Genomic DNA, 241,709 nt, shown 5'->3' with positions numbered 1-241,709 from the left:
ATGTATTGGGGCCCACATTTTGCGGGCCGCAATACGGCAACGGACCGCACACGCCAGTGTGAAAGAGGCCAAAGGGTTAACAAAGTTTGTAAAATCAGTTTTGAATACCTTGAGGGGTGTAGTTTCTAAAATTGTTTTTTTTTTTTTTTGGTGGTTTCTATTATGTAAGCCACACAAAGTGACTTCAGACCTGAACTGGTCCTTTAAAAAGTGGGTTTTGGAAATTTTCAAAAAAATTTCAAGATTTACTTCTAAGCCTTCTAACGTCCCCAAAAAATAAAATACATTCACAAAATGATCCAAACATGAAGTAGACATATGGAGAATGTAAACTAATAACCATTTTTGGAGTTATTACTATCTATTATAAAAGTTTAGAAATAGAAATTTGCTAATTTTTCCAAATTTTTGGTAAATTTTTTTATTTTTTTTTGTAAATAAAAATGAAATATTTTGACTCCATTTTACCACTGTCATGAAGTACAATATGTGACGAGAAAACTGTCTCAGAATGGCCTGGATAAGTAAAAGCGTTATAAAGTTATTACCACATAAAGTGGCACATGTCAGATTTGCAAAAAATGGCCTGGGCAGGAAGGTGAAAACTGGCCCGGGGTTGACAGGGTTAATCTGGTTTTGGCTAAACAAAACATTGACTGCAACAGTGTTTTGATAGACAGTATGTATCAGAGTAACATCCATATGAATTGCTAGGCCAAAAAGTTTCCTAACAGAAAATTGCATCACACTGCTTTCGCCGGCTTATGAGCATCTTCTTCATAGTGCATCTTGGGGCTATTTCTTCTCCCGCCATCTATAGCAGTGTTCAAAATAGCAGTAAGTAAAGAAAAAAAAAAGGCAAATAAAGCGCAAAATCATTTTAATAAGTTCTATTTTCATAGACGCAAATGCACTGGAAATACTACACATTCAATTCCAAATCAAAACTATAACAAAATCTATTGTTTGTTAATTCTTTTACAGATAGTAAATAGAATGTAATATTAGGCTGTTCAAAACAATAGCAGTGCCGCAATTTTTCTATTAAAACAAAAAAATGTCATGTGAACTAATATTTAGTGGCTAATATTTAGTGAACTGTTTGACATCTGTGTTGCATGGAGTCGACCGTAACTTCTGGTATCTCCGAACAGGTGGTCCAGGAGGACTGAACTACAGTACACAGTTCTGCATTTTAGGGTTTTGCCTCTCAAACCACATTTTTGATGTCACCCCACAAGTTCTCGGTAGGATTGATATCAGGGGATTGGGTTGGTCACTTAACTCAATCCTGTTTGTCTGTATCCAAGATGTTGTTTGCTTACTGGGGTGTTTTGGGTCATTGTCGTGTTGAAAAACCCATTTAAAAGGCATTACTTCGGCATAGGGCAACATGATATCCTCAAATATTTTGATATATTCAAACTGACCCGTGATCCCTTGTATGCGATAAATGGGCCCAACACCATGGTATGAAAATATCCCCATATCATGATTTTTGCATCACCATGCTTTATTGTCTTCACAGTGTACTGTGTCTGACATACTGTCGGCCGCCACTAGACCTAAAAAGACAGGACTTTATGGGGAGTTCTTGCTAGTACCAATGTGTACTGCTACAATCAGAAGACGATTAAGTGAAGCTAAGTTGACTTCAGATCTTCTTTGATCTTTCTGGAGGTGATCATTGGCTGAGCCTTTGCTATTATTCAATCCATTCAAACAGTAGTTCCCCGTTTCTGCCTTTTAGGTTTGGTTGCCACTTAAAGGCTTTTCAGATAATTTTAGCTGCGCATCCTATAATTTGCTGCACTTCTCTGTATGTTTTCCCTCTCCAATCAACTTTTTAATCAAAGTATGTTTTTAATCGGACTAATGTTTTTAACAAACCATTTTCCCCAGTATTTCAGAAGGAAATGCACTATAGCCAACATATGCAACATTTGCCATACTCCTACCCTAAATAAGTGACAAAATTGACACCTGTTATTCCATAGAATGAATGACTTCACTGCTATTATTTTGAGCATTCCCTTTTCAATTAATGATTCAAATACTCAGAATGAGCAGCATGCATGTCCTAATTTTTGGATCTATTATTTTTCTATTACTCAACTAAACTGTTTGCTATGTAGAAATGCATTTCTACCAAAAACAGTGATTTGTCAGGTTAATGATGCTGGACTGCTCTTTTTTTTTTTTTTTTAACTACTGTACATGATGGAAATTGTGATTCAGTAGACCAGTTCACCTTCTTTCACTACTCTATGGTCATCGGTCACATTGCCTAGTTGTAGCTCAGTTTCATTCAAGTGAATGCGCCGGAGCTGCAATACCAAACACAGCCACTATCCAGTGCACGTTTCTGTAATTGGTTAGCTGTGAGGAGGCTGCAGCTCTAAATATACAGTGGGATGCGAAAGTTCGGCAACCTTGTTAATCGTCATGATTTTCCTGTATAAATCGTTGGTTGTTACGATACAAAATGTCAGTTAAATATATCATATAGGAGACACACACAGTGATATTTGAGAAGTGAAATGAAGTTTATTGGATTTACAGAAAGTGTGCTATAATTGTTTAAACAAAATTAGGCAGGTGCATACATTTGGGCACTGTTGTCATTTTATTGATTCCAAAACCTTTAGAACTAATTATTGGAACTCAAATTGGCTTGGTAAGCTCAGTGACCCCTGACCTACATACACAGGTGACTCCAATTATGAGAGAGTATTTAAGGGGGTCAATTGTAAGTTTCCCTCCTCTTAATTTTCTCTGAAGAGTAGCAACATGGGGGTCTCAAAACAACTCTCAAATGACCTGAAGACAAAGATTGTTCACCATCATGGTTTAGGGGAAGGATACAGAAAGCTGTCTCAGAGATTTCAGCTGTCTGTTTCCACAGTTAGGAACATATTGAGGAAATGGAAGACCACAGGCTCAGTTCAAGTTAAGGTTCGAAGTGGCAGACCAAGAAAAATCTCGGATAGACAGAAGCGACGAATGGTGAGAACAGTCAGAGTCAACCCACAGACCAGCACCAAAGACCTACAACATCATCTTGCTGCAGATGGAGTTACTGTGCATTGTTCAACCATTCGGCGCACTTTACACAAGGAGATGCTGTATGCGAGAGTGATGCAGAGGAAGCCTTTTCTCCGCCCACAGCACAAAAAGTGCCGCTTGAGGTGGGCTAAAGCACATTTGGACAAGCCAGCTTCATTTTGGAATAAGGTGCTGTGGACTGATGAAACTAAAATTGAGTTATTTGGCCATAACAAGGGGCATTATGCATGGAGGAAAAAGAACACAGCATTCCAAGAAAAACACCTGCTACCTACAGTAAAATATGGTGGTGGTTCCATCATGCTGTGGGGCTGTGTGGCCAGTGCAGGGACTGGGAATCTTTTCAAAGTTGAGGGACGCATGGATTCCACTCAGTATCAGCAGATTCTGGAGACCAATGTCCAGGAATCAGTGACAAAGCTGAAGCTGCGCCGGGGCTGGATCTTTCAACAAGACAACGACCCTAAACACTGCTCAAAATCCACTAAGGCATTTATGCAGAGGAACAAGTACAACGTTCTGGAATGGCCATCTCAGTCCCCAGACCTGAATATAATTGAAAATCTGTGGTGTGACTTAAAGAGAGCTGTCCATGCTCGGAAGCCATCAAACCTGAATGAACTAAAGATGTTTTGTAAAGAGGAATGGTCCAAAATACCTTCAACCAGAATCCAGACTCTCATTGGAACCTACAGGAAGCGTTTAGAGGCTGTAATTTCTGCAAAAGGAGGATCTACTAAATATTGATTTCATTTCTTTTTTGTGGTGCCCAAATTTATGCACCTGCCTAATTTTGTTAAAACAATTATAGCACACTTTCTGTAAATCCAATAAACTTCATTTCACTTCTCAAATATCACTGTGTGTGTCTCCTATATGATATATTTAACTGACATTTTTTTATCGTAACAACCAACGATTTATACAGGAAAATCATGACGATTAACAAGGTTGCCCAAACTTTCGCATCCCACTGTACTTCTAATTTTTCCAGTTGTATAGTTTATTGTTAATCGATTAAATGATTTTCCTTTTTGTACACTGAACATTTATAGTTGACAGATTCTAGAGGTTTTTTTTTTATCTTGCGATCTATGCAAAGAGATAATTACTCAGATTGTCAATGCTAAGAGCTTTTGTTTTTTATTCACACCTCCAAGTGTTCTGAACGCTTGTAATAATCACAGTGAGTGTATAGCTGTATGGGATTAAGGGAGTTGTGCACATGCTGCTATATGGAGTTTGCTGCAATTCCTAATGGAAATCGGTGTTTACTTCCAGCTCTAAAACTATGCTTGTGTATCCTGTCTGTCAGGAAAATGATAGGGGATGCTAATTGCTGCATACTCCTGGGGATGAGAACACAAAATAATCCTAGCACAGTGCTTGTGTACCAGTCACGAGTATAAAACCGAAGTCCCATCCCAGTGAGTAATGGTGCAAATATGGACAACAGATACAGTCAGTCAGGTCTATAAATATTGGGACATCGACACAATAGTAACATTTTTGGCTCTATACACCACCACAATGGATTTGAAATGAAACAAACAAGATGTGCTTTAACTGCAGACTGTCAGCTTTATTTTGAGGGTATTTACATCCAAATCAGGTGAACGGTGTAGGAATTACAACAGTTTGCATATGTGCCTCCTACTTGTTAAGGGACCAAAAGTAATAGGGCAATTGACTTCTCAGCTGTTCCATGGCCAGGTGTGTGTTATTCCCTTGTTATCACAATGAGCAGATAAACGGTCCAGAGTTTATTTCAAGTGTGCTATTTGCATTTGGAACCTGTTGCTGATAACTCAGAGATCCAAAGAGCTGTCACTATCAGTAAAGCAAGCCATCATTAGACTGAAAAAACAAAACAAACCCATCAGAGAGATAGCAAAAACATTAGGCATGGCCAAAACCACTGTTTGGAACATTCTTAAAAAGAAGGAACGCATCGGTGAGCTCAGCAACACCAAAAGACCCGGAAGACCACGGAAAACAACTGTGGTGGATGACCGAAAAATTCTTTCCCTGGTGAAGAAAACACCCTTCACAACAGTTGGCCAGATCAAGAACACTCTCCAGGAGGTAGGTGTATGTGTGTCAAAGTCAACAATCAAAAGAAGACTTCACCAGAGTGAATACAGAGGGTTCACCACAAGATGTAAACCATTGGTGGTGAGCCTCAAAAACAGGAAGGCCAGATTAGAGTTTGCCAAACTACATCTAAAAAAGCCTTCACATTTCTGAAACAACATCCTATGGACAAATGAGACCAAGATCAACTTGTACCAGAGTGATGGGAAGAGAAGAGTATGGAGAAGGAAAGGAACTGCTCATGATCCTAAGCATACCACCTCATCAGTGAAGCATGGTGGTGGTGATGTCATTGCATGGTCATGTATGGCTGCCAATGGAACTGGTTCTTTTGTATTTATTGATGATGCGACTGCTGACAAAAGCAGCAGGATGAATTCTAAAGTGTTTCAGGCAATATTATCTGCTCATATTCAGCCAAATGCTTCAGAACTCATTGTACGGCGCTTCACAGTGCAGATGGACAATGACCCAAAGCATACTGCAAAAGCAACCGAAGAGTTTTTTAAGGGAAAGAAGTGGAATGTTATGCAGTGGCCAAGTCAATCACCTGACCTGAATCCGATTGAGCATGCATTTCACTTGCTGAAGACAAAACTGAAGGGAAAATGCCCCAAGAACAAGCAGGAACTGAAGACAGTTGCCGTAGAGGCCTGGCAGAGCATCACCAGGGATGAAACCCAGAGTCTGGTGATGTCTATGTGGTCCAGACTTCAGGCTGTAATTGACTGCAAAGGATTTGCAACCAAGTATTAAAAAGAGAAAGTTTGACTTATGATTATTATTCTGTCCCATTACTTTTGGTCCCTTAACAAGTGGGAGGCACATATGCAAACTGTTGTAATTCTTACACCAATCACCTGATTTGGATGTAAATACCCTCAAAATAAAGCTGACAGTCTGCAGTTAAAGCACATCTTGTCTGTTTAATTTCAAATCCATTGTGGTGTATAGAGCCAAAAATGTTAGAATTGTGTCTATGTCCCAATATTTATGGACCTGACTGTAAAGATATAGGACATTTGACTTCAATAAAAAAAAATGTAATCTTAATGAATAAGACCATTTTTTAACTGTCACAGTCACCATATGTCACGTGTCACATTATGAATCCATTGACTATCATTAAATGTGACTTTACCATGTTCATGTGGTGTGGTTCGTGTAGTCCCAACTTTAAAGGGGTTGTCCCATCTTTTTCAAAGGCAATCTGTAGATGATCCAGATTTATGAGTCATCTCAGAGGCTTATGTCCTTCACCTCATCACAGATGTATGCTGATCTGGGGCGCTCCAGTAATTTATGATTTATTTATCTCTATATATGGCATCCAATTACCATACTGATATTTTTGGTCCCCTGATGAACCTTTAAATATCTAGAAGAGGAAAAGCGTTGGGACATTGTATGTTGTCAGAAAGTGATAGGGCATCTCTGGGCTGAGCAGTATTTGTAAGGGCATGAACAGGGACAGACATATATCTTGATTCTCTGTTCCAGATCTATTTTATTGTCCTCATTTTTTGCTAACAATCCATTGTATTTTACAGCTTTTTGTACTATACGGTACTTATCATGGTCCAGTTTGGACCACATTTATCTTTTGTATTTTAATTGTTTGTAGATTAAAGGTTAAGTTTTAGGAAGTTGCCCTCGGTGATTTATATAGTTGTCCCATCTTGGCCTTTCATGGAGAGAGAATCCACAGTAAGTGCCAACCCGGTGAGGTGGAGTTACTCCACCGAACCAGGACGGCGCTTGCTGTGGTCTACTCCAATTTCGACCTTGGAAGGCAGAGATGGGACAGCCCCTTTAAACTTTTTCAAAGGCAATCTGTAGATGATCCAGATTTATTAGCCATTGTGATTATTCTGGCGGCGTTTAAAGACTCCCTGTCTACATTTCCACCCTGCCTAAATAATGATGAATTTGAGCCAATGTTCTCTGAACTGCTTTATGGTTACTTTTCAGCAGGTTAGTGCAGCCTAATCTAAGGAAGATCTCCAAGTGACAGACAGATCAAGGCTAAATCAAGAGGACCAAATAGTTATGTTTGCCTCAATTTTTATAATGTTCCTATTTTGTATTCTCATTGCCCTTATTTTCAAGTCAGACCTGCTGTGATATTGAAGCTCGTGGCTACTGGTGTCCCAAAATATATATATATATATATATATATATATATATATATATATTATTTTTCTAACTCTAAAGTCTGTCTAGGTAATTCAATCTATGGCTTCTTGATAATTATTCTATAGGTTTTTTTTTAAATAAACTTTTAAGTTCATTTTATATATTGCAGCTAGATTGTCGTTAATAGCAGTAGCCCATAGCAGCTCTGCTCACTGACTCAGTCACTACTGGGCTCTAGTGTCATGGTCCAGCTTCTTCCCAGTATGCCCCACCACTAAAGTCAGCCTGTAGCCTGCTTCTTGCTGGCTAGACCCCTCTCCCTCTCTGCTCATAGGGAGCCCTCACACTATTCCTTCCTAACCTGGGGTACTAAGGACACCTTCCCCTAGGGAAAAGTGCCGGAGCAATAGGTTCTAGCTTCCTAGTGTCCTTGTAAGGTGTGATGTTCTATGTTCATCTGCCTGTTTCTTGGATGTTAACCCTTCGATGCCTGATCGCTGTTCTGACCTTGAGCTGTGTGCCGTAACCTCAGACTGTTTACTGGACTATATATTTTCTGCTAAACTTTTTCTTATATTGCTGTGTTTGTCTTGAAGCATGCTTAGGCATTAATAGGTTTTATCATAGGGGGAATTTCTTTTATTGGGCTGACAAAATGTAAAACATGAAAACTCTAAAGGCCTTATAAAGGCCTTTTATGGAAATGACGATAAATTTTGTAGAAGTAAGAGCCAAAAGTGAAAATGGTTCATATCCTTTTTATATGACAGTACATAATAGTGGCCAGGTTCTCTGTTCACTGACTATATGGTAGCAAGCAACAAACTTCTGAAATGGACAACTGTTGAGTCTAATTTATAAGACGTAATCCTGGAAAGTATCTGTTTTGGACCAAACAATGCTGTGAGTCAAACCCCCCCCCCCCCCTCTATACTTGCAATTCTAAATATGTAACCGCACTGTAGTTATGCATGACATCAACTTTAATATGCATTAGTCACTACATTGCACATAAAGACGATGAGCCATATACACAATACATTTCTGATCTTTAAACAAAATGCGCCAAGTTGGCTCAGTGACTCAGTGCTTGCACAGTAGATCTGGTTCCCAAGCTCAGGAAGGAGCATCTGATCCACTGTGCAAGTGCAAGTCAGCACTGGTGTGTGAACAAAGTGCTAGACGAGATGTGTAGCCCTGTCAGTTAAAGGGGAGGAGATAGTACAGAGAGCACATGGTGTTGCGCTAGTGCAGGGATGGCCAACCTGCAGCTCTCCAGCTGTTGTAAAACTACAATTCCCACCATTCCCTGCTGTAGGCTGATAGCTGTAGGCAGTCTAGGCATGCTGGGAGTTGTAGTTTTGCAACAGCTGGAGAGCAGCAGGTTGGCCACCCTTGCACTAGTGGGTCTCCTAGCACTATGGCCAGCCCCTTGGTGCTCGAAATAGGTGATCTGCATAAATATAAAAACATAGAAACATAGAATGTGTCGGCAGATAAGAACCATTTGGCCCATCTAGTCTACCCAATATATCTGAATCCTATGAATAGTCCCTGGCCCTATCTTATATGAAGGATAGCCTTATGCCTATCCCATGCATGCTTAAACTCCTTCACTGTATTTGCAGCTACCACTTCTGCAGGAAGGCTATTCCATGCATCCACTACTCTCTCAGTAAAGTAATACTTCCTTATATTACTTTTAAACCTTTGCCCCTCTAATTTAAAACTGTGTCCTCTTGTGGTAGTTTTTCTTCTTTTAAATATGCTCTCCTCCTTTACCGAGTTGATTCCCTTTATGTATTTAAAAGTTTCTATCATATCCCCTCTATCTCGTCTTTCTTCCAAGCTATACATATTAAGGTCCTTTAACCTTTCCTGGTAAGTTTTATCCTGCAATCCATGTACTAGTTTAGTAGCTCTTCTCTGAACTCTCTCTAGAGTATCTATATCCTTCTGGAGATATGGCCTCCAGTACTGCGCACAATACTCCAAGTGAGGTCTCACCAGTGTTCTGTACAGCGGCATAAGCACTTCACTCTTTCTACTGCTTATACCTCTCCCTATACATCCAAGCATTCTGCTGGCATTTCGTGCTGCTCTATTACATTGTCTTCCCACCTTTAAGTCTTCTGAAATAATTACTCCTAAATCCCTTTCCTCAGATACTGAGGTCAGGACTGTGTCAAATATTCTATATTCTGCCCTTGGGTTTTTACGCCCCAGGTGCATTATCTTGCACTTATCCACATTAAATTTCAGTTGCCAGAGTTCTGACCATTCTTCTAGTTTTCCTAAATCCTTTTCCATTTGGCGTTTCCCTCCAGGAACATCAACCCTGTTACATATCTTTGTGTCATCAGCAAAAAGACAAACCTTACCATCGAGGCCTTTTGCAATATCACTTATGAAGATATTAAACAACATTGGTCCCAGTACAGATCCCTGTGGAACCCCACTGGTAGCATGACCTTGTTTTGAATGTTCTCCATTGACTACAACCCTCTGTTGTCTGTCACTCAGCCACTGCCTAATCCACTCAACAATATGGGAGTCCATGCTCAATGACTGCAGTTTATTGATAAGTCTTCTGTGTGGGACAGTGTCAAAAGCCTTACTAAAATCTAGATATGCGATGTCTACTGCACCTCCACCGTCTATTATTTTAGTCACCCAGTCAAAAAAATCTATAAGTTGTTTGACATGATCTCCCTGAAGTAAACCCATGTTGTTTTTCATCTTGCAATCCATGGGATTTTAGATGTTCCACAATCCTATCCTTTAATAGGGTTTCCATTAATTTGCCTACTATTAATGTCAGACTCACTGGTCTATAGTTGCTCGATTCCTCCCTACTACCTTTCTTGTGAATGGGCACGACATTTGCCAATTTCCAATCTTCCGGGACGACTCCTGTTACTAATGATTGGTTAAGTAAATCTGTCAACGGTTTTGCCAGCTCACCTCAAAAAGGATGATACATCTGGAAATATTAACCTTAGGGACAAAAGATAGATAGAATTTGAGTCAGCACGATGAATCCTACCAGGACATATGCCTAGTTTATTAAGGTTGATCATGCTGACATATGCTATTAAAAGGTACTAAGGCTACTTTCACATCAGCAATTTTGCTGTATGGTTTTGAGATCCGGAATGGGATCTGAAAACCACAGCAAAACTCTTGCGTTGTAATAATAGGAGCGGTTGCATCTGTTCAGAACAGATCCAGTTGTATTATAGCAAAAATGAATAAACAGTTTTTTCATGTCTGAAAAAAACTGATTTGGCACATTGACTTACATGGCTACATGTTCAGTTTCCCATGCCCCAAGCGAAAAAGCTGCTTGCAACGATCTTGTTTCTGGTATGGGAACACAACAAACCGGAACGGAATGCATTCTGGTGCACTGCGTTCCAGTTAGAGACAATGAATGGGGACAAAACCAAAGTGTTGTGGAGCAGTTTTGAGACCCTGTGCCGGATCTTAAAACCAGACCGCACAAAGCAGATGTGAAAGTAGCCTAAGTTATCCAACACATATAAACAATACTTTTATCCATGTACTAAAACTTCAGTATTTTTCATCCCTAAAAGAATGTTAGCCCAATGATAGAGCTTTAGGCCTCATGCATATGGCATATACATGTACGTGGAATAGTTATATATTACAAAATCATATAAACTCGGAGGTTGTCTAAAATCGCAATATTGCTGGCCTACACTACAAGACTAGAAGCACAGACTGGACTAGAACTGTAACTGTAAGAACACAGTTAAGCAAGAGTAAAAAGACTATAAAAGGAGTACTAAGGAAGATCTTCAAGTGACAGACAGATCAAGGCTAAATCAAGAGGACCAAATAGTTATGTTTGCCTCAATTTTTATAATGTTCCTATTTTTTTATTCTCATTGCCCTTATTTTCAAGTCAGACCTGCTGTGATATTGAAGCTCGTGGCTACTGGTGTCCCAATATATCTATATATATATATATATATATATATATATTTCTAACTCTAAAGTCTGTCTAGGTAATTAAATCTATGGCTTCTTGATAATTATTCTATTTTTTTTTAAAATAAACTTTTAAGTTCATTTTATATATTGCAGCTAGATTGTCGTTAATAGCAGTAGCCCATAGCAGCTCTGCTCACTGACTCAGTCACTACTGGGCTCTAGTGTCATGGTCCAGCTTCTTCCCAGTATGCCCCACCGCTAAAGTCAGCCTGTAGCCTGCTTCTTGCTGGCTAGACCCCTCTCCCTCTCTGCTCATAGGGAGCCCTCACACTATTCCTTCCTAACCTGGGGTACTAAGGACACCTTCCCCTACAAGACTAGAAGCACAGACTGGACTAGAACTGTAACTGTAAGAACACAGTTAAGCAAGAGTAAAAAGACTATAAAAGGAGTACTGGATTTAAACACAGATAGTTTACCCTATAACCTGCTGCCGAAGCCAGGAAATATTTAAAGAAAAGGCTAACAAGTTAGGAACTCCTCTCCAAAGAAGCCTCAGCTGTAGCTCAGATGATCCATACTACATCTACCATGAAAAAAAAAAAAGTGTAACAAGCATTGGCCCATCATTCCACAACCAAGGCTAGATGCAGGGGCGGGCTGGGAACTTAAATTGGCCCAGGAAAAAAATTCTAAAAGCCACCTCGTGTATTGGGGTCCAAATTGACAGAAAGAGGGGCAACGCAAGTAGAATTGGTCAGCAATACCATAGTGCAAAATATCGTCCCAGCAGTACCATGTACCGCAGTGCACCACAATATATTGACCCAAAAGCTGTCCCTTTGTGGTTGCCATAAATAGATACCATTTTCTGTCCTCCTCCTCCACTTGTCTCTGATTAAGATATTGATTAGGGGGCTTAGGAGGTGAGATGTGGGCCACAGCAATTGAATTCAGGAGGGCATGTGCAGTCTCTGTTTGGGTACATGAGTACCTGGTTCCCACAGTATTAATTTCCACTGACAGCTCATTATGTAGGTATAAGAGAAAAAATGTAGAGGGTTAATCACGAGACTTACTTGGAACCAAATCCAAGAAGTCTGTATAATTAGTTGCAGGGCGCCAGATAAGGTAAGAATAGGAGTAAGTAGGACAAAGACTAGGGTCAAGTGCTTGATAGGCAGCCAGATGTGGTCGGTAGTGTGAACTAGTTTAACACATACATGGAGTAAAGAAGGAAAAAAATAGGGTGAAAGACCACAATGCCAGTCAAGGTAGGGGGCTCCTGATGAAGGGGACTCATTCTGTGCCCCGAAACGCGTAGAGCTCTTTTTTCCTGCTGTTTTGAAAATAAAGGAATTTGCAAGAAGTATCGAGTTTGGAACTGCCGGCTCTTCCTAAGACCTTTGAAGCGATCCAGGATTGGGAGGAAACTTTTTTGGGTGTCTTGAGCTTTATCCCTCAAAATTTCCTCTCTGTGAAGTGAGTGGAGACCATTATTATTCATTAGATTTTATAAATTATATGCTTTTATATCCATTTATATGCATAGGCCCTGTACGGGTCCGAAACCTGTTAGTACCAGTGTGTATTTTTACTACTATTTGATTTCTGTGCAAGACACCCACTCAGGATCTGAATGTTAGGGGTTTTATCCCGCCTTCTACCCCTTTTACTGTTATCACCGTGATTCAGCAACAAAGAATTGGTCCTAATCTTTTATACTTCTAGTGCGACTATCAGTATTGATCCGCACGGGTTGAATATACATACCTTACAGATATTGCTATTGTCATTTTTCCCTACCTTGACTGGTGCCTCACATTGTGGTCTTTCACCCTATATTTTTCCTTCTTTAGCTCATTATGTACCCAGCCAGCGGCAGAGAGGAGGGCTTGGGGGGCCTTGTGGGCATTGGCTCTCCTCTGGTTTATTAGCAACTATTGCAGTGCAGAATAGTTTACAAAGCTCCCATGCACTGCAATGCCAGCCTGCTCCCTGTTTCCTGGCCACCTAGTGGTCAGCACGCAGTCTTATGTCACCTCAGTAACGGCCAGTTGGGACAACCCCTTCAATTTAGTCTCTTATTCAGGTGACATGCTGCAGTCTTACAGGGGTGCACCTAGCTTTTCTGCTGCCTGAGGCGAAAACTGACCCCTTCCCTTCAGCCCATGGCCCTTCCCCTGCCCCTCTATTTGGTGCTGCCTGAGGCGATCGCCTCACCTGGCTTCATTGATGGTGCATCCCTCGGTTCTTATATACAGTAAGAGCAACAATTAACTATTGGCTAATATTAGCCCAAAACATCGGCCAGTCTGGAATGCTGTCCAGTGTATTGACCTTTGTTACGGAGGGCATTACTGCCTAGTATCCCTGAGCGATCCTCTTCTATATTGGCAGATACTAGTGTTGAGCAAAATGAGCTTCAGATGCTTCATCTGATGTTGCTTCGTTCAAAACTTTGGAATAATACTGTACGGCAGGGGTACTCAACTGGCGGACAGCCAGCTGACCGGACCCCTGCCATCCCTGCCGTAGGAAGCAGCACTTTAGGCTGCTCCCTAATCTGACAGTGCGCCGGAAAGAGCTGGGGCCCAAGCTCCTTCCCATGCAGGCACGGGATGGAAGGGGATGAGCGTGCTGAAAGAGACAGCTCCCTTCACATGCACCGGGACTTGTCTCTCTCAGCACTTTCATCCGGCACCTGCACGTGGAGGAAGCTGTCTCTCTCAGCGGCTGCAACGGCACGTAGGGGAGCTTCAACCTCCAAAGGGCACTTACGTTCTGCCACCAATGATATAAAGTCCACGGGGGGGGGCGCAGCGGGAAAGGACTCCACAGTGTCAGTGGCGTGTTCCCATCTTGCCTGTGCCTCTCACTGTAATGGTGAAATAAAGATAAGGTTCCATTCACAGAATGGTATTTTTGCTCCATATCCAATCGCCGTTATTGGTGGATTGAATGCGGACCCCTTAATTTCAAAGGGGCCGCAAAGGATGCAGAGAGCACACTATGTACTGTCTGCATCTTTAGTGACCACATTGAAATGAAGGGATTAGATCTGGAACAAATATACACATGTCTGTTCTGCGGCTAGGGTTGCCACCCGGCCAGTAGCTCACCGGCAAGGTCAGTATTTTAGTGGCCCTGCCAGTGGCGGTAATTTTTTTCCTACCAGCAAAATTAATTGCCGGTATTTTCCTGTACGGACTGTCACTAATGAGCTCTTCCATTGCAGAGCGCTCATTAGTGCAGCCTTTACCTCCACCACCACTTGTGTTAATAAATTTTTTTTAAAACTTCCTCCGTTTGATTGCGCTGGAACTCTCACTGCTGACTGGAAGCTCAGGACAGGACCTTTGGGAGACGCCATCACACTGGAGCGCAGGTCCTGTCCTGTACTTCCAGTCAGCAGTCTCCAGAGTGTTCACTGCGGCGCGAGCAAATGGAGAAGGCAAGTTCTTTTTTGGGGGCATTAGGATACTTTCATACTTGCGGCAGAGGATTCCGGACGCAAACTGATGCATTTGTGAGACGGATCCTGATGCGGATCCGTCTCACAAATGCATTGCAATACCGAATCCGTCTTTCCGGTTGTCATCGGGAAAAACGGATCCGGTATTTATTTTTTCCTCATTTTTAAAGGGCTATGCATGTCAAGGACCTTTGGTGACGTCAGATCACATGGTCCATCACAGCAAGTGTTCAGGATTTTTGGCCTGAGAGAAAACTGCAGTAGTTGATTGCGGATGCTTGCGATTTTCACGCAGCCTCATTCACTTCTATGGGGCCTGTCTTGCGGGAAAAACGCAGAATATAGAACATGCTGCGATTTTCACGCAACGCACAAGTGATGCGTGAAAATCACCGCTCATGTGCACAGCCACATTGGAGTGAATGGGTCCGGATTCAGTGCGTGTGCAATGCGTTCCCCTCACGCATTGCACCCGCACGGAATTCTCGCCTGTGTGAAAGGGGCCTAACTCCTTCTTTAAATAAGCTAACTGACACCAAAATAAATTATTAAAGCTACTTTCACAATTGAGTTGTTGTTTTCCAGTATTGAGATCCGGTAGAGGATCTCAATACCGGAAAAAAATGTTTTTGTTTAGTCCTCATGCATTCTGAATGGAAAGATTTCTGCTCAGGATGCATCAGGATGTCTTCTGTTCCGTCACCATTTAGTTTTGTGACCGGACACAAAACAACTGAAAGCTGCGGTTTTGTGTTCGGTCATAAAAACGAAAACAAAAAAAAACAGATCCATCACTGGAAGCAATGTAAGTCAATGGTGACGGATCCGTTTTTTGAGAAGCCTAAAAAAGCGGATAGGTCATCCTTTGACTTTCAATGTATTTAGTGACTGATCTATTGTTTTCCGTTTTTTGATTTCACACAAGCGCATCCTAACGGAACGGATGCATCCTAATGTGCAATCAAAACGTCTCTGCCGGATCTCAATACCAGAATTAACGCAAGTGTGAAAGTAGCTTAAGATGAATTCCCTATTTTGTGTAGGTAGTTTTGATATATAGTCTGTATAGTTTCACATGAATGGGGGAGATATTGGCGTTGGTTTTGGTTAGCCTTGGTGTTATTCGTAAAAATGTTTTTCTTTTATATGTTTGCCTATTTTTTAAATATACAGACGTGGACAAAATTGTTGGTACCCTTTGGTCAATGAAAGAAAAAGTCACAATGGTCACAGAAATAACTTTAATCTGACAAAAGTAATAATAAATTAAAATTCTATAAATGTTAACCAATGAAAGTCAGACATTGTTTTTCAACCATGCTTCAACAGAATTATGTAAAAAAATAAACTCATGAAACAGGCATGGACAAAAATGATGGTACCCCTAACTTAATATTTTGTTGCGCAACCTTTTGAGGCAATCACTGCAATCAAACGCTTCCTGTAACTGTCAATGAGACATCTGCACCTCTCAGCAGGTATTTTGGCCCACTCCTCATGAGCAAACTGCTCCAGTTGTGTCCGGTTTGAAGGGTGCCTTTTCCAGACTGCATGTTTCAGCTCCTTCCAAAGATGCTCAATAGGATTGAGGTCAGGGCTCATAGAAGGCCACTTTAGAATAGTCCAATTTTTTCCTCTTAGCCATTCTTGGGTGTTTTTAGCGGTGTGTTTTGGGTCATTGTCCTGTTGCAAGACCCATGACCTGCGACTGAGACCAAGCTTTCTGACACTGGCTAGTACATTTCTCTCTAGAATTCCTTGATAGTCTTGAGATTTCATTGTACCCTGCACAGATTCAAGACACCCTGTGCCAGACGCAGCAAAGCAGCCCCAGAACATAACAGAGCCTCCTCCATGTTTCACAGTAGGGACAGTGTTCTTTTCTTGATATGCTTCATTTTTTCGTCTGTGAACATACAGCTGATGTGCCTTGGCAAAAACTTCGATTTTTGTCTCATCTGTCCACAGGACATTCTCCCAGAAGCTTTGTGGCTTGTCAACATGTAGTTTGGCATATTCCAGTCTTGCTTTTTTATGATTCGTTTTCAACAATGGTGTCCTCCTTGGTCGTCTCCCATGTAGTCCACTTTGGCTCAAACAACGACGGATGGTGCGATCTGACACTGATGTTCCTTGAGCATGAAGTTCACCTTGAATCTCTTTAGAAGTCTTTCTAGGCTCTTTTGTTACCATTCGGATTATCCGTCTCTTAGATTTGTCATCAATTTTCCTCCTGCGGCCACGTCCAGGGAGGTTGGCTACAGTCCCATGGATCTTAAACTTATGAATAATATGTGCAACTGTACTCACAGGAACATCTAGTTGCTTGGAGATGGTCTTATAGCCTTTACCTTTAACATGCTTGTCTATAATTTTCTTTCTGATCTCTTGAGACAGCTCTTTCCTTTGCTTCCTCTGGTCCATGTCGAGTGTGGTACACACCATATCACCAAACAACACAGTGATTACCTGGAGCCATATATATAGGCCCAATGGCTGATTACAAGGTTGTAGACACCTGTGATGCTAATTAGTGGACACACCTTGAATTAACATGTCCCTTTGGTCACATTATGTTCTGTGTTTTCTAGGGGTACCATCATTTTTGTCCATGCCTGTTTCATGAGTTTATTTTTTTACATAATTCTGTTGAAGCATGGTTGAAAAACAATGTCTGACTTTCATTGGTTAACATTTATAGAATTTTAATTTATTATTACTTTTGTCAGATTAAAGTTATTTCTGTGACCATTGTGACTTTTTCTTTCATTGACCAAAGGGTACCAACAATTTTGTCCACGTCTGTATATTTGACACATTCTATGTCCCTTCAGGAGGTCGTTAAAAGAACTTTGGAAAACACTGAAAATTTTGGGGGGTATTTTGCACATTTTCCACTGTAACCGCATTACAGAGGTAGTGCTCTTGCCTTGGACTACTAGAGCATACGTTGCTCATATAGCAAGTGGAGTCCAGGTTGTGTCACATCCCACTCGTCTACGGGCATTCACGTGTATGTAATGATAAGAATTCATGCTCCTCTAGGAATAGGATCACAGCACAATTAGCTTAATGAATGTAAAGATATTAAATTACAGCTTCAGAGTCCCTGGGGAATTCAGTAGCAGCTTTGTTGGTTGTCAAGTGACAGTCCCATAAACTGTCATTACATCATTTTCATTGCTGATTTGGGCATTAATGTTATTCAATTTAGGTGTTTTTAAGAAAAATAAGTGAACATGGTGTATGACATATATACGATGAACCCTAGACCTATGTATGGACGTACATTGAAACAAACTCTTCCCCTAGACTACAGGTCCATGACACACACATTAGGAAGTTTCCATACAAAACTGTTATTTTCAGGCCCTTTACATTTCATAGATGTCTAGACAAATAAATAGGAGCTGAAAATGTTGTATATGAACAACCAAGATTATATCCTTTTATGCGTTAGTGCACAGAAATTCATGTTGACACCTCAAGTTTAGATAGGAAATCCATAAAATAGCTTTAGGCACCGTCCTAACATGCAGTCTAGTTCACTTCTGTTATTTGTTCACATCAATGAGGTTATATCTTGATGATCCCCTAAAATCCCTTTCCATCTCTCTAGTGTGAATTTATGTTTTTGTGCAGTTTTTCAAATTCTCTGTTACCTATATGTCATAAAATGGCTCCAGATATCAAACAGAAGCATCTGATTTATGTCACGTGAAGCACATTTTGGAAGCAGCTAATGCAAGATACTAAAGTATAAAGGTGAAATTTACAGAAAATGGTGCACTACAATGGTAAATTCAAATGACACTGTATGGCTTAACCCTCACACTGATATTAAAATGAGACTTTCACCAATATATTCTTATATCAAGAATATACCGGAGCCCACGCACCCCGTCAAGGTCTCTCAAAGTGCCACGGGACCTAACAATAACCTACCTATGCCGTATGGGCAATTACAAATAGGGGCATAAAGTCCGACACACAGCGAACAGCTCCCAGTTGCCTCCAGCGTAAAATCACACATACAATGGGAGGAGGCTGAGTCCCACCTATCACTGACTCATGTGACGCAGGCCGCACAGGTGCCCATACACACACGTCAGTCTTGATTGGTCCTGCGCTGCCCGAGGAGGTATTTTATTTATGACAAGGCATCATAAATGAAATGTCTCCTGCAGCAGTCTGTGCAGCTTGTAGCTGCTGTAGACTTCAGCCTGGCATACATAATGGTAAATGTGGCGGTGCCAGGTGATTATGGTGGCATACAACTTACCACATAGCGAGAATTGCAAGGAGCGGGCCACTTACAAGGCAGGGATGGCTGTTTGGGAGAAATAATGGTGGCTATGTATCTTCCAACGAGGCTGAGCGCACGCCATTAGCTCCCTAAAGACATCTGAATCCACCAAGTGATCCACAGCAGTGACTGCACTGCCAGCAACTTGGCCAGGTGGGAGTTAAGCTTGCACACCAACTGTAGAGTTGTTTCTTGGCCACACGTTCCGTTATCGATGGCTGACTCCTGAGTAGGAGGAGGAGTTTGAGCGTGAAAAGCAGTAAGTGATGATGGCCTTGACAAGAACATTGTACTACATGTGGATGTGGCCTGGCAGTTGTAAAGGAGACAGAGAAAAGGAGGACTCTCTTGCTGTGCTAGCTGAAGGCCACTTCCATTTTCCCACTGGATCGGGTGATGCCGCTGCATGTGCTGCAATAGAGTCGTGGTATCTATATTTGGTTTGAATGCCCATGGCTTATTTTAATCCTGCAGATCTTGCACACGGCAATGTTTTTGTCTTCCAGTACTGTGGGAAAAACTGCCACATAGGAGATACTCACAGACTCCCTACAGAGCTAGTGGCAGCCGAGCTTGGCTTAGGTTTGCAACGTTTTGAGCATGTCAGTGGCATCACCAGTTCCCAAGCTGACCGTTACAGAAGCAGAATGAACTATTAAAGGGGGGCAGGAACTAAGTAAAACATCACTTTTAATCGATATAAGGGTAAAAAGGCCCCTACAGACAGACAAACATGTAAGAAATGGTGATATAGAAACCTGTGTGGTCATGGATTTAAAGACCATATTGGGCTTCAATAGGACCATCAGGTGGGGGAAGTAACCATACAGTGCGTAGCGCAGAATAGAGCGCTCAGCTAGATGCCTGGAAAAGGAATTACAGGATACCAGGAAAATGCTGAAAATATCACCGTGGGCACTAGTAATGGACTAGCAAATGATGAGTGCCAAGCCAGGGAATGGTGGAGGGTGATATTATGGTGTGTACACTGCCCCTAATAGAACCCTACTTGGCCTAGTCCACCCTACAAATGCATCCTTGGAACAGGGTCCAAAAACCCCGCAAGGAGTGGCCCTGGCTGGAACTCTGGTCCTGCGCTGGATGCCCTGTTGAGGCCCTAAACAGCGATTGAAAGAACCGTATACCAATAAAAGGGGATACAAATTAGGGCTAAAAAACTTAATTAGGCTTGTAGGTAAAAATTAAAAGTGTCCCAAAAGCCGAATTAGGCTTGTAGGTAAGAATGAAAGGTGTCCCTGCTCAGGAAGGCCTTAACTGCCTATCCTGTTTGACCTCCTTTACTGCCATAACAGAAGCAGATCTGGCCGGCATTTTTTTTTTTTGGAAGGTTTTGGTCATATGTTACCTCTGCTCTTTATTGCTGCCACTGCTGAGGTAGTTGGGGTGGCCGTGATGTTAAAGAGGTTGTCTCACTTCAGCAAATGGCATTTATCATTTAGACATATCATGTAAAGTTTATACAAGGCACTTATAATGTATTGTGATTGTCCATATTGTCTCCTTTGCTGGCTTGATTCATTTTTCCATCACATTATACACTTCTTGTATCCAGGGCTTACAACCAACCTGCAATCCAGTAGCGGTAGCTGTGCTTGCACACTATAGGAAAAGGTCATGGATTACAGGATGGTCGAGCAGTGTATAATGCGATGGAAAAATGAATCAAGCCAGCAAAGGAAGCAATATGGAATTTCACAGTACATTAGTAAGTGCCCACAATACGCTAGTCCATCTCTTCATTCACCTCTATGGGATTTCTGAAAATAGCTGAGCCAGTGTTTGGCTATTTTCGGGACTCCCCCAGCAGTGAATGGAGGGTGGCTGCACATGCGCGATCCACTCTCCTTCACTTTGTGGGACTACAGTCGTGGCCAAAAGTTTTGAGAATGACACAAATATTAGTTTTCGCAAAGTTTGCTGCTAAACTGCTTTTAGATCTTTGTTTCAGTTGTTTCTGTGATGTAGTGAAATATAATTACACGCACTTCATACGTTTCAAAGGCTTTTATCGACAATTACATGACATTTATGCAAAGAGTCAGTATTTGCAGTGTTGGCCCTTCTTATACAGGAGAAAAATATTGTAAACTGGGATTCAATAAAACGTAACCTTTACTAGGTCATTTAAAATAATGTATCACACTGGGTGAGAGACGACATTGACAACACTAATCTCCTCCACTGTATCAATTCATATATTATTAATAAAAATGAAATGAAAAAAAGGGTGGATCTCACCTCGTCTGGGCGGGGTCCACGACCATGGAGGACAGTCCTGGCGGTGATGTTACCTTTGACCGCTGTGACCGGATGCTGATGTGGTAATTGGCACGGTATTAACTCCTGGCACCCCCTATTATGGCTTTCCTGCCTGTCTAGGGGTCAAGGGGCTGTTCTTATAGCCTGCCTACCACAATGGAGCACCCGCCCCGACAGGGGCGACCCCACACCGAACCTTTCCCTCAGTATGGGTCTAAAGTTCTATCAAGCCCTAACTACAACGCCCTACATGCCATGTTTCTGTCTTTTCCAGACATCATCAGGGGACTTCACATGTATATTCCAGGGCAATGGAGATCAAGGTGATTTTAGCCTCGTATCCTTGGACAAGATGATAGGTAACTCTTGTCCTCACTGTTACAGGGGAAGTGTCCCATGTCTCACCACAAATAACAGTGATTTGGGCTCACCATAGCCATAATAGGGGGTGCCAGGAGTTAATACCGTGCCAATTACCACATCAGCATCCGGTCACAGCGGTCAAAGGTAACATCACCGCCAGGACCGTCCTCCATGGTCGTGGACCCCGCCCAGACGAGGTGAGATCCACCCTTTTTTCATTTCATTTTTATTAATAATATATGAATTGATACAGTGGAGGAGATTATTGTTGTTAGTGTTGTCAATGTCGTCTCTCACCCAGTATGATACATTATTTTAAATGACCTAGTAAAGGTTACGTTTTATTGAATCCCAGTTTACAATATTTTTCTGCTGTATTTGGGTGTAATTACATACCACGAACACAAACCTGTAGAGGTGGTATATCTAATTAATTTTCCCTTTTTATACAGGACCTCTGCAATTCGACTGGGCATGCTCTCAATCAACTTCTGGGCCAATTCCTGACTGATAGCAACCCATTCTTTCATAATCACTTCTTGGAGTTTGTCAGAATTAGTGGGTTTTTGTTTGTCCACCCGCCTCTTGAGGATTGACCACAAGTTCTCAATGGGATTAAGATCTGGGGAGTTTCCAGGCCATGGACCCAAAATGTCAACGTTTTGGTCCCCGAGCCACTTAGTTATCACTTTTGCCTTATGGCATGGTGCTCCATCGTGGAACACAGGACTGATGGTAGCGCTCACCTTTTCTTCTCCAGACAAGCCTTTTTGCTGATACCCCAAACAATCACAAAGAGGCTTCATCGGAGAATTTGACTTTGCCCCAGTCCTCAGCAGTTCATTCACCATATTTTTTGCAGAAGATCAATCTGTCCCTGATGTTTTTTTTGGAGAGAAGTGGCTTCTTTGCTGCCCTTCTTGACACCAGGCCATCTTCCAAAAGTCTTCGCCTCACTGTGCGTGCCGATGCACTCACGCCTGCCTGCAAGCTCTGCACTGGTGACACACTCCGATCCCGCAGCTACATCCTCTTTAGGAGACGATCCTGGCGCTTGCTTGACTTTCTTGGACGCCCTGAAGCTATCTTAACAAGAATTGAACCTCTTTCCTTGAAGTTCTTGATGATCCTATAAATTGTTGATTGAGGTGCAGTCTTAGTAGCCACAATATCCTTGCCTGTGAAGCTATTTTTATGCAACGCAATGATGGCTGCACGCGTTTCTTTGCAGGTCACCATGGTTAACAATGGAAGAACAATGATTTCAAGCATCACCCTCCTTAACCGGTCAAGTCTGCCATTTTAACCAAATCAGCCTGACATAATGATCTCCAGCCTTGTGCTCGTCAACATTCTCACCTGAGTTAACAAGACGATTACTGAAATTATCTCAGCAGGTCCTTTAATGATAACAATGAAATGCAGTGGAAAGGTTTTTGGGGGATTAAGTAAATTTTCATGGCAAAGAAGGACTATGCAATTCATCTGATCACTCTTCATAACATTCTGGAGTATATGCAAATTGCTATTATAAAAACTTAAGCAGCAACTTTTCCAATATTTATGTAATTCTCAAAACTTTTGGCCACGACTGTAGTTCTAGAGATAAGAGTGGGTACCAGAGATGAAACCAGCACTTACTTGACATTGGTGGTATATCCTAGCGATATGCCATCAATGCCTGGGATGAGACATCCCATTTAAACATTTTCCTTCACTGGAACGAAGGGGCATATGTCAACCCCTGAAAAACAACCCCATAGCATTATCCCTCCTACACCAAACTTTACAGTTGGTACAATGCCATCAGACAGGAAAGGTCTCCTGGTATTCGTCAAACCCAGACTCATCCATCAGACTGTCAGATAAGTGTGGTTCATCACTTCACAGAACATGTTTCCACTGCTCCAGAGTCCAGTGGTGGTGTGCCTTACACTACTCCATCACCTGGTGATGTAAGGCTTACAAGCAGATGCTCGGCCATGGAAACCCATCTCATGAAGTTGTTGGCACACAGTTTTTGTGCTGATGTTGATGCCAGAGGAGGTTGTAAACTCTGCAGTTATTGTGTCAGCAGAGTGTTAGTGACTTTTATATTTGAGGTCCATGCCTTAGCACACTCTGCTCTGTAACGTTACATGTTCTGCCACTTCATGGCTGAGTTGCTGTGGTCCCAAAATACTTCCACTTTGTAGTATTACTATTCACAGTTGATCATGGAATATCTAGGAGGGAAGAAACTGATTTGACACTACGGTGACACTCACCCACACTTGAATTCATTGAGCTCCTTAGAACGAACTACTCACAAATGTTTGTAAAGGCAGACTGCATGTGCAGCAACTAGGTGGGTTGGAGTGAGTGTGTAGGGAGAGGATGGGAGCGGTGTTGGTTGTACTCATGGTGGCGGCTGTCCAATACCCTGTGCCAGACACAGTGAAAAGAGGTGCAGTAGTTGTTGTTATGAAGTTTTCCAAGCTGATGAAATGTGGCATTCCATTGATGGTGAGGTGAGAAAAGGACAGGCAGGAGACCAGTGTTGTTGAAGAAACAAGGTTAAGTGAAAATGGAGGAGGCTCAAATCTTTGACTGCAACTCCTTCTCGCTGAACCTTGGGTTATTCCCGAGGTTTCCGCACTTTTATATATAACAATACTAAACGTCCCGATCGATTCAAAGAGTACAATTCCTCCCAAAGGCCTACAATTCCCACTGCACGGTATAGACTTTCAAAAGCAGCTCTTGCAAACTGCCACAAATATATAATTGCAGGAAGAAAGCCATTAGACCCATACAAGGCCCGTGAAGTCTAATAGCCTGTCCATGTTTCATTCATGACCATGTCCGTGAAGAATCCGTGTTTGGTCTTTTTTTTTTTTTTTGCCCTCCTTGTGTCATCAGTATTCCAAGCTGCTGGCACTAGTATTTATTGGGGGTATTCTGGAACTATTTATGTAGGACACTATTAGCACTATTATCTAGTGGAGGGCAGACTGCTGGCACTAGTATGTGTATTGGGGGGGTATCCTGGCACTATTGCATAAATGGGGCAGGCTGCTGGCACTGTTTATGTAGGACACTGCTGTCACTAGCACATATTGGGAGTACTGTGGCACTATTTATTTAGGACACTGATGGTACTAGTATATATTGGGGATATTCTGGCACTATTTATATGGGACACTTGTCACGCCCGTGTGTGGGAGGGAGACACTACACCGGACGAAGAAGGAGAAGGAACATGAAATAAGGCCTGAAAGCAAGGGAAGAAAGAAAGACACCTCCTAGTCAAATGTCTAGTCACAGTCCTGACTGACTATCAGTATGAACAGACCCCAAAGGTAGGTGCGTTCATACGCAGGAGTACCTAGAGTCCTAACTCACCCTATAAGACCCTGGCGATAGTGAAAGGACTGGGACTACTTGTTCCTCCACAAAGGAAGGACGACCAGGAGTCTCCCTCAGGCCTACAACAAAGGGCAGGGAAAATAGCAACACACAGATAAACCAAAACAAAATACAAAAGGCAAAGGAAACACTTAACTTTTCAGTAGCAATAGCAGCAACAGGAACTCAGCCAAGAACCAAACACCAGCAGACCACAGATGACCACAATAGCAATACCTGGAGGTTAGAGGTGTGGCCAGTATCAGAAACAACACAGACATCTATTGATCCACAGGGAAACCTGTCAGATCAAAGCACATGTTGCCAGTCTCACAGATCTTCTGTCACCCACTGTCGAGGGGGCGTCTGTATGTTTCAGTACGTCCCTGACAACACTGCTGGCAGTAGTATTATTAGGGGTATCCTCGCACTAGTGTATATTGGGGGTTTCATCGCACAAGTGTATATTGGGGGTACTCTGGCACAAGTGTATATTGGGGGTACTCTGGCACTAGTGTATATTGGGGATCCTGTGGCACTATTTGGGATGCAGACCAGTGCAGCGTGGTGACTCCTATGTCAGAACTCCCCCCTGTCCTCGGCTTATCCCACGCTGAGGAGCACCTCTGTGACACCCTATCACCCCCTTGCCCGTCTAGAGCTGGGCGCCCCAGTGGCACCGTGCCTAGGTGAAGCCTCCTCGGCCCCCATTGTTTGGCGCTGGCACCGCCGCTTCTTTGTCTGGGAGGGACAGCACCGCCCAGTGGAGCACGCAAGCAGTGACAGCCGCTCCGGAGCTCTCCCCTCCCCGGGCCGCGTTCACACACCTCGCCCCACGTGTGCACGGCGGGCCCGCCCGCTCCGTTGCTGCTGACACCCGTGCGAGCATTGAGCCCGAGCAAGAGCAGCAGCATGGCGGGGCTGCTTCTCCCTCACCGGGGCAGCCGCTGCTGCAGCGCGACAGCCGTCAATATTCTGCTGGGGCTGCTCCACGTCTTGCTGCCCTGCTTTCGACAAGGAGGGGGACAAGGTGAGCGGCGGGGAATGGATGCATATTCCCAGTGTGGGGGCCCTGCTGCTGGGGTGAAGGAGGAGGCCCGGGCTGTGGAGCGGAGGACGTGGGCCTGTGTGGCAGAGAGCAGGGCTGCTTGTGTGCTGCACGCTCCCACTACTTCTGCTTTGTTCCTGGGAGAGCGTGCACGGTGCCAGCGTATTCCATAGGAGAGGATCTGGGGCTCACAAGCAGAGGTCCCATAGCTTCCCAACTTCTATAGTAACCATGTGTAGCCAGCATCGCTTCCTTGGCACATGTTCTGCATGGGTCCTCTAGGCTGGCATACATGTCTGTCAGTCTTCTGATATGTGCCTTACATTTACCCATCTGCTGGGGATGGAAATTATTGTCCTGAGAAGACCCTAGTATTCTGCAACCAAAGCGGGCACGTGCCTTCTTGCTTTGGCATTGTGTTGATGCCACTGTCTGTGAGGGTCTCAGGGGGACATCAAAACTGGTGTAAAGTAGAACTGGCTTAGTTGCCCATAGCAACCAGTTGGAGACCACCTTTCATTTTCTGAAGGAGCTCTGAAAAAATGTAAGGTGGAATCTGATTGGTTGCTATGGGCAATTACGCCAGTTCTACTTTACACCAGTTTTGGTGAATCTCCCCCTTTGTCTCCTTGTCCTCACGTGTCTGGCCAGCCTGTCTCTATGATGAGGTGCCTGCTGGCATGGCGTGCACAGGCCTTGTATTATTTCTCTTTTGTTCTGATGCCACCACTAATAAAGGTTCTTTTGTGCCACCTCTAGTGATCGAGCCTGTCCCCAGCATGGTGGAGCTATGGCAAGCGGAAGACACTGAGCTTTTGCTACCCACTCAGGTGAGATAAAGGATTGACCATCATGTATTCCAGGAGCCTTGGCTTTCGCGCTCAGCGGTCGGTGGAGACCCTTTCCTTTAGTGATGTGTCTGACAGCTGCAGCGTTCTGGCGGTCATTGCTCCAGTGTATGTCCATCGGATGAAACCATGAACTTTCAGGATGCTGCCGCTGTAAACAAATGAGGGCCGGCCCTCGGACAACAATGAGGTGTACGTGTGCAGCAGCCTCTTGTCGGGGAATGCCCTTCTGACACTTGGGATCACCCCCAGAGCTTCACATTGTGTTTAGGTGACATTTGCCATCTGCCTTGTGTGCCCAGGTTCTAATGCATTAGCACTGGCAGACTTCATTATGGCACAGTTAGATAAAACTGGAATTTGGCATCTGAGATGCTGAAGAATACGGTAGCCTATATTATGTATCTTGTAGCAGACAGTCTTCTGCTTGTCATTATTAACATGTGCATCTTCACGATACTAGGAAATATATAATGCATGCATGCTAGAATCCTATTTTATATATGATATATATTAATATTATATATAGTGCTGTAGCCCTATTAGACATGGTTTTAGACATGCTATTCGGACTGTAGTCTGATTGTTGAGGGTCCTGGGCTGGGCGACCTCCAAGCGGTTATCTTGGGAAAAGAGTCAGACTATCCCTTATATCACTCATAAATGGCAGTTATTACGTAAGAGTAGAATTTATCATGAGGATAAGGGCTCATGCTGGCCGTTCTGTGCATTGGGGACCGCAGTTTGCAGTCCCCAATGCACGGGCAACATCCGTGCAGTTTGTAGTCCCCAATGCACGGGCAACATCCGTGCAGTTTGCAGTCCCCAGTGCACGGGCAACATCCGTGCAGTTTGCAGTCCCCAGTGCACGGGCAACATCCGTGCAGTTTGTAGTCCCCAATGCACGGGCAACATCCGTGCAGTTTGTAGTCCCCAATGCACGGGCAACATCCGTGCAGTTTGCAGTCCCCAATGCACGGGCAACATCCGTGCAGTTTGCAGTCCCCAATGCACGGGCAACATCCGTGCAGTTTGCAGTCCCCAATGCACGGGCAACATCCGTGCAGTTTGCAGTCCCCAATGCACGGGCAACATCCGTGCAGTTTGCAGTCCCCAATGCACGGGCAACATCCGTGCAGTTTGCAGTCCCCAATGCACGGGCAACATCCGTGCAGTTTGCAGTCCCCAATGCACGGGCAACATCCGTGCAGTTTGCAGTCCCCAATGCACGGGCAACATCCGTGCAGTTTGCAGTCCCCAATGCACGGGCAACATCCGTGCAGTTTGCAGTCCCCAATGCACGGGCAACATCCGCGCAGTTTGCAGTCCCCAATGCACGGGCAACATCCGCGCAGTTTGCAGTCCCCAATGCACGGGCAACATCCGCGCAGTTTGCAGTCCCCAATGCACGGGCAACATCCGCGCAGTTTGCAGTCCCCAATGCACGGGCAACATCCGCGCAGTTTGCAGTCCCCAATGCACGGGCAACATCCGCGCAGTTTGCAGTCCCCAATGCACGGGCAACATCCGCGCAGTTTGCAGTCCCCAATGCACGGGCAACATCCGCGCAGTTTGCAGTCCCCAATGCACGGGCAACATCCGCGCAGTTTGCAGTCCCCAATGCACGGGCAACATCCGCGCAGTTTGCAGTCCCCAATGCACGGGCAACATCCGCGCAGTTTGCAGTCCCCAATGCACGGGCAACATCCGCGCAGTTTGCAGTCCCCAATGCACGGGCAACATCCGCGCAGTTTGCAGTCCCCAATGCACGGGCAAGTTTGCGCAGACAGATGCAGACCCATTCCACTTGTCCTATTTTTTATTTATTTTTTGCGATGCGTGGGCTTTTCCGTGCCTCCGTTCCGCAGTGGACCTTACAGATTGCAGAGTATTTCAAGTGATGTGGTGCACGAACGGCTGGGACCCGTATATTGCGGGCCACAATACGGGCCCAGCCAGCATACGTTCATGTGCATGAGCCCTAATAGTTGAAGTCCGTTTTCCTTGAGTCTGCCTTTGAGTACTTTGCACCATATGTCTCACGTCTTTAAAGGGGTTGGCCAAGTTTTTCTGTGGCTCACTGTATGACGGTCACTGCTGCTGATGTACTAAGCAACTTCCATCCATACTCCATCCAGCTCTTTTCTTCCATGCTGCTGCTCCTGCAGTGGCTGTGGTGTGTTTTGCAGCCCTTACATCTGATGTCATTGTATGGCTGTATTGCTTTCTCCATCCGGCACCGCACCCTACGTGCTTTCTTTGACTGCGCAGGTAGCGCAACATGCGTTCAGGGCCTGGATGAAAGAGGACTTGCATGGTGCTTATGCCCTGGACGCTTCACTTGTCAGCTGCGCAGGAGAACATAGGACGGGACACTGGAGGCAGAGAAGAATGTTTACACTGCGCAGGCGCTGAGCACTCGTTGTAAAGCTTGCACAGTAGAAGAAAGGATGGAAGTTGCTTAACACATCAGCAGCCATCACACAGTAAGTTACAGAAAAAGTTTGCAAGGTGGCCAATCCCTTTAAAGCTAACATTTTGTCTAGAAGTGTTACTCCAGGTTTCCTTCACCACTCCTATACTGGAGTGAGTTTAGCGTTTTTGCGTCTCAGTGATAAATCTGAATAAAAACTCAATAACATAGCTAATAATCACACCCACTTTCCCACCCATGTTTCAAAACTGTAGTGAGTGGTGTAAAGGCCCCATTACACAGGCTGAGAATCTGCCAGATAATCGCTAATGAGTATTCATAGGAACGCTTGTTGGCAATTATCTGGCGGTGTAATGGTGCTGCCGATGACCAATTGAAACCCTTGTTCGTTGGGTAATATGCTTGTTTGTGCAGGCACCTGAATCATAGTTTGGCGGCAGCAGTAGATCGTTCTGTCTATACAGCCTCTGCTGCTGACAAACATCGAGTCTGTATGGGGACGAGTGATGGATTTAGTGATTCCTACTCCCCGTACTGTGGAGGAGATCGATGCATGTATATGCAGTGGTCTCCTTCACTGACGTGCAGGCGAGAATCGCCTGCTGAATTGTCCCCTGTAAGGGAACCTTAAAAATGTAAAGTTGCATAGTTATTGAACAAGTGACCTCAAAAAGTGTCAAAGCCCAAATTTGGCTCTGATTTAAAGGCAGAATTCTCCCCATGGGATCTATAGAAACCTGGTAGGACTTTTATGAAGTGTGCCATAAGTCTATTTAGGGACATCACAAAACTTTTTTTTATGGTGGCACTTTTGTAGGTTGCAGCTGCTTAGGAGTAGTTTGTTGATTTCGTCAGTAGAAGACCCGTAACCAGGTTCTCCAGTTATTTGCAGTGGTAGTCTCACTGCAGTTGACCCCAAAAAAGCTAATTTTCCCAGCCGGAAGCACTCGCACTGCGGAATTCCAATGACTCTGTACTATGAAGCAGCGAGGACTCTGTGAAATATACAGTGGTCCAGCGTGGCTCCATAGAAATCTATAGGTACCAGGTAGCAGAGCCTAGTTGTATGGATACATAATCTGGCTGTGTGCATGAGTCTTTGTCTAGTTTGCAAATGTGGTTGGAGACCAGATCACCCAGAGGAAAGTCCACCCGCTCAAAGCCCACGTGGATCTTACTTTGATTGTACTTATCCGCCGCCTATGGAAATACGTATAGCCAGAGTCTGGGTATAGAGGAGTGCCGTTTTTGTGGTTTCATTTTTATCAGTCAGATGGTAAGTAGTGCTGCTTTGTTGTGTGCAGTTGTGGTGACTTTGGCCTTCTCGTGCTGCTTTATTGAGTATGCTCAGTTTTGTTACACTGTGATAATAATCCTGTTTCATAGAACTGAAAACATAAAATATTTAGCAGCCTTCTTTATTACAGTAATACATTGTTATATTAACCACATTGATTTGGGCAAAACTTGGAGGCTAGATGCCAACCATAGAATGTAAGTCCCCTGTAGAAGTGTTGGCAGTAACTAATGTAACACTACACTTTCACCATACGTTTGCTAACAGCTATTACGAGTGAAGTTCCACTTTTGTGCGACTTCAGACATTGAATGCCTTACTCGTGTGTGTGTGTGTGTGTGTGTGTGTGTGTGTGTGTATACACACACGCACGCACGCCTAGCAGGAAAGATAAGTTCTGTTTATTCTTTTGACTATGGCATAGGATGTCTGAAGGCATGTGGGTGGGACTGATGGCACTCGGGGCCGATTGCACTTGGGAGGGATAGCAAGGGGGCTGTTGGCACTGGGTACGGATGGCATGGGGGGAACTGATGGCACTCGGGAGGGATGGCATTGGGGGGCTGTTGGCACTGGGGACGGATGGCATGGGGGCGGGAGACTGATGGCAGGGGGTCTGATGATAGCATGGGGGACTGATTTGCGGCTGATTGACTTGGGGTCGTCTTCTTATCAGAGTACTCTATTAATCGGTAGAATACTTGATTACTAAAATAATTGATAATCGATAGCTGCAGCCCTAGAAACAACTATCTTTATCCAAGCGGACCAGAATAGGATCAAAGACTTGCATTTTACTCCGACATTTGATAAACCCTGCGCTATTAGAGGATGCGCCAAATTTATAACGAGGTGCACAACTGCATAAATTAGGCGCATCCTCCGGCAGTCTGTGTGCCTAGATGGTAAACTACTCCGGTCGTCATTTATGCCTGTTTCCAAGTGTAAACATTAGTGAATTTGCCTTGGCAGATAGCACAGGCGTTTATAAAGTTCCGAAACAGGGTCTCCTGACTTTTTTTTTTTTACCCCCAAAAACTAGTGTAGCATTTTTAATAAATGACCCCCGACATTTGCAGAATGGACATACGGATGCGGACTGCACACAGATGACATCCATGTGCTGTCATTTTTTGCAGACCTATAGAAATGAATGGGTGTTTGTGCTGCCCGCAGCAAGTGCAGAACGGACTTGGATGCTGAATACGGTCGTGTGCATGAGGCCTAAAGGTAGAGCTCCTACACTGTCTCCAGGCACAGGTGAGGCCTGCGTTCTGCTAAGGGCGACTTAGTGAATTTTCTCAGGCTTTAGTAGTAGATGCTGCCGACTGTGCTGTTCTTTATGGACCTTTGGTATACATGTAGATGGTCCGCTCATTTCTAATTCTAACAGTAAACCCCTGTAGGCAGGAAATGTGAACCAACAGGAACGGCTCACTAGGTCTGCATTTTTTACAGGCATGTACACATTTTTAGAGAGTATTAAGAATAATGATTTATTGCCACTTTATCGTGTGCACGGAACAGGCCCCATGGCAAATGCATGTTACCTGAGCTGTGAGTGGATCCGTGTGAGGGCAGCCCTGCCCGTCTGTAGCGGCCTCGCTGTGTCAGATAAGATTATGGCAGGGTGGAGTGGGACCAGCTTAAGTCACTGCTGGTTGTCTAGTACATGCATTTGAGGCATTGGCTTATGTAATGTGTGTGTCATTTCCATTGGCTTTGTGCTGACTAGTGCTTTTCGGTAGTAGTCCCTGGCAGTGTTTTTGGGTGGCAGAGCTCTGGACTGGCTGCTTTTTTACTAGAGCAGATGTCCTTTTGTGCACTTGTATTGTGTACAGCCGCATTCAGCGTGCGCGTGGTTAAAGAAAGAACTCGCTCTCTTGCAGTGGCACTGAAAGCGGTTTCCTTGCTGCGTTTTTTTTAATTTTTTTTTATTCCTTGGTGACTTTTGTCTAATGCGAGCTAGGAGGAGCTGTGTAACCTAATCGACGCTTTCCAGGCTATGGAGGTTTTGTCGCTGCTTTGTGAAAGGTGTCTGACGTAATATCGGATCACAGTCTCGCTATGCGGGAGAGAATAAACTTCATGTGATACGGGTACCCTGAGGTACACGAGCTTCAGAAGCTTGGCCTCCACAGCTCGTAGGGTTCATGGCTATTAATCCTAGATTTACTAATACACTTTCAATTGCTGTAAGCTGAAATAATGCCCTTTCTTGGTACATGGTGTCCCTGGAAACCAGAGGAGGTAGCAGTCCATAGACCCTGAAGTCATGCTGAAGACTTATCTGATGGCGGCTCCTTTGTCCCTTCTGAAGTCCCTGGCCGTCTCTATCGTTGACCATTTCAGTACCACAAGCAGTCATGTAGGTTTCTGATTGGGGTTTTAATAGGCGATAACGTTTTTGTGCCCTCGAGTGACAATGGTGCGTGCACGGTGGCTTCTAACCCCATCATCATTAGTGTGCCCATGTCATTGTGCGCGAGCTGTCGCACAAAGGGAGAAGCACGCTTGTTGTATTCTCCTTCCCATTGAAACTGGAGGGAGGAGCAGATGCAAAGTCCCTGATGGACTCCCTAAATACCAGCACAAGGAGTTAAGCCTGCGTTCATTGTCATTCTGCATGGCTGCCAGAGAGGGTGAACAAAAGGGCTTGGAGCCGCTCTTCTCGGTGTTAGACCTGCAGTCTTCTTTCTGATGCTAGCTTGCTTTCTATAGTCGCTCTTGGTGTAGTTTAGGAGCGGGGAGCGATTCGACAAGTTCCTTTTGTTTGGAGGTGATTGATTCCCATTGTTGCATCGCCTCTCGGTTTCTATGATAATTAGCAAGCAGATAGTATACATTTTGTCGCCTGTTATGTGTCTTATTAATCTTGTTAAATGTGATTATTTTATTTGGTGATGTTACTGCAGTATCATTTCCTTATTGCAGAAACTAGGGAAATGTAGTTAGCAGTCATTTAACCTACCATTCATTCATAACCGGATTGTATGGGGAACTCTAAAAACGGATGGAATGGATGGTGTTTTTTGTGTTTGTCTATCTAGGGTAAGATTCTGGCAGCCATAATGCAGTCCAATATCAGAACTTCCCCTGGTTCTAATTAACTGAACTAATCACAGTTGACCCCTATGGAGATCTTTAGAATCAAGGGATCTGTGGAAACAGACATGACTTTGGTGTATTACATGTTTTGGAGGTATGCATAATTCAGACTAGTATCATTCCACTATACCTCCAGCCATTTCTTGTTATAATGATTTATTTCTTTGTCACTATTGCACCAACCTATACCGCAGCACTTTATACTGATTGTCACCACACTGAAGGTCCATTCAGACGTTCGTAGTTCAGGGTCCACATCCGTTCCACCATTTTTCGGAATGGGTGCGGACCCATTCATTTCAATGGAGCTGCCAAAGATGCGGACAGCGCACTGCGTACTGTCCGCATCCATAGTTCCTTTCCACAGCCCCCCCCCCCCCAAAAAAAAAGACTGCATGCACATAAAATGAGATCATTCTCCTTAGGGTCCGTTCACACGTCTGTAGTTCTGGGTCCGCATCCATTCTGCAATTTTGTGGAATGGGTGCGGACCTATTCATTTCAATGGGGCCGCAAAAGATACGTAGTTCCATTCTGCAGCCCCGCAATTGCAGGCAAGAATAGGCATGTGCGGACCGCAAAACACTTGTGGACGTCTGAATGGACTCTAATTAGTACTTGTCCTATATCTATACATTATTTTTTGATGTCATGATAGCTTGAGTTGGTGCTTAAAGGGGAAGTCCAGACTTATTAAAGAGTACCTACAGTTTGAAAAAACTTTTGATATGTCATAGTGACATATCAAAAATTTTGCTTGGTGGGGACTGAGCTTTGAGAACCCCACTGATGGCTAAAATGAGGACTTAGAGGCGTTCAGCTGAGCGCTGTCTCCTGCTGCTGAAGAGTGCCTCACTAGGAAGTCTTTGAGGCCGTTTTCAGTTCCCTCTTCAGCAGAGAGGGGAGACACAGTGCTCAGGTGAGTGCCTCTACCATGGATCCGCAAAAGACAGATACCGACTGTGTGAGTCCTGCACTTTGGCATCCCGCCCTGTTGTAAAATATTCCTGTTTTTGTTTGCAAAATGGACAGGAATAGGAGATATATATATATATATATATTTATATTATATATGTTTTTTTTGGGGGGGGGGGGCGCACAGATGGTTGAAATCCATGTGCTGTCAGCATAGAAATAAATGGTCTGTGTGCATTTCGGAAACAAATGCTGGTCGGAAATGGACCGAAAATATGGTCGTGTGCATGAGATCATAAAGATAGTCCTCACCAAAGCACATGGCCTGCATCCTATGCATGGCACTCTAGTAGGTGGGTTACTCTTCTTATCTTACAGTTTCCAGGTTTTCTCTGGCAGATGACCCTGTAGGTCACATAGTTCTATCACTTACCATAGGCTTCTATGTCTTATGTTAGTACTTAAAATAAGAAACCACTTCCTGTCACTGTAGGAACCCTTAGCATTGTTGGTTTCCTATTAACATTTTGTTGTTAAACTACTTCCCTTTTTTCCCCCAATGTGTACGTTATTGAATAGAATAGAAGCGCCATCGACAATGCCAGGAGACCAAGAAACATTCAGACAACTGAACTGGTTTGGAGAAGACCTTACAGTCCATTCTGCATATCATTACCAAGTGTTCAGTCACACCCAGAATACATTTCCACCACAGGTTTCTGTTACAGGCCTAGGCGGCCATGCCAGTAATCTGCATGCAGTATGTGACTGGTTTGGTGGTACACATGTCCAGCAGTGGTAGCAGAGATCTAAGGCCTCTTTCAGACAGGCGTTGCAGGAACATGCGCGTGACATTGTAATGCGTTTTGCACACGCGTGAACAAAATCGGCATGTTTGGTACCCGAACTTCTTCACAGAAGTTCGGGCTTTGGATCGGTGTTCTGTAGATTGTATTATTTTCCCTTATAACATGGTTATAAGGGAAAATAATAGCATTCTGAATACAGAGTGCATAGTAAAATAGCGCTGGAGGGGTTAAAAAAAAATATTAAAAATTAAATCACCTTAATCCACTTGATCGCACAGCCGGCATCTCTTCTGTCTGTCTTCTGTGCTGTGTGCAGGAACAGGACCTGTGGTGACGTCTCTCCGGCCATCACATGATCCATTACCATGGTAAAAGATCATATGATGACCGGAGTGACGTCACCACAGGTGATTAAGGTGAGTTTTTTTGAACCCCTCCAGCGCTATTTTACTATGCATTCTGTATTCAGAATGCTATTATTTTCCCTTATAACCATGTTATAAGGGAAAATAATAATGATCGGGTCTCCATCCCAATCGTCTCCTAGCGACCGTGCGTGAAAATCGCACCGCATCCGCACTTGCTTGCGGATGCTTGCGATTTTCACGCAACCCCATTCATTTCTATGGGGCCTGCGTTACGTGAAAAACGCACAAAAAAGAGCATGCTGCGATTTTCACACAACGCACAAGTGATGCGTGAAAATCACCGCTCATGTGAACAGCCCTATAGAAATGAATGGGTCGGTATTCAGTGCGGGTGCAATGCGTTCAACTCGCGCATCGCATCCGCGCAGAATACTCGCCCGTATGACAGGGGCCTAACAGTTACCGTATATTCTCCCCATCCGGTGGAGTAATACAGTACATTTGCCTGTGGTAATACTGGGTAAATGTGAAGAAAGAGGTCCTATGCCTACATTTGGACATAAATAAGTGTAAGCAGAAAAATATGTCCTGCACATACAAAAGTGGAAATACACATGCGGGTAATGATCACAGGAGCCCAGGAAGCTCCTATCTGTTTGGATTTTACATTAGCACGATTGCTATGATGTTAATGCATGTGTTTTTGTCTTTCTTTGCATGTCATGCGTTTTAAACCAAGACAGTATATAACCCTCTGCCACTTCCTGTACACATTGGTTGGCATATCTCATTCTTGTTTTTTTTCAAGAAGGGGCAAAAAAACAATAACTGTCTATGGATTAAAAATGCCAGCAATTGAGCCAAAAACAGCATAGCCTGCTGTGTCTACTCTCTCCAACCCCCCCTCCCCCCCCCGTGGAAAAATGCTGGTTAAAAAAAAAGGCCACAAAAGGTTGCAAAAAAACCCCTGTGTGAAACGGCCATAAATAAGTTGTTCTTTTTCAACTCTTTTGTCTTAGGGCTCTTTCACACCTGCGTTCTTGTCTTCCGGCATAGAGTTCCGTCGTCGGGGCTCTATGCCGGAAGAATCCTGATCAAGATTATCCTAATGCATTCTGAATGGAGTGAAATCCGTTCAGGATGTCTTCAGTTCCGGAACGAAACGTTTTTTGGCCGGAGAAAATACCGCAGCATGCTGCGCTTTTTGCTCCAGCCCAAAAAACTGAAGACTTGCCGCAAGGCCGGATCCGGAATTAATGCCCATTGAAAGGCATTGATCCGGATCCGGCCTTAAGCTAAACGTTGTTTCGGCGCATTGCCGGATACGACGTTTAGCTTTTTTTACAGTGGTTACCATGGCTGCCGGGACGCTAAAGTTCTGGCAGCCATGGTAAAGTGGAGCGGGGGAGCAGCATACTTACCATCCGTGCGGCTCCCGGGGCGCTCCAGAGTGACGTCAGGGCGCCCCAGGCGCATGGATGACGTGATCGCATGGCACGTCATCCATGCGCATGGGGCGCTCTGACGTCATTCTGGAGCGCCCCGGGAGCCGCACGGACTGTAAGTATACCGCTCCCCACTACTACTATGGCAACCAGGACTTTAATAGCATCCTGGGTGCCATAGTAACACTGAAAGCATTTTGAAGACGCATCCATCTTCAAATGCTTTCAGTACACTTGCGTTTTTCCGGATCCGGCGTGTAATTCCGGCAAGTGGAGTACATGCCGGATCCGGACAACGCAAGTGTGAAAGAGGCCTTATATTATAGTGGCTTAAGATTGCTAATTTGCTACTATAATTTCATTACCTACCTGGCCCTTATCTTCATACTGTATCCTTATGCCACCCATGACCATGCTCTTGTCCTTTGTTTTACTACACAACAGGCACCCACCGATCAAAACTTCTGACATGTAAAATTATTTTTAAAATGTTAGGTATCCTTTAAAAACATTTACAACTGTAAATCCCCTGCTGCTCCATTAGTGACAGGCCCAAGATCCCCACTGGTCTCTGTTTAGATTGCCGCAGTAATGATGCGCCATACCAAGAATGATTGGCCTCTGAATTAAAAGGGTTATCCCAACTAGACATTTGTGACGCATTCAAAAAAATATGCCATTAATGTCCAGTAGGTGTTGGTCCCACTTATAGAACCCACTCCTATCTCATGAATGGGGACTTGTCGTGCACCACCACAAATGGAAAGATGGCCGTGCATTTGCTCTCTCTCCGTTTACATCTGTAGGACTTCTGAAAATAACTGAATTGCTGCTTATTTTATTTTGTGCCATGTGCAGCTGCTTTTTAGCCTGTAAAACTGTTTGATCATTGCATAAATTAAAATTTTCACTATTTTTGAAAGACTTAAGGCCTTTTGTATGTGCCAATTCAAACGAATACTCTTTCCTGATGATTGGCAAATGTAAGGCCGCATTCGCATGTCCATGATGATATCTGGTCGTCAGAGGTTCATCTATGAAGAATCCGTGCTTGGTATGCGTCTCATTTCTTGCTCTCCATATTTCACGTAGTGATGTGGGAGGGAACACCACACCGACAACAGGAGTGAAGGGAAAAGAAACTAGGCCTCAAAGCTAGGCAAAGGGAAACGGACATCACCTATGGAAACCCTAATCCTAGCCCTGACTCCTATCTGTATGAACAGCACCTGAGACCCTGGAAACCCTGAATTTCCCTGGAGTAGTGTCTGGGCTTGAGATGTCCTGTTCCTTCCAATATGAAAGAACAAGCGTCTCCCTGAGGCCTAGTAACAAAAGACGGAGGGGAAACAACAAAATATAAAAGGGAAGTAACACTTAACTTCTGAAGTAAATGGACAAGCAGGAACTCAGAAGAGGACCACAAACCAGAACCTCCAATACCAAACTGAAGCTATGAACCGCATAGAATTATGGGTGAAGCCAGACTAAATTGGGGAGTTGGAATGACCACTAAGCTACACCTGAGACAAGAGGTGTGGTCATTACCAGCAACCACACTGAAACCAGTGAAACCAAAGAGGCTGTCAGATCACATCACGTGCAGCCAGTCTCTTAGATCTTCTGACACCTGTCACTTTAGAGACCGCGACACCATATTCCACAGACACCGCTGAGCTGAAAACCAATATTCAGAGCATCTCCTAGCAACGATCCGTGAAAACCACGGACCAAACATGGAAGGCATCGGTGTTTGGGATTTTCACGGACCCATAGAGATTCAGCTGAAGATCTATTCAGGAACATAATCCCTGACAAGTAGAGTAGAGAGGAGGGTGAGGCAGCCCTTTAGCTCAGTTTTGTACAGTAACATGTCCTGCTGTGTGATTAGGACAGGTTTTGCGTGTACTAATAGGACAGCAACCATTTTATTTCCCCTAATTGCTCCCTAGACAAAATGAGCCATTATACCTAATGAAAGGTATATAGAAACATATTTATAGTAAAGTAAAATTTAAGTATTTTCTTAATTCCCGGTAAACCCTTTTTAGGATTCTCTAAAGGGGAAAAGTGCCTCCACAACTTTTTCAGTTTTTTAGAGAAACATTGGAAAATGTACATAGTAAGCTGCCATGGAGCCCTATGCCGAGATCAGAATTGTCCAGTCTGTGGTATTTTCTGTGCATCTCCCTGGTTAGATGTGAAAGTTGTACAAGAACATAGCAGAAGAGGCCTGCGGTCAATATTCATTTGACTCGTGCAGCTTCATTATCCTTTCTGTCGCAACATAAAGGGGACCTGTCAGCTCGGTTCTGCTGATCTCTCTGAGGGCAGCATAAACATGCTGACAGCTACCTTTTAAGGTGACCACATATATTAGATTAATGTTTGCCGAACCCATCCGATTGTGAGGTGTCTGGCCAACTTAAGACATGAGAATAAGTGAGAATTCTAGGACAGAAGATTGTTTAGATGGTGTTGTACCTTAGAGACAAGTTTTCCCTCTTGAAAGCCAGATTGACTACTCTTATGTTTAGCTGCACTGCAAATGTACTGCATATGTTGAAATGTGAGTTTATGAACTTTTAGTTCATAAACTATTCACTTGAATAGGTCCACAAATCCGGAGATGCGGAACGGAAGCACGGAACAGAACCCTACGGAGTGCTTCTGTGGGGTTTCGTCCTGTACTTCCGTTCCGCAAAAAGATAGAACATGTCCTATCTTTTTGCAGAACGGCCAGATCGCGGACCTATTAAAGTGAATGGGTCCACGATCCGCTGCGGATGCCCCCCACGGTGGGTGTTCGTGCATTGCAGCCCGCATTTTGCGGGCCGGAGCACGACCACAGGTGCACACGTTCGTGTGCAAGAGGGCTAAACCGACTGTCTGAGAGGGTCATTAAATATGGTCTTTTCTACTCCCTTTACCTTTGACCACACAAGACAGCAGTAGTAGCATTATATAATGCTGATTATAATCTATATGTTAGTGGTGTGTTTAGTTCATTGTGATATTTATCGGTTCACTTCAGAATACATTTCTGTGAAATATTTTGGTTAATAGGGTTTTTAGTTTTACATTGCAAAAAAAAGTTAGATCAGCACCTCCAAACAATATGAACTAAAGTACAGGGGCACAATACCATGGTTGTAATGCAAAAGCTTATACTATATGCAGCAGCACACTACTCCATGCCCAGACACATGGATAAATCTAAACTGCATCACTACTATACCTGCTATATGGAAATGAAAAGTCCTTTGCACACGTTATTAATAAAAAATTTATCAGGCCCAAATACCAATGACAAGGTGGCTTCCAGCAAACTGGACCTGCCTCTCCTGGGCCTAACCCCAGAAATTCGGGAAAGTATAGAATCCAGCTATATTATACTCTGATTAAAAGCTTTGGGCAGTTGGACTGGCGTGCATGCTCCAAATGGAGGCAGTGCCTCCACCAAATGTACAGTACAAAAAACAAAGTTGGACCAGCACTTCCAAACAATATGAAATAAAGTACAGGTGCATGCTAATAGAGTAATAGTTTTTACTTCATGGTTTATGTTGAAATAGTATCTTATCTGACCTATATGACTCTTAAAGGTGTCGTGCAAAAATGTTGATTTGGGCGAGGAGTCGACAAAGCTTCCACTTGGCCGGTCCTGTAAAGATTACTTACCTGCTTCCCCACTGACTCCCCGTTACTTCTCTTCCAGGCCTGCAATGCTCTGCTGTGCTCCTTTAACATAAGCATCCGGTTTCACATCACTGCAGCCAGTTACTGGCCCCTGCAGAGACAGGATCCTCTTGTCATAATATCGCAATTTGTCATGCCGTTAGGGTTGCCGGTCACACCCAGTGATTGGCTGCAGCAATGGCAAACTGGATGTTTATGGCAAAGGAGCCCAGTGGAGCATCACAGACCTGGATGAGAAGGAGCTGGAAGTAGGTAAGTTATCTTTCCTTTACAGGTTCCGCAAAGTAAGGTGGTGGGGGGTTGCCAACTTCCCCCTTCCACATTCTTGTACAACCCCTTTAATGTATTGCCTAACCTATTTTTCATTTTCTTTTTATATTTTTTCTTTTCTTTACTAGACTGATTCAGATCAGCATACAGGGGAGCATTTAGAAGAACAGAAGTAAGTGATTTTATGTTTTTCTTGATTTATGAATTATGTCGCAGTCATTTTGGTTCTGTAAGTGGAGGGCAGGAAAAATGGAGGTCTGGTGGTCTTTCTTTCCTGTAAATATCCATTTTTGTAAGGATCACGTCTCGTGTCGGTCTCATCCTGGCAGTTGCACTGTGTGAATGGGATATTTCTGACCAATTACATACTACCATGTAAACAGTAGCACGTGCAGAAAAATTTGCAAGCACATCAGCCCATGTTCCTGACTGAGTAACCACAATATGGAAAAACTGGCTTATTAAAGGAAAAGTTAGAAAATGTCACTTAGCAGTCTGCAGAAAAGAGTAAGAGAGGGCACGCAACTGTTCTGCTAAGAACTACCAGATTTTCCATCAGTCTGATGCAATCCAAACGCATCCCGTCACATAGACATGACTTTGACATACAAGGTATAATAATCATTGAGCCTTGTTCTCGTCACATAGTAATCTCTTATAGAAGTTCCATTTCTGGAACTTTTTATTTTAATTTCGTGTTTTTGGTAATGGGATGACAAGTTACTGTGATATGCCATCACTTTATGATTTATTTCCTCTAGGACCCATACAAACCTGAGACTGAAGGTGACGCAGTGACTCTTGAAGTAAACAGGCCAGCTGCAGTTCCCTATACAGCAGAGAGGCCTGGAGCGCTGCTCTGCAGGGAAAATTTGGGACACAGTAGTAAATCAGTGCTGTAGCCACTTTATTTTCAGGTTTGGTGGGGATATCAGATCACTATATACAGAAAGTGATGGCATGTCCTAGCTTTACTCATCATCTATCTTCAGGATAGGTCATCACTATCCGGTGGAGTTCTGACACCTGGGAAGCCCGCTGGCTAGCTGTTTTCACAAGGTAGCAGCGCTCCTGTGAGTACCGCTGCCTTCTCACAGCTCACAAAGCACAGTTGTATAATGGCTGTGCTTGGTATTGCAGCTCGGTCCTATTCATTCTATGGGGATGAGCTGCTCCTAGGCCACGTGATCGATGAACGTGTGATCATTCGGCCTAGGAAAAGCAGAAAGAAGGCCGTGGCGCTGCTACCTTCTCAAACCTCTGGGGGTCCTGGGTGTTGGATAGGTCATCAGTATCAGAGAGGTGGGGCCTGACACCTGGGACCGGTGAGCACCGGGCCTCTTCCTAGGCCAGTAATGTTGTGTTCATTGATCACATGGCTTAGACACAGCTCTGTCCCATTCGAGTTAATGGGGCTGAGCTGCAATACCAAGCATGGCTGTTATCCATTGGATGGCACTGTGCTTAGTGAGCTAATTGGCAGAGGTGGTGGGTGTCGAACTCCCACTGATCTGATATTAATGACCTGTCCTGACGATAGGTCATCAATATCCGAATCTTAGAAAACCACAAATCTTAAGATCCGAGGTGCCTGGTATTGCTGGAGGGGCAGTGTCTACGGTCTTTGGACTTTCTATTGCTGTATAGTCCCTGTTCACATTTGTTGGATTTCAGATTGATTCTATGCAACATCTGTACCAGATCTAACAGCCCACATCCTATGCATGCAACGTAAAATTTAAGGGCAAATATAAGTAGCATGCCACTCATTTCAGTTGGAAACAGCAAGGATTGGCTTCATTGGATGACCATGTGGGTAATCTTCATGTGGAAATGCTGAGTATCTGCTGCACACCCTCAGCACCTGTGTAGCAGAAATCTGAGGGTCAGCTGTGGAAATACATGTCAGGTATGAAAAAGATGTGTGAACACAGTCTCAGGTGGCTGGGACTTTAGAGCATATCTGTCATTGCATTGCTACAGTTTAACACAGGCAGATAATCAGTCCGTTATCCGGGATGAACGTTCATATGAATGCTCGTTACCGATAATTGGCACGTGTAAACGCTTGGTGATCCGATTGGTTATGTGGTATAAAAAAATCTTTGTCTCTCAACAGCATATGTCCCTGATAAACAGCGATTATTTATTCCTATGCAGTAGTGATCATTGCTGCATATAAATACAGCTAATGAGTGGGCAATGATCTGGAATGAATGTACCCTGTGCCTATCGTTCTGGATCATTGTTCAGTGTATTGGCATGTATAAATGGGCCCTAAGTTGCAGTCTGGTGCTCTCCTTAAAGGGATTGTCCCATTACAACATATTGCTTGTCCACAGCTGTCCGATTGCTGGTACCTTCGCCGATCCTGACAATAGGGGCCTGTGTTCCCATGTTTAAATGGAAGGGCAGATACACATGCGCATTCATGGATATGGAGTACAAGCTCTCAGCTTTCTGTGATGGCCCCATAAAGCAGAATGGAGCGCCAGCCCACGTTTGTGTCCGCCACTCTATTTAAATTGTGAAGGCTGCGCCCCCATTCTCTTGATCAGCCCTTTAAAGACAGTGAATACACAATACAGAGGTCAGTAGTAGTTTCACTGTAGATGTACATTTTTAAAAAAAATTTTTTTTATATACCGGTATATATATCGCAATACAACATTCAAAGATGGCATGGCATATAACTTCCCCAAATATAAACCACAGGATAGGGGATAACAAGCTGATTACTAGGTGTCTGTCCCCTGAAATCCTCACTTATCACAAAAACAGGGGTCCCATTCCCCCATTGTTATGGAGAGGCAGGGCCGCTGCTCCTTCATTCATTGTCTATGGGGGCGCCGGAGTTGGCGTATTGCAGCGCTTGGCTGTCTCTGAGAATGAATGGAGAGGCAGTATGCAAACATGACCTGCCGTTCCGTCATAAAGGGGAAATGGGTCCCATCGGTCAGACCCCTAACGATCAGCTAGCTATCCCCTAGCCCTGTGATGGCTAACCTCCGGCACTCCAGCTGTGGTAAAACTACAACTCTCAAGATGCACACTTGTTTGGCTGTTCTCAGGACTCCACAGAAATGAATGGCGCATGCTGGGAATCGTAGTTTCACCACAGCTGGAGTGCCGGAGGTTCTCCATCACTGCCCTAGCCTGTTAATTGAGAACAATTTGGCACAATCTAGTTATGGTCCTGGCTGATTGGTTTATGTAAACTCAGCTTTGGGATCTATGGGTGGAAAACATCACACCAGTGACACTGAAACACTGTAAAATACGATAAAAGCACACACAATATTGCATACTGTATGTTCAGAAAAATCCTCTATATACGATTATCTAAGTAGTGGATTTATGTGCTCAATATGGGAAAACGAACTGCCCAAAACAGCACCAGTAATGTGCAGTTAATGCTTCAGTGCATGATATGAAGGAGTTGTTGAAGTTCTTCCACGGGGAACAGTTTGGAGAAGCTCCTCGTTCCTGGCTGCTGTCACCTGAAGACGTTTGGTTCTAAAAGCTTGTAAACCAGTCAAGTGTGTCTGCATGTCTGAGCAAGCCGGACTCACCCCATGCAGTCTGCTTTTTAAACCTGGTCAAGAACCCCAAAACTGGATTGTGCGGATAGTGTAGCGTTAAAGGGAGTTGCTTTGCCTTGACTACAGGGAATAAGCCCTACACAAAGCATTAGTCAAGTAATACATACATATTGCTCAGTCACAGTTGCGGTAACATTTTTTTAAAGAGGCCTGGGCGTATATGTAAAGTAAAACACTAGCCCATGTGCTGCCAATAGGCTCTTTGCCAGTTAACCTGTCAAACAAATATAGATGAATAGATAAATTAATTCTGCAGCACTACAGTTGCTATAACGAACACTGTAACCTTTATTCTAAGCTAGCTACCCATTTCTCACAGTATATGTAAGTTACACGCATTTGAAAGATAAGATCCCATTAGTGTAAAACAGCGTTGTCTGTGTTTATATGACATGTATGAATGGAATTCAGCATATGTCCAATGTTCCCTCTATGTCTTTGTAACTAGTGAGAGGAGCAGCTAAGGATCTGGGTGGTACTTACATTACAAATTGCAACTTTTCTCGTAAAAAACAAGCCCTCATAAGGCTATGTGAATGGAAAAATAAAACAGTTATGGCTCCTGGAAGGCATGAAGTAAAAAATGAAACTGCAAAAACCCAGACAGATTGTCTATGCCCCTGGTAATCTAGGGCAGTGCATGGGTTAATTTTGATATTCTTGGTGGTCTAGGGCAGTGAAAGGGTTCATTTCAGTATTCCCTGGTGGTCTAGGGTAGCAAAGAGTGTTCCTAAAATTTACATTTTTTTTTTTTTTTTCACATTTTCCATACGAAATAGACCACTACAGTTCAGGTTTCTATAGCGCTTTAGTATCTACACACGTATCACAGTGTGCTGGTGTATGGATTCCACTGGGGCCCCTGTGAGCAATGTATAGACAAGACTCCACATCTCTGCTACTGTCTGTGTCAGCTCTGCTAACACCAGTGAAGATGTTAATGTCTGTGGCACGGAGAGTATAAGTTATAGTATAACTGATGGTCCAGGGCAGTCAAATGCTTAAAGTATCCTGGAGGAGGACAATGGAATGGTTAATTCTGCATACCAGAGTCCAGTGGTTACTCACCTGCAGGCTTGCTCAAGCTCTAACAAGAGGCTGAACAATGATTGTTCAGCTTCCCGTTGGTGAGGTGAGTGCAGGAACGGTGGTGCAGTTGTAACTGTACAGCTGCTCAGTTCTCCCTATCATGGGGCAGAGCGATTCATAATTTTGGACGCAGTTGTTTAGGGGACAGTTCAGGAAGTCTGAGACGTGTCTGGATATGCAACACACACAGTAGCAGTTCTGTTTGAAGAAAACACTGGAAGTGACAGGATGGCAAGTGCAGTACGTTGCGGGTCTACAAAGAAAGTGAGGGATTTGGAGCCTTGTTCCATATTCAAATTCCTTACAAAGAAAGAAAAGAAGCTTAAAGAAAAATATGAAAGGATGATTGCTGTATATACACCTTCCTACAACCAAGTAAAGTTTTGGGTCAAGCAGTTTAAAGGGGTAGGGAATCAATTGAAGATGGCCCCTGTTCAGGACGTCCTGTCAAAGCATCTTCAGAGTAAATGCGCCGTAAAGTGAAGGCCATGATTTTGGAAGATCGTCGTGTCAAAATCAGTCTTAAAGCTCATGAATTAGGTATTTCAGCGTGCACAGTTTCCTGTATCATTCATGATATTTTGATGTCAAAGGTCAGATCCCGGTAGGTGCCACGAATGTTGATGCCTGAGCAAAAAACTTGTCACCAGGAATTTCACCAAGAGAATTTAGACATACAGAAAATCCAAGAGACTTCTATTCTCAAATTATTATGGGCGATGAAACATGGGTCCACTACCATGATCCTGAGAACAAACAAGAGTCCGTGCAATGGAAGCATAAGGGGTGACCAACTCCACAGACATTTTTGTGCAGCAGTCAGCTGGAAAGATTTATTTTTTTGGATACAGAAGGCGTTTTATTACTAGAATTCATGCCACACAACAGTTACTGGGAACACATATGCTTCAATAATAATGGCATTACTTAATCAAGGAGAAAAGCCACGGGAAGTTGTAGGCAGGTGTGTTGCTGCTTCATGACAATGCGCCAGCTCACATGTCTCAAGTCACAAGCTGCTATCAGTGAATTCGACTGGCTTGTTTTGTCTAGGGAGCAGTCATTAGGAGAAACAAAATGGCCTCCGTCCTATTAGTGCACACAATTCCTAGTCCGGGATTATGATCCCGAATATAGCTGATAAGATCTTCAGCTGAATCTCTGTAGGAATGGAGTTCATGAGGAGACATGAAGTACAGGGACATGTTGACTGCATACAAGTGCTGCTGCTCACCAGTCGCCTCCCTTTCACCCTCCTCTTTGTACTTCATGTCTTCTCATGAACTCCATTTCTGCAGAGTTTCAGCTGAAGATCATATTAAACTGTATTCAGGATCATAGAGGAGGATGAGGCAGCTCTTTAGCTCACTGCTCTGAAGTAATTTGGACTCCTGTGTGATTAGGACAGGTTATTGCTCCCTAGACAAACAAGCCATTATAGCTATTGAAAGGTATTTCGGAATATATTTATAATAAAGTAATATTTAAGTATTTACATTTTCTTAATTCCCGGAGAACCCTTTTAACCACGCTACAGTCCCGACCTGGCTCTCAGTGATTACTTTCTGTTTCGGAACCTGAAGAAATTTCTGTGTGGGCAACGATTTCCTGATGATAATTCAGTCAAAGAGGCAGTAACAGGGTTCCTCAGGAGCAAGAAGTCTCCTCCTATTCTGAGGGCATCCGATCACTGGATGCAAAGTGGAATAAGTGTGTTGAAGCCAAGGGGGATTACACTGAAAAGTAGTAAGTTCAGTTTTCTTAGAAAATGTTATTTTCAGATTAAAGTAGATACCTTATTGAACACCCTTGTTTAAATTACTAAGTTTACTCATCTTTTGAGACTTAAGAGTTGTGTTGAAACTGAGCTGCTTTTCTCAGCACTTGGGAGGATCTACCTGTTTGCCTGTTAATAACTCTGTAAATGAGGTGTACAAGATGTCTTGACTCATATACTCGCTGTGCTTGCTTTTGTACTGCAGTTACTTAACTGTTTAAAATGAATTTAAAGCACTGTCTGGTGGAAGCAGGGTATGGATTCTTCGCTCACACAGTTTGATGGTTGGCTTCTGTAACTCGAATGACAAGAAGATGGTGAGCAAGGGACTTAAATTGTTTGGTACACAATTGGGGGGCCATGACCAAGTATACCCAAGCTTTCCAGGCCTTTAATAACACCATAAACTAAACGCCTACAAATTTCTCTGTTTAAAATAATGAAAATGATCACCAACATTTCATAAAGACCTCTTTATTAACAAAATAGGCAGCTACCCAAAAACCCATAAAAGCACATTAAAACAAATGCAGGAAGGGCCGCTACACCTATAGTATACCTAAGAATAATACTTAGCATTAAATAATATATAAACTTTCACACAGGCCTTAGCTATAAAGTGCATGTGTCAAAACAGAAATAATAGTAGTCAGGCTAGATTAAAGCATTACAGGGTACCTGTCAACACCAAAATATGCCAGCATTACCTTACAGTTATTGACATCAGATGTCTAATGATGGTTTTTGTCTAAGATGTCCGAGGTGCGTGATTGCTGTAAAATAACTTTTATTCCCCCATAGGCTGTATGCAAATTAGGTTCTTGAAGTTGAGATCACACCGTCCCCTTCCTGCCCCTTCGCTTTTGATTGATGGACTTTTCGATGCTTTCAGGTGCGATTCCATTCTGAGATCTTGCGAACATCTCGTTTCTGCCGCCTGCATATTGATCCCCGCTATAGTATACTTGCCTTCCATGTGCGGCAAGGTTCTCTGGCGTTGACCTACTGAAGCTAAGTAAATTACAACAGGGATCAACGCGCAGGTGCCGGAAATAAGAGGATACAGCGCATACGCGAGATCTCAGGATGGAATTGCGCCTGAAAGAATCCAAAAGGCCATCAATCAGGACATGGCAAGCTTGACTTAAAGTGTGAAAGCCTCTGTTCCCTTGACTTCAAGAACCAGGGGAATAAAAGTTATTTTACAGTGATAATGCTCCTCGGACATCTTCGACAAGAACATCATTAGACACCTGATGTCAACAGCTGTAAGGTAATATTTGGCGGTTTATGATCCATTTTAGTTAGCTTTAATTAGTGCATCATATCTAAGTGTCTACCTTGTCTAAGTATAAATCATAGATATTATCTGGATTTCTTATAATATGTTATGAGGATGCAAGTCAAATCCCATCAACCTGGAATATACTGGTAATTTTAAATAATATAGTCTTCTTCATTATTTAAAGTGCTCGTGACTATAAATACAGATCAGATGGAGACATAATAATTAGTAGTGTTGGACTCCTAGACCTCTACACATTTCGCCAACCAGACTGCTTCATCGGAAGGAATTGCTCCCAAGAGTGGCTCCATAATTTAAGACGTTTTAGACCTGGCACAATCACATGCATATTCCCTGCTTGCAGTTCTGTTAGGCCTTCTTCACATGTCTGTGATTACATCTGTGACAAGATGGTCAGTGGTTCATCTGTGAAGATGTCCATGAAGGATTCACGTGTCCATTTTTCCCAGTGTGTCATATGTATTCCGTGGACACTGCTTGAACAAGGATCCGAGAAAGGTAGACCAAACATGGATGGCATCCATGTGGTTTTCATGGTCCTGTAAACTATGTGTGTGAGTGTTCTGTAATTGGGGTCAAAGATGGGGCGTGCTTCCGTGGTGTCTAGGGTTGAGAGAAGCGAGCTTTGTTTTGATTCCATACGGAGATCCGTTTCCGTACAGCATTCAAGTGTATGAGCTCTGGCGCAGTGAAATTCGTTATCTTATTATGAATAACTTCAGACTTTGATTTTTAAACTTGAATCCGAAGTCTACTTTATATATGCTGGTACCGAAGCAGACTTAGGAATCAAGTTTTAAAATGGTCTTTTGATGGCCGAAGTTATTCACTAAAGTCCTGCGAGACTTCGAAGATGAGGAATTTCACCTCGTTGGAGCCCACACATTTGAATTCTGTATGGAGACGGATCTCCGTATGGAATTCAAACTAAGTTTTGACCAAAGCAAGTTAACTTCAGATCTATGATTCACACATTACATTGAATACACACATTAAAGTCGATGGATATGTGATCTGTACATGGAGACCACGTGAAGATCACTGATAAGATAATTAGCTCACTCATGAAACCGTTGCAGTGGGGCCACCAGTGTTTAACAATGGGCCTGGAGAGGAGGACCAGGTATGTTCAGATTATTTGCAGAGAAAACCTTATTTGGATGAAACTGGAAATCTCTTACTATAAAACATGTGTTGATTTTGGCAGTGTAATCTTTACATGCATAAGTGAAAATGTTTTCTGACTTTTGACCATCTGGTCAGGTGGACTACATTGCTGGCTGGACTGAAGAGGGGAGGTGGAAATCATTGTGTTGTAATAGTATTTTCATCTTCTGTCTTATGAAATCTGTCATCTTGTTTGTGCTGGATATGTGGGCTTTATTGAAGTCCAGTGTTTAGGAAAGAGTCCGACTTTCCTTGTCTCTCAGACACATGTTTTTTCCATGGAGATTAAGGAAAAATAAAAAATAAAGGTTGAAGAGATGAGGTTTGTAGTCTCTGCATGTTTTTTCAGTTGTGAATTTCGTTCTTTCCATAAATGCAACTGCAGGAGAAACTAATTATCTTTTTAATCTTGTAGTATATATCTCTTTAACTTCCTATGAGCAGCTCATAAAATACTGTGTAGTCTGAAAACAGACAATGTGAGGGAAGATTCTGACATGGCGGAGGGGAGGGGGGAGTTTAACGCTTTTCTGCAAGGTGCACGTTTTGGTGCAAACATTTGAAACTTTTGGGGATTTTTTGCCACTAGTGGCATCTTTTCAAATGAGTGGGCAGGGCATACTGCTAGGGGTGGGGCATGATTGGGCTAATAAATGTATCGAAATGTATGTGGTGTAAATTATAGATGAACTCTACACCAGCTCATACCAGGCTTAGATTTCAGTTTGGGCACCTGGACAGCCCAACTTAAAGCGATTGTCCCACAAGAAATATTCTAGATTTCAAACCAGCACCTGGATCTGAATACTTTTGTAATTGCATGTAATAAAAATAATTGTATAGCCCATGAGTTATTCAATATAATGTATCTGTACAGCGCCACCTGCTGTTTGTTTTTTTCCTTATTTCTTTGACCTGCTCACTGACAAGGCCGCACAAAAATTCAAGCACTGATGTGAATGCAGCCTTACTTCAGCTGACTTTTGATTGTAGCATCGTGCACATCATCATATTTTTGGTTTGGATCCAATCCACATTTTTTTGTTGATTAAATGCGGACCCTTTCATTTCAAAGGGCCCGCAAAAGATGTGGACAGTGCCCCGTGCCCATCTGTATTTCCTTTTATGCGGCCCCGCCAAAAAAAGATTTGAATATATCCTTTTCTTGTCTGTTTTGCAGACAAAAATCGACATTTGAAATATACAGGTAAAGCTCGAAAAATTTGAATATCGTTCAAAAGTTAATTTATTTCTGTAATGCAACTTAAAATTAGAATATTGTGAAAAGGTTCAATGAAATTGTGAATTTGGGGTTTCATAAGCGGTAAGCCATAATCATCCAAATTCTAACAAATAAAGGCTTGAAATATCTTGCTTTGCATGTAATGAGTCTATCTCATATGTTAGTTTTACCTTTTTAGTTGCATTACTGAAATAAGTTAACTGCATGATATTCAAATTTTTCGAGTTTCACCTTTTATTGCTGGACCTGCAGTAGGGGAAGATGCGGTATACACATGTATATGTGTTGTTGTTTTTTTGGATCTGCAGAAATGGAAACTGTTGTTTGTATGAGGCCTAAGGCTACTTTCACACTAGCCTTTTTGCTGGCTCCGTCATGGTTTAGTAAAAACGCTTCCGTTACTAATAAATACAACAGTCTGCATCCGTTATGAATGGATCCGGTTGTATTATCTTTAACCTAGCAAAGACGGATCCGTCATGAACTCCATTGAAAGTCAATAGGGGACGGATCCGTTTTCTATTGTCTCAGAGAAAACTGATCCGTCCCCATTGACTTGCATTGTGGGTCATGAAGGATCCGTCTTGCTCCGCATCCCAGGATGGAAAGCAAACCGCAGCATGCTGCAGTTTACTCTCCGGTATGAGAACGGAACGGAATGCATTCTAGTGCACTCCGTTCTGTTCAGTTACGTTTTGTCCCCATTGACAATAAATGGGGACAAAATGGAAGCGTTTTTTTTCTGGTATTGAGACCCTATGACTGATCTCAATACCGGAAAATATTAGTGCTACTGTAAAAGTAGCCTTAGACTGGCATATAAAGGAACCAGTCTTAGTAAATCTCTCTCTGCATGTCTCGTAAGTGAATTGTATCTACGCCTGTGTTTTCACATACACGTTTTCGGTATGCTGTTTGAGCGCAGAGCTTTTCAGCCCAGCCTCCTTCTGCCCAGTATCAAAAACATGTTAAAATACTGTAATTGATTTAAATCATTGCTCACTATAGACATGTTCCATTTTTTTTCCGGAACATAGGGGCCGTCCTCCGGAAATGCGGATGCGGAGAGCACACTGTGTGCTCTCCTCATCCATTCCTACCCTATTGAGAATGAATAGGTCCACACCTGTTCCGGATATTGCGGAACGGATGCGGACCCATTCCACGGACGTGTAGATGGAGCCTTAAGCCTCACGCACATGACCGTTTTTCAGGTCCGCATCCGGGCCGCAGTTTTTGCGGCTCGGGTGCGGACCCATTCACTTTAATGGGGCCGCAAAAGATGCGGACAGCACTCCGTGTGCTGTCCGCATCCTTTGCTCCATTCCGTGGCACTTCCTATTCTTGTCCGTTTTGCGGACAAGAATAGGCATTTCGACTGCGGAAGGCGCATGGGCGGCTTACGTTTTTTTGCGGATCCTTGGTTTGTGGACCGCAAAAAACGGAACGGTCGTGTGCATGAGGCCTTATACACACATATTATTCATACAGTGATTCTGCTGTGTTTCTCCTGTTTGCTACCTTTTTAATTCCAAGGCTTTTTATATTTTTTGTTTCTTATTTTGAGTTTAATTTTGGGTATATTGCTGTCGTCTGAATCTGCTGCTCTATATAAGCATATTTCAGGGATAGCACTGCTCTCCTATTAGCCCAAATGGCACAAAAATGTTGGTGCCATTTGGCTAATATGAGCTACCAAAGAATGTGGCAGACTCGTAACTCTGTGTCACTGCTGTTTTGTAAGGGAAGGCATGTCAACACTTCTTTCATGAATACAACACATTTGTATAGCTGTGAGTCTTCTGTATTTGACTGATCCTATTTGCCAAACGGTAGAATTATTTTTTCCTTCTTACTACCGGTTATGTTTGGTTGAGCATGCACAATGAGATGCCATCTATTTTTCAGTGTATGGACTGCGCTGTAGATCTCGCTGTGTGGTGTGGGCTTTGGCATGCACATTGTAAGCTAAATTTGGAGCTTGTCTGAGCTCAGCATATCCTTAGATTAACACATTTTGCTGTGTTAATTTCTGGGTGCTGCTTCTTTGCCACTAGGGTTGCACCAAGTATCGAAATTTCAATACCCAATCAGCAGACTTGAGCATGCTAAACTGTTGACAGCACTATGTAGGCGGCCAGTTAGAGCAGTACAAACATATCTGATCAACAGTAGTAGTGTGAATATGAATGTTTAGGCTACATCACACCTGCACTAAAGCTGTCCAGCAGGCTGTTCCAGCGGAGGAACAGCCTGCCGAAGTTCTCAGTGTCCGGTTTAGCCAGATAGTTTTGTTTGCCGCCAGACCCCATTGACTATAATGGGATCCAGATGGTTTTTGGCATGAGCGCTGGGTTTCAGCCTGACAAAACTGGTTCACGCCCCAGTTTTTATCTGTCTGAAACCAATCCACGGCAGATCCCATTACAGTCAATGGGGTCTGGTGACGAATGGCAGTATCCTGCTAGGCTGGATACAGTAAACTGCAGGCTGCTCCTCTGCCAGATGGCTTTAGCGCAGGTGTGGAACTAGTCTTATTCTGCACCTACAAGTGCACTGGAGGCGGAGCTTTACTGAGTGCTCCCTGCATTGAGCTGCTTCACACCCCTCCTCTCTGCTCTAAGTGACAGCTGTAGCATCCAGCTAGGAGACTACTACAGCTGTCACACAGCAGAGGGAAGGGGCCGGATAAAAATACATATTCTCTCTACTCCTGATTAGTGTTGGAGCAAAATTGTGTTTTAAGTTCGGCGTACAAGGTTCGGGTTATCTAAGAATTCCGTTTTGGATTCCGCTACTACGGACCATAGCTTATGGTCCATGGTAGCGGAATCCATAATGGAATTCTTAGATAACCCGAACCTTGTACGTCGAACTTGAAACACAAGTTATCTCATCCATACTCCTGATTAATAAGCTTCACAAAATTTGATTGTACTGCTTTCCCACCCTACATAGTGCTGTCAGCAGTTTAGTATGGTCAAAACTACTGTCAGATTCCCATTTTTGTTTTTTTTTAAACAGTTGTAATGTGTTTTGCCTTGCAGGAGTTGCCCATTATTCACGGTCACGGTTAGTAGAAGTAATCAGAGGAAGAATAGATAGGACAACTGCTAGAAGAATGATTTGTCCGTGTTAGGGCTCATGCACACGGACGTATTTTCTTTCAGTGCCCGTTCCTTTTGTTTTGCGGACCGTATGCGGAACCATTCATTTCAATAGGTCTGCCAAAAAAACGGAAGGTACTCCGTGTGCTTTCCGTATTTCCGTTCCGCAAAAAAACAGAACATGTCCTATTATTGTCCGCATTACTGACAAGGATAGTACTGTTTTATTAGGCTAAATGCACACGATCAGGATTGCGTGCGGATTTTCCGCGTGTCATGTACATTTTATTCTATGAGAATTTGAAATTCTCAGTGCACACAATGCAGATTTTTTCCATGCGGATTTTGACCTGCGGTGCGGATTTTAAAATCTGCAGCATGTCAATTTATTTTATTTTTCCTGACCGGATTTTCTTCATTCACTTAGTAAAATCCGCACCAAATCCGCATGCAAATCTGCACTAATTGATGCGGATTGACCGCACAGATTTGCCTGCGGATTTCAGTGCGGATGCTCCACACATGAATCCTGAACGTGTGCATGTACCCTTAGGGGCCAGCTATTCCGTTCCGCAAAATACGGAATGCACACGGACGTCATCTGTTTTTTGCGGACCGCAAAATACATACGGTAGTGTGTATGAGCCCTTATGCTTTGTTTCTGTAGTTGGGAAGCCAAGATCTGTGAGTGATGGCACACAGTGCAGTTCTGACATGCATTCAGGATGCAGTTTTTTATTGTAGCTAGCTGAAATTGATGAAATCCTTCCCACTATGCAGAACACCAGGGTTAACAAGGCTGCTAAACTGGCTAAATGGATAACTGCATCCTGAAAGCATGTGAGAACTGCACTGTGTGCCAGCAGCCTTACCTGTGTATTTGCCACAGATTCCGCTGTGGGCTTGCCACGGATTTTGCTCATTGCATTGCAGTGTGAGAAATCTGCAGCGTAATTGATATGCTATGGAGGTAGCGCTTGAGAATTGTGAAATCTATCCACATTTCTGCGACTGTAGATGCTGCAGACTTTCTGCTTGCAGTTCTGTACCCCAAAGTCAATGGCAGCATGTCATATATTAGTGATGACTATAGTGTGCTGAGGACAGCTGCTCATGATCTGCTGGTGACATGTTTGTGTCGGTATAGCACATCATACACCTGCTGAATGTTCCTTCTATAGTACTTGTTCTTGTGTCGCTGCCAGTGTTGGGCCCCTTTCACACTAGCGAGTATTCCACGCGGGTGCAATGCGTGATGCAAACGCATGCACCCGCACTTATCCGGAACTAGGGCTGCAGTAAACAAATATTTTTGCAATCGAGTATTCTATCAATTATATTTCTCGATTCATTGAGTAATCTAATAAGAAAAAGCTACTTAAAATAACGTACGTAATTAGGTATGTATAAAGTTATTGGTTTGAAGGGGTTAATAACTTTATACATGCCTAATGCCAAGGTGCTTCCATTAACCCCTCCAAACCAATAACTTTATACATGCCCATTGGGTTTGGAGAGGTTAATGGAAGCACCTTGGCATTAGGCATGTATAAAGTTATTGGTTTGAAGAGGTTAATGAAAGCACCTTGGAGGTGCCTTCATTAACCCCTCTCTAAACCAATAACTTTATACATGCCAAGGTGGTGCTTGCAGCCTCCATTAACCACTCTCTCCATCTGCCTCCCCCCAGTCTCTGATCTGCTTGCCCCAGCCTCTGATCTGCCTCCCCCCCCAGCCTCTGATCTGCCTCCCCCCCCAGCCTCTGATCTGCCTCCCCCCCCAGCCTCTGATCTGCCTCCCCCCCCAGCCTCTGATCTGCCTCCCCCCTCTGATCTGCCTCCCCAGCCTCTGATCTGCCTCCCCCCCAGCCTCTGATCTGCCTCCCCCCCAGCCTCTGATCTGCCTCCCCCCCAGCCTCTGATCTGCCTCCCCCCCAGCCTCTGATCTGCCTCCCCCCCAGCCTCTGATCTGCCTCCCCCCCAGCCTCTGATCTGCCTCCCCCCCAGCCTCTGATCTGCCTCCCCCCCAGCCTCTGATCTGCCTCCCCCCCAGCCTCTGATCTGCCTCCCCCCCAGCCTCTGATCTGCCTCCCCCCAGCCTCTGATCTGCCTCCCCCCAGCCTCTGATCTGCCTCCCCCCCAGCCTCTGATCTGCCTCCCCCCCAGCCTCTGATCTGCCTCCCCCCCAGCCTCTGATCTGCCTCCCCCCCAGCCTCTGATCTGCCTCCCCCCCAGCCTCTGATCTGCCTCCCCCCCAGCCTCTGATCTGCCTCCCCCCCAGCCTCTGATCTGCCTCCCCCCCAGCCTCTGATCTGCCTCCCCCCCAGCCTCTGATCTGCCTCCCCCCCAGCCTCTGATCTGCCTCCCCCCCAGCCTCTGATCTGCCTCCCCCCCAGCCTCTGATCTGCCTCCCCCCCAGCCTCTGATCTGCCTCCCCCCCAGCCTCTGATCTGCCTCCCCCCCAGCCTCTGATCTGCCTCCCCCCCAGCCTCTGATCTGCCTCCCCCCAGCCTCTGATCTGCCTCCCCCCAGCCTCTGATCTGCCTCCCCCCCAGCCTCTGATCTGCCTCCCCCCCAGCCTCTGATCTGCCTCCCCCCCAGCCTCTGATCTGCCTCCCCCCCAGCCTCTGATCTGCCTCCCCCCCAGCCTCTGATCTGCCTCCCCCCCAGCCTCTGATCTGCCTCCCCCCCAGCCTCTGATCTGCCTCCCCCCCAGCCTCTGATCTGCCTCCCCCCCAGCCTCTGATCTGCCTCCCCCCCAGCCTCTGATCTGCCTCCCCCCCAGCCTCTGATCTGCCTCCCCCCCAGCCTCTGATCTGCCTCCCCCCCAGCCTCTGATCTGCCTCCCCCCCCAGCCTCTGATCTGCCTCCCCCCCCAGCCTCTGATCTGCCTCCCCCCCCAGCCTCTGATCTGCCTCCCCCCCCAGCCTCTGATCTGCCTCTCCCCAGCCTCTGATCTGCCTCCCCCCCTCCCCCCAGCCTCTGATCTGCCTGCCCCCCTCCCCCCAGTCTCTGATCTGCCTGCCCCCTCTGGTAACGCAACCCCTCCCTCCCCGGTCGCTCCTTCTTCTGTCTGTGCGGCGGATTGCTAATACTTACAGCATTAGCAATGCGCCGCACAGACCTATGAGAAGGAGCGACCGCCGGCCACAGCGCACGTGAGTATAATGCGCTGCTCTCTGCTCACTAACATACCATGGCAGCCAGGACTTCAGTAGCGTGACTCCTGGCTGCCATGGTAACCGATCGGAGCCCCAGCATTACACTGCTGGGGCTCCGATCGGAACTGACACTGCCACCAATGATGGGGGGGGAGGAGGGGGACCCTGTGGGATATGGCCGGCACAGTCATTGGTAGCGCAGTGGCCACAGTCCCTCCCCTCCCCTCCTCCTCCTCCGTCCCTCCCCTCCTCCTCCTACTTGGTCTTCAGCGGCAGCCGCGCACAGTGGGGAGGGAGAGACTCCCTCCTCCTCCCTCAGCTGTGCTGGCCGGCTCAGTCCTGCCTCTCTGGCCTCAGGAGGACACGGAAGCGGTGAGTGAGACGCTTAATTTCACTCCCGCTCCGTGATCACGTGATCTAAACGATTCCTCGATGCAGGGAAACTGCATCGATGAATTTTTTTGACTCGATTTAATCGAGTTATTAGAATAATCGTTTCAGCCCTATCCGGAACCATTCATTTTAATGGGGCTGTGTACATGTGTGTTGGTTTTCACGCATCACTTGTGTGTTGCGTGAAAATCGCAGCATGTCATTTGCAACGCTGGCCCCATAGAAGTCAATGGGGTTGCGTGAAAATTGCATCGCATTTTGCACCCACACGATAAAAACTGAGCGTGATCGCAGGCAAAACTGAATGAACTTGCTTGCGAAATCACACTTTTTTTTTTTTTTACTGAACGCATCCAGACCTATTCCCCCTCATGCTTGTCTGCAAGGGGCCTTAGAGCGGTGGGGGCGTGGAAGAAAGTGAAAAGGACTGTGCTAATTTCACAGTAATTGCCTTTTATTAAAAGGGTTCTGCATTTATTTTTATTTTTTTTACTGATTATGTATCCTCTGGATAAAACATCAGCATCTGATCGGTGGGGGTCTGACACCCAGGACCCCCGCCGATCAGCTGTTTAAGAAGGCAGCGGCGCTGACAGTAGTGCCGCTGCCTTCTCACTTTTTACCGCAGGCCCAGTGATGTCACGACTAGTATTACTGGCCTGGGAGCGGGGCTAAGCTCTGTTCACTTGAATGGATCTTAGCCGCGCCCAGGCGATTGATACTAGCGCCGCTGCCTTCTCAAACAGCTGATCAGCAGGGGTCCCGGGTGTCGTACTCCCGCCGATCAGATGCTGATGATCTATCCAGAGGATAGATCATCAGTTTAAAAAAAACGGCAGAACCCCTTTAACTCGGTGACAGACTTTACTTGATGGTAGCTGTGGCTGAAATTAATAGTAGTGGTAGGAACCTAATATATCCCATTTTATTTGTCTTTTGGCTAAAATAAGTCTTAATGGGGTTCTCCAAGGTTTTTATATTGATAACCTATCCATTGCACAGATCATCAGTGTCTAATCGGTGGGGGTCCGACACCTATTACCCCTGCTGGTCAGCTGTTTGAGAAGGCACTGGCCTTTGCAGTAGTGCTGTGGCCTTCATGCAGCTTTGCCTAGGGAATGTGACGCCACGTTTATCAGTCATGTGGCTTAGGCGCAGCTCAGCGTCATTGAAGTAAATAGGGCTGAGCTGCGATACCAAGCACATCCGCTATACAATATACGGTGATGTGCATGTTGAGCCAAGAGAAGGCCGCAGTGCTGAGTGCCTTCTCAAACGGCTGATTGGCGGGGTTCCGGGTGCCAGACCCCCCACCGATCAGATACTGAGACCTAAGTCCCCGAAAACCTCTTTAATTCTCATGTTTCTTCCTTGTTCTTTAGCTGACAATTTTGCTTATCAGTATTATTTTCCTGTAATTTCTAAACTGTAACTCGCATGTGACCTGCAGCTTGGTTAAAGCAATAAAATGACTCGCCAATTCCCTTTTAGAACGCAAAGTAAGATTATCAAATGGGGCAGATTAGTTGGTGTGTGTGTTAAAGGGGTTTCCTGGGACCTTTTCCCCTTACCTGTAGCAGCACTAACATAATTTATATCATACAATGTCCATGTAAAAAACAATACGTGGGAAGAACGAAAAAAACATTGAAAAAACGGATAGCAGAGCATATTAACAATATTAGGAAGGGATATGATAAACATTCATTATCAAGCCATTTTAAAACACATCATAACAAAGACCCAAGAGGCCTGTTCTTTGCAGCAATTGAGAAGATAGAGAAGAGTTGGAGGGGAGGTGATCACATTGCAAAGATGTCTCGTGTAGAATTCAGATTTATTTTCGAATTTGATACTCTTACCTAAAGGCTTGAACGCCGAACATGAACTATTCGGATTTCTGTAGATTATGGGATGGGTGCCCTGGGCCGACGAGAAATCTGAGTCGGGCTGTTCTACCAGCACTCCGATCTCCCCTTGGTCTGGGCCCCCGCCCACTTAGGTCTATCATATTATCATTAAATAGTCTCTATCAAAAAATGTCTTCCATCATCATAACCATACAGACATCCATATGAATAGATACATATCTATGCAGAAGAATCAGAAATATAGAATCAAAACCCCTTAAAGACTTATTAAAAATCTAATTGCATATAGTATCTAGAGAACTTCATATATGCTCCCATATAGCCACATTGACTCGTGTACAGACATTCCCAAAAAGAGATTGATTTTTGTTCCTCTTTCCACCTGTATTATCTATATATACATCAAGCTTACAATCCTCAGCTCTGACATATATTGATACAAATATAAATTTTGTGTACATATTTCCCTTTATATAACCTTTTTATATAATTTTTTACATCTTTTTATACATCTTTCTTATTTTTATTAATATATATTTTGGATTATCGTACAATAGAAACATATTGGGGTACTTTCACACTAGCGTTATTCTTTTCCGGCATTGAGTTCCGTCCTAAGGGCTAAATACGGAAAATAACTGATCAGTTTTATCCCTATGCATTCTGAATGGAGAGCAATCCGTTCAGGATGCATCAGGATGTCTTCAGTCTTTTTGCCTTTTCAGGACGGAGATGATACCGCAGCATGCTGCGGTTTTATCTCTGTCCAAAATTCTGGAACAAATGCCAGAACCGGCATTTTTTTCCCACTGAAATGCATTAATGCCGATCCGGCCCGAGTGTTCTGGCAAAACTGATCCGGCATTGCGGTCTGCGCAAGCTCAGACCACAAAAAATGTTAAAAATAAAATTCTGCATACGTTTTCCGGATGACATCGGAGAGACTGATCCGGCATTTCAATGCATTGGTCATACGGATCCGACTGACAAATGCCATCAGTTTGCATACGTTTTGACGGATCCGGCAGGCAGTTTCGGCGACGGAACTGCCTGCCGGAATCCTCTGTCACAAGTGTGAAAGTACCCTAACAGAGAATGTTTCTATTTTAATGATATGTAAAAAAAAAAGTATCTCTAACAAAACAATGAGTAGTAATTTTAACATGATTGGATCATTGAAATCAGACTCAAATGATTGAAGGACAGTTGCCCCTAAATTGAAGGAAGTGGATAAAAAGGGCATTATACGTAATAGTGGGTCACCACTGAGGAAGGAGTCAGTTTAGACCCTGAAACGTGTCTGGTGAAATACCCGCTTGTCCCCACCGTGAAGGGCACTATACATTAATAGGAAGGCCTTCCCCACAACTATGCTAGCCCCCATATCTACTACAGCCTTTCCCGATATGTGTAACCAGCGGACATAAACCACGTGGGACGCCGCACCTACCGCGCGCGCATCAGATGACATAGAGAGCAGTAAACTCGAACCGAACAGCTTACTGGAGAGGAGAGGCCACGCACAAAGAAGACATTTAAAGGTAACAGCAGGCAGTGTATTGCCTCCGTGTGGGACGCCACCGAAGCGACACAAACTATACCTGCCTGCTATAGGACTTTAACCATTGAAGGCGTTATAAAAGCCGCATCATTTATTTAATGTAAAGCCTGATATTTACAGGTGAAACATCTGATACACATCAGAGACATTTAGAATATTATTTCACTGTGGATATATAGAAATAACACCATTACAACTATATACCCAGTGGATCATTCCTGTCTGCACAGCCAAATAATAATTATACCTGCTGATCAGCTGACAATCTTAACATCTGCAGGCTAGAACGGCTGAGAACTAACCTAGGGGCAACTGCATTGCTCATGAACTGAGATTTTCAACCCCTATAGGATGAAACAGCTGAGAAACAGTGGCTGTGCCCTTGAAGGGACAATCTTGAATATTATATCACTGCCACATTACGGATATATAGTAATCATAACATTATACTGGTATATCCAACGGATGATATTTATTTGCACAGCTATTAACCTAATGGTGACCAGACAGCTGACTTGCTGATACCCTTATGCACATGGCTGTTGTTTTGGTCCGCATCCGAGCCACAGTTTTGGCGACTCTGATGCGGACCCATTCACTTAAATGGGGCCTCAAAAGATGCGGACAGCAGTCCGTATGCTGTCCGCATCTGTTGCTCCGTTCCGTGGGCCGCAAAAAAATATAAGCTGTCCTTCTCTTGTCTGTGCTTTGCGGACAAGAATAGGCAGTTATTTTAAAGGCTGTCCATGCCATTCCGCAAATTGCGGAATGCACACGGACGCCATCCGTGTTTTGCGGATCCGCGATTTGCGGACCGCAAAACACACAACGGCCCCCTGCTCACTTTAATGGGTCCGCAATCCGGGCGGCGTTCTATCTTTTAGCGGAACGGAAGTACGGGATTAAACCCCACGGAAGCACTCCGTAGTGCTTCCGTAGGGTTCTGTTCCGTGGTTCCGTTCCACACCATTCCGCATCTCCGGATTTGCGGACCCATTCAAGTGATGCAGAATGCCCACGGAACGGCACCCGTGTATTGCGGCTCCGCAAATGCGGTCAGCAATACTGCAACGGGAAGCACACGTTCGTGTGCAGGGGGCCTAAAGGGGTCTTCAGGCTACTTTCACATTGCATTTTTTTTTATCAGTATTTGTAAGACAAAACCAGCAGTGTTCACAGTAAACACTATAATGGATACATTTGCAAGTCTTCGGTTTTGGGCCCATGGTGGGGGGATCTGTGGATGACACTATTATGGGGTGGAGGATCTGTGGATGACACTGTTATGGGGGAGATCTGTGGATGACACTGCTATATATGTAGAAAGCGATGGCCACAGCAGCATATCCAACCAAATACTTCTTTATTTTTTTAAACTCCTTGGTACAGTGTACAAAATAGCAACGTTTCGGCTACAACTAGCCTTTGTCAAGCATATATTACAAATGATAATGCCCACATATAAATAGGTAAAATCATGCACACCCACAATATTGGTCATCCAATAATCACTTAGATCTATGAACACACTCTGGTTATAGCCAATGAAAATAGAATGTCACAGCGATATCTAATTAACCACTTTAACCCCGCTAGCTAAAACCCCCTTAATGACCAGGCCACTTTTTACACTTCTGCACTACACTACTTTCACCGTTTATTGCTCGGTCATGCAACTTACCACCCAAATGAATTTTACCTGGTGATCAGCTGATTGTTGTTTTTTTTTTTTAAGGCTGCAAAACAATTAACAGTTTTTAAAAATCATGTTGGCAAGATTTTTGGCCATGTCTTGGCTGACCGGGTTTCTGCTCTGTGGAAACGTACCTTTCTGACCCTGGGCGATTTAACTGTAATGGTCAGAAAAGCTCTGCTCAGCCATTCATTTTAATACATAGATGCCCAGTTCTGCCAGAGCAGGAGCCTCTCTGCCAACAGCAAAGTGCCCCATAGAGAGCCCGGTATGTCACCGGAACTCAGAAAAATGCCTTTGCCCTGCGCGATTTAGCGCAGGGCAAAGGAGAGCATCTGAGCATGAACTGCTCCGATGCTCATGTCAGGGGGGCTGCCGGGGTGAAAATGGAGGTATGTCCAGGTTCAGCTCTGAACCTGGACAACCCCTTTAACTTCCTGCTGATTCCTGGCTTTGAAATCAAGGAGCCGGTCCTATCAGTGATTGGCAGTCTTCCCTGACTGTGTATACAGAGAAAGCTGTCAATCACTGATATGACCGTCTTCTTGACTTAAAAGCCCAGAATAAGCAGGAATTTAAATGTATAGTTTACTGAATCTTTTCCCATAACACTATACATCAATCTACTCAACTCTTCTTGCTCTATAACACAGTGCCTGTAGCTTACATTGCATTTTCATGGTGACAGATTCCCTTAAAAGGGGTTGTCCGAGTTATGTAAAAAGGTTACTGTAAGGCCTCTTGCACACAGCCGTTGTTTTAGTCCGCATGCTAGCCGCAGTTTTGGCGGCTTGGATGCGGACAGCACTCCGTGTGCTGTCCGCATCCGTTGCTCCGTTCCGTGGTCCACAAAAAAATATAACCTGTCCTATTCTATTCTTGTCTGCGCTTTGCGGACAAGAATAGGCAGTTATATTAAAGGCTGTCCATGCCGTTCCACAAAATTGCGGAACGCACATGGACGCCATCCGTGTTTTGCGGACCGCAAAACACACAACGGTTGTGTGCATGAGGCCTATATCTGATGGTCAGCAATATATACATAAGCCAAGCAAGTTTTAGCCAGAAACAAATTATAATTACTCATTTTTCTAGTTGTGTCCGGGCCCCTTTGTTGACATGCAGTTGCAGATCTGTGGGGGCGTGTAACAACAATCTCTCTGTGAGGTTTTCCTCATGAATATTATGGGTGTCAACAAAGACTGCCTTTGCCCTCCCCCTGCTCTGTAAATAGAATGAATAACATTGCTGCCCTGTCTGCAGTCTGACTACTGGGATACTCGTGTAGTATGTGTGGGACTACAAGTCCCAGCTGTACAGTGCAATGACATTGCTGATGCACACAGGATCCCCCCCCCCCCCCCCCAACCTGTTCTTGTGCAATGCTTTGCAGACAGAAGAAGAGTACAGAGGCGAGAACTCCTGCAGTCTTTGTCAGCTCTGTGTTTGCACGGTGAGGAGGGATGCATGATCCTGTGCACAGCATTTGTCTCTTCAGTGCCTGGAGAAGAGGAAACCCTGCAGCTGCTTAGTACTTGAGGCAGACCCGGAGTCTGTGCTGCTGATGGTAGAAGGGGTTAAACTTTCCTGAAGAATCCAGTGGCAGGGGAGACACAGGGCAGACAGCTAAGCCAGCGGATCGGCAGTGCAGGGGGCATGGCTTGTTGCTCCAGCACAGCCTTCACAGTGACGTTTCATGCACAGAGGCAGACCTGCTCCTCAGGCTTGTGCACGGATGTCATCAGAGCAGGCAAAGAATCTGACTTCACAGGTCATGTGACACCTAGTAAAATATGAGAACAGGGCCACTGTAGATGAAAGAAGTGTAAATCTCTTAGATTTGCTTGGTTAGAAACATACAAAGAAAACAAAAGAAATAACTTGGACCATCCCTTTAACCCCTTCCTGACACCAGTTTTTCCCCTCTGACAGAGCCTATTTTTGTAAATCTGACATGTCACGTTATGTGGTAATACATTTGGAATGCTTTTACTTATCCAAGTGATTGTGAGAATGTTTTCTCATGACACATAATACTTCATGTTAAAATGAAAACATTTTTTTTTTTTTTTTTAAGGCCCAATTCAGCTTTAACGTGACTTTGAGAGGCTTACATAATAGAAACCACCCATTAGTATTTCAGAGTCCCTGGCATACCAGTACAGTGTAATTCCCCAAAAAGTTACCGCATTTTGGAAACTCTTCAAGGAATTAACCTAGGGGTATAGTGATTGGCATGAGCCCACAATCTCTTCATAGATTATTTTTTTTTTTTTTTTTTTTTAAAGATTGTGACATGAGATGGAAAATTAAATTTTATTTCAATGATATGTAGTTTTAGCCAAAAATGTTCCATTTTTATAGTGTTCATTTTGGTACATAATTTTTCCTGGGTATGACAATACCCTCATATGTGGTCGTAAGCTGCTGTTTGGGCACACTGCAGGGTCCAGAAGAGAAGGAGCACCATGTATATTCCAGGCCTAGCTTGGGGATATATACAGCACTGGTCGACAACTGTGAGGTGAAATAAAAAAAAAACACAAGAAGTGACCTTGTTTTAGAAACTACACACCTCACAGCATTTTAACCCCACATGTGTTTTGCTCAAATTAATTCACAGCGGATGGTGCAAAGTGAAAATTGCGATCTTTACACAGATATGCCGTTACACTTATTCCAGCTCACCTCCCTGGTCAGTAAATGCAGTCCCGGTTCCAGGAGCCTTGGGGTGTGTCCCCGCCGCAATCGGCACAAAATACAAAAGAACTAAGTCCTTAGTCGTAACTTAGCCTTAGGACTTAGTTCCGAAACACGTCAACTGAACCTGTATACTGGTGGATATGTCTGCTGTAAACACTATTTGTGAATAAAGAAGAAGTTTTTAGAGGACCGCTATACGAATCCGGAGCTGTTCTTTTGTATTTTATGCCGTTACAGTGCCTAATATGTTGTGCCCAGCGTATGCCAGTGTGAAAAGTAATCCTTACTATTATGCTAGGCTTCCTGCATGTCCCTAATCTTTTTCCTGACTGTTTAAGAGGGTTCAGAAGTATAAGGCTACATTTACATCTTTATTAAGGAGATCAGGCACACATCCCGGCTGTTGCGTGCATTCCCCATTTTGGAAACTCTGTCCCTCAGAGTCTTAAGGGGTGGAGTAAGCATTTTGATGCCTCAGGAATTTTACAGAAATAAATGTGCAAGTTTTCCACAGATATGGCATTTCAGTCCCCAAACTGCTGTGCCCAGCTTGTACCGTGTAAGACACACCACAGCCTTTAAATTATTAGGTGGATTATACTGGGTGCTGAAATGCCATAAATGTGGATGTGAACTGCTGTTTGGGTACGCTGCAGGGTTCAGAAGGGAAAGACCACCTTCTGGATTTTGCTGCACAGTTTTGGATTGGTTTACAGGCACCATGTTGCTTTCAGACAGCCACTGTGGTACCAGTACAGCCATTTTCTGACTAGCATACTCTATTTTTCTCTTGATGCAGCTGTGTTATTATTGTTTATTTTTTTGCGGGATGAGGTTGCACTATTATTGGTACTGTTTTTTTTTGTTTTTTTTTTTTTTTTTTTTATTGCAGCGTCTTTATTCTGCTGGAAAAAGATTCCAATTTTTATTTTAACATTTTCTACTTTTACATAATTAAAGCATTTTTGAAGAAAAGTTTTTTTTGTGAGGGCCTGTTTCGACAATTTTTATAGGTACCATTTTGGCATACATAACATTTTGAAAGTGTATATCCTTCCCGCAGTAGGGCTCGATCACTGCTCCATTGATCCTGGGAAGTTGTCAAGGTCCCTGTTTGCTGCCAGTGAATTGAAACCGTCTTGTTTTCTACCAGAGGCTGCAAACCTGTAAAGATCCTCTGTGAGCTGGACGGATTGTCCTGTGGATGTAGTGTCAGGCCAAATTTACACGTCGGTTATTCCGATCAGTGATTTTGAGCCAAAACCAGGAGTGCGTCACAAACACAGGACAGGTGCAGATCTTTCCATTACACCTGATCTCTGCGTAGGTTTTGGCTCACAATAACTGATGGAAATAACTGATCAAATAACTGAAGTGTGAACTTGGCCTTACTAATGTACCAGACTCTCAGCTTTAGGTTTGTATTGCTTTGTAGCTGCTGGATGTTAACAAGAATCCTAGTTATAGCAAGCAGAGTTCTTGAAATTGGAAGCAGTTGAAACATTTGTGAAGGAGCATTTCATTTTACTGGTGCCATAAAAAGGCAAAGTTTAACATCTGTTTTTCTACATTGCAAAAGACACCAGATATTCCAAATAGCCTTATCATGATAGATCATCTTTAGAAAAGAACTGTATGTGCATTTGATAACAAGTCTAATGTTAAATGTGCTCTTTAAAGAGCATTTCCGCCCTGGGATGCAATCACATGTGATTTATTAAGACCAGTGTTGTGTATGGCATGTGTGAAAGCTTCCTAGATTTAAAAGTTTCTCCTAAATCTTTATAGTTATTTAGTAATATTCCTACCCCCTATATTGCTGCACAACTAGGCATTGGGGCATATTTGCTAATCCTATAGATGCCATAAGCTAAGGGTTTTGGATTTAAGGCAAATTTTCCTGCAGGTTTTTCAGACAAAGCCAGAAATAAGGTATTATACTTCTCTTTCCTGCCAGTCCACTACTGTGCGTTTCCCTGCCAATGCATGGCAGTTTTAGAGGAGGGTATCACTAGTACCAGCCTCTAAAACCACCCAGAAACTACTGCTGGATACGTCTGAATAGTATTACACCACGTGAATTGCTTTCATTGCACCATTGTACTGGTGGACTTAAAAGGGAGATAAGGTTCAAGAAAATGCATCTTAAAGGCCCATGTGCTGGGCCCCTCACAGGTAATATACTTTTCCCGCTCCCCACGCCGCTCCTGCTCCCCGCACCGCCGCTGCTGCTTCTCCCTGTACATGGATGAAAACATCCGGTGTCGGAGGGGTGAGCAGCCAATGGCAGACGGTGACGAGCCTCTCTAGCATCGCGGGTGCCGCTAAGGAGGCGCATTTCTGTCCCCGCCTGCCATTGGCTGCTCCCCAAGCAGCAACCGCGGTGCGAGGACCAGGAGGGGAGCGGGGTAAGTATATTCCGTGTGAAGCCCCGGCACATGGGGGTGGGCTGTTTATGATACTGGATAACCCCTTTAAGGTACCTTTTACACAAGCTGATTATCATTAAATCGGGTGAAGCTGCACGAACATTGAGCAGTGTGAAACATTGAACGATAGAGCGACAACCTGTAGGTTTCACGATGGTTCGATAGTTTGTGTGGGCAGAAAAATCTGTGTTTGACGTTAACGAATTTTATATGTGTAAACACGAATCGTTCACTGCACGCACGATTACAATTTGTCCACAACACAGTGCAACATTCTGCTTTACAAACGAATATGCGGAATGTGCGATCGAAATTACGATTTTATGACACTAATCGGTGCAACTAAAGCAGGCATCCTCAAACTGCGGCCCTCCAGCTGTTGCAAAACTAAAACTCCCAGAATGCCCGAACAGCCTACAGCAGGGCATTGTGGGAGTTGTAATTTTACAACAGCTGGAGGACCGCAGTTTGAGGATGCCTGATCTAAAGGGTCTTGTGTAAAGGTACTCTTACTCATTGTCTGATTTAGTTTTATAAATTTCAATTTGTCATGATTTTCAGGAATCCTGCTTGCTGTCATTCAGGGGAACCTTTATTGTTTACTCCCAAGGGTCCTTATCAGACAGGCGTATTGCTTGTTTCAGTTAATTGTAGCAGGAGTGCAATTACATGCTAGCTATTTATATGAATGTATTCCACCACAGTAACAAGCCTTTTAACTCCTTAGCAAAGCACTTTAATCTCTGACCTGTTAAGAAAGGTACATGATAGTGTGTAGTGAAGGTAATTTTCATAATGGTGAACAGTGACTGTATTTGTGAGTTATAACCTCCCTTCTGTTTCTCAGCTGTGTCATGTGACCAACACTCTGCCTCTTCACCTGACACAGTACAGGAAGTCATTTATTTCTCTATTCATTCCTATGAGACTGACATTGATGCTTCCATAGGAATACATAGGGGAACTGGCTTCTTGTCCACACATAAGTGCTGTGTAAGGCTAGTTTCACACTAGCGTTCGGGAGATCCAGCAGGCTGCGCTGGCAGGGAACAGCCTACTGGTTCTCTCTGGATTTGGGATTGCCAGAAGCCATATGAATGCCGTCCGGCCCTATTAACTATAATGGGGACCGGCAGAGATCCGACAGCAAATATGCTGAGAATTGGCCAGACAAATACTGCTGCCGGATATCCTGAGAGCCAGTGTGAAACTTTGGAGAGTCAGGATGATGGTCACATGACACAGCTGAGGATCAGAAGGGAAGTTATAACTCACAAATACAGTCTCTGGTATGAAAATTACCTTCACTACAGTTTACATCATGTACCTTTCTAACAAGTCAGAGAATACATTTTTTGGGGGGAGTGCTTCGTTAATGTCATTTTTTTTCATGGTGATCTTGCGGGTGCAGTTAGTGCATCTGTGACGTCAGCAGCAGTCGTCCTGGTCCTGCCACAATTGCAGCTGCAGGGATGAGAGAATAACTCCAATCCCGGCAGTTTATCTTCTCAAATGCCACCGCAATAGAGACTGCAGGATACCAGGTGTTTGACAGAGGCAGGAAGCTCCTCAGTGACCCTTTACCACCCCGATGGGTTATCATGGCAGCAGGGGGCCTCTAGACCTGCCAACTGTCATTCCATAAAAAATTATTCTTATTTGGTACAAACACAATCATAGCAGCCTGTAGAAAAAAAAAGTTAACACATTGGTTATGACACAAGGAAAGAAAAGGTGGATTTGCTACCCCCCTTCCCTCTCAAATTAAAAGATAAAAATTAGTACATTATATGCTTGTTGCAAAAGTATTAAAATGGGAAAAAAAACACACATACATAAGGACAGGTTCCCATCAGTACCCTTTATTTCTGTGAGGATGGAAGAAATTGCTTGGTGTTAATGCCCACAATAGGCTGGTCCTTCAGGGGTTAAATCTTTTTGGCAGTGTGTAATGTTTGTCTTTTTTCCTGTGTTGAGCTGCTATGATGACTGCGCAGCAAGTGGGTGTTACTGTGCTGCGTATCCTAAGGCTGGCGTTATCTGTCCTTGTGTGCTTGTCGACACACCCATCGTCTGTGCGACACACCTTCAAAATATTGGCAGATGAAAGTGATGAAAGCACACCATAAATAGTAGTTTTCATAGAATAGTCAAAAAAGTGACGCTCAGTAGGTACTGTAGACGTGCGGAGCTGATATCGCATGCCATTCCTGAACATGTATGGATTTATTAACCCCTTGTTCCAATGCCAAGCACTGGGCTTGTGAGATAGTAAATGCTACAATTACATAGATTAGGAGATAACGTTACGACTCGCACAGATCACAATTCTCCATAGTAAAAAAAAAAATATATAGTTTTTTGCCCTTTGATGTGTAACCGTGTTGTTTTCCCTTTCAGTATTGGAAGGCCTGGTGGGAAGGCCTTACATCTCCAGCCATCTGTTCTGGATTTCGGAGCCCAGTGAGTATGCATGCTACAGGAAGTGCTTATCTGTAATATGCCTTGCATTTCTACTGAGCAGATGATAACTTCATACATGGTGGGAACTGAAGTTAAGGAAGAATTGGGGGGGGGGATCATGATTCCTTTTGTTTACTCCTTAGGCTACTTTCACACTCGCGTTGAATGGATCTCGCAAACGGAAAGCCAAAACGCCAATGTGAAAGTAGCCTAATAGTGTAATACTAGTTTTGATAGAACCAAAGAGAGGCTTTTTTTTTTTTTAGAAAATTCATCATAAACGTTTTTGATGAATACAGGACAAATTGTAATGGAGATAAAATACCTGTTACTTGGGTACATACTGCTGTAACCTAGTTTGTTCCCAGGGCAGGGCCTATTTGTCCTGATTGCCCAACTGTAAGGTTGGTAAGTATGCTTTAATGCCTCTGATGTGCTGTAGCTATATTGTTTAGGCCTCCTGCACACGACCCTGGATTTGAAAAATATAGATCCGGGCTGTGTGCATGCCACATTTTTTGCGGGCCCAATTAGTAGAAATGCCCAGTTTTGAGAAATGTTGTGACATTTTGTATTTTTACACCATTCTCTTCAGTTTTGAGAGTCACAAAAATTGTCGCAGTCTTACTCCAGTAAAGTGGTGAAAATGAAAAAACATCCCAAGAAAGAAGTGTTAGATGCACCAAGTCTATCAAACTATTAGATGAATTTGGTGAAAATTAGGGCAACACAAATATAGCTGCAAAACTGACTTTAAAAATGTCCCCGTGATAAACCTCCCCCTAGATTCCCCCCCCATTTAAAGCAAAAAAGCATGTTCCCTCAAGTAAGCATGACAATGTCCGTCTGCAGTCTCCATTTTTTCTTTCAGTTTCAGATCGCCTGGTTTACAGTTTATAGCCTGTTGCCAGTTTCAGACTTTTCTTGGGATGCTGTTGCCTTCACTAGCTCCTATGTAATGGCACCGCTTTATTCTTGTACCATTTCTAATACAGCACTAGGGTCACCTCTCCTCTGTGTAGATGAAGTATCTGTTCCATGCAGACCGTCTAGAGTATGGGAAGGGATTACACAGACTATACAGAAATAACATGGTTGGACATATTTAATGACTGGTATTTAAAAAAATTGAATTTTTTTTTTACATTCTTGAAGCAGATTAACAAGACAAACTGTCTTGGTCCCTTCTACTGAAGAGCCGGGCCTCTGCTTCTCAGATTTCAAGTGCAGGCAGAGAAGAAAACAACATTTCTAGTGTTTTGTAGGGGAATTCGAAGGGGGCCATAACTTGTGTCCTATAAAAGATTTGTCTTTGATATATATCTATGGCAGGAGGTGACGGGGATGAGCCTCCCTAGTGTCACCCGTGATGTTAGGGAGGTTTGTCCCCATGACCCCCTGCAATTGACTGAGCCCCCCGACACTGGATGTTTTCATCCGCGCATGGGGAGAAGCAGCGGGGACCAGGAGTGGCGCGGGGATCCAGTTGGTAGAATATCAGGGCTCATTCAGAAGGCTGTATGTTTTTTTGCAATCCGTAAGAATGCGGATCTGTTTTTTTTGCGGGCAGTCTGTTTGCAAAAAACTGAATGTGTTCCGTATGCGGATCCATAGAATTGAACGGCGCCACAGAGCTGAGTTTTAATGACAAACATAGGACATGCTCTATCTTTTTTGCGGCCCCACGGAACAACGGATGCGGAAAGCACGCGGTGTGCTGTCCGCATCTTTTGCGGTCTCATTGCAAATTAACGGGTCCACACCTGTTCCGCAAAAATGAGTAACAAAACATACCCCGTCACCTGAGGAACAAGTGTTTGCCCAGGACATATGCAACTGATTTAATTCTTCTATGCTGCTCTATTGTTGCTCTTAATGGAAGAAACTGATTATAGAAGTATACAATGCACCAGTGCTTCCCGCTGTTCTCTTCCTTGCTAATGACTTAGTGTTCTTATTGTCATATTGACTGCTAAAATGGTAACGCAACCAAAATAATTCTTCTGCCTTGTTTCACAGATCTGTGGGTCTCCCCAAAGTGCAGACGTTCTGTGCTTTCAACCCTAGCAGGGACACAGATATTGAAGTGAACTCCGTGTTTACAAGTGGTAGAAATTTCCATGTGTCTCCTGTACATAGCATGGTGAGTGCTGAGGTGCTTTTGGAAACTATGTGCTGGATGAGAGCCAAAACATTTAGCTTTTCTTGGCACATGTCCTTTGTGTATCAGCTCCTAGGACAACCCTTTTCCCCAACATAGGGTACTCTCACACTAGCGTTCTAGTTTTCTGGTGTTGAGTTCCGTCACAGGGGCTCAGTACCGGAAAAAAACTGATCAGTTTTATCCTAATGCATTCTGAATGGAGAGCATTCCGTTCAGGATGTCTTCAGTTCAGTCTCTTACGTTTTTTGGCTGGAGAAAATACCACAGCATGCTGCAGTTTTCTCTCCGGCCAAAAGTCCTGAGCACTTGCTGGAATGCCGACATTCATTTCCATTGAATGCATTAATGTCCCAAGTGTTCCGGCAAAATGGATCTGGTTTTGCGGTCTGAGCATGTGCAGACCATTAAAATGAGAAAAATTAAATACTGTGTCCGTTTTTCTGGATGACAACCGGAAAGACGGATCCGGTATTGCAATGCATTTGTGAGACTGATCAAGATGCATCTCACAAATGCATCCGTTTGAGTCCGGATTGCTGGATCCGGTAGGCAGTTCCGGCAACGGAACTGCCTGCCGGAATCCTCTGCCCCAAGTGTGAAAGTATACAGTTGCACTTTCTTCTGCTAGAGAGTGACTTGATGTTTTTTGGAAGATTGGAATCGAACAGGTGAGACAATCTGGATAAGGCCTCTTTCACACTACAGTATGTCCATTTCAGTGTTTTGCAGTCCGTTTTTCACGGATCCGTTGTTCCGTTTTTTGCTTCCGTTGTGGTTCCGTTTCCGTTCCGTTGTTCCGTTCCGTTTTTCCGTATGGTATATACAGTATACAGTAATTACATAGAAAAAATTGGGCTGGGCATAACATTTTCAATAGATGGTTCAGAAAAAAACGGAACGGAAACCGAAGACATACGGATGCATTTCCGTATGTGTTCCGTTTTTTTTGCGGACCCATTGACTTGAATGGAGCCACGGACCGTGATTTGCGGGCAATAATAGGACATGTTCTATCTTTCAACGGAACAGAAATACGGAAACGGAATGCATACGAAACACATTCCGTTTTTTTTTGCGGAACCATTGAAATGAATGGTTCCGTATACGGAACGCAAAAAACGGACCGCAAAACGGGAAAAAAAAAATGGTAGTGTGAAAGAGGCCTAAGGGTGCATTCACACGACCGTAAGTGTTTTGCGGTCCGCAAAACACTGATACCGGCAGTGTGTGTTCTGCATTTTGCGGACTGCACATGGCCGGCGCTATATAGAGAATGCCTATTCTTGTTCACAATCGCGGACAAGAATATGATGTGCTCCATACTTTTTAGCGGGGCCACGGAACGGAACAACGAATGCGGACAGCACACGGTGTGCTGTCCGCATCTTTTACAGCCTTATTAAAATGAATGGGTCCGCACCCGTTCCGCAAAATTGTGGAACTGAGGCGGATCCATTTATACAGTCGTGTGAATGCACCCTAAGGCCTCTTTCACATGGGCGTCGTGTTTTTTGCCCAGATAAGATGCAGTTGCGTTGCAGGAAAATGCGTGATTTTTCCGCGCGAGTGCAAAATATTGTAATGCGTTTTGCACGCGCGTGAGAAAAATCGGCATGTTTGGTACCCAAACCCGAACTACTTCACAGAAGTTTGGGTTAGGTGTTTCGGAGATTGTATTTATAAGGAAAAATAATAGCATTCTTAATACAGAATGAGTAGTACAATAGGGCTGGAGGGGTTAAAAAAAATAATAATAATTTAACTCCCCTTAATCCACTTGTTCGTGCAGTCCGGCTTCTCTTCTGCCTTCATTCTTCAGGACCTGGGTAAAGGACCTGTGGTGACGTCACTGCGTTCATCACATGGTCCATTACATGATCTTTTTACCATGGTGATGGATCATGTGACTGGCCATGTGATGAGCGCAGTGACATCATCACAGGTCCTGTACCCAGGCCCTGAAGAAATAAGACAGAAGAGATGCCAGGCTGCGCAAACAAGTGGATTAAGGTGAGTTAAATAATTTGTAATTTTTTTTAACCCCTCCAGCCCTATTCTATGCATTCTGTATTAAGAACCATGTTATAAGGGAAAATAATAAAGATTGGGTCCCCATCCCGATCGTCACCTAGCAACCGTGCGTGAAAAAAACGCACAAAATAGAGCATGCTGCGATTTTCATGCAACGCACAAGTGATGCGTGAAAATCACCGCTCCACAGCCCCATAGAAATGAATAGGTCCAGATTCAGTGCGGGTGCAATGTGTTCAACTCGCGCATTGCACCCGTGCGGAAAGCTCCCCCGTGTGAAAGAGGCCTAAGTGATAATTTTCTTGTGATTATCAGTCACATTTCTAAATGGATCCTGATAAAAGGCAGTACTTCTATGCCCGCAAAAGTGTTCACTGTGCAAGTCCTCTGACAGTATCTGAATAGCAGAGAGCCATAGTCACCATCATGGCTTACCCATAGATCTGCCAACATCGTGGGCTTCTTTGAGACAGATGAATAATTGGTTTTCTCAAACTTTTATGTTGCTTCCGATAAATAAAACACCTTCTTAAAGTTTTTGTCCACTGCTGCCTTCCGAACATGAGTTCTATGTCTTACTGTTGTTATGTTGTTGACTTAACCAGCTTGCAGTGACTTTCTACTTATTGTTGCAGCTAAGCTCACTTTAATGTTTTGTGAGGAAAGGTTGTCATTTAGAAGGCGGAGGGTAGAAAATAGTAATGGCCCCTCCCTCCCATCCTTTAATTACCAGTTCATAAGTCTATAAATTATATAGTGCGACTGTTAAAATTAGTGATTCCATTACTTTTTTTTTTTTAAAGCAAGGAATCTCAGCTGGTTCAACATGAAAACCCCTTTTAATAGGAAAAAAACCTCTAACCCTGGGTTCACACCTGAGCGTTCTGAAAGGAGCTCTCTGTATGCGTGATTGTACTGGCGTTTACAATCGCGCATACAGAGACAAGCGAACGCCCATTGTCACGCGTTCCCGAAAGTCTGTGTACGGGAACGCGCGACAAAACGCCCCAAAGAAGCTCAAGAACTTTTTTGAGCGTAGGGGCGTTTTTCAGCGTGTTCAAACGCGCTGTAAAATGCTCAAGTGTGAACCAGGGCCATAGGGAAGCATTGTTTTTAATGTGTTGAGCGTTTTACAGCGCGTTTGAATGCGCTGTAAAACGCTCAGGTGTGAACCCAGCGTCAAGCAGTTGGCTGATCACAGCTGCAGTGGCTTCTGAAAAATCCCTAGAATCAGCTGGTGTCACGACTGGCTTCACATTTTCTCATCAGAAGGAATTGTAGTCTTACCTAGCTGGGCCAAGTCAGCCAGATAGAAGTCACTTTTTTAGCACCTTTCCCCCTCTAGCTAATAGAATTGTGTAGGGGGACCTGTGTGACATCCATATACCCTTAATTCGAGTGTAGCTGTCTTCTCGGATGTCTTTTCAGAAAAATTGCCTTGTGTACATGAGCAGTAACACCATTTTTGGCCATTACTTGTAAGCCTGCTTTTATCACTAGGTTTGCCCTCTGTAGGCTCCAGAATGGTTGGAGACTAGCTGCTACGATGTCTCCTGTACACTACTCACACAGAAGATGAGATTGTTCTCTTTACAGAGACTGGTAGCTTATTCAGACCATACTCCGTGACCAGGTGACGCTCCATTGTCTGGAACATGGTATACAATGATAATGTCTTCCTGTTGAGTAATAGAGGTCTGCATCCTACATGTCTGAACTTTAAAGGAAAGGGCTTCACAGAGAGTCTGGTTGATTTTCCACTTAGATTCTCTCTGCTAACTGGGTGCTGGGTGAATATACATGTTAATGAAGGGATCCTTTAAAAGAAATGTCATTCAGCCCTCAGAACATCATGTCATGTTGGCTGCCACTAGTGTATATTATTTTGTCACCGCAGCAAAATTTTGGAATAGGTTATCTAGAGCCGCAAGTTGGAAAAGCAGCATTTTTTCAGGGACAGTGTCCAGGAAACCAGTTTCTCTCTTGATTCCTCTGAGAATGACTGAGACTTCCATATAGGAATGAGTAGAGAAACTGACTTCCTGTTTACATAGTTGTCAGCTGGAGAGTTAGAGTAACATGCCACAGCAGAGGATCAGAAGGCAGTGGATAATTCTAATGGGTCAGAGCATTCCCAGGCTGCAGGTGTTAGCCTAGCCCTTCAGCACATCGCTTTACCTCCTCCTATCCCTGTTGCCACTCCTCCTCCCCCCAACGAGTTTGACAGGGCCAGGCATCTCCATTGCCTTGACGCCTGGCCCTGAAATCTCATGCATGCGCAGGTGCAGTTAAGGGGTTGTCCCTGCATGCACTGATGGTACTGCTGGTAACTCTCGCGTGAGATTTCATGCTTCGGAGCATTGGGGATGGCAGGCCTTGTTAATCTCATCCTCCAATCAGCACTTTCCCTTCAAAAACTAGGAATTACAATGGGGCAGAGCAGCGGGCCCCTCTAGCTCACGGGCATAGAAGTGGCATAGCCTGTCTCTATTGGAGGTACACCACTGCCTATGTTAACCCTTTTAATGTCAGGTTTGTATGCATGTCAGATGTAGATAAAAAAAAAAAAACAGGTGATTTTGTTTTGGATTCTTTCAAATGGTATAAGAAAGGGAAAAGTTTCTAACAAATAACAGAATATTATTTTATAATGTCAACAGAAAAAGGAAAACCTGATCCTAGATTTCCAGGACTGCTTCTCTTTCATTATAGAAATGTATTAGTAGTGCTGTTGGCATCCCGAGTCCTTGTGCTAAGTGCCTAGCCTAGTATGTGAGGTCAGTTTTTGGCACGTATATGCCATGTGCCTGCCGTCCTCAGTCAGGACATTGCTCTCCTTGTTTTGCAGTCTCTAATGCACTGCAGATGTGGTTCTGAGACCAGGGGTTTGAGTACAAGACCTGTGCATATTTGTAAAGTAAGTCATTGCATAGCTGTCAGGATGTGTAGACGAGTAAGTGCCTGAACCCAGCACGGAGATGGAGCAGAGAAATGTGCACCGTTACAAAACCCAGCTCAGCTATACGGTAATATATAGTAGGGCACAGTTGCTGATTGGGGTGTAGTGTAGAGTTTCCCCAGCCCTCCGCTGCTGTCACTGCTCTACTTAGAGGCTGCTTTGTTTTTCTCCACATGCGCTGGAACTTTTCTTTTTTATCGTTTAAACCATATGTGTTTTTTTGTGTTGTTATTGTCTGATCTGCATTCTGTAACACAGCAGCCCTTTCTTTTTTCTGTTCTGCGGTGAATAGAAATGTAACCTGGCAATTTCATGAAATTCTGGAACGCGGAGTACAGGAATCTTGGAACGAGCAGTTATTGCTGAGTTACTTAATAGGGAGCCTCTGACTAGGGACAATGGCGTTCCTTTCCAAGACTGTTCATCTATTGTTCGCTGGGGTTACAAACTCCTTTATTCTAACTTTTTATAAAAGACTTTTATGGAAATGGGCCTTGGAAAGGCAACCCTTTTCTCCCCTAACCATTACCTTTTAGGGACTTGTTCAGGTTTTGTGGAGAAATTATATTGGGTTCAGTGTCTAAATCCTCATCAGATCCACTAACATTGCACATCCATTGCAAGTGGTTAGGCTGTTTTTCTATCCCATTCACATGCTGTAGAAAAATAAATTGTGTGGTGGATCCTCCGTTGGCCTGTGATTTCTTCCACAGATCTTCTTGTAAATATGCATTGGAATTTCCAAATCCTAAAGGAGTGAACATAGCCTTTATGGAAGGTTATATTCACGGATGAGCGAGTTCGGGTTGTGGTATAATTTGAATTGCGTTATGAATTCAGTTACCACGGACCATAACGGAATGCCTTTAGAGGCATTCCGTTATTCATTCCGTCATAACAGAAGTGTATGGCCTGCATAACGGATCCGTCCCGTTTCCGTTATGCAGGGGAGTCCTCTCCTGCATAACGGAAACCGGATGCATCCGTTATGCAGGCCATAGATTACTATTATGACAGAATGCCTCTAAAGGCATTCCGTTATGCATACCATCGTGGAATTGCGTTATGGTCGGTGGTAACTGAATTCAGATTATACCACAACCTGAACCCGAATTTCAAAATAGGAAATTCGCTCATCCCTAGTTATAGTCACATTTATTCCTTTTGGTCTGTGTTTTGACCACTGCAGAGCAGGTTTGGTTACCTTTTACTAAAATTGAAAGAAAAGTGTGGTGAGGATGAATATTTATTTTATGCACTTATATAGCGCTGCTATATTCCGCTGCGCGTTACAGACATCCTGATAATGGAATATTCTCATCAGTTTTTTATGGCCTTTACTGTGCAAGATAAAAAATTTTTTTTTTTTTCTGGTAGCGAAGGGTACAGTGATAACGAATATGTGGGGGATTTTTATTTTTTCAAATTTTTTCTATAGAAAACCTTTTTTTTTTTTTTCCCAGGAAACACGTTGTTTTGATTTTTATTTGGGGATTTTAAAAAATAAAACTAACTCTTTTACCACTTATTAGTCCCACAAAGAGATTTTGACATGCGATTGTTTAATCGCTTCCACAATACACCGTACTGCTTATGTAGTGCAATGTATTATGCTGCGAGTAGAAAACTGACTATTGCATGAGATACTAGGCATACACATTAGGCAAGCCTGGGAGCCCTCGTTAGACCCCCAGCTGCCATGTAAAGTCATCAGCCCCCTGTGATCGCACTCGCAGGGGGCCGATGACTGAGAGGAAGCTTCCTCTTTGAAATCACTTAGATGTCATGAGGTTTAGTGGCTGGAGTTTAAACTGTAAAATTGAAGGATTTTTTTTAAATATGGCATGGAAAACTTAAAAAATAAAAAATCCCAAAGAGACAGCAGGTGATTTTCTGATGGCACATTTACTTTAAAGTATGGGTAAGGCCCCATGCACACGGCCGTGTTTCATGGCCGTGTGCGGGCCGTGGAACCGCGGCCTGGATCCCTCCTGAGAGCAGGAGCGCACAGCGTCACTGGTTGCTATGACGCCGTGCGCTCCCTGCTGCCGGCACAGTACAGTAATACACTGGTATAGATCATACCAGTGTACTACTGTATTGCGGCGGCAGCAGGGAGCGCACGGCGTCATAGCAACCAGTGACGCCGTGCGCTCCTGCTCTCAGGAGGGATCCAGGCCGCGGTTCCACGGCCCGCACACGGCCGTGTGCATGGGGCCTAAGGGAAAGGAGTAACCAGTCTGGAAACAATTGAAAAGATGTGCACCTGCCTGGCATATTTGGGTTATGGGTGGTGGAAATTATCAGCGCTTCTGTCTAGTTCCTCGTTTGTCAACAGGGTAATTTGGTGCTGTACAATTTAATTATACCTGTATAATGGTCATGTTCTGGTTCCAGCATTAACTTATTATATAATTATTGTGTAATTAAATATGTATGTTGTCCTTCTGCTTCTTTATGTGTATAGGATCTCTTATGTGCAGTCAGATTTAATCGCCCATGTATACCAAGGCTATGAATCATTAATGGATGTTTATCTCCCTTTTATTTGGCTACTAGGTTATTCCAGCTAGAGGAAAATCTTCATTTACAGTTGTTTTCCTGCCGGATGAAGAAGGGAGCTTTGAAAGCTCTTTATTTCTAAACACTTCTTCACATGGTGTCATGTCCTATCAGGTAAGGAGGATTTATAAAGGTAGCATGTAAAACTAGTACTGAGAGAGCACACTCCCTCCTGCTGGGTCTCCCTTATATATTAACCGTTCTCCAAACCTATTTACAATAAATTCCCAAAACGGTGCAGAAAATATTCTGGAAAGTGATAGAACGACGTACTATACCGACTAATATTTACTTGCTGGTAGAATATCCTTTTTACATAGCTTTTAAACTGTTGATTGTATGAAATCATATTGTAATGGTGGACGGGTGAATGGGAACTTGTCGCCATGAAAATGCTGTCCGTCTGCCAAGTATCATGCTATATAGCAGAATGAGTTGAGCAGGTTGATTAGTTTTGTGTATAGTGTTTTGGAACCCCTGCCCAATCTGTGTCTGGCCTTTCCTGCTCGTGTCCCTGGATATAAACTTACTTTTTGATGTTGCCGAGGCTAGTCACTGGCCACAGCGGTGACCTGCTCCCCTTCCGTCAAGATAACTGGTCACATGACGAAAGGGGAGCAGATCATCACTGCGCCAAGAGATTGACTGCAGCGCTGTCAATCCAGAAGTTTGCATCCAGGGACCGAGTGGAGCGGCATAGGCTGAAGAGTGCAGGAGCCGGCCTCTGGCGAAGCAGGTAAGTATGCTTCCTTCTCACTACCACACACACGAAACATGCACAACCCCTTTAAAGAGTCTATTGGGTGATCCTGTTGTGTGATTAACACCGTACTTGTATGAGAGTGCATATAGAGATAGCTGTCAATCACTGAGTGGGACCGCCTACTGGACTCCTAACCACAGAATGAGCAGACACTGAAATGAATTTAGTTTAACAAAACTGTATATCAATCTGCTCGGCTCCTCCTGCTCAGTCACCTGCTGCTCATCTGCACATAGAATGTGACCGGTTCCCTTTAACATTTGCCTGGGGATTAGACATATCACAGCGATAGCTGTGGGGACACAGTAACAACACAAGACGTCTAAACAAAATGAAAGAGGTTTATTGTAGAGGCTTCCTATTATTGTGAGTAGCATCCCCGTGCAGTAACCGTGATGTGTTTTGTAGGTGTTTGGTCTGGGGACTTTTCCTGCGGCTTCTAAGAATTCCAGGAGCTCCTTTCAGAAAACGGATGTGTTGTTTCCTCGGATTGCAAATATCCATCTCTCACAAGCACAGGTATGGCTTGACAGATTGCTCAGTTATGTCTCACTTGCCATCCCACACACACTGATTCAAGGAGATTATGGATGACCGGCCACCTACACAAAGATGTTCATTATATGTATTAATTTTGTATCCATTTCTATTTTAGTTAATTGGTAAAAACAAAGGAAACCTGAGTCATAAAAAAAATTGTTAAACAGCTAAACAGTCAATTTTATTTTTTTGCTTTTCTAGGTGGCATGTAGTGTAATGTAGCTTTTTTTTTATTTATTTTTTTAAAGGAGAATTTTGTAACTTTTTTTTTTTTTAATATGTTGCTTATACACCTATGATTTAGGTAAATGTGCAACCCATGGTTGTGGTTTCCAGGGCCTTAAAGGGCATCTGTCGGCAGATTTATACCTATGAAACTGTCTGACCCGTTACATGTGTGCTTGGCTGCTGAAGGTATCTGTTTTGGTCCCATGTTTATATGTGCCCGCATTGCTGAGTAAAATGAAGTTGTAATATATGCAAATGAGCCTGTACAAGCAACAGGAGTGTTGCCATTACACCTAAAGGCTCAGCTTTCTCTGCAACTGTCACACCCTCTGCATTTTGATTGACAGGACCCGGCAATGAAAATGTCAACCCCCCCCCCCCCCACCCCCGCCTGGTCCTGTCATTCAAAGTGGAGAGGGTGCTGTAGTTGCAGAGAAAGCTGAGCCTTTAGGTGTAATGGCAACGCCCATGTTGCTCCTAGAGGCTCATTTGCATGTATAAAAACTTCATATGTGTCTGCATTGCTGAGAAAAAAAGAACATGGGACCAACACAGATGCCTTCTGCTGCCAAGCGCACATGTAACAGGTCAGCCAGTTTCATAGGTACAAATCTCATGACAGATGCCTTTTAAAATGAGCCCGTGGTGGAAGTTATAAAAAAAATTAACTGACAAAAATATAAATAGGTGACTACTGATGCATGATGCCTGTCTTTTACATTAAAGGATGCAGTCATTATTGTCACTGATTCACCCGAGTCACAGAATCTTGTCCATCAGTGACCCAGCATTTTAGGAATTTTTACTCGGGGACAGAATCTTTGTGCAGTATCTTGTCTAGTGAGGGCTCTCGTATAGGACAATTTGTTTCTGCCCCTTTGTAAGTTTGATATAGACCAGAATTCTAATGGCTTGTTAGCAATGCTGTAACTTATCCGAAACATTCCGGAACAGGTAAAAGAAATAAACATTAATAATACCACCTTTTTTTATGGTTTTGCATAAGACTTAGGCTGTGTTCCCACTAGTGTTATGGCTTTCATTCATAATACAAGCCAAGAAACTGTTGTGATTCAAGATTTCCATTGTTTTGATGGAAACTGCTTGCTGTGCTATTTTTGCTGTCAGTATTTGGTCTGAAAGATTTGCCATTTTTATCTAATTTTCAATGCACACCATATGGACAAAAGTATGGGGACACCTACAAATTACAACTACAGGAGCTTTTATGACATCCCATTCTAAATCTATAGATCTTAATACAGAAGTGGTACCCTCCTTTGCAGCTAGAACACCTTCCACTGTTATTGGATTTTGGAGGGAGCCTGGGAATTCATGCCCATTCACCCAGAAGAGCCGGTTTGTGAAGTCAAACACTAATGTTGGGTGAATGGGCCTGACTAACTATCTCTGCTGTAATTCTCAAAGGTGTTCGATGGAGTTGAGGGTCAGGGCTTGGTGCCGGTCAGCCAAGTTCTTCCACTCCAAACTCACCCTCTCCCATCCATGCCTTTATGGACCTTATTGGGGGGACAGTCATGGTGGAACAAAAAAGTTTCCTCCCCAAACTGTTCCCACAAAGCTGGAAGCATACAAATGTCCAAGATGTCTTGGTATGCTGAGGCATTAAGAGTTCCCTTTACTGGAGCTAAAAGCCCTAGGTCAACTCTGATGCAGTCAGGCGAATCTCCTCGTTCTCCTGACAGTCACCAAACCTAGACTTGTCTAGCTAGCTACCAGATAGAGGAGCTTGATTCAGAACACAAAACACACAGAATCTCCACAGAACATGCTTCAGAGTCCTTTAGCGGTGTGCTTTACACCACTCCATCCCACATTTGCCTGCTCGGCCGTGGAAACCCATGCCTTGAAGTTCCCAGCGCACAATTTTTGGATAGCTGCAGTTATTGAGTCAGCAAAGCATCGGCGACTTTTATGCACTATGCCACTTGGCCTCCCCTCTGTAACTTTACATATTCTGCCACTGTGGTCCCTAAACACTTCCACTTGGCAATAATGCTACTCACAGTTGATCATAGAATATTCAGGAGGGAAGAAATTTAATAAACTCAATGGAATCCTATTACCGTACCATGCTGGAATTTAGTGAATTCTATTGAATGAGCCATTCGTTCACATATGTTAGTAAAGGCAGACATCTTGGCTAGGAGCTGGATTTTATACTTCTGTGGTAATGGGACTGAATGAAACACCAGTGATTTAGTGGTGCGTGCCAATACTTTTGTCCATATAGTGGATATGTTATAAACAAAATATCAAAGAAAATACAGCAAATGTTTATTTTCTATCGGGAGAAAGCTGAGCCTTTAGGTGTAATGGCAACGCCCATGTTGCTCCTAGAGGCTCATTTGCATGTATAAAAACTTCATATGTGTCTGCATTGCTGAGAAAAAAAGAACATGGGACCAACACAGATGCCTTCTGCTGCCAAGCGCACATGTAACAGGTCAGCCAGTTTCATAGGTACAAATCTCATGACAGATGCCTTTTAAAATGAGCCCGTGGTGGAAGTTATAAAAAAAATTAACTGACAAAAATATAAATAGGTGACTACTGATGCATGATGCCTGTCTTTTACATTAAAGGATGCAGTCATTATTGTCACTGATTCACCCGAGTCACAGAATCTTGTCCATCAGTGACCCAGCATTTTAGGAATTTTTACTCGGGGACAGAATCTTTGTGCAGTATCTTGTCTAGTGAGGGCTCTCGTATAGGACAATTTGTTTCTGCCCCTTTGTAAGTTTGATATAGACCAGAATTCTAATGGCTTGTTAGCAATGCTGTAACTTATCCGAAACATTCCGGAACAGGTAAAAGAAATAAACATTAATAATACCACCTTTTTTTATGGTTTTGCATAAGACTTAGGCTGTGTTCCCACTAGTGTTATGGCTTTCATTCATAATACAAGCCAAGAAACTGTTGTGATTCAAGATTTCCATTGTTTTGATGGAAACTGCTTGCTGTGCTATTTTTGCTGTCAGTATTTGGTCTGAAAGATTTGCCATTTTTATCTAATTTTCAATGCACACCATATGGACAAAAGTATGGGGACACCTACAAATTACAACTACAGGAGCTTTTATGACATCCCATTCTAAATCTATAGATCTTAATACAGAAGTGGTACCCTCCTTTGCAGCTAGAACACCTTCCACTGTTATTGGATTTTGGAGGGAGCCTGGGAATTCATGCCCATTCACCCAGAAGAGCCGGTTTGTGAAGTCAAACACTAATGTTGGGTGAATGGGCCTGACTAACTATCTCTGCTGTAATTCTCAAAGGTGTTCGATGGAGTTGAGGGTCAGGGCTTGGTGCCGGTCAGCCAAGTTCTTCCACTCCAAACTCACCCTCTCCCATCCATGCCTTTATGGACCTTATTGGGGGGACAGTCATGGTGGAACAAAAAAGTTTCCTCCCCAAACTGTTCCCACAAAGCTGGAAGCATACAAATGTCCAAGATGTCTTGGTATGCTGAGGCATTAAGAGTTCCCTTTACTGGAGCTAAAAGCCCTAGGTCAACTCTGATGCAGTCAGGCGAATCTCCTCGTTCTCCTGACAGTCACCAAACCTAGACTTGTCTAGCTAGCTACCAGATAGAGGAGCTTGATTCAGAACACAAAACACACAGAATCTCCACAGAACATGCTTCAGAGTCCTTTAGCGGTGTGCTTTACACCACTCCATCCCACATTTGCCTGCTCGGCCGTGGAAACCCATGCCTTGAAGTTCCCAGCGCACAATTTTTGGATAGCTGCAGTTATTGAGTCAGCAAAGCATCGGCGACTTTTATGCACTATGCCACTTGGCCTCCCCTCTGTAACTTTACATATTCTGCCACTGTGGTCCCTAAACACTTCCACTTGGCAATAATGCTACTCACAGTTGATCATAGAATATTCAGGAGGGAAGAAATTTAATAAACTCAATGGAATCCTATTACCGTACCATGCTGGAATTTAGTGAATTCTATTGAATGAGCCATTCGTTCACATATGTTAGTAAAGGCAGACATCTTGGCTAGGAGCTGGATTTTATACTTCTGTGGTAATGGGACTGAATGAAACACCAGTGATTTAGTGGTGCGTGCCAATACTTTTGTCCATATAGTGGATATGTTATAAACAAAATATCAAAGAAAATACAGCAAATGTTTATTTTCTATCGGGGCAAGTGTATACTGTTCACTTGTGGGACATGATACAATCCTCATGGGTTAAACCCTTGCACTGACATTTTTGTGCTCCACTTCTCACTGAGCTATGTAGCATGACTCATTCAGTTAAATTGGCATACCAGTAAATTATTAATTGTGTTGTTGTGCGTTCTTTCCGCAGGCAGAAACGATAAACTCCAGTGTATGGCAGGTTCGACTGAAGTGCAGCATTCCTTTCAAACAGCGGCAGCCGTGCAAAGTATGTGTGACACCTGTCTTGGGGATGGCTGTCTACTGTGTACTGTTCAAGCGATTACTAGTATTTTAAACATATTGTCTTTTCTCCCATGATTTGCAGAGCTGCTTTCTGTCTGGGCACTCTCTGCTGCTGCAGGTCTACTTTGCTGTCAGGCTGGATGGCGGCCAACATGACCTGGAGACCCTCAGAAAGTACATACTGGAGAATATTTTTATGATCTTTGTGACAACTGAGCGAAATGAAGACATTGGTACGGAAACGTAAATCCTCAAAATATCACTGCAATAGAAAGCATGATAATTTCACATATATTCGCTTTATGTGTGACCTTTTTTTTATATATTTTTGTTGCACAGATAATTCAATGATTATGTACGTTATGAATTCTGGCAATGGGCTGGTCCATATGCAGGTAATTGTATGTTTAGTGTTTCATTGATTAATGGTTTGACATATTTCATGGTCGAGTCATTGTTATGTACAGATGTCCTGGAGGCTTATCAGAACATCTATATTATAGCTGCTGCACCCAGAGCTCCCTTGGTGCCACTGACCTACAACAGGTCCAGTTGTTGCTGCTGTAATACAGATGCTTATATTCAGCAGCATTGCAGGTATATTGTCCAGTTTTCCTGATCTATCTTTCACTTTTCAGGCCCCATATATTGATGACCTATCCTCAGGTTATTAGATTGGCTTGCTCTGACAGCTGACACCCCACCGATCAGCACCAGCAGAGCTCCATTCCTTGTGTAGAGGCAAGGTTACTGCAGCTCAGCTCCCTGGTGTCGGGCCCCCGCTGTTCTGATGTTGATGTCCTTATCCTGAGGATAGATCATGAATGTGGAGCCTGAAAAAACCCTAAAATATTCCTTCCTCTATTCCCTATAACATGAATCATGTTTTGAGACTTTTTTTTTTTTTTTTTTACACACACTTATTTTCCTGTTAAGAGAGATTTTATATTTAAAGGGGTTTTCTCACAAATTTAAATAAAAATCTGTAGGAATACACATCATTACCTTATCCGTTTAAATGCAACAGCCCTGTAATGTTCACCCTTTTTAGCTACTTTACTCACCCATCTGCAGCTAATGTCCCTGCACTGTGAGCAGACAGCAGCTCGTCCTGTGTGAACATCAAGCACCTGCAGATTCCAGGAGTCCATTGCAATTAGCTCTTTTTACCACTTCTTCTACTGCATAGACTATAGTCTCACACTCCGGATTTCACTAATATATAGCACTATAATCTATGAATTAAAAAGTAGGGATGAAAGGTGTCTAGACTGCTTCACCTACCTCAGTCTGCAATCACTAAGCAAGCACTGAGAGGAGGAAAGGAGCAGGGAAGCTATTGAATATGTTAGTCCACCACTGAATGCAGGAGGAGGTGGAGCAGAATTTCTTCCACAGTAGAAACAGCAGGGGGCGCTAGAAGAGAGGAGAATTGTAATATACATAAAAGCTGAGTAGTATTTTTATTGCATGTGTATTGCTATAATACTTCATTTGAAGTGCCCTATTCATTGCATAGTAATACTTTTGTGGGCTAACCCCTTTAAGCAAATACATGCATTTTATGTCTCCTCTTATGCAGAGTAGGCTTTTCTTTTGATGCTTTCTGTATGGACAAAAGAAAACATTGTGGTAGCGGTAATAAGATTTCTATAACTCTGCAGTTAAGCGTTTTCATGGTGGCTTAAATTGTGTCTGCCAGAGTTTATTGATCCTTGTAACACAGTGAGAACATTGTATGTGTCTAATTACTGTGAGAATGAACTAAAAAAGGAGCCCATCATCAGTTCTGAGGACCCTAAAATCAATGTAAGGCCTTACTCCGACGTCGGTGAATCATGGACACTTGCTGTTCATGTTCTCCGTGGACAGAACACGTACTTTATTAATTTTAATACGTATATTCTCACATCCAAGATTTACCACAGTCAGAGGTTACACCACTTAAGCATGCCCTATTTTTGTCCGTTTGCGGATCCATCACGCCCATTGTAGTTTATGGATCCGTGAAAAAACATGGACACAACACGGATGATATTCAGGTTTCATCCGTGCTTCTAGGGAATGGTCTTGAAATTAATTTTTAGCTAAGCCGTGTCCATGTCATCCTTATTCCACACGGAAGGCAAAAAACAGACACACAACCCAAATGCAGATCCTTGAGCCATCTTCACGGATGAACCACTGACCCTCATGTCATTAGGACAGGCCTAACAGACTCGCATATTCTGAGACCCTTCCCATTTATGTTCTCACACTTCCTGCAAAGAGATGTCACCTAAGCCTAGATGGAAGGAGTTGCTCACTAAGATCGCAGAACACTTGACAAAATGTCCTGCAGACACTTGAAGAGTAATGTGCAGCATGCAGTGCAGGAGTTAATAAAATGTCATTTTCTAAGGTATCTGATGGTTGCTGTTATGCATGTGTATGTCCTGAAATGTGTCTCTAGCCACTATGTATGGTTGCAACAGGTATCGAAATATTGATACTTTTTCAATACTTCAATGCCCTGTTTGGTTCTGTACTGACATTGTCATTATTTCAATACTAGACTGCGCTGCTGTGCAGCTTAGTAGCAGTTCTGATTAGAGAACGTGGTGCGGTAACGTGGACAAGGGAGGAGAGCTTCCCTCCTTTCTCACTTGTCCCTGCCACCAATGTAAATGTGAAATGAGCAGAGGGTGGAAGGAGGGCGGAGAATTTTGCGTGCAGAGGGTTCTGCTGCCAGCCAGCAGCATAAAGGAACATTAGGGGTTTTCCAGGATTTTTTAATACCGATCCTTTGGATAGGTCATCAGTACCTGATTGCTGGGGTCCGACACCTGGAACCCCCGTCGATCAGCTGTTTTGAGTAGGCAGCGAAACGCCTGTGAGTGCTGCTGCCGCCTTCTTGCAGCTCACCAAGCACAGTGCTGTACATTGTATAGCAGCTGTTCTTGGTATTGCACTCGGCTCCATTCACTTGAATGGAGCTGAGCTGCTCCTAGGCCACGTGACACATGAAAAGCAGAGAGAAGGCTGCGGCACTCACAGAAGAGCCGCTGCCTTTTCAAACAGCTGATAGGCAGGGGTCCCAGGTTTTAGACCCCCCCCCCCGGTCATCAGTAAGAAAATCGCGGAAAACCCCTTTAATGATTTTCTTTAACCCCAATGTTGCCATTAGTTGAGAATGAGATAAATGATGGGGATCACCCATTATTAATAGGAGGCACACGGTGTTATTATTACTTTTAGTGCCTCTACGTGCCTGACAGTAGTAAGGGACCCCATCCAGTAACTCCTCACAAACGGGCGACATAGGGTTAATGTGAGGTACAAGATGAGGTTATTTACTTTTAATATGAGGCACATAGAGGTTCCAAATTGATTAAACAACATTGCCTCACATTTATATCAAGTAGCTAGAGATGAGCGAATTTCATATTTTAAAGTTCACGTGCTGGTTCCTGTTATTTACTGAATTGCGTTATGGATTTCGTTACCACAGACCATAACGCAATTCCATGACGGAATGCCAGGACTCCAGCATAACATAAACCACACAAATCCGTTATGCAGGCCATAGACTTCTATTATGACTGAATGAATAACGGAATGCCTCTAAAGGCATTCCGTCCTGGAATTGTCTTATGGTCTGTGGTAATGGAATCCATAATGCAATTCAGTGAATACTACAACACAAACCCGCACACGGACTTCAAAATATGAAATTCGCTCATCCCTACAAGTAACTCCAAGAAGCACCTTCACGCATTAACGGGGTTACTATTAATGTGAATCACATGGTTTTATCAGTTTGGACTTCCATGATGTGCCTCACATAAACCCCATCATGTACCACCTCGCACATTAAGGCCTCATGCACACGAACATATTTTCATTCAGTGTCCTTTCCTTTTTTTTTTGGTTTGTTTTTTTGCGGACTGTATACGAAACTATTCATTTTAATGGGTCCACAAAAAAAAAACCTGAAGGTTCTCAGTGTGCATTCAGTTTCCGTGTTTCCGTTCCGCAAAAAAAATAAAAAATAGAACATGTCCTATTATTGTCCGCATTACGGACAAGGCTAGTACTGTTCTATTAAGGGCCAGCTGTTCCGTTCCGCAAAATACTGAATGCACACGGATGTCATCCGTTTTTTGTGAACCCCAAAATGCGTACGGTCATGTGCATGAGGCCGAACTCTGTACACTGGCACATTAAACAAACAAAGGACTTTAATTTTTGCGGGCAAAGTATCGATTTGGTATCAAGTACCACGATACTTGGTATCTAAGTCTAAATTCTGGTATCATGACAACCCTACCCCTATACAGGGACCTGGGGGTCATCAAAAATCGTGACAGGTTTAGTGTATTTACAGTACTCCCCTTTTTTTCAGGATATTCACCATTTTCTTGGTGACAGTTTATTTGTTCGTTTTGATCCTGTCATGCTTTTAAGCTCTTCCATCAACTTCACAAAGGCAGCAACCATTGTTTGCTCAGGTAAGCCACCTTTGTTTTACGGCTTTTTTGTCTTGCCCTCTTGTGGAAATTGAGTTGTTCACTATTACGTCTTTAAAGGGATTGTCTAAAATGGTAAAATGATTGGCCTGTATAAAATGTACTTTTTTTAAAACAAACAAAAAAAACAGCAATATTGCTCACTCTGGTCCCCACTGACCCTGCAGTTGTCACGCGCAGTTCTGTCTTTGTGGGATATTATTAGTTCCTGAGCTCAGTATATCTCCATTTGGTTTACATACATATATACAGTACATATATCGCTTCTTTGCTGGATAACGCAAACTAACCATTTACGGCTGCAGTGGGTTTATGGCCATTATTCGGACGCTGCTGCCCTCCTGCACATTGAGGCAGAAAAAGTGGCTAACTGAGCAGAAGAGTATGGGAGAGAAGTTAGGGAATGTTTTGCAGCAGATAATGAGAGAAATGTCAGCAAGCACAAGGTAGCTTATGGAGGGGAGTTGAGGGGTCAATAAGCAGCAGCAGATGGCTTCAGTAAGAGAAGCTGAGATGGGTGTCTGCTGTAGACAGCTAGACAGGGGTGTTGGTTCAGTCAGCAGAAGGTAGCTGGTGGGAAGGAGCTTTAGGGGTCAGTAAGCAGCAGATGGCTTGTGTGGAAGAAGCAGATAGCGGGATGGAGCGATAGTGAACAGAAAGTACTTTATGTGAAGGAATGAGCTGCTAGTTTCTTGGAGAGAGACGCTTAAGGCTACTTTTACTCTTGCATGGTTAATTCCGGTATTGAGATCTCAATACTGGAATTAAATGGATACGTTTGGTTGCACATTAGGATGCATCCGTTCTGTTAGGATGCGGTTGTGTGAAATCAAAATGGAAAAAAAACGCCATCACTAAATACATCGATAGTCTATGGGTGGCGAATATGTTTTTTATTTTTATTTATTTTTTAGGCTCCTAAAAAAAAAAAAAAAAAAACGTATCCGTCACAATTGACTAACATTGTTTTAAGTCCCGGATCTGTTTATTTTTTTCAATTTTTATTACCTGACACAACTGCAGCTTGCAGCGGTTTTGTGTCCAGTCACAAGACGGAATGCTGACGGAACGGAAGACATCCTGAGCCGATCTCTTTCCATTCAGAATGCATGAGGACTAAACAAAAACTTTTTTTTTTTTTTTTTTTTTTTTTTTTTCCGGTATTGAGATCCTCTGCCGGATCTCAATACCGAAAAACAAGAACGTAAGTGTGAAAGTAGCCTAAAGCTCATCAGTGGCATTCACTTTGTAGGGGAGAAGATGAGGGACAATGAGCAGAAGATCTGTGGGACCTTGTGCAGTCACCTGGTTGTCACCTTTTGAATACGTTTTTCACGTACTAAGTGGGCTCCTACATTCTTATTGACCAGAGTCTGGCAAGTTCTCAAGTTTCTCAAAAGCTAACTTAAGGCGGATAACCAGTATTTCTGCATTTTCTGCTGTCAGTTTAACAAAAATGGACACTGCCACAGAGTAGAAAAAAGCAAATATAGGCCATCAGTTACCAGACATTAAATGGGATTTGCCACCTAAGACAATGGGGGCATGTCCTAACGGGGCCCACCTCTGGGACCCGCACCTACAATGAGAACGGAGCGGGGAAATTAATGGAGGGCGCATGCGCAGCCGCCCTCCATTTATTTCTATGAGGCCGCTGAAAATAGCCGAGCGCTGGCTTGGTAATTTTCGTCTGCCCTATAGAAATGAATGAGAGCAGTGGCCGCGCGTGCGCGGTGCGTTTCCATTCACTTCTATGGGAGCAGCGCTTTGTGGTGGATGGACCCCGGGAAATCCAGGGTCCTCCAGCCACAGCTCTCCCCGCTCCGTTCTCATTGTAGGTGCGGGTCCCAGAGGTAGGACCCGCACCTATCAGACAATGGGGCCATATCCTAGCGATATACCCCCATTGTATGTGATGGGAATACCCCTTTAACCACTGCTCTAATTTCTAATTTACAAATACATTTTTACATTTGTGTTCGGAATGCTCTTTAGTGGTTAACTTGTCGCCTTTACTAAGATGTCCCGTACAGTAATATGGCCATTTTTTTAGATCTCACCCCAAACTAATATGTTTGCGTATAAGAGCATTTGGGGGTTATATGATGGCCATCAGCGTTCATTTCATAGTATTTCATGATGTGATGTTTTCCCACAGCCGTACGAGAGTCTGAGTGTGACTCCTCTGGTGGAAAACTAGCCCGTGTCTTAGAAGCTGCTCCTTCCCCATCCCTGTGTGTTTCCTACAACAGAACAGAGGGGTATGTTCATTCCATGTTAAATATTCATGTATGAGGTGTAGGGTGAGGGACTATGTCACAGCATTAGCTCAAAGCTATGACCTAATGTAACTGGCACTTCTGTATAATGAAAAATGATGCAACCAGTCTGGAGCAGGTTCATAATAAATAATATACCATAAATAAATATATATATATATATGTATATTTACACATATATATTTACACACACATACTGTATATACATCATTATAAGTTTATTTATTTAGAAGAGTGTTTCTTCACTTTGCTCCATATGGCTTCCATAGATGGTTATTATACTTGTATATAGTCTTCCATAACTAGTACATGTACAGAAGTGGTCCTGCAAGCCTTTGAAGCAACACTGAATAAAAGAAGCAAAGAATCGTATTATAAATGTGGCCTAATAATATGGCTTTTACCTAGTGTTACCTGCCAGTGTTATATGTTTGGCCCTAGTACGAAGTTCTTTACAATGCAAAGAGGTACTCGGTCCCACTGCACAATATTTTTTAGAGCTCCCAATGGCTGGAGGGCAACCATTTGTGGAACACTGCTGTAGACCAACTGAACTTGTTTTATTTTTCTTAGTTACGTTTCTTTAGTAAATTCAAAGACCTTACCATTGACTTGAACCTCTCATATATATTTACTGGATGTTTTAATATTTTCCTCAGGTATTTGAATTTTGACACTTCAAAAATATCATTTTACATTCAGCAACGTCAGGATCCTACTGGGTTGTGGTCATTATGGCTGGAAAACAACCTGAACTTTCCTGTAACGATCACTGATGTTTTAGTACCAGAACAAGTCCGGGGGCTCTTTAAGGTATGGTGATTGTAATAGCGGGGTTTATGGTAAAGGTGTGAACTGGGGACCCATTCACATAGACCACTTTGTACTTACTGGGCTGAAAATTCTTCAGTGCAAGGACTTGGTGTTAGAATATTTTTGGGAATGAGTGTATTCTGCTGTCACATAATGGTGTTTCTAATACATCTGCACTGACCTCTACTGGTAAAATGAGGGAACCTAACTTTAAAAGAACTTTCCCCGCATATAAAACCTTCTTAATATAACTGCATTTATTATCTTCTTTCACATTTATTTTTTCATGGAAAGCATTGTGCTCACCAACATGGTCAACATTATAGGTACCACAGCAAATATAGCTGGTTGTGTTGACCTAGAGGAGCATAACTAGTCTCCTCTAAATAGGACATGGCTGAATAGCTGTGTCTGGGGCCTGGAGAGAGCATACTTTTTTGCTAAGTATGGTCAGCGCACTGTTTCTGGTAACATATTAGTAAAAATTGATCAACGCCATCCTTAATTGCTTATACTAATTTCCTGTTTATTTTTTGTCTTGGTTTTTTCAGACATTCAATTTGACTCGCTTGCTGCCAGTCCCTCCAGGCTGCTGGGACATTTTTACATTGGAAATTCAAGCCAAAGACTCTCCCTTGAATTTTTTGACAAACATAATGATAAGCACATCTTTAGGTGTTACATTTGAGATTCCTATGCTTGTGCATAAGGTTGTATCGAAGGTGAGGCTTCCTCCTTGTATTTGTAATGATGGAAACTGGCATCTATTATCTACTAAGGCTACTTTCACACTGGCTTTTTGTTTGTGAGATCCGTTCAGGGCTCTCACAAGCGGTCCAAAATGGATCAGTTGTGCCCTATTGCATTCTGAATGGAAAAGGATCCGCTCAGAATGCATCAGTTTGCCTCCGATCAGTCTTCATTCCACTCTGGAGGCCGACACCAAAACACTGTCCGCTTGACGAAACTGAGCCAAACGGATCCGTCCTGACACACAACGTAAGTCAATGGGGACGGATCGATTTTCTCTGACACAACAGAAAACAGATCCGTCTCCCATTGACTGTTCATGACGGATGCATGCGGTTGTATTATTGTAACAAATCCATTTTTGCAGATCCATGACTGATCCGCCCAAAACGCAAGTGAAAGTAGCCTAACAAAATGGAATTTCTGTATTATTTATCTGTTGAGGTAGGAGGTGTGATCCCATGATGGTGTCAAAGGGGATCACTGAATTCTCAATTTTCTGTACGAATGAATGGATACTGCTCCATGTTTCCTGCACGCAGACTTACAGCACTCTATACCTTAGGCTACATTCACATGACCGTAGTGTGGCATAGATTCCAGTTTCTGGAGCATGAAAAGCCAGACGATGCGGCAATTTATTAAGAGGCTTGCCTCTTAGTAAATTTGGTGCATTTTACCCCAGTGCATTTTTATTTTTTACTTACTCCCCCGATGTATTATAAATTGTTGGGATATTCTAGAATCCAGAAGGTATATGATGGCTCACCTGTTGTGGCAAATGGTTCTGGTGCCCTGTTTAAAAGAGGTTTCCCTGAGAACCCAGTAAAAACAAAATATAAATGGTGTTGTATAACAGGAAACTCAACCATCCAGAACTGCACCGATGTAAGGAAGGTATATCACAATAACCAATTAATTGTGTTACAATCACCTATTGATTATATCAAATAGTGTATAAATTCATACATAAAATTGCAATTAAAAATTGTAGATTTTAGCAAGATAACACAAAAAGTATAAAAAAATCTGAAAAATGTATATAAAAGTATATACAAAATAATTTGGATTAATCAATGGATAGTCCTGTTGTAATGTTAATTTAGTTGGTCATGTCCATGTAGGAAATGGATATATCCATAATTGCATTGATCAGAAAAGGAAAAATGTTCTGGTGATTTGTGAAAAATTGAAAAAGTATAATAAAAGTTTAAAAACATGAAAAAGTTTAAAAAATAAGTCCAGTGATTGTGGAACAATATAATAGTTGAGGTTAAAAGACTATAAACATATTTGTGATATATGGGTGTAGTTCTAGTGAAAATTGGTAGGGTCACCGCAATGAGTGGTAGTGGATTGTGCCTCTAAATTTCCTTTACATTTAGAAGTTTGTATCCAATGTATTTATAGTATTAATATTTTGAATCAAATGGAAGGTAAAAAGATACTTATGTTGGCTACAAGGTATTTGATATCAATAGGTGATTGTAACACAATTGGTTATTGTGATATACATTCCTTGCATCGGTGCAGTTCTGGATGGTTGCTTTGCCTGACACCATTTATATTCTAGAATCCATTGCACAGTGGATAAGTTATGTCTAGCCCAGCACATTGCTTTTTTTATTTATTGCATTGTCTCCTTTCGGACTGCTAATAACTAGCAATAAGCTTTAAATATTCTCTGTTCATAACATGTTCTTCGTCTTCTATTTAATTTCAGTCTGGAAATCAGCAGATAATTTCAGCACAATGTGGGATTCACCCCATTATCAGGCACTTGACCTCTGGTAAATATCATTTATAAATATATCTGTCTGCAGGGACTGGGCGCTTGAATTATATTAGTCATCTCTTCTGCAGATGTCCTACACCTCCTCATCCTGCTGTGCATTTAAATAGTTAAAAATATAGGCATTAGCAAGCTGTTACTATGACAACTTTAGGAGAGTGATTTGTTCACATTTAGCCCCCAGCTCGCTCTGCAGTATGGTACAGAAATATATAGTCACTTGGGCCTGTTTCATAGAAAGTCAATTCATCTGCCAAAAAGTTTTTGGAATGAGAGTGGAAACCAGAGTACCTTGAGAAAAGCCACGTAGAAACTGGCACAGCATGCCAGCTCCATGTAGATGGTGTTCTTGGTCAAAATCAAACCCTTGAGCTCCCAGCAGTGCTAACCACAGATCCACCATGCTTCCCTCACTGTGAAATATATGGTTGAGTTCCAAGTGAGTGAAATTAGAAGAATGAGCAGACAAACCAATTAGTATCCTGCGGTCCTGAGAGTAGGACAGCAGATTAACAGATTATGGTATCATTTGTTTTCTTTATAAGTAAATTTATGATTATATATATATATATATATAATTTCATATTAATATTCCCTTTCTTTCAACAGAGGAGAGTTTGCGCTGGCAGCATAGTCTCTCCTTAGGGTTGTCTACCTGGAAAACAGATTATGAGTTAGGCACTGAACTTTATGAGAAGTATCAGAAGATACAAGATACAGAGTCCTGCAGGTATTTATCACGGTTTCTGAGGATTGTATAGTCATAATGCTCTTGGTTATGTATATCAATCTAAACTTTTTTTTTTTTTTTTTTTTTTTTTTTTTTTTACACCCTCTTCAGGAGTAAAAGTTTGGAGAATCCTAGCGGTACACGACAGAAGAAGGATGCGGAGCGACCTCCTGTCTTCCTACCACGGTTAAATGCTGAGCCTGGTCTAGCGGTGAATTTTACGGCAACTGCTCTAAGTAACAGCTCGGTAAGTCATTACGTTATACTGTGATGTACGTATTTCCCCATCTGCTTTTGAAAGGTTAGGTCCTGCTTCCTCATATGAAACGTGATTTTTCCTGACTTTTGAAATAAATGACCACTTTCGGATAAGGAAATCAAATGAAACATACCAGCTTTAGACTCTGTTAACTGCAATAGCATAGATCCATATAACTAGCCAATGCAGGTTGTAAGGGTGGGTTCACACTGCATTTGTAGTGTAGTTATTTTTGCGCATATGCCAGGAACTCTTCCGGTCCTTATGTCCGTCTTATCCCCAGGCCCCCATTCGTATATATGTCTGTATACCATTTTCTGCTGTGTGGAATGGCATAGTCTGCTGTGATATTTCATAAACGGGTATTCGATAAAAAAGAAGCATATGGATGATGGATGTCACTATAGGGCACATTTATGAAGACTGGTGTTTTAGACACTGGTCTTAATAAAGCCCTAATCTGGTGGTGGATGCGCTAAAGAGGTGCCGGCCTCTCCATAACTTCAGCGCATCTAGTGTCAGTTCTAAATGTAAGACAGCTTTCGAGCTGTCTTACATGTAGACTTTTTTCTATGTCTAAAACAGGCATAAAAAATGGTGACTGAGATAGGCCTGCCAGCCTGTCCTCTTCTCCGCCCACACCCACAGCTTTAGAACTGGCGTGAGCGGGGCAAAGTGGCAGATAGTGGTGCATCAAACTGTTGCACCGCTATCTGATCCTGAAATATGCCTAATAGGTGTCTTTCAGCATAGTAAACGACCCCTATATGTCTATATACGGTGGCATCTGTCGGAGGTGTGTCAGGAAACATACACCCTTGGCAGACACTACAAGACTTATTGTAAAAGTGCTTGATGTTTTTTTGGTCTTTTTTTCTGTGAATTGTGAAAGTGCTTGAACAGTTTTATGATGTTATTGTGTTATTTTTAAGTCATTGAACTGAACAGTTTTTACAGGTGTTCTCATTATTTCATATTTGTCGTTTTAGGTGAAAAATATATTACTGAGGAATCCTTCTCCTTTTCCAGTGTGGGTGCAACTGCTACCTCTTTCTTACTATCCTAATCCCCAAGCCGCTTTAAGCCTTCTGAGCAAATGGTATGAAAGTGAGCTGAGGCATGGTAATTCTCCTGTCCATAAGCATCATTGCAATGAAGTGTTACCGTTTTTATTTTATTATTTCTCTAGGTATGATGTAAATGAGCTAATGGTTGACTTTACAACAGCTGAATTCAGACTCCAGAAGGAATGTGACCAAGAGGTAACTTTTTAATGACACTTATTTTTATATTTTTTTTACTGGGTGCTGAGCAGGATACCCCCATCCCTGATGTCCATATGCTCTAATGGGGTTCTCTTTATTACTGTAAGTTTCTTTTATATTTTCTGATGTGTTTGTAGGGAAAGGAAGGTGTGTGCTACATCAAGTAGTGCTACACCTCTAATTAGTAGGTTACGATGCTCTTTGAAAGAAACCCTGAAGTTTTAGATAGCTGGATGGAATAATACTTGCTAACATTAACTTTCAGCATGAGGAAGGTGAAGACTGTAGCCAAGATGTGATTGAATTGCAGTTACAGCCCTGGGAATGGCAGCAAGTTGGCGTAGTCTTCACACCTGTAGACTACAGGAAAGTTACTTCCCTTATAGTAATCAGGTATGTATTTTGCAGAATATAATAGGCTAGGTTTATGAAGCGGCCTAAAGGAAAAACAATCTTGCCCAAGGCAACAAATCATAATTCAGCTTTCATATATATATTTGTATATGTTCCTGGAGCTAGAAGATCTTAAAGGGGTTTTGAACTTCAGCAAATAGCATGTATTATGTGTTAATGCCTTTAGGAAAGGTCACACAGGAGGATCAGAGTCTCGCAGCGGGACTGCAAATAGTGCCCTCCATCAAATATCTTAGTAACCAGGTTTTATTGAATCTGCGGGTTTTTTTTGTCTGAACTTATTACGGCTTTTAAATAAATTCAGACGAAAAATCCAAATATGGATTAAGCTTCCTCTATCACTTATTGGCCGAACCAACTTGTTAAAAATGCTACTTTTATATCTATAACATAACGCTACATCCTGGATCCCCTTGCGAATATTTCATGCGATTAACGCAATTATTTAGAGATCTGATCTGGAAGAAGAAAATGCCACTCATAAAACTTGCAGTTCTGTGTAGGCCTAAAAACCAGGGAGATGGATAAGTTGAATACAGCGGGGCGAGTTGTGCAACAACTGGTTCGCACTAATAATCTAGTCGTGGCATTAGAGAGCGGAATTTTCTATGATAAAGGGAGGCAATATAATATATTACGCACCATACACAGTTTGGTGGAAAGCTAAGGAAATTGTGGGGATTCGCGGATATACTCAGTTTACCCCCCATCTGGCCTAACTGTCTATATAAAGAACTGAACGCGGTCTCTAACGTGAGGCTTTGGGATTCCTATGGTCTTAATCGAATGTGTCAGCTGTATGAGAATACTGGTCTTAAGTCCTTTGCCACATTACAGCAAGAGTTCGGACTTCCTAGAACATTGTTCTATGTCTATCTTCAGATGCGCCATGCTGTACAATCGCAAGATCGTACGGAGAAAATAGCGCCTGCTGCTACACATTTGATTATCACACATACGGCTACTCGGGGTACGAAAGGCGTGATCTCCTTGTATTACCTGAGCTTGATGGAGGCGGTATATAAAGCTCAACCTCTGCAACTGTATGCTAAATGGCAACAGGATATTACTGATTAACTGTGGAACAATGGGAAGATGTTTTGGATGATTTCCCCAAGGTAGCGGTGAGTGAGGCCCATAGGGTTTCACAATTATTTTTGTTGCACAGAGTATATAGGACTCCGGTCTTGCTGCACAGAATGGGATATAGAACGGACGATGCCTGTCCTAGATGCGGAGCACATAATGATTATCTGATTCACTTGATGTGCAACTGCCCGAGGTTGTGGCGCTATTGGTCTGATGTTGCGGACCTAATCCGTACTGTGTTTGACATTAGTATTGACCTATCCTCTACACTATGTATACTGGGGTGTGCTGAAACGTTACGAGTTACTCCTGAACTTAAGTTAGCGATTATGAGAATCCTTTACCAAGCAAGGAAGCTAATTGCGTTTCACTGGATTGACTCTACTCCCCCGGTCGTCCAAGACTTACTTGTCAGGATTCATGTGCTGGTGACACTGGAAAGCTATGTGTATCAAAAGCGGGGTGGTAATAAGATGTTCGAGAAGATTTGGTCCTTGTGGATAGCACATCACAATCTTGTAGTGCAACCTGATGTGGTGGTGGTTCTGCATGATGCTAGGTGTGGTATGCCTGTTGATTGTTATGCAAGACCAGTTGCTTGAAGAGGTGGCTGATGGGGAAATCTTGGACCTGAAATCCTAAAGGCCACTTAAAGAATGGACTACCTTGGGGAGATTACTGCTTCATGGACTCTCGAAACTGAGGAAAATTATTGTGGTGCCTCTCCTGTGGACTTTCCTGTGACTGTGAGCTCGGAACCTGGGGTGGAGGAGTTGGGGGAGGGAAAGGGTGGGTTTAAGCTTTGTGTTTTATTTCTTTCCTTTTGTCGGGTTGTTTGTATTGTCCATAAAAACCTTTTTAAAAATCAATAAAAAAAAGATTTGAATTAAAAAAAAAAAAATTTGCATTTATTATGCAGAGAAAGTTTCCATGGTTACGACCACCCTGCAGTCCAGTAGCATGGCCGTGCTGGTACACTGTAGAAAATGGCACCAGCCTATGTGCGCGCCCATGGTCCCGGCCACCAGAGAGGCTGGCATTTTTCCTATAGTGTGCAAGCACGACCACCACTGCTGGATTACAGGGTGGTTGTAACTATGGAAACAAGCTGTGAATAGTGTGATAGAAAAATGAATCCAGCCAGCAAAGGAAGCAATATGGATAATAACAATACATTAGTAAGTGCCTTGTATTAACTTTCTCAACATGATAAATGCCACTTGCTGAAGTGAGACAACCCCTTTAAGACCGCCCCCGGTCAACTATCAGTGACTGATAGCTATGTACATAGGTATAAACACTTAGCCCTCATGCACACAATAGTATTTTCGGTTTGCATTTTTTACAGATCAAATGCAGACCCATTCATTTCTATGGGGTCGCAGAAAAATGTGGACAGCACACAATTGTATAATGTCTGCATCCATTTATCGTGTAAAGAAAGTTAATACAAGGCACTGATTAACGTATTGTGATTGTCCATATTGCCTCCTTTGCTGGCTGGGTTTTCTATGACACTATACACGGCTTGTTTCCAAAGTTAAAACCATGCTGCAATCTAGCAGCGGTGGTCGTGTTTGCGCACTATAAGAAAAAATGCCAGCCTCTGTGGTGGCCAGGACCGTGGGAGATCACGTAGGCTAGTGCTTTTTTCTGTAGTGTGCAAGCACGGCCATGCTGCTGGTCTGCAGGGTGGTCGTAACCATGGAAACATTCTCTGCATAATAAATGCTATTTGCTGAAGTGGCAAAACCCCTTTTAAGAATGGCATATACCACAGATGTCTAATAGATGCAGGTACCACACAGGATCTGTGGAAATTGGGAAGTTTTACTTGCACTGGTAAACTACTGGAAATTGAAGTAGATGGATCTACAGTTTTCTTTATAATGCATGATCATGAACATTTGCTTATTTTCAGAAATAACCTGACTGTTCTGGACATGGTGGCTGTAGAGGGGTTTGGAGCAAGAGAAATGCTGCGGGTTGGAGGGAGACTGCCTGGAATAGGAGGTTCCCTCAGATTCAAAGTCCCAGAGTCAACCCTAATGGACTGCAGACAGCGTAAGTCTTCTATCCACCTATGTGGAGGATAGGCCATCAGTATTAGGGCTCATGCATGCAAACGTATACAGAATGCATACGGAACACATCCGTATGTCATCCGTATTTTGCGGATCCATGCCCACTTTGCCCATGTGTTTACTATTTGCAAACATTACAGTACATTACAGTAATGATGACAAACTTCCTGTTTCCGTTTGCGATTCGCAAAAAACGGAAACCATACGGATATGTTTTGTGGCATAACAGAACGGATGCGGCCACAAACCGGGGGGAACGGAACCTGCCTTAGATACGAACAACGGATCCATTAAAAACGGACCGCAAAACTACAGCGGTCGTGTGCATGAGCCCTTTAAGTCATCGACAACCCTTTTAAAGTCATCAATTTAATCTAACTATGTTAGAATGAAAATATAAAAACGGTCTGGCTATTAGAGATACACTTTGGCACCATTTTTTTCTGTTGTCAGTTCATTTTCTCGAGTTGTTTTTCTATATTACACACATATAAGCACAATTTATAGTAGTAGTAGTAGTAGTGGGGTTTTGTCACCATTAAATGTTATATTTATATATTTCAGCATGAAAACCTAGTTACTTTTGTAATTGAATTCATTGCAGAGATGTTCCCTTTACTTCATTTTACTGGTGCTCCCCTGGTCATCTGCTTTTAGAAGCTATGACCGTTACAGAAAAAGAGAGAGAGCTGCAGCAGAAAGGACATGTCCCCTGAGTTGAAATAAGGAGGAAGCGGCTCTAGAAAGGGCATGCCCCACTGGGTTTCCAGACTGAAGATAGTCTAGCAGAGCAGTTGGATCAGGGATGGTTCTAGCTTTCTTAGAAAGAAATAGTCATGTACTATATGATGTCCGATTATAATTTTACATCAGTCATGGCATAACCCCCTTAAGGCTGCATTCGTATGGCAGTGTGTGGTCCATGAAATGCAGTCCGGACCAAACGGGGCTCATGTGAACTGAACTCACTACATCATAGTCATCTACCACCCAGCTGCAAGTATACTGTCCCATATTCCCTGCATCATTTGAGTACCTGCAGACGGGCAGGAGCTCACAGGACAGCTTGCATGGGCCTCCGTCAGTCCAGTAAATGTGGCCACACGTGGTCATAGGAGTGCAGCCTGGGAGAGATAGTAACCTTGTATTAAAAGTAAGAAATAATTGTGCTCTGTATTAGGTAATGTTAAGGTGTCTATTGGTATGACATATATACTTATTATCTCATTAGTAAATTATCACTTTTCCCTTTTACAGAGTTTAAGGAAAGCAAGCAAGTTCTGTCCATCACAAAAATATTTAAAGTTGAAAATATTGGTTCTTTACCCATAACAATTGTGTCCATGAAAATAAATGGATACAAGTGCCAAGGTTTTGGTTTTGAAGTCCTAGACTGTTACACATTTTCTCTGAGCCAGAATACTTCAAAGGAAATAAGTATTGTGTAAGTCTGTATTACTTTCTATGTTTCCCATGTCACCCTTATTCATATATCTACGGTATATTACAATATGTACTGCTATGTACATACATACTCATACACACACTGTCCACTTTATTAGCGACACCAATCTTGTAGCGTGCTGGACCTCCTTTGATCTTCTGAATTGGATCAATTTGTCACAGACTCCACTTGGTGTTCAAATCATTCTGCAGGAATATTGACCTATGCGGACAGGATAGCTTCTCAAAGTTGCTGCATATTTGATGGCTGTACTAACATGGTGTGTTCATCCCATTCCAAGGTCTGTATATCCCATATAGCAGGGGTGCACAACCACGTGTGGCCCACAGAGCCAAGGATCGTGGCCCCTGTCCTGCTGGACAGAAACACAGCTGATCGTGCGACCAGCTGCGTTTCTTCCCGGAGTGCCGCACGGTGCTGGATTAAAGTTCCTGCATTCTAATAGAAGCAAGTCGGGTCCCTGGCAGTCAGTGACCGCATGAGGAGAAGACAGAAGTGGTTTAGAAGACAGAAGTGGTTCATTAGCGCTTCTGCCTTCCCCTCAGATAGCTGCAGTGAACAGAGGAAGCAGTGATCGCCAGGTGTCTGAGGGGTAGAGGAGTGCAGAGCTGCAGGGTCAGTAGACCCCGATCAGCGCTGCCTTGTACAAAGCCCCCACAAGAGGCTAGTTTTTCCTGTAACTGGGGCTGTAACTGAGTCAGTATCTCCCAACAGTCTTTTTATGACCAGTTGGGGGACATATTTTGTGCCAGAAATAAAAAAAAATTATAATATATATATTGCCAGCACCAATCAAAACTGACACCTCACCGCATTCATGTGAAACTAGACATATTATGTCTCAAAACAAGTTTATTTTTCTGTTATTAGTTTGCATATTTAAAAAATAAGGGGCTATGGTTTGAAAAAAAAAAAATATCTTTTTAAAAATATGTCGCACCAAATAATAAAAATTGCTAAATTATTTTGGGCATCCAACAAATGAAAGTCTGAACCACCTTTGTGCGCTAAAACACACAAAAAAAGTGTCTGATCATTAAAGCCTTTTAAGGCCTGGTTATTAGAAGATTAACCAATAAGCTTACTGGTTTCAGCAGAGCATCTGTAACTGGGGGCAGTAATAACCAGTGAGCGCCGTCCTCAGCAGTGAAGGAAAGCGCTCATTTATGAATAGGGTGGAAGGAAGTGTCACCACTTAAAGGGATTTCCAGTAAAAATGAATTTTTAACAAGTTCCTGCAGCTTGGCTCCTGAAACAGAAGATTCATACTTTTTAATACTAGGGAGGAGGGTGCACTGCACTAACTATGATAATTAACATTTAATACAGGAGGTGGGTGCGGCACCTGAGGGGTTAACTGCCGCTGATCGCATCTCCCTGCCAGCACCCGCCTCCTGGATTTGTATTAAAGCGTTACTTTCATTGGTGGCGCAGTGCGCCCGCCCATCTCTCCTCATTGGTGGCAGTAGCGGCACAGGGGGAAGGGAGAGACTGCTTCCTTCTCTCATGTGCTGCTGAGGAGAATACGGAGAGCAGCGCGCTCCATGTTCTCTGATACTAGACTGCGAGGGCTAGTATCGAAAAAAAAGTAAATCCCGGTATCGAGGTAGATACCAGACAAAAGTATCGATTGGGTATGAAAAATTTGATACCCGAAACAACCCTACTATGACCTGATGTTTCACAACTTCAGGTCATAGGGCACACTTACGTGCACTATTTGCCGTCCAGACACAGCACGGGACCAAGACGAAAACCAAGTAGTGGCGAGGACTGCAAGCGTTAGCAGTGCTACACTCACCGAGCCCTGTGCTTCTTGCATCCTAATGAACGCTTCCATAATGGATGCACACATTAGTATTTTTTTTTTTAAGACACACTGCCATTTCTCTCACACTTTTTTGGGGGGGAAAGTGCATCTTATAAAGCGAAAAATAAGGTAAATGATGACATTGAAGATTTAAGGGGTTGTCCTGATTCGGAGCTGAACCCAGACATACCCATAATTTCACCCAGGTAGCCCCCCTGACTTGAGCATCGGAGAAGGGCAAGGGCTCTTTTATTTATTTACTATAACACAATGCCGGGCGGAAGCTTCCACCCAGCAGTGTGTTCGGTGACCTCACCGGCTCTAATGGGCGGCCTTTAGAGCTGCCCTAGCAGTTTTTCCGGTACGTCACCGGAACTCCACAAAATGCTTTTGCCCTGCGTGATTCAGCGCAGGGCAAAGGAGAGCATCGGAGCATGAAATACTTCGATGTTCTTGTCAGGGGGGCTGCCTGAGTTAAATTCTGGGTATTTCCAGGTTCAGCTCTGAACCCGGACAACCCCTTTAAAACAAGCTCCAAAAATTGAATAATAAAAAAAAGTTTAACATAACAATGTGATTTAAACAATATTTTCTGACTACACATTTCGTTTAACCCATTAAAGGGGTTATCCCATCTTAGACAATGAGGGCATATCGCTAGGATATGCCCCCATTGTCTGATAGGTGCGGGTCCCACCTACAACGAGAACGGAGCCGGGGAGAGTTGTGGCTGGAGGACCCCGGGTTTCCCAGGGTCCGACCACCACCAGGCGCAGCTCCCCGCCTCTCCCATTGAAGTGAATGGAAGCGCACCGCACATGCGCGGCCAACGCTCCCATTCATTTCTATGGGGCCGACGGAAATAGCCGAGCCAGCGCTCGGCTATTTTCGGCGGCTCCATTGAAATGAACGGAGGGCGCATGCGCAGTGCGCCCTCCTTCACTTTCTCTGCTCCGTTCCTTGCGATATGCCCCCATTGTCTAAGATGGGATAACCCATTTAATGACATATGATGTACCTGTATGTGATGTGTAAAGGGTTGAAAGGTGCTGGCACACAAACCGAGCTCACTCAATACGTGGCATGTTTTCCAGAATAGTTTTCTGTGACTAGAGGCAGTTGTGCATATATCTGCTTATTGGCCATGTTTTGTGTGAATGGCTGTGACCAGCTCTGTTAGTACAGTGGATAACTACGCTGAACAGGTAGATGTCTTTGCCCTCTAATAATGCCCATGTTGATGTGTGAATCTGTTTTTTCTATAAATTGACAGCTTCATTCCAGACTTCACATCCTCCTGGGTAATACGTGAGCTAACACTCATAAGTGCTTCCAAGCTGGAGTTTCGATTTACCCTTAACGTGACTCTCCCTCATCACTTGTTACCTCTGTGTGCCGATGGTGTCCCAGGACCCAGCTGGGAAGAGTCTTTCTGGAAACTTACTGTACTCTTTGTCAGGTAGATGCTCCTCTTGTTATGTTTAATTTCAATGGGGTATGAATGGATATTTATCATGGGCTATGGAAACTCCCATCCATATCCCATTTTGGTATTTGTCTGTTTTCCTTCAAAGGGAGCCTGTCACCATTAAAAGTGCTATTCAATCTGCCAGCATCATGGTATAGAACTGGAGGAGCTGAGTAGATTGATATATACATTTGTGAGAAAAGATTCAGCATGTCTCGTCATTTATGGATTGAAATCCATGTTCTTTCTATGTTTAGGAGTCCAGTGTGAGGTTCTACCCAGTGAGTGACAACTATAACACATTAGTATTGTACAAGCAAGACTATCAATCACTGCATAAGACTGCCCATTGGACTCCTAAGCCCGAAATGAGAAGATGCTTCCGTCAATAAATAAAGTTTAATTGAATCTGTTACCATAAAACTATGTATGAATGCGTTCAGCTTCTCCTGCTCTGTAAATTGATGCTTCTGTTGGATTGCATGTTTAATGTGACAAATTCTCAAATAATTTTCTTTCCTGTCTAATTTCACATGCTGACGTTGCTTAACGCCCTTCGTCTTTTTTGAATTTCTAGTAAGTGGTTATTTTTCTCTTTTGCAGCCTGTCGCTCTTTGGTGTCATTTTGATAGCCATCCAGCAAGCACAGTATATTCTCACCGATTTTTTTAAGTTAAGACATAGAAACTGCTCAAATTCATCCTCTCAGCACATCCCTAACCCAGTGGACACACTCACCTCTGAATCCTACAGGTATGTCTGTAACTAAAGTTTTCTGGTGCCTATTTAGTTATTTCTCTATCCAGGTTTAAAGGCTATGACCACATTCTGATTCCATTCTTTTATTATTGAGTTACATTTATTTGGGGCTAATAAACATTTTTCTGCACCGTTTGGCTTCTACAGTTCTTATGTTTCACAATGTGTTGCAGCTGCAGAAAGCTGTTCTGAGATAGATCTGTCAGATGGACGTAGAACATCTTTCCGTAGCTGCTTTAGTGTGAAAACTTGATGTAGAAGCAAACGATGCAAAATATTTAATAAAACCACAGACATTGCTTATTAGCTTCAAAGATTCAAATACTTATACATTGGTAATAGAAATGTCTCCAGGTACACAATCCTTTTTTTTTTTTTTTTTGAGTTTTCAAAATGAGAACAGAAAAAGTAGGCATGCAGGCTTGATGTTGCAGAATATAAATGGTACAGAAAACAATGTGATAAAACCTCTTGAACAACAAGAAAAAACGTGGTGATTGGTGACATAAAACAAAGAGTGAACTCGGTGACTGCATCGTTATCTAGTACAATCAGAAGTCATAAACAAAAATAATGAGACATTGGGTCTGAAAAGTGGAATGGACTATCAAGTGGAGGGCTAGACCAATGGTTTAGATCCAACGAATATAATCCAGGGTTGCCATTTAAAATAAATTGTGTGTGTCCCAACTGGCGAGTTCTTCCGGTCTGTAAATATGGTTTACTTTGCCCGCCGTTGGTCCACATTTGAAGATGCTCTGGTCAAGGGAATAGGTAATTTTGCAGCTGTGAGGAGAATAGTGGGAAGGTTATTTTTGCAAGGGGTGAGGTTGGAAGTCAGTAGCCACAGTAGGACTAGTTCAGATGTGAGCTGCAAGCTATTAGAGCATATGGTCTGACACTTGTGACCAAAAAGATTGCAAGCCTGGAAAGAGATACCAGATATTTGACATGAATCCAGCTGACTCCCACCGATCAGATACTGATGACCTATCCAGAAGACAAAAAAAACTCTCGGGAAAAACCTTTGCATATTCAAAATTTTAAGGCCTAGTTAAAGAAAACTGATGAGTAGTCTGTCGAACAGTTGTATTTTGTAGATGTGGTAGGTAGGTTTCATTGTGCATGGAACTTTCACTTTGTGGCATTTTTAATGGTGTAAAGAAGTTAAGCTAGTTTGACATTGCCAGTAAAATCTTCTGGTAGGCTGTTCTACCATAGCCCATTGACTATAGTGAAGCCTGGAGGGCATCCGGCCTGTTTTCAGCATTAATTCCAGGATTCAGCTGGCCAAAAACCTGCAGGATCCTAGCACTTTTGCTGGAAACAGACCAGATCCCCGTCAGGTCCTATTATAGTTAATGAGGCCTGGTGGCACTCCGGCCGTTTCCTGCTATGCTGGATAGGATGAACTCCAGCAGGCTGTTCCTCTTCCAGAACAGCCTGCTGGAAGGTTTTAGCACTAGTGTGAAACTAGCCTTAGTTGAATTACTTTATTTCACAGGTCCCCTTTTTATCATTAACTACTAGAAATTCTAGTGTAAAACCTCTGTTTTTAAAATCATGCGGCTCTTTTAATGCATTTGTGTTCTGTGATCATGTTGCAGGGGCAGCTGTAAAAGTTTTACAGACTCTTCCAGTCCACCAGATAAGGGAAAAGGGAAGGGCTACTTGGCTGTTGCAGCTCCACCAGTCCGAAGCCAGAATGCATCCAAGAGGGGACCAGCCACATGCAGCCACTCTCAGAAGAAGCACAAATGTTCTGTGTACTACAGCATAAAGCAGAAGCCAAGCAGTGTATCCAGCAATTCACCAACCTGTGACCCAAACCAACCGCTCATTGCTGACCTGCAACCTCCCTCTCCAAAGGACTCCACTTGTAGTGAGACTGTAGCAGAAAGGTGGACAGACTTTACTTCTGTAGACCAGATAGATACGGGTAACCAAAAGCACTTAACCAGCCCAGATGTTCTGGGTGCTAAGGATTCTGCACTGCAACCCACGCTTCTCTCACAAAGGACTATAAGTGAAAGCACTTTGAAGGAGAAGCCAATAATTTGTATGTTTCCTGTGGAAACGGACTTCAAAACTTCCTCAGATCAGTTGTCTGAGCAGCAGAACTGTTGTGGTTTATCCTCGTCCAGTAAAATACCTGAAGATAGCATGTCTAATAATCTGCTGCAGCAGCAGACTGAATCACAGCCTGTTTTCAGAAAGGTGGAGGGTAAATACAGTTTTTATTCTACGTTGTGCTTTGATTTTGTGGGTGCATTTTCCATGCTTTTCAGATGGTCAAGCATTGACATTTCACCCGGTTATCTTGTTGGTTAAGTTATCAGAAGTCCTTCAACTTGCAATATTCTGCATTATGTAGTGGCACACAGATCTTACAGCCATGCAATGTAGATAGGTTGTCCAAACCCACCGTTTTTTTTTGCAGATGTTGGGGTGTTGGGAGAGGGATTGGGCATGTCCCTTCTCGGCGCGGCCATGGCTTTAAATCACTGCTTTGCGATCTTCACCACTGCCTCCTCCTATTGACGCAGCTGTCAAGGAAACTTCGTGTCGGCGCCAAAATTCCACTGGCAAAAAATGCTATGTGAACGGGTCCTAAAGGGTATGGCAATACGTGGTATAGAAAATCTGCAGTATTTTACTGTAGCAGCAAAGTGGATGAGAGTTTAACAAATCTCACCCACTTAAGGCGACATTTTTCAGAAGAAAAAATCCGCAAATGACTTGTGGTGCAGGTTTTAAATCCACAGGATGTCAACTGTGGTTGTGGATTTCCTCCACCGTTTTCATCCTTTTGCAGTGCAAAGGATGACATCTGAAGCGTTTCTGTAGGAAAACGCCCTATTTGTGTGGATTTCCTACAGCAGACCTGCTACATGTGGCTGTTCCCAAACGGGACCTATTGTTACATTTTTCGTTTTTAGCTGGATACGTTCTATATTTTTGTTCTGCTGTTTATTATTTTAGGCTGAATTTTCAACTTTATTGCTGCAGTTTTTGGGGGGTTTTGAGCCCTGAGAAAACGCATGTGGCTTTACTGTTGTGTTTCCAGCCCCAATTTTCTGTGCATATGGGGATGGAGATGTCATTTATTTAAAACTCATCAGCTAGTAACACAGCAGTAAAACCAAATTAGTTCCAGTCTGAAGTGATTAGTATAAAATGTAGGTGGCGTGCAGGTAAACATTGAAGAAGCGCTGCAGGTAGTTCTGAAATATGCGTTACTTTTCTACATGTCTAGTATGATGTTTTGTACCATGTTTTCTGTGCTTATGCGGTTTACATATTTCTAGGAAATAAGCATCGGGCTTCTCCACCCGCTCTCATGGCTAACGTAAACACCCCTAAAAAGACAGTGGACAAAGAGATTTCAGCAGAAAAAAGTACTCAGAACGCCAACAGAGAGGAGAAGACATGTAATAGAGTGGACCTGGCCTCAGCAAAGGTGCTTTACATGTTTTATATTTGTCATTTCCTGTTAATAAACTAGTGTTCTTAAAGGCTATGTACGCCTTGGAGGGCAATTATTTTATTTTTTTATGCATTTTACAAATTTTGGGCTAAAAATAATTTCTTCAATTGGTCTTTCTATTAATAGTATTGAGATATTCTGTCACAAAGGGTTAACTGTCTAGCTGTGTAAATCTACTTTCACTTAAGCTAATAAGCCTTATCTCTATATTACTAAAAGGCTGTAAACACATATTTAAGCCACATTCTTATCAGTAAGATAAGAATTGAGCTATAAGAGCTGTATTGCACCAACAGATTATATGACAGATTTTCTGACTAGGGCTGCAGCTATTATTTTAGAAATCGAGTATTCTACCGATTTATTTTTACAATTAATTGAGTATTCTAATATGAAAAAAAATAATTAATAGACTGTTTACCTTTATAAAAACTCATCAGACCCCCTCCCATCAGTCCCCAACACCCTTCGTTCCCCCTGCGCCATCAGCTCCACTATCCCCCTGCGCCATCAGCTCCACTATCCCCCTGCGCCATCAGCTCCACTATCCCCCTGCGCCATCAGCTCCACTATCCCCCTGCGCCATCAGCTCCACTATCCCCCTGCGCCATCAGCTCCACTATCCCCCTGCGCCATCAGCTCCACTATCCCCCAGCGCCATCAGCTCCACTATCCCCCTGCGCCATCAGCTCCACTATTCCCCCCCCCCCCCCCCCCCCTTGTGCCATCGTCTCTCCCCCTTGTGCCATGGTCCATGAGTCCAGCCTGCCCTCCCCCTGACACCCAGAGTGCACAGCGTCATTGGTTGCTATGACGCTGTGCACTCCGGGCGCCCAGCCTTAGTTGTGCCCCCACCCCCTCGGTGTCACCAACTTGCTTTTCCAGCAGGGACGCCACCAACACTCCATTGTTCCACGCTGCTCTGGGCCTGAAGTCACACAGCGCATCAGGTCACGGCGTGCATGCGTACGTCAGGAGGTCAGTGCAGCACGGGACCAAGGATGTGCTATGGAGTGTCCGGAGGCCCCCTGCTAGAAAGGTGAGTATTCCAAGCGCATTGCGGGCCAGCGGGAGTAATAGCAAGTGCTTCACTCCCGCTCCGTGGTCACGTGACACAAGTGAATCGTCGATGCAAAAAATTTGCATCTAATATTTTTTTTGTGTCAAATTACTCGATTTAATCGCGTACTCATTGCATCCCTATTTCTGACCATTCAATGGCTAGATGGCCATTTACACCCACAGATCTTTTGTTATACACACCAACTATTGGTCTGATTGGACAGATATTGGTAAGATAATTTGTTGGTGTAATAGAGCTAAAGAGGTGTTTAGGACAGGCATCCTCAAACTGTGGCCCTCCAGCTGTTGTAAAACTACAACTCCCACAATGCCCTGCTGTAGGCTGATACCTGTAGGCTGTTCGGGCATGCTGGGAGTTGTAGTTTTGCAACAGCTGGAGGGCCGCAGTTTGAGGATGCCTGGTTTAGGAGATCAGAGATAAGGAGGGTCCGCAATTAAAATATCAGAGCCTGCTACTAGAGAATCTCAAGGCTGCACATAGAAAGGGGCTCAACATTTTTAATAAACACCAATTGAAAAAATATATATTTAGCTCAAAAGGAGTACAGTACAATAATAATAAAAAATTACCCTCAAATTCTTTGGCAGTCTGTGTTACAGGAGATCAAACCTTGGCCCGCTATGAGCTGAGATAGGTTTGCACTATAATTATTTTTTTTACATTTTTGGTTTAAATTAGAGTAAATTTGTCAGACCGGTGGTGTCCCCACTCCCTTCCACTAAGCCCTGCACTCCTTTTTGAAAAGTGCCATTTGCGTCAGAACATTGCAAAGCCTTGCAATTTAAAGTGCTAATTTGAGACTTTTATGTGCCAGAGAAATCGGTTGTTAAATTCCCTCCAGTGTTTTAGGGGGCGACTGAAATTGCCAAGCACTCTTGGAAACCATGAGCGGGATCCTGCTAATTGCATGTAAGGTAGCCAATATAATGTCACTTTAAAGGGTTATTCCCAACTTATACACGTGTGAATTATCCACAGCATATGCCCGTTACGCCTGGTGAACTTGGCTAACGCAGATAATTAATGGAGAGGTAGTCATCTTTGTCCATGGCTATCTCAGTTCACATCTTTAAAAGTCCTGGAAAAAACTGATCACATTTAACTCTCCTTTTGTTGTCTGCCTGGATGTTGAGTTCAATGGCCTCTTTTCCATTCAGGGTGGTGTTCAAGAAACCCCTATTTTGGAGATGGATGCTGATCCCACCTCTTGAACTCACGCCTATCAGACATCTATGACATGCCATAAATATTTATGGTGGGAATACCTCTTCACATTGACACTGTTTGCAGTGGTCTTTACTTTACAAACTTGAATTGCAGTACCACATTTTGCCTGCAGGTGGCAGTCTAAAGAATGCTATTTACGTTCATCTAAGGGTCTGTTCACGTCATATATTTGCCCTACATTTAACATAAAGGTTGGGGGGGGGGGGGAGAATTATGAAAAAGCATAGTACACTACACTTTCCTATCCCGTAGAAGCTAGCAAAAAGCTTATGGAAACCTATGGTGCGGGTGCTGCTGTATGGTATCTGTTTAACATATATATTGTGTATAATTTAAACGTGGGAGAAAAACATGATGTGAACACAGCCTTAAATCTGTAAAAACAACACTCTCAATGAGTTTTAGTAAAATTTTAGGTATCTAAGCTGTGCTCTCTAAAGCGTAGTGTTAAAACCAACCTAACAACAACTGTTCTCATCTGCGGGATTAGGAATTTTATAATTCTCAAGCACAGTGCTTTAGGACAGTGCCTTGAAGATAACTTTGTGAAATGGTTCTAGGAACATAATTGACATCCTGATAAATTTACTTTTGATAATAACCTTATATTTACATGTAGAAGCATATACACAGTTGAGTTAAATTATTATGACCACTTCCTACATTCGACGTCGGCAGTGTGTAGTTCATGAAGGAAGTGACATGTTGTGAGAGGACTTGGAGTTGCAAAAAGAGATAATTGGATTTCGGGCCAAGGTTGGCAGTATTTCTGAAACTTTGCAGTTTGGTGAAAGTGTAAGCGGACAAACTGCAGCATTGCAAATAAGCGATGTGGAAACTGCCGCGCACCAAGTGCCATTAATGTGAGAGGTGAAGGCCGACCGACACCCTACAGTGGAGTCACTCACCACGAAAAAGAACGAGGGGGCTACCAAATGTGTGTCTAAAACAACAGTTCAGTGAACCCTACTGTGTATGGCTCTCCGAAGCAGACGGATGATGACTTTACCTCTGCTAATGAAGTTGCATCAGCAGGAAAGGCTAATTATTTTAGCAATATCTGAATTGGACCTCTACTGATTGGAAAAGAGTTGCCTTTTCTGATTATTCATGGATGGGCTTTGGCGTTTCAGGCGACAAACCTCAGAAAACAAACATCCTGCAGCCACTGGAAGAACAAAAGCTGGTGAAGGCAGCGTTGTGGCATTATCTGGACCCACTCATCCATGTGGAAGGCACTTTCAACCAATTTGTGTATGAATCCATCCTTGCAGATCACTTAAACCGATATGCGGTCTTCCATGCAAAACAACAGGTTATGTCACATAGCTAGAAATGTCTGACATTGATTGAAAGAGCATGACCAAGACTTCCAAGTACTTCCCTGGCCTGCCAATTCCCCAGATTTGAACCCAAATGAGCCATCTGCTGGGCCGCCACGAATGTCATGTTTGCTCTGGATTCTCCACCACGCACCCTCTTGCAACTCTGGCATGCACTGCAGTCAGCAAAGCTTCAGATACCTGTGACAACCTACCAGGATCTTATGGAGTCACTCCTAGCCTATCTAGCTGTTGTCCATGCTGCGAAGGGTAGTTACTCTGGATATTAGCTAGTGGTCAAAATAATGTGTGTTGTATCTCACTTGTTTGTGACTATGCAAGTTGGAGTGAGGATCATAATGAAAATGTGGCGATCTGACTGACAACTATCTTTCCTGATTATTTAATTTATGAAAATAAAATACAGGGGCGCTCCCCTAGTGTGACACCTCTGATGTATGCTAACCCCCACCAATGTAGAAAGCTCCTTACCGGAGATGGTTGTGCAGTGCCAGACACAACCCTGGAACAAGGCAGAACCACCTCTCTAAAGAGAACCAGGCCTCTGCTACCTCCTGCCAGATCATCCAAAGGAGCCGAAGAGAAGTGATTCAGGGTGGCCCACTATAAAGTAGCCCGCCTCCGGTGATGATGTGATCAGATCCACGAGCAAGTGGATTGTTTTTTTTTTATTTTTTATTACCCGCAAGTCACAAAAGATGCTGAAAGCGGTCCCCGTTCACATCTATGCATCTTTGGGCTTTTTGGATTATGTTGGCTGGTACGGCTTGTGATGCTGCGGATAGTGTTTGTGATGTTTTCCTGGAGTTCATCCAGGGGATTGTGATTGTTAGCGGACACTTTCTGTTTTAAATTTCCCCATAATAAAAATTGCATGTCTGGGGATCGTGGCGGTCATAACCCCTTGCTCACAGTTCGCTCCTCTGTGAACAGTTCATGAACCCGTGCCAGTGAGTTCAGTGAGGTGTGACATGTTGCCCCATCCTGAAAAAGTGGGAAATTTTTTCTTCTGGTGGTAGTTGGTTGTAAAACTGTTCCTAGATGTCCAGTTAAATTGCGGTATTCACAATTAATGTTCTTGACACTGCGCACCAAATGCCAATTTTTTTATGGCCGTAAAGTGATGTTTTGTGAGTCAAATGGAGATCTTCAGGGGGACCAGTACCTTGTATTCTGGGAATTTAAGTGACCTTATAAATTAAACCAAGCTTCCGTCCATCATGAAGTACTGCAATGGGTCCAAATGTCTGTCAGCAATCCTAGTCCGCAACCAAGTCCAGTAATTTTGGTGTTTAGCTTTGTCAGACTTTCAGTTCCAGAGATTTCAGCACTCACTGACACGTCATTCGTGATGCACCAGCTGCTGAGACAGTTGCACATAGCCCTCCACAATCACTCTTCACTAATCCAGGAAGAACACCATCTCTCTGACACAATAGGCCACTTTTATCAAACTGAATAATAAATCCGTCTTAGTTGCCCATAGCTACCAATCAGCTTTCAGTTCCTACAGGGCTCTGAAAAAATTAAAATTGAGCTCTGATTGGTTGCTATGGACAACTAAGACAGATTTACTATTAGGTCGTTTAGTTTAGAGATATTGGAGGAGGGCTACTTTTTTGTGGGACTATAAAAAGGAGGATTCATGGGGCACTGGATACCAAATTATTTAATAAAAATAATACAATTTCTTGGCACCCTCACAGCAATATAAATACCGGGGACCCAGAGGTGTATCCCTCAACGTTAAAATTTCAGAACCATTTTGGAATAGTTGATCTGCACAATTTTCACATAAAAAAAATAAATAAATAAAAATATATATATATATATATATATATAATACAGACATCAATATAATAAAGAACATCCCAAAACATTCTTAGAAAACATCTGTCATTATAACAGCCACATAAATAAAAGTTTCCATAGTAACCTGAATGCAATAAGGGGAAAGGGAAACAATAGTCGGCGTGCTATGATTACTGAATACATATACATACCTCTGAGCAAGGGTAACTTGGAAAACATCGTACATCGCTGTCTCATGTAAGGACAAACATAGAAACCAATATAAAATAGTAGTTCCAGGGCACGCACCCCCCACCCACCTTCAAGAGCCTCATTGAGTACATAGCCAGGTAAGGGGAGCGAGGAAAGGAAACCGAGGAGACAATCCATTAGTAACAATGTGAATAAATTCAAATGAATATGAAGTGGATAATAGGGAAAAGTACATTGACCTGCAATTACTGAAAAGTGATTACAAGAGAATAAAAACCATCAGTTAATGATCTTATGGGTGAATATGCTAAAAACCTGACAGACCAATTATTACTGTCATATTGACTAACGTGAGTGTTAGTGCTGTGGAAAAAATGCATGTTGTGTGTGTGGCAACCTAAGGAACGAGCCAAGATCTCATGGATATGCCAATAACAATAAATAAGTGACAATAATAATAGGTTAACGGTAATTGCAGGTCACTGCACCCCTCCCTGGTATCCATTTTCCGTTCATCATTTGAATTTGTTCTCATTGTTACTAAAGAATTATTTCCTCTGTTTCCTTTCACTCCACTTATCTGGCTCTGTACTTGGATTTGATGAGCCTCTTTACCAGATATTTATAGGGTGGGGGCGCACCCTATGACTATTCTCCTTACTATTTCTATTTCTTATTGGAGTTTCTATGTTTGTCCTTACATGAGCCAGCGATGTACAATGCTTTTCCTAGGTCCCCTTGCTCGGGAGGTCTGTATGTGTATTCAGTAATCATAGCACATAATGTTTCCCTTTCCCCTAATTGTATTCAGGTTATTGTACAAACCTTTATCGATGCTGCTGTGACAGATGAATAACTAGGTTGTAAGATGTTCTTTATTGTATTGATGTCTGTATAATAATTTATCTTTATGTGCAGCTCATGTTGATTCCAAATACACCCCCTGGTCCCTGGTATTTATAGTGCCATGAGGACACCAAGAAATTCACACCTGATGCAGGTGGTGGTCTGCCACTGAAATGTGTTGTAGGTTTTTGTCCTTGGATCCTTTATGTTTAGATTTTATTTTTAATAAAAATTTGGTATCCCGTGCAGCACCCTGTGAATCCTCTTTTTATATTACTCTTTCATACTAATTATTCCATTTAGAATGCCTCTTTGGTTGAACAGGTATCTTATGGCCATGGATGGTGGGAAGTAAGCGGTTGCCCCATACCCCAATTTTGGAAAAAATGGCAGGATCAGTTGGGTTGAAATCCAAAATATCAATCACTGGTAATCAATGTGGATATATGACCTTTTTTGTATCCAGATGGATTGTATTTTGTGTCATGTGAGTGTTGTTCTATTTGTGCATTTAGCAGGCTTTCTTGTACCACCGCTCCTGAAAGGTACCAGTAATACCAGGCGTGGTCATTATTATATTTTTTTTTACATTATTGTAAAGACCGCCTCTAGAGAGATTTCAGTCTACTTGTAAAACATGATTCTGTGATCCATCATTGTATGGATTACTCTCTACATATGCTTTGTAAGGAACAGAATCGGTTCACATTTGGTAAGAATGCTTAGGTGACCATTTCTACATTCTTGTTACTTATACATTACCTTTTTCTCTTTAGCATGAAGAGCCGTTTTGGAAAAAGAGTCCAGTGGAAAAAAGAGATGGTATGTTTCCAAACTTAAATTGGAACAAGAACAGAAACTGTGCCAGGAAAAATAAGAAGAAGAACAGCGTCTTCCCTGCAAGGTGCCTGCTGTTACCCTTCAGTACATACTTATTACAAGTGCTTTCACTTCCTGATTTTTAAGGGCGTGTTCATGTTGGATTGTATGAAATAAATCCTTTTTATTTTAGTACTTCACTTTTATAGAAGCTCTCTTCCATGACAAGGTCGGTAAATTGTTCTTCTGCCTCGAGAGCTCCTGAATAGTTTGCATGCCTCTGCCCAGCCTTTCAGTTCCCTATATGCCCTACCATTGTCTAGTACACGCCAGTCTGTATAAACATAAAGGCAAATTGTCCTACTCGGAACACCATCAACACAAAGTTTCTCTGTGGTCTCTCAAGTGAAATTCGTTTACACGTTCAGAAAGTCACAGGACATTCTGCTCAACAAAGGCAGCACATAATTATGTGCATCTCTATGAGCACATTGAATATAAGTTTTATACCCATATTTATTAATTTCTTTGCATTGCATTACATTGTATTCTCTCACCTTTTTGTTGCATTTTCTATTCATGTGTGTTTCGTTTTGGCAATGGTCAGATGCGTCAAGTTTGTTGTGGATTTCCTGGTCAGATCCCGCACCACAAATCTTTATTAAAGTTCAATACATGTGAATTGATTTTCCAGTGTCAGAAAACATACATGTAGCTTTCCCTTCCACTAAAGGAAATTTGTCTTTGTCTACTCTGCATCCCAGGGTTACAGAGCAGAATGCCTTTAAATACACTTATCAAGAGGCAGCTAGACCAGAATTAAGAGCTTCAAGCAGAGGGAAAATGTGGGGTTCCTTGACCAATGGAGATGTTTGCAGAGGAGAACAAAAATCTCGTAGAATGCCTCCACGTGGTGATACAGGTAACGTGAATGTTCATGTTTGGGAAGTTGTCTGCTTTTGCTTTTTTGTGTTTTAATACTTTTCATAAAACAGAGGTCCCACAAGTGGACATTAGAATTTAGAGCTGCCACTAGCTGAAGAGCCACTGGTTTAGGAACACTGTGTAACAATTTACTGAACAGCATGTAAAGTTGCCCATGCACATAGTGATACAGCTAGGCAAGCGCGTCAGACTTAGGGCAGGTGAGCACGCAGAGTGACAAGATTCATTCAGCAGGTGTGGTGATGCTTGCATGGACTGCACAGGACTCTGGAGCCCAATGAGGACAAGTAAATAAAAAAAAAACTGTGGTTACCACCAGAGCACCAGGGAAAGTAACTGTTATATTTACTTTAACTCATTTTTTTTATCTTGGACATCCCTTTAATACTAGCCACTGGCAGAGTTCAGAAAAAATTAAGTCATAAATATACATGGTTATTGCCAAACATATGTCTTATTTCATGACACCAAAGTTCACAGTTTAGTCTTATTCCATAGGTGTACACGGATGAAAACATAATTTTATCTTTATGTGCAGCTCATGTTGAGTGCAATAAGTAATGATTAAAATTCCCTGGTCAGACTGGAGAAGGGCACAGAATTGTGCCTATTCCCTATGCTTAGAGCTGGAGGATCACAACCAAACTACACCCACAAAATGTATGTGTAATCTGTGTATCTGTGGACTCCTAATTTTCACTGTGTCGCTCGCGGCTGCAGGAAAACAATTATACACTGGTCAGCTTTCATATACGGTTTGATCCCATTTGTCTATGTATTACTAACACTTATTAAATTAAATGCATGTATCTTTGGATTCTTAGAGTGCTACCAGATTCTGAAGAAAAAATCCATGGATAAGTTTTCTTCCGACTCCAGCTCAGAATGTGGCAGCTCTCGTGGTAGTGTACGGGCCAGCCGTGGCAGCTGGGGAAGCTGGAGCAGCACTAGCAGCTCTGATGGAGATAAGAAGAATACCCTCCCTAATCGCCTGTATTTCCCTCCAAGTAAGTAGTTGGTGACCACGTTCTCCATCTCTTCTGATTACTGGTGATATAGACATTTGATCCAGAGAGGTTTCTCATTCATGTGTATTTAACTGACTGACTGAAAATTATATTGAATGTCCAGCACTTGGAATATAAAACGTCTTTATTAAATATCTCTTTAATATAATTTTCTATCTGGAAAAAGAAAATCAGTCCTTGATCCCTGTTTCATTTGGAGGCAAGCAGTTGTTCTGCTGTTCTTCTGGACTTTAACTGGTCAGTCTTAGGAGTGGTATGATCTCAGTGTGTCTGATCATTGATGGAAGTAAGGATGTAATGACCAGCTGACACGTTGTTGATTCTTACAATCATAACGTATGTAAATTAGCTAATTCCAGTAGCAAAACCACTTTTCTGTAGTCTGCTAATAAAATATTTTGCCCTTAAAAGCTTGCTGGGTTTTTACCCTACAGATTTACCCGTCATCCTATTTTTGCGTTTTCCCCCTAGCTGTTAATGACTTCCTGCGCTGAACCTCATGTCATGACATCACAATATCTGTGGTCATCGGTGAGGAGAGTTTGAAAATGTCATACACACATCTCCTGTTAATGAACTTGTTCGGCAAAGCTGATTGCAAAGTCTCCATGTGAAATAAAGCTTTATAACTCCCTGCCTGCCGCTGTTCTCTTAAAATAAAGATTTTATAATATGCTAATGAGCCTCTCGGTGCTACTGGGGCGTTGCTTCAGCACCTAGAGCAGTGATGGCGAACCTATGGCACGGGTGGGCACCCGCACTCTGAAAAAGTCTATGGTGTACCAATATGCCTTAGACTTTTCCTGCCATTCATCAGCGCAGGCGCACTATGTACAGCACAGACAGGGCACTGAATGTAGGCAGGCTTTAATAGCTAAATGATAAAGTACATGGAATATATACTATATTGAACTATAGTATTCAGGTTAAATTGCCGTGTTGGCACTTTACGATAAATTAGTGGGTTTTGGGTTGCAGTTTGGGCACTTAGCCTCTAAAAGGTTCGCCATCACTGACCTAGAGGCTCCGTCTTTTCACCTTTTGGCACGCCCAGGTCCAGTTGATTGACTTTCCAGTTCTCCTCAGTGTCCCGTAAATCCCACACCTTCGCCGTCCCGTTTAGTATTCAGCGCAGTGAGTGAAGCCAGCAGCAGGAGAGCGTCCTTCACTCACTGTGCCTGTGTCGAATACTAAACGAGACGGCGCAGGTGCGGGATTTACGATGAGAATTCGACAGTCAATCAATGGGGCCTGGGCGCGCCAAAGGGTGCAGCAATGACCCACTAGCACCTAGAGGCTCATTAGCATATTATGAAACTCTTTATTTTAAGAGAAGGCAGGAAGTTAAAAATCATAGTTATGTTCTGCTGACATTAGCCAGATACAGAACGATTTTTCTGATGACAGAAACCCTTTAAATCAGACAGCTTTCCAATGCCAGTGAAAATTGTCTAACCAAAAGTCGTTCTCAAATGGAAAACTAACAGCCATGTGTAGTACGTGGCTATCCTGATGCAATATGCAGACGCTTTAATGGAGTTATTCCAATCAAAACATCTGACAGATACTTCACACTTATCCGGAGATTTGCTTATGTGAGTAGATGACACTCCTGTAGATACTCTGACTAATGGAAAACTAAGATTAGAACAAACTCCTTTTGACGTTTATCTGCTTGGAGATAATTTTAGTCGAGTAGAAGTGCATGATCATAATCCGACATACTGAAATCTATTTCCTTCTTTTGGAAACAAAAGGTTCAAACCTTTAAGCAATATGCCAGGTTAAGATCCTCTAAATGCAATACAAGTGTTGTCATGCAGGTCCGTTTCCCTTTTATTGTATTTGCTGTGTTTTTCATAGACTAGCCCATTATGTTATCTACAATAACTGCTAATTCCTCTGGCTGCAAAAACTCATGTGCCTAATGACTATTAACTTTATTGTATTTTCCCTCTAGAAGAAGCCCCAACACAAACTTTCCCTTCAGAAAACCCAATTTCATTAAATCTGTCACACAGTATTTGTAATACAAGGTAAGACTACCTAAGACTTTGGAAGATTGTCAGTGTACACATTAATGAAGCACTCCAGGATTTAGTTTTTTGCCTATATAGTGGAGGATCCGCCATTTTTAAACAGGATAGAGGCTGTTGTCAGAACTGTGTGTGAGGCGCCATGTAAGGGGGCATAATGTATGATGGGGGGCCATTTGAGTGGGCTTAATCTATGTGTGGGGCATTACTGTGTGGGCGGCCGCTCCTGGTCCCCGCACCGACGCCGCCGCTTCTCCCTGTACACAGATAAAAACATCTGGTGTTGGCGGGGGGAGGGGAACAGCCAATGGCGGACAGGGATGAGCCTCCCTAGCATTGCAGGTGACGTTAGGGAGGCTTGTCCCTGTCCCCGCCTGCCATTGGCTGCAACCATGCCCCCCTTCCCCTTCCCCCCCACACCGGATGTTTTCATCTGTGTACAGGGAGAAGCAGCAGCAGCGGTGTCGGGAGCGGGGTAAGTATACTACCTGAGAGGGGCCCGGCATATGGGGTCGTTTGAGAAGTTGGATAACCCCTTTAAGGAAGCCTCATACTGTATACTGTGAAAAGGGGGGGGGGGGATGTGTAGAGCACTTAACCCCTTAGTGACCAGTCTTCATGACATTCCAGCTATAACTTTATTTTTCCTTAGATGTAGCCATTTGAGGGCTTGTTTTTGCAGGGCTAGTTGTAGTTTTTAATGGCACCCTTTTGGGGAACACATACCTTACTGATTTAACGTTAATAAAACTACTGCCACTGAGTTTTTGTTGTAAATTTTGCAGCTTTCATTTTTGGCATAAATAACAATTTTTTTTCTCTGGGTCAGTACGATTACTGTGATACTAAATACATACGTAGTTTTTTTTCTTTTTTGTTGTTTTTTTTTTACATTTTACATTTATTGCACCCTGTGTGGCCCTGTATCTGAAAGATAGCATAAAATCTAATTTAATACAAGTTAGCAAGACCAATTTAGAGTCAGTTTGGGTTACCTTGCAGCTTGATAATCATAAGGTAACTCGTGTAGGTGTGATATATAGACCACCTAGCCAAGTCAAAGAATTAGATGATCTACTAGTTGAGGAAATAGCTAAAATGACATTGAAAGGGGAAGTTATTATTATGGGAGACTTTAATCTTCCTGATGTAAACTGGAAAACCCAAATACGGTAGCTAGTTCTGCCAGGAGTACAGATATTCTAAATTCCCTACTGGGATTATCTCTACAGCAAGTAGTTGAGGAGCCAACACGGAAGGAGGCCATTTCTCGCCCAGTTTCCTTGGGGGACACAGAAGACCTTGGGTATAGCTCATCTCCATAGGAGGCGTGACACTAAGTGAAAACTGTTAAGCCCCTCCTCCACAGCTATACCCTCAGCCTGGAGAGAGAGACTGCCAGTTTTTAGCTTAGTGTCCAAGGAGGCAAGACACTCCCTGCTCTGCAGGGCTGTTTTCTCCTTGTTTAAATTTTAGATTTTTACTTTTTTCTTTCTTTTTTGTTCCAGATCATCAGGGACAACAGAGACGCACTAGACCTCTCTGTTTCTCCCGGGGTTGAGCTGCGCCAGTGCCGGTCACCGCACTGCTGCCTCCCCCACAGAAGGCAAGGTGGATCAGGGCAGCCTAGCTCCCTTACATCCCGCCAGCGCAAGGGTCCCCCCCTGGCATCTGCTCTTCCCCCCATCTCGCCTAATCACATTGGGCTTACCGGAGGGGCAGGACGCTGCAGTGGAGTAAGGAGGACCCCTTACTCTTCCGGCCGGCGGGGTGGGCTCCCGCGGCCAGCGAGCCGCCATTCCGGCCCTCCTGTCTCTTCTGGTGGCGGGGTGGGCTCCCGCGACCGGCAATACCGCATTCCGGCCCCTGTCTTTTCCGACCGGCCGGGTGGGCTCCGCGGCCGGCAAAACCGCCACTCCGGGCCCCTGTCTCTTTCGGCCGGCGGGGTGGGCTCCCGCGGCCGGCATTGGGCTTGACTGCCCCAGCAGGTGCCGGTCGGCGGGGCTCCGCTAATTGGTCCAAATAGCTGTGGAGGGCGGCCTGCTGGGCCGCAATCCCGACCGGCCCGCGGGGTGGGCTCCCGCGGCCAGTTTGAACCGCCATTCCGCCTCAGGTCCCGGCGGTATGACGGGCCGGACTCCGCAAAATTTAGCCCCCGGCTTCGCGGCCTACTAGGCCGCACTTTTCCGGTCTCTGGTGGAGGGGGCGGGAACTTCTCCAGGCGCGATTTTTTTCCCGCCTGGAGGTTCCTCCGCCCTCAGGGGATCGCACGCCGCCCTCCAGGCCGGATCCCTGTTAACCCTTTGGGTGCAGGCCGGCTCCCACAAATGGGTCTGTATAGTTGGCCCCCCTTTTTTTCTCCTGGTCTCTCAGGGCCCCTATATAGTGGCTCCCCTTTAGCCTCAGAAGCTGGGTTTAAATGAAATAAAAAAAAAAAAAAAAATTTTTATAATGATGAAATAATTAATAATAGATCATGATTTCTATTGGGCTGCGCAGGACGCTGCAGCCTCATCAGTAATGCTGCATGTCTGCATGACCTCTTTCCACAATCGGCATGGTGTTGCGCTCCCAGCCTGCGTCGCTGCTAGGGCATTTCCCCTTTTAGGCGGTTTTTTCTTGCCTCTTCCAGGATACGGCGCTGGCCAAGTGCATTCGGACCTTCTGTAGGCAGCATTCATCGTCTCTCCAGTTATGGTGCCTGCCATGTGCATTCCCCCCCCTCCTAGGCGGGCTACTGCACTCTCCCTGGCTGGCCATGTGCATGACCCCCTTCTTAGGCGGAATACTGCACCTTCACCGGATACGGTGCTGGCCATGTGCACGACCCCCTTCCATAAGCGGAACGCTGCACTCTCTGGATTTGCTGCCGGCCATGTGCGGGACCCCCTTCCTGGGCGGAACGCAGCACTCACTGGATTCGCTGCCGGCCATGTGCGTGACCCCCTTCCTGGGCGGAACGCAGCACTCTCAATGGATCTGTTGCCGATCATGTGCATGACCCCCTTTTTTTAGACGGAATACTGCACTCTCACCGGATACGGTACTGGCTATGTGCACGTCCCCCTTCCATTGGCGGAATGCTGCACTCTCGCTGATGTGCTATGTTGTACTTATGTACTATGTTATTGTGCTGCACTCTCACTGGTTTCGCTGCCGGACATTTCTTAGGCGGTATGCTGCACCCTTGTTGGATTCCCTGCCGGCCTTAGGTATGCCTCCTTCCCTCAGGCAGCATACATACATCCCTCTGTCGTTGGTTGTTTCCTCGCAGGTACGTTGCTGGCCACGTGCATGTACCCCATACATGGCAGGGTGCTTGCACTCTCGCTGGATCCGCTGTCGGCCATATGCGTGGCCCCTCTTCCGTAGGCGGTGTACGCACTCTTGCTGGATTCTCTGCCAGCCCGGGGCATGCCTTCCTTCCTCAGGCGACATGCACACATCCTTAGTGACTGTGTTTGTCTCTTGCCGGTACATTGCGGGCCATGTGTATGACTCCCATGCATGGCGGTGTGCTCGCACTCTCCCTGGATGAGATGCTGGCCATGTGCTTTACCCTCCCTTTTTCTGGGCGTTGTGCTACACTCTCACCGGATACATTGCTGGCCATGAGAATGGCCCTCTAACATGGGTGGAACGCTTGCACTTCCATTGGTTACGGTGCTGGCCTTGTGCGTGACCTCCTCTCACTTCAAGGGCAGAATTTGGCACGCTCATGAGATTCACGGCTGTCCTTATATGGCTGTGCTGGACTTGTACATGTCCCCCTTCGTTGGCAGAGTAGTTGCACTCTCGCTGAGTTCAGTGTTGGGTGTTTTATTGCACACTCATTTAATGCTAGGATATCCCTGTGCATGTTCCCCTTTCGCTAGGTGGAGCTCCTGCGTTCCTGCTGGTTTATAGGGTAATGTCCTGCTTCTCTGAAGTAGGTACGGCCTTAGGCATCACTCCCTTTTGGGACGGGTCTTTGCACTCTTGCCGACTGCTGTTGGCCAGGTACAATTTCCCCCCTTTCAGGGTGGACTGATTGCGTTCCTTCGCATGCTATGCTAGGTTTGTGCATAACTCCCTTTCAGGTTGCACTTTGCAATTCCGTACATGCTGTGGCACTCTGGGACGAGCCCCCCCTTTTTTCTAGGTGGGTTGGCCTTCTCGCTGCTTACGGGGCTGCTCGTACGTATGCCTCACCTGCTTCCTGCGGCATACCTTTGTTTCTTGGGAGACGATGCTTGCCGCCAGCCTTGCACTCGTCCCTAGGGAGTTCATTCTGTCCTCCTGACCGGACAGGCTCTTTTGCTCTCTGCTGCACCGAGCTGCCAGGGAGTGTTCGTGGGTCCTAGATGCATGCCCATGCGTCCTTCTGCGGCATTACTTCCCTGCGCTAGTGGTCACATGGTCGAGAGTGCTGTTGTCTGCAGCGCCTCTCGAATTCTTCGTTGGCTCTGGCAGGACTGCGGTTCCCTTGCCTGCTGCAATTTCCTCCTCTTCGGATGCAGTGTGGTATGAGTCCGTCCTCTTGGCGCCTCTACGCTTCTGTCTGATCTGCTACCGGGTTCGGGCTGCTCTTCTCGAGAAGGTCACCCGACTTCTCTTGGGTGCTGGATTACCCAGGTCCGGGGACCTCCGCCTTGGGTTCTTCAAGGTATTCGCCTTCTGCGAGACGGTGGACCGGGCGTCTCACAGTGTAGCGGGTTCTGCTTTTGAGTCTATGGCTTCCCTGTTGCCCACTCCTCCTCCTTTCGGTTGGAGGGTGTTTTGTCGGCCTCTGTCTCGACGGCCTTATCTCGCCGGCTTTGTTCGGCTCCCGCTCTATACGAATCACTCCGATGTGGCTTCTCGCCAGCCTTCAGGAGGCTGTATTTTCACTGTCCTCCCCTCTGGGTAGAGCATGATTGTTCATGTGGATGGTTCCGGTGTTCCTTTTGGCCTCGTACCGTCTCCCTTGTTCACGCTGGCTGTATTAGCTGTGTGCCTATTTACCGAGTCTACCGCGTTCTGTCCCCCCACTGAGTGCAGATTGCGTGGCCCGTTCTAAGACGCTGGTCCTGATGTAGACTTGCTTTTCTCGATAACTTGGGGGGACTACCTCGGTCCAGATTGTCCTTTGATCTCCCTCACCGGGACTGTACAACGTGGTTGCATCAGCATGGACTTTAGCCTGCCTTCCCCTGGCGTCTGGCGGATCCTTTGGGTTCTTTCCCTCTGTCCTCTGCTCCTCCGCTCGGGTGGATACGGGACAACATTGTTCGAGGGCCGACGGGGCTAGTTTTGTCGACCCTTCTGCCCGTGTTACTGGTCTGCGCCTGATCACATTGGGTTTTTCGCCTGCTTGCCAGGCGACTGTCCACTCCTGGCTGTGTTTCGTCCAGGATCTGTCGTAAGACTTAGGTTTTTTTTGTCTGGGGTTCTGTGGGAAGCTGTGCATTCCCCACTCTGAAGTTCTTTCCCCAAGGTTCTGTCTTTTCCTTGAGGTGTCAAGTGTCGGCGCTGTTCTTCCTCTTCCAGCGTTCCCGGCCCTCTGGCCTGCCAAGACCACCTTCCTCGGAGTGGCTCTTTGGTTCCTCTGTACTGTCCTTCGGTACCGCCCTGGGGACTGTATTCTGAGCTCTCGGCGCTCCAATCTTGTCCTTGGAGCCGTTACAGGAGTTCTCTCTATCCCTTCTGTCCTGTACGGTTGTGTTCCGTATCAGTCGTGTCTCTGACGGGTGCCGGAATGGCCCCTTTTTTTGTTACGAGCTTTCTGTCTTTTCCAGGACAGGGCTGTTCTGCATCCCGTTTCTTCCTTCCTTCTGAAGGTGGTGTTTGCCTTTCGCTTCAACACCTCACCTATTTGGACGTTGTTTGGGCCTTGCCGTTTTTACTTGGAGATCTCCGACTCTTGCAGACGTTCGGCCTCTTGGGTTTCCAGGAGGTCTGTGCATAGGGTTGACAGACTCCAGGGTGGTTTTCCTCCACTTGATCAGATTGGCTATTGCTGAGGTTACCGCACCTAGGGCAGGATTCTGTCTTTGGTGTCACCGTTCCTTTCACCAGAGCGGTCGGTGCCTCCTGGGCTGGAGGCATTGGGCTTCGGCTGGGCATTTGGGCACGGCGGCCACAGGTCTGCCTTGCACGCCTTACTGAGTTTCTACAGGGTGCATACTCTGACTTTGGCGGATGCTGCCTTACCCCGCCTGGGTTTACAGGCGGCGGTTCATTGATGCCTTTCGGGTGCTTCACCTTGGTGCTGTGGTCCCTCCCCCTTTTGGACTGCTTTTGAACGTCCCAAGGTCTTCTGTGTCCCCCAAGGAAACTGGGCGAGAAAACGAGATTTTTGTATAACTTACCAGTAAAATCTCTTTCTCGCTCTTTCCTTGGGGGACACAGCACCCACCCATTCATTGTTTTTTCTCTGGGCGTTTTCCGAGTTTTTGTTACCCGTTGGGTAGTTGGCTTTTTGGTTCCTTGTTGGTCTTTGCCTTTTCTCACTGCTTGGACACGCAACTGGCAGTCTCTCTCTCCAGGCTGAGGGTATAGCTGTGGAGGAGGGGCTTAACAGTTTTCACTTAGTGTCATGCCTCCTATGGAGATGAGCTATACCCAAGGTCTTCTGTGTCCCCCAAGGAAAGAGCGAGAAAGAGATTTTACTGGTAAGTTATACAAAAATCTCGTTTTTAGATTTAGTATTTACAAATGGGAATTTGGTATCTGATATTACTGTGGGAGAAAGCTTGGGATCTAGTGATCACCAGTCAGTGTGGTTTACTATAAGTACAGTGAGTCACACCACACAAAAACTAAAGTTTTAGTTTTTAGAAAAACAGACTTTTCTAAAATTAGATTAGTGGTATACGAGTCCCTATCAGATTGGAACAGTTTCAATGGAGTCCAGGAGAAATGGGACTACTTAAAAGTGGCACTATTGAAGGCAACAGAAAATTGCATTAGGCTTGTCAGTAAAAGCAAAAAAAGGAAGAGACCACTGTGGTATTCAGCAGAAGTGGGCAAAATCATTAAAAACAAAAAGATAGCATTTAGTAATTATATTTAAAAAAAAACAAGGATGACAGGCAAATTTATAAGATTGGGCAGAGAGAGGCCAAACAAGTTATAAAAGCTTCTAAAGCACTGTCAGAAGAGAAATTAGCTCAGTCAGTGAAAAAAGGCAATAAGGCATTCTTCAGATACATAAATGAAAAAAGGAAACTAAAACAAGGAATTAACAAATTAAAAACAAAAGGAAGGTATATGGAAAAAGATAAAGAACTAGCTGACTGCCTCAATGAATACTTCTGTTCAGTTTTTACAAAGGAAAATGAAGGAAAAGGACCTCAGTTAGGAAGGAAGACTAATAAATCTTTTAATGCATGTGTCTTTACAGAGGAAGAGGTTCTAAGTCAGCTGTCTAAAATTAATACAAATAAGTCACAGGGGCCTGATGGGATACAGCCAAAGCTATTAAAGGGCTTCTGTCACCCCACTAAACCTTTTTTTTTTTGCTTACTTATAATCCCTACACTGCGATTTATGGCTACATGATCAAATTAATCATTTTGGTCCTGTAGATTTAGTTTAAAACAAGCTTTTAAAATATGCTAATTACCTTGCTACCAGCAAGTAGGGCGGCTACTTGCTGGTAGCAGCTGCATCCTCCGATCGTAAAGACGCCCCCTCCACATTGTGATTGACAGGGCCAGGGAACGGGATCGTTCTCTGCTGGCCCTGCCTGTTTGCATTTAAAATCTTGCGCCTGCGCCGCGGCCGTACCTGTCTTCAATTGGCGCAGGCGCACTGAGAGGCGGCCGCTCCATCCTCAATGCGCCTGCTCCGGGTGTAGATGTGACGTCATCGGCGCAGGCGCATTGAGGATAGAGCGGCCGAGCAAGCGGCCGCCTCTCAGTGCGCCTGCGCCAATTGAAGACAGGTACGGCCGCGGCGCAGGCGCAAGATTTTAAATGCAAACAGGCAGGGCCAGCAGAGAACGATCCCGTTCCCTGGCCCTGTCAATCACAATGTGGAGGGGGCGTCTTTACGATCGGAGGATGCAGCTGCTACCAGCAAGTAGCCGCCCTACTTGCTGGTTGCAAGGTAATTAGCATATTTTAAAAGCTTGTTTTAAACTAAATCTACAGGACCAAAATGATTAATTTGATCATGTAGCCATAAATCGCAGTGTAGGGATTATAAGTAAGCAAAAAAAAAAGGTTTAGTGGGGTGACAGAAGCCCTTTAAAAGAGCTTAGCGGTGAACTAGCAAAACAATTAACAGATTTATTTAACCAATTGCTGGTAACAGGAGTCATCCCAGAAGATTGGAAATTAGCAAATGTTGTGCCCATTCACAAGAAAGGTAGTAGGGAGGAATCGGGCAACTATAGGCCAGTAAGCCTGACATCAATAGTGGGGAAATTAATGGAAACCATACTTAAGGAAAGGATTGTAGAACAGCTAAAAGCCCATGGATTGAAAGATGAAAAACGGCATGGGTTTACTTCAGGGAGATCATGTCAAACTAATCTTATAGATTTTTTTTTGATTAAGTGACTAAAATAATAGATGGAGGAGGTGCAGTAGACATCGCTTATCTAGACTTTAGTAAGGCTTTTGTTACCGTCCCACATATAAGGCTTATCAATAAATTGCAGTCTTTGTGCTTGGACTCCCATATTGTTGAATGGATTAGACAGACAACAGAGGGTTGTAGTCAATGGAGTATATTCAGACCATGGTCTTGTTGCCAGTGGGGTACCTCAGGGATCTGTTCAGTGACCCATATTGTTTAATATCTTTATCAGCGAAATTGCAGAAGGCCTCGATGGTAAGGTGTCTTTTTGCTGATGACACAAAGATTTGTAACCGGGTTAATGTTCCTAGAGGGATACACCGAATGGAAAAGGATTTAGGAAAACTAGAGGAATGGTCAAAAATCTGGCATCTAAAATTTAATAAGTGATCAGTGCAAGATAATGCTCCTGGGGCGTAAAAACCCAAGAGCAGAATATAAAATCAGTTATACAGTCCTAACCTCAGTATCTGAGGAAAGGGATTTAGGGGTCATTATTTCAGAAGACTTAAAGGTAGGCAGACAATGTCATAGAGCAGCAGGAAATGCTAGAAGAATGCTTGGCTGTATAGGGAGAGGCATTACCAGTAGAAAGAGGGAGGTGCTCATGCCGCTCTACAGAGCACTAGTGAGACCTCATTTGGAGTATTGTGTGCAGTACTGGAGACCATATCTCCAGAAGGATATTGATACTTTGGAGAGAGTTCAGAGAAGAGCTACTAAACTAGTACATGGATTGCAGGATAAAACTTACCAGGGAAGATTAAAGGATCTTAACCACTTGCCATCTGGGCCATTTGCCCCCTTCCTGACCAGGCCTAATTTTGCAAAACTGACACACTGAAATCTCACTTTATGTGGTAATAACTTTGAAACGCCTTTATTTATCCAAGTCGTTCAGAGATTGTTTTCTCGTGACACATTGTACTTCATGATAGTCATAAATTTTAGTCAAAATATTTCACCTTTATTTATGAAAAAATCCCAAATTTAAAAAAAAAATGGAAAAATTCGCAATTTTCTAAATTTCAATTTCTCTGCTTTTAAAACAGAAAGTGATACCTCATAAAATATTTATTACTTAACATTCCCCATATGTCTACTTTATGTTGGCATCATTTTGGAAATGTCATTTTATTTTTTTAGGACGTTAGAAGGCTTAGAAGTTTAGAAGCAATTCTTCAAATTTTTAAGAAAATTGCCAAAACCCACTTTTTAAGGACCAGTTCAGGTCTGAAGTCACTTTGTGGGGCCTACATAGTGGATACCCCCATAAATGACCCCATTGTAGAAACTACACCCCTCAAGGTATTCAAAACCGATTTTACAAACTTTGTTAACCCTTTAGGCGTTCCACAAGAATTAAAGGAAAATGGAGATCAAATTTTTAAATTTCACTTTTTTGGCAGATTTTCCATTTTAATCAAATTTTTTCTTTAACACATCGATGGTTAACAGCCAAACAAAACTCAATATTTATTACCCAGATTCTGCGGTTTACAGAAACACCCCACATGTGGTCATAAACTGCTGTATAGGCACACGGCAGGGCGCAGAAGAAAAAGAACTCCACATGGTTTTTAGATGCCATGTCCCATTTGAAGCCCCCTGAGTAGAAACTCCCAAGAAGTGACCCCATTTTGGAAACTAGGGGATAAGGTGCCAGTTTTATTAGTACTATTTTTGGGTACATATGATTTTTTGATCATTCATTATAACACTTTATGGGGCAAGGTGACCAAAAATTGGTTGTTTTAGCACAGTTTCCATTTATTTATTTTTACAGCGTTCACCTGAGGGGTTCAGTTAAGTGACATTTTTATAGAGCAGATTGTTAAGGACGTGGCGATACCGAATATGTATACTTTTTCTGATTTATTAAGTTTTACACAATAATGGCATTTTTGAAACCAAAAAAATGATGTTTTAGTGTCTCCATGTTCTAAGAGCTATAGTTTTTTTTATTTTTTAAGAGATTTTCTTATGTAGGGGCTCATTTTTTGCGGGATGAGGTGACTGTTTTAGTGGTACCATTTTGTGGGACATACGCGTTTTTGATCACTTTGTGTTGCACCTTTTGTGATGTAAGGTGACAAAAATTGCTTGTTTTGACACTGTGTTTTTTTTTTTTTTTACACTGTTCACCCGAGGGGTTAGGTCATGTGATATTTTTATAGAGCTGGTTTTTACAGACGCGGCAATACCAAATATGTCAATTATTTTTTTTTTTTCTATTTTTAACATTTTTTTTATTCCTTACTTGGGGACTTTTTTTTTTTACATGTGAAACTTTTTTTTATTTGAATTTTTCAACCCTTTATTTTTTATTTTACACTTTTCGTCCACCATAAGGTCTTACAAGACCTCTGGGGGACATTTACTTCACTTTTTCTTTTTTTTTTTTCACTGTTGATTTCTCCTGTAACTGGGGCTGACATAGTAGCCCCAGTTACAGTGGAAATACACCCCCCAGAGAGGCTGTACAGCGCAATACTGCGCTGTACAGCCTCAGAGCAGGGCTGATCGAGGTCTCTGAAAGACCTCACACAGCTCCTGCACTCTCCGGTCCCGGCGGTCACATGACAGGCGCTTCCTGCTCTGCATACACAGCGCTCGGTGAGCACTGTGTATGCAGCGATCCAGAAGGCAGGGACACCTGGACACTGTCCCTGCCTTCTCTCTGAGTTGCCCTGCTGTCACTGACAGCGGGCAACCCGATCAGCAGCTGCACGATTAGCGTGCAGCTGCGATCTCTGAAAGGACGTTTTAAAACGTCCATTAGGAGATAGAGATCCACCTCCCGGACGTTTATAGTCTATGGGCGGACGGGAGGTGGTTAACATGTATAGCTTGGAAGAAAGACGAGACAGATGGGATATGATAGAAACTTTTAAATACATTAAGGGAATCAACAAGGTAAAAGAGGAGAGAATATTTAAAAGAAGAAAAACTGCTACAAGAGGACATAGTTTTAAATTAGAGGGGCAAAGGTTTAAAAGTAATATGAGGAAGTATTACTTTACTGAGAGAGTAGTGGATGCATGGAATAGCCTTCCTGCAGAAGTGGTAGCTGCAAATACAGTGGAGGAGTTTAAGCATGCATGGGATAGGCATAAGGCCATCCTTCATACAAGATAGGGCCAGGGGCTATTCATAGTATTTAGTATATTGGGCAGACTAGATGGGCCAAATGGTTCTTATCTGCCGACACATTCTATGTTTCTATAACAATTGAAAAGCTTTTTTTCAGTAGAATATTTTTATGTAATAAAACTTTAAACTTTATTTTTTTTTAACCATTTACTAGTCACACAAGGGGGCTTTAACAGGAGAACTTTTATAATACACTGTACTGCTTATGCAGTACGTTCTGGTTTACCACCCTGTATGTAAGCAACACCAATTAGAGAAACTAGCCCAAAGTAGTAATAGCTGTGAGGTTGATGCTAAACTATAAACGCCTATAAATACTCAACACAGCAACATGAAGTATAATATAGAAAATCTTTATGGTTACAAAAACAACATACTAGTAAAAAAAAACAAAAAACATGTGCGTGGCAATACAGACACAGGAATGAATAAGACTATAATAGCATTGTATACAGTAAAGGAACTTTACCATGTTTTCAAGGAGTTCTACTTCTTTGGTACTTTTTTGGAGTCAGTAAGAGTTACTGCATTTACTGTATACCATGCTATTATAGTCTTATTCATTCCTGTGTCTGTATTGCCACGCACATGTGTTGTTTTTTTTACTAGTATGTTGTTTTTGTAACAATAAAGATTTTCTATCTCATTCTTCATGTTGCTGTGTTGAGTATTTATAGGTGTTTACACCCTGTATGTAAATCCATACCATTGTTACAGCCACATATTGAGATATTGCTCCTGTCCTAACACAACTATATTGCCCCCTTTGTCAGGCGGTTTCATTAAGGAGGAATCTTTCTCTAATGTCAATAAACCATTTAATTCATCCCTGGTTAAGTTACTCCCCTTGTGGGCGGTCTTCTCTCTTCATAAGTCGGCGCTTTGAGCGTCTGTATTACGGCCAACTTAGCGCCGGACTTGCTGCCCCACACCACTAGTGTGGCAGCTTTGCTAATGCTAACCTTCAGCTCTGTATACTCCTGATGAATCTAATGAAGATACGTGTCAAGTATGACGCTGGTTAGTGAAGGTGACAGCTAGTTCCCAATGCTAGGTAGTTTAGGGGGATTTAGACTCATTGATACTGGCTACATTTTTTAGGCTTTACTTTACTTTGCTTTATTAGCCTCATAGTAGCCCTGTGGGCTGTTAATAGGGGCTTATGCTAATTTGTTTTTGCCCCAATTCTTGTACCCAATAGCACATTCCTTTCCACCCTATCTGGTGGTGCCCCGCTATCTAGGCTGTGACCTCTGAATATAGGGGTTGTATTTACACCCCTTAGTTGTTTCACTTGTTTCTAGCCATTTGGATAGCAGGGACACACCAGTTTGTGTTTGTACCCTGTGGGGAGCAGTAAATTAAGACACGATTCATTACACCTGTGCTCTACCCAAAATTTATTTGGCAATAATCCTCTGGTCAGACCACCTCCCTTCAAGGGGTTACACTCTTATCCTACATAATTGTTGTCTGCAGATTAGTGACCTCTCCCCAAGTATTTTTAGATTATCATAGTAAAGTTATGTTTTTATAGCGTTTCCGTCACGCCAGTGATCTATAAATGTATAGGGACGTCTACCTCTTGTATACCTTTCCTTCCGTGAATTTTCTGTCAAAAAAAAAAAATAGATTGCTTCTTTAAAGATTACATACAACATTTGCATTTATGGTAAAATAAAACTGTCATAGATCTAGTGATGCGGCCTGGAAGGTAGATAAAATGAGCCTAGTCTACTGTAACCTGCTATGCAATCAAGTGAACTCAAGCACAACATTTCAGTAGTATAGGCTTTCCACCTGTAAAGGCCATCCTTTCAAGTAACTTGTTCATGAAGACTGGTAATATGAGTCTAGTGGACTTGTTTGTATTGGCACATTGCCTGCATACTTCCGAATACCATTGAGCACAGATCTCCCAGGCAACTTTTCTTAGAGGAGCCAGCTTCATTAATTAACCCATGGGTCTGAGAAGGTTTGACGTTAGCATCAGAGTTGATACATTAAAGACTGGCTCCATCTGTCAATTATATAGTCGTGCAGCTTCTGTGTAAAAGTACAATACTTTTGGGAACCTAGGTGTAATCTTGGTGGGTGTCTAGATTACGTTTCTTTAATGAGCACTGGATTATGTATGGCTATTGCAGACAGGGCTAGTTAAATATTGTCACCCTCAAAGCCTAGAGGACTATAATAATTTAACAGTGATTTTACCTGTAGCACGGTTCATCCAACCTCCACATTTTGATGATAATGGAAACTGCTAGTTTGGACTCATTTCTGAACTTAGTCGTTACTTAGAATGATATTTGCGAGAGGTAAATTGCTACTTAAGATGTATGTTGGCGCCTGAGAGGTGCAGGACACCATTACCATAATTGACATGCTTTTTGGGGGACATTGTTAGGTTCCAGGACCTTGTAAAGCTTTCTAACATGTACACATATGAATGTGCTAGATCCTATAACATTTTATTATCCTTTTGTTTCTAGTTCCGATATAAACTCCTTGTCTCACTACCCCGACATTTTATCATCTCCTTATCCCGAGGTGCCAGAGGCTGATAAAAGCAAAGGTAAATCTGTTGTACTTTGCAGGTTACTTAATATGATTTGTATAATAGTTCTAAGATTTTCTTAAAGGATTGTGAAGAATTCGCCCCCAGAAACGTCACCACTTTTGTCTATGCAACCTGTTATTTGAGATAGGAGATTGTGACTACTTACTGTAGCTCTGTGCCCAAGTGTAATCTAGTGCTAGCTGTTAAGTCCTTCATGATTGGACTTCTTCTCTTGATATGTAGACATAGATGCCTTTAAAGTAGATCTCTCATATACAGGCCACAGGATGTAATAAATAACATTTTTAGATATTCAGTTGACAGCAGTGACTCTTTTCAGTTGCTTTCATGACCATTCCATGGTTAGAATACAGTAAAAAATTGAATTTTACTATTCAATTACAGTACTTTAGTTCTGGACTTGCTTATATTGCATCTCGTATATTTATGATAAAGAAGTTCTTATGTTAGGCCGTACATGTAAAGTCGAGACCTTAAAGATGGTGCTCACTCAGGAGCTGAGGGGGCACCATAGCCGTCGGGTTTCTGCTGTTTTCCACAGACACCCAAAGGCAGTGTCTGTGATAACGCCGATCATGGACATTTAACCCGTCAGATGCCATGGTCAGTTGCAACCATGGGCTGTAAGTGGTAAAACTCCTGTAGCGCAGCATTTGAAAGGCTCTCCTGAGCAGAGATCGAGAGAGTTGTTCTGTTGCTATGGCAACCTTGGGCCTTCTGAAGAATTCAAGGCCTGCCACAATGATGTTTGTATAGAGCCCTCAAAAGGCACATAGTGAACCTTCCATAGGCTGCAAAGTTAAATCATTGCAGTCTATGGGTGAAGTGATCAGACGTTCAAGTTCCTTAAGGGTTAATATCAGTTTTAAAAGATACATAAAAATTGAAATCATCCACCTTTCCCCATATATAAAAAAAAAATCATTAGCGTTTTCTGAAATGGCCAAAAGGCTTATGGTAAGATATCAAAATCCCTGATTCGCTTCATCTGCCTAAAAAATTGAATAAAAAGTGATCAGAACGTAACTATAAAAAAGTTATTTAAGTCAAAATATGGAGATGCAAAGAAAAAAAATTTTTTTTCCAAAGTTATTTTTTTTAACCTATTAAATCACAAGAAAAACTATATAAATTTGCTATTACCGTAATTGAACTGACCCAGGAAATGAAGGTAACTTGTGAGTTTTACTGCATAGGCAAGTATTTAAAAATGAAACCCATAAAACTATGGCAGAACTGCCTTTTTTGCCAATTCCATCTAATTTTGAATTTATTTTAGCTTCCCACCACATCGTAGGCAATATTACATTTTTCCACTAGAAAAATCAACGTGTCCCACAAAAAATTAGCTATCATACAGCTATCTGAATGGAAAAATAAAAACGTTTATGGCAGGAAGTAAAAAACAAAAATGCAAAAACTGAAAATCTCAAGGTGGGGAGGAGGTTAAGTGGGAAAACCTTTATTTCAACAGTTCACAAAATGTCACAAACATGCAAGCTTCTTAGGCTACTTTCACACCTGCGTTCGGTGCGGACCCGTCTTGTATCTGCACAGACAGATCCGCACCGATAATGCAAAGGCTTGTATCCGTTATAAAAAAAAAAAAAAAAAAGGTCCAAATCAAAACGCACCATATTGTGTCAGTGAAAACGGTTTCATCCCCATTGACTTACATTGTAAGACAAGGCGGATCCGTTTGGCTCTGCATCGTCAGGCAGACACCAAAACGCTGCAAGCAGAGCGGAATGGAGGCGCAACGGAGCCAAACTGATGCATTCTGAACGGATCCTTAGCCATTCAGAATACTTCGGGGCTGAACTGATCCGTTTTGGGCTGCTTGTGAGAGCCCTGAAACGGATCGCACAAGCGGACCCAGAAACGCCAGTGTGAAAGTAGCCTTACAAAATGTACATTTTACAAACCACACTGTCTATTTGTTTAAAAAAAATATATAAGAAAATGTGAGTTCTGCTGCATCGGGAGGGCCTGAAATAGTTTAATATTTCAGCTTTGTTTAGAGGTCAGGACATTCATACTGCCATGTCAATGTTTCCTCAGGTTTGTACCCCCCGGACGATGTATGGTCTGCACAGCCCATGTGTCTAACCAACGATCTCAACTATAACCTTGAGAACCCAATGCCATGTATGACACAGGATCCTCCACCCGTGCAAAATAGGTCTGTATTGTGTTCTCTGTCTGTGTAAATGTGCAGGTCTGTTCGGGTATAGTTATATGTATCATAGCAGAGCATTGTGGACCATTTATATGTGTAGTAATCTGATGTGGAAATGCCTACTCTTCTAGCGTGCCAAACACTGCAATTTGTGAGCTCCGCCGCGCTGTTATTGGTTTGTCTATATTCTTGTCGTTGAGCTCTGATAACCAGCAGAATTATGAATGCAGCTCTAGGATTAGAATAGAAGCTGTAACTCCGGATCTGTATGAGAAGCACAAATTACAATTAACCCCTTTCCCACCAATTGACATGCTATTACAGTGCAGGGACTGGAGCCAGCACTTTGAACTGAGCTGTAAGCACACCCCTGTTCAAAGTGTAGTGGCTGTGCAATTCCCATTCTAGTGTATGGGCAGCGGAGCTGCAGTACCTTGGCATGGCCACTACACTTTTAGCCAGATTCCCAGCTCTGTTCATTTCAAAATGCTAGTTCCAGCAGCTGCAAGGAACAGGTGATCAGTGGGTGGGAGTGGGTGTTGTACCCCACCAATCGGATATTGATGACCTACCCTGAGAATAGGTCATTAATATTAGTAGCTTTGGAAGACTCCTTTAAAGGGATTTTGTCAGGAAACACATTCTACATTTTTCAGACAAGCACCTGGATCTGAATACTTTTGTATTTGCATGCAGTTAAAAATTTAGTGTAGCCAGTGAGCTAGTCAATAATATATATATAAGTATAGCGCCATCTGCTGATTTGGTCTTTTCCTTATTTTATTTTTTTTGTCCGTCTCTCTGAGCTGGTCAAAAGTGCTTAAAGGGAACCTGTCATCAACTTTCTGCTGGCCATACTAATGGCAGTATGAAATACAGACAGGTGAGTTGATTTCAGCGGTCTGTCATTTATAAGTTATAAGTAAGTGGTTGCCGAGAACCAACATCACAATCGCTGCAGACTGAGCCTGGAAAAGAGTCCCGGCCACCTGAGAAGAGTCCTGGTTATTCATGAACTCCTGCCCACCTGCTGATGATTGGTCTTCTACCTGGTTTTCTCCCTTTCTCTCTAGGAGAGAACTGCCAATCATCAGCAGATGGGCGAGGGTGCAGGAGATTATGTATAACCAGGACTCTTCTCAGGTGGATGTGACTCTTTTCCAGGCCTGGGCTGCAATGATTATGATGCTGGTTCTTGGCAACCACTTACTTTTAGCTCATGAGTGACAAACCGCTGATATCAGCATTTCTGTCACTATTTTATGTTGCCCTCAGTGAGGCCAGCATAAAGTTGATGACAGGTTCCCTTTCAATCTTCAACTCCCACCAGCCATAGGTTTTGTTAGAAACTGGTAGTTACAGGGAGAGAGCTGCAGCAGAAAGGACACGCCCCATGAGCTGCCAGACTGAACATAATCTAGCAGAACATCTGGAGCAATTATATGGAAATCTCTGGATCCATGTGAGGTACAGGGCTGGTTCTAGCTTTGTTACAAAGGTATTGTCATGTACTATATTATGCCTCGTTTTCATTTTTTACTTCAATCATGGCATAAACCCTTCAAGGGGTTAAAGTGGATCTGTCAGCTTAATATGCTGCCCTATGTCAGAGCAGCATACTACAACTACAGGCCCATACTGCTGGTAGCCAGAAAGAGACAAAAAAAACATTGTGCTGCTAGGAGTGAAACAGCAGAACATCTCTGTGCTGTTCTGGCTACTAGCAGTATGCATTTATAGCTCTAATAATCTGCCCGCAAAGTAGTTGTACACGTTATTTTTATTGATGACCTATCCTCAGGATCGTAAATCAATTATTATATCGGCAGGGGTCCGACACCCGCCACCCCTGCCGATTAGCTGGTTAAAGAGAAGGCCATGCGCCATGCCAGTGCTGCCTTCTCTTCAGTGTTTATCTGCTCGCAGTCTCAACCGCAGTGGTGAACAGGTGTAAGTACACCTAAGCTGTCCCATTCACTTCAATGGGACGGCTCCTTCCACTTGAATAGCAACAAGCTGTCCCATTGAAGTGAATGGGATGGCTTATAATTATACCTGCTCACTAGTGACACAGCGTGTGGCCTTCTCTTCAGCTGATCGGCGGGGGTCTGACACATCTGATATTGATGACCTTTCCTGAGGATAGGACATCCATAAAATAACTTGGACAACCGCTATGTAAAGCTGACAGTTCTCCTTTGAGTCACTGGAGTTTTTATGTATTTTATAGATAAATCCTAAACCTGTTCAGGGGCGCACCTATACTTCAGATAGATCATCCTCCATAGTGTGGACTACCCGCTGTAGTAATTTTGCATCCTTTTTATTCTAGCTACATGAATTGGAATTCAACATGTGACGGACAGTTTTCTGGCATTTACAGCTCTTTGGAGTTAAATGACTTTAACTCTTACCCTGAAGGTAAAGATGACATTATATTGCATACACAATGTAATAATCCTACATCTATCTATACATGCGATTGCTGCAGTGACCCACGTTTTGTGCGTCTATTCATATGTGAAACAACGGTGATGGCTGTCTTTGTAGCATGCAAATACTAATGCCACCGGAACTGCTTATTTCATAACCAATTTACATGGAATAATCTGTACATTGAAAAGTGAGCTGGAATAGAGAAATGAAACTGAAGTCTTCCTCTATTTTGAGGAAACTGAACAAAGCTTGCATCAAGTGTCTTACTGCTAACAATTCACAGATGGTTTTCAATTTCCACATTCATTTTATTAGAACAATCAAGTTTTCACTTCAAATTGGTAGCAAAACAGACTATTGGTCTTTATGTACTTGTATAGAAAGGGGGCTTTCCAAATGCTTTCTAGGGGGGGTCCCTTTTCAAGACCTCAGATTAGATGGATCATCGAATGGCTACAAAATACACAGGAAAAAAAAATATATTTATTTATATTTGTGGTGTATTATTGGCATAAGCATTATAAATTGCCTAGGGCAGCATGATAGTGAGAGACAGCCCTGGGCACATGCGCAGTACACAGAACTGCAACATAGCACGTCTATCGCTGTGCAAGGAAAACCTATGAAGGAGCAGTGTCACTCAACCATCACTACTGCTCCCTATTTCAGGGAATTGGTAGTTCAGACACCACTAGCAGCTCCTTTACAACCGCTTACCATCAGACCAAAGATATTGATGGCCTATCCTTAGGATATGTCACCACTATCAGATTGCTGGTGGTTTGACACCCTCAGCGATCAGCTAGCACTGCCGGAAATAACAGAATGGAAGGTAAGCACATGGCTGCTCCGTTCTCTGTGTAGTGGGGTACTGCAGCTTAGCTCCCATTTATGTGAAGGAGGGCTGAGCTGCAGTAACGGAGCATGGCTACTACACGGAGAATGGAGCAGTCTGATTCCACTCCGTCCTCAGTCTTCGTTTCTGCAAAACTGGCTGCAACGAACAGCTGATACATGGAGGTTTTGAGTAACCACTGATCTGATATTGCCGAGCTGTGCTAAGATTAGGTCATCAATGTCTGTAGTCTGGAAAGCCCGTTTTAATTTAATGGATTTTTGATAATTGCTATATTTAATGCTTCCTGTGCTTAATTCTGCAGAAAATATGAACTTTCACAATAGTTTTTCATGTCCTGATGTACAAAATCCAGCTTTTATTGACCAATGTCAGTCTACTTGGAACTTGAACCCTCCGGCTCCACCACCAGCACCCCCTCCACCAGGTCCTCCTATGCCAAACTCCTGGGAACCAACCAACTATGTCAGCAATTCTGTAAGTAAATGATTGATGAATTATCCATTGGATGCTCAGGTTTATGTCTAGATGGACGTTATGGATTGAATAATAACCTTTATATAGTGCCGACTTATTCCGTAGCACTTTACAATCAGGGGGTTGATGTACAAACAAAATCATACATTACATTGTAACAAATAAGTCAATGATTAAAACAAGGAGTGAGGGCTCTATGAAAGTATAGTAAGAACATGCATACAGATGGAATCAAGATCCCAGGAGTGCAACACAAGGGTACTAATTGCGGAGCCACTATGTTATTTTACCGTGATAGGAAATGTAAGAAAGAAAATTTATAACCCACTTTTCAAAAGTAGTTGCTTGAAAGGCAAATTGAGATCACAGCAATACAGTATGTTGAGTGGGGTACCACCATTTATGTTCTGACGATTATACTCTACATTTCAGCCTTACCTCTCCAGCACCAGAAGTTTATCTCCCATGTCAGGACTGTTTGGATCGATCTGGGCTCCCCAGAATGATGTGTTTGATGGGTATTGCCCTGTGAGTGACTCTCCTCCCCATTCCGAGCACATTGGGACTCATTCAATGTTGTGCAAGCAAGAATACTCTTCAAGGTTTAACCCCTTTCATGCATACATGAATCTGGACATTTGGACAACTGCTAACCGGAATCAAACTTTTCCAGTCTCCAGAGACTCTGGTTACTGTGGGAACATGTGAGCCGGATACCGATGGCAGAAAATGTGATTAGTGTTACTGGCTGTTTTTGGTCACTAGAATGAGCAAGGTGTTGGAATAGAGTATGATGTTGGTGAATATTTTGGCACTTTTTATATGGATAATAAATCCTTTTTTTCCCTTTTTTACTGACATTAAGCCTTGCGTTTTCATTTATTTGCAGATGACATTAGAAAGTTGAGTGTTTAAAAGAATGAGTAGGATCACCCCCAGCCAGAAATGCCCGAGGTTGTCCTTGTACCATTCGGAGGGTTGAGCCTAAATTGTTCCTATTACGAGACAGCCATTTGTGTCCGTTTTCCATGCCCTATCCTTTAGTAGTCCATCAGTATATTTGAGGAGACATTCTATGCAGGATCCATGGGTTTAGTGGTCAGGTTGTTGGCGTGTACTTCTCCTGTGATTATTAGCTAAGACTAGTTGACACAAGCCACTGTGTAACCCTGACACATCCATTTATATCCTATTTGGCAGGCGCAATTTGGTTGTTTTTATTCCTATGTCGATAGTGGTATAGCTTGTGTCAAGGCAATCTCAGGTTGACTGTGAACATCACTCTGGATATCAAGTACAATCAAAAAAGTATAATACTTTAACCACGTTAAAAGGAAAAACGCTCTTTTGTTCTACTCGAATTAAAATGTATCACAAATATCAATGTATAAAACCACGAGACACGCCAAGTTCCAGCCGGACCTTCCTGGGTACACTGAATTGTTCCTCAATGCTTGTTCTTTTACTACTTCTTTTGTAAAAATCCACAATATGGTATTGTTTGTGCCAAATTATCAGGTGTCTGCAAAGAAAAGGGGGTTAGTCAGCACCTCCCGATGTGCAGGTGCACGCTGCAATGGCTGAAAACGGAGAAAAAAAGGGGGAATGCAGCAGCACCCTGCAAACCAAATAAAGTACAATAAGGCCATAGTCACAAAAAATATTATAGTGCTAATGCTATGCTTATTTATAAAGTGAGATGCTTGGCAAATGCATTTTGTACTAAATCATCTGAGCCCGTCTGCCGGACGTCAAGGCGATCTCTGTAAGACGGGTCCTAACACTAAATATTACCTGTTATGCGCCATAATGGCCGCCATAAAGTTCAGGAAGTGTTGGATCCACATGCATGCTGGGTCCAACACTTCCTGAACTTTATGGCGGCCATTATGGCGCATCACAGGTAATTAGTGTTAGGACTCTAGGATTTTGTACAAAATGCATTTGCCAAGCATCTCGCTTTATAAATAAGCGTACCTTTAGCACTATAATAATTTTTGTGACTATGGCATTATTGTACTTTATCTGGTTTGCAGGGGGCTGATGCATGCCCCCTTTTTTTTCGTAGATTATCAGGTGTCAGCAATTCATGGCAGAAGCATTGGCACAGAGGGTTCATAGGTATGACATTTGGTCTGAACCCACTGAATAGTTATTCCCCACACACGGCCACAAAAAAATAAAATAAATGGTTACCCAGTTTTCACATACATACATTTAACAAATAATAGGATCTACTTCCAAATTTCCTATGTCTGTTAATTGACAGATGCACAGGAAATCAAACCGTTTATTTTTATAGTCAACATGGGGATTAAAGGGGTTTTCTGAGATTTTTGAACCTCTGCCAATTCTTCTGACATGCTGACGCCAGATAATCTATCTCCCCGATAGGTCATCGGTATCTGATCGTAGGGGGTCCGATACTCGGTGACCCTCGTTAATCAGCTGTTTGAGAAGGCATCAGTGCTTGCAGTAGCACTGCTGCCTTCTCCAGCTTTGCCTAGGCCGTGTGACGTCACATTCATCAGTCACGTGTCCTAGGCGCAGCATCGCCTTATTGAAGTGAATACCAAGCGTAGCCATTATACAATGTACGGTACTGTGCTTGATGAGCAGAAAGAAGAACATGGGGCTACTGTGAGCATCGGGCGCTTCTCAAACAACTGATCAGTGGTGGTCCCGGGTGTCGGACCCCCACCAATCGGATACTGATGACCTATCTGGATAGTCCGTTGAAAAATCTCATAAAACCCTTTTAAGTTTCTAGGTAGACCAGAGAGCATAGAAAAATCCATATGCGTTGTACTATACCGTATACATTATAGCATCTAATATATAAAGCTGGGTGTATGTATGTCCGCTAAAGGAATCTGCACCGTCGCATTTACAATCATGACATTTGGCACACAGGTACATCAGGTGTCCGGGAAGGTTGTAGACTGGGTCTCAGTTCTCTAGTACGTACCGTTCCTGAGATATATATATATATAAAAAAAATGCAAATATGGCACATCACCTGACTTACATTAGCCAATAGAAGCCTGCAGGTCTTTCTCTTCATATCCCAACTGCCATACACACGGTCGCATGCCCCTTATCAGCCAGTAGAAGCTCGCAGGTCCTTAATCTCCATATACACAAAGTTTAACACCAGGTTTCCATAACAACCCAGCCATTTTTCTTCACTGCTGCAGGTCAGCTTTAAAGGGGCAGGGCGCTGTGGATGACACTGTTAAGGGAGCGGCGTGCTGTGGAGGTCACAGTTCAGGGGGCAGACGGACTTAAAAACCCCACCCCGAGACTCTGCTAATCCACGCCCCTGACCAGGTTAGGACACGCCCCCTCTCACTCCACAGCCATCAGGGATTGAAAAAATGAAGGTAAAAATAAACTTCTGTCAGCTGCAGGGGTGGGAGGGACTGTGGCTTTCTCTCTGCAGCTCACACTCAGACAGCACAGTGCTGCTGCCTGAGAGTGAGCTGTTCAAAAAGACATCCCTGCGTCCGTCCAGGCCCTGCGCCGGACAGAGAACATAAAGTCTGAAAGCCAGACTGTCCGGCCTAAAATTGGACCTCTGGCTACCCTAGGGGAAGGCTGCTGTGTAGTACAGTGTTAAAGGGATTCTGTCACCTCCTTTTACGATTTTAAGCTGGCACCATCGCTATGTTGACTAAAGTAGCTTATTTCCAGGACTCTTCTTTTTACTTTATTTCGTTTAGTAGTTTTGATGTAAAAGCGATTTTTATGTTATGCTAACTAGGGTCCAAGGTGCCCAGAGGGGCGTTTTTCTCACTCTCCGGTGCCCAGTGACGCCCCCCTGCAGTGCCCAGTGACGCCTCCTGATCATCAAAACACCTCCCACAGCCCGGCAAACGGTTCCGCCCCCTCCCCACGTCATAGTGTACCTTATAGAAATGCCCCGTCCTTCTTCCTGTCTGCGGCCAGAAAACTCGCGCAGGCGCAGTACCGCCTGCGGCCTGCGCGGTCATCAACCTCTGGGCACCTTGGACCCTAATTAGCATAACATAAAAATCGATTTTACATCAAAACTACTAAATGAAATAAAGTAAAAAGAAGAGTCCTGGAAATAAGCTACTTTAGTCAACATAGCGATGGTGCCAGCTTAAAATCGTAAAAGGAGGTGACAGAATCCCTTTAAGAGGCAGATTGCTGTAGAGGCCACTGTTAAGGGGACGGGGGGTGTTGTGGAAATCACTGTTAGAGGCAGGGAACGGTGGAGGTCACAGTTAAGGGGACGGTCCGCTATGGAGGTCGGTGTTAAGGTGCGGAATGCTGTAGAGGTCACTGTTAAGGGAGCGATGGACTGTGGTAGTCACTATTAAAGGGGTGGTTGCTGTGAAGGTCTCTGTTACAGGGGCAGGAATGGAGGAGGTCAGTTAAGGGGACTGTAACCTATGGTCAGTGTTAAGGGGGCGGGCCCCTGTGGAGACCGTCAAGGGGGTGGGGTGCTGTGAAACTGACTGTTAAAGGGGCAGGCTGCTGTGAAGGTCAAAGTTAAGGGGTGGGCTGCTGTGAAGGTCAAAGTTAAGGGGGTGGGCTGCTGTGGAGGTCCCATTTTAAGGAGACGGGGCACTGTGGGGGGGTCAGTGTTAAGGGGTGGGGGGCTGTGGATACTGTCTATCTTTTAACGACACACAAACATTAAACAAAATAAATTAAATATACCCGTGCGAAGCGGCTCCTTCAGCTAGTACTTTATAAGTACAGGTACAATGTAGCTGCTTTGGGAAGTGGATGTAGTATTCTCCATTCTCTACTTACTGTATACATATAATATAGTTCCAATTCCATATGATTACTGGGTTAGCTGGAATCTTTTTTTTTTTTTTTTTTTTTTTTTTTTTTTTTTGTTAAGACTAAAAGAATCACCCAGCCAACATTTTTTTTTACCAACATGTCTATTGCCCAGAGCAGTGATATGGATGTATCAGCTGCATTTACTGTGTCTTGTAAAACAACCAGACTTACAGTAATGAACTGCACAAGGGGTTATCCTCGAATTAATAAAAATAGTATATTGCATATATGAGAGTAGTATACATCATTATTTTAACTATATTAATGCAAATGATGATTTCTTTACCCAGTGTAATTTTCACCCTTTTTAACTTCTTTACTCACCCCATTGCTGCTTTTTTTAATGTAACAATAAGCAACTGCATTTCCTGGAGTGCATTGCACATAGCAGTGAGCTCTTGTTAACGTCTTCCTCCCTGTCATAGAAAATAGACCCTCACACAGCCCCAGTGATAGTACTAGATTAAGTAACCCTTCTCCACTAGAGAGAGAGATAGCCCAATGAAGGGTGTCTGGGCTACTTTACCTTATAGCATTAGGACACCTGGGACATGATGGTCCTGGGAGGGGCAGGTACTGAGCATGTCTAGTCCATCACTCAATCCAGGAGAAAGCGGACCAGATTTTTTGGGCCACAGGTGAATCAGCAGAGGGCATTACCAGTGATTGAAAATGTATAAATAAATTTAAAAAAAAAAACTAACAACATCAGACTGTCTGGTATCTGTACAGTATCTGAGCCTTCACAGCTACACCTTCATTATCCTGAACAATATTACCTGTAATAGAGCCAGAAGAGCAATTATGTGTATTAAGTTGCACAACTGTGTGTATTGGTTGAGGGTGTGACCTTTGTTGGTATTGAAGAACTGGTTTTACGTTATTGGGGCAGGTTTACTAATTCTGTAGGTGGCATCAACTCAGACCGGCTGTCTGGACCTGCACCAGATTTATCACGGGGGCTCAGGCTGGATGATAAATCTGGTGCAGGGATAGACATTTTTCTCTGACTCTGTACCAACTATTGGTTGGCTTAGAGTCACGGATTAGGTCAGGATGCGTTCAGTGAAACTTGCACCATTTTGCAAGCGAGTTCAGTCAGTTTTGTCTGCAATTGCGTTCAGTTTTTTCCGCGCAATGCGTTTTTCACGTGTGTGATAATAAAAATAAAAAAACTGAAGGTTTACAAACAACATCTCCTAGCAACCATCAGTGAAAAACGCATCGCACCCGCACTTGCTTCCGGATGCAATGTGTTTTGCACTGAAGCCCCATTCACTTCTTTGGCGCTCGGGCTGCGTGAAAAACAAGGAATATAGAACATACTGTGTTTTTCACGCAATGCAGAACTGATGCGTGAGAAAAAAAAAACGCTCATGTACACAGACCCATTGAAATGAATGGGTCAGGATTCAGTGCGGGTGATATGCGTTCACGCCGCTCTTTGCACCTGCGTGGAAAACTCGCTCGTGTGAAGGGGGCCTTACTTTGGAAAAGCATTATCTGGTATTCCTACTCCCCTCCATTCAAAGTAGCCGTAGGCACCGCACACAGATGATGGTGACACTGTGTTATTTAGGATTTATCCTAGCAGTGGCCATAATCTTCTTATTTTCTGTCACCATATAATTAAAGAGTGACCTCACAATGATACCATAGCCAAGTTAGAATATATATTTGTAATTACTTATGCAGATTTATTGTGACTCCAAATTATTGCTCCACAGATTATAGTCTCTGTTGCATTCATGTATTTACCGTAGTTACTGAACGACAGGGACCTATGTATAGTGTTAGGTTGCATTCACATATTGCAATATATCCATAAACCCACAAGTATTAGGTGCTGCCACACATCGTGGCTGTGCTTGTTTTTGGTGCACGCGATTTTTGCAACAACATACCTGCCTTTATGGGGGTTGGTTCCAGCAAAAGGAATACACACAGCAAAATTACATTAAAGAGCTTGGCCGATCTCATAAACTTGGGGCATATGTGGGACCTGCATCTATCTCTAAAACGGAGCCCGCAAAGTGAAGTAGAGCAGATTGCGCATGTACGGCCGCCCTCCATACATTTCTATGGGAATGCCAAAAATAGGCTCTTGGCTATTTTCAAAAGTCCCATAGAAATGAGTGGAAGACAGCCACGCATGCGCAGTCCGCTCTCCTTCACTGTGCACGCTCTGTTCTACTGATAAGTGTGGGTTCTAGAGACGTGACCCCTACCTATCAAACATTGGGGTCATACCCTAGCAATATGCCCCCAATGTATGAAATGGGCCAACCCCTTTAATGTAACTTTTGTGATTAATGTAATTAATTCAGTTTTCCTGTGTGTTTTTAGTTTGCTGGTATGCAAACGCAGGTATGTTGCTGCAAAAAATGTATGTGTATTTTTTATTTATTTTTTGTTGTCGCGACACGGCCTTGACATGTGGCATCAACCTTAGGTTAGGGTTACACGGAGACTTTTTGTAGTGCTATTGGTTGATTTGAACTGTAGTCCATTCAGGGAATTTATTAAGACTGGCGTTTCACACACCAGTCTTTATAAGAAGTGCGCTGGGTTATATGTGCCAAATTTATTAAGAGGCAAAGGCACATTTTTGGGTTATCTAATAAATTATATAAATCTCTTGGGGCAGGGGAGGCAACTTAAACTGTGGAGAGAACTGCCTCAAATTATAAAAATTAGCTAATTTGTGCACAAAATGCTACGTGCACAAACCTTTTCAACTTGTACGCCAGAAAACTTGTACAGCCTTGGTCAATTTCACATGACTATATTCAGCGCGAGAAATGCACTGCATGTGGTATTTCCTGTCCTGAATGCGGCTCCTGTGACGTGGACCCACTGTGACGTGGACCCACAGCCTTAGGCCTCTTTCACATGGTGTCAGAATCTGTTCAGGTAAAAACTGATGGTTTTGCTTGCAAGATTTGTCTCTGATTGCATTTAGTGTGTACGTTTTTTTTTTCCCGTCTAGCTTGCATGCATTTTAAATGTGTGTGAAAAAAAAAAGTAACTAAAAAGAATTATAATCTACATCTTCTAGCAACTGTCAGTGAAAAATGCATTGCATCTGGATGCCTTCCATTTTTCACGCAAGCCCCATTTACTTCTATGGAGCCAGGGCTACATGAAAAACGTACAACATAGAACATGCTGCGATTTTTCCTGAACGCAGAGATAATTTGTGAAAAACAATCCTCATGTGCAGAGACCTACTCAATTGAACGGGTAAGGATTCAGTCTGGAACCTATGCGTTCACAACACGCATCGCATCCGGACGAAAAACTCACTCACGTGAAAGAGCCTTTATAATGATTTATAATCCTGTGTGTGCCTGCTCGACCTCAATTCTAATGAATTGTACTCACATAACGCAGTCAATACAAATCATTAGAGAGGAGGTCAGGCAGGAACACACAGCATTGTAAATCATTATAAGGCCTCTTGCACAGGACCGTATGGCTTTTTCGGTATTTTGTGATCTGCAAAAACGGATCCACAAAAAATACGAATGACGTCCATGTGCATTCTGTTTTTTGCGGAACGGAACAGCTGGCCCTTGATAGAACCGTACTATCCTTGTCCGTTATGCGGACAATAACAGGAAATGTTCTATCTTTAAACAGAAACGGAAGGCATACGGAGTACCTTCCGTTTCTTTTTGCGGATCCATTGAAATTAATGGTTCCGTATACAGTCCATATATGGAACGCAAAAAACGGAACGTAAACAGAAAAAAATGTTTGTGTGCAAGAGGCCTAAGGGATCCGCAATATACCCGGTCGGCACCCCCATAGAAATGCCTATTCTTACCTGCAATTGCGGACAAGAATAGGAAATGTTCTATTTTTTTTCTGGAGCCGCGGACCGGAAGTTCGGCGGCGCGCTCTGGGAATGCGGAAGCGCACAGCACACTGTGAGCTGTCCGCATGCATTTCATCCCCATAGAGAATGAATGGGTCCGCACCGTTGCAGAACAGAATTGCGGATGTGTGAATGGAGCCTAGTGGATTCGTGTCATAGGAGCAGCATTCAGAACAGGAAATACCTCTGACGCAGAGAAATATTTCGCACTGAATACTCTCGTGTGAAATTGGCCTTGAACAAATTCCTACAATTTCCTGAATGTAGCCCATCGGCTGTGTACATCGCAGGCTGCGCTGTGTTGCCTAAGGGGAGCATGTACACAAATGTTCTTCCTGACCTGGCTGTCCCTATCAAGTTCTTAGGCTGGTGCCAGAGGGAGACGTGGGCGGTGCAAACATGCCTGCACTGCCAATACGTGCCTCCACCTTCTGACTGCCTGCCAGCTGAGGCAAAAGTTCAAGTGTCCTCTAATAAAGTATCCCCCATAACTTTTATAAGCACAATAGTGGCCCCTACAGTGTCCCCATAACAGTGCATCAGCAGCAGATCCACCCCCTAAGTGTGTCAGCAGCAGATCATGTTTACAGTGTTGAAATATTGTGCTATGTTAATAAATATTTTAGCACACCATTTGGTCATTTGTCACGTGACTACATTCAAGCAGCTCTGCGTGCAGTAGGCGTGAAGTGATGACAAGGTGGTGTACAGTATAGGCAGCAGGGTGTTTTTTATATTTACATCTGTAATACATACTATATTTTACATGTAGGTGAATATATATTCCAACAGAAAGTAGCCCTCACAGAAAATAAAGGTAAATATGAGAGCTGGCACTGCAGTCACACTACTTCCTACACGCAAAGCCTACCAAAGTGCAGGTAGCTGTAGTATGAGGTTTGTGCTGGTGCTTTAACAAATGCTACAAGGAAGCAAGGTTTCCATATTAATTTACCTCTCAGTATACGGTAGCAGCTTTGTGCTACGTCTTTGTGTCTGTAATTTACGGAACAGGCGGCCCATTGTACACATGCCTATTCTTGTCCGCGGACAAGAATAGGACATGCTATATTCTTTTTGCGGTGCTTTGGAATGGAGCAACGGATGCGGACAGCACACGGAGTGCTGTCCGCATCTTTTTGCGGCCCCATTGAAGTCTGTAATTGAAGACTTGAATTGACAGTCTGTGACTGCGAAAACACTGGCCGGTTGCCTGGTATTCTGAGCTGGCGCGTTTCCATCTGCTTGTTTGGGGATATTACTGTTTGGACTAAGAATGTCTTAGGCCTCTTTCACACGAGCCTGACCAATTAGGTCCGGATGTGCTCAGGGTGCGTTCATTGAAACTCGCTTCATTTTGCAAGCAAGTTCAGTCAGTTTTGTCTGCAATCGTGTTCAGTTGTTCCGTTTTTTCTGCTTGGGCGCAATGCATTTTGATGCGCGTAATTAAAAACTGAAGGTTTAAAAACATCTGCTAGCAACCATCAGTGAAAAACGCATTGCTTCCAGACTTGCTTCTATGGGGCCAGGGCTGCGTAAAAAACACAGAATATAGAACATGCTGCGTTTTTCACGCAACTCACAACTGATGCGTGAAAAAAAAAACGCTCACGTACACAGACCCTTTGAAATGATAACAATATAACAAAAAAATAGCAAAGACAGGTGCACTCTGCGGTCTTACTAAACCCTCAAACTGATTTTAAAATTGAGAGATTAGTCAACATGTCCTACGGTGTAGGACATGTCTAAGCCCGGGCACCACGCCAAGGTTTCTCAAGTAGCCCGGGACCTAACACTCTCCTACCTGAGCCGTATGGGCAATACCAGGAGCCAGTGGGCAAATTACAGGAGCATGAGGCCGACTCACAAACAACTCACCAGTTACCTCCAGCATGTAGGAGAGTGTTAGGTCCCGGGCTACTTGAGAAACCTTGGCGTGGTGCCCGGGCTTAGACATGTCCTACACCGTAGGACATGTTGACTAATCTCTCAATTTTACAATCAGTTGGAGGGTTTAGTAAGACCGCAGAGTGCACCTGTCTTTACTATTTTTTGTTATATTGTTATATTGATTATCACATCCACACAATTGCTACCTTGTGTAGGATGTCTATTGTGGTACTTGTGGTTCGCTGCGGGCATCCTCCACCGTATGCATTTTTACTGGGGATCGCCATTAGCAACGGGCCACAAGTGCAGGATTTGCTCCCCTATAAATATATATATGCACGACTGCATGTGGGTTTGAGCACCTCCTGCTAATACCACACCATTCCTTTCAGTTTGTATATATAGAGATTCTTGGAGGTGTATAAACTCCAATTTAAATGTGCCTGTTTTCCATCTACAGGCCACATTTAGATGCACCTGTGAGGCCTGGGCCATATCAGCCAGTCTTGAGTGGGACTCGCAGACTCCTCCCTCTTCCCATTGCAAGCATGGCTACATGCTGGAGGTAACTGGTGAGTTGTTTGTGAGTCGACCTCATGCTCCTGTAATTTGCCCACTGGCTCCTGGTATTGCCCATACGGCTCAGGTAGGAGAGTGTTAGGTCCCGGGCTACTTGAGAAACCTTGACGTGGTACCCAGGCTTAGACATGTTCTACACCGTAGGACATGTTGACTAATCTCTCAATTTTAAAATCAGTTTGAGGGTTTAGTAAGACCGCAGAGTGCACCTGTCTTTGCTATTTTTTTGTTATATTGTTATATTGATTATCACATCCACACAATTGCTACCTTGTGTAGGATGTCTATTGTGGTACTTGTGGTTCGCTGCGGACATCCTCCACGTATGCATTTTTGCTGGGGATCGCCATTAGCAACGGGCCACAAGTGCAGGATTTGCTCCCCTATATATATATATATATGCACGACTGCATGTGGGTTTGAGCACCTCCTGCTAATACCACGCCATTCCTTTCAGTTTACTGTTCACATCACACATCGCACCCGCGCGGAAAACTCGCTCGTGTGGAAAGGGCCTTATTTTTGCTATTTTATTTCCTTATGAAGACCCTTCAGCTCTACAATAGCTAGTGCATATGAAAACAACATAAACCTAATCCTATTGAATCACGGCAGTAGGTAATAAGTAAACCATGCTTAAAACAATGAAACCACGTCTGGTGGTTTTGTAAATAAGCTGTGTATAATCCCGTATAGTCAGGGTCCTGTTTGATAGGTGATGTCAGATGATTTCAGTTGCTTTTACATTACACAATATTAATGCACATAGTTGTGAAGTGGCCCCTTGGGTTTCTATAGAATCACAAAGCTTTTTTTCAAACTACTTTTCTAAATGAATGCTCTAAAAACAGACATTAACAGTGTGCTCAATTTACCCGTGTCAGAATAAAGACAACGTGGTGACAGTTAGGGTTGTTGCGGGTATCGAAATTCCGATAACTAATCGATACTTTTGTCCCGGTATTGATACGATACCGGGATTTCCATTTTTTCGATACTGGGCTGCGCTGTCTAGTATCTCTGAACATGAGCACGCTGCTGTCGGCGCGCTCATGTTCTCTCAGCAGCACAGGGGAGAAGGAAGCATTCTCTCCCTTCCCCCTATGCTGCCACCAGTGAGTAGAGAGGGGCGGAGTAGGGGCGGGCGCACTGCGCCATTAATGATACGACTTTTCCTACACTGAGCGACGCCCAGCGATGTCCCAGCACTTACCATTATTCCTGGGTGCCGCTCCGTTCACCCGCTGTGCCCCATTACTGTCTCCTCTTCTGCTCCATATGCTAATTATTATCGGAGCAATGGGGAGGAGACATCAGCTTCTCTAGTGGGCGTTCCTTCTCCCTGAGCTGCGCTGCGATTGGACAGTGCTACAGCCAGGGAGAAGGAACACCCACTAGAGAAGCTGATGTCTCCTCCCCATTGCTCCGATAGTAATTAGCATATGGAGCAGGAAAGGAGACAGTAATGGGGCACGGCGGGCGAACGGAGCGGCTCCCAGGACTAATAGTAAGTGCTGGGACATTGCTAGGCGCCGCTCTGTGTAGCATAATAATACTTAAAGTCTGGACCCAGGAAAAGTAGTCTTTACCACATAATACAGGAGGCGGGTGCCGGCAGCAGAATCGCATTGCTGGCATCCTGCCCCTGACAGGGAGCTGCGATCAGTGGCAGTTAACCCCTCAGGTGCAGCACCTGAGGGGTTAACTGTTGCTGATATGCCAGTACCCGCCTCCTGTATTAAGGGGTAATTATCATTGGTGGCGCAGTGCGGTAAGGCAGCTATCCTATAAGTCAATGTTTGATCTTTTAAACAGGCCTTGGGACATGACTTGGATAATAAATAAGCCAGCACCCCATCCGCAGACAGCTGTTTCGGGGTGATTGCCCCTCATCAGTGCAGAGAACTGGCTTAATTGGGTGAAAGGCCTAGGTCAGAATTTGGCTGAGACTATATCTCCTTATGGAGAGTGCCTAATGGCGTGAGGAGTCTTATAAGCCCGGAAACACTCCTCTGGAATTCTAAGGTTAACAGTCTTCTTCCCACAATTCCAGAGGAGCATTGCTTGGTCTATAAGTCTTCTTACACCGATTAGGCGCACTCCATAAGGAGATATAGTATACCGCGAATTCTGCCCATTAAGCTCATTGTATCTCTCCTGGCTTTTCCATAAGGCTGGGTTTCTACATTCAGGTTTCCTGATTTTTTGTAAAGCATAAAGAGAGTGGATCATAAAGAGAGTGTAAGTATAAATGACAAATATACTTTTTTTTTTTTTTTTTTTTTAAATCCACTCTTAGTTTTGGCTCCAAAAACAGCATCAGAAACCTGAACATGTAAACTCAACCTAAACAGAGAGTGGTGATTCATTTCAGTGGTGAGGGGGAGACAAGCTGTGTCTGTCCCAGCAGAACAAAAGGAATGAGTGTGTTAAAAGCTAACATGACCTGATCTTTCTGTACCCCAAAATGTTGCTGTTGTAGGAAAAATCTGGTGGCCCTGTACACATTAGATTGTTGGTTTAAATGTGTCCGTAATACGCTTAAACTTGCCTTAAAGGAGTATTCCCATTATATCACGTTATCTCCTATCCACAGAGGGTATGAGGCCCCTCAAAAACATTTATGAAGAATACCCTATTATACCATGCTCTGTGAGCTTTTTAAATGCTTTAAAAAAAAGGCATGACACCATTCTGGACAATGAAGCAATGAATACAGGAGAAAGGCCACTAAAAAATTTGAATAAAAGTCCATTTACACTCACCTAAAGAATTATTAGGAACACCTGTTCTATTTCTCATTAATGCGATTATCTAGTCAACCAATCACATGGCAGTTGCTTCAATGCATGTAGGGTTGTGGTCCTGGTCAAGACAATCTCCTGAACTCAAAACTGAATGTCAGAATGGGAAAGAAAGGGAAAGAAAGACCCCACCGGGTACCACTCATCTCTACTACAAATAGGAAAAAGAGGCTACAATTTGCACGAGCTCACCAAAATCGGACTGTTGAAGACTGGAAAAATGTTGCCTGGTCTGATGAGTCTCGATTTCTGTTCAGACATTCAAATGGTAGAGTCCGAATTTGGCGTAAACAAAATGAGAACATGTATCCATTATGCCTTGTTACCACTGTGCAGGCTAGTGGTGGTGGTGTAATGGTGTGGGGGATGTTTTCTGGGCACACTTTAGGCCCCTTAGTGCCAATTGACCATCGTTTAAATGCCACGGGCTACCTGAGCATTGTTTCTGACCATGTCCATCCCTTCATGACCACCATGTACCCATCCTCTGATGGCTACTTCCAGCAGGATAATGCACCATGTCACAAAGCTCGAATCATTTCAAATTGGTTTCTTGAACATGACAATGAGTTCACTGTACTAAAATGGCCCCCCACAGTCACCAGATCTCAACCCAACAGAGCATCTTTGGGATGTGGTGGAACGGGGGCTTCATGCCCTGGATGTGCATCCCTCAAATCTCCATCAACTGCAAGATGCTATCCTATCAGCACCTTGTTGAATCAATGCCATGTAGAATTAAGGCAGTTCTGAAGGCATGGTTTTCCTAATAATTCTTTAGGTGAGTGTATTTCAGTAATGCAAATGAAAAATTCTTTAGGTGAGTGTATTTCAGTAATGCAAATGAAAAGGAATTGCATTAATGCAGCTTAAAATTGTGGGATTTTACTAGTTCTACGACGTAAAGTCATGATTTTAGTAAGACACGGAGGCAAGTATTGCTATTCTCTTTCTTTACTAAAATTATAGCAGCAAATACACAGGAAGAGAAAAAAGTGCCCCGGTAACCAAGGCAACCAGCCACTCCCCCGGACCAGTCGGTATAAGAACCAGCTCCACCACACAGTCCTCCTCTTTCTTTGTAACCCATCACAGCGAACAGGAAGGACACTTGACCGCATCAACCGGAAACTGAACAGTCCTGGCATGGCTTGTCAATGTAGAACTAATCGCCAGGCAGCGAAAACGAAGAAACTTCTGGAACTGGGAATCCTGGAGGCATCAACCTAAAAGGCAAAAGGACAAGACGCGGCGAATCAACACCGTCCTACCATGGAAGGAACCGCTCAGGCATTCAACAGGCAATACAGACAATATCATCCATAAACACGACACACCATTTATAGATGTACTTACCGTACCCAAGACAAAACAAGGGCGGGAACAGAAAAATAGGGTGGGGCAATACTCGCCTCCGTGTCTTACTAAAATCATGACACTACGTCGTAGAACTAGTAAAATCCCACAATTTTAGAACAGACACGGAGGCTTCGCATTGCAAGTTCAAAGCTGCATGACCACCGCAGAAAACGTATGAGGAGACGGGCGGAAGTAAAAATCCCGAAAGGTGGATTCCCGTGACCAATCGGCCGCCCTGAGGATATCCTGCAACCGAGCCTCAGAAGTCAACATGGAAGTGGCCGAAGCGCTAAGCGTGGAATGAGCCGTAAAGGTGGAAGTGTCTACCCCTGCCAGAGAAAGAACCCATTTGACCCAACGGGCCAAAGTGGTAGTAGACACAGGCGCAAAAGGAGCGCGATACGAGAGGAAAAGATTCGGACAGACGGGAGAGCGGTGCGCCTGAGTCCTAACTTCATACTCACGAAGGCATGCGACTGGACACAAGTCAGGCCTATCCGCAAAAGCCGGGTAAGAGACCGAACGAGAGGAAACCTTTGTGCGCCTAGAAATCAAAAAGGATACCCCATCAGGCGTGAAAGACCTAGTCGCAAGGTCCAGAGCTTGGACATCAGAAACCCGCCTGCAAGACACCAAACACAGGAGGGAAACAAGCTTGGCCGAAAGTTGGCGCAAGGAAAGATCCGTGTTGGAAGGCCAGGACGAAAAAAGCGACAGAACCAATGAAACACCCCAGGTAGAAGTATAAATAGGCTTAGGGGGACGAGACAGATGTGCACCCTTGAGAAGGCGGCACACAAACGGATATTGTCCAGCCAGACGACCATCAAAACCAATGTGGGCTGAAGAAATTGCAGACCGGTACACGTTGATGGTCTGGTAGGCCCGGCTCTCCTCAAACAAAGCCATCAAGAAACTAAGGACGGCTGGAACAGATGCTGATACGGGATCCAAGTCCCGTCCCATGCACCAACTAGCCCAAGCCTTCCAGGCGGAACGATATGCGCGTCGAGTGCCGGGGGCCCAAGCGCTGGCCAGTAGGCGTCTACTCGAGACCGGAAGTCCCTGGAGATCCCCGGGGACCCCGAGATCCTCCAGGCCAGGAGAGGCAGGGAGCCCCCCGTCAGAAGGGGGTGAGGCTGACCGCTTGAGACCCCCAGAACGGGGCCACCAGAACCAACTCGGCCAACTGGCGCTTGACCTGAAGGAGAACCCTGGGAATGAGGGCAAAGGGAGGGAAAGCATAAAGAAGCGCGTCGGACCAATCTTGGAGGAACGCGTCCACTGCTTCCGCCGCCGGATCCGGCCTCCAGCTGTAGAACCGCGGAAGTTGGGTATTGAGCCTGGAGGCAAACAGGTCGACAGACGGCGGGCCCCACAGAGAGCAGATACCCCAGAAGACTTCTACCTTGAGTTTCCAATCCCTGGAGTCCGCCCAATGGCGAGAGCTCCAATCTGCCTCAGTGTTGTGGAGGCCTGGAAGGTAGTCTGCACGGACGACCAGATTCTTGGAAAAACAATAGTTCCAAAAATCCTTTGCCAAACGTGCTAGCAAGGCTGCCGCCCAAATGGTTGACATACCTCACAGCGGACACGTTGTCCATACGGAGGCGAATGCAAGCATTCACCGTGTCGCTCGTAAAACTCTGGATCGCAAAGGATCGAGCCAGCAACTCCAGGGCATTGATATGGAGGTTGGACTCCTCCTGAGACCACAGGCCCCCCGTGGACACCCGGTCGCAATGGGCTCCCCATCCGAGTAGGCTGGCATCGGAGTCCACAGTGAACTCCGGGCGAGAGCCAAAGATGGCCCTGCCGTTCCAGGCCGACAGGTTGTAGATCCACCAAGACAGCTCGTCTCGCGTCTCGGCATCCCCGGGAAGATGGGCGATCTTAAAGTGCTGAAGGGCGCGATAGTGGAGGGGTGCAGGGAAGACCACCTGAATGGATGCCGAAAGGAGGCCGATTATGCGGGCCAGATGGCGCAGAGAAACCTGGGGGCGCCGTAAAGTACGCCGCAACTCCTTGCGAATTGCGCGCACTTTCTCCAAGGGAAGGCTGAGAGACTCGGCCTCCGAATCTACCAGGAAACCCAGGAACTCCATGCGCCTGGACGGTGACAGGCAGGACTTCTCCCAATTGAGCAGGAAACCCAAGTGCGAGAGTAGGTCTGTCGCCCACTGAAGGTGAGATAGCAACGCATCCCTGCTCTGGGCCATTATAAGGATGTCGTCCAGATAGACGATGAGACGGACACCCCTGGCCCGAAGCCAGGCCACTACTAGCTGCAGGAGTTTGGTTAAACCCCAAGGAGCGGAGGAAAGGCCAAAAGGGCAGACAGGTAAAATGCCAGGTCTCCCCGTTCCAGAGAAACCTGAGCAGGTCTCGGGACTGAACCGCAACCGGGACTGTAAGATAAGCATCCTGGAGGTCTAGCTTGACCATCCAATCCCCCGGAAGAAGAAGGTCCCGCAGGAGATGGATGCCCTCCATTTTGAAGTGCCGGTAGCGCACTAAACCGTTCCGGGCGCGGAGGTTGATAACCGGACGCATCCGACCTCCCTTTTTCTCGACCAGAAAGATGTTGCTTAACACCCCCGGAGAAGAGGTGAGAGCGCGCTCCACGGCCCCTTTTTCGTATAGAGTGGAAAGTTCCTCCTGGACCAAAGCGCGGTCTGCTGTGGAAAGGACTATCGGGTGGGGGCGCAGAATGTGGTCTGGAGAAGCAATCAGCTCTATCTGGAAGCCCCTGACCGTGGAGAGGACCCAACTGTCCGATGTAATGGTCTGCCAGGCAGGGAAAAAATGTTGGAGTCTGCCCCTTACAGGTTGATTGAAAGAAACATGAGGAAACGGCAATCTTACCATACGGGCGTCTAGATCCGGGAGTGCCTCTGAAACCTCGGGAACGCCATGGTCTTCCACGGGAAGGGAAGAACTGGTTCTGTTGGTGTGAGTCCTGGTAGGAGGATCCTTGGAAACCAGGTGGTTGGGAGAAGGAGCCTCGGCCCCCTGTACGGGCCTGGTAGGACGAACGGCCGGACAGGCGGCCCCTGACACTGCCGGCCCTGGAAGAGACCCGTCCCTGAAAAACCCTCCTCATGGAGGATTGCGCCTTATCTTAGGCCGTAAAGGCACCTACGTAGCGACCCAGATCTTTAATAAACGAGTCCCCGAATAAGAAGCCCTGTGCAGGGTTCAGCGAGGACGAGATTCGCCAATTTTGGCTCTATTTTAAACAAGATAGCTTTTCGCCTCTCGATGGACAGAGATGTATTGACGCTACCTGCAATACAAATCGCCCGTTGCACCCAACCCCGGAGATCCTCCTGATCTACTTGCCTATTCTCCGCTCTGGCAGACTCCGCCAGGTCAAACAACTTTGCCAGGGGTCCAAATATATCGAGCAGCTTGTCCTGGCAAGCTTTCAATGCAGAATCCAGGCCTTTACGTGGATTCCAGCCCAGTTTGGCAAGGAATTGTGTGTGTCATTTTGGGATCCACAGTAGGGGTATCGCACATTTTATTGGGAATGATAGGTCTAGGGCACTCGGCCTTAAGCTTATTGCGTGCCGCTTTGCTAAGCGGACGGCGGACCCAATTTTCCAGATAGCTCCACAGGGAGCCATTCCGCTGACCTGGGATGGTGTAAGGCGTCTGGGTCAAAAAGCGGGTCCCCAAAAGGGTCTAAAAGCGCACCCTCCGTAATAACGGAGCGATCACCCGGTGCGCCAGAAGGGTGTACGGCTAGAGGTGTAGGGTCAGAGGGACCCGGGCCCTCTGTTTCCGTGGCGTCCCCTGAATCGTGAGTGTACTCATCCTCAGCCTCCTCACTAGACCCGATTTCTGAGTCGGAGTCGCTCTCAAATTGCGCTCTGGCGCATTTCCACTGCCACGCCCGTTCCGCCTGGCGTGGTAAGGCTCTTTTGCGTGCCCGCGGCACACTATCCTGTGGGTGAGACATGTCACCGGTCATAAGGGTTCCGAAGGCCTGAGTATCCTGTTGGGGCTTTTTCACTGCAGGGGATGAGGTAAGCCCAGAGGACGACCCCTGCGCCACATTCTGCGCGTCACTGGAGTGGGCCAGGAGCGCTTGAGATAGGGTATGGGAGATAGTGGCTGAGACAGAGCCCATAGCAGAAGCAATGGCATCAGCCACTGTCTTCTGAAAGAATGAAGCAGCATCAGGGACCGGAGCAATGCCGGTGGAGGATGGGGCAATAGACAAACTAGCCAGAGGGGTAGCAGGGGCCAAAGAAGAAGCACCGTCCCCAGGGGGAAAAGGGGGGAATGGACGGGTCAGACATGGCACAGATAACCCTTAATATGGCCGCAACTAAGGAGACCTTATTGAAGAAAAAGGCCCAGATAGTACTTAATAAGGCCGCTAACCAGGAGACCTAACCGAGCAGGAGCGCAGGGTCAGCAGGGCATGGCAGGCAGCGGACGAATCCCCAAGATGGATGCCGAAGTCACGCGAGACTTCCGGCCTGCGGGGAGCGTGCGCTGCCGCGATCTCGCGAGACTTCCGGCAAAGCCGCCGGAGTCATGGCGAGTATACCTGGAAAGAAACAGAGAGGAAGGAGGGCAGGGAGACCAACCTATATCAAAAAGGACGACCCAACCTGGCGAAACAACGCACAGAGGGTCCGCGAGTCGGCGTAAGACACCGCCAACAGCACACACTGTAAGTAAAAAACAATAGACAGACGTAAATGATACTCATCTTCCTGTGAGCAGCAAAGAAAGAGGAGGACTGTGTGGTGGAGCTGGTTCTTATACCGACTGGTCCGGGGGAGCGGCTGGTTGCCTTGGTTACCGGGGCACTTTTTTCTCTTCCTGTGTATTTGCTGCTATAATTTTAGTAAAGAAAGAGAATAGCAATACGAAGCCTCCGTGTCTGTTCTAAAATTCGAATTTTGTGAAAAGGTTCAATATTCTAGGCGCAAAGTGTCACACTCTAGTCAGCTAATTAATCCAAACCCCCTGAGCAAAGGATACCTCAAAATTGTGACTTTGGGGTTTCATTAGCTGTAAGCCATAATCATCCAAATTATAACAAATAAAGGCTTGGAATATCTCGCTTTGCATGTAATGAGTCTATCGCATATACTAGTTTCACCTTTTAAATTGCATTACTGAAATAAGTGAACTTTGCACGATATTCTAATTTTCCGAGTTTCACCTGTATATGTGAATGACTGAGTAAATGTACTGTATATATGTGTGTGTACTATATGTACAGTATATATGCTGTGTGTGGGTGTATATATATATATATATACACAGACCCACAGATGTAGCAGAGTTAACACACACTTGATGAGTTTTCACATTTAGTTAATGCGTTATGAGTAGTGTTGAGCGAACTTGTTTCAAGTTCTGTGTACAAGGTTCAGGTTTTCTAAGAATTCTATGAAGGCATGCACCACAAAAGCTTATAAGGGGCATTCCATATTGCATTCTGTCATAATAGAAGTCTATGCTGACCATGCTATGCCGTCATAGAATTCTATTATGGTCGGTGGTAGCGGAATCCATAACAGAATTCTTAGAAAACCTGAACACCAAACTTGAAAATACAAGTTCACTTAATACTATTTGTGACTGTTCAAGGGGTTGTCATATCCCCTTCTTCCCCCACTCAGCCCCTCTGAAATGAGCATTTCATGTCAGCGCAGGGCAAGGGCTTTTCCTGCAGATCCAGTGACGTCACCGGATCTCCAGAAAAATTCTCCAGATTAAGGGGCAGGGCAAGGGAAATGTTCCGATGCTCATGACAGGGGGGGGGGGGCTGAGTGGGGGAAGAAGGGGATATGTCCGGGTTCAGCTCTGATGCCATATTAGTCTTCATTCTCATCTCTGGTGATCGGCATCTAGTAGAGAACATCAGGGCCGTCTTTAATATTGATTGGACCCCGGGCAAAAATTTACTTGGGCCCCCTGGATCCCACCTTCCCACACCTTAGCAGGCAATCACGCCCTCCACCACAACACACACACAAAAAATCCACACATCTGGTAGAGTACAGTGAATGACTGTAAATACTTCCAGTTCTGAAGACTCCAGCGGCTCAGGATCAGTGCTCTGGGCAGCTGGGCTCAGGCTGGAAGTGGGCACCGCTCTGCAGGAAGGAGACCAGGGCTCGGCTCACCCTAGTGTTACAGTGCACCCCAGCACCCCACAGTATGCAGTATAGCACCCTATAGTATACAGCACCACACAGTATGCAGTACCCCACAGTATATAGTAGAGCAGTATAGCAGCCCACAGTATACAGCACCTCACGGTATACAACACCTCACTGTATACAGCACCCCAAACTATACACGATACAGCCCCCCACACTATACAGTACAGCAGTATAGCACTCCACACTATACCGCACCCACAGTATACAGTATACAGACCCCCACAGTATACAGTACAGCAGTATAGCACTCCCCCCCCCCCCCACTATATAGGCCCCCCCACACAGTATACAGGCCCCCACACAGTATACAGGCCACCCTCCCCCCCCCCCCCATAGTATACAGCCCACCACACAATATACAGCCCACCACACAATATACAGCCCACCACACAATATACAGCACCCCACTATACAGTAGTTTACAGTATATTAACATAACAGCCCCTGTCACCTTTTTCTGATGTAATCTTCACACAAAAAAGCTCCACAGTTAACTTCTGTAGGACCTGTGATGACCTCATAGCCATGTGACCAGTAATTGCTAGGTTACTGGTCACATGGTAATGATGTCATTAAGGTCCTAAAGCAAAACTCATTAAGGTCCTAGAATTAAGATCATTAGCACAGCCACGATCATGATGCCTGTGAAGCCGACAGCCTGACACCCAGGGCAGTAGCTAGCAGGGCTCAAGAGGCAGCTGCCTTGGGCCCCCCAGGAGCAACTGGGCCCAGGGCAGCTGCCCCTTTTGCCCCTTGGTAAAGACGGCCCTGGAGAACATTCTGCCAGAGTTCACTAATCCACCACTGCTGGATTCTGCCCTTCACCAGTAGAACAGTTTTTGTCAGGTCATAACCCTGCTGGTAGTCTGCCATAGTCTATGGCAGGAAAGCTCAACCTGCAGACCTCTAGCTGTTGCAAAACGACAACTTCCAGCATGCCCTAATAGCTTTAGGTTGTCCAGGCATGCTCAGAGTTGTAGTTTTGCAACAGCTGGAGGGTGCTGGTTGGACATCCCTGGTGAACGGCAGAATCTAGCAATGCTGGATCCAGTGAGCTCTGTTCTCTGCCTGCCAGATACAGTCACCTGAGATATGAATGAAACCTTAGGCCGCATTCACGTCACTGTTCCGTTTTCCCTTCTTCTGATCTGTCAGAAGAATAAATAAATAAACAAAACACAGATCCTGTATTTTAACCCCTTCAGTACCCTGGGATTTTCCATTTTTGCGTTTTCATTTTTCACTCCACACTTCCCCATAGTCCTTTTTAATTTTTCCCAATCGCATAGTCTTATGAGGGCTTACTTTTTGCGGGACAAGTTGTACTTTCTAATGGCACCATTTACGGTTGCATACCATGTAGTAGTTTTCAGTCTAAAATAACGTATCTCAGACGGAAATGGCTAAAATGGATGCAAAATGTGCATAACTCAGCATAACGGATGCTTAAAATACAGGATCTGTTTTATTTATTTATTTTTTCTTCTGACGGATCAGAAGAACGGAAAACTAACAGTAATGTGAACGCGAGTTTGGACGGTAGTGCTATATGAATACCTATGAATGTCACCCTATATGCACGTGTTGTTTAGTAATGTGTAGTGTGGCACCAATGTACCTACTTAAAGGGGCTGTCTCACTTCAGCAAGTGGCATTTATTATGTAGAGAAAGTTAATACAAGGCACTTACTAATGTATTGTGATTGTCCATATTGCTTCCTTTGCTGGCTGGATTCATTTTTCCATCACATTATACACTGCTAGTTTCCATGGTTACAGACCACCCTGCAATCCATCAGTGGTGGTTGTGCTTGCATATTATAGGAAAAATCATCAGCCTGTGTGAGCTCCCATTGTCCCTGCCACCAGAGAGGCCTGTTCTTTTACTATAGTGTGCAAGCACGACCACCACTGATGGAGTGTAGGGTGGTTTGTAACCATGGAAACGAGCAGTGTATAATGTGATGGAAAAATGAATTAAGCAAAGGAAGCAATATGGATAATAACCATACATTAGTAAGTGGCTTCTATTAACTTTCTCTACATGATAAATGCAACTTGCTGAAGTGAGACAACCCCTTTAAGGCACTATTCATGGGTGAGCGAGGGGAGGGTCTGGGGTAGAAGGTGGGAGGGACCAGGGATGGATAGTCAAAGGGGCTTGGGAAGGACCATGGGGGCCCAATTCAGATTCCTGCTATGGGGCCCAATGAATTCTATGTGCGCAGTGCAGTAGTGCAGTGACCATCTGCTTCGGAGCCTCGTACGTAGGGTTTGTTTAACTGTTTTAGAAACACTTTTGGTTGATCCGCCCTCACACATCTTCAAAGCTAACGTTCACCTCTCACATCATTGGCACGTGGTGCTCCGCAGTATGCACGTCGCCTTTTTGCAATGGCGCATTTCTCCACTCACAATACTTTCACCACAGCAGCACATGAACAGTTCACAGACTGCACAGTTTCAGAAACACTGCCACCCATGGCCCAAAAGCCAATTATCATCTCTTTTTCAACTCTGATAAGTCTCCCCTTTTACCCATGACAGCAACGAGGGATATGTGTACAGACAGCCTATTGTACACCTTATATACCCACCAAGCCAGCTTGCAACAGGCCACTTCTTCATGAGCTGCGTGCTGCTGACGACAAAAGTAGAAATGTGTGCTCTAAGTAAATGTTTTGTATTATGTGATACAATGTTTTTAGACTGTGGTTTGCTACACTGACATGTTGTGGGATATAAGCTTGTGACGAAACCAACCTCGCCACGGTGTTTTGGAGGGGGCTGGTTGCTAGCCTCTTGCCTCAGGATTATGGCCCATACTAACTTTAAAGAAAACAGGCCGGCCGCACAGCTTAAATCTGTCTTTGGAATTGTGTTTTATGTTATTATGCGTTCGGTTAAATTGTATGTTATGTGAGGGCACCCAGATAGCTAATAGTATTGTATTCGTGTATTCTGAGTGCCATTCACCTAATGATATGCACTCAGACTTGAGCTATCTGTGGATATGTTAAATGTCTGTGTTTGCTGGGAGGGTGTGCCATTGTGTGTTTGGGTGGTGATTCCTGTCCTGTTGTCTCCACGTGTGTATTGGTGTTTTCCCTTTGTCCTGAGACATAATTGGATTATCCCTCGGTTGTCTCTGGGACAGAGAGGAGGAAACCATGATGCATTGGGGGGATATGTTGTATCTGTTCTGTGTGTCGCAGTCTCCATTCTGGTCCCCTGGGGGCGTGTCCACCAGATGGGGACCTGCATAAATACGGGCGGGTAGCCCTCAATAAAGTGTTCCTGTTTTATCCTTCATCATGCTGAGACTGGTGTTTGGATAACTGATAAAAACTGGGGGATTGCTATACGCTGAAGATTTGCTATACTCCCCTGGCATAACTACTAGCTCTTGTAAGAGCTGTTCCTGCTCTCTGGCTGTAGGAGAGGTTCACCCACTGGAGCCTGGAGCCTTGTCGTAGGTCCAGCGTGGGTGGAGGACGGTGAGGCCCCAACCAAGCTGTGGCGGTTCGTGGGGTCTGCAGTGCGTATGGTGCCAAGTGGAGTGCTTGGAGTCCTCGGAAAGCACTAGGAGCATCTATCGACGGAGGTACCCGGTCGGGGTGCCAGGAGATCCGTTACATTGGTGGCAAGCAGTGGGATGGCGTCCTAGTGTGAGGAGAAGCAGCTCGGAGACACCGTTCGTGGAGTATATTGAGGGCAACGCTAGTATCCGTACAGCGCCCCTGGCTACAGCAGGATGGAATCGGCTAGTCTTCGAACAGCGTTCCACTACGAGGAGGATGATGACCCGGACTGGAGGGATGCAGTCCGGAAAGGCGTCTGGCACAAGGCCCTGGAAGATGTACAGCGTCGGCGGGGCGAGTGTCTCCCCAGTGAGGAGCAGCAGTTGCGGATGCGAGTGGCCCTGCGAATGCCCCTTCTGGGAGAGGAGCCCCTGAATGAGTGGGTGACAGAACTGGAGAGCCTGGTATGGAAGGAGCTTTGGCTAGATGACGCCTACCAGGCACTCTGGTGGTATGTGATTCGGCACTCTCCCTGGATGGCTGAGCACGACAGACCCGAGGGTGAGGATTATGATGGCCCTGGCCTGTTGTTTGAGGCCTTCGCAGAACCGGAGTTCGGAGATGCTGGAGGGTCCCGGTTCTGGGATATCTATGACTACAGAGAGGCTATGCATGATTGGGCTACAGCGAGAGAGGTGAGACAAGACCTGGCATCTCTAGTCACAAAGGAGTGGGAGCTGGAGCAGGACTACCAATACTTCTTCAGCTCAATTCGGTCCCAATATACACTGCCAGAGAGCTGGGTGGCAGTCCCAGACCTACAACCCTACAGCTGGGAAGACCCGACTGAAGTATCCCCTGCTTCAGTACCAGCTACAGAGGTAGGGGTCCTCATAGACTGGTCCTGTGAGGAACCACAACAGGCAGGTGGAGAAGGGACCGAGGGCTCTCCACCGGGATGCTGGGATGCTGGCCCAGACCCTCAGCGGCAGCCGGAGTTGCCAGGTGTGGACGCAGGTGATCCTGACTCGCAAATGTTGAGGGACCTCACAGACTGGTCCTGGGAGGACCCACAGATGGCAAGTGGAGATGGGACCGAGGTCTCTCTACTGGCCCTACAGGGATGCTGGGCCGCCTGCCCAGATCTCCAGCGGCAGTGCATATCACAGGGAGAGGAGACAACCGGTCTCTCTCCCCAGCGGCAACCTGAGTTCCAGGGGGAGGAGATGCGGGGTCCCTCTGCCTTACAGCAACCAGAGTCCTGGGGAGGAGAGGCAACCGGCCTCACCATCCACCAGCAGCCGGAGATACCGGGAAAAGGGGAACACAAGCCCCTCTGCATGGGCACAGATGAGACCGCGGGCTCGGTGCCAGTCCTACAGGGATGCTGGACAGTCGGTCCAGATCCCCATCCATCTCCGCAGGGATACCAGGAGGAGGAGGTAAGCGAGCCCTCCCCTTCCCAGCTACTTCCCAACAGAGTTCTGGGGGCAGGGGATGAGCCTGCGCTACCCACTGATTTCTTCCCAGCATCAGGGCAGAGCGCAGTCGGCCTCTGCCCTCCTCTATCCTCTTCTCCAGAGCCGGACATCCCACAGGCTACCCCAGCGGAAGTTCTGGCATCTGGGCAGAGCGCAGTCGGCCTCTGCCCTCCCCTATCCTCTACTCCAGAGCCGGACTTCCCACAGGCTACCCCAGCGGAAGAGCTGGCCTCTGGGCAGAGCGCAGTCGGCCTCTGCCCTCCCCTATCCTCTTCTTCAGAGCCGGACTTCCCACAGGCTACCCCAGCGGAAGAGCTGGCCTCTGGGCAGAGCGCAGTCGGCCTCTGCCCTCCCCTATCCTCTTCTTCAGAGCCGGACTCCCCACAAGCGACCCCAGCGGAAGAGCTGGCATCTGGGCAGAGCGCAGTCGGCCTCTGCCCACCAAGTACCTACAGCTCCAAGCTGGAGAACCACAAGGCAGCAAGGAGTCGCAGATGCCCACTCAACAGCTGGGGACATACGGAACAGAGCCAGGCCCCAAAATTCTACAGGTCCAGTATGGGGTTGTGGTTGGACTGCCAGACTAACTCAGGTACTGACCGTGAGGTCAGGTATCTGGTTAGTCTTCCCTGGAAGGGGGAGATGTGTGACGAAACCAACCTCGCCACGGTGTTTTGGAGGGGGCTGGTTGCTAGCCTCTTGCCTCAGGATTATGGCCCATACTAACTTTAAAGAAAACAGGCCGGCCGCACAGCTTAAATCTGTCTTTGGAATTGTGTTTTATGTTATTATGCGTTCGGTTAAATTGTATGTTATGTGAGGGCACCCAGATAGCTAATAGTATTGTATTCGTGTATTCTGAGTGCCATTCACCTAATGATATGCACTCAGACTTGAGCTATCTGTGGATATGTTAAATGTCTGTGTTTGCTGGGAGGGTGTGCCATTGTGTGTTTGGGTGGTGATTCCTGTCCTGTTGTCTCCACGTGTGTATTGGTGTTTTCCCTTTGTCCTGAGACATAATTGGATTATCCCTCGGTTGTCTCTGGGACAGAGAGGAGGAAACCATGATGCATTGGGGGGATATGTTGTATCTGTTCTGTGTGTCGCAGTCTCCATTCTGGTCCCCTGGGGGCGTGTCCACCAGATGGGGACCTGCATAAATACGGGCGGGTAGCCCTCAATAAAGTGTTCCTGTTTTATCCTTCATCATGCTGAGACTGGTGTTTGGATAACTGATAAAAACTGGGGGATTGCTATACGCTGAAGATTTGCTATACTCCCCTGGCATAACTACTAGCTCTTGTAAGAGCTGTTCCTGCTCTCTGGCTGTAGGAGAGGTTCACCCACTGGAGCCTGGAGCCTTGTCGTAGGTCCAGCGTGGGTGGAGGACGGTGAGGCCCCAACCAAGCTGTGGCGGTTCGTGGGGTCTGCAGTGCGTATGGTGCCAAGTGGAGTGCTTGGAGTCCTCGGAAAGCACTAGGAGCATCTATCGACGGAGGTACCCGGTCGGGGTGCCAGGAGATCCGTTACAAAGCTCAACGTGTAATATCCCATCACACCTGGAGGAAGTATCCAAGTGACATCAAACAGCTATAGGCTGCCATGATGTGTCTATATTACATTTACATGGCCTGTATAGATATACTGTAATAAAGTATTAGGACTACTTTCCAGGGTCATTGCCATGATTCCTACATTTCGATTGAACTTTCTTTGGCACTGAGCACCACCTGTTGTCTGTTGCATATGCCACCGGTTAGCAGCCTGTGAAGTGGGAGCAATGCCGACCGTAAGGGTACTTTCACACTTGTGTTTTTCTTTTCCAGCATTGAGTTCCATCCTAGGGGCTCTGTACCGGAAAAGAACTGATCAGTTTTATCCCCATGCATTTTGAATGGAGAGCCATCCGTTCAGGATGCATCAGGATGTCATCAGTTCAGTTGTTAGACTGATCAGGCAAAAGATAAAACCGCACCATGCTACGGTTTTATCTCGGGCCCAAAAAACTGAAGACTTGCCTGAATGCTGAATGGCATTTTTTTCCATAGCAGTGTATAAGTGCCAGATCTGGTATTCAAAATACTGGAATGCCCGATCCGTCCTTCCGGTCTGCGCATGCGCAGACCGGTAAAAATGTGAAAAAAATTAAAACGGATCCGTTTGTCCGTATGACAAACGGACAGACGGATCCGTTCTTTCAATGCATTTTTAAGACGGATCAGGATCCTGATCAGTCTTAGGGCTCTTTCACACTTGCGTTCTTTTCTTCCGGCATAGAGTTCCGTCGTCGGGGCTCTATGCCGGAAGAATCCTGATCAGTTTTATCCTAATGCATTCTGAATGGAGAGAAATCCGTTCAGGATGCATCAGGATGTCTTCAGTTCAGGACCGGAACGTTTTTTGGCCGGAGAAAATACCGCAGCATGCTGCGCTTTTTGCTCAGGCCAAAAATCCTGAACACTTGCCGCAAGGCCGGATCCGGAATTAATTCCCATTGAAAGGCATTAATCCGGATCCGGCCTTAAGCTAAACGTCGTTTCGGCGCATTGCCGGATCCGACGTTTAGCTTTTTCTGAATGATTACCATGGCTGCCGGGACGCTAAAGTCCTGGCAGCCATGGTAAAGTGTAGTGGGGAGTGGGGGAGCAGTATACTTACCGTCTGTGCGGCTCCCAGGGCGCTCCAGAGTGACGTCAGGGTGCCCCACGCGCATGGATGACGTGATCGCATGGACACGTCATCCATGCATATGGGGCGCTCTGACGTCACTCTGGAGCGCACCGGGAGCCGCACGGACGGTAAGTATACTGCTCCCCCGCTCCCCACTACTACTATGGCAACCAGGACTTTAATAGCGTCCTGGCTGCCATAGTAACACTGAACGCATTTTGAAGACGGATCCGTCTTCAAATGCTTTCAGTTCACTTGCGTTTTTCCGGATCCGGCGTGTAATTCCGGCAAGTGGAGTACACGCCGGATCCGGACAACGCAAGTGTGAAAGAGGCCTTAAAATGCAATCAGTTTGCATGCGTTTTGTCGGATCCCTCTGCCGCAAGTGTGAAAGTAGCCTTATTTAGATTGGATCTATTATGTTCTATGCTGTTAAAATTTGTAGTAGATACCCAGCTACAAACATTTCGCTGCAGCAATTTTGTCCCTCAATGATAGTGGAAAATAAAAACTGCACACACAACACAGCAAAAATGCTGCAAAATACTGTCAGAGTGGTCACTTACACTATATTGAGCAATGTCTATAAACATACTACACAAAAAATGCATGTGAACCCCGTCTTATTAGAGACATTTGTGGTGACTTGGGAGACATCTGAAACATAGTCTCAGACGTGGCTAAGCATTAATACCATGTGACTGTGTCATCAGCACTGAGCGTTACACCCCTCTTCCTCCTAATATAACAGCAGTGCTCTGTGTGGTGACTAGGAATGTCTAGCAGTAAGTAGAAATCAGTGCAGCACGAGCTCCACACAACTCCAGAGCCGACCAACATGTAACCAGCACCTGACCCTGGCCTGAAGGTAAGTAAAATGTTGTCCCTGGGACAGGTGACTTGGATCTGTATGTGCTATGTACTGGCGGTAATTCACGTCACCATATAAAGTGTCGTATGTTTACATTAAAAGTCTAGCTAAACGTTTAGTGCAAGACACATGTAAAGTATGTAATACGTGCAGCACAGCAATTGTAGTCCTCGAAGCAGATCTCCGCGACAGAGGTAGTGTTTGCAGCCCAGATGTTATCCCTTACAGAGGACACTTGCAGCCCCTACTACATCTGAGCAGAGCTGGGGAGTACGCAGGATTTTCCCAAGGATTTTCCCAAGATAGAGGGGGATGGGCGGGGGTGCACTGAAACAAATAATTTTGAATAGTATTGTGCACTGCACTTACCTGCATTCTTGTGGCTCCTATTACATCAGGCTATGCTGAGGATGTGGGTGCTGGTGATCTGGGAGAAAGGCCTCTCGTCTCCTATTCTGCAGAGGAGACTGGGATTCCTTTCTCTCCAAACAATGAAAGTCATACCCTCTAGTTATAGCACCAACATATTCCACAGCGTTTTACAATCAGAGGGTTCCCGAACAAACAAAATCACGCATTGTAAAAGATGATCGAAACCACTGGGCTAATAATTCAATGCAAGTTTAAAAAGTACAGCCTTGCATAATAATATAATAATAATCTTTATATAGTGACAACGTATTCCACAGCACTTTACAATCAGAGGGTTCATGTACAAACAAAATCATACGTTACAGAGTAACAAACAAGTCAATGATTAAAACTAGAGGAATGAAGGCCCTGCTCGCAAGAGCTTACAATCTTCTTTTATTTGTATAGTAAAAATATCTAACTCTATTATTGATGAGTTTTTTAGATTTGACATTATTGTTTTCCATGGTTTGTTCTTTTCCTTAATTCATTCATGACATTTGATTTATGTAAGATTTATTTCCACTTCCACTTGTACCAAAGCATTTTGTATTAATGAATAAACCCCTTCAGTACCGAGCCACTTTTCACCTTAAATCCCAGGCTGATTTTTGCTAATCTGACATGTCACTTTATGTGGTAATAACTTTGGAACGCTTTTACTTATCCAAGCCGTTCTGAGATTGTTTTCTCGTGACACATTGTAGTTCATGATAGTGGTAAATTTCAGTCAATATTTTTCATTTTTATAAAAAAAATTAAAAATCTACAAAAAAATTTAAAAAAATTGCAACTTTCCAAATTTCAATTTCTCTGCTTTTAAAACAGATAGTGATACCTCATATAATAGTTATTGCTTAACATTTTTCATATGTCTACTTTATGTTTGGATCATTTTATGTATGCCGTTTTATTTTTTTAGGACGTTATAAGGTTTAGAAGTTTAGAAGCAAATCTTGAAATTTTTAAGAAAATTTCCCAAACCCACTTTTCAAGGACCAATTCAGGTCTGAAGTCACTTTGTGAGGCTTACATAATAGAAACCACCCAAAAATGACCCCATTTTAGAAACTACACCACTCAAGGTATTCAAAACTGATTTTACTAACTTTGTTAACCCTTTAGGTGTTCCACAAGAATTAAAGGAAAATGTAGATTCAATTTCAGAATTTTTTGGCTGATTTTCCATTTTAATTCATTTTTCCAGTAACAAAGCAAGGGTTAACAGCCAAACCAAATTTGCCCTGATTCTGTAGTTTACAGTAACACCCTGCCACCTTATCCCATGCCTGTAAACTGCTGTACGGGCACACGGAAGGGCGCAGAAGGAAAGGAACGTCATATGGTTTTTGGAGGGCAGATTACACTGGGATAATTTTAAGTTGCCATGTCACATTTGAAGACCCCCTGATGCAGCCCTAGAGTAGAAACTCCAAAAAAGACCCCATTTTGGAAACTACGCGATAAGGTGGCAGTTTTGTTGGTATTATTTTAGGGTATATATGATTTTTGGTTGCTCTATATTACACTTTTTGTGAGGCAAGGTAACAAAAAATTGCTCTTTTGGCACTGTTTATTTTTTGTTTTTACAATGCCATCTGACAGGTTAGATCATGTGGTATTTTTTATAGAGAAGGTTGTTATGGATGCGACAATACCAAATATACCACTTTTTTTGGTTGTTTAAGTTTTACATAATAAAGCATTTTTGAAAAAAAATAAGATATTTTAGTGTCTCCATATTCTGAAAGCCATAGTTTTTATTTTTTGTATGAGATGACGGTTTGATTGGTACTATTTTAGGGTACATATGACTTTTTGATCACTTGGTATTACATTTTTGTGATGTAAGGTGACAAAAAATAGCTTTTTTTACACCGTTTTTATTTTATATTTTTTACGGTGTTCACCTGAGGGGTTAGGTCATGTGATATTTTTATAGAGCAGGTTGTTACAAATGTGGCGATATCTAATATGTATACTTTTTTATTTATATATAAGTTTTACACAATAAAAAATTGTAAACAAAAAAAATAAATAATGTTTTAGTGTCTCCATAGTCTGAGAGCCATCGTTTTATTTTAATTTTTTTGGCGATTGTCTTAGGTAGGATATCAATTTTGCGGGATAGAATGACGGTTTGATTTGCACTATTTTGGGGTGCATATGTCTTTTTGATTGCTTGCTATTACACTTTTTGGCTTTTTTGACACCTTTTTTTTTTCATTACGGTGTTCACCTGAGGGGTTAGGTCACGTGGTATTTTTATAGAGCAGGTTTTTACGGATGCGGTGATACCTAATATGTGTACTTTTTTTTTACATTTAACACAATAAAAGCATTTTTTAAACATAAAAAAATCATGTTTTAGTGTCTCCATAGTCTGAGAGCCATGTTTTTTTTTTTAAGCGATTGTCTTAGGTAGGGGCAATTTTTTTGTGGGATGAGGTGCCGGTTAGATTGGTGCTATTTTGGGGTGAATATGCCTTTTTGATCGCTTGGTGTTGAACTTTTAGTGATGTAAGGTGACAAAAAAAAGGTTTTTTTTAGAACAGTTTTTATTTTATTTTTTGGATGGTGTTCACCTTAGGGGTTAGGTCATGTGATATTTTTATTATAGAGCCGATTGATACGGACGCGGTGATACCTAATATGTCTACTTTTCTTTTTTTCCCTATTTATTACAATTTTTTTTAACTTTATTTTAGGAAAAGGACGCTTTTTTATTTTTTTTACTTGAAACTAATTTTATGGGGAAAACTTTATTTTTTACCTTTTTTTTTTCATTTTAGGGCTTTTGGAGGTCTGATCCCCTTTACAATGCATCACAATACTTCTGTATTGTATTGCATTGGCTATAAGTGTATTACACACTGTAATACACTTACAGCTTCCTGTCTGTGCTGTCAACGGAAGGCAGCCACGATGCCTAAGGAAGGCATTGGGCAGCCTTCCCTGCCATCGGGTCTGCGTCAAATCAGCGCGGGGACCTGATGGCCACCACGCACCCAGCAGGATACCGCACGAGCTGCGGTCCGCACTGACTGCAGTAGTGCAAGGGTTAATACGCCGGCATTGGTGTTTTCACCGATGCTGGTGCATACAGCAGGGTTCCGGCTATCAGTGACTGCCTTACCCCTGCCGCTGATCAGGCGGGCGCAGGATTTCGGACCAACTTTTATGCGCCGTATATGTACGGTGCTGGTATCCTACGGGTTAATAAAAAATTATGTTTGCTATTACCGAAGCTGTCATTCGGGTGCTGCTTCCCGAAACCAATTTCTTCTTCACAGTGGAGTATCCTAGATTGTAGCAGATCAGTGAGGGTTATCACCGATCAGAATAAAGAACAGTGGGGACTAATTAGGACTCTGGTACCCAACGTTGAGTTAGTATGACAGGTACTAATGCCTTGCAATCAGAGGATGCACGCACAGCAAACATGTGGCCTATTCAGTGTATGGAGGGATATACTAGATAGGCTGCAGTTTTTGCCATACCTGCTTCCACTAATTGCTGTGATTTTAACTCGTCTTTGGGTACCAGTGATCTAATTTGCTCCCGCTCTTCTTTATTTGTATTTTGTGGATCTACAAAACACGGATACCAGCCATGTACGTTCCACATTTTTCGGAATGCACAGGGCCAGCCCTGTATAGAAATGTTTATTCTTGCGGACAAGAATAGGACATTCTCTATATGTGCTGTCCACATCCTTTGCAGCCCCATTGAAATGAATGGGTCCGCACCAGTTCTGCAAAATTGTGGAAAGGATTGCGGTCCCAGAAATACATTTATCTGAATGTACCCTTAGGGCCAGTATTAGGATTATGGTCAATATTAGGGTTAGGGGCCAGTATTAGAGTTAGTCAGCATAAAGGTACATTCACACCACCGTATTTCCATTCACTTTAATGGGGCTGCAAAAGATGCGGACAATACACCGTGCACTGTCTGCATCCGTAGTTCAGTTCCCTGGCCCCGCAAAAGAGTACAGTATGTCCTATTCTTGTCTGCAATTGCGGACAAGAATGGGCATTACTATCATAAAATGTGGAACACACACAGCCAGTATCTGTCTTCTGCGGATCCACAATTTGAGGACTGTAAAACACAAATAGTCATATGAATGTAGCCTTAGGGTTAGGTGTAAGTATTAGGGTCAGGGGCCAGTATTAGGGGTCAGTACTAGGGTTAGGGGTTAGGCAGGGACAGAATTAGGGGTCAGAGGCCAGTATTAGAGGTAAGTACTAGGGTAGTAGTCAGGGGCCAGTATTAGGTGTCAGGGGCTAGTATCAGAGGTCAGTACTAGGGTAGGGGTCAGATAGGGACAGTATTAGGGGTCAGGGGCCTGTATTAGGGTTAGGGCGGCATATGGAAATAACAGCGGAGGGCACTTATACTTACCTGTCCCGACATGGTCCCACGATGCAGACCCGGCCTCCTCTGGCTGGTCTGCTCCTAAGGAAAGTTGCAGGCGGCACAATGATGTCATTGTGCCGCCTGCAACCTCCTTAGGAGCAGACCAGCCAGAAGAGGCCACGTCTGCATAGTGGGACTATTAGTGCGCTGGGAATAGCGGAGCAGGGAGCTAGAGGTTCCCTTGTCCCACTGCCGCTGCGGAAGAAGATACAATTGAGTTCAAGAGCTGCAGCAGCACTGAACATCCATTGGCCCGGGGGGCATGTGCCTTTTCGCCCCTCAGCCCAGCCCGCCCCTGATTCACTGAGATACTTGGTCATATATAGAGTTAGAAAGGATTTTATTTTATCTAAAGGTCCATTTACATGGCCCGATAATCAGGCTAATTATCAGGAATGTTAGTTTGTAGAAAAGCTCGTTTCTCATCATCTGCTTGAGTAAATGGTGATGTTGATCACCTGATGAACAAGCAAACACTTGCTCATCGACTGATCGGGTATTTCTGTCAGCACCTAAACAGGGATTTGTAGCAGTTGCTTGTCCCCATACAGCGGAGGTGATTGCTTCAGGTAAACATTACTACAGACTTGAAACATTATTCCTTCTAAAAGAACCTTAAGATGAGAAAAATGTTTTTATTCTTTTTCAGTGTGCGTCAGATATCCTGACGCACACTGAACGGCTTGCTTTCTATTCAGAATGCATTAGGACAAAACTGAGCGTTTATTTCCAGTATTGAGACCCTTTACCAGATTTCAATACCGGAAAAGAATAACGCTGTGAAAGTACCCTAACCTGGACATGAGATTTTTGTTAATCAATGGATTCCACTGACAATCTCTTGTGTGAGGTCATCAGAACAATATTGGCTAGGGATCGACCGATTATCGGTTTTACCAATATTATTGGCTGATATTCAGGATTTTCAAAGTTATCGGTATCGGCATCTAGTTTGCCGATAACGAATCTGGAATAAGGATTGCCCTGCTGTCAGCGCGATCCGTGTTCCCCCAGCAGCACAGGTGAGAAGGAAGCAGTGTCTCCCTCCCCCCTGTGCCGCTGCCGCTGCTGCCACCAATGAGAGGACAAGAGGGGGGGAGGGGCTGTGGCCACTATGTCACCAATGATGTTAACTCATTCATTCAAATTCAACAGGAGGCGGGAGCTGACTGCAGAATCATATAGCCGCACCTGACCTCTATGACAAGTAGCTGTCATCCGCGGCCGTTAACCCCTGCCACACCTGAGGAGTTAACTGCTGCGGATCGCAGCTACCACTCATAGAGGTCGGGTGCGGGCTATATGATTCTGCAGCAAGCACCTGCCTCCTGTATATAAATTTATGGGAGAGTTATCTTCATTTGTGGCACAATGCGCCCCCCCACCCAACCCCAGTATTAAAGACATTGGTGGTGCAGTGTGCCCCCCCACCCCAGTATTAAAAACATTGGTGGCGCAGCTCTATCAGGGTGAATAGGACAAGGGTTCTAGCCCCTAGGGGGGCTAAAAGTTAGTAAAAAACAAAAAAAAAACACCAAAATATTAAGTATAAATGAAATAGAAAGATTTACCAAAAAAAAGCTACACGTTAACAATAAACATGTTCATTTTCAGCAGATTTGTGTAGGAATTTTTAGTTTTTTTCACAAACGAAAATGCACAGAATATCGGTATAAATTATCGGCTATCGGCCTGAAAGTTCACAGATTATCGGTATCGGCTCGAAAAAATCTATATCGGTCGATCCCTAATATTGGCCTGGAAAAAAGACATCAGACTTGTGGGATTTTAACTTAAAGGGGTTGTCCGGAATCAGAGCTGAACCCGCACATACCCTTATTTTCACCCCGGCAGCATCCCTGAGGCTAGCATCAGAGCATCTCATGCTCCGATGCGCTCCCTTGCCCTGCGGTAGATCGAAAAGAGGTCTTTTGTTAATCATAAACTTCCGCCCGGCAGTGTGTTTGGTGATGTCACCGGCTCTGATAGGCAGGCTTTAGCGCTGCCCTAGTCGTTTTACTGGCTAGGGCAGCGCTAAAGCCCGCCCATCAGTGCCGGTGACGTCACCGGGCTTCCTGGCAGTCCCATGGAGAGCCCCGGTAGGGTCACCAGAACTCCTAAAAATGCCTTTGCCCTGTGTGATTTACCGCAGGGCAAAGGAGAGCATCGTTGCAAAAACTGCTCCGATGTTCAAGTCAAGGGGGCTGCCTGGGTGAAAATAGAGGTATGTCCGGGTTCAGCTCTGAGCCCGGACAACCCCTTTAATATAATTCAACCCCAGTACTCCACCTAAACACACACACTTCTTGAACATGTAGATAAGTAGCTGAAATGGAATTATTTTGCTCTGCCGTTCAATTATTCAGAAAGATTGTATATTAGGCACTTTTTTCCAGTAGAGAACTGAAATACAGTGTGGACAAGACCAGAGGCAGAAGACTGAGAAGAGTGAACCAGTTGGCAGGGGAAAACAAATGAATTGCTGCAGAATGATCTTGTATGACTGATAATACAGACTATTTGTTAGTTCAGCATCTATCATGCCCCACTCACACCACATTACAGGAATTTTACTGTATTTTTGTATGAATGAAAACATTAAAATTGTGCAACAATATTTTATAACAGCATATTTTTCCTATATGTCATCTGTAGTGAATATGACTGGATTACTGGAGAAATCCTTTACTTTCTGAAGGTGACAGTTTTCTTACTGTACTAATATCTGCAGCAGTCACTGGAGAATAATATTACATGTGTACTTTAAAAGGTAAGAGAGACCAAAAATACAGAATGTTGCTGTGGCTAGTGTCATTGAATGAAATTTTGCTATAAGAAGACGATAGGGGAGATTTGTCAGAGCTGGCTTAGTTGCTGGTAGTGACCAATCAGATTCCACCTTTCATTTTTCGGAGCTCCTTTGGAAAATTAAACGTTTTCCTTTGCACTAGTTTTGAGAAATCTCCCCCATATGTATTTTGGTTTTGTGCAAGCATCCTATCATTGGGACCCCCAAAAATCCTGAGAACAGGAGGGCCCAGTCTCTCAGGATGAGTGGGATTTATAGAGTATGGTGAAACAGATAATTGAGAGCATGCAGCTGTTTCTGTTTCTCCCTTCTACTTAAATGGAAAATGAGTGTGTATTTTGGTTACTTCTTCCTGGGAAAAAGGGACTGCATCCTCACTGCCTGTTTTTTGGTATGATGAAGCTGTGAACATTCTGTTCTCCCCTAGAAGTATTTTCTTCTACGGCTGAATAGCCCTATAATACGGCATACAATGGAACTAGGTACAGTTCATTTTTCACGAATTCTGTGGAAAAAAAAAACTCCATATAAAATTAGTGGCACATGACGGTTGAGTATGGGCAAATAGCAGGCTATGGAGTCATACAACACAAATCTGTAAAACATCTGTGAACAAATTCTTATGGTAGAGTTGAGGCCGGATTACATGGTATGGTCACGTTATAGCTTTGTTGCAATTTTTGCTAAATTTGATGTCTAATGTGTTGGTTGTAAAGTATCCTTAGTAACCTGTTTTTGTTTCATTGTATTAAGAAAAAAGAATGGTTCATTACCTACTGAATTTCTGCTTAATCTACTCGTGGCTTGGGACAACATATTCAAAAGAGGGAACGGACTGTTACTGTAACAATATGGATTTTTGTGACTGCTCCTCGCTGCATTTGACGTCTATCCCTTCCACGTTGCCAAGACAAATAAAGGGCTTGGACTTGTCTAAAAATTTAATTCAGGCAATATCAGATGACAACCTTAAGCGATATGAAAACCTTAGAGTACTTCGCCTACATCAAAATGAAATTCATAGTATCAGCAATAACTCTTTTCGGTCACTACAAAACCTTGAGGAAATGGATCTATCATATAACAAGTTACCCAGCTTGTCCCCTGCTTGGTTTGGAGGTCTTCACAAGCTGAGACATTTAAACTTGCTGGGTAATCACTACACTTCATTGGGAGAAAAGCCAATGTTCTCCAATCTGCCATCACTAAGAAATTTAAAATTAGGAAATTTTGACTTTATGGCCCTCTATGAACAAGACTTTGATGGTGTGCTTAGCTTGGATGAACTGTACTTGAATATTTCACAACTGAGATCATATGCCAAGGGGACCATACATTCTATACAGATTATAGAGCATGTTACTCTTGCTTCCAATTTAACCTTACTCCCAGAAATAATAAGTGATCTTACACATTCAGCTACCTGGTTAGAAATTAGGAATACATCTTTCAGGAAAGGTCAGGATTCAGAAGCATTAGCGCTGCTCAATGATACAACGGTTAAGACTTTAATGTATAAAGACTGTCTACTGACTGACAGCAGCGCAGCAAGACTAATAGAAATTATACATACCTACAAAAATGTTACCACTCTTGCTTTGGAGGACAGTGAACTTTTGGGAACAGGAAGTGGTGTTCCAGTTCTGAAAAATGAGAATTCATCACTATCAACAATTATAGTTAAGAACCTGTACATACCCAATTTTTTTCTCTTTTCCGACTTCCATTTCATCTATCAGGTAGTACGTGCAATTAGAAGTGTTACCTGCATAGGCAGCAAAGTTTTTCTCATGCCTTGTAATTTTTCCCGATCGTTTAAGATGATGGAATACCTTGATCTGAGTGAGAATGTACTCACGGACTTGTTTTTGGAAAGTTCAGCCTGTTATTTGGAAGGTTATGGGGCTTGGCCTTCTGTACGAACTTTAAATGTCAGCAGAAATCTTTTAACTTCATTGTCCAGGGTTTCTAAAGCTCTTTCAAAAGTTCCATCATTGACTTATATTGATTTAAGTCGAAATATGTTTAGTGACAACACTATTTCTTCCTGCATCTGGCCTGAGAACCTCAAACACTTAAATATTTCAGACTCCAAGTTAAAAATGATTGACAACTGCCTTCCTGTCACTTTAGAGATTTTGGATATAAGTGCCAATCATCTTGAAGAATTTGCTGCCAATTTAGCAAATTTGAAGGAACTCTACATATCTAATAATAGATTGACCATGTTACCTGTAAAAGCTAATCTACCAAGCCTAACATTACTGATTATCAGGAAAAACATAATCAGTGACTTTTTCAAATCTGATTTGATAAACTTCCAAAATTTGACAAAATTGGATGCAACTGACAACAATTATTTCTGCTCCTGTCAGTTTGTGGATTTTGCTACGCAACATAACAGACTCCTTCTGGGTTGGCCGGAAAACTATATATGTGATTCTCCTTCTTCAGTAAGAGGTAATCAGATTATAGATGCACATCTCCCTATATTGATGTGCCATAGAGCATTAGTCGTGACACTGTCCTGCATTTTATCTATATTAGTGATAGCAATTATTCTGGTGCTTTGTCACTGTCTCCATTGTATTTGGTATGCAAAAATGACCTGGGCCTGGTTAAAAGCTAAAAGAAAGCCTTTAAAAGTTTCAGAGAAAGAGATCTGTTTTGATGCATTCATATCTTACAGTGAAAGGGACTCTGAGTGGGTTGAGAATATGATGGTACCACAGCTAGAAAATGGCAATCCTCCATTGAAAGTATGCATTCATAAGCGGGATTTTGTACCAGGCAAATGGATAATTGACAATATCATTGATGCCATGGAGAGAAGCCACAAAACCCTGTTTATCTTATCAGAGCATTTTGTTCAAAGTGAGTGGTGCAAGTACGAGCTGGAGTTCTCCCACTTTCGTCTTTTCGATGAAAGCAATGATTCCGCCATTTTGGTTCTTCTGGAACCCATTGAGAATTCAACTGTTCCAAAAAGATTCTGTAAATTAAGGAAACTCATGAACACTAAAACTTACATTGAGTGGCCATCAGAAGAAGAAGAACAACATGTTTTCTGGACTAATCTCAAAGCAGCAGTGCAACCAGAGGAATACCCAGAAGTATAGCAACTCTTTAATGTTGCAGGGACATAGTCTTCAAAATGCAAACCAAAAAGTGAAGCAGTACATGCTTTTTTTTTTATAAAGGACAAAGTCTCTTGATTATAGCGCAGAGACAGAAATGTGTTTTCGCATGCAGCTGATTTCTTAGGGAATGTGCTGTAGAAGGAAGATGTACCAGATATATGTCTTACTTCCAAAAAAGATTAAATCTGTATTAAAGCAGGAAAGGAATAAAGCAAATGTTAATTGAGGATCCTGCAAAAGAACAACATGATACAGTATTTTGATACTCCATGAATATTACATTGTGCAGGTGAAAAAGAGACATGGCCATCAAGTTCAGCCTGAGGGAAGAGGATGTGGGTGAAGGAAAGGGGTAAATCTTAAAACTTTGTTCCTCCTGTTGATCCACAGATAGGCAAAAACCCATAAGACATAAGCCAATTTGCTATAAAGGGGGGAAAAAAACTTGATCCCAAGTGATGAGCAGACTGAACATTTACTATTAATGAAAAAAAAAAATAATGAAACAGAAATAAATGGAATATAATTTGGAGTACTAACACTATGAGGAAGATTTACTATAACCAGCATTTCATAAGCTGCCATTAGTCAGAACCGCAGTGGATTAAGATGCAACAAGTTTATTAAGCGGTGCTGGCTTGCTGATAAATTTGTCAAAAACAAATCTATGAGCTGGCACAGATATGCCCTGTAATTTATGGTCTGCGGGAGGCCACACCTATCCCATCAAGTCCCATCTCTTTTTAAAAGTGCAGAGTATTGCTTAAAATAGGTAAGAGGCACACATTTTCGCACACAAATTTGCTACATTGCTAGGAGATTGTATTGAATTAATTGACAAAATGTTTGCAGAACACTTATAATAACATCATACTGATATAATCATACATCTTGGTGAATTTTTTAAAGGGAAAATCGAGTCAAAATGGTCATCTGATATATGTTAAATATATGAGGACTTGCCTTAGATTTTGTGACAGATTTTCAGTAACAAAAATTCTATGTGGATTAATTTTATAATATATAATTGTAGGAGTTAGAGCTACATTTTTATGATATGTTCAAAGCCCATGATTTCCTTTACACAACCATAATGTAAACTTTCTAAATTCTGTGTATTTACAGCCACCACTAGGTGGAGCTATATTATGGAATATTGAATCTAAATCGGTTGGTGTTAAAAAGTGGCTATTCAGTTTAACCACATAGCACAGAATGACATGCCTATATGTCACAGATTGCCATACATTAATTGGGTGGCGTAGCTAAGCAGGGTAACGGGGCATCTTTTCCCAGGTGCTGGTTGCCAGAGTGTGCTAACACGCCACTGTGCCCGGGCTAGGGTATTTAGATATAGGATGAGGGTGAAGGAAAGCCTGGTTATGGTTCTGCAATAAGGTATCATGACATACAGGTACGTTATGATGATTATAGCGGCACAGGACCTGTGTCCGCAAGCTTAACAGCAGGACTCCAACTGTAAATGAATGTTAGGTTCTTGTAATGACTGGGATCAAATAAACCTCTGATCCTGGCTGTTTTACCCCCTAGATTTCATAGTCCATAGCAACAGCTGATATCTATTGAGCTTGACCGAGGGAGAGGACTTCCTATTTCTGCCCATCAGTCGCCTGCAACATTTAAATAATGTAGCACTCCCCATAAATAAATATATACATTCATGAATAAATAAATGAATAAGTAAATAAATAACAAACCTATTTTATCATGAAAAAAAATCTTTAAATATGGACAAATTAAAACAAAATTAGATATACGGATGAAACATTGGTTAACTTGACATTCACAGTGCAATATATTAACATTTGCTACAGATGTTATATTGACTTTCAATGGATTTTGTTGTTAAAAGGTTTGTGCCATGAAAGATATTCTATGTTTCAAGCCAGCCCCTGGATCTGAATACTATTGTAATTGCATGTAATGAAAAATGTAGTATAGCCACTGAGTTATCCAATGAAATCTATCTGTATAGCGCCACCTGCTGTTTATTCCTTATTTGTTGTCCACCTCACTGAGGTGGTCGCATGTGCTCAGGTTAAAGCTAGTTTCATACTTTTAGATCCGGCAGCCTGATCTCTCTGTATTCCGGCATTGCTGAAAGCTACTGTGTTCCACCCGATTAACTATATTGGGGACTTGCGGAGATCTGGCCACAACCCGACAAAGGGTTTAGTCCAGTTGATTCTCGGAGTGGTTGTGGCCGGATCTCTGCCTGTCCCCATTATAGTTAATGTCCGGCAGTGCCGATCCAGACATCTCCGGCAGGCTGCTTCCTGCTGGAATCACTTGGCGGAGATGTCACTGGTCTGAAACTAACCTAAATCTTCAGCTGCCACCCCTTTTCCTCTGTTAGAAGCTATGGCAGATACAAGGAAAGAGCTTCAGAAGAAAAGACATGCCCCCTGAGCTGCCAGCTTAAAATAAATAAGACCAACTCGAGCAGTGAACGGGGAGATCTCTGGATCCATGCAAAGTACAGGGCTGGTTGTAGCTTTGTTAGAAAGAGATTGTACATGTACTATATGATGTCTGATTTTTTACATCAATCATTGCACAATCCCTTTAATTGTCAGTTTTTAAGGTTACTGCAATTGTGCATTTGATGCATTAGGTTCCAAGTTAAGCAAATGAGCTCTTAACAAGCTTTGCCTCTAATGCCACCAGCTGTAAAGCAGCTATCCTATAAGTCAATGTTCAGCTCTTAAAATAAGCCTTGAGACAGGACTTGGATATTAAATAAGCCAGCATCTCATCTGCAGACAGCTGTTTCAGGGTGATAGCCCCTCATTCATCAGTGCAGAGCAGAGAGTACTGGCTTAACTGGGTAGGTTGTTCCAAGTGAAGGAATGCTACAATTGTACAGAACTATCACATGTGTAATGATTCATGGAATACAATTAAAGGAGTCTCTCACCAGGAAATTCCCTGTTAAACCAGGCAGAATGAGGGAGATTTATTATAGACCAGTGTACGCCTTGTCATAAATTAGGCGGATCTCCAGCAGTCCGTGTGCATTAACTGAAATCTATTGCAGCCCCTGGCTGGGGTAGATTTCAGGCTTCCTTTACACCAGAAAACTGGGGTAAAAGAAATGAAATGTGCTTACTCGGCTGGCCTGCCCCCTCAGATGCAGTGGTTGCTGTTGACCGCGTCATCTGAGGGGTTAATTGGTTGGGATCGAATCTATCTCCAATGCCTGTCATTGATGATGGGTGTCAGTTGTAATGCAGCTGGAATCAGCCACACGTGGAGCGAGTTCAGCCCGTGAGCCAGCTCCATACATCGCTTACACCCAACGAGGTGCAGTTACATCATTTTGCGTTAAAGTGTTAAAACATGTTTTTATTGTGCAAAAGTACTATCACATACATGTGTTGATTTACTGCATTCCTACCGAACTATAAAATAAAGTTAACTTTTTCTTTTTAACAGACACTAAACAGCAGAAAAGACAATGGAATTGCTAATTTTGTTTGCAAAATAAAATGTCAAAACTGTCGTAAACTCTATTCAAAAACTATATTTACCTCAAGACTATGCCGCTAGAAAATATAACTCATCCCACGAAAAGCAGGCCCTCGCATAGCAATATCAATGCAAAAATTAAGGGGGAGGTTTATCAAACTGGTGTAAAGTAGAACTGGCCTGGTTGCCTATAGCAACCAACCAGATTCCACCTTTCATTTTTCAGAGCTCATTTGGAAAATGAAAGGTGGAATCTGATTGGTTGCTGTGGTCCTCTTCCGTTCCATTTTTCCACAAAACATATCCATATGGTTTCCAAATGCGATCCGTTTTTTGCGGATTGGGAATGGAAACAGTAACTTATTAATCACCAAACACATGAGCAATATGGGCTAGGCATAGCATTTCTACAGTATGGATGAAATATGGATGACATACGGATGTGTTCCGTGTGCGTTCCGTATTTTTTGTGGACCCATTGACTTGAATGGGGCCTCGGACCCTGATTTGCAGACAATAATAGGACATGCACTACTCTTTTGCAGAATAGAAATACAGAAATACGGAAACGGAATGCACACAGAGTACCTTCCGTTGTTTTTGCAGACCCATTGAAGTGAATGGTTCCGCATACGGCCCGCAAAAAAAAAAAACAGAACGGAAGCGGAAAGAAAATACGTTGTGTGCATGAGCCCTAAGGCTTTTAGAATGCAATGAGGAAAAAACATTAAAAGAAAAGTCCCCAAGGTCCAAAACACGGTTGTCTGATTTAGAGAATACCCTGTTGCTAATGCATTCTGAATTAAAAGAGGAGTCCCCCTTTAACACCATTGCCTATTATTGAATACTTGCCTTTTGGTCACTGGCTGTCCAGCTGCCTGTCCCCCTGTGATCAACTTCTTATTAGGGGACTTTTCTAACAATTTACCCATGGCATCAGAAGATCATTTTGACTAGATTTTCCCTTTTTATAATGTTTGATAATGCTAGAGGTACATGTTCATTGTTTACCAGGCAAGGAAATAGAGTATGGTGCAACTTCTAACGGCATGGTGCAACTTCTTCTATGTTGTAACTTCATCTTTTATTTGGCATTACTGAGTATTATCTTGTGTGTGTTTTTTAATAGATCCCCCCCCCCCCACTGCCTGCCCTCCCCCACTGGTATGACATTATCTGAATGTTTGTGTACTGTTTTGATCACATACAGTAGATCGAGATTCGCCTGTAGTACAGGCACAGTATGCCTTCTAAGAGGAATAAAAAAATGAGTGCCCATTATGTTCTTCCATTGTAGCCAACATATGACAAGGGCTGTGCCCAGTGTTTGCTACAGAAGAAAACCAAATCGCACACAGATTATTAGCTTGATCACTCTTTGTCATGTGATAGGGAATTGGGCAATCGAGAAAGACACAATGATTCATTCATTACTGTAATGACTAGGTATAATAAGTGATGTGTTCACATTCCACATACCCAGCGATATGTGACATACAGAAGAAGCACCTGCAGAACATCAAATGGAATCATCAGTAATCACACTCCATTCATCTGTCCCTCATTTCTTACTACAGTACTTTAGTAAGGATTTGGGGAGAGGTGGGCAGTAATATGACTGCAGAATGAGACTGCATAGGGTTGTTTGTAGTCTGTTACCATGGAAGCATATAGTTCTATATTCATACATTCATAGCCTTTAGCAACCTGACACTAGACTTATAATCCGGGGTGTAGCTATAGGGGGTGCAGAGGTAGCAGCCGCTACCGGGCCCAGGAGCCTGAGGGGGCCCAAAGACCCTTCTGCCATGTAAGAAGACACTGGTATTATAGATAGTGCATGCAGGTCAAGTTACACCTCTGGGGGGAAGGCATTAGGTTAAGAACTTGGCAAGGGGGAAGGGGGTTGCCATTTCAATTTTTTCCTCAGGCAGCACAAAGGCTATGTGCTTCCCTGCCCCTGGCCACAAAGCACTGAGGGCAGGGGGGCCCAAGCTGAACTCTTGCACCAGGGCCCATGAGCCGTTAGCTACGCCCCTGCATTGGTGTACTTAGTAGAACAATTTTTAACACAAAGAACAATGATCTTTACAATACCATTTTTATATCCTTAATTGCTTCATAGACGTCAAATTCTGTGAATACAGGAAGTGCTTGAGGACTCAGAATTAACAGGGTTGTGTCATCTAGGCAAATCCTTCTTTAAATGAGGAGTCGCTGGTGCTGAATACTGGTCCTCCAGTCAGTGGCGTACATAGAGACGTAAGGGCCCCATAGCAAGGATCAAACTAGACCCCCCAATAAGGACAGATGGGTTTCTGCCTGGACCCCTTTCAATGACCCTTGGGCCATTTTTCCACTGCCTCATATGCTAAAAGTTGTTCCTTTAGAGGGTAGAGTCCTGACCAAGTTTTCACCTCCAGTAGAAGAGGAGATAATCCCAACCTAGCAATAGCAATCGCATGGTCTGGGATTCCTAGAGATCAGCCAGGAACAAACCTTATATTTGGACAAACATTTTGCCTGCAGTAGAAACATGATATTACATAACGTCCATTCAAAAAAACAGTCGGATGACAACTTAATACATGGTTATGCTGAGTCCTCTAGAGAGGGAGCTCTCTTTACAGCAAATATTCTCCAAAGGCTCTGATGCGACAAAACCATATATTACTTCCTCTTTCATGCTCATGGTCACATTTCGAATAACTTTTTGTAAACATGGTAAACATTACTGAATATGATTACTGAAATGACTGACTGATTGTAATAAAAGATAACAATACATGTCTGTAATATACTTTTATTGATGCATAAAGTTGGGTCTCTCAGTTACATAAATACACATTAGATTGTTGGCTGGTTCCACCAAAAACAATAGCCCAATGTGTTTGAGGGACATAGAAGAGGGTTCTTTACGGTAAGAGCAGTGAGACTATGGAACTCTCTGCCTGAGGAGGTGGTGATGGTGAGTACAATAAAGAAATTCAAGAGGGGCCTGGATGTATTTCTGGAGAGTAATAATATTACAGGCTATAGCTACTAGAGAGGGGTCTTTGGTCCAGGGAGTTATTCTGATTGACTGAGTGGAGTCGGGAAGGAATTTTTTCCCCCTAAACTAAGGATATTTTGCTTCTACCTCACAGGTGTTTTTTTGCCCTTCTCTGAATCAACTTGCAGGATAACAGGCTGAACTAGATGGACAGATGTGTTTTTTTCAGCCTTATAAACTGTTACTATGACATAAGATGGCTAATTTTTCTATAACTATAATAATTATTTTGAACATTGACATGCAGAATGTGAAGTGTTATTCCTGCTATGGTAAAGGTCTCCGTACACATTCAAAAGAGATTTTTCGGTCCACGGCTTTCTCTGCCATCGCCCTTCCTTCTTCCCCATACACCTACCGCTTGGCTGAATGTTTATGTGCACTCTATGAGGAAAGTAAAGAAGGTTTCTGCAAGACACTTCTGGAGGCAGCTTATCTACCAGGAGAACAATAGGATCAGGTGAAAATATTAATTTCGGCCAATCCTTCACCCCCTTGCATCATCTGTCAGGGGAGAGTCGGGTGCTCCACACAAACATTAGAGTTTTGGCTGAACCCGCCATTTTTGGCAAGTTTGGCTTACAAAAAGACTAATGTATATTGGAGCCTTAATTCCTTCTAAATGGCTATCATAACATGGACAGATAACATCTCTTTAGAAAACTCTTAAGCCTGTATTGGACCTGCAGATTTTGCAGGCGATTGTCGTGAAAGAAGCATTCCTTCCTGGCAATCGCTTGCTCGTTTGTGGAGGAGACTGCTGTTATTACATGCAGCGATCTCCTCCACAGTATGGGGAGGAGTGATTGCTAATGCCATTGATCGTCCCCATACTGACTAGTTGTTTGCCGGCAGCAGATCGTGATAAGACAGCACAATCTGCCAGCGGCAAACAATGATTTTTAAGCCAGTTTGATTCATCTGGACTGTAATCGGCGGCAGTCTTACCCTGCCATATTATGACTGACTATCTGCAGGTCTAATACAGCTTCTACTGTTTGTGCCTTTGCTAATATTGTCCTTTCTCTCTCGTCTCCCTCCCAGCTTCCCCATACACCCGCACATTTAACAGAGGTGTAGCTAGGCTTTCCTGTACCCGGGACAAGGATTCAGATTTGCACTCCCCCCTTGTGAGTCAGGAGGTAGTTAAGGGGTGCGTTGTGCACACAGCGGCAGATTTTGTTTATACTAAGCCAGTCCTCTAACTCCTCCCAATGCATGATTATACTCACCCAGTCCCACATACCTAAAAAATCTATCATAGGGATTTTGTGCCGGTCACAGTAGTTATGCCCATCTTTGTGCCCCTTCATAATAGTTATGACCACCTTTGTGCCCGTCACAGTAGTTATGCACACCATTGTGGCCCCTCACAGTAGTTATGCCCATATTTGTGCCCACTCACAGTAGGTATGCCCAGTTTGTACCCCCTCACTGTATTTATGCCCAGATATTTGTCCCCTCAGTGTAGTTATGCCCAGATGTGTGCCCATTTACTGTAGTTATGGTCAGGTATATGCCCCATCAGTGTAGTTATGGCCAGATATGAGCACCGTTAGGCCTCTTTCACACGAGCGTGCCAGGATAAGGTCCGGATGCGTTGCGGCAAACTTGCTTGAGTAGGTACCCAATTGCAGTCAGTTTTGACTGCGATTGCGTTCCATTGTTCAGTTTTTATCGCGTGGGTGCAATGTGTTTTGCATGCGCAAGATAAAAAACTGACTGTGGTACCCAGACTCGAACTTTCTCACAGAAGTTCAGGTTTGGGTTCAAGGTTGTGTAGATTGTATTATTTCCCCTGTGAGACAGTGACAGGTCTCACTCAGGTTAGAGGCAAGGAAGGTGTGGATAGTTCGGTCCACACCCCTGTTCCACCACAGGTGAGAGAAGCTGGAGGTAATCAGCCTAGCACAAAGCACCTCCCAGAGTGTCAGAAAGGGGGGAGTGTGGTACCTGTGGACAGAGGCCTGGAGGCTCTGTCTGTGTGGTCTCAGCTGGGCAAGGCTGAGGGACCACAAAGCTGGGCGATAGCCTGGAGTGGGGGGATGCAGCGACGCCTGGGAGGGTCGCAGGGCCATAGTCAGGCAGACTACTGAGCCCCAATCCCCCACAAGAAATACTGAACTGGAGACAGTGGGCGTACTGTGCTCTGTACAGCCAGGAGGCTGTGGGACATTGGCTGACAAAGCCGCACGAGTTCACAGGGTGTGAACTGGGACCTAGGTGAGTCAGGAATATTATGTTTAGTTAGAGCCTGGACGGGCGAGTGTTTATTATTTTGTCATTTTATTGTTGCTGGTGTTGAACAATAAATACACTGTTTGGACCTGAAACTTGGTGTCCTAAAGGCGTATCTGTGAGAATGACCCCCAAATAAGAGGCGATCCCTTACAATTGGTGTCGGATGCGGGCAAGTTGTCCATGAGAGAAGGGCAACGGTCGGTTGCTAGGGGCAACGCGGAGACTGCAGGTGCTGCTAAAAGCTGTTTTTTGCCGTGTGTGGCGTTAAAGGAACGGAAGCTTTTTTTTGTCCAGTGGAGCAGGTGCTGCTCATAAGAGTGTGAACTATTTTGCTGTGGTGCAAGTAAAACTGCAGTGAATTAAAGGGCCAATAGCCCAGCAAAAGTAGACTTGTGGCTGAAAGCTTTTCCTGCTACCATGGGTCTCGGGGAAGAGTACGTCCGGCAGCGCTGGCGCATACAGCAGGCAGAAGACATGGCCATAGCAATTGGCTACACTAAAAATGAATTGGCGAAATTTGATGCAGAGCGAGAGGCTTTGGAGTCACAGTTGCAGCTGGCCTTGAGAAATGGGTTCTCAACACTGTATGGACCCTGTACAGAAAGATCCTGCAAGTTGGTGATTGGGGGAATCCCGCTGGGGGTCATTCTAGACTCCTGCCAGCAAGTGTCTCGGGTCCTGCCTGAAATTCTGGACTTTGTAACAAGGGGGCCAGAGACAAAAACTACGGTGTCACTGACCTTTGTGACTGACTATGGCTCTGTGCAATGGGAGCTGTTAAAATGTGAGACACTGGAAGTGGAATTTGTACTGGGCAAGGACTTTCCGTTGTTTGGGCAGTTGTGGAGCGGAGTTTCTGATAAGAGGCAAAGATATGCCGTTGCCAAGGGCAACCGTCGGGAAGACAAAGAGGTGAAGAGCGGTGCGGTTCTCAGGAGTGCATATCTTCCCTGCGACTGTGTCCTGAGTCCTAGAGAGGAAGTGCGGAGATGCGGTAAAGCTGTTGCTAGGAGCAACCACAACCTTGATGAGCCCGCGGGAGAGGATGTCACTGCTTTACCAGACTGGTTGATTACAAAGGGTAAGACTGTTCCTGTTATTAACTATGTGGCAGAGCCAGTGACAGTGAGCCGGCGGCAGGGGATATCTGCTGGGCCGGTAGGTAATAAGTCACACAGAGAAAAAACTGTGTCTGGACAGGTGGATAAGCCTGCTGTGATTGCTCCCTCGCAGAAACCTGCAGGGGAGAAGGTTTCTGTGTTTCCTCAGTTGCCCATGACCAAAGCTAGTTTTGGGATGACAAGGATCCGGGATCCCATGCTAGCCCGGGTAAGAGGTAGCACAATATTGAAACCAGAGACTGATGAAATATTAAAGGTGCTGGACAGTCGTGCAGATAAGGACTATCCGCTGATTTTCACTGAGCGTGAGACTCCAATGAGAACAGAGACTGATGAACTTGATGTTACAGATAAGCTTGTGCATGAGGGAGTGTTGGGCCGTGATATCGGTTTGTTGCTGTGGGGTAAGGTAGACACTTCTGCAGATAGTGACGAAACTCCTGCAGAACCTGTACCTGTCCCTTTAAGTGAGGATCTAAGGGAGCTGCACTTTGACCTGCATGGGGAAAGAATATTGACCATTGGAAACAATGGTGCTGGTCAAGTGCAAGGTGATGGTGACAAAAGTGCGGAAATGCATAAGGAAAATATGATGTCATATGAAATATGTGGTGACAGTGATATAACTTTTCCGTTGCAGGTTGTGGTCAGGGGAGAAGCGCCCCCTGGTGGTAAAAATGTAAATGATGATGAAACTTTATTTTCTGCATCTGCTATGTTTCATGAAGCGCGATATGACGTAATCAAAAGGTTTGAAGACATGCATATAAGTAGTGTGGAGCAAAGCCCAGCTCCAGCTCAGTGTTTGAAGGTGCAGGAAAATATGATCGGGTTAGAGGGTGTACCGCACGTACCAGAGGTGGAAATGCAGTCTCCACAATGTTGGTCGGTTACTAAGGAAGTGTCCCAGGTGGGGATTAGCTCATCGGTGCCCCTAGAGGTCAGAATTAATAATGACACGAGCGGTATAGGTGACGTATGTGCTGTGACCGACTCAGAGAGTGAAGCTACCATGTCAAGGTCCTGCGAAACAAAGGTGGTTACTAGTAGCGACCAGACAGTTATATCTGACGAGATGGGAATTAAGTCGGGTGACATCAGCCTAGGTTCTGAAGCCCATATGCAGACAGTTGTAGGTGACCTGACACGACAGTACAGCTGCAAACAGGAGGATGATCTCTCTCTCTCTCTCTCCCCACGCTCCCTAGAAACGTTAGAGACGGGACTAGCTGTCTTCACAGAGCAACTGAAGAAAATTTCAGAAAGGGCAAAGAAAGAGAATGGTGATACTCCTACATCTGCTGCAGCAGAGCCGAGCAAGGAGCAGCTGGAACCGGAGGCCAAAAAGCGGGGCACTTCCCACAAGCTTGTGCAAAAAGCTGAAAAGAAACTGCTGAAAAACATGGAGTTGGTGGTTCAGCGCCTGGAGAAACAGGGTGTGACTTACAAAAAGGTGGAGAAAACAAAGAACAAACTTCAGCGAGGATTGGATGATCTGATGGTGGACCTGGACCACCAGAAGCAAGTTATGTCTAATCCAGCGAAGAAACAGGAGAAGTGTGACTGGCTCCTAGCTGAAGAGAAATGCATCTCTGCTCGATATGGTGAAAAAAGTGACCAAACAGAGACTGATGCTTGGGAAAAGGAGACCAAGGCCCTCTCCTTGGCTAAAGCCCTGGAAGAAGCGCTTGAGGAGCATGCTGAATTGGAGAAGCTGAACAAGCAACTCAGAGCAGAGACTGAAAATCTCATGAGCTTAAAAGATCAGTTGGAGAAATCTAAGTGTGCTCTCGAGCAGCAGGTAGAAGGTGAGAAACCTGAAGAGGAGAGTTCTCTGGAAGACGTCAAGAAGCCAGAGACTGTTAAAAATGGGACTGGAGAGGGTGGCACTGTGGTGCTGGCTGTGGCAGAGAAGATGGAAGATGCTTCTGCTAAACCAGTTGATGGGGCTGATGTGGATGCCGAAGACCACAGACCCGTGGTAGCGTGTAGCCTAGGCCTGGAAGATGTCCCCTCTGCATACAAGGCCTTCCAAATAGCCAGCAGGCTGCTGGGGAAGAAGTACAAGGAGGTGAACGATCAGTTTTCGGATCCGGGCTATTACAATGGCCTGTATCTACTGACTCCTCCACAAAATGAGAACAGGGTCCTGGGTGAGCCTCTGGAGAAAATAAAAGAAGACGAGGAGTCTGCTGAAGACCCTGGTGCCTCCTGCCTCAATGAGAAAGAGGGGGAGGGGTTAACAGGGCAAGTGTTTGGTGCCATGTCCGAGAAGGATGAGAAGACACTGGAGACTTCAAGAAGACAAAGACTGAAAAAGTTAAGGCCGATATGTTGGTTGACATGAAGTCCCCAGGTTCTACAGAGGCCAAAGTTAAGCCAAAGGGAGCCGCGGCCGAAGTGGAAAAAGCCGCTAAAGAAGCAGAGGTCTCTAAAACTGCCATAGTAGCTGGGGTAACTACTGTTGGAAAGAAGGAAGAAGTGACCCAGATGCCCTTAAAAGAAGCGAGTAGGGGCAAGCATGCTCTGCTGAAGGAGCCCTGCAAAGCAAAGGAGAAAGTCTCGGGATGTGACCATGACTGGGAACAGTTCAGGCAAGAGCTGCAGCAGTCCCAGAAAGGACGTGAGGCACATGTACAGGAGCCAGAGGTTCTAAAAAGAGAGAGAGATCAAAATATACGACAGCGCATCATCACTCGGGAAAGAGTAAAAAAAAGTATCTGGCCATGAGATGGGCACATGAGGCCTTTAGGCAGTTTCGGTTAGGCAAGATGTTGGTTTTGGTGATAAACCAAGCTCTGATGGCGTGGGTCTGGCAGAACAAAGGGAAGGTATGTGTCACCGAGGTTCCTGGCCTCGGTGAAATAAGAACCGGTAATTTTCTGTGTCAGCGGCAGCTAGTGCTCGCTGACACTGGGTTACTTAGTGTGGCTGTAAAGCCAATCTGGGCCGGTTCTTATTGGGAGCAGCCAAAGAGCAGGGTGGGTGGCTGTTCCCCACGTCCAGGCCAGGTCGATACCCTCTCACCAGCCTCCCGTGGTTATGCAGGTGTTCACCCTCACGGGCTTGAACAAAGGGGGGGGATATGTGAGACAGTGACAGGTCTCACTCAGGTTAGAGGCAAGGAAGGGGTGGATAGTTCGGTCCACACCCCTGTTCCACCACAGGTGAGAGAAGCTGGAGGTAATCAGCCTAGCACAAAGCACCTACCAGAGTGTCAGAAAGGGGGGAGTGTGGTACCTGTGGACAGAGGCCTGGAGGCTCTGTCTGTGTGGTCTCAGCTGGGCAAGGCTGAGGGACCACAAAGCTGGGCGATAGCCTGGAGTTGGGGGACGCAGCGACGCCTGGGAGGGTCGCAGGGCCATAGTCAGGCAGACTACTGAGCCCCAATCCCCCACAAGAAATACTGAACTGGAGACAGTGGGCGTACTGTGCTCTGTACAGCCAGGAGGCTGTGGGACATTGGCTGACAAAGCCGCACGAGTTCACAGGGTGTGAACTGGGACCTAGGTGAGTCAGGAAACTTTATGTTTAGTTAGAGCCTGGACGGGCGAGTGTTTATTATTTTGTCATTTTATTGTTGCTGGTGTTGAACAATAAATACACTGTTTGGACCTGAAACTTGGTGTCCTAAAGGCGTATCTGTGAGAATGACCCCCCAATAAGAGGCGATCCCTTACACCCCTTATAACATGGTTATAAGGGAAAATAATAGCATTCTGAGTACAGAATGCATAGTACAATAGGGCTGGAGGGGTTAAAAAAATAAAATAAAATTTAACTCACCTTAATCCACTTGTTCACGCAGCTGGCATCTCTTCTGTCTTCTTCTTTGAGGAATAGGGCCTTTGATGATGTCACTGCGCTCATCACATGGTCCATCACCATGGTGAAAGATCATGTGATGGACCATGTGATGAGTGTAGTGCCGTCATCAAAGGTCCTATTCCTCAAAGAAGAAGACAGAAGAGATGCCGGCTGCACGAACAAGTGGATTAAGGTGAGTTAAATTATTTATTCATTTTTTTGACCCCTCCAGCCCTATTGTACTATGCTTTCTGTATTCAGAATGCTATTATTTTCCCTTATAACCATGCTATAAGGGAAAATAATAATGATCGGGTCCCCATCCCGATCGTCTCCTAGCAACCATGCGTTAAAATCGCACCACATTCGCACTTGCTTGCGGATGCTTGTGATTTTCACTCAGCCCCATTCACTTCTTTGGGGCCTGCGTAGCGTTAAAAACGCACAAAATAGAGCATGCTGCGATTTTCACACAACGCACAAGTGATGCGTGAAAATCGCCGCTCATGTGCACAGCCCCATAGAAATGAATGGGTCTGGATTCAGTGTGGGTGCAATGCGTTCACCTCACGCATTGCACCCGCGCGGAAAACTCGCCCATGTGAAAGGGGCCTTACTGTGGTTATGCCCACTTTTGTGCCCCCTTAGTGTAGTTATGCCCAGATATGTGCCCCCTCACTGTAGTTATGGCCAGATATGTGCCCCCTCAGTGTAGTTATGCCCACTTTTGTGCCCCCTCACATAGTTATGTCCTTCTTGTGCCTGGCAGTGCCCTTTCCAGCTACATAAAAGAAAAAAAAATAGAAAATACTTACCTGCTTCCCTGACAACAAGCTCCCACACACATCGTGCTGCTGGCTGTGCAGGAGGCCGATTCCCAGGCCTTCAGCGCTCCTTCCACAGCCAGCAGCGCGATGTCCGGCCTGATGGGGGAGTACTGCAGACCAGCGGAACAGTGAAGCAGACGTTTCCCTGCTTCACTATGGAAACAAACCGCCTCAGCAGTGAAAGGAACTGCACTTGGGGCACTTGCCCTATCTGCCCACCTTGCTACGCCCTGCATTTAGCCAAACATGTATGGTTATTCTTTGGAGAGAGTGGAGAAAGCTACTGCCAGACACTTCCGGTGGTGGCTTATCTCCTGGGAGAACAAAAGGATCTGGAAAAAATATTCATCTTTTACTCCCTCGACATTATCTGTTAGAGTCAGGAGCTCCTCACACACATTAGACTGTCAGCTATTCTCGGCAAGATCGGGTGACAAAAGACTAATGTGTATGGGGTCCTTAATTCCTACTACACAGCTATCATAACATGGGCAGATAACACCTCTTTACAAAACTCTCACTGTTTGTTACTTTACTATTATTGCACTTTATTAGAAAGGCTTTTTATTCAAGTTTGCGTAAAGTTGCATCTATTCAACCAGCAGGAGTGAGACTGGCAAGGTGCAAAGCCCCACAGTATCATTCCATCCTTTCTGTGATAGAAATACCCCTTTACTACCTTAAAGGGCATCTGTCGCCAGGAATAACCGTATGAAACCAGCCTTGCCTTTCTTACACCCATAGCTTTTGTACTTTTCTATTAACGGAGCTGTGTGAGTGCTCATTGTGAAGCAAGCTGTAGTTTTATTGATACCGTTTTTGTCTACATGTAAGCTCTTGAAAAAATTTGTTCAATTTTTTTTTTTGAGGTGAAGAGACTAAAAAAAACCTACAATTTTCCCATTGGGTATTTTCTTTTTCTTATTAAATAATGTGATATTTTGATATTTCTGACATTTCTTGACTTGGTGATACACAATGATGTTGTCTTCTGTGCTATCTTTTTTCATATTATTTTCTCTTTTATGGGAAATGGGAAATAAAAAAAAAAGCTTTAAAACAATTTTTAAAGCTTCAGCTTTTTCTGAATTTTATTTTGTACCATGTCAACTATATCCATTAACTTAGAAAAAAATCCAAATCACTTCTTCACAAAAACTTTTCTTTTTATTTGTACTAAAAAGTGCTAAGGGCCGCTTCACACGAGCGTCACTGTGATTTCGTAGTAAAGAGATCACAGAGAGGCACGGAGCATTAACAGTCATGTTACCGCTCCGTGCCTCTGCAGTCTGCAGCGGGTCTTGGCACTCTTTCACAGAGCGGATGCCACGCACGGCATCCGCTCGTGTGAAGCGGCCCTAAAGCATATAACTTAGGGGGGATGTTCTCTCGCCAATCTTTCTTCAAGATAACCCTGAGATAATCAGATAGACCCGGGGATCCCAAAAAGTAGGTGTACAAATGCAGTGGTGCATCTGCACTGAAGACACTGTACCTTTCACAGGGCTGAATCGATCACATTTCAAAAGTACCTGGTATCAGGTGGGTTTCTCAGTATGAAATATTTTGTGCTATAATATACAAAGCTTGTAATTTGTACTACATTGGTTGTACAACAAAAACATGGAGGGATTGGCTGAACAAGGAAAATATTACAAATAGATCTGCCAAGCATTTCATTGAGAAATGTGGTGGCACTGTTAATCATTTAAGATTTTTCAGCATAGAACAGGTTAAAATTAGGAGGGATGGGGATTGGAAATGAAATCTTTTATTAAAGGAGTCATTTTGGATTCTTAAAGGGGTTGTTCTATTGCAACAACTTCCACAGGATAGGGGATGTAGCTGAACAGTTCGGACCTCACAGCTGGGGCTCTGCCGATCTCTAGAATGGGGGCTTGTATTCCCCCCATAGCATGCATGTCCACTGCTCCATTTAACGCTGTTGGACTGCCGAGTACAAGCGCATGCTATCTCCTTTAACTCCATAGAGCTGATTAGAGTGGTGGCGTGCATGCATGTCTGTGGCTCCATTCAGATGTTCAAACACTTCTCATGATCAGCACTAGAGGGCACTTTTCTATATTCATGTTAACTATATGTTTCACCTTTCAGCTTCAGGAAGTTCAGGTTCAGTTTACAAATAGTTTTTTACTTGCATAACAAGTTTGTTCATGGTTTGCCAAGGTTTCCACATTCACTCTTTAGTAACGTATTAACTTATTAAATTATATGTGCTTCACTGTAGGGGATGTGTCTTGATGCTTATCAAAGACATTTACATAGCAGTAAAATCTGAAGATAAAGAGTGAGATAAAGAAGCCTTGGTATGAATGTCAAACTATCCATTGTTACTAAAGTCAACCTCTGAGCAAAAACAGAAAGTCTACCTCTAGCCTAGAGATAAACTGGCTGTACACATTTAATGTACGTCAGCCAAACCCACCAATTTGGAGGGACTGGCTGACCATCTAAGGCTGAATTCACATCTGAATTCAGCCTTTCCATTCTACTTCTAACAGAAGGGAAACCTAATGGGCCCCATTATAGTCTATGGGGCCCATAAGCTCCGTTCGCCTCAGTTATGTTCCGAATCTGTCCTTTTCGTTCTCCTGCTCCTATAATGGAGCAGGAGAACGGAAAGGCTGAATGCTGAAGTGAACTCAGCCTTATGTGCATAGGGTCGTCCTGATGTAGTGATGCCTCATGCGAGGCACCAAAGGAGGACTGGAAACCAACAGTCACTACAGAACTCCTCCAGGCTGCTAACTGTGAAAGAGGAAGAAGAGTGGAGGAGAGAGGATGGGAGGTCCATAGGACCTCTCTGCAACCAGGACAAGTGAGCGAATTTTAGAGGTAAGTGTATATTTTATCTAGATGTTGCTTGAACTCCAACATCAATGCTCCTGTGGTCTCCTGCTGATCTCTAATTACAGGGAGTGCAGAATTATTAGGCAAGTTGTATTTTTGAGGATTAATTTTATTATTGAACAACAACCATGTTCTCAATGAACCCAAAAAACTCATTAATATCAAAGCTGAACAAATAATAAGTAGTTTTTAGTTTGTTTTTAGTTTTAGCTATTTTAGGGAGATATCTGTGTGTGCAGGTGACTATTACTGTGCATAATTATTAGGCAACTTAACAAAAAACAAATATATACCCATTTCAATTATTTATTTTTACCAGTGAAACCAATATAACATCTCAACATTCACAAATATACATTTCTGACATTCAAAAACAAAACAAAAACAAATCAGTGACCAATATAGCCACCTTTCTTTGCAAGGACACTCAAAAGCCTGCCATCGATGGATTCTGTCAGTGTTTTGATCTGTTCACCATCAACATTGCGTGCAGCAGCAACCACAGCCTCCCAGACACTGTTCAGAGAGGTGTACTGTTTTCCCTCCTTGTAAATCTCACATTTGATGATGGACCACAGGTTCTCAATGGGGTTCAGATCAGGTGAACAAGGAGGCCATGTCATTAGATTTTCTTCTTTTATACCCTTTCTTGCCAGCCACACTGTGGAGTACTTGGACGCGTGTGATGGAGCATTGTCCTGCATGAAAATCATGTTTTTCTTACCTTGCAGTCTTCTTCCTGTACCACTGCTTGAAGAAGGTGTCTTCCAGAAACTGGCAGTAGGACTGGGAGTTGAGCTTGACTCCATCCTCAACCCAAAAAGGCCCCACAAGCTCATCTTTGATGATACCAGCCCAAACCAGTACTCCACCTCCACCTTGCTGGCGTCTGAGTCGGACTGGAGCTCTCTGCCCTTTACCAATCCAGCCATCTGGCCCATCAAGACTCACTCTCATTTCATCAGTCCATAAAACCTTAGAAAAATCAGTCTTGAGATATTTCTTGGCCCAGTCTTGACGTTTCAGCTTGTGTGTCTTGTTTAGTGAGTATTGCACACCTTGTGCTTTTGGGCACTCCAGTGATGTTGCAGCTCTGAAATATGGCCAAACTGGTGGCAAGTGGCATCTTGGCAGCTGCACGCTTGACTTTTCTCAGTTCATGGGCAGTTATTTTGCGCCTTGGTTTTTCAACACGCTTCTTGCGACCCTGTTGACTATTTTGAATAAAACGCTTGATTGTTCGATGATCACGCTTCAGAAGCTTTGCAATTTTAAGAGTGCTGCATCCCTCTGCAAGATATCTCACTATTTTTGACTTTTCTGAGCCTGTCAAGTCCTTCTTTTGACCCATTTTGCCAAAGGAAAGGAAGTTGCCTAATAATTATGCACACCTGATATAGGTTGTTGATGTCATTAGACCACACCCCTTCTCATTACAGAGATGCACATCACCTAATATGCTTAATTGGTAGTAGGCTTTCGAGCCTATACAGCTTGGAGTAAGACAACATGCATAAAGAGGATGATGTGGTCAAAATACTCATTTGCCTAATAATTCTGCACGTAGTGTAAATGGCAAGAGTAATGACATGCGGTATTGGCACAGGGACACTGCTGCCAATCACTGGCTGCAGCTGGCTGTTAGTAAGTAGGGTATCTGCCTGCTACTGTCAGAGATGAAAGACAAGAAAAAGACAAAAAACACAGCGCCTCATGTGTGGTACCGCCTTATAAACAGTATAATATTATGGTGCGTATTTCGCTTACCGGATGCTGTTGTGAGGAGTCACAACAGCTGTATATGCCTGAGGGCTCTTTTACACTTGCGTTCTTTTCTTCCGGCATAGAGTTCCGTCGTCGGGGCTCTATGCCGGAAGAATCCTGATCAGTTTTATCCTAATGCATTCTGAATGAAGTGAAATCTGTTCAGGATGCATCAGGATGAATTCAGTTCCGGAACGGAACGTTTTTTGGCCGGAGAAAATACCGCAGCATGCTGCGCTTTTTGCTCCGGCCAAAAATCCTGAAGACTTGCCGCAAGGCTGGATCCGGAATTAATGCCCATTGAAAGGCATTAATCCGGATCCGGCCTTAAGCTAAACGTCGTTTCGGCGCATTGCCGGATCCGACGTTTAGATTTTTCTGAATGGTTACCATGGCTGCCGGGACGCTAAAGTCCTGGCAGCCATGGTAAAGTGTAGTGGGGAGCGGGGAGCAGTATACTTACCGTCCGTGCGGCTCCCGGGGTGCTCCAGAGTGACATAAGGGCGCCCCAGGCGCATGGATGACGTGATCACATGGCACGTCATCCATGCGCATGGGGCGCTCTGACGTCATTCTGGAGCTCCCCGGGAGCCGCACAGACTGTAAGTATACCGCTCCCCGCTCCTACTATGGCAACCAGGACTTTAATAGCGTCCTGGGTGCCATAGTAACACTGAACGCATTTTGAAGACGGATCCGTCTTCAAATGCTTGCAGTACACTTGCATTTTTCCGGATCCGGCGTGTAATTCCAGCAAGTGGAGTACACGCCGGATCCGGACAACGCAAGTGTGAAAGAGGCCTTAGCTCGTATCTATCCCCACCAGCGTCAGGGAATGCCGTGCTGCTGCCTGGGCCTCTTCCTGTCTCGATAGTTCCAGGAACATTTGTATGCAGAAGATCATAAAAATAGGAGACCACTATCCGGCGCTGCTGGCATATAGATTAGTCCTTGAGATTAGTAATATTATTTTATTAAAGTCAACTCGTTTCAAGGGAGAAGTGCCCCCTTCGTCAGGACAATTTACAGAACGTAAATTGTCCTGACGAAGGGGGCACTTCGTCCTTGAAACGCGTTGACTTTAATAAAATAAAATTACTATTCTCAAGGATTGATCTATATGCCAGCAGCGCAGGATAGTGGTCTCCTACTTTTATGATCTTCTGCATACTGTCAGAGATGAGCTATAGTGGTTATGTACCAGTACATCATCACTGCTGCCATGTAAGCAGACAGAGCAGAGGACCATAGGAACATTGATGCTGGAGCTGCATTGGATTGAACACATGAGTATTGCATGTTTTATTATTTTTTACAATCTCTTTAATGATTGGGAATGGTGAGAGATGCATATGAGAAGTTCCATGTCTGGGGTTAGGCAGATATGTCAGTGCTATTAGGTATACATGTATAAGTGGTACATGCATGTGTCCTTTGTATAAATGGTTTGTATACAGCATGTATTTTATGTGTGAGTGGAGTTTGTGTGACATGTCTGCAGCATGACTCCTTTGTATGAGTGGTGTGTATATTTCTATGTGCCCTGGCTTGTTTGTATCATGCTTGCACATGTTTACACTTTTCTTTCTCTAACTTTTCCATCGAAGGGTATATGGAGAGAAGGCCTTAGGATACATTTCTTTGGTGGTTCCAGAGCACCACAGCCACACAGTGCTTACATAACTACATAATATGTTGCACCAAATTAAAGGGGTTCTCTGGGAATAGTCAGTTTTTTAGTAAGTTCCCACAGTCTTTCTCTCTAAACAGAAGATTCATACTTACCTGCTCTGCTCCTCCACGCTGCCTCCACTGTGTCCATTTTTGGGTGCCTGCAGTGTTGACATCCAATGTAGCATCGTCAGCGTCACATGCTCCGCTGCAACCAATGACTTGCTTTAGCAGAGACATGCCGCAGGCCACATCACCACTGAAGCCAATCATTGGCTGCAGTGGGACATGTGACCATACCCATTCTGCGCCGGAGGTCAACACTGTTGGGACCCAAAGATTGACACAGGGGATCAGTGCAGAGAACCGTAGGGAACAGATAAGTATGAATCTTCTGTTTAGAGAGGCAGGCTGCTGGCACTTGCTAGAAACTCATTATTCCTGGAGAACTCCTTTAACCACCTAACTGTTTTGCCTGAGCTGAGATCCAGCTTCCAGCTGTGGTAAAAGTAACTGTTCTGCTGGAGCTCGGCTCGGGCAAAAGTGGAATGGGGGGGATGGGGTGTTTGGGGAGGCTGCATCCGGATGTCTAACAGTTATATCATTCTGGTATTGTTTGAAAGCTTGGAATGACAGCTTTCAAACAAAAAGAAGACCATATCTCTAGCTGGTACCAGATCAGATATATGAGCAGCTAAAGCAGCCGCCCCCCCTCCCCTTCAGTCTGGAGTAGAATGACGGAGCAGTTACAGAGTGGACTGGAGGAAAAATAGTAAAAAATATATAGAAATGGGGCATTATCATCAATGTACTGACCCACATGATAAAGTTATGTTAGTTTTACCACACAGTGAACGCCATAAATAAATTCCACAAAATATATTATATTATACAATGTTAAAATTGCATTTTTTTTAAATCTTTCTCCCTAAAAATAAAATAATAAAAGTAATTTACTACACTATATATACCCCAAAATGTTTCCTAAACGACCTACAACTAATCCCGCAAAAAAAAAAAAAAAATGAATTTTGAAAAAAAAAAAAAAGTTATGACTGCTTCATCACAAAGGGGGGCAATATTATTTGTCCTTAAAGGGGTTGTCCAAGTTATTTTTTTATTTTTTCTATGTTTCTAACTAGGCAAATGTAACCGCTTTCCAATTAACTCACTTTATCTCCAGTGGTTGGTTTCTCAGATTTCACTGAGGGTCACATGACCTGTGATGTCAGCTTCTCTCCCTGTTCTGATAATGTTCATTCACAAGTCTGAGAGATCTGTACAGGAGAGGTCACTGTGCTGGCCACGCCCCCCTGCACTGCCGGCTGCTGCTTATTGCTCTCTCTTAACCCCTTCAGCTGCACAGACTGAGGGCTGAAGTGTTTACTGTGTAGCTGCAGGCAGTGAGGAGACAAATGCTGGGCATAAGAGCTGAAAGAGAAGTTCTGCAGAGCATTGCAGGTAGGGGGAAGATCCTGTGTGTATTAGCAGTGTCATTGTACAGCTGGGACTTGTAGTCCTACACATACAACATGCTGCAGAGTCTCCCAGCACTCAGGGAAGCTCTTGCATCCACTCCCTTAGCAGTGTCATTATACAGCTGGGACTTGTAGTTCTACACATACAACATGCTGTTGAGTCTCCCAGCAGGCAGACATGTCACTCAGGGCAGCACTTGTATTCACTCCCTTAGCAGTGTCATTGTACAGCTGGGACTTGTAGTTCTACACATACAACATGCTGCTGAGTCTCCCAGCAGGCAGACATGTCACTCAGGGTAGCACTTGTATTCACTCCCTTAGCAGTGTCATTATACAGCTGGGACCTGTAGTCCAACACATACAACATGCTGCTGAGTCTCCCAGCAGGCAGGCATGTCACTCAGGGCAGCTCTTGTATTCACTCCCTTAGCAGAGCAGGGGGAGGGGCAGAGATTGTTGTTATTGCAAGTAAACAAAGGGCCAGAAGAGAACCAGGGAAATGAGGAAATATATATATTTTCTTGCCTAAAACTTGCTTAGCTTAGTTATATATGTCTGACCATTAGATTTAGAGTTCTATATTTTTTTTTCCATAACTCAGACAACCCCTTTTAGGGCTAAAATTATGTCACTAAAGGGTTAAAAATGCAAGTATATCCACTGAGTTGTGCACAAACAAGATTTACTGCAGACACATTAGACATCTATGATAAAAAAGTGGCATTTTGGGAGGGTTTTTCCAATTTCAAAGTGACTGTTAGTTGGTTAAGGCAATCATTGCCTTGTAGGTAAAGTAGCATTCCTGTAATCTGACATCTGATCTAGACATTCTGAACCAGCAATGTTATTGATTCAAGGATAATTTGTTATCTGACAAAATTTTGCATGGGTGTATTAAGCATAATAGCATTTTTTATGCTGTATTTGTGGGCTGTTTACCCTTTCAGAAATATGTTATATATTTTCCTAACAATCCAGAATTCTTATCATTTTTTACAGGATCCATGGAAAAAGCTAAAGGATACCTATTCCAGAACTACAATTAAAGTCAGTTATGTCCCAAAGATCAAATAACTATTAGTAGATAGATATACTTAGCAGTAGCATATGCGCGAGCAGATACTTGTTTTTCAGGAAGCAGAATTACTGCAGTGCATTAGCTCCCTCTTCTGGTGAATTCAGAGAATGCAAGCACAAGATTTGTAGCAGAGAACAGATGTATGCAAAGTAAAGTGAATGTTCACACTTAGGGCTCGTGCTGTGGACTGCAAATTGCGGTTCGCAATGCACGGGCACTGTCCGTGGCTCAGGCACATGGGGATCGCAGACCCTTTCACTTGAATGGGTCAGTGATCCTTCCGTTCCTTAAAAAGATAGAGCAAGTTCTATATTTTTGCGGTGCGGAAGCACGGAACGGAACCCCAGAAAGCACTCCGTAGTGCTTCTGTAGTGTTCTGTTCCATATCTCCAGATTTGCGGACCCATTGAAATGAAAGGGTCCGCATCCGTGATGCGGAATGGCCACGGAACGGTGCCCGTGTATTGCAGAACTGCAAATGTGGCAACGGGAATCGTGTGTACGAGCCCTTATAGTAAGTGCACTGGTAGTAAAGTCTAAGGGGATGAAGAATTATCATTGACACTTTTGGTCTGTGGCATGCATTATATACAATATTCTATTTTCAAAAAGATTTGAGCTCTAGCTGTCAATTTGTAAGAAATCGTGTCAGGGAGATTTTACAAGCATGAAATAAAGAGGACATCCAACATCAAATACCAACCACTTATTTCCAGAAACTTCCATAAAGACCAGCAGCCCAACAGCGCCCCCATAAAAAGTATACTCCAGTGGGTGCCTCCATAAAGTGTCAGGCTACTTTCACACTAGCATTCGGGGCTCCGCTTGTGAGTTCCGTTTGAAGGGGCTCACAAGCGGCCCCGAACGCATCCGTACTGCCCTACTGCATTCTGAGTGGATGCGGATCCGCTCAGAATGCATCAGTTTGGCAGCGTTCAGCCTCTGCTCCGTTCAGCAGGCGGACACCCGAACGCTGCTTGCATCGTTCGGGTGTCCACCTGGCCGTGCGGAGCCAAACGGATCCGTCCAGACTTACAATGCAAGTCAATGGGGACGGATCCGTTTGAAGTTGACACAATATGGCTCAATTTCATTGACCTCCATTGACTTTCAATGTAAAGTCTGGACGGATCCGTCTGACTAACTTTCACACTTTGAATTTTTTCTGAAATATAATGCAGACGGATCCGTTCTGAACGGATCCCATCGTCTGCATTATAGGAGCGGATCCGTCTGTGCAGACCCCAGACGGATCCGCTCCGAACGCAAGTGTGAAAGTAGCCTCAGTCACAGAGTACCCTCAGGGTCACTGAGGGTTCCCTTCATGGACAGACGTGTTATTCACATTGTTCAGCCATAGACAATGCCTATAAGATGCATGATATACAGGGTCTGTCTGGGAGTGCCTCCGTGATCAGTGTCAGAATACCTCCATTAAAGGTTTCCTATATAGACGTTAGTCAAAGATTGCCCCCTATAAACAGTGTCAGACAGAGAATACCCCCATAAACGGGGTAATCCAGAGTCCCCTTATGTTTGTGTCACCATAAACAATGACTGCCAAAGAGTGTCCCAATGTACAGTGAATGCCCCCCTAAACAGTGCCAGGCATAGAATACCCCCTCAAACAAAGTGCCTCCATTAACAGAGGGGAATATGCACCAAGCTGTAAAATCATGTTCAGATGAACTTTATGGTATTCAGTTAGCATACATTTATTAGGCTAGTTTCACACTAGCGCTAAAATGATCAGGCAAGCTGTTCTGGTGGAGGCATCAATAGGTGTAGGGCCTATTGACTATAATCGGACCCAGTGGGGACCCATCCTGTTTCCGGCATTAGTGTCGGGATTCAGCTGGACAAAAACGTCTGCTTGTCCGGACAAATTTCAGCACTAATGCCAGAAACAGGCTGGATCCCCACCGAGTCCCGTTATAGTCAATGGAGACTGGCAGTGCGCCGGCGCTTTGCAGCTATGCCAAATGCGATGAACTCCAGCCGGACAGCCTACCGGATCATTTCACTGCTAGCATGAAACTAACCTTAGTGAAAGATACCTGTAAGAGCATTGAAACAAAATGCACCCCCTCCTATAAGAAGAGCATGTGTTCTTTAAATTTGGCATGGTTGCCATAGGTTATCACTTCATATTGCTGTGGTCGTCTCTCCACCTAGTTGAACCATTGGACTAATTTAAGACTGAAGCCTGCATAATGATGCCACTATGTATGTCTTATAATTGATATGCCTCTGCACTGGAACAAGTCACTTTTCATGCATAAATGTATGGTGTTTTCATGTGATACACAGATATACTGCATGTCGCACAACAAATAGATTTGGAGCTGCTTGACCCTTGTCACCCATGCTTTTTCGTAGTTTTTTAGTTTTTATTGTAAACTTCCCTAGGGTTTGTCCCAAACTCCCAATATTTGTGCACAGTTGTTTTGAGTGTCCTGTTAGGGCTCATGCACACAAATGTATTTTCTTTCCAATTCCGTTCTTTTTGCGGACCGTAAGCGAAACCATTCACTTCAATGGATCCGCAACAACAACAGAAGGTACTCCGTGTGCATTCCGTTTCCATATTTTCGTTCCGCAAAAATAGTGCATGTCCTATTATTGTCCGCAAATCACAGTCAGAGGCCCCATTCAAGTCAATGGGTCCGCAAAAAATACAGAACACACACGGAACACATCCGTATGTCATCCATATGTCACCAGTATTTTGAGGATCCCTACTGTAGAAATGCTATGCCCAGCCCATATTGCTCATGTGTTTGGTGATTAATAAGTTACTGTTTCCGTTTCCAATCCACAAAAAATGGATCGGAAACGGATATGTTTTGTGGAACGGAAGAGGACTTAAATCAGAGAAACAAAAAAACTCAGATACGAAACAACGGATCCGTGAAAAACGGACCACAAAACAACAACGGTCGTGTGCATGAGCCCTTAAACTGTATAATAATGGGAGAAATACTTATTCTCCTAAAGTTCTCTCTATTCTCTATATTCAGGTTATTATTTTTATTTTTATTCCTATTTTTATTTTTACCATCCAGTCATTTTCTAACCTTCTCCCAATCTGCCAACTGCAACTCCCTATCATAGCCCTTGGCCTCAAAATTATTTTGGAGAATATTGTTGTTGCCTCTTAAACGAACTATATTTGCCAATTGCCACTTAAAAAGACAGTGTACAGAATCAACCTGATAACTAATTGAGACTCTGTAACCACCAAGCCTGTACTTGTCAAAAGACGGTTCCAACCATTTTTTTTGCCCCATGAGTCAAGTAAAGTTCACCTTGTTTAAGTTATAACGATGATTGCCCAAATTCATAGTAGGAGAGGCTTAGGCCTCTTTCACACTACTGTTTTTTCACCCCGTTTTGCGGACTGTTTTTTGCGTTCCGTATATGGAACCATTCATTTCAATGGTTCCGAAAAAAAAAACGGAATGTATTCCATTTCAGTGTTTCCGTATCTCTGTTCCGTGCAAAGATAGAACATGTCCTATATTTGGCCGCAAATCACGTTCCGTGGCTCGATTAAAGTCAATGGGTCCGCAAAAAAAATGAATGCATACGGAAATGCATCCGTATGTCTTCCGTATCCGTTCTGTTTTTTGCAGAACCATCTATTGAAAATGTTATGCCCAGCCCAATTTGTTCTATGTAATTACTGTATACTGTATATACCATATGGAAAAAGGGAACGGAAAAATGAAACCGAAATAGAAACACAACGGAAACAAAAAAACAGAACAACGGATCTGTGAAAAATGGACTGCAAAACACTGAAATAGCCATACGGTAGTGTGAAAGAGGCCTTAAAGGTAGTCTGTCACCAACTTTTCACATTCTACACTGCCTATATTGTCTTCTTGCACACACACATGATCATAATTTAATGCAAATGAGGGCTCACAAGTGCCCAGGGGCGGCGTTCTGGCTGTAAGTGCCCAGGCCCCTCTGCGTTTTCCATGCCTAACTCCTCCCCAGTTTCAAATGAAGCTGATGCACTCAGTGGTTATTGCAGTGCACATGCCCGGGCCCAGAGGTGAACTGTGCCCGCACGGGATCTTGGGGGGCTGGAGAGGATGACGCAAGATGATTACAGGGCTGGTCAGATGAGGCTGGGGAGGAGTTAGAAGAGCAAAACGCAGAGGGGCCTGGCCACTTACAGCCAGAACACCGCCCCTGGGCACTTACAGCCAGAACACCGCCCCTGGGCACTTACAGCCAGAACACCGCCCCTGGGCACTTACAGCCAGAACACCGCCCCTGGGCACTTACAGCCAGAACACCGCCCCTGGGCACTTACAGCCAGAACACCGCCCCTGGGCACTTACAGCCAGAACACCGCCCCTGGGCACTTACAGCCAGAACACCGCCCCTGGGCACTTACAGCCAGAACACCGCCCCTGGGCACTTACAGCCAGAACACCGCCCCTGGGCACTTACAGCCAGAACACCGCCCCTGGGCACTTACAGCCAGAACACCGCCCCTGGGCACTTGCGAGTCCTCATTTGCATACCATTAAAACCTTGTTTTTGCAGCTTTAGAAAGTCAGACTAAAACACCAAAGGTATCATTATGGATGTATGTGTGTGTGCAAGAAGCTTCCTAGCTCTTACATTTAGACCATTTTCTACGTCTAAAACAGGTGTAGGAAATCGTAAATGACTCAGGCCTCCTCTTACCCACCCATGCCATGCCCACTTTTTTAGACTTGGTGTGAGCGGGGAAAAGTCACAGAATGCGGCACAAAGCACTTTTGCACCGCAATCTGCACCAGAAATACGCCTAATATAGGTATATTTCTGTTCAATAATTGACCCCTGAGGCTACATTCATACAAATGTATTTTGTTTCCGTGTCCGTTCCGTTTTTTTTTTTGCGGATAGGATGCGGACCCATTCATTTCAATGGGTCCGCAACAAATGCGTACAGCACACCGTGTACAGTATGTCTGTTCCGTAGCTCTGCAAAAAGATAGAACATGTCCTATTCTTGTCTGTTTTGCTGACAAGGATAGGCATTGTTACAATGGATATGCAAAAAAAAAGGATGCCATACGGATGCCAAAAGGACATCATCTGCAAAACACATACGTTCATGTGAATGTAGCCTTAGGGCTCATGCACACAAACTTATTTTCTTTCCATGTCCATTCCATTTTTTTGCAGACCGTATGCGGAATCATTCATTTCAATGGGATCGCAAAAATTTTTTTATTTACTTTGTGTGCATTCCGTTTCCGTATGTCCGTATTTCTGTTCCGCAAAACAATAGAACATTTCCTATTGCTGTCCGCATTACCGACAAGGATAGTACTATCAGTTCTATTAGGGGCCAGCTGTTCCGTTTCGCAAAATACGGAATGCACATGGACGTCATCCATATTTGTTACGGATCTGTTTTTTGAAGACCGCAAAATACATAAGGTTGTGTTCATGAGCCCTTAATCTGTATAGCCTTGAGGAAAGAAGGCAACAGGATACATGATTGATACATTTAAACTGTGTTGGACTGGGGTTCGTTGGGTCCACTATAGAAAATAATTCTCGTGGCCCAACCCCATATCATCAGTAAAGTCTAAAAAGTTTTGAGTCAAAGAAATAGTCCCAAGTGGCAATTGATTAGCAATAAAGGTGGCTCCAAATGTTTTTTTTTTTTTTACTCCTGGGTCTTTGGGGCCTTCTATGGTATCAGAGCCTTGGCCCATCGGAGCATACACCTGTGAGCCAGTCCAACACTGCCTTAAAATCTGTTACAGGTTTAAATAAGGTTCAGGAGGAAAGTGTTTTTAATTATAAAAAACTAAATACAAGAACAAAAGGGCACAATCTAAAATTATTTGGAGGGAAGACCCAATACCAGGAAATATTATTACACTAAAAGTGCAGTTGGTGCTTGGAACAAACTCCCAGCAGAGGTGGCTGGGAAACCTACAGTGAACTTATACATACCTGGGATAAATACATGTCTATCCTAAGATAAATAAGAAATAATATAAGGGCTGCTGTCAATCTTCTGTGTTTCTATTCCTACCACCATCATATAGTAGAGTGCCATGTATACTTCTTATGGCCACAAAGACTCTGTAAGGTCTGAGCCCCTACAAAAAGTTTTTAAATAATGATTTAAAATAGGATCTGAAAAACAAGCAGTGTTGGAAAAGCTGGTATTATGAACCTGCTATGGATCTTCAGAAAGAAGGATCGGGTAAGCCTAATTCTGAAGGTGGGGTTGATGCCTTTCCTCCCGGAAAAAGTTGCTCATATACTTGAAAGTAAAAGTAGAGGAGAATGAAGCCCAGCCAACTTAGCAAGTTTTGAAAGGTCTTAGAAATAAGTGGAACACTACAGTGATGTTTTTCCCTTTGTGCCATTCTTCAACTACTCTGTTAACAGCATTTTCCAGCTTCATATCTTAATGTCTTTCAGCTGATGAGAAGCACCTATACTTTTGGGGTACATAAAAATATTATGATAACGTGGTCTGGCTCCAATTTAGAGGCATGAATCTACACATGAAAAGCCTACAAAACATCTGCTTGTCAAAGAACAGATTTAGATAAAAAGCAAATTTGTGCGCTTACAAAGACTGAATAATAACGGTGACTAGACAAAGAATAGAACAAATATTTCTGCTGAAACTACGTTAAAAATCAAAAAGTTACATTTCTTAGTTTTCCAAGGTTATGACAAATGTAGAATTATTTGATCAGATAAACTATCATTAAACATATTCTTAACATTTTGCAAGACACTTTTTTCCTACTAGTTTCTGTAGTACAGAGATAATTGAGATTATCAATCAACTTATAACAGAGAAGTCAAAGTATGAAAACTAAATACTGAATTTAAACATAACCCCCCCCCCAATATTATGGCTTACCCATATGGCTAAAAGTAACATACTTTTTAACCCCTTAAGGACATAGGGCGTACAGGTACGCCCTTGTGTCCTGTACGCCCTGTGTATTTTCGATCACTGCCGTGCGGCTGGCAGTGATCGGAACCGGGTGCCTGCTCAAATCATTGAGCAGGCACCTAGGCTAAATGCCCCCCCATGTCGGCGATCGCGGCAAACCGCAGGTCAATTCAGACCTGCGGTTTGCTGTGCTTTCTGCAGTTTCTGATCGGACCGCAGGGATCAGAAACTTTAGTATTCCTAAAATCTATCTGTATCTTACCCCCCTGCACCCTTGAGTGATTTTAGCCCAGTGGGAGGTGCAGGGGGAGGGTTGCGGGCGGTGCGGGAGGCGGGCGGTGCGGCAGGCGGGATCGCAATCCCCTGCCCGCCTCCCCTTGAATAATCATTGGTGGACAGTGGGTATACCAGGGTGTCAGCACATTGCTGACACCCTGGTATAAAAAGCTGACATTGGTGATGCGATGTCAGCCGTTTAACCCTTTCCATACCACGGTCCATACGGACCGCTGTATGGAAAAGGTTAACAGCTCAGGGAGCTCCCTCCCTCTCCCATCAGGGGGCTGCTGTGCCTTTGCAGCCCCCCGATGGAGAGGGAGAGAGCCCCCAGACAGCCCCCGGACAGCCCCGTCCTTACCATTCCCCGTCTGCATAGTTCTGGGCACTACTGAGCAGACGGGGAAGGTTCCCATGGCAACAGGACGCCTTCTCAGGCATCCTGCTGTCCATGGTGCTGAACAGATCTGTGCTAAAGGCATAGATCTGTTCAGACAAAGTGTAAGTATAATACAGTACAGTACACTATATAGTGTACTGTACTGTATTATACAGACATCAGACCCACTGGATCTTCAAGAAGCAAGTGGGTCTGGGTAAAAAAAAAGTTAAATAAAGTGAAAATAAAGTAAAAATCAAAAAACTGATTTCTCACTGATTAAAAATGAAAAAAATAAAATTCCCTACACATGTTGTGTATCGCCGCGTCCGTAACGACCTGATCTATAAAATGGTCATGTTACTTTACCCGAATGGTGAACACCATAAAAAAAAAAAAAAAACTATGATGAAATTTAAATTTTGCCCACCTTACTTCCCAAAAAAGATAATAAAAGTGATCAAAAAAGTTGCATGTACGCCAAAATTGTAACAATCAAACCATCATCTCATCCCGCAAAAATCATACCCTACCCAAGATAATCGCCCAAAAACTGAAAAAACTATGGAAACATTAAAACATGATTTTTTTCAAAAATGAAATCATTGTGTAAAACTTACATAAATAAAAAAGGTATACATATTAGGTATCGCCGCATCCGTATCGACTGGCTCTATAAAAATATCACATGACCTAACCCCTCAGATGACCACCGTAAAAAATAAATAAAATTAAATTAAAATAAAAACGGTGTAAAAAAAGCCATTTTTGCCATCTTACGTCAGAAAAGTGTAATAGCAAGCAATAAAAAAGTCATATGCACCCCAAAATAGTGCCAATCAAACCGTCATCTCATCCCGCAAAAAATGAGACCCTACTTAAGATAATCGCCCAAAAACTTAAAAAACTATGGCTCTTAGACTATGAGACAAAAAAACTTTTTTTTGTTTTAAAAATGAATTCATTGTGTAAAATTTACATAAATAAAAAAAATTGTATACATATTAGGTATGGACAGGAGGAGGGGGGAGCAGGGTTACTAGTGGGGTGACAGGAGGAGGGGGAGCAGGGTCACTAGTGGGGGGACAGGAGGAAAGGGAGCAGGGTCACTAGTGGGGGGACAGGTGGAGGGGGGAGCAGGGTCACTAGTGGGGTGACAGGCGGCGGGGGGATCAGGGTCACTAGTGGGGGGACAGGAGGAAAGGGAGCAGGGTCACTAGTGGGGGACAGGTAGAGGGGGAGCAGGGTCACTAGTGGGGGGACAGGAGGAGGGGGGAGCAGGGTTACTAGTGGGGTGAAAGGAGGAGGGGGGAGCAGAGAACTGTGAGACTGGATGGAACCATGATTGGGGGAGGGGGAATCACTTACTTGAAGACTGACAAGCCGGGCTTTTCACTGCCACAACAACACGGCGGGGGGGGGGGGGGGGGTTACAGGCCCAGAGTCAGCTTTTCTCTCAGACCAGTCCAGATCTTGGGCAGTGCCCCGCTCTCTTTTAGGCTACATGCACACGAAAAAAAAAATCTGTTAAAATCTGACACACTGTCAGTTTTTCATGGCCATTTTGCATCAGTGTGTGCATCCATTTCCTGTCCGTCTGTCCGTTTTTAATGTCTGTTAAAAACGGACAAGAAAAATGGATGAATTTGATTGGCAGTTATTTTTAGACCCACCTTTCTGAGAACACCCATAGGATGGTAGGCCCCCAGCTAAAATAATGTCCCCCATAGTGTAGGCATTTTTTTTTGCTGTCCCCAGCTTTAATAATGCCCCCTATTTTGGCCCTAGCTAAAATAATGTCTCCCACAGTGTAAATATTTTTTTTTATAGTGCCCCCAGCTTTAATAATGCCCCCATGTAGGACCCCAGCTTTAATAATGCCCCCATAGGATTTTTTTTTTATGCCCCCATCTTAAAATAATTTCCCCCATGGTTTAAATAATGTCCCCATAATGGCCCACCGCTGTTTTTGTTTTGTTGATTTTACAAAAAAACAAACAAAATAAAAGACCCTCATCTTATACACTTGCTCGCGCTGCAGCAGTCTCTTTTTATCTTCATTGAAAAGTCACTGCGCGCTCCCAAGTGGTTATGTCACCATGCACATTGCAGGTCCTTCAGTGGGTCCTGCTCAATGAAGAGAGAAGAGACTGCTGCACAGCGAGCAAGTGGATGAGGTGAGTTTTTTTTGTTGTTTTTGTCTGCGGGACACTATTATTGGCCCGGGACCATTATTTAAACCATGGGGGACATTTTTATAACCCTTAATGAAAGTGAACGGTGCAGTTGTGCATAAACCTACTATTTGGCCAACCCTAACCTGCTCACAAGCAGAAACAGTTGCAGTGGGCCCAGACATACATGAAGACTAATTCAAACAGTCTTGTTTACTGATGAGTGTTGTGCAACCCTGGATGGTCCAGATGGATGGAGTAGTAAACGGTTGGTGGATGGCCACGATGTCCCAACAAGGCTGCGATTTCAGCAAGGAAGTGGCAGAGTAATGCTTGGGGCCGGAATCATGGGGAGGAAGCAGATAGGCCCCTTTTAAAATCCGTGAACGTGTGAAAATGACCTCTGCAAAGTATATAGAGTTTCTCACTGACCACTTTCTTCCGTTTTACAAAAAGAAGAAACATGTTTTCTATAGCAAATTCATCTTCATGCATGACAATGAACCATCTTATGCTGTAAAGAACCTCTGAGACATTGGCTGCTATGGGCATAGAAGGAGATAAACACATGGTGTAGCCACAATCGTCCCCTGATCTCAACCCTATTGAGAGCCTTTGGACTATCCTCAAGTAAAAGATCTATGAGAAGTTCATGTCACCTCTTAATACTGCAAATTCAACAAATGACCACTTTCAGTTCTTTACAGACTATAAATAGTGTTATCGGCATGCGCTAATTCGCGAATATTTCAAATATAGTGCTATATATTTGTTATTTCGAATATTCGTTTTTTTTATTGTTACCCTAGCTTTGTCCAAAAGCAGTACTTTTAAGAGAGGATTCCTTGCTCCCTGCCTGCTCAAATCAGTGCCCGTTGCCGCCTCTGTCTACTTCCCGTGCGCACGGAGCGTCCCCATCACCATGAGAACGCCTCCATGCTAGAATGTACTGTCAGATGTGAGAATCAAGTTGCAATCGCAATGCGAATAATATAACTTGAATAAATCGCATAACGATTTTAACTTGTACCTGGTTTACAATGGTTGGCTTTCTTGAATTAGCGAAGATCATCCTTGCTAATTTAAAGTAATTTAGTAAACCAATTCTAAGTTGAAATCGCAATGCGATTAATTCAAGTTATATTAATCGCATTGCGATTTAAACTTGTAGCTGCTGCCGGTTCTCTAATGGAATGGGTCAGCTTGCTAGAATTAACGAAGTTAACAAATATGGAATCTAGCAGTGCTAATTTGTAATCGCAATGCGATAATCTTTGCTATTATTATTAACCGCATTGCGAATCCAACTTTTATAATCCACTATTCTTAAATATAGTACTATATTCGTTATATCCGACCGTTAATTCTCCCAATACCACCATTATCAAAATTGCCGAAGTTGTAATCGCAATGCGATAATAACTTAAATTGAGGAAGATGTAGAATACTTCGCTATCTTCATGATGTAGAATACTTCGCTATCTTCGTTGATGTAGAATACTTTGCTATCTTCGTTGATGTAGAATACTTTGCTATCTTCGTTGATGTAGAATACTTTGCTATCTTCATGATGTAGAATACTTATTATTAAGTTATAAGGCAATTAGAAGTTATAATTTTTTAACTTCTAAATCTAAGCTTAAAAAGCGCAATATGCAAATGATTAAATCGCATATTAATCATGATAAATACAATAATGACGAATATTCGATTTAGACGAATATAAGAAGAATATTCGCAAAATATCGCGAAATCGAATATGGTGATCTCATGGTGATGTTCACTAACTATAAAAAGTTTGGAAAGTCTGTTGTGCATAATAATTTTGAGCAGTGCATTTTGACTTTTTTTTTATTTCTGAAAAAAATACACTTATTATTGGGAGATTATACGTACTGTCATTTGTACCGACAATTTAGGAAAATCTGAGAAAAATATAAATTTTATAATAATTTGGCCACAGCAGCAGTGATAACCAGCAGTAATATTAGTATAAACCACTCAAGCGGAAGACTGCAGTACCATTCATGGGATAGCAGTGCAGAAATGGCTATTTAAGTCATATCTATTCATTAGTGAGAATGTTGGATACCTCTTTAACCCCCTAACTGTTTTGACAGCTCCAGCAGTGGGAAAAGTAGATAACTAGAGGTGGGAGGGCTGCTTTAGATGGTGATATCTCCTGAATGGTAGTAGATAGAAACAACTGAACTTGTTTGGAAGCTGGCATTCTAAGCTTTCAGACAACACCAGAATGACAGCAATATGTTCAGTACAGGGCAAGATATCACTGATAGAAATCGGGATGCTGAAAATGCAGCTGAAAGTAAAAAGGAAAAGGAGGTTTTACCTGCAATTATTCCCGACTCGATTTCTAACTGTGATTTCTCCTGTGTTACTTGGACTTTAGCTGTCATTTTGTATGAAAGCCTGGAATGTCAGCTTTCGAACAAGACCAGTTGTTGCTACCATTCAGGAGATAGCAACATCTAAAGCAGCCCTCCCCCCTCCAGTTAGCTACTTTTCCCACCGCCCGAGCTGGGCTCAAGCAGAACAGTTAGGTGGTTAATGTTATGTCCACCTAGAGAAACTAACCCTATTTTGAATTTAACTAGAGATATCGAAGTTTTAAAAATTTCTATTTGGCAGGTTCACCGAACTTCAACAAGAAATTTGTTTTCGTTACAAAGTACTTAGTCACAAATACATTCCATTGTATGTAGCGGGTGCAATGATGGGGAATGACAATCGAGCTGCCCCCTTTATTGAACCCCCTCAGATGCCATATTCAACGCTGATCGTGGCATCTGACAGTCACATTGAGGCCTTTCAGGTGTTAAGCAGGGGTTGGAAAAAAAACCATAATCACCTCATCTGATTGCGGACAGGACGTTGTGGCCATCTTGATTGAAGAAAAAGCACCAAATCTCGAGCGCTGATGACATCACTGTTCCCGGCCAGCTCACTGACATGGTGACGTCACAAGTCAGCGCGCACATGATTTGGTGATTTTTCTTCAATCAATATAGCCACAATGGTGAGTATGTTTTTTTTTTTTACCATTTCAGGAAAAACGAATTAGTTACCACAAAGCGCCAAGAAATTCGCATTCATAACAAATCTAGTTTTTCCTGAAATGTTATGTTAATATACTGTAAACTACTGTATAGTGGGGTGCTGTATACTGTGTGGGGCCCTGTATACTGTGGGGGGCTGTATATTGTGTGTGACTGTATATTGTGTGGGACTGTATACTGTGTGGTGGGCTGTATACTGTGTGGGGCTGTATACTGTGGGGGGCCTGTATACTGTGTGGTGGTCTGTATACTGTGTGGTGGTCTGTATACTGTGTGGTGGCCTGTATACTGTGGGGGGGCCTGTATACTGTGGGGTGGGCTGTATACTGTGTGGGGGGCTGTATACTGTGTGGGGGGCTGTATACTGTGGGGGGGCTGTATACTGTGTGGTGGGCTGTATACTGTGGGGGCTGTATACTGTGTGGTGGGCTGTATACTGTGTGGTGGGCTGTATACTGTGTGGTGGGCTGTATACTGTGTGGGGGGCCTGTATACTGTGTGGTGGGCTGTATACTGTGTGGTGGGCTGTATACTGTGTGGGGGCCTGTATACTGTGTGGGGGCCTGTATACTGTGTGGGGGCCTTATACTGTGTGGTGGGCTGTATACTGTGTGGGGGGGCTGTATACTGTGTGGGGGGGCTGTATACTGTGTGGTGGGCTGTATACTGTGTGGGGGCCTGTATACTTGGGGGGGGGGGCTTATACTGTGTGGTGGGCTGTATACTATGTGGGGGGCTGTATACTGTGTGGGGGGGCCTGTATACTGTGTGGGGGCCTGTATACTGTGTGGGGGCCTGTATACTGTGGGGGGGTATACTATGTGGGGGGGCTGTATACTGTGTGGGGGGGGCTGTATACTGTGTGGGGGCCTGTATACTGTGTGGGGGCCTGTATACTGTGGGGGGGGGCCTGTATAGTGGGGGGGCCTGTATATTGTGGGGGGGCCTGTATAGTGTGGGGGGCTGTATATTGTGGAGTGCTATACTGCTGTACTGTATACTGTAAGGGTCTGTAAACTGTGGGTGCGGTATAGTGTGGAGTGCTATACTGCTGTACTGTATAGTGTGGGGGGCTGTGTCGTGTATAGTTTGGGGTGCTGTATACAGTGAGGTGTTGTGTTGTATACTGTGGGGTGCTGTATACTGTGGGCTGCTATACTGCTTTACTATATACTATGGGGTACTGTATAGTGTGGGGTGCTATACTGCATACTGTGTGGTGCTGTATACTATAGGGTGCTATACTGCATATTGTGGGGTGCTGGGGTGCACTGTAACACTAGGGTGAGCCGAGCCCTGGTCTCCTTCCTGCAGAGCGGTGCCCACTTCCAGCCTGAGCCCAGCTGCCCAGAACACTGATCCTGAGCCGCTGGAGTCTTCAGAACTGGAAGTTTTTACAGTCATTCACTGTACTCTACCAGATGTGTGGATTTTTTTGTGTGTGTGTTGTGGTGGAGGGCGTGATTGCCTGCTAAGGTGTGGGAAGGCGGGATCCAGGGGGCCCAAGTAAATTTTTTTCCAGGGTCCAATCAATATTAAAGACGGCCCTGGTTGGTAATTGCAAAAGGAGCTGCCAGCAGCAGATTCTGCATTCAGCGTGGCAGAACATTCCTCAGACAACCATTAATAACCTCATTGATAGCATGTCGAGGTGTGTAAGTGCATGTATTTCTGCAAGTGGTGCTCAAACTTGATGTTGAATAAATCGAGATGTTTTGAATATTTTGCTTCCATTTTTTATCAGTTGCATATCACTAACATGTCTAGCTATGCTATGATTTCCATAATTCCATGATTTTTCCTTCTTGGTGATGCAATTTCCAAGAAGTGAGAAGTGTATATCATATTCATTGTCTAGACTAGAAACTAAAAATTAAGCATATTTACCATTTACATACTCTGCATAATCATGCTCTATTCACTGTAGAGCAGCTAACAACAGACTCAGTATAGCTAATAGTAGTAGTAGTCACTGTAGAGGTGCTCATAGTAGACCCAGTAGACCATATGCCCTGGGCTTTCTGCCAAAACTAGCATTTCTATGCTTACGGCCACCACAATAAATAATATAATACACTGTGCCACCTGAAATAAATATTAATATAATACATTGTGCCACCTGAAATAATATATTACACTGTGCCACCTGAAATACATAATACACTGTGCCACCTGAAATAAAGAATACACTGTCACCTGGAATAAATAATATACTATGTCATCTGAAATAAATAATATAATACACTGTGCCACCTGAAATAAATAATAATATAATACATTGTGCCACCTGAAAGAATATAATACACTGTGCCATCTGAAATAAATAATATAATACACTGTGCCACCTGAAATAAATAATAATATAATACACTGTGCCACCTGAAATAAATAATAATATAATACACTGTGCCACCTGAAAGAATATAATACACTGTGTCATCTGAAATAAATAATACACTGTGCCTCCTGAAATACATAATACACTGTGCCACCTGAAAGAAATAATGCTGATTGGTGTGATTATTGGAAAAACTACTTCAGTGTGTGTTCCGTTCCTTAGTAAACACTGTTCACATGGTACAGTTCTCAGAATGTTATACTTCTTAAAAAAATCTAATTCAAGATTAGTAACATTAGACAGAGGAAAGGAATAATGACAACTTAAGTATTAGCAAAAACTTGTCAACTTTCAGAAAAAAAAACGACCAGGTGAATTAGAACCAATATCTGTAACATACTAGCATCAAGACAACATGGACAACATATACCAGCATCAAGACAACTGGTGTTTTTCTTTTTTTTTTCCCCATCACCTCCCCTGTAGGGGAAAAATGCCATAAAGAAAACACAAGAGGGCAAACACAGTGTTTGCAAAAAAGGCCCGAAAAAAAAAAAAAATACCACAATTCTCAATTCTCAGTCTCAATTTTTAAAGTGCTAGAACAATGCCAGACAAAATTAGTTTGTAGAGACCCTTTCTAGGGCCATGTTCCTTGTAGACGTTATTATGTTTATGTCATTGATGGAGAAAGTTAAATGGAGCATGAAGGGGATAATATAGAGAAGGTAGGAGATCATTACACTGTTATCAATGAGTACACCATTATGGGGCTCCTATACCATCATAATAAAAAATCTAGTGAAACCATTATAACATTGTGACATCTGGACACAATTACAATAGTATAGCGGCTTCTCCAAACAAGCTGAGATTTCAAAGATTAGCAGCAAAAATATATTTCTGGAAGGAGAAAAAAGACTTATAAAAATATATTGAAAAGCATGACAAAACAAAAGGTTGTTTGAAAGGAAAACATTTTCCAACGTTCTGCCTTATCTAGTAAGGAAGTCCAATAAATCTGGGAATTGTTTAATGCACTGCAGTAGCATCTCATGGGAGCTCTTCCCGTGAGTCCTGCTCATGAATCTGGGGGTCCTTAGAGTTGGAATCATTTCTATAATATCTGTCAAGCTACATTTTGTGGCAACAAATAATATGTTGGCTGTAAGAAGTGGTGTAGCAGTGGAGGCTGAAATGTCTTCCATTTAGTCTGCTAAATTAAAACCAAAAACATTGTTCCATATGCAGATAATTAATGATATGACCACAAAGAGCACATTTCCATTGCATCACAAAATCATTTTCACAAATTTGCACAAGCAAGTAAACCAGTTACTTCAAAGGGTTATTCACATCTTGACATTTATGACATATCTACAGGAGTTGCCATAAATGTCCAAGAGGTACTGGTCCCACCTTACTGAGAATAGAGGTCTCCATCTAGCGGCGCATGTGTGGCCTTCTCTATGCACTACTATTGGACTTCTAAAAGTAGCTGAGTAAGCTTGCTTGGCTCCAGCAGAAGGGAATTAAGAGAGATGATCATGCATGGCCACCTCTCCATTCACAGCAGCTGCGAGACAGGATCAGGGGACCCCTGTTCTTGAGAAGTTGGACACTTATGATTTTTTACCCATTAAAGATCAGCTTGACTTATTGACCTATACAATTATACAGGGATGGACACATGCAGCAGAAGGCCTCTAAGTAGGCCAGAAGAGTATATGTCCTTGTTTCTACAATGGCATCTTACAGAATACCCCTCCCTATATCTTTCTGGCAAAGCCCTCTTAGATGAAATAGTTTCCATGGTGGATTTCTAGTATGCCAGTAATTGTGAGACATGAAGTTCATTAGGTCAGTGTTGTCACATTGCTCTTCAGGTTCCTGTGTAAGGCCCGTTTCACACTGTCAGTATTTGATCAGTGACTTTTATCAGTGTTTATGAGTAGGGGTGAACGAATCGTGCTTTGGAACCAAGATCCAAAGTCAATTTGTTCCTTAAAGGGAACCTGTCACCAGGATTTTGTGTATAGAGCTCAGGACATGGGTTGCTAAATGGCCGCTAGCACATCCGCAATACCCAGTCCCCATAGCTCTGTGTGCTTTTATTGTGTAAAAAAAACAATTTGATACATATGCAAATTAACCTGAGATGAGTCCTGTCCCTGACTCATCTCACGTACAGGACTCATCTCAGGTTAATTTGCATATGTATCAAATCGTTTTCTTTACACAATAAAAGCGCACAGAGCTATGGGGACTGGGTATTGCAGATGTGCTTGTGGCCATCTAGCAACCCAGGTCCTCAGCTCTATACACAAAATCCAGGTGACAGGTTCCCTTTAACTTCGTTTTAATGCTGTGCAGCATTAAAATGCATACGCTGCGTGGAAGCAAAATGTGTGAAGTCCAAAGTTTCACAAGACTTCGATGAAGATCTTTGGTCTTCGATTCTAAAACTTTAAAAACGATTTAAAACAGCAATCCGAAGTTGGCTTTGGTACCAAGGTACCGCTCAGTACTGAAGCGGACTTCGGGTTGCTGTTTTAAAAGGTTTTTAAAGTTTTCGAATTGAAGCCTGAAGTTCTTCACTCACATAATGCTGTACGGAGACAGGTCTCCATATAGCATTAAAACGAAGTTGGGGAATAAATCAAAATTTCCTCTGGTGGGCCCAAGGAACCCTAGTCCGACACTGTATCTATCTATCTATCTATCTATTTATTTATCTATGTCTGTCTATTAATTCTTCTTGGCTAGAAAAGCTATACTTTTTTTTCTGTAACTTTTATAATTTTCTGCTCGTTTCACTCTTGATCACGGATGCATTCCAATAAGTGAACCGCATAGTTCATTCTGCTAATGAAATGTTTGATGTTAGTCGTCTCGCCAATTATATTAGAAAAAAGGCATCTTTTCATTTTTTACCCAAATTACATGCTTTTCATGTTGATGGTTTTTATAGAATACATGTGGGCTGGTAGATAGCCAGCGTCTGATGTGTATATTTACTTTGCCTGTTGATAGAATGAATGTACGTCTTTTTAAACATTTCACATTGCAGCACCATTGCGGTACTTATGATTAAGCCATTTTAATGTACATCCCCATGGCAGGGAAAAAATAGAGTTATTTTCATTCACTTTGCCTTGTTTCAAGCGAGTCCTCAAATGTGTTATTGGTACATCAAGCCTTGTAATGCATAATAAAGACTTCTTTACATATAGTGCGGTGCAATGTTTGAGTTGCAGGTCATAGAGGTTTAAGAAGACAATGCATGGACTGAACATTTACAACCCATGGACTGGTAAAGGAAGACCTGTCAGCAGTGGTATGCTTACCATCAGGCCCAGGACAATAATTTTGGTGCCCTAGGTGGAGCCCCTCTGAATCAATTAAAGGTGACAATAATTCACAATAAAAAGATTAAAACACATTTAAAAGAAGCAGTCAGAGGCAGATCCAGTCACTTACAGGTGACGTCTCCACGGGTTTCAGTTTTTCGCCTTTCTTTTCTTCTCCATTTGGTCCAGACCATCACACGCAAACATCTTTGGTCAAGGGTGTGCAGCCCCCTCTGCCACCTAAGAAGACACCAGTAATACTATATGGCACATGGGGGACTGTTACAGATTTTGCAAATCAGCCCCCAAATTTGTACAGACCCCAGATGTGGCCCCAAATTTATACAGACCACTGTCATCCTGCTGCTACTCCCAATACTGTGCCCACTGTGCTCCCTCATGCCAACAAATACTATACTGTCAGATAGAACAGTGCCATACAAATGGTCCCCTCCATAGTAATAGTGCTCCTAGACAGCCCTCATTAGCGATAGTGATAATACTCGCCAAGAGTGTCCCCATTAGTAGTAATGCCTCTATATTGTGCCCAGTAATAATAATGCCCCCTCAGTATCCCTGGAACTAATAATGCCACCAGTGCCCCCAATATTTATAATTCCCCTTCCTGTAGTGCCCCCTGTTATATAGCTCCCCCACAGTTCCAGTATATTATACTTCTCTGCTCTCCCTCTGTGGTGCCAGTATATACAGTATATGGCCCCTGTAGTACCAGTATATAAAGCTCCTCCGCCCCACATAGTGCCAGTATATATATGACCCCATAGTGCCAGTATATATATATATATAATGTCACCCTGTAGAACCAGTATATAATTCTCCTCCACCCCCCTGTTGTTCCTGTTCCCCCCATAAAGCCAGTATATAATGCTCCCCCAGTTTAATTATTTAATGCCAGGTATATAGGTGCCCCCTTCCTTGGTGCCCCCAGTAGGCTATTGCTTGGGGTAAAAAAAAAAACTTAATTTCACTCCCATTCCCCTGCCGCCATCTGCAGAGAATAGGACAAGTTCTATAATTAGTGAACGGACACACGGATGCGAACAGCACACGTATGACATCATTTTTTTTTTTGCGGACCATATAAATAAATGGGTGTCACGAAAGAGGGGGGATAAGTGCTGCACAATGCTGGTGAGGGTAACAAGACCAATCACAGGCAACCTGTGGCCAGCAGGTTACCTGTTTAAATAGGTCCTCCTGATGGGTCATGTGACGTGGCCAGCGTCACATGACCCGTCCCCCGCAACTCAGAACAGCTGAGCGCCGACTCATCAATATCGGCACTCAGTTCCCCACGTGCTCGTTGTCGAGGGGAACTTGAATATATTGTGAGATAATCTCTGAATAAGGGAAGTCAGGAAAAAGCTATTGATTCTAAGTTTGATGTCAACACATTTGATTTTGAGGTTTTTACTTTGTAAAATGTTGGATGGTTTCACAGTATTTAGCAAACAATTACTTTAGGTCAGTGCCATCCACTAACAGCGTCTGTCATGTGCATCTGGAAAATTGGAATTTGTAGTAGCAAAAAAATAGCTATAAGATAGAACAAAAGGCAGCACTCAGACACTACAACTTCTGAGCAGCCCCTGGCACAAGCCTTGTTTGCCTATATGGTAATTATAGTACTGCAAACACAACGGGTTCAGCTCCTCCGCTACACACATTTCTGGTATGTCCTGTTTTTTTTTTGTTTTTTTTACAGTTATTACTGTGGAACCCAAACTGCAGTTCCAACTAGGGAAATTGTGATGTGTGTTCCTCGTGACATAACAATTCTGGAGCATCGTTTCTTAGAACTTTATGTTGTGTCGTTCCTCTGTTTTTTCTCCTAGAAATTTATCAATAAACTTTCAAAGACCCAAAGGGCTGTCTACTTACACAGTTTCACCACTAAAGGGAGCACACTGCATAAAGATTTATACATATAAATTCATATGCCCTGAGCTCCACCTAGTGGCAGCCAGAGCTTTCTAAAAGGGAAGATTAATCAGTGTAAAAATATTGGGGCACATTTATTTAGACCGGCATTTTAGTCGCCAGCCTATCCATAACTTCAGCGGATCCAGCGCTAGTTCTAAATGTAAGATAGCTTCTGAGCTGTCTTACCTTTAGACCATTTCCTACTCCTACAGGCCTAGAAAATGGTAAATCGGATGGGCCTGCCGGCCCGTCCCCTTTCCCGCAAATTTAGATGTGAGCAGGGAGAAATCGCAGATAGCGGCACAACTAACCGTTATATAGGTGTATTTCAGTATAATAAATGACCCCCATAATGTTTGGGATGAACACCATTCTTTCTGTTGCACAGAGTGTTTACAGCTAGTGTTGAGCGAACTTGTGTTTTAAGTTCGGCGTCTAAAGTTTGGGTTCGGGCTATCGAAGAATCGCGTTATGGATTCTGCTACCACGGACTATAACGGAATTTAGAATCCATAACGCGATTCTTCGATAGCCCGAACCCGAACTTTAGACGCCGAACTTAAAACACAGGTTCGCTCAACACTATTTACAACATATGGGACTGGTTTAAGAACATGACATTTTTAAAAAAAAGCCACATTAAATCTAAAATTTACTAAAGACAGTACATTATTTACATGTTTTTCTTCACTTCTGGTGCATTTTTTTGGGGCAAGTCTTATTTTCTTGTGTGTAGGCACCCTTAGACAAGTGATAGACAAAAACAGATCTGACAAGAACCCATTTACTTGGTATTTGCGGCTGTGTACAATGTGATGTTTCGGCCACACATTGGCCTTCATCAGACTTGTGCCGCTTGTTTAGATGGATCTCCAAGATATGGGCATCAGGAAAATAGTGCATTCGCACTAGCCGAAACGTCACATTGTACACATCCGCAAATACCAATTAAAAAAATCCTTTCTTGCAACTTTATTGCTGGAGTTTCTATATATTTGTACAAAGACGGGGTGGGAACCCGACTTCCAGCGGCAAACGGACGGCAGAGTGCCACGAAGTTTTGCTTATACAAGAACCCATTTACTGTCATTTATTTAGGGGAAAATTTCTACATTTTTCTATGGAGCTCCGTCCCAGATGTCAATTTATTCATACATTTTAGATGAATGGCACAGCAAAGAGATCTAGGAAAAGATGCTCCAGAATTGTCATATGATGGGGGATACAAGAAATTCTGATATTGCCATATTAGCTAATAACTGCTAGCCGGGGTGTACATCGAAATCATTGGGTCCCTTAGCAAGAATCTGTATTGGGCCCCCATGCCCTGCCCTTGGCCCCTCCCATTACCCTCCCCTAGCCCCTTGCAGAGGTTCTGGCATGCAATGGTATTTCATCTGGAGAAACTACGATACCTGTACTCATGCCAGATCTCAGCGAATGCCATTATTGTAAATGGGGTTTGGCAGGTGCTCAGTAGGCTTGAGCGAATCGAGCTTCAGATCATAGATACAAAGTTGATTCATTCAAAACCTTTGTGGTTTATGCTGTTTTCGTACAGGATTAAAATGCATGGGCTCTGTGGAACCAAACTTCGTCTCATCTGAAGTCGTGCAAGACTTTGGTGAATTACTGCTAAACAAGGATAGTATAGAATCCTATATGTGGCTGAAAAACAAGTCCAAATAAGTCCTTGTGAAACGGAGGAGATACTGAACACAATTGCCTGGACCTGGAGCAGTTTTCTTTGATTAAATAGCACAGTAGATTTGTGAGCAGTTAAAAAAGAAGATTCTGGCACAGTCCAGATCTCACCCGATCAGTCAGTGTGGCGCTGTTAGAAGTTCCCTGTAAGCCAGATTGTAGCCAGTGCAGTCGGCTATTAGGTGCAGGAGCATCCCTCTTTCTATCTCCAAGCTGGTTCAGTCGCAGACACTGCAGTTACACATCTCTGTGGCTGTCCCTGAGGAACTGTGTGAGCTGAGAGTTCGACAGCATCCATGTGTGAGAGCATCCCTCTGTGACCAGAGCTACAGCTAAGTGAAGCTTATCATGTCCAAGACCCTGATACTGTCCAGAGGAATGAGGATTGCTTCCAGGAACCCAACTATTTTCGCAATCGCAAATTCCAAATTACCGTCCACCATGATCGGAGCAGGTGGCAAGGAAGATGGCTGTAAAGGTTCCACATATTTTTTCAACAAAGACCTAGGGAACACATTATGAATTTTCAGGGCCAGAGGAAGCTCAAAACTAAAAGCTACAGGATTAATAATGGCCGTGATCTTATATGGGCTGATGAACCTTGGACCCAACTTCCAGGAAGGTTTAAATCTATTAGGAGCGAGTACTAGAAAGATGGTTTTAGTTGTTTTATGTATTTTGTTACTGTGATTCTGTAGACTTTTATTGAAATTATTTATACACTTTTTTATGATAAATTTTGATGTATTTTTTAATTGTATTTTTATATTGTAACAAAGGAGGTGTGACCCTGAGTGGTGACACAGGGAAAGGGTGTGCCTTTTAATGGTATTTAAGATTGGTTTCTGATCTAAGATGTTCGCTCCTGACGAAGCGTGACAGCAAAACCCGGGTCGGGCGATATCGAAGTGTGCATACCATTGTTTTATGCGTTTTATCAGAGATACCAGGGGCTGACTGGCAACTTTTGGCCCAGGGGGCAAGTAACACCCAGAGGCCCACTGAGCCCCCCTCCTGCTTTCCCATTTCCCCTGCCTCCTCCTGACCCCCCCCCCCCTTGACACTTTCGTCAGCCATGTAAATGACAACACAGAAAAGCTAAATAAACTAGGGATGCTCCGATATATCGGGCGCTGAAACATATCAGCCGAAAATGGCATTTTTGGCATGATGCCAAAAGTGTCATTTTCTGGCTGATACAGTGTTGCATCCGTGTATTCTCTCTTCCCCGCTGGGCGCTGCTCTGTATCCCCCCCATGACACTTGATGACTTTTGCAGAATAAACTGTATATTGTGGGGCACGGTGTATGCTATGTGTGTATAACATAAACATATTTCATATGAAAACTTACAATTACTTGGCTTGGCCCTTGGGATCTTGGACGCCACTTCAACACTTTGGCCGGGGGCTCGGTGGAGCTGATGTGTTTTATCCTAATGAGAAAGATTTCATAATAAGGATTTGGAGAAGAGGCAGAGGAATAGCAGAGCAGAGAGAGGCTGGTGCTGCTACTAGGGGGCTCAGACCATGGGGGAGTAATAAAGCCCACCATAATGCCCCCCCCAGTAGAAATAATTCTCCTTATAATAGACAATGCACAAAATACCCCCTTGCAATGTCCCCAGTTGAGCTAATGTCCCCATAGTGCCCCCTATAATGTGCCAGTAGCCAATAGGCCCCCCTATAATGTGCCAGTAGCCATAGGCCCCCCTATAATGTGCCAGTAGCCATAGCCCCCCATATAATGGGCCAGTAGCCATAGGCCGCCCACTATAATGTGCCAGTAGCCAGAGAGGGCCCCCCTATAATGTGCCAGTAGCCATAGGCCCCCCTATAATGTGCCAGTAGCCATAGCCCCCCATATAATGTGCCAGTAGCCATAGGCCCCCATATAATGTGCCAGTAGCCAGATAGGGCCTCCTAAAATGTGCCAGTAGCCAGATAGAGCCCCCCTATAATGTGCCAGTAGCCATAGCCCCCCCCCCACTATAATGTGCCAGTAGCCAGAGAGGGCCCCCCTATAATGTGCCAGTAGCCAGATAGGGCCCCCCTATAATGTGCCAGTAGCCAGATAGGGCCCCCCTATAACGTGCCAGTAGCCAGATAGGGCCCCCCCTATAATGTGCCAGTAGCCATAGCCCCCCCACTATAATGTGCCAGTAGCCAGATAGGGCCCCCTATCAGTGACAGAAATGAAAAAAAATAATAGTCAGTCAGACGTATACTTACCTCCGACCTCGAGCACCTTCACTGAAACACTACCGTCCCGCTTCCAGCGCTGCTGATGTCTTTACTTTACGGCAGCGCAGCGGCTCAGTCAGGAGGCACGATGACGTCATCGCGCCGCCTGCGCCGGTCCGGCGGCCTCTCTGATAGGCTGCCAGCAGCACGCCTCCCCGTCTCCCTCTGCAGGCCGCAGTGCTTAATAGTGACAGGCTCAGTCACAGATCATTCCGGCCCGGCCGGCAGGGGCAGTGAGCTAACAGAGAGGCCCAGTCCGCCCCTGAGAGATACTGTTGTAACTACAATAAATCTTTGCATGTGATGGTGGTAGTCTGGGCTTTACTATTGTTGCGACCTTTAATTACCCACAGGAGTGTTGGAGAGAGGAGGGATCCTCGGGTATACCCCTTGCAGATCCTTTTGTGCCTTTTGTAACCCGTGTTGGCGCATGGCCAAAAGTTGGCTAGATCCCACTTTGAATTGTAGCAGTGCCGCCGTATTCTGCTCTTATCTAATATTTATTCTTTTTGTCACCCGTACCAAGAAGGGAGGAGGTGTATCAAGCAGCGCGGTTTTCCACTTTCTTGATTTACTTGCTTCTGTGATCTTCCTACATCGCATTGAAAATCTGCAGCGCAAAATTACAGATACAAATATGTATACTAGTCACTTTTTTACTGTGAATTCAAGGAAGGTACCTTCAACTTAATGTTTCTTGTGGACAGCCACACAGAATCACCCAGTTATGTTGAACTTTTCGCCAATGATGATGAAAAACGTTCTTCCTCAGGGGTACCAGAAGTATTGGAACCAGAAAATGTGCCAAACGGCGGGTGAAATCCATAGGCCCCAAAAAACGGCGACTCACCAGTGGACTCCTGACTACAAATGTTTATGGCAAACTCTGCCAAAGACAAAAAGGAAGACCACTCCTCCTGGTTCTCAGATACAAACATCTCAAGTAAGTCTCCAGACTCTGATTAGTGCGCTCCGTCTGTCCGTTCAACTGAGGACGAAAAGCCGAAGAAAAAGGACAAGTTGAATTCCCAGATGAGTACAGAATGCCTTCCAGAATCTGGAAACAAACTGAGTCCCACGATCTGAGACCACGTCAGAAGAAAAGGCGTTCCGCCACCTTTTGACATCGCAGCCTGCCATGCTCCAGCATCGCAGGCTGCGATGTATCAGCGGAGAGGGACTGGGAGGAGGAGCTGGGGGCCAGTGCGTTCACTGTGCTCCGGCCCCACCGCTCCAGTACAGTTATAAAATGTGTAATTAAATTAATAATGATTCATGCTGCCCCCTCTGTAGTATAACATTCAAAATATTGTACTCACAGGGCTACTGTTATCGTAATGCAGGCCGGCCGGGCAGACGAGCGGCAGCGTCACTGACTGACGTCACATGCCTGTGCCGCCTGCTTCATTCAAAAAGTAGGCGGTGCAGGCACGTGACGTCAGTCAGTGACGCTTCCGCTCATCTGCCCGGCCGGCCTGCATTACGATAACAGTAGCCCTGTGAGTACAATATATTGAATGTTATACTACAGAGGGGGCAGCATGAATCATTATTAATTGAATTACACATTTTATAACTGTACTGGAGCGGCAATGGGGGGGTCTGTGGATGACACTGTTATGGGGTGGGGGGGGGTCTGTGGATGACACTGTTATGGGGTGGGGGGTCTGTGGATGGCACTGTTATGAGGTGGGGGGGGTCTGTGGATGGCACTGTTATGGGGTGGGGGGGTCTGTGGATGGCACTGTTATGGGGTGGGGGTGGGGGGTCTGTGGATGGCACTGTTATGGGGTGGGGGGGTCTGTGGATGGCACTGTTATGGGGTGGGGGGTCTGTGGATGGCACTGTTATGGGGCTGGGGGGGGTCTGTGGATGCCACTGTTATGGAGTGGGGGGGTCTGTGGATGCCACTGTTATAGGATGGGGGGGTCTGTAGATGGCACTGTTATAGGATGGGGGATCTGTGGATGCCATCCACAGATCCCCATAACAGTGCCATCCACAGATCCTCCACCCCATAACAGTGCCATCCACAGATCCTCCACCCCATAACAGTGCCACCCCCAGATCCCCCATTAACAGTGCCATCCCCAGATCCCCCATTAACAGTGCCATCCCCAGATCCCCCATTAACAGTGCCATCCCCAGATCCCCCATTAACAGTGCCATCCCCATCTGGGTGGTTTCTTTGCTGGGCTGGACTTTTATAGCCCCCCCCCCCAAATTTTACTTGCATCCCTGTTCTCTAAAGGGGCGGTTTTAGGGGGAGGTCCTAGGGGTGGGTAGGGGCGTGGCCAGGGGAGGGGGGGGGGTGAGTTCCACCACCTTTTCTCTGAGAAAAAAAGCCCTGGTATATACTACCAGAATAACTGTCTTTCCTGAAGAATTAGGTAGATCAGTGATAAAGTCTATGGATACATGAGTCCATGGTCTGGACGGAATAGGTAACAGAAGTAAAGATCCAGAAGGTCGAGTATGTGTCACCTTGGCACGTGCACAGGTAGTACAGGCTGACACATAGTCCTTCACACACTTACGCCACCCTGGCCACCAGAATCTACGAGATATGAGGTTGGCAGTGGACCTACTCCCAGGATGTCCTGTAAGAACCGTACAATGATGTTCCTCCAACACCTTGTGATGCAATTCTGGTGGCACAAATAGTTTCCCAGAGGGACACGAGTCCGGTACGTCTCCCTTCGCGTCTAACACCTTTACTTCAAGGTCAGGGGTAGAGGGCGGATATCACCACCCCTTTAGAAAGTATGGGACTTGGGTTTTCAAAATCACTACCTCCAGGGAAACTACGTGACAAGGTGTCCGCCTTGACATTCTTAATCCCAGGACGATAGGTGACAGTGAAATTGAATCTGGTGAAAAACAGGGCCCATCTGGCTTGTCTTGGGTTCAGCTGTTTTGCCAACTCCAGATAAGCCAGATTTTTGTGATCAGTGAATACCGTGATCGTATGAATCGCCCCTTCCATCCAATGACGACATTCCTCAAAAGGCAATTTGATGGCCAGCAACTCTCTGTTACCCACATCATAATTTTTCTCAGCGGGGGATAGTTTTTTCCGAGAAAAATGTGCATGGTCGCCATTTACCAGGTGATGGGCCCTGTGATAAAACTGCTCCTACTCCCACCACTTCCACAATAAACATCTGGGTGCACCAATATGGGAGCAGAAGAGAAGCATTCCTTAATCGCTGAAAAAACTTGCAATGCCGAATCAGACCATACAGAGACATCCGTCCCTTTCTTAGTGATGTCCGTTAAGGGTTTTACTATTGTCGAATAATTTTAAATACATTTTCGGTAATAGTTGGTGAATCCTAAAAACTGCATAAGAGCCTTCAGATTTTTGGGTCGATCCCAGTCCAATACAGTACAGACTTTCTCAGGATCCATTCGAAAACTCGAAGATGACAGCAGGTAGCCCAAGAACTGCACCTTGTGTACCGCAAAAACACACTTCTCTAATTTTGCGAACAATTTATTATCCCTTAGCATCTGTAACACCTGTCTCACATGATTCTGATGTGTTTCTATGTCAGGAGAATAAATAAGAATGTCATCCAAATACATGATCACAAACCTCGCCACCAGGTGATGAAAGATGTCATTCATAAAATGTTGGAAGACTGCCGGGGAATTGGTCAGCCCAAAAAAGCATGACCAGGTTATCAAAGTGCCCATCAGGAGTATTAAAAGTCGTCTTCCATTCATCCCCTTCCTTAATCCTAACCAGATTATACGCCACCTTAAATCCAACTTGGAGAACACCTTGGCATCAATAATCTGGCTAAACAAATCAGGAATCAAAGGAAGGGGGTAAGGATCATAGATAGTAATCTGACTGAGTTTACGAAAATCCAGACATGGCCGAAGACCTCCATCTTTTTTTTTTTTACAAAAAAAAAAACCTGCAGCCACTGGAGACTTGGAAGGTCTTATGTGCCCTTTCTTCAAACTCTCGGCAATATATTCTCTCATGGCCTGCCTTTCAGGTTCAAAAAGATTATACAACCTCGATTTAGGCAATTTAGCCCCGGGAATAAGATTGACAGGGCAATCATATTCCCGATGGGAAGGTAAATCTAATTGCATGAGTTCTTCCCCAGGTATAAGCTCAGGAGTATCTTCACCCAAAGAGTCAAAAGAATATGATACGTTATGAAATAGAACGTCCTGAGAGAGTAGGCCCTGAGATCTCTCTCAGGCGTCTATCAACACATACAGCCAAAGATATAGCGGCTCCTAAAGACTTAGGATTCTCATGAAAAGCCAAAGCATCCTTCAGCCTCTCAGATAATCCCTGACGAAACTGGCTACGGAGAGCTGGATCATTCCACTCCGTATCCGTAGCCCACCTCCTAAATTCGCAACAATAGATCTCCGCCGAACGCTCTCCCTGATGCAGGCCGTGTAATTTAGTCTCGGCCAGGGAGGTTCGGTCCGGGTCATCATAGATGAGACCTAAAGCTCAAAAAAATGCATCTACTGATCAGAGAGACTGTGATCCGGTCGGCAGAAAAAAAGCCCAAGTCTGGGCGCCCCTTTAAGCAACAAACTAATCATACCCACTCTCTGGCTCTCGTCCCCAGATGAGTGTGGTTGCAACTTAAAGGATCATTTGCACGCTTCCCTGAACCGAATAAAATTATCACTTTCCCCTGAGAATCTATTTGGGAGAGCAACTTTAGATTCAGGACAGGTCAGGTAACGACTACTAGGATCAGCCAACAGTGGTCTCTGCATATGTGAGATGGTCAAGTGGAGGTTATCCACCTCCAGAGACAGCCCCTGCAGCTGTCTGGCCAGTGCAGCGATAACATCCATGGCTGAACTGATACAGACAACAAAATGACGGTTATTTGGCGGTTTATAATGTCACGATCAGTGTGTGTGTGTGTGTGTGGGGGGACTCCACACTGAACACAGGAGGGAAGGGGAACAGTAATTGGGCCTGAAAACTAAGGAAGAAAAAGGTCATCTCCTAAACAACCCTAATCCGGGCCCTAACTACCTATTAATATGAATAGATCTTGAAGAGACAACCCATTCCTCCCCAGATGGACAAATGGAAGTGTAACGGATCTCCTGGCACCCCGACTGGGTTACCTATATTGATGGATGCTCCTAGTGCTTCCCGAGGGCTCCAAGCACTCCGCTCGACACAGTAACCACCACAGGAACAAGGAACAGGAACAGCTCTTACAAGAGCTAGGGGTTATAGCCAGGAAAGTATACAGAGTATAGCAATCCCCACACACATGAGACGAGGCTCTATGTTGAAGGCCAAAACAGGAACTCTTTAATGGGTTATTTTTCTGCTTTTTCTGCAGGTCTCCTAGCAAGGGACACTCCCCCTGGGGTCCTTGTAGAAGACTGTGACAGTTTATATATTAGCCAATCACATGCATTTACAGTATTGAAACCTTCCCAGCATTGTACACAAAACCCCCTTCCCTCTATCTGTAACACAATCAACAAAATACAATGGGCATTGTCTTTGATGCAATCAACAAAATACAATTACCAAAACACAATAGGTTCTGCCTGTGATACAATTACCAAACATAATGGGCTAACTTAATCACTCACAGGCAGAAAACACACATTTTTCCCCAAAACCCCTCAAAACCTCAAAACCCCACATATCCCCATAATTTATACATCAACGGATAGCTCTGATCTGGGTGAACTACATATCAAAAAATCACCCAGTTCCGAGCAGGGGTTCCCGAATTCCATGGAAGTCACATTTGGCCGACTGCAAACATGGCTTTCCTGCCCAAAACAGTTCCACAGATTTAGGCTGTGTGGCCGGTCTGTCTTCTCCTTCAAAGTTAGTATATGGGTCATAATCCTGATGCAAGAGGCTGGCAAACAGGCCCCTCCAAAACCCAGTGGCGAGGTTATTTTCGCCACAGGAAGTCTCTGTCTCAGGCCCAGATGCAAACAACAGGGAATATAACAAATACAAAATAAGAAAAGACACGACTTTTCTGAAAGTAGAAAACTGGCAATTCCAGAAGCACCACAGAGTACAACCGACCAGCTAGTTAGAAGGCAGGAAGAAAATCTATAAACCGCACCTCCAAGAGTGAAAAGCGGCTACTTATGGGAAAGGCAAATCATCAACAAGCAACACCTGAAGCAAGGGGTTTGGCATTCACCAAAAAACAGACACAATAAGATCCACAGTGAACCCACGAGTTGCCAGTCTCTCCGATCTCCTGGTACCTGCCACGAGAACATCCGTGACACCGCATTCTTGTTGGAGAGGCATTTGTTCTGTTCAGAGTCACCAGCGGATGCAGAGCAGACCCGGGTTGGTAAGATCGTGCACGCACCTCATTACAGTGTTGGCACCTAGAGACTAAGACCAGGCCTGTAGTTAGTTAGTTAGGGTCTCTGTTTGTGTCAGGCAACAAGTGTTACTACTGTTCATTGCAAGGACTCCATAACTTATAGGGTCATTTCACATTGGAGAGCTGATAAAATTCCCACAAACTCAAGCCAGGCTGGTGTTTTGCTCAGAAGAAATACTCAGGCACATGCTACAGGAACAGTTATGGTAGGGAGACTCCTGTAGATCTGTGTAAGATTGTAAGCTATTGTGCTGCGCCGCAGGCTAGCCGTACCACACATCCATACAGTTATTCTTGTTATTTTAGGGGTAATAACAGGTAAGGTGTGGAAGTTTAGTTGTGTCCGCCAGTAGGTAAATTACTGCTCTTTCCTCCTGCATCCATCAGTGGGCGCCATGCTGTGCAGCACAAGGTCTCAGCCTTCGGGCTGGGTGTATGTAAATTTATTGTAAGTTCCCAGCATTTCTGGTTGTTTTTATTGCCACATTTAAGTAAAATTCAGTTTTGGCAAAAGCTGTTGTTGGGGTTGCTTACCTTGTTCGTGACTTCACTGTATCCTGGGGATCCCACCCTGTTCCATGGCCTACAGAGGGAATTAGCTTTTCCCTCTAAGGGAGGAACTTTCTAGTACTGTATTGCAAGCCACTTGAGTGAGAGTTGAGCTCTGACTGCTATTCACGGCAGATGCCAGTTCAGCGCCAACGCCAATATCATTTCTGTTGAGAGAGCAATCCCTGAGCGAATGCTGGAGAAGACATTCATACACTGTCCACAAGGCCATGTGTGTTAGCAAGGTATTCACTGTTTATTGTCAATAGAGACTTTGTGGCTTGTGGAAGGATTAACAGTTAACAGCACCTTTCACACATATAATGGTTTGGTCGACAGTTTTACTATCTACATCTCTCAGTCTGGGGATTACAGAGGTGATTGTCAGATGGTTTGTCGTCTCTAGCACCTACCACACTTTTTTGCTATTTTTGTGGATGGTTTGTAGTCTAGGATGCCTACCATATACCCTGAGAGTTTTGCATGCTTTTGAAAGGTTGCAACTTGTTTAGCGAGCTCAGGGACTACTACACCTATTATAATCATTGTTGCTTTTTCTATATACAGCTATTGGGACGAGGCTGCACTGTGCCTTGCCTTGGAACTGTGCCTTGATATTGTTGATGGACCTACAACTCCCTTTCAGGACTTTAGTAAATAGAGACTTGCTTATTTTCTATAACTGGCTTGGTTACAGACTCCAGCACCATTTTCCGGCCACAGCACTTACATATCCTACCTTGCAGGGCACCCCAACTACCATCAGGCAGGAGCCTCAACATCAGGGTGTGGCCAAGGGAAGAAAGTGTGCACTAGCCCTAGGTAGCATCGGCGTGGGGATTGCCATTGTGAATAATTGTTGTATCCAGAACCACTGCCACTTCCATCCTCCACTCTGCTCCTTTGGGACTTGCAGCATTAGTAATATAGAGAAGGTTACAGTGATATGTAAGTTGTGTAAAAAAGCCACTTCAAAAGTTATTGATGAAGTAGTTACATAGTTACATAGTTAATAAGGTTGAAAAAAAACATAAGTCCATCAAGTTCAACCAAGGGATAGGCGAGCACGTGAATCCCAGAACAGTACCTCTCACAAACCTGTCTTAGTAAAGAAAGAGTTGCTTGCACTAGTTGTCCAAATATGCTTGCTGCCCTTCTACCTGCTCCTTATAACCGGGTACTAGTCAGGATGAACGTTAACATGGCGACTGAAGCAACAGGATCATCCTCCAGCCCAACACATCCCATGGTACCTGTCAGAGCCCCTACAAATCATTTATCAAAATGTTATGGATCTTACAGTGGGGCTATGACTAAGAGGGGCATTTATTAAGAATGGCATATTACATACCAGTCTAAAACTATCCCCCACTGGAATCAAATGTGTCCCAATTATTAAGTGGCACATGCCTCCTAATAATTGTGATGTATGTGTGCAGGTTGGTGTGCCAAAACAGAAACTATGTCAACAAGAGAGCAGATTCTAATAAATGTTCTAGGGCAGCTACTGCTGCTGCAGCATCACCCACTGCCTAATATTGTGGAAGGGGAGCAGTAGTAATCATTAAAACATAACCTTTAATATACACTCACCTAAAGAATTATTAGGAACACCTGTTCTATTTCTCATTAATACGATTATCTAGTCAACCAATCACATGGCAGTTGCTTCAATGCATGTAGGGTTGTGGTCCTGGTCAAGACAATCTCCTGAACTCCAAACTGAATGTCAGAATGGGAAAGAAAGGTGAGCTACAACGGCAGAAGACCCCACCGGGTACCACTCATCTCCACTACAAATAGGAAAAAGAGGCTACAATTTGCACGAGCTCACCAAAATTGGACTGTTGAAGACTGGAAAAATGTTGCGTGGTCTGATGAGTCTCGATTTCTGTTGAGACATTCAAATGGTAGAGTCCGAATTTGGCGTAAACAGAATGAGAACACTTATCCATCATGCCTTGTTACCACTGTGCAGGCTGGTGGTGGTGGTGTAATGGTGTGGGGGATGTTTTCTGGGCCCACTTTAGGCCCCTTAGTGCCAATTGGCCATCGTTTAAATGCCACGGGCTACCTGAGCATTGTTTCTGACCATGTCCATCCCTTCATGACCACCATGTACCCATCCTCTGATGGCTACTTCCAGCAGTATAATGCACCATGTCACAAAGCTTGAATCATTTCAAATTGGTTTCTTGCACATGACAATGAGTTCACTGTACTAAAATGCCCCCCACAGTCACCAGATCTCAACCCAATAGAGCATCTTTGGGATGTGGTGGAATGGGAGCTTCGTGCCCTGGATGTGCATCCCTCAAATCTCCATCAACGGCAAGATACTATCCTATCAAGATGGGCCAACATTACTAAAGAATGCTATTAGCACCTTGCTGAATCAATGCCACGTAGAATTAAGGCAGTTCTGAAGGCAAAAGGGGGTCCAACACCGTATTAGTATGGTGTTCCTAATAATTCTTTAGGTGAGTGTATAAAGGCTAAAAAAAGCATATAATAATGCCCTTAAATAAAAAAAAAACATTATAAGACAGAGAACGCCCAAAAAATGTATGCCATCTTACGCATATATATTAACCAACAAATTGAAAAAAGGCTGGTAAGAAAGTAGATGAACCTTACCAATTCTGTAGTTCTACCTGATGTAAGCGTAGCTCGAAATAGAGTGCAGCCAGCAACAAATCTCTCCTGACGCTCTTTATCACAATGCTTTTCTTTTTATGTCACATACGGCTTCAACACATGATGGGTGGGGGCAGGGACCTCGTCATGATCAGTGTGGGGGGAAAACTCCACACTGAACACAGGAGGAAAGGGAAACAGTAATTAGGCCTGGGAGCTAGGGAAGGAACAGGTGACCTCCTAAACAACCCTAATCCGGGCTCCAACTACCTATCAATATGAATAGACCTTGAAGGTAGGAATATTCATATGCAGTATATCTAGGCCCTTATTTTCCTATAATGCCCTGGAATAAG

The 241,709-nt window shown here is 43.9% G+C and overlaps 2 protein-coding genes across 3 annotated transcripts; both read left to right on the top strand.

Annotated features, from left to right (window-relative positions):
* Window positions 1–25,866: 25,866 nt before the first annotated feature.
* On the top strand, window positions 25,867–143,962 carry TMEM131L (transmembrane 131 like). Of its 2 annotated transcripts, XM_044300279.1 has the most exons (35): window positions 25,867–26,094; window positions 26,872–26,942; window positions 41,434–41,477; window positions 70,807–70,869; window positions 72,889–73,012; window positions 80,583–80,699; window positions 81,757–81,867; window positions 86,478–86,555; window positions 86,655–86,805; window positions 86,912–86,967; window positions 90,957–91,062; window positions 93,239–93,341; window positions 94,019–94,172; window positions 94,724–94,894; window positions 96,646–96,712; window positions 97,324–97,444; window positions 97,556–97,691; window positions 98,693–98,802; window positions 98,893–98,965; window positions 99,234–99,361; window positions 102,393–102,535; window positions 103,813–103,999; window positions 107,104–107,289; window positions 107,902–108,051; window positions 109,665–110,281; window positions 111,366–111,517; window positions 118,825–118,952; window positions 119,632–119,789; window positions 120,637–120,819; window positions 122,801–122,876; window positions 137,066–137,148; window positions 139,216–139,336; window positions 141,666–141,754; window positions 142,930–143,102; window positions 143,535–143,962. In XM_044300279.1, exons 1-35 carry the CDS (start codon window positions 25,977–25,979, stop codon window positions 143,808–143,810), a joined length of 4,824 nt encoding a protein of 1,607 aa, XP_044156214.1. In that variant the 5' UTR covers window positions 25,867–25,976; the 3' UTR covers window positions 143,811–143,962. The 2 variants fall into 2 exon arrangements, with proteins under 2 accessions (XP_044156214.1, XP_044156221.1); XM_044300286.1 differs by lacking the exons at window positions 25,867–26,094; window positions 26,872–26,942; window positions 41,434–41,477; window positions 70,807–70,869; window positions 72,889–73,012 and adding an exon at window positions 78,024–78,090.
* A 29,089-nt stretch (window positions 143,963–173,051) lies between these two features.
* On the top strand, window positions 173,052–185,961 carry TLR2 (toll like receptor 2). The gene is made up of 3 exons (XM_044300268.1): window positions 173,052–173,175; window positions 180,667–180,781; window positions 181,574–185,961. Exons 2-3 carry the CDS (start codon window positions 180,766–180,768, stop codon window positions 183,937–183,939), a joined length of 2,382 nt encoding a protein of 793 aa, XP_044156203.1. The 5' UTR covers window positions 173,052–173,175; window positions 180,667–180,765; the 3' UTR covers window positions 183,940–185,961.
* The last annotated feature ends 55,748 nt before the right edge of the window (window positions 185,962–241,709 follow it).

This window comes from Bufo gargarizans, chromosome 1 (assembly GCF_014858855.1).
Source record: "Bufo gargarizans isolate SCDJY-AF-19 chromosome 1, ASM1485885v1, whole genome shotgun sequence".
Lineage (NCBI taxonomy): Eukaryota > Metazoa > Chordata > Amphibia > Anura > Bufonidae > Bufo > Bufo gargarizans.
The sequence above is the reverse complement of the archived record's forward strand: the minus strand, read 5'-3'. Positions and strand labels throughout refer to the sequence as shown.

Bases quoted from the DNA above. Each gene is read 5' to 3' on its own strand.
- TMEM131L (XM_044300279.1), top strand. From the start codon at position 25,977: ATGGCGGGGCTGCTTCTCCCTCACCGGGGCAGCCGCTGCTGCAGCGCG. The intron at 26,095-26,871 runs GTGAGCGGCGGG...TGCCACCTCTAG, and splicing joins TCGACAAGGAGGGGGACAAG to TGATCGAGCCTGTCCCCAGC. The intron at 86,968-90,956 runs GTAATTGTATGT...CCTTTTTTTCAG, and splicing joins ATGGGCTGGTCCATATGCAG to GATATTCACCATTTTCTTGG.